This window comes from Thunnus maccoyii, chromosome 18, assembly GCF_910596095.1.
Source record: "Thunnus maccoyii chromosome 18, fThuMac1.1, whole genome shotgun sequence".
Taxonomy (NCBI): domain Eukaryota; kingdom Metazoa; phylum Chordata; class Actinopteri; order Scombriformes; family Scombridae; genus Thunnus; species Thunnus maccoyii.
In genome coordinates, this window is record NC_056550.1 from 1,428,678 (window position 1) to 1,656,098 (window position 227,421).

Sequence of the window (227,421 nt, forward strand, 5' to 3'; positions counted from 1 at the left end):
TCACTGCCTCTCCTCCAATGTGTGTTTGGTATCTTCCAGCGGAGCACAGCACAGCCGCCTCTGACTCTCTCTCCATTTCTTTCTTTCTTTCTTTATGTGTGTCTCTCTCTCTCTGAGTCCAAAGAGGCACAGAGATGGAGAGCTTTCTATTTATAGAATCCTACCCGCCTGTTCAGCCTCCCACCCCCTACGGTACAAAGAGATACACCCACATAACACACACAAAGCATCCATGGACAGCGTGCATGCAAACACAACACACGGAGCATTGCGCAATAATGTACAAAGCACACACACACTGAAACAGTAAGTGAATTCATGCATTCACAGTGTAAATACAGAAGCACAGTATGCACACATGAAAAAATACAGGCATAAAAATGTCAAGTGCAAAGCAAAGCCTAATAAAAACCCAGCTACACACATCGTAGTGTGCATACTATAGCATTAATAATGCAGGGATTTTTAGTGGAGGAAGAGGAACACTCCATGTAATGAATACAGGGGGGCTTCCACTCCTAAGCAGCTTTGACAATGTAGCATGACAGTTATCCATCCATTTCTTTAACTTGTGTGTGTGTGTGTGTGTGTGTGTGTGTGTGTGTGTGTGTGTGTGTGTGTGTGTGTGTGTGTGTATGTGTGTGTGTGTGTGTGTTCATGTGTGTGCCGTGTTGCAGCTACAACAATCTGCAGTCTTACCTGATATTTTTCATCATGTCAGCATGTGATGGACAGTTGGAGTTATGCTTGAAAGTGCATGTCATAGTGCATATTTCCTTTAAACTACTGTTCTACATAGTAAGGTGGATGAATGGAGCATGCTAGAGTTTTGTATGCTTTAGCCCATCATAGATTCCCACAGAAGATTCCTACAAACAATCACAGTTGTGTTTGCATTCAGTGTTTTCCACCAAAACACTCGGGCCTCTAGTTTCATAGTTGTGTGATACAAAGGTCCAGTATGTGCAAAGTTGGGGGTAACAAGACTGAAAAGGGGGATTTAATTAAGAGTACCGACTTGTCTGCCATATCAGCTACTTCACCAGTTCAATGAAAAATGAAAACAGGTTGGACACACTGCAAACAAGTACTGAAACATAAAAGATAGGCGCACTAATTCGCTTAGTTTACAGTTTCAAGCCCTGTGTCTACAGTACAGGGACATAAACACATCAAATAAGTATAGTGGTTTCATTCTGAGTTTACCATGCTTAAAAGGGACCTATTGTGCTTATTTCCAGCTCTATATTTTTGTTATTGGACTCCACTAGTGTAGCTTTGCATGATTCACAGTTCAAAAAACTTCTTATTTATCTTATACTGGCCCTTTATGCAGCCCCTCAGTTCAGCCTCTGTCTCTTAACAGGCAGTCTTAGCTCCTGTCTCTTTAAGGCCCCCCTCCTGATGAGCCCACTGTTTTCTGATTGGTCAGGTTTCTGGAAGCTGCCAAGAGGCAGCCATATCAGAGTCATGTTAAGTTACCGCCGATGCAAACCCAACATTTCCTACTTTACTGCTTCATATAAAAAGCTTTTAAATGACTAAATAACGGGAGACTTTTATTGTGAAGAATTTACAGGAAATTAAACATGTTCCTCACAGAAATAGCAGAGCTTCGTTAGTGGCGCCAAAAAACAGTCACATATGAAGATATTTGGAGCTGAGCTCTTTGTTCAGCGGATCAGTTAGCAATAATGTAGGGAGGAATAGTACAAGCAGAAACAGCCACAGTGATGATGATGTTTGATGAAGAGCTGCAGACAACCAGCATACCTCCAAGAGGTAAACAACTTGGTAAAACACTCACAGTGTTCCAGCTCGACTTGAGTCATGGCTTGATATGACTACCCTCAAAACAATGGAAAAATGCCATTATGTTAGTGGAGCATAGCAGTGAACTTGTGCACTGTGCATGACCATATAAAGAAATCTGTCATGAACTGACATCGGCTTAGGCTGAAAGTAGAAAAAACTGTTGGAAGCCAAGCGTTCAGAACAGTCTGAAGCCAGTGCTTTTTGCTCACAGGGATTACTTCTACATACATTTACCTCATTAGTTGACACTTTGGCCATGTTTAATGTGAACATCCGACATTGTAACATTATATATATGACTGAAAATAGGGAAAGCATTATAGGTCCCCTTTAATGTTCTTGTATGTATTGTGCCAAGCAAGACAGAAGCCCTTAATAGTGTCTCCACATTGTTGTCAAGTTATACAGGGAGATGAAGAACAAAGCACATTAGGAAAATACAGCTGGCGTCAAGAAAAGCAGCAGCCACCAAATTAATGGTTAAATCCATAAACCAGCACAAAATGGGCAATTATCAAGACAAACCACCATGTTCTGAACAGACACATTAAAAGCACTGAGGAAATGTAATATTTGCGTTTTGGAAAAGTTATAAAACAACAATCTTAAACGATAAGGCTGGCTTTGATTTTCTATATTTTCTTGTTGTCAACAAATCTCATGTGCAGAGCCAAACCAAGAATGAACTGATCAACAACAAGTATTGTGTGTGTATCTTACTCTTTTGTGCTGTAATAGATGTCCAAAAACTATTAAAAACAATGAGCCACACCATTGCACTGGGTGACATGTTCCTTCATTATGAAGAGTTAAGTCACATTAGTCTGTTTAGAAGTTGCTCCAAAGACTAATAACAGTGATCACATATTCAGTCTCTGGAGGGTAGGTCTGTGTGAAGGAACGCAGTTTCATTTACAGAGCTTCACTAGCTTGTAGCACTACATATCACAACCTCTTGATCTTGAACTACATAGTAAATTTCTCAAATAACTTCAGTATAAAGATCAAGAAGTTGTGATATGTAGCCCAGCAAGCTAGCAAAGTTGTAAACAGAACTGTATTTGCCATACTTGCGCAGTGGCGTCTGCCTTACACAGAACTCTCTATTACTCTTAATGTTAGTTTTAATGTGTCATATCAAATTGTAACATACTGTATGTTCTGTTGTTGCTACTCAAAAGTAAGTTTATAATAATTTTCCCTTATGATACCTGCATAATCACCAATCCAAATTGGGAGAAAATGTAAAGTAAACAAATAAAAGGAATCTAAGCCCATCTTATCCATGGCAGTTATTGGAAGTAGTGTTTGACCAATATGACCTTTCAAAGCATGATGCTGACATGTTTTACCAGAGCTGCTGACCAATAATTATTTATTTTTGTGTGTTTTTTATTTGCTTTTGTTTTTTTGTTGTTGTTTTTGGGTTTGTTTGTTTTTTGCCCTTTTCATGCAGAATTGTTCTTACTTAAACATCATATAAAGACGCTTAATTCCTCTACAATCACTCAAAACAAAGATTTTTGGGGGGTTAGTGTCTCTTTAAGACAGGAGGAGCCACCATACCCTCGCTGGTAGAGGTCCTCTGCGATGCATTTCTTAGACAAGATGACTAGACAAGATACAACAGTGGATTTGAGGAAAGTGATACAGCACGTTACACTAATGACAGCTTGAAACATCAGTCATCATACAGTCATTAGGACCTTTTCCCATCAGAAGTGAGACTGTTGTGGTATCATGACACCACTGTTCCACAGACATTATGAAAACGTGCCAACGTTTGGGTTTTGATCATTCTAATGATAATATTCCAAAGTGTGTTTAAATGAATGAATGAACACTGATACACAAACAGACAAACACATGGGTGCTCGTATAAGAGCACGCACTGCAGTGAAGATGACTCAGCCACTAGCGTTACCATAGAAACACAGCCTCTTTGCAATCAGTCTCTTAGTAACTGTGTGGTTGCTGAGGATGGAACTTGTGTGTGTGTTGTGTGTGTGTGTGTGTGTGTGTGTGTGTGTGTGTGTGTGTGTGTGTGTGTGTGTGTGTGTGTGCATGTATGTGTGTGTGCTATTGATATAACTGAATAGTTCATTGAATGGATACTAAAATTAGAGCATTTTTTAGCAAATAACTTCAAAATGCACTTGGGTTTTTTCAAGATGATTTGGTCCTATGAAGCACTTCTGACATGAATCATATACTGTATCATCATGTCATGTTAGCATCACTACCATTTTTAAATTTTAAAGCAGGAGCCAGCAACACAGGGCTGTGGACTGGTACCGGGCCATGGAACTTTTTCTACTGGGTTGCGAAGAACACAAACATTGTCAATATGAGTGTGTCCCAAAGTGTTGAATATTAAATAAATAAGACAATCATATAAGAAATCAACCATGTGTGATATGTGATTTGCTTGTTCAGATCAAAGCTACAGCTAATCACAAACTGTCTCTGCTCTGTTTGTCTGGATTGACAGATGAAGAATTTGTGACACTATGAAATAAAACATGTTTGAGAAAAATGCTGCAGTGAAAGAAAGGAGTGGAAAAAAGACATGTAGACATAAAACAGCTGGAATGCAATGAATGAAGCAGGATTAAATAACATTTCATGATGACATGCTGAGTTTTACAAATGTATTATTTGATTATATTGATCATGAGTTATTTGTAGGATTATTTCATAATGTTTTATTTATTCAAAATGGAACACCTTGGTTCTTCTTATCTGTTAGTCAGTCTACCTAATGCAATTTTTTTTTTTTAATGGAAATTTAATCCAGCATAAAAATGTTACAGCGATGAAATCCTACAAGGAAGCCTCTCAGAGTTACAGAAATTTTGTATATATATTTAAAATCTCTATTAAACCTATTTATTTACAGTACCAAGCGACTCTAGGAGGCAGGGTTGCTATTCTCACTGTCATATGTTCTACTTTAGCCTTGCAGAAAATTATGACAGAATTTTGTCCCTGTGAACTGGTATCAACATCTGGTAAGCTGTTTTTGTTGTTGTTTTCCAGTGCGTATTTAGATGATTTAGTGTGACCTTGTGATCAGCTTGGTCCAATTGTGATGTTATTAACCAGCATCACCTTACAGTATACAGTATAAACCAAAGCACAATGTTACAGGTGAGTTACATCACTTAATCATCAGTCATGAACACTTGGACAGCTAAATAGTCAAGTCATGTAGTTGTGGCTTTGACACACACACACACACACACATACATACATTTAAATGCTTTTACAGCCGAACTCATGGATAAAATTTGTACTTGTGCATGTTTAACCTGGAAATTTGCGTGCTGAGTTTCACACACAGTTTTCTGTTTTGAATGTTGATATGGTTGATATGTGTGTAGAAATATTTAGTAATTTTCCATTTTTTTCTACAACTACAAATTTATGTTCACACACTTCAGTTGTCACGCAGGTTTTTTTTCACAAGTTTACAAAGAGTAATATACAAACACAGGCTAATATTGATATGCATTTTCTTATCCAACTCTCTGAATGAATGCAAAACAAGCATATTTCCCAAAATGGTGACCTAATCTTTAAGACATGTATATGTATGTACATATGTATTTATGTGTGTGTGTTTGTGTGTGTATGTATGTATATATATATATATATATATTTGAATGAAAAATGTCTCAAGTGTGATATATAGCAGCAGCTGCATCAGGAGAACAGAAAGATTGTCAGATTTGTGCAGTATGAAAATGGCAGACAATTTATAACAAACCTCCTTCTCCCGCATGCTCCCTCCTCTTTGTCCCTACTGCTCCCCCTCCCTCTCTCCTGCCCAGCATGCTCCATTCATGCTGTTTTTTTATGCCATTCACTGTGCTATGCTACCAAGCTAAGCTAAGGCAGCAGCTAACAGGCCCAGCTAACCCACCCACAGCAGGCTTCTCCTCCACACAGAGCCCTGTGTGTTTGGATGTATTGACGTCAGGGCTGACGCATGGCAGCCTGGAGTGGCCGGCTCCATCAAAGACCTGTATGATCAGGCTTGAACAGAGGTATTATTAGCCAGCAGAGGAAGAGATACATGGAGAGAATGGGAGGAGAGGGAGGGTAAAGAGGGGGGCTTTTGAATGAACTGCAGGGTAAGAGAGACTCTCGGATTAATACGTCCTTACATGTGAGATAGGACTCCAGTGCAGAGAATGCAGGCAGATTATTTTAGTTTGGTTATTTATCAGAGACAATAAAGGTAAACATTGTTACATAGGAAACAAATGCAACAAATGTCATGTATACAGAGCATCCAGGCCCCAACCTAGTAATGGCTTTTGTAATCAGGGTAAAAAAACACTTGATTTTAATGGAATATAATATTCATAAGTATATTTTAATTAGTGTATAATCACCTGAAAAAAGAATCATGTTTTCATTACCTTAGAATGAGCCCTTTATATCTACATAGGGAGTGAGTCAAAGTTCCTTCTTGACCTTTGAACCAGCAGTTGACAAAACAGTCAAGGTTCAATTTATTCACCAATAAAAACATGCAATTACAGTCTAATCTTACCCCAAAGTCATTTTAGTCCATTTATTGAAATGGTCAATTTACTTTATCAAGGTAAAATTTAATTAAAATAGAATCATTTTTGGATAATAGATTTGTTTTATTAGCCACTACAATTAACACTGGTGGTGTGGGTCTGCATCACACACAAATAGACCAACATCAAACAAATGACATGAGAAGCACCGAAAGTCACAAAAAAATGTAAGTTTTTAATCCTGTGCAGTATTTTCTTGTTCAAACATGTTAAAAGAAAAAAGATTCTATTCTTCAGTGTCATGGGTGTGGGTACGAGGCAAACAAGAGGAGACACCAGGATGGTGTTCCAGAAAGCGGGTTTAGTGAAAAATCTGAGTTTGTTAATCCACACAGGAGGCAGCAATTAAAGATGAAAAATATAGTTAACGATTTAAAAAATATATAGATCATAGAGACATGATTGTAAGCTCACAGTCTGATCCAGTAATAATGTGTTTGGTAATTTGTACTTGAAAAGGCATCAAGGTTAAAATACAGTAGATTTTAAATATTTAGACATATTTGTATCTTGTCTCATTCAGTGAGGCTGCTCGATCCTGCTCACTCAGAAATATTAACATATAATCTCCAGTATTATAGGAATGATGTTCCATCAGTGCAACCAATCACATCATGAGTGATAGAGATAATTATTCATTGATCCTACGTGTCTAAAGCTTCATACTGATTTTTTTAGATTTAAACTGAGATTACACATTATGTGCAATAAAGATTTCAGTGCAGGAGCTGCTCTAACAAACTGACAGCTGTCTTGTGTGCAGAGAGTCACAGTGTTATAACAGAAGGACATGCAGAGGTTTTATTCTGAGCTGAGGCTGAATTCATGCTGTGTAATATTTGAACGTGAAGGCAAAAACCACTGTTCAAAGAAATGACTGATGTGCATAGAAGCAATAACCTTAGATAATCCTGAGTAACTAAACTAATATCCAACCAGGATTTTGTTTATGACAGACAGTAAACCTCCGCTAATTAATGTGTTTTGGAAGGAAATGAAACAGCACTCTGTAAGAAGGCTGAAACAACAAACTCAGGGTTTATTGAAGAAAACCTGCCAGCAAGAAGGTCAGCTTCACAGGGTCAGTTACCATGGTAACTGACTTCGAGTTTAAGTTAGCTCTCCTTCTTTAACTGAAAACCCAGAGTTTCCCTCATCTCACCTCATCCCTCTATCACCTTTTTGACAATGTCAACAAAAACTAAAAAAGTATAAGCTTCAAAGTATAATTTATGGATCAAAAAAGTCATTTCCTCCTTCCCCAATAATAAGGCAGCAGGTCCAGATGGCTTCAGCACAGAATCCGTCAAACTATTTGATTCTAAAATGTCAACTGTGCTTTTACACATGTCAGATCATTCTAGGCTGACCTCTGAGTTGCCGCTCACTCTATATAAAGCCAACATCTCACTGATCCCAAAACCAGGCTGTGACCCTAAAGTGATTTCATCATATCGCCCCATCTCATTGTTGCCCATTGAAACCAAAATCCTTAGAAAAATTTTGGCCAACAGACTAAAAGAATGCATATCTTCTATTATCCATCCCGACCAACCCAGCTTTATGCCAGGTAGACATGTATTTCAGTCTTTGCACCTTTTCAATATTTTGTACACTAAGCATACAGAAGAGGCTGTTGTTATTTCATTAGATGCACTATGCGCGTTTGATCAAGTGGAGTGGCCCTATATGAAGTTTACACTCGAGAAATTAGGATTTGGACCTTCCTTCATGAAATGGTTTGAGATCATTTATTAGCACGCAACTAATAGAAATATTTCTTGCCCTTTTGCAATTCATCAGACTACCCTCTCTTCCCGTTTCTGTTTCAGTTATCACTGAACCACTGACAGGCACACAGGCAGAACTCTCAAATATCTCCCACTGACATGTATGGGTATAAACATCACCTATTGTTATATGCTGATGACATCCTTTTATACACCTCCAACCTGCAAGCATCAATACCCTAAAACTGCCAATTCAATCGTAAAATTGCAAAACAAAATTGGTCGAGAAGATTAACACAATCTAGATGATTTTACTGCTGTGCCGTGCTTTTTCCATCTTTTCCAGTCAATCCCATGTTTTATCGCTCAGTCTTATTTTAAGCAATTGTATTCAGTTATTATACCCTTCATTTGAAACTATAAAGCCATCAGAATTTATAAAAAAAAAACACCAAAGGATGCAGGTGGTTTTACCCTACGAAACTTTAAAATGTATTATTATGTTTCCTCACTTATCCATTCTTGCATGGTGGAAAAAAAGGCATCCTTTCTACCACAGACTCCTGCCCAGCATGGCAGCTGAGTGTATTTTCATATGAAAAGCATATACAACATAGATACAGGATGATCACAGAGTATGGGAATGCATGACTAGAGGGAGCACTCACTCTTGGTAGGAAAAAGTTTTAAGTGGTTGGTGACTGTCACCTTGGATTCACAGCAGTTACAATGTGTTCTATTGCTGAGTATCTAGACATCCAATGAAATTAAATTCATTTAGAAAAAGTTCCATGATGCTGGTGTTAAATGCTTAGAGGGTGTGAATGAAATGTCAAGATGGAGAGGAAAAGAGGCATGGTTTAAATTGCCAGTGTGAATCCCTGGATAAGCAAGGAAAATATGAACAGAGGAGACTCCATTTCTACCAAGGAGCTCCCAGCAGCTGGCGTGGAGCTGCTTGGGCCACCTGGAAGTCAGCTTATACTGGATTTCTTCCAACATGAATGTGTGAAACTGTAGATAGTTTCTATATTCATTGATTCATTCCATAGGAGGTGGATGTGCTCTGTATAACTGTGACCCATCAGATATGTGAATGTTATGTGCTGAAGTTGGGTTCCCTCTGGTGGTGGCAGGCTGGGAGCCATCCCAAGTCATTTTACCTCTGCTTACAAATTTTATTCTGGTATTATTAGAAATTTGAGATGTCACTCTGAGAAACTGCTGCCACCACACATTAAATGGAATTTCATTTGTGATGCTCAAAGCATAGAAAAATATATTTTAAAAATGCCCAGGTGAATCCAAAGACCATACAACCATAAAATCTGAACTTAATATGTGTTAGGGCACCCTGCGGATTGGTGATGCTTAAAGGTTTATCTTTTTTAGGGGTTTTTCTTTTTCTTGTGTGCCGTGTTAAACATATTCAGAACTTAATCTTATCATTATTTTGATCAAAAGCTTATGATAAAGTAAATTGAAAATTTCAATTTTCAACATTACAAATAATATGTATAATATATATTTTCATCCCAATGGTATAATGTCATCACTAGACAAGGATGCCTGCGCTCTACAATGTTATTTGCTACATTTATCAAACCATGTTGCTTGTGCAATTCAGCAAAGCCTCAACATTAAAGAGTAACATTAAAGTGACCTTGCCGCAGCACTGGTGTATTGGTGTAACCCAGCACACAGTGACATCACAGTAAGGCTGTGTTCAAGCCAACCCTTGCTATGCATGAAAAAACACAGTTCCTTTCTTAATATGAATGAGGCCATTCCAGTGGCTAACCTGGGTGCCAAGGCAGATGGCTCCAGCAAAAAAGTTGAAAAAGGCTAATCTTTTGTCACAATGCAACAGGTTGTCATCTGGCAAGACACTACATTAGCGAATCACATACAATACATGCAAGCGCACATCCCTGGGGGATTACTTTGTAATCAGAATGGAGTATTTCTACCGTTCATGATTGTAGCGAGGAAAGATAAAATAGTTGCCGGCATGAAAACTATCCAGAGCTGTAGAGTCTTGTATCTGAGTATTATACACCATGGTGTAGTGTTTTGGGTGTCGGATAAGCCTTCAAACACTGCTCAGTACTCAGTGGTGATCTAACTGATACATTATAAATCCTTTGAAAGTTTGGTTATGGAGCAGATCATCCTACAAAATACACATTAAACACCTTGTGCATAATCTAAAAATTTGAATCAAATGGCTATCCTGGAACAGAACTTGTTTCTCCATTAAACTCCATCATTCTGGAAGCACATTTTACTGTTATGTACACTGGATCATACACACTTGATATGCTGCAACTTTTAAACCATTCATGTTATTCACCACAATGCCATTCGACTTATAGGACCATGAAAAAAGTCAGATGGTCATCACAAATAACATCTAGAAGGCCCCACCATACCTGTGTTTTAATGCCTCGCTATCTAAGTTGCCAAAATATTTAACTTCCTTAGGTGAATTCAAAGCAACTAACTGTGACACCAGATCACAGGACAGACTTGTTGGTATTACAATAAACCTTAATGGAGCTTGACATGTTTTCCTCACTGATATTTTTCATATTTGTGATAGTTCTGGTTAGTGTGTGTTGTGTATGTATGTGTATGTCTTTCTCTTGCTGTGTTCTTGTGTGTGTTGTAATGTCTCTCTTGCATTAGAGATTTGAATCTCTTGATCTTGATCGGAGACTCCCTCAATTAATAAAGCTTATCTGACGTGGCCAGCCAATAGGGGGCGCTATTAAAAAAGTAAGGGAGATTCTGCTGCTCCCTCAAATTCGAAGAAGGCCGACCAAACACTACCGTAAGCTAGCTATAACAACGATTTGCTAACCGATTTGAGAGACTTGACATAACATAATAGTGAAAAGTAAGCCTGAGGAGAGACACGGTTACCGCTGCCAGCGGGTCATGCAGCTCTCCAAAAGGTAATGAGCCGTAAAGCCTCGGGGTCTCGGCTCAGCGGCGCCCACAAACTGCAGCCACACTGGAATGACTGGCAGCCCAGGTTGGTGCTCTGCTCCGGGGGAGGCTCGTTAATTTAGTCCGGTGACTCTTTGGGCCTACGCTCTGTTGCTTTATGAAGTTGTGGCCACATGGGTGGGAAATACTTGTTTGTCTCTTTGTCATAACATTAAATACTCAGAATTGCCCATATGCAGTCTAGTCGAAACAATAGTTTTGTCATCATCCTGTCACGCAATATACCTCCATGTCAAAGAGTTTTATCCGGGGTTGACTGCTCAGCCCGGCGCTAACGCTAGCTCAGTCTGTTTAGCATTGGTTAGCTAAATATTGCCAGCCTGCTGCTAACGTAGTTAACGTTAACGGCAACTTGACAGCATGCGATGCAAGACACGTTAGCATACAATCATTGCGTCCCATGAGCCCCAGTGATGAATCAAGTGAGTGATTTTTAAATAACCACAGGGTGATTTACATTCACAATGCGCCGAGGTAGTCATATGTGGGCTCCTGTGTTAGTTTAGCTGGTTAGCATTACTACAATACTGTTCGCTCGGGCTAATGTTAGCCAGCTAAGCTAGCTAAAAATGGGAAGACGCCACCCCTCTGTAACGTTATCAACTTCCTAAAGAACTTCCGGATATATTTTTAAAACGTTTTTTACATATAAATGTATGACAGTGTTGGTCTTGTAACTTTTTGAACTTATAATAAACGATTGCAAAGTCGACACAGCAACGAATGAAGCACCAAACTCCTGAGCTAGCACCACTTGTGTCAATGTACCTCATGTCATGACATTTGTAACGTCAGGTGTAAAGTAATCCTTTTTAATTACAACCTAGTTATCAACAGAGCTGGATTGCCAACCAGGCAAAGCGGGCAACTGCTCAGGGCCCCGACCCTCAAGACCCCTTGGGGCCCAAGTTTGCTGTGTGGCAATTCATTTGTGGAATTGTGGATTGATTAAAATTTGGTGGGAACATGCACTTAAGGTGGCTACTGAATCTTTATCAGTGTAGTTATGATACCACATGGCTCATTTTTGTACCCCAGTAAGACTTATAACTACAAACAATATCACAACAAAAAGACGCTTGTAAAATATAGTTTGTTCATCATGTTTTCCTTGGGCATCATGTCTGACACCTTGTCAACCCATTTCATTTTGACTAGCTACTTGCTGGGAGCAGATAGCATTGTCCACTCCACATGCATTGAGTTTACATTCAGTACCACGAAAACTTCAGACACTAAGGGGCGGGCAAAGTCAAGGTAAAATTGGAATCAATACAAAATATCCCTTACACTCCCCAAACCAAGGAGCAATTTAACAAATAGACATTGTGACCCAACATGGATCCCTACAGAAACTGATGTCCTGTGTGGAATCAAACTTTTATCATTTTTATACATGTGTACGATGGCCTTGGTGAGAGTGGACTAAAACTTATGAAATACAATCGTGGGACATGAATGTAGATGGTTTATATACATTTTTTACACACACAGATGCACACAATTAATAACACATACAATAAAAATCCAATGCCACATCCCTGAACTGAAAATACTAAAAGCCTATAATGCTAGGCACAGTAGGTTACTGTGTCAGAGAGGTACCTTCAACTTTGTATGACCAGTATTCATTATTGATATTTTTTTTTTCATTTCTTACTGGCCCTATAAATAAAGAAAAGAACATCTGTCATGAAATAAAACCATTGCAGTCTGTTTTCTTTAGGCTGGTTATCTTTAAAAACAGACATTTGTGGTCTGGATTGAGAGAAATTATAATAAATAACTGATATGGCTATACATTGTCTTATGGTCCCCTGTGATTTAGCTTATTATTAGTCAAGTTCTCTTGCAATACTGGGGCAGAGGTTTATCCTACTTTAACTAGGTGTTTGAACTCTGAACTGTTCTGCCTTCTGGCAGTTTAGTCTGTCAACACGCTGTTTGGCATGAATACATTTAGAATTGACTTGTTGCTGGTTTTGCAAAACTTGCCATTTCAGAGCAGAGTTTTGGCTACATAAACTTTTCACAGCCACGCCAAAGTAAGGCACACGCATTACATTGTTCACGTGTTGCTGTTCCTATGCTTGTACTTTTGCTTGGTTTCTATGCAGATTCGCACATTCCAGTGTACTGCGTGTTGTGTATGAGTTCTTGCTCTTGTATTGCTTTGATTGATTGTGATTGGGGCGGCTCAGGAGGTAATCAGAAGGTCGGTGGTTTGGTCCCTGGCTCCTCCATTCCACATGTTGAAATGTCCTTGGACAAGATACTGAACCCCAAATTGTGAGCGTATTCTGCATTGTAAAAGCACTTTGGATAAAAGAAAGCACTGTATTGCTCCTGATGAGTGGGTTGGCACCTTGCATGGCAGCCTCAGCTGTCAGTTTATGAATGGGTGAATGTTGGCATGTGTCATGAGTGGTCAGTAGACTAGAAAAGTGCTAGGCCTATATATAAATGCAGTCCATTTACCATTTACTATTGTGTATTTTCAGACAGCTGAAAACTGTTTTTACTATGTCGCTGTAGTGAAATTGTCTTAACTGCCAGAGTGTTAATAAAACCAGAATAGTTATTGCTCTTGTGCTACAACGTCCATTTTACATTTTAAATTCAAATATGTTCATGTACGTTGTTAATAACATTATGGTGTATCACAGGCCGGTTCAGCCCCCAGTGTACTGTGCACACACATACACGAGTCATCTAGTTTATCTTCCGTTGAGGGCAAGTGCCTTGTCACATTTTGGATTTTACAATCTCTTGGGGAAGAACAGATAATATGCACGTTTTGCAATACGAAGGTGAAGTATTTTGTCAATACATCATACACCACCATCTAAAGACTATATGTCTGCACTGCATTATCTTACAAAACTTCCAGCAAACTCTGATTGGCCAAAGATGATGTTCATGTTGATGAAGGTATTAGTGTTATAAAGGGTTATACCACTGCTGGAGATATTATGTTAAATACATAATGATTAGTAACAACATCAAGACTTCTAGACAAAACTACCAGGACTTTCCAGCCAGTGGTGGACAGAATTGTATGCTCTTATTTCATTATTCTCATCCCAACTGTAATAGACTTTCAAATTATTGCTACTGCATACTCCTACATTTTTTCTGCTGTATTTGTTTGGTTAGACAGTGACCTTCATCATGACAAGTTAGCTTAACTGCCAGTCTCCTATTGACATCAAGTGGACTGACTATTGAATCAATTTTGAATTGAGAATTGCTTCTATTTTGATTATGAGACTGAAATTAAATCATGAGATTCCAACCTTTTCGATAATGTTTCGAGTTGTGGAGTGAAATAATATTTAACCAATAAGATAACCTTCAAAAACAATAACAGATTTTTCATTAAACACTCCTCCCTACAATTAATTTTGAACATGCTGTGTGAAACCATGCAGTTACTCCAGTTATAAGATTGATCTTTTTTTCATGTGTCTATCCATGAATTCAGAGTTGACAGTGTGTCATCCAGCCAGGACGGCGTGAAGTCCAGAGAGCTTGGTTCAGCAGCGTTGTACGACGTGTTGCCCTCCAGCTGCCCTGACCAGCCAGCGGTGCCCAGCAATGCCTACGCTGCTGCAGATGCACTCCAGGAAGAGGGTGAGGAACCTTTTGGTCAAGCTGAATTTCTTAATAAACATGTCAAGTTTGTTCTGACATTGGGTCAATACATTTTGGTACTGTTAATGGACTAATCACCCCTAAATCATGTCACAATCAGCACTGTTTAAGAACGTAAAAGTTTAAGTACCTTGTTTTGGGCTTTTAATTAAAAAATTGGAATTATTGGATTTCTAAATGTTATGATGAGGATTTTAAAACTGCAGTTTAGACCTTGAGTAGTTGAAGACCTCAGAAAACTTTGGTTGATCACTTTTAATTGAGTAACCAGATGATGTCCAAACACAATGAATGAAAATTAAATCCTTTTCAGACATGGAGATACATGACATCACCGACTTCATTGTTTTTCAGACAGAGTTGTCCTTCACCTTAATGTCCCTCAGGATTGTATTTAGAAATGACAGGAGCATTACAGAAGGAGTCACAATATTTGTGTGATATTTGGCACCTGCTGTATGAGATAGAGCACTGTCACTCCTCTGAACAGCAGCAAGTTAAAGGAAGAGCTCTCTTAGTTCTCTCATAGGCTGCATCACTGATGTTTTTTAAAATGTATTCTGCCATTGAAGCCTTAATTAATGACCATCATGAGCTTGAGGTACACTAGCCTCCTCTTCTCACACTCAATCCACTGATGAATTCTCATGTAATTTGTAATTTATTAAGAGTTCATACAGCTCACATGCTGTATGCAGGGTGTTTTCATTGTTAATCATTCATAATTTCAAAAAATGTCAAGAGGTGGTGTGCCCAGCACCATGAGGGTACAAATGAAAAATTAAGAAACAGAACGAGACATGAATTTATATTGAAATTTGTGCTGCTGCAGGCTTTACATTAATTTGACGGCATTCTTGTTGACTTGTGTTGTGTTGGAAGTGTGACAGAAACGTTACAGATCTGACCTTATAACATGCCATTGTGTCTTTTTTCATTAACTTGTTTACAGAAATGAGACCAACGTGTAAAGTTGCCATCACATTTATGAAACAAGATTTATTTATTTATTTATTTATGGAATGGAACAGTGTGCAGTTTGAAACATTAAAGATGCACTGCACCAGAGTTAGCTTGAAGCTAATTTGCATCTGTAAAAAAAAACAACAACAAACAAACAAAAAAGAACACACCATACAAAATACAAAACTACACACAGCACATCACATACACCCACAATGTCAATCAGAAATAATGTAAACTTAACTCAGCTGTGTGACTCAGTGGTCACACAGCTGATTGGTCTTTAGTAGATTTTTTAATTTGGCCTTGATTGTATTGATTGAACTACAGTTCTTCATATCATCAGGTAGGGCATTCTACTGAGTTGTGGCTTTCACAGAGAAAGCTGACTGCCCAAATGCAGTGCGACGAAATGGTATGGTACAATCTTGTATAGAGGATATTCTGGAGGATCAAATAGAACTTACTGAGCAAGTGTACACAAAGTCACATAGTGGAAGAGGGGCCAAACCATTTAAACCAGAATAATCTAAGATTCTCAAAGCTCAGTAAATTGTATTTCTCCAGTACCCTACAGTGATGGAAATGCATTGGCTTTTTGTCCAGAGTTCTTAAAGTTTGTTTGTATAAGGACTAGAGAAGTCTTATGGCTGTTTCTCCAGCCTGCCCCCAACATGTGATGTAATAAGACATATGGGAAAGAATCATAGCATGCATAAATATCTTGGCTGCGTCCAAAGAGAGACAGTTTTTAATGTCTAAAATTTGCTTTGTACTTTATGGTTTTAACCGCTTTTTTAACATGTTTCAACTTAAACACATTGTCTCCTATTAGATAAATATGAAGACATCCATGCCAGTGCTCTAGATGAGAAGATAAATTTAGAGATTCAAATTTAAAACATCATGATTGACTGTATCGAATGCTTTACGCAGATCTAAAAACACAGTTCCAACTCCTCCTCCTTTGTCAAGTCTCAATTTAATTTGCTCTATTAAGTGCAAGGTAGCAGTTTCGGTGGAATTATTTGCTCTAAAGCCAAACTGCATACAATGTAGACCAAAATTACTTGTATTAAGAAATGTCGTCAGTTGTTTAATGACAACTTTCTCAGCAACCTTTGAGAGTACTGGCAGTATACTTATTGGTCTGTAGTTACTGGCTTCAAGGCGGTCTCCAGATTTAAAAATAGGCGTGACAATCGCACATTTCCAGTCATCAGGAAAGGAGCTGTTTTTAAAAGACAAGTCAATTAAATGAGCAATAATAATATCTAATAAATAATATCTTTGTGTGATTTGACAAACATGATGTCAAATTGGAAAGCATCTCTGCTTTTGGAGCTTTTTAAGGAGCTGATGATTTTGCATTTGTCCCAAGCCCAATCACTCGGTGTCCCAGTTGTTTTCCATCAATGTTGATCGCTCTGGCCAGACAGACACATACATGCAATACAGCAATGAGTACCAACAGTAGTCCAAAAAGCACTCCATGAAACACAGCCCAGGTGTTTTTGCTGATGAAACACTGCATTGAACTAGTCCTATGTAGCAATCTCATCCAGGATCCCAGTGGCCAGAGGGTAGAAGCTCCTCTTAAGCCCCTCAGCACCGGCCCAGTGCAGCTGGAACATCCTCTCAACCTCAGCAAGGAGAAAAGGCTGCCATCCAGGCGGTTAGGAACCCCAGAAGATCCATGTGATGTTTATGTTTGGAAACCTGGACTGGTCTTGTAGCAGAGTCAGCAGGGGGATGAGCTTACCATCTCCCCATCCCGATGAGTGACCCCCAGTCATATGCCATTGCTTCTTGAGTCCAGGGTGCATAGAGAGGCTCCAGCATGCATGGATTACATTACCAGCAAGGATCCTTTAAGTTTTGTTTTTGTTTTTACAAAAAGAAAAAAACCTCTTCTGTTAGCTTCTTTAATGCTTTATCTCCTTTGGAATATTAGTAACAGCAGTTAGCAGTTGACAGCTAGCTAGTTGTTTTGATTTGAAAAATATATTCAAAGATGATGTATTCTCTTCTGTTCTTGCTGATCAATGCTATTACTTCTTCTATAGGGTCCTTTCTGAAGATTCTTTAGTGTTAATTTGCAAAATGTTCCCTCTTTTTTGGGTCCAAGTTTGAGATGTAATCAGGAGCTCGCTCCCAGTGCAGCCACTCCTCCGGAATCCGAAAGATGGATCAAGAGAAAGATGAATGAAGTTGCTCAATAGAATTGCTCTACCATAATTATCCACCAGTAGAGGCAGGGGATAAGCAGTCTGTCTCCCTATGTCAATTATGCATAAAATAAATACTCTTAAAGCTCCTGTTTGCTTTGTGTTGTCAGAAATGCTCTTATTTGCTTAGGCTTTCTTTGTAATAAATTGCTCTAAGCCAACATGTTTTGTTTCCTTCAGGTGGATATGAAGCTGGTCAAGGTGTCTGTGATACTACGTTTGGTTGGAAGTCGCTGGGGCAAGAGTTGAGGCCCAATGACGTGACAGCGGATTTGACTCCTTTTCAGCATGGAAACCGTGCTTTAGCTTCAAAGGACATGAGGAAATCGCAGGGTGAGCTCTCCAACAAGATATAATACATTTAGTGACAACAGCAATAGCTGTGGTACTGGTTCATATCATGAAGGATTTAATTTGTGAAGTATCAGCTACTCTCAAGTACACAGGCTGTTCTTACTGATAGACTACATTTGTATGGGCTGCAGCTCTCTATCAATGTAACAAACACATTTGTTACAGCCTCAAATAATGGACTCAGTGTTAATACTAGCAGCCACCTGGGGAATAAAGGGTTGTACACACCAAGAATGATAACGATGTGAACATCCACAAATATGAACGATAACGTTTTGTAAACAGTGGCGGCAAGCACGCGCTGCATGCTCAACTGTGTCGGCAGCTTAGGAAAATGGATGTTGATGACCTGTTACTGCTTTACGTTGCTCAGAGAAAGAAAAAGAAAACCAGAAGGATATGGGTTGGAAAACGGGTGGTGATTTAGTGTGTTGCTCAGAAGTATTTTAGGACTCTAGTTGCTGTGATGTTCCAGTATTTACAAACCAAACTGGACCGACCAACGGTAGCAGACGCTGAAGCATGATGTGCAAAAGTGCACAGATCACCAGCTTCTATTGCGCTGTGGCTGGGACACACGGTATGAGCATGGATCTGAAACCTAAAGGGGTCACTAATGTTGTAGTTTTTTAGATTATAATGGAGTACAAAGTTCCAGCATCATTGTATAATTAAGAGAGACAACCTATCTAAACCTATCATTCTGCTCCAATTTACAGTGTGTCAGTCTGTGGTGAGAAAAGAGGAAAACCATATTAATATAAATAAAGTCATCAGTCAGTTTCTAGAATTAAGATGATATAGGTATGGAGGTTTGAAAGTTTTGCTGGGAATTTCAGACTAGATGGAGATTTTGTGGTGCTGTATGGTTGGTTTAGGGATTGGATTTTGATTGGCTGTCAGCATTTCTATCCTTACTCTGAAAGTGATCCCAATGATATCGTTCACCACTGTTGTTGTCGTTATAGTTGTTGTGTGGATTCCGCCATACACTCGATTTGGAACGATTTTTAAAACTATATATTTATAGTTATTGTTATAGTTAACGTACTTGGTGTGGACTGCCCCTAACAGTGCAAACAAAAAAGGGTCATGTCATAAAAAATCAACCAAAAATGCGATAGCCATGGCAGCAAATACATTATTGTCGGCAGGGCAAGATAATAATAATCCAAATTAGCATTTATAACCACACTAGTATCTGTTGTTACTGACATGCAAAGATATTCTTGCAGACAGAGGGATGCCTCACTCAGACGAGTCTCGGTTGGCCAACCTCCTGCGCAGAGTCTCCAGGGAGGATGATCGCGACCGCAGACTGGCCACCCTCAAACAGCTGAAGGAATTCATCAGCCACGGCGAGAGCAAAGTGGTCAGTAAGACTGTATATAGATGATCATCCTGTCAGATTCCCTCAAACCCTAGTGAATTGTGTTAAATGTGTTCCTCCCTCTTCTCCTCAGTTTCACATTTTAGATATTAATATATAAAATCAACAGACACTTGCTATCTCTTACGTATGATACGCTGTCAGGTCCAGGTCCATCCAGCTCCACTTCTTGTTTGTTTCAAAGGCTTTTTGTGTTCAGCCTGGCTCTGAAAACATGCTGAGTTGAATTAAAGGATAGGTTAAGAATTTTTCAAGTGTCTCTTAAAACAACTGTCAAGTGTCCATATGAACAGTGAAAGAGGTTTCCTCGCTGTAATCATTCCTCCTTTTCATACCAACTATTTAAAGATCCCCTTCAAATGTGCTTTCAATGAAATGTGTGAAATGTAATTGGAAGATTGGCGGTTGAATTCCTGGCTCCTCCAGTCTGCATGTCGAAGTGTTCTTGGGCAAGATACTGAACTCCAAATTGCCTCCGATAGCTGTGCCATCAGTGTGTGAATGAGTTTGTTCCTACTGATGTGCAGGTTGGAAACTTGCATGTCAGCCCCAGCCATCAGTTTATGAATGGCTGAATATGACTTGTAGTGTAAAAGCACTTTGAGTGGTCAGAAGAAAGGCTAAAAAGGCATGCAGTCCATTTTTACCATTTAAGTGATGGAGGCCAAAATCCACAGTGTGTCCACACAGTCATTTTGTGCAAAAATGTATTTAAAAGTTGATGTGAAGCTTCTATTCAGCTTCAGCAGTCTGAGTTAGTCATATCAAGTGGATATCTGACACATTTACAGTCTTTTTAGCATCAAATTCCCTCTTTGTGTTTCCTCAGACAGTGTTTCCCTGTTGAGCTGTGGTGGAAGTATAGTAACAAAAAGAGGAACTTTGGCACTAAAAAGACTGTAACGTTGAAAGATATCTACTTGATTTGACTCATTTGGACGCTGAAGCTTCATATTAGCTTCAGATAAACTTTTAAATACATTTTTGCACAGAAGGAGGACTGTGGATTTTGTCCCCCATCACTTCCATTGTAAGTGCATTATGAAGAGATCTTCTAATAGACAGTATGAACAGGAGGAATGATTACAGCACGAAAAACCTATTTCAGTGTTCATTTGGGCTCCTGACTGTTGTTTTAAGACAGACTTGAAAGATTGTGAACCTGTCTTTTAAGGGAAGTTGGAGCATTCCACTGTTTAGCCATAAAAACCTTTCTGTTTGTTTGTTGTTTGTGTATATGTTGAGGATTGTTGTCTCCTGCATCTAAAATTGGGGGAAAGTGCATAAAACTGTCCTGAGTCCTACAATGTTGACTGTGAATACCTTCATATGCCCTTAAAGCTGAAAGTCAGCATTTAAACTTAATAGTTGTTGTTTCATCTCAAATGAAATATGTTGAAATGGAGCCAACACAGCGACAACACATCACTCACTTCATACTTTGTATTTCTCTCCTATAGACCCTGGTTAAACAGTTGGACACCATCCTTAGCACCTTGAATGACATTTTGAATGAGAGGTAAGAGGAAGTTGTACTGTGCACTAGTGTTTTTGTGGGTTCAGAACTTCCACAATCATGTCATACTGGACATACTGGATGGAAGTGTCGTCATGCCCAGCTAGGTCAACAATCCACAAAATAGATAGTCACATTAATACAAAAACTCTTCTGGAGAAATGTAAAGGCCTGTCTCATGGCAGGTGTTCTTGGATCACTTTTCTATCCTTTTGATGTCTGAACTGGGTCGTTCAAGAGTGAGCAGTGTAGTTAACATTAGAAAGCACATTAAGCCTTTATGTTGGAACATACAGGATACTTGGAATGTACCGTATATCATCACACAAAGGCATACAGACATGTTGACATCTAAAATAACAAAAATCATGAACACTGCCGTTAGGGCTGCTCGATTATGGTAAAAATCATAATCACAATTATTTTGGTCAATACTGAAATCAGTTATTTAACACAATTACTCATTGACCTTAAAAACATCATGCATTTATTGAACTTTAAAAAAAACTGAGATAAATGAATTACCACTACGATAATAAACATAAAGTAAAATGATCACCTTTCTGACAATGTCAAAAAGGTTGTATTGGATTGCATTAGATTGCACAGGTATACCTAAAAAAGAATGGGGTAAAGAAATCTAAATAAATAAATAAGATCAGCTGTTTTGTAATGTACTTTCACAACCTACTGAAAACTACTAAACATATAATATATAAAAATCAATGAGACCAAAATAAGAGAGAGCTCTGCTCTGCCTGTTGTCTCTCACTGTGCTGCTATGACACATGATGCATGGCATTAATAAGACAAATTTGTGAAATTCATTGTGAAATGGAATGCGGCACAATAATCGTTTTATCTGGATTGTCTTGTTTTCATAATCGTTGGAAGCCAAAATTGTAATTGAAAATAAAATTCAATTAATCGCCCAATCCTAACTGCTGTCGTGCTTCGTCAAGCGTGACATTTCAGCCGGCCACAGGTGAGCACAACAGTGTAGTTGACATAATGTAACGTAGTTAATAGGAAATACTAAACAATAAGATAAACAACAAGAATTATCAGAAGGGGATGTCAAATCAAAATGAAGCAAACTTAACATAACGTTAGCCCTGGTTCTCTGTGTGGATCCAAACGGAGCCTCCTTCCTGACTGCATCACTGTTGTGCCAACAATAAGGTACAGCACACCCTCGAGTGTAATATTGCAATTATACAACATTTACCAACAAATAAAAGATAGAAAGAAAATGTATTCATATTGTGTGGCAGTTTGCTCTAAAAATGAAAAACTTTTTGCTTGTGTTATCTCCGTTTACGTGGAAATACTTGGGATACGACTAATACCTGGAAAACAATCACTCACATCAGTAGACTCCTACGTAATGAAGCCTAGTTTACTACTCCAGCAAGTAGGTCGACCCTTAGTAACGTCCTAGCAACAGAGAAGATTTCTAGTCCCTGTTGAGTCAGCTAGCCAACTTCAGCTAATGCTTTTTAGAGATTGTGGGATTTCCAAAACTGAATAAATACCTCACATATAAACACAAAACTGCTTTGCTAGCTTAATCTTCTTGTAATTAAGATATCCGCTGGAAAAAAAAAATTTCCATGGACAGATTTAGCTACTATGTTTGCAAACTTCACCGACATTTTTAAGCTAGTAGCGCCGTGTCACTGACTCACTAACACAGCTGATGGAGGATGCCAGAGTGGGAGCTGAGATAGACTCTCAACTGAAGGGAAGTTTTGCTGTGTATGGCGGCGCCGGGTATCGATAACGAATGGAGAAGTGTTTTTCAGTGAGTGTGTGCATGTGTAACTCGTCCCACAGTCTCAAGAGTTCAATCAACTCGGTAAAGGGTCCGTTTTGTTTTCCCCACAACCCCTTATCAGTTCAATTCAGTTCAATCCAGTTTCACAAACTTAAAACTCCGCTCTGGGCACTCTGCACACATCTCTGGCGCCACCTCTGCCCTCATGTTAGCATTGCACACAGCGTTGCTTATCAGGCGCTCTGCTTGCTGCACAGAGGTCTCCTCCTCTCATGCGTGTTTGACGTTGAGGAGCATGGATTTAACTAGCGGAGGTGTTTTTGCCGGTGGTAACATTATTAGTGTTAAGTTAGCATTAGTGCTGGGTGTCCCACTGAAATGACCTAGTACCAAGTAGTATTGAAACGTCTTCAGTCAAACAATATCTGCATTTGATCCTTTTTGTACCTCGAACCAGAAAAGAACGACTATTTCTTGTTATTGTAATTGGATCTGCTCACAGCCAATCACTGCAAGCATTCTTTGATTTAATTCGACATGTGATTGGCCCACTGCCACAGCAGCTACAACCAAATTTTGTACAGTTATTTAGTAAATATTCCAATATTTTGAACAATTTCAAAATGTATTTGTGTCAAAAAAAAAGAGCTGCAATGGCAGAGTGGCACTGTTCCTGTACCCTTCTGAGTGATCACCTTTATCCTATGATGAAACATTTCTATCCTGATGGGAGTGGTCTCTTCCAGGACGACAGTGTCCCAATTCATAGGGCACGAGGGGCCACTGAATAGTTTGAGTATGAAAATGGTGTGAATCATATTTTATGGCCTTCGCAGTCACCAGATTTCAACCCTGATGAATGTCACCTGTTCATGAGGAGGTGCACGTTTGTGAGATCTGCTCATTAGCATAACCAACGCCCCTCAAGATGTCCACATAAGGCTCCATGTTCCGCTCAGTCTGTTGGCAAGTTTGATTGACCAAAGTGTTACCAAAGAGTAAAAGAATTTCACACTGCGGATCTTCAAGCACTGCTGTCAGAAATTGGCAGACAAAAACATGATATGTTAGGAGTGTCACTCAGTAGGGGACCTGAAACAATTAGAAAATATGAATACAACAACGTGTCATCAGAGCAGCACTGTACTGTGATAGAAATACAGAGGGAATGCTTTGACATGAAGTCAGATGCTAAAAACATTTTCTAAAGCAAAGCACTTGTAATGGGAGGCGGTCATATGACAGTCACAGAGATATTAGAGGGGAGAATATTACATTAGGTGATGTTACACTGTCAGTTGCACAAGATGATACAAGACGGAGACCTGCAGAGAGGCGCAGAGGCAGCCGTCACAGCTACTACTGAAATGTAGAAGTTACTGCACCAAATTATGCCAATAAAATCTAAAAACACTCGATTTTGGTAAATTTAAACTGCAAGTTCATAAAACATTATAATTCTCACTCAAACAAGTGTTTGACTTAAAAGAAATACTGTGAAGAAGGCAGAGACTATGTAGTCAGGACTCATATGACAGGCCTGGACCAGTCGTAAATTCTGTTCACACTGAGAGAAAATTGATGAACGCCGCAAATATTCTTAAATGGCTCATACGTGCTTCTTAAGAATGAATCTGTTGGTATGAGTGGTTCTTGCATGAAGCCCTGTTCTTCTTCTCCCATCTAACATGTGCTCTTCTCTCGTTGATGTGTGTAGCAGTAAGCTGCTGTGGGAATTGCGTCAGGATGCGGCAGCCTGCCTGGGTCTCCTCTGCACAGTGCTCAGCTACGAGGCCGAGCGCATCTTCAAGTGGCTCTTCAGCAAGTTAACTTCAAGCAGTCGCGACGAGGTGAAGCTGTTGTACCTGGTGGCAGCGCAACGCGCTTTGGAGGCCGCCGGGGAGAGAAAGGCCTTTTCACACGTCATGCAGGTAACCACACACACAGGCTTTGGACTGGGCTCTGTTCCATAAGCGTTCTCTAAAGACAGTGCTAACCCCAAAACTTGGCCACACAGGAGGCGTTTCAGCTGCATTTTCCAGTTGCCTCTCTCACATGGGCTGATGGAACAGATGTGCTTCTATTTGAATCAATACAGCTGTCTATTTTCTTTCCATTTTACATGTCTAACGATGATTGTGTCTTGGCCATTTACATCATGGTAGTACAGAAGTGGGAAATGTTTACCAGCTGGTCCTAGGCAAGGGCCTGGCAGGTGGATGGTTGACTGGACTGAGTGTTTTGTGTGTTTCAGCTGGTGATGAGCAACCTGCAGTCCATCTTGGAGAATGTAGACACACCAGAGCTGCTTTGTCAAAGTGTGAAGTGTATTCTTCAGGTGGCTCGCTGCTACCCTCATGTGTTCAGCACCAACTTCAGGGTGAGTATCAGCTTTGATTGTTAGCAATTAAGGTCAGATAATATAAGAAAAAATATATATCACTGAAAATAATTTTCCATTAACATCTGCAGCATCTTAGCTTTTGTCACCTCTATGTCCTTGGATGTTTGCTGTTTTTCCACAGGACACAGTGGACATCTTGGTGGGCTGGCACATTGACCACACACAGAAGCAGTCCCTCACTCAGCAAGTCTCAGGTCAGTGAGATTTCTTTTGGAACTTGAGGATTTTCAAAGCTTTGTCTGTCAAAAAGTTACAGATGTGGGGGGGAAGTATCCGCAGTAACAAGTCCTCCTTTCAACACTTTCTGCTGGTAACAAAATGTGACATTTGACGTTTGTGTTTACCACATGCCATGAAATTTGTCAAACCTGTTTAGGGCTATCGCAGTGAAGGAATTTCCAGTGATTCAGGGTGGCTTTTTTTTTTTTTTGAGAAAATCATCATTTAAATCATGTGGCAGGAAACAACGTTGGTCCACAGCCGAGTCCACTTTACCTCGCATGTTAAATGGCAACCTGCTCAGCCATGCGGTGACCCGGGAGAGTTTAAACATATAACTGAGACAAAATATTCATACAGACCCTCAGTCAGGTCACCCTGAGCCCAGTTAGCTGGCACTCCGCATGCCACACACTGTGCATGGTGGGCGGGATCCTCCAGAGTTGCCGGACCGGACCAGGGGAGCCCCCGAACATTGGCACACATTGAAGTGTAAAACAAGAAGGCCTAGCCTCATGAAAAAAAGAAAAAACGTGAACATAGCACGGTTGTGGCAGTTGCTTACCATCCACTTTGGTTGGCTTGTCTATAGCGCAGTATTGCAATATTGCAGTTATTGTGACAGACCTAAACCTGTTTATTCCTCTGCCTGTCTGTGACAATTGCATTTAAAAGCAACATGACATACCTGTGCTTTTCTGTCACTCTGCTCTTTCTGTGTGTGTTTAGGTTGGTTACAGAGTCTGGAGCAGTTCTGGGTGGCAGACCTGACCTTCTCCACAACCCTGCTGGGACAGTTCTTGGAGGATATGGAAGCATATGCAGAGGTGAGCTTAAAGCATGCTGCCCAAGCCACAGTGAGCTTCCCTATAGCCACGCTCTAATACCAGTTACTGTATGCTCATCAAGTATCAAGAAGAAATATTTACAGAGGCTGGGATTGTGTATTGGGACAAAATTTCAAATGAAATATCTTTTCAGTCATTTTAATCAAGAAAAAGAAAAAAAAATCTGTAGTTTTCATGAGTGCCTGAGTGTCATGATGACTGCAGGGTTTTCCCTGGATTTTTTGAGACAAAGGTGGCAAAGGCAGGAGAACGTCAATGTTGCGATGTATACAGTTTGTGTGTGTAGTCACGCACCTTTTAGAGTGTTGTGCACTTCAGTGAAAAAAATCACGGTTTGACAGATGAAAGTGTCCATTGGGATTTAAATTTTATTCCTAGATGGAACAAAAAGATGCTGGTAACTGGTGGAATTACAAGGTAACTCTAGCATGTAGGCATTAAGCTCTTGAGCACTCGAGTTCCATCAACATCACATGCCGAAACTTTCAACAAAGTTGTTTGAGTTAGATAAGCAGGGAAAACCCTGGACTGTAAACAAAGGAAGCAGAAAATCTTGTTAAAACAGTATACTCTTCTCAGAATGATTAAATGTGACAGTAAACACTGCAATATAGAACTGATAAGCGCTTCTGTCAAAAAAACGGACTGACTCTGTGCTCTGTTTAGGATCTGAGCCACGTCGTGTCAGGCGATGCGCCGGATGAAGATATCCCCCCTCCCTCAGTGTCACTGCCAAAGCTGGCAGCTCTGCTGAGGGTCTTCAGTACAGTGGTTCGCAGCATCGGAGAGCGCTTCAGCCCCATCAGAGGACCACCCATCACAGAGGTCTACGTCACAGATGTAAGAGCCACACCCAGGAAAACCTTGTTTGAGGGCTGAGCTGTGTGATAAAAGATACACTGAAAAGTAAATCCAGTCAACTCATTAGAGAATACTAGTGCAGTGCCCGTTCAAAAACATGCCTGTTCTCCCATCCTCTAAACGCCTCTCAAGCATACTATCAGTAGACATGTAGGCTATTGGTAGACAATTTACCAATGCTCCCTAAACGCCTTACATGCAGAATATCTGAGACTACAATTTTGAGTTGAGCTGAAGTTGATCTGATGAAATGTAATGATGTCTTGAACATACATACACATTTCCTGTGCGTGAGGAACAGGAATAGAGATGAACTCTTCTCTATCTTATCACTACGGGTGTAATCCCACCTCTGACCATAATGTGGGTTGCAATAGCAGAGTGGCGCTGTCCGTATTTCTGCTTGTTGAATCCACATGCAGAAGAAGAAGCAGAAGCAACGTTGTTTATGAGGTATTTTTATATATTTCTGAACGTGCCTGAGACATCAAGCAGTAAGTCTTGAACATACAAGCCAAGTTTCGTTCACAGCTTACAGTTCAATAGAAGAACTTAAGTCTCTTAAACTTTTTCAAGTTCTTATCACTACGGGTGTAATCCCACCTCTGACCACAATGTGGGTTGCAATGGCAGAGTGGCGCTGTTCGTATTGTTGCTCGTTAACTTCAGTCAGAAGAAGAAGCAAATCAGCGTCGTAGAGGCGACGCTATTTATGAGGTATTTTGATATATTTCTCAAGAACTGCTCATCCAAACAGCTTCACACATCAACATTGCACTTCCTTGTTTCCCCAGCAATCCACCTGCCAGGTATGAAGTAGATCAGATGAATGGTTCTCGAGATCCGCGAAGGACAAACGTACATACATACAGACACAGACATTCCTTGCTTTATATAGAGAGAAGAGAGATATGGAGAGATGAAGAAAGCAGTATGAAAATGTTATTCTAGAGATGTTGCCTTTGCATAATGGATAGATTCAGATTGTTTCAAGACTGTCTTTATACAATATTCATGTATGTGGAAAGAGAGAGAGACGAAATCTGTATTCTTTTTTTTTTTTTTTGTATAAAAATGTTTTCTGAAGATCAGCTGAAGCTAATATGAGGCTTCAGCAGTCTGAGTTAGACAAATCAAGAGGGGATTACCAAATTTATCTTTTTTTAAAATCTTTTTTTTCCTATTTAAGAAAAAAACAAACAAAGCAAAAACAAAATCAGTGGAAGATGACCAGAGATGCTGTATTAAGACAGAAAAAATCTGGACCCATTCTTGAATTCTGCAAGTAAAAGAGAAGTTTTTGACAGATGATTCTATGGTATCTACAATCAAACATTTAGAGTTTTGTCCTACAGGTCTCAGAACATTGAGTGTAGCTTGGACTGGAGAAATGTAAAAACAATGATGACATGTTTGACTGATTCTACCTCATTAAGTTAAGTACATTACAATCAGGCTATTCTAATGCCATATATGCTTTATGGCATCAGAATAATTGTTGTGTGTTTGATCCATGTACTCTGTAGAATACATCACTTCAGTTTTTAAATCATCTGCTTTCCTCTGTGTTCTTTTCAGGTTCTGAACAGGGTTCTGGCCTGTGTGACCACAGCGAAGCAGGTTCAGTTCTCTGAGGCAGTTCTCACAGCAGGGAACGAGTGTGTGGGTGTTTTGCTGGCCAGTATGGAGCCCTGTGGTCAGCTGATGGAGGCTGTCCTAGCCTACGGCCTGGACCAGCTGGATTGCTGCCAGGCCTGTGGCTCAGACTACAACCTGGCAGTGCTCAGCCTCGTCACTCTGGTACGGTCACCTTTGATCACACCTCTCTGGTCGAAACCATAGTGGAGCAGCCCATACAAGTCTGATTGCAGTTTTGTTACACATACCAAGTGCAATGGACCTTATACTGGAATTTTATGTGTAGTCGGTCATTATTTTGTTATTCATAAAACTATACATCCATAAAAGCTTGTTCTGGGCCTGCTTACTTCAGTTGTTTTTAATACTCTTTCACCAAATTGAAAATCAGGCCTCATTTTTCATCTAACAAAAGTGTGTCGCAGTCTTTGTTGTGTATTGTAAGATGTTGGATGTGAATGCACCTTACTCACATGTATTTCTAAGAGGACATCATCGTCAATCAGAGCTTTTCAAAGAAGCCCTTCCAAACAGAAGCCCAGTACCAGCAGAGATTTACTGCTCTTTCAGTGAAATGTTTGTGACGTCACTATGCATTTGTTTTCAGATCGTGGACCAGATCAACACAAAGCTGCCTGCATCCTTTGTTGAGAAATTGTTGGCACCTGACTCAAAGCTGCTGGAGTTGCGCTTCCATCGAGAGAAAGAGGTGTGTGTGTGTGAGTGTGATGCTTAAGCGGTACAAGACGGTGACGTATAGGGTGATGTGCCAACATGTTAGGCATGGTTCATGTTTTCTGTATATGTGTGTGTGCTCTAACATTCCAGCCTCATGTGATAGTTGAACACGGGCATCATTCTGCTGTCAGTTTCAAAACTGAACATCAGTGGTGTGGAAGTAGTTTGCTAACATCTATTAACCTAAAGAGAAAAATGACTGATTGCTCACAACAATCTCTGTAAAAGGAGAGCGCTGGAGAAAAAAACAGTCTGCACTTAGTTAAGTTAGTTTAAAGTTTGCTAATAATCAGTTTGCTTCAGTCTGTTTTACATAGTGACTCTGATCAGAGTTATTTATGTCTGCTCCTCTGAAACACCCATTGAATCTATCATTTATCACACAGACTAAATACAGGGACTGCTTGTATTGATCTGACTATTATCTTATTTATTTTGTAGTTCTGTAGACTATATTGACCAAAAATATTGCAATCATAAAAATACCTCGCAATATTATGATATTATTTTAAGGCTATATGGCCCACAGACCTCTGCACAAGCCAATTAAGGCGGCAATTAAGCATGTTTTTTATAGTATTACCATGATGAAACAGGAAGGAGACAAACCCAAACCATTGCCAAAGATCAATTTTGGCTACATTATTATTGGATGCTGTAGCATCAAGATTTACCTTATTTGGAACTAAGGGGTCCCCTTCAGGTCCTCACCAGGAAAAACAGACCCAGACTGAAAGTACTCTAATGTAAGTACAAAGATGATGACAGTAAGTTACGCTGCATTAAATTAAATGAAAAGTGTGTGTGTGTGTATGCACTCTACAGGTGATGTCAGCTGTTCATGGTGTGTACCAGGCGCTCCTGAGCCTGAAAAACATCCCAACACTGGAGGCAGCTTATAAAATGGTATTGGGTGAGATGGCGTGTGCCTTGTCCAGCCTTCTAGCAACCCTGGAGCCAACAGGTAGGGCCCCGGCACCCGGTGGCCCCTGCCCCAGCATTCAGCATCCTGTTTTCGCTTCCCTCACCCTACCCCTGGAGAAGGCCCAGTTCACTCTCATCTTCAACCTCAGCACGCTCACCACCATCGGCAACACCAAGAACTCTCTCATCGGGGTGAGCCACAGTACTTCTCTATAGCACTCTGAATAATTCCACTTTCATACAGGAGACGTGTGTATGGCACAGGTCATCAGAACCATTCATATGAGACAGTTGCAAATACTTCACTGATAAACCCCAGAATGACATGGCTTAGCTGTAAATAATTGGCAGATTTAAGTTTCTCTATTATATTTATGCCCTCTTTGCCTCCCTCACTTGCCCCCACCTACACTCTCTATTTCTCTTCCTCTCTGTCTCTCTTTCTCTCTCTTTCCACCTTTTTTCAGTTAAATGATGTTTAAACATCGGTATCATTAAATAATTTTTCCACCCCCAAGTGGGTCAGGATGAGACTCATGTCCACCCTGGTCCTAAATAAGGGCTGTAAAGGGTTAACTGGCACACATTGACCCATTCACGTAGACCCTCAATGTGGGTTTCACCCGCGTCACCCGTCTCTGTCTGAGTGGAGTATAACCTAGGACGTTGTTTTCCACATTGTTTGGCAATGTGAAAGTTTGGCAGATTGAAGGATAGCAAGAGGAAGTGTTGTTGACATTTACTGGAACAAAGACTTCTAACAAGCTGTCCTTACCATAAAACCAAATGTGCAGCCAGAGTGGCTCGTTTTTACCCCACTAAAGCTGATCCATCTGCATCATTGTTTATCTTGGAAACACCATGAGTTGGACTTCTAATAGGCTAAACCTAATACAAAGACACATTGACAAGGACAAAGTCAAACCCTCACTGGAACTGAAGCACCTTAGATTAAAACTTGAAAACCTGCAATATTGCAGTGAGTGCTTTATTAAAACAAGTAGAGACTCTGAACACGCCTCCGTTGTTTGCATCGAAGTTACAACATTGAAACCACACGTGTGAAATTTCCATACAGTTGTGATACCTGTGCTGTAACTTGTTGTGAGCAGCCATGATCAGCCTGTGGCGCGGGCATGACGCAGCACATTTCCCATACTACAGAAATGACACAGTTAAATGTGATGCTTACCATGGCAACATGTTAGCCAATCACTCAAACCACAATAGGCATCTGTTTATGAACCCCATCTTCTTATCAGCACATTTTGTCAGCTGCTTCTTTCTCAGCTGGGGGGAAATGAATGTCCAGCAGTTAGCACAACTTGCTAAAAATCTGACCTCACCTCACCTGGTAACCATCTGGTCGCAGTATAAAATAACGCTGATTTTGTGCTGCTCAGTAAATCTCTGCTGTCAGTCAGCCTGGTGAAGACAGGTTGTCCTTTCACTGCAGAAAGGAGGTCAGCGCACCCCTCACATCTCATTATTATTATTATTATTATTATTATTATTATTCTATGAATTTTCCCATTCAGGTTACAGGCGCTAAAGGTGCTTCACAATGGTTGGCAGGTGAAAAGTTGTAATTGTGAAGCAGAATCAGGATGTTTGCATTAAGAGAAGATGAAGTGCTGGTTTACCTACTAGTGAATGTTCATGTTCATGTGTTTTATCTGTTTAGATGTGGGCGTTGTCTCCTACAGTCTTTGCTCTTCTCAGTCACAATCTGATGCTGGTCCACTCTGAGTTAGCAGTCTACTACCCTGCCATCCAGTATGCTGTTCTTTACACCCTGTACTCCCACTGCACCAGGTAATACACACGCTTGTACTGTAGCAACAACCCTGCTGTCCACTACACTGTTCAGAATTCGACACACCTATTAGACTAAGCGGTTTAGTCTTTGGCACTTTGTTGCTTATTAAGATGAACTATAAGTCATTTCAAATGGTGTAGAATTAGTAGCTTGAAGAGCAGAATAGAATAAGTCAGACTTTGTTGAACTAAACTGTTAAGTACTGCATTTCCCCAGCTATGTGCTCTCCACTGCAAAGCAGTTGATCATTGGGAAGCTGGATTCACTCACTTGTTCACTGTGTGGGTTTAGCTTGAGAGTAGAAGCCACAGCTAATGTAGTGATATTTCTTTAGTGAACATCTAGAGGAAGATTTAGATTGATTCTGGAATCGATTCATTACGTCCAATAGCAAAACACCCAAGCTATCTGTCTGAAAGTAACATGAATGTTATATCCACATCCACAGCACTTCATTCTCATTAGCTTCACTTTTTACAAACATGTTGCCTGCATGTTTTCCTAGTTTGTGCAGCTGTTTTTTTTGGCTGCTTCTTGTCTAATTCTCATAGGATTGTAGATGAGTAATCAGTTTCTTTCTTAAGAAGAAATAAGAGCACTAATGTTAGTTATTATCACTGACAGACAGAATGTTACGGAATGCAAGATGCTTCTTATTAACAGTAATGCAACAGGTCAACCAGCTAAATCAACCTCTGAACTAGAGATATTACTGGCTGCTGGAGGACACTGTTACTGATCAGGCTGCAGCTTGAGTAAGACTTGTATTAAAACAATCATTAGTTCATTTGTTCATTCGTACGACTTCACCCATTAACTTTAGTTTTTATCAATTGACGAAGTTAACACTGGATAGCTGCCACTCTGCTAAATGTTCTGTTTGAGGACAGCAAGGTTGTTTCTGAAGGCTTCAGAAACATGTTCTTACACATTTTCTATTTCCTGAGGAAGCCACTTTTCCTGTTTGTTTGTTTTTTAGTATATGTAATGGCGATGACATGTTGAAGGTGATGTTTCTGCTGTGCGGTTTCTCTTCTAAACTGACCTTGTATCTCTTCTCTTTTATTCTCCATCAGACATGATCATTTCATCTCATCCAGCCTTTCATCATCTTCTCCCTCCCTGTTTGATGGCGCTGTCATCAGCACTGTCACCACAGCAACCAAGAAACATTTTAGCACTCTGCTTAGCCTTCTTGGAGGTCTGCTGGCGAAGGAGCATCTCTACCCCGAAGCCAGGTTCTTTCTCTATCTGTCTTTCTCTCTCTCTTACACACACTCACACACACACACACACACACACACACACACACACACACACACACACACAGGGAAATGTTTTCTGTGGGCTATGATTGCACACATTTGGGTTCATGTGAAGGGTTTTTTTTGTATGAAATGTCTCAATTATGGAACTCAAGCAGAGTTTTCTTTGGATTTTTTGGAGACAAAGGCTGGAGAATGTGGGTGGTGCAACATACACAGTTTGTGCACTCATGCATCTTTAGAGTGAAAAAAATCATGATTTGACAGACAAAAGTGTTCATATCTGGTTTGTTAATACTGTTAAAAAAAAGGAATATTTGCCTATATTTATAGCAGAATTTTTAATCTCTAAAATTTTGAAATCAGCATCAGCCTTAAAAATCTTGTATCAGTCAGGCTCTAATTGGCAAGAATGAAAATGACATAGATCATTGAAAACCTTTGTCATGGTACTGTTGTGTTGGTTTGTCAGGAGGCTGCTGCTGACCTGGGCTCAGGAAATCTCTGTGCTGATGAAGAAGTCAGACACCTACAGCCCTCTCTTCTCCCTGCCTTCCTTCAACAAGTTCTGCAGGGGCCTGCTGGCTAACGGTGAGCCCAACATGTCCAGCATTTCCAATGAAGAATTTTTCACCTAGTGCTTTCCACATTCTGTTATCAGTAACAAAGGAATGTTTTTCCCTCCTCTCTGGATAGCTCTGAATGAAGATCAAGGTATATGCCTTCAGACCTGCAACAGCTTGCAGGCGCTCTCTTCATCTCTGTCCACCGAGCTGCTGCAAAGGTGAACATTGCACTTATACACATAAGTTCAACTGCTTTCAGACAGTATATAAAATCCCATCTATAAAGGATTGTTTTCTTGCCGTTGTGTACTTTGCTGTAGACATGAGAAAGAACTAGGATGCAGCTAACTCTGTGTGTGTGTGTGTGTGTGTGTGTGTGTGTGCGTGTGTGCGTATCAGGTGTGTGGATGTGTGCAGGGTCCAGTTGGTCCACTCAGCAGTGAGGGTGAGGCAGGCCTATGCCAAGCTGCTCAGGACAATCCCCCTTGATGTTGCTCTGAGGTAAGTCTAGTACTACTGGAGGGCATCTCGTCTCCACATATCAAATTTGTTTGACATCTTGTACATGTGATCTTCACAATCATTAATACCATGACTGAATAATAATTATTAATAATAATAAAGTCTAATGAATTGAAAGTTCAAACTGAAATAACTTTGAGGAAAGTTAATCCTTCTGTCCTTCTAGTCTTTTAATCTAATCTGGGTTTGAAGTAATAGCTCGACCTTTTGGGAAATATGCACAGATGAGAAGACACTTTCTTGTCTGTACAGTAAATAGGCTACCACCAGCAGCCTGTTAGCTTAGCTTAGCACAGAGACTGGAGACAGCTAGCCTGGCTCTGTCCAAAGGTCACAAGCGGGTTTGTATCCACGTTTCCCTCACTTGCATCTTTTCATCGCATCTTAGTCCCTCCCACTGAAGATGAAAGGAAAAGATGCAGGAGAGAGGAAACAAGGAAATATGTTTTTAGAGAAATGAGACATCCTTACCTCTGATGCGTCACATTAAATATTGTCCGTTTTTGATGACGGTGGCACCTGATCACAGCTGGATCAGCTGTCAGTCAGCTTTAACAGCTGGAGCAACTTTAAACAGAGTTTGTGTGTGGACATATTTGCACTGTGCTCATTAGGGATGTCAACAGTTAAATGTTAATTTCTAGCCTGTGGAAAAGCCGGTTGTTAGAAGGTTTGCTAGTTGAACCAACTGTGAACCAGTAGCAACACTAGGTTCCAGTTGGTGGAAAGGGGGTATCAGTGATGCTGTGATGTATCAGATAGGTCCAAGTGTAGTGACTTCCTGGAGTCTTGTCATCACTGATGTTACAAGGAAACCAGTGGAAAGATAACCCCCCATTAAAATATATTTATTTCCCAAAATGTCAAACTATTGTTAACGCAATAAAGACGTCAAATTCATTCATGTGTGCTTGTGTTTGTCTGAAGTAACCACAGCCATCCTGAGATGAGGGAGATCTCAATGGCCATCCGTCACCACATGAGCAGAGCACCGAGCAGCACCTTCCATCCTCAGGACTTCAGCGACCTCATCAGCTTCATCTTATATGGAGTCCTGCACCGTGGAGGGTACATGTCACTGCAACGGATAGATCAACTGCATTTTAGACTAACTCTGATAAAGGGCCTAGGAACATGTCATGTGGCACTGTAATATCACACTGCACCAGTCTACAATATTCACTGGCAGCTAGTTGTCTGTATTTGGTCGGCTATGTCATGATATATGATTACAGTACAATAGTGAAACACGCTAAACAGGTGACCAGCTTTCTTTGTCTTGCAGTCCCAGGATAGGTGAGTGAGAAATAGATGAAGGGGGTCAGCCCACCCTTTGTATAGTGGGCTCCTTCCATATTTTAAATGTTCAACATTAATTGTTAGAAGAAAATGAGGTGGAGTTTTTTTGTCTATCATGTTTTTTGAGATCATGCCAGCTTCTTTTTTTAGTTAGTGTGGCAAGAATTTTCAAAAATATACCAGTATAGTTTTTCCCCACAACCAAAACAAGAATTTTTTAATTCTGTCAGGAGGCTAATGCCAGCTCATTTTCTACTACTTTTCTACTGATTTTGGTTACAACTGTTTCTTAATACCTCAGTCATGGATTCCAGCTAGTCCCACTGCAGATATAAATGACCTGCTTCATGGAGCTGGTTTATGTGTGTGTACTGAAGCAGAAAGTTATTTATGCAGCCGACTTGTATCACTCCATGTACCTCATGATGACTGCGTGCCAGACATCAATTCAATGAGAATCTCTAAGCTTCACATTTCTGTGTTTCCACAGCAAGGATCCCTGGCTGGAGCGTCTGTACTACAGCTGCCAGCGACTGGAGAAACGGGACGGCCGAGGCACTGTGGATAGCAGCGGTCCAGGTGTAGTGCCACGGGCGCTGTTGAAAACTGAGGTGGTGCTGTGGCAGTGGGCAGTGTGGGAGGCTGCACAGTTCACTGTACTGTCCAAACTCCGAACACCGCTGGGCCGAGCTCAGGACACTTTCCAGACCATTGAAGGTGAAGAAACAAGATCCTGTTTGTGTTCACATGACTGGAACGTCATTTGGTTTTCGAGGCTTTTTTTGCACCTCAGGCTGCCATCAGGTTTTTGTAAAGTAAATGATGGACATGGTGGGCATGCGGCATGCCATGTGCCTAGCCCATTGTTTTCTATATGGAAACACTTTGGAAGGCATTAGCTGTGGTCAATATGCAGTGGAAGAAAAAAGTCAAATTGTTTAACCTCAAAATTCTTTTATTACTTTCAAAAATATTTTTTAGGCATCTTATGCCTTTTACTGGATGGACAGTAGAGTAATGACAGGAAACAAGGGGAGAGAGAGGTGGGGAATGATATGCAACAAAGGTCCTCGGCCAGATATGAACCAAGGATGTTGCAGTTCAAGGTCAACGCCTTAACCTCTAGGCCTCCAGGATGGCCCAGCCTTCCATTATTTTTCCTTTGTATCCCTATGTTTCAGGTATGATCCGGAGCCTGGCTGCCCACAGTCTAAACCCAGAGCAGGACGTTGGAGCGTGGGCTGGTGCTGGAGGTGATGGTGATGGTCACCACTCCAATCAGCTCCGCCTCGCTCTGCTGCTTCAGTACCTGGAGAACCTGGAGAAGCTCATGTACAACGCCTATGAAGGCTGCGCCAACGCTCTCACTGCCCCACCAAAGGTGTGCAAATAAAAGCTCCACACTCTCAAACATTTGAAATTATGACAGTCCTGAAGTGCTTAGACCAGGGAAGACTATTCCCTGAGTATAGCACTATAAATGAGTAGCAGTTATTAACATGGGTTCAGAATGGCAACCAGATCCCTTTAGTAATATCTATTGGCCTCGGTATAACTAATATTATTAATTCCTTTTTTTCTGTGTCCCAGGGCATCAGGACGTTCTTCTACACCAACCGTCAGACATGCCAAGACTGGCTGACGAGGATCCGCCTGGCACTGATGAGGGTCGGTCTTCTGTCTGGCCAACCTGCAGTAACCATTCGCCATGGTTTCGACCTTCTGACAGAGATTAAAAACAGCAGCACCCAGGTAGATACACTGTTTTATGATGATGATGATAATAGGTTATTTGTTAGTATCATCTGGTTAGATTAATAATGCTTTGGTGTGCTCGTCAGGGTCCAGAGCTAGAGGTTCCTCTGACATTGCTGGTGGAGGCTCTGTGTGAGCTGCGTTGTCCTGAGGCCATCCAAGGCCTAGCAGCCTGGAGCCTCTCCACCACAGGCAGGAGTCTGAGCTGGCTGTCATCTATCGCCCTGCAGGCTGAGGGACGGTAAGCAACACCGCCTTAACCAGACACCCACGAAATTCTGCAATATACTCAACTAACTCATCCAGATGTTTTTGGTTCATTTATGTGGTTAGTTCTACTGAAAAATGTGTGTGTGTGTGTGTGTGTAGGTTTGAGAAGGCAGCTCTGGAGTATCAAGATCAGCTGTCTGCAGTTACAGGGATGGACTGCAGTATCAAAAGCTCTGAATGCTGTCTGCTCAAACTCTCCAGTAACACCAGCAGCCCCAAACACACCAGCAACGGTAACCAGCAAATATCCATGTCATGTTAATTCAGCCAACCTCACTTCAGAATTCTATTTATTTCAAAGATGAATAGGTTTGTGTTGATGGAAAATGATGATATCCATCCTGAATACCTATGATCTGTCACATAACATCTGCATATCAGTTGGTTCATAGGCATGTAAGTAGGGATGCACAATATTATCGGCACGTCATGTGTATCGGCCGATAAAAGCTCTAAAATGAAATATCGGCATCGGCCATTTCTGCCGATTATGAGAGGCCGATTTGTCGCCATTTCCTCCACTGCCTGACTGTTTCCCTCCACGGACTGTTTCACCCTGACGGTCCTGGTGCTTCCTCCGCAGGCTCCACTTCACTCAAGCTGCCCGTCAGACCCGCTGCCTCTTCCCACTTTAACATGAATAACAAACCAGGGCTCAGTGCTCTAGTTGGATCCACATGCAGAACCAGTGCTAACGTTAGCTGGGAGGCTGAAAAGTTAAATTGTTTTTTAAGCAATCAAACTGCACACCACAATGCCTAATGCAAAAGCCAGACGTTTTTGAAAAAAGTCCGTTTAGATGCTCACAATAACTTCTCATATCATATACATTTGATAATCCACCTTCAGTCATGTTAAGTCATTGCAGCAGTGTTTTTCCCTATACAAGAGTTAGTGTGGATTTGCTCTTAATGAGAGATTGACTTTTAATGGCTTAAATATATATCTAAAATTTTGCTGTTGCATCAACATTTAAGCACCTGGCACCTTTTTTGTGTTGACATGGGAGGATAAATCTGAATTATTAGGTTTTTTTAAAAAACATTTCTTTGATGTCTTGTCTCTGCTATAAACTACTGTGAAGACTATAATGCACTGCAGCATTAGAGATCATAGGACTCCTACTCAATGTTTTATTTGATTCCATCTGAAAAGGTGACAACAAGAAGACAGTGCTGCTGAAGTCCAATGAGTGCTCCTCTGAGGTGATCAACTTCTTGGCCAACAAAGCTTGTCAGTGCTATGTGGCACTCTGTGATTGGGCCTCTGTTAAGGAGTGGCAGGCCAGCGTCCACGCACTCAAACAGAACTCCACCAATCCTGTCAGCATCAACCTGAGGACAGATTTCAACTACATCCAGGCTCTGAGCTGCTTCGAAGAGGGAGATCTGACCGAGTGTGGGGCTCAGCTAGAGCTGCTGCCCGGAGAGGACTACAGCTCACTCTCCAGCAGCAAGGACAAGCTGGGTAATATAGGACAAACTCTGGAAAATCTCTAAAAGATTAGATTTTCCTGATGCTGAGACTGTTTGCCATTACATTGAAATAACTATAAACTAACATTCCATAACATAACATCCAAAATTTTACATTGTGTGTGTGTGTGTGTGTGTGTGTGTGTGTGTGTGTGTGTGTGTATGTCAGATCTTAAAAGGCTTTTGCCCTCCATGAGTCCAGATCCAACTGAGCTGCAGAGAGCCATTGAGGTGCAGCTCCTTCGCAGTGCTGTTAGCGCCATGGCGAAAGCCAATCAACAGCAGGAGCAGAGGACCACAGCTAATCCAGAGTGAGTATTTACATACAAAACACAAACAAACACATTTGGAAGGTTGTGTCATAGTTCTTGAGGTATACTGACAACAGAAACAACTATCAGGTCCTGAGGGATTCACTATTTTGGCTTTTTGGTTCAACTTATGTTTTTTAAAGGGGACCCATGATGCTTTTCCTTATTTTCAGTCATATATATATATATATATATATCTCAACTCGAGCTGGCTTCAGCTTGTGACAGATTCAGACAGAGCTTCAACTATGTCCGTATCTTGTTGTTTTGAATGGTTTTGGTTTTGGTCACTAACAAAGTTGTGCTAATTCAGTGGGGACCACGTGTCACTTCCTGTAAATTCTTTACAAAAAATGTGTCCCATTATTTAGTCATTTAAAAGCTTTTAATTTGAAGCAGTTAAGCAGGAAATGTTGGGTTTGCATCAGCAGCAACTTAACACGACTCTGATACGGCTGCCCCTTGGAGACAGAGGCTGAACTGAGGGGCAGTATAAGATTTTTGAACTTTGAATCATGCAAAGCTACTCGAGTGGAGTCCAAAAATAGAAACACAGAGATGGAAATGAGCATAATAGGTCCCCTTTAATGAAAAATGCAGCATATATCATTGTGGTACTTGCTTTGTAAATATTGATGTGAGCATACTTTTCTTTTACTTTTAGTACTGTTCCATTTTCATGCCAAAGAGTTATGCAGTCTTTTTATAAGTCATATGATGTTACAGTACGTTGGTGCGCTGCCTGAAACAAACTGGGAGGATCTGCTTGGGTCCTCTTCGCTTGTCCACCCTCACTCTCTGTGATGCCCTACCCACCCTGCCCACCCTGCAGCTCCACTGCACTTCTACCCTGGAGAACACACTCACTGGACAAGAAGTATGTACACCCACGCCTTCCATTTGACTTTTAGTAAAATGAATTGAATGCATTTACACCAAAAATGTTTGGATGGCTTGGCTGATATGTTTAACTTGTCAGCAAACAGTTGCTTATTTCTGCATCCAGCAGTTATGGAGCAACATTATCATTCATTTAGAGTTGTGTTTCTGTCCACCTGGTGAAAATATTGATTATAAATAGCTTTAAATTGTTCATTATGATACTATACAATGTATTGTCAGTGTCTAAAGAAAACCATGTGTCTCCAAATTTGTTGATTTTTAATTTTTCAGATAAACTGAAGGATGGTGTGTCTGTTTTCCTCTGACTAAATAAACTTATCAAAACATTTTGGATTTTCTGAAACATACTTTGTCACAATGCTATTTTAATCAGCTCATGAAAAGTGACTTTTTGAAGATGCATGGTTTTCTTTGGACCACCATGAAATGTAAATTATGAAAAAGAGCATAACCAAAAAAAAAACCCTGATTGTTTGCGTAATATCAAGATACCACTACTGTTGAATAACTGAGCTGATGGCAAAGTAATGTAATGTGTTTCTTCTCAAGTCCTGGTTTGCATGTACAGGGGTTGTGTTAACTTAAAAAAAGGAACAAAGTAAACATCACTATTTTCTGAGCAAAGAAAAGAAGCTTGAGGTTTAATTCCACCCTGTGTGTGATGTGTATTCCTTGTAGGACTGTGTGGTTCCCCTGTACAGCGAGGCTCTGAGCTCTTGTAAGCAACAGGACGTCCAGCCTTTCCTTCAGGCCCTCAGATACACCATGTTCCAGAGACAACTCCTCCACAAACTCAGAGGTAATTATCAATGGCTAAGAATATGTGCATTTGCTGTATTGATGACCTCAACTCAGGAACAGACTGGAACTGGAACAGTGGATCAAACTGTAGTTTTAGTTGGCTGAAAACTCATATCTAAAATGAAAGCTCAAACTTAATGTTTAATGTCCTAAAAACGTATTTGTTAATCACCCAACAGCTGTGAGAGCCAAATATCTCCATATGTTATTGTGTAGACCTGTTCTTATTAAAGAATGGCACCTCTAACTGTGATAAACACATTGCATTTTCTACAACTTCTTTACAATAAGAAGCCTCCTGCTGGTTCACTCATGGAAAGCTTTTTTTCTTTTTTACTTGCGTAAAGCATCTTTGAGTACCTTGAAAAGCACTCTATAAATAAAATGTATTATTATTTAATGAAATGAATGTTGGGTTTGTATCAGCAGTATCTTACACTTTGATATGGCTGAAAATGATCAGTAAACTGCAAAATAAGGCTTATATGTAAAGCAGACTGACCCATGCCCATGGAAAAAAATCAAAACTTCCCCATCTCCATTCTCTTCCAGGTTCAGCTCCCTCCATAGATGGCCACCTAATGGAGCTTTGTCTGACTGCTGTCAAATTTTCTCGGAAAAAAGGCAACATTGCACTGGCGTCCCGCCTGCTCAGTCAATGCAGTGACGGGACACAAGAGGAGGAGCAGCAGCAGGACGAGCTGAGCCAGGCCTTCAAGCGTCTCACTGTGGAGGGCACTCTTGGAGAGAAATGGGGACCAGAGCTGCAGATAGAAAAAGCCAAAGTACTGAGAACTGCAGGTAAGTACAAGGGACCAGTCTTTCTCCTATATTCATCCTGCGCACTGCCACTGCAGGATTATGAGCACTGCTCCTAAAAGTTCACATGATTATTAATGTCAATGGGCTACCAATGATTTTGAGTCAGAATCTTCCCTCTCCTCATTCTTCAAAGGACATATATGTGAACTGTTAGAAGAGTAGGGTAGCTCCTTCAAGGAATAGGGCAGCACATTGTGTGTGTGTAGCGAGTTTGTGGTTGAGTGAGTAGAGTGAGCGGCAGAAAAGTGACGATGAATGCGAGTGGAGCAGAGGAAAAGGTTAGCAGGAAGTTGTCAGTCTTGCAATAAATGTAAAGTGTAGGCTACAGTGTGTCAGTTAGTAAATGCTGCAGCTTCTCAAGACCAAGAAAAGTCTCATCTGTTGCTTCCCCAACTGCTGGAAAAGTGAAAGGGGTTAGCCCCAAAGTTAGCAACAATGGGTTAACCTAACCTGACCAGGCTCACTTAAGGTGGACTGACCTTTAAGGTGGACCAGCTATTCTCATTTTAATGTCTCAGCCGCCCCTAAACAGAGAACAGAGAAATGTCTGGCTGCTGAGTCTTGCAGTTTTGCTCAGCCAACCCTGTCGCTGTCCCAAAGCAGTCAACCTAGGGGAAACACTGGGGGGACAATCAAAATCTGTGCACTATTTTTGTGGTAATAGAATGATGATTTAGGCATGGACAAAGCTGGCCTGTTATTCTGCTTGAACATACAGCTGTAAGAACAACAGTACTCACCACAATGTTATGCATGATTGTTGTAAAGCCTTTTATGGTAAATATGTCTTATGGGACATTACTGGGAATCAACCTGTGCGATCCAGCACACAGAACACTAACAAACAGCATTTTTGAAGTTTTGAAGAGAATACTTTCACAAAATGGCAAAAAAAAGACATGTATCCCAGTTGACACATTTGTTGGCTGGTTTCCTCCAGCTGTTCAGCTGTCAGAAACTATCCATTTCTGTAGTGTGTTGATATTGATGTCTTCAGTTTCCAATAAGCAGTGTCTATCTACAGGCCAGTCCATGACAGCCATGGAGATGCTGAGCAGGGCTGCTCTTTCCTATTGCCATGTGGGGAAGAATGAAGGCGCTGCCTGCCGCTCACTGCTGACACTCTGCAAATGGCTGTTGGCTGACTGGAAGGACATGACATCTCAACTGAAACAGGCATGCTCACCCAAGGCTTTACATTTACTTTTTACTTTGGTCTGAATTTTGACATGACATGGTATTACTAAGGTAGTGATTGGTACAAAGGCAATTTCGGACTTTGAAGCATTTGCACCTTTTTTTCTTTTTATAAAAGTTACAAAGTACTCAGGTGGCATATTTTCCTTACACAGTGCTATTCAGATGACAAGCATGTCATCTCTTTGCTTATTGTCATGTAGTACACTAAGTGTGCACTGTGTGGTGGTATTAATGTTTTAAAGGACTGTTGATGTTTTGGTCTAGGTGGTAAAGAAGTCAGGAGCAGTTAACTCATCTAATGCTGTGGGCAGCATGTCACCTCTGAGTCGGAACATTGCTGCTCTGCTGGAGCTTCCCCTGGAGGACCAGGGCATTCCCCACATCATCGCTGAGACCTCAGGTAACAACATTCATTCAAGAAAGTATCTGTTAACAAGTCTTCATACCTCCAGATGTGTGTAGATGTGTCCATATGCATCCATGAATATCTAAACTACCAGTGTAATGAGAGGCAGGTCTTTTGTTTATCAATTGGAATAGTAGTTTTTCATTCCTACTCAAGCGGTAGAATTCATTTCTAGCTACAATTCATTCTGAATAGTCATGTCAAGGTTTTATGACACACAACAAATGAACAATTGAACACTACTATAGGAGGAGGCTGGGGAGGTGGATGGGGTTAAATTCTGAAACAGGCAGCGGTGTGGCAGCAAGGGGAGAACTGTGTTTTTTGAATGCAGACTGAAGAGAGCCAAATGTTTATGTAGTTGGCCTATTGCGAGAGATAAGTCGTGGACATCATGACTGGAGGATATATCGAACATGCAACTATAAAATGACTGAATGAAAGAATAATCTTGATGGTCTTCTATTTGCAGTAAGCGTGGGCGTTGGGGAGCCAGACTTTGTGTTGGGCCAACTCTACCAGCTCTCCACCAGCCTGGCTCCTGAGGTGGCCAAGTCCTGGGCAGCCCTGGCCAGCTGGGCTTATCGCTGGGGCAGGAAGGTGGTGGATAACGCCAGGTTAGTGGACCCAGTGGAATACATGAATAGTTACCAGTTTAGAGTTTCACATTTATGATGAATCCTACTATTATAAAGTTGATAATGTTCTTTTGTTGGCAGAGAAGTGTTGATTTAACTTCATAATTACCTTTTAAAGCTGTAGTTGTGGTGTTGAACTGGACTGAATTATATTGTTTTGTACTTCCAGGGCATCAGCATATAGTAGGAGTATGCCTTCTAAAAATCTTTTTTCCTCTCCAGCCAAGGGGAGGGATTGCCTCTTCTTCCTCGGGAAAAGAAGGAGATTGAGGAGCTGCTGCCAGCAACAACCAATGAAGAAGACAAGGACACCATCTTCAGCATTCTGGGACAGGCCATGTGCCGACCCACTGGCATACAGGTAGAGTCTGCCTCTCTTTTAGCCGACACATCCTCACTTGACAGATGCCTGTATACGATGCATCTCAGACGAGTCTTCGTCTTTCAGTGTGTTTTTGGTGCATTTTAACATTTGAGTCCACTCAGATCTCACATCAGTGTTCTTCAGTCACGTGAGACTTTTTTTTATATTCCATAGCACAAATTACCCCTTTCAACAGGAGGAACTTTTTCAAGAACCTTTTAGGAATGAAGGAACTGTACTTTTGGGTCAGTTGGAGGAACTTAGTTCTGATTTTGGTGTCTTTGCCATAGTTTCCAGGAACTGAAGTTTGCAGTACTGGATGTCAGCCTCACCAGTACCAAAACTTGTGTTCAGCATTAGGGCTGCTCAGTTAATCACATTTTATTTTCAATTACGGTTTTGGCTTCCAATGATTATGAAAACAAGATAATCGAGATAAAACAATTATCGTGCTGCATTCCGTTTCAAAATGATGCTCTGGTTTTGTCTTGCTATAAATCCTGTGCATGGTGTGTTGGAGCAGCTGGACAGCACAGTGAGAGACAGACAGGCAGAGTGGAGCTCTTCCTCACACCACAAATGTGTCTGAATTTAACAAGCGCTTAAATGTTCAGTGGTGGAAACTGGCTTATTTAGACATCTACAGGCTACTTTTTTTAGTTTCAGTCAGACTTTGGATGCTTTTATTTTAGATATGAGGACGCTTCACTCCGTGTAATGATCTCTCCTTTCATCCAGCTGCTCAGCATCATGCTTTCTCTGTCTGCTTACTTGTAAAAAGCTCATCAGAAACCTGGTTACACATATACATGGCAGAGAAATCAGTGTTCTGCAGGGAGCTTGATTAGCAGCCAGCATTTCTCTGTTTAGCATCGTCAGGCTAGGCTAACTGATTGTTGCTAACTTCAGAGCTAACCCCAAGCTGCAGCATTTATTAACTGACACACTGTAGTCTGTACTGTAAAAAAGACGAGAGAGAGAGAGAGAGAGAGAGCAGCAGTGGTCGAGCGAGCTAGAGAGTGAATGAAGGGAGGGAGCGCTGGTAGTGAGAATGCTGGTGAATCAGATAAAAAAAACGTCATTTTCTGATTGTTTCACAGCGGTTACGTTCCAGAGCACAAACAAACATGCCCACACCCCCGCACACCTCCACTCAATCCTGTGGCTGAACGCTGCACTGCCTGATTTGGTCTGAATACGGCCTTACTGCTCACATTCACTGTCACCTTTCTAACACTCGCTCTCTCGCTTAACCACTCACTCGCTCACGTACTGCCCTACTCCTTAAAAGGAGCCATGCTACCTGCAGTCTCCTAGGCAACGACACAGACGTTGACTCGCGTTTCGAAACAGCGCTGCTCATAGGCTCCCATACACTATTGATTTCTGAATGAATGGATATTTGGTGTTATTTTTGGCATTTAAAAAACTGTTTTTTGGCCTGGCCGGGTTCTTGTTGTACTATTACAGGCGAAACACTGCATCGTTGTTGCTGCCTATCTTTGCCAGGATAGTCTTGTCTTGTTTTCATGGTTAAATAAAGGTTAAATACAATGGTTACTGTTCTGAGGCAGACTCTCAAATGTTGCAAGTAGGAAAACTTTTCTACTTTTAGAAAACAAGTAGAAAACGGGCCTCAGTGGGTATGGTCCTTGGCTTTCCCAGAAGGCTAAATATGAAGTGTAATGTTATATAAAATACATATATAAAATAAAAGTTTTGTACCTTCTGTTGTGCCAGGATGAGGACATGGCTCTACAGCAGGAAGACGATGAGGACGACATGGTGGACGTGATCTGGCGGCAGCTCACTGCCTCATGCCCCTGGCTGGGGGAGGCGGGCCAGCCCGTCACAGATGGTCTGATCCGTGTTTGGAGACGTGTGGTGGACCGCATCTTCGGCCTCTACCGGATCTCCTGCCAGGCCTATTTCACCTTCCTCAAGCTCAATGCTGGACAGGTGAGACTTGGAGGCAGCAATGTTGTGCAGGGTTGACAGGGGCTGATGACGTGTGAAGAAGTATGTTACTGCTGAACAACCACGCCTGGGAGTTAGGGCAGCCTTCTGTTCAGTCCTTTTATCCCAAGTGTCTGCTGTGTGTTTTAGGTCCCGATAGATGAGGATGACCCAAAACTCCTGCTGTCCTATCACAACAGCAAACAGAGCAATGACGATGTGATCGTCATGGCAACCCTGCGTCTCCTCCGTCTGCTGGTGAAGCATGCCGGTGAACTGAGGGAGGGGCTTGAGCTGGGCTTAGCCTCCACCCCGACAGCACCCTGGAGGGGTATGTCATGTGTCATATGCAAAATGAGCATCCACAAAGGAATTTTTGACATGCAAACAGAGTCCCTACAGTTTGTTTTATTCTTAGTGATTTTTTTTTCTGGTCCTGTGTGACCAGCAATACAGGGATATGTTTAGATTCAGAGTTTTCATTTGAACTTGCTCAGTCATGTATGCAATGGGTCTTTTTTTGGGTGTTACCTATGGTGATGTATTTAATAATCTAGATGAAATTGATGTTAACTTTTGCTTTGATTGAATGGAGTGCTGGTCAGACAGGTACATGCCAGCAGGGTCACTATATGAGAAATCTCTCTCTGATGTTTTTCACTCTTTTTTTCAACTTTCTGATGTCTTTTTGAACAAAACCTAACTCTTTTACTTAACGATCATCTCTGCTCTCCTCAGGTATCATCCCCCAGCTCTTTTCCCGTCTCAACCATCCAGAGGCATACATCCGACAGAGCATATGCAGCCTGCTTTGTCGAGTGGCCCAGGACTCCCCACATCTCATCCTCTACCCCGCCATTGTGGGCTCACTCTCCTTGGGAGGGGAGGCTCAGAATGCAGGTATTCTTTTCTTCTGTTGACCTGGCTATCTGCAGCTCTTTTAAGAGTCTTAGCCACGTCTCATCTCATGTCTACTTCATTTCTCATTCATTTGATTAGAAGTAATTTATTCTCATTATCTTCACTGCGACTAGACACTCAGAAATGATGGTGATTAGTTTAGCTACTATTAACAGTATAACAGATGTCAAAACTCAATTAGATTTTATTGTAAGGAAGTAAAAAATATCAGCTTATTGGCCTTAATGAATAGAAATGATTGCTAACACTAGTAAAAATATAAATATTGTGGATCTGTTAATTGATGATGAAATGTGTTGACAGGGAACAAACTTCCGTCAGCTCTGCCCACCTTCTTGGGCAGCATGCAGGGAGATGGTCTGGGTGGTGAAGATGAGGACGAGCAGCCGGACAGCAGCGGACAAGGAGGAGCTCCAGAGGAGCTGGCAACCTGCTCCAGTCAAGACCAAGCCATGATGCAGGACTGTTACAGCAAGATTGTGGAGAAGCTGTCTTTAGCTAATCCTACCATGGTGCTTCAGGTAGGAGGCTGCACACAGACTTCTATGCTATTTCATGGTCCATTTGTACTAGTCTCCTGCAGGCTTTGGCAAACAGCCTGTCAGAAGCCGTATCTGTCAAAAATGTCACATAATACCAGACAGAGCAAAATACCAGCACTACATTTTTTTGTTAATGTTTATTAGGATATTATCTGCAGCTGAAAAAGACCCATATTACAGGACGGTTCCCAAATATAACTAAGAATCAAGCTTAAACTTCCCCAAAGAAATGAAAGATCAAGGTCTTGCAGTGGAAATGCTACCCAAAAATGTGTCTTTACTAGCCGGCCACATAAATGTGTAAGTTGTCTGGAAATGCTAAAACTTACAGAGTGAGGAAGATGTCAATCGAGCACTATGTGTACACACCCACACAGTCCTGGGAAGAGGTCTAATCAGGATGAATATGTACACCTCTGTGTAAGTCAGATAGATGCTGTATTCTTAAGAAGCTCTGCTAATCAATCCTGTGTGCTGACCACAGGTCCAGCAGCTGGTGGGTGAGCTACGCAGGGTGACGTTACTGTGGGATGAACTGTGGCTGGGCGTGTTACAGCAGCAACACATGCACGTGCTGCGTAGGATACAACAGCTGGAGGACGAGGTCAAGAGGGTGCAGAACAACAATACACTGCGCAGGTGAGAATGGCCTACTCTTTCCCAACAGCTTCGTTTAACCTAGAAGTCTTCTGTTCTGATAAATACATTAACAGGACCTGGATAAAAGCTAACAAGCTAAATCATCAATAGTTTCTGTTCTTTTCAGCCTCTCAGTGCATTTTGATTTCATCTCCATTTTGACTCTGTTTGCATCTTTAAACCACAGGTGTTGAACAGCAAATCAACCCTGTAAGTAGTTCTCAGTCATTACGCTCTCTGTTGTGCTGCAGGGAAGAAAAGATCGCCATAATGCGTGAGAAGCACTCCGCTCTGATGCGTCCCGTTGTTTTCGCCTTGGATCACGTCTGCAGCATCACAGCTGCTCCAGCAGAGACACCACACGAGACCTGGTTCCAGCAGACCTACGGTGATGCCATCAACTCTGCCCTGGAGCGACTGAGAAATCCCCACAACCCTGCCAACCCTGCCAGCAGCTGGCTTCCCTTCAAACAGGTGTGTTTGTATGCACCAAGGATTCACGGTGCTTTTCAGAACACCGAGTCAAACGGTGTTCGATCACAGACAGTAACCATCATATCATCACAGCAGTTACTCAGAGACTCATTTGCATGGATGCAGGCTTATTAATAGTTGTGTACGTGTATAATTTCTATACCTCATTAAAACAATGGTTATAAATTGTACATAATGAAAAGTTTGACCCAAATTGTGTGTGTGTGTGTTGGTCAGATCATGATAAGCCTGCAGCAGCGTGCTCAGAAGCGAGCCAGCTATCTGCTTCATTTGGATGAGATCAGTCCTCGTCTGGCATCGATGTCTACAACAGAGATGGCCCTGCCAGGCGAGGTGTCGGCATCAGACACCGTCACCATACAGAACGTAGGCAACTCAATCACCATCCTGCCCACCAAGACCAAGCCAAAGAAGCTCTTCTTCCTAGGCTCAGATGGACACAACTACCCTTACCTTTTTAAAGGTACACATTAACACCCCGTATCTACTTCAGCAATGTGCATAGGCTCTGAAGCTAGGCATAGCTAACGTGCACCTCCTCAAAAAGCCATGGAGATGCAACATGAGGACAACAAAAAAAAAACAGTTTGGGCTGGCCTGCCTGTGTTTTCTGCTACTGGTAGAGATTGTTCAGAGTTAAGACAACATGAAACAGGTTGAAAAAAATGCTCAATTATGTTCTCCTTTTCAGTTACACACATCTAGCAAAGGCATTTTCACTCCAAATCATCTTCTTGCCCTGATTAAAGTTCTCTATTACAGTGAATGGAACAATAAATATGTATGTATGGGGTTCACACAGAATAGTGGAGTGGGCCTTCTCACTGTTGCTCATATCACAAATGAGAGGATGTAAACAGTTACTGTGGGGACTATAATTGAAGCTGGAGGGGGAGGATTTTTGTCATAAATACAGTCCCCGAACCACCATCCCCCTGAAAAACATCCTGAGGGAAACACTGCACTCTGTTGTAAGACTGTGTCTAGCAGAAACACTGTGTGAATGAATGAGAGAGAATAATGGCTGAAACTACAGTATGAAAATAAGTACGTAATAGTTTGTTTTCCTTTTTAAAGAAAAAAAAAGCATGTTTTCTAAATCTCCTCTATTGATATCTACAGAGCCTGGGAGGTGTCACAGAGAAAAGAAAACTAAATCATGCACGATGCATGTATGATTTCATAATTCAGTATGGTTTTAGTTTTTCTTGTCTCCGTAGGTATCTGTCCATGCATACAATTTTGGTTTTATTTGTTCAGGTTTTGAAATATTTTGAGATATTAAAATTCTGCCTCCACCCTCATTCAACGGAGGTCAATTGAATTTAGTTTGTGGTTTTTTTTAGACATTGAAAATTCAACATCATCGCTTCTTTCCAAAAAGTGTTCCTGTTACTCTGGGTAATCCACAGACCTGACTGTCAACAGTTTTCACAGGAAGCATAGAGTGGTTTCAATAAAAAGTAATACTGACACTAAATCACATGAGTGTCAGTAATACTGAAGTAGTGATTAACATCTTGTCTCTCTCAGGTCTGGAGGATTTGCACTTGGATGAGCGCATCATGCAGTTCTTGTCAATTGTCAACACCATGTTCACTAAGATCAACCAGCAGGAGCAGCCACACTTCCACGCCCGCCACTACTCCGTCACCCCCCTGGGAACCCGGTCAGGGCTCATCCAGTGGGTGGACGGAGCCACGCCCCTCTTTGGCCTCTATAAGCGCTGGCAGCAGCGGGAGGCTGTGCTGCAGGCTCAAAAGGTAACATTTTCTTCTGTTCTATCCTACACTGTAAATGAGTTAGCAGACATACACTGGATCATGTGATCAGCAAGAATTTGTCCCATCAAAACAGCACCAGGCCATTTTCTGACCAATCAATCAATCAATAGGCCGTATGCATGCTCAACTTACTTTTTTCTGTGAGGTTTGATCATACAAGTGTTCCAAGTGGGATTCTACAAACTGTCTTAACTGCCCAAACTTGTTGTAAGTCACGACTGTCAGTCTGATGAATGTCACCTGTTCATGAGGAGGTGCTTGTTAGTGAGATGTGATCATTAGCATAATCAATGCCCCTAAAATGTCCATATAAGGCTCCTTGTTCCTCTCCGTTTGTGGGAGAGTTTCATTCACAAAAAGTTCCCAAAGAGTAATTGTTTTTCCTCAGAGCTAAATTGACACATTTCTGTCCTCACCAGGCCCAAGACTCATTCCAGCAGCAGCCAGTGCCTCCAGTACCCCGCCCCAGTGAACTCTACTACAGCCGCATCGGGCCTGCTCTGAAGGCAGTGGGGCTCAGCCTAGACATGACGAGACGAGACTGGCCTCTCGGAGTCATGAAGGAGGTGCTGAAAGAGTTAATGGAGGCTACCCCCTCCAACCTGCTGGCCAAGGAGCTGTGGTGTTCCTGCACCACACCCAGCGAGTGGTGGAGGGTGACTCAGGTAACCATGGTTATTACCATTTTTAAAATGACATTTGTCACGAAAACATTTTTTTTTTTTAACTGTTTTTCAAACCATGTGACTGGTGTTCTCTCTAACCTTTATCCTGTTGTTGTTGTTGTAGTTTTCTAACAGTGGCACCACGTTTTTTTTTTTCACCATTATCAACGTTCTGTTTGGTTCATATTCCTTTCTGTTACTCTGCAGTCCTACGCCAGATCCACTGCTGTCATGTCGATGGTGGGATACATCATTGGCCTTGGCGACCGTCATCTTGACAATGTTCTGATTGACATGACCACTGGAGAGGTGGTGCACATTGACTACAATGTATGCTTTGAAAAAGGTAAAGCTGTGGAGCCAAATCACTTAATTTCTTAATTTGCCACAGTCAGTGTGAGTGACAGTTTCAAGCTGTTTGCACGACAGTGTGGAATCAGTTTAACCAGAACGTTTCATTTCTTTCTGTAGGAAAGAGCCTGCGAGTGCCAGAGAAGGTACCGTTCAGGATGACCCACAACATCGAGACCGCTCTGGGAGTCACTGGGGTGGAGGGCATCTTCAGGCTGTCCTGTGAACAGGTTACTGTCATGTCACACACTGCTGGGTCCATCTCACTCTACTGGACCCCATGTCATTCACGCTGAACATTCCCATATATGTTTCAAGGGTAACTCCGTTGATGTTGCGCATCAAAGTGTGTTTCCAGGTGTTGGGGAGTATTATTGCAGGGCTCTACAGTGCAAGAGAAAATTAGTGTGCGTGTGAGTGATTCACTCGTGTGCCATAGAAAATGAATGGAGGCAAACTTAATATGACGGCACCTTCAATGGGTCTTCACCCTGTCCCTCAGTGACAAGCGAATAGGGATGATGTGATGGGACACAGTAAATGGAAGATGCGTATTCGATTGCAATGGCTCAAATTGGCGCAACAATGTTGAAAAGTTGAAAATGTTTCAGCTTTAGTGAAAAATTTGCACTTATCCTAGGGCTTTATGAAACTGCTTTGTAAACGGACAGAGTTGAGAGGGAACAAGAGAGAGACTGGAGAGAAATAACAGAACTGCAGTTTCTGATGAGTTCTGAGTTCAGTCAGAGGCTGAGCTGAACACAAATACTCACACAGAGGGTTTGTGCTAGCTTAAAGCTAACGTCTTTATATATAACCAAACATCCTGATGGCAGATCATCTCAGCTACCTGTCACTAATTAACATTAATTCTGTGTTTGTGTGCTCTCCACAATACAAGCCAAAGATTATTTGTTAGGAAAGACACTTCACTCTGATAACACTGAGTGAAGCAGCGCTCCACTGTCTTCTCTAGTAAAACAATCACCTGATCATGCCACAATTTCAGGAGGAACACTCTCTAGTTTAACTGTCATTCCTTTCAGATTAATAATTTAAAGTTATCCGCTTCATAGTTTAAATCAGGACTTCCAGTATTTGGAGAAATTTGCTTGAGAAAAATTAAGAGAACGTTATCACAGTTTGAAGCCAATAATGCTAAAATTCTTCACTTATGGATTGGTCTATTATTATTATTATTATTATTAGGGGGTCTGATGACTGGATTGTAAAACCATTTGTACACCTAAACTTTAAGCCACTAGTGTGCAGAACCCAGTCTTTATCTCCAATAAAAATGTTTACTGTGTCTTGTGGATAGTTGCTATGCTGATGAATAAACGCTGACGTCAAATGTGTCATTTCAGGTGGTTCAGATGATGCGTCGCGGCAGAGAAACCCTACTGACCCTGCTGGAGGCCTTCGTCTATGATCCCCTGGTAGACTGGACTGCTGGGGGGGAGGTGGGCTTTGCCGGTGCAGTGTATGGAGGAGGAGGCCAACAGGCTGACAGCAAGCAGAGCAAGAGGGAGATGGAGAGAGACATCACACGCTCTCTCTTCTCCTCCAGGGTGGCTGAGATTAAGGTGAGGTCAAGACAGAAGTAGACTGCTACATGTGGGCACATGTCAGTCTGTGAAAGGAAGGATGTGTGATGATATCGTTCAAAGGAAGAGCTGACGAAGTTCTTATTTTGAAGACGTTTATTAGACGATGGCCATCGGGTCCATTCCATGTACAAAGATGGTCTGGGCAACGTACCACTGTCGGTGCATAGCTTATATGGGGTTACACATCTGTATCTTATCACATGAATAACATAGGTTTTCCATGGGCACTTGGTCAGTTTGGAGCCATCCATCAAGTAATTGACAGCTAGCTCACAACATATTATGTGTCACAACATACCCACATCTGGAACAGTTCCAAACTTGACCATGGATCCATTGTTTGTATTTCTAAGGTCCCCCCTAAGGGCCATACCATATTACCTAAGGTGACATGCAGACTCTGAAATGTTTATGTCACATGTCCAACACCCAAAATCAGTGAAGTACATAGGGTCAGATAAAAATCATACTAACAGTCTGTTAGTAAAAAAAGACTATCAGCCAGTGTTGTTCAGCTCTGCTGTGATGGACGTTCCATGCTGAGGTTTTCAACATCTAATCTTGTTGTGAACATGTTTCAGAGACTTAGTTTCCTTTAATGGTCTAAATGATAATCAGAGGTTTCAGTTTGATTAAAATCAGGAGACTACAACGGATGCCCCCTTTTTATTTAAACAGCATTAGTGGAGGAAAGAAGACAGCAGGGAGGTAGACTGCTGGGTCCAGGTTAGGGAAGCTTATGATTAAAGCCTGGCAAATGAAACTTTCAACTACTTTAACATCAGGAAACCCAAGATGCATTAAGTGCTGCACACAGATGATCCAGAAACTAGGCATTTGAGGATTCTGAATGTGATGTGGACTGTGTGTACAGGTGAACTGGTTTAAGAATCGTGAAGAAATGCTGGCAGTGCTGCCACAAGTGGAAGAGGCCATGGAGGAGTACCTGGTCCTGCAGGATCTGCTTTGCCAGGGGGAGAAGCTACAAGCCAAGCTGCAGGAGGAGATGGCCTTCCTGGAGGGGGCAGAGAACCACCCGGACCACCTCATCCTCACCCTGGAACAAAGGTCAGAGACAGCACAATGCCCATGAGTCACCATGAAATAGAAACTATGAATATATTATCATATTAATGTCACTGCGCTACACAAGTGTATTTTAATGTCACTTGAGATAGTCACTAATCCAGCAGAAGTGGACAAATATTCTGAAAGCTTATTCTTCCCTTTTCACAGGTACTCTGAACATACCCAGCTGCAGTCGCGGCAGCGGACTGTGCAGGAGGCTATTCAGAGCAAGCTGGCCGACCTGGACCAGTGGATCTCCCAGTACCAGGCAGCATTCTCCAACTTGGAGGCCACCCAGCTGGCCAGTCTACTGCAGGACATCAGCAGCCCCATAGATCTTGGTTAGTCCCACTGAAAATTACACAGGCAGGATGAATGAATGAAATGGTTAAAAATCAAAAATAGGGTTTTATGAAAAATACTGTCCCCAATTCATAAGCAAAGTTTCTAGATATGATGTATTTAATATGCTTTTTACCATGGAGTCTTTATTCTGGTTATTTAGGTTAGGTTAAAGATACATTTTAGTCCTGTTTTCTGCCAGAAAAACAATCAAGCATATTCCCTCCAAGATCAAGCTGCCAGCATGTAGTGTAGAGTGTGATGGAAAGGCAGCTAATTTTTCAGTTTTTCTGAGTTAATGCCTATAAATTAGTGTGGTAGTGATATATTGTTAAAATGCCACATGGAGCATTTATTTTAGTTTCCTTGGACTGTGTTATATGTTGTTCTTTGTTTTCCACCCTGTCCAGGTCCTCCCAGTTATGTGCCAGCTACAGCCTTCCTACAGAACGCGGGCCAGGCCCACCTGATCAGCCAGTGCGAGAGCCTAGAGGCAGAGGTGAGCTCCCTACTGCAGCAGCGCCGTGGGGCCCTTCGTGGTTGCCTGGAGCAGTTGCACAGCTATGCCACAGTGGCTTTGCTGTACCCACGGGCCACCCTGCTGCGCCATCGGGCACACCAGTGGAAGGCCTGGTTGGAGGAACTGCTGAGAGACATGACAGTGGAGCACTGCCAGCACATCTACAGACAGTAAGGAATGCTTTACTTTCTTTGTATTGTACATATAATCACTCATTAAACCATTGCCATGAAGAATTTCTGATTGGCCAGACGGTGTGCTTTATTTTTAGATGATCGATAGTGTTCTCCATAGCCTGTCATGGGTGAAAGGCTATTGTCTGTAGCTGTTACTAAGATCACAGATATTTATGTTATATAAGGTTACAGATATTCCTCCTCGGCATTGTTAAAAGGTCGCTTCATCCTAATTATGCAGGATAATCCACGGACCAGTTATCATATGTGGGTTAACATTTCTATCAAGGTTGCCATGTTTGTTACGTTGTTACACTATCCTGTAACTTTTTATGGCCACAGTTGAGCTTTGTTTCCCCCTCCCTCCACAGATATGAGGTGCTGTTTGCCCCCCAGCCTCCTGCAGCCTCCTGCCAGTTCCTGTCCAGTGTGGAGTTGACTTTGCAGCACCAAGTGGCTGACACCAATGAACGTGTGATGCACCAAGCAGAGCGACTGAAGGCTGAGGGCACAACTGCAGCAGCCTGTGAGGAGCAGTTGCAGGAAATTGAACACTGCATTGCAGTGTTCTTGCGGGAGAACGGAGAGCCAGGCTCCCTCAGCCTAGCTGGAATCATCACCTCTGCCCTCTGCTCACTCTGCAGGTACAACACAGATCTTTGTCCATTCAGACTGATAGAAATAGAGATAGTAATAAGATATCCATACGTATCTACATTGTCGCATGTGAACATAACGAAGTCACTGGTTGTGTTTTTTGTGTCCAGGCGGAACCTGGTGATGGAGGGGGCGGCGGCCAGTGCTGGAGAGCAGCTGGTAGACCTGACGTCTCGGGATGGGGCGTGGTTCCTGGAGGAGCTTTGCAGTATGATTGGAAACGTCAGTTCCCTGACAACGCTGCTACAACGCTGCCCACTCCTGTCCCATGATCTGGAGCTGCCAGCACCCTCAGCTACCACCCAGGCTGTGTACCTGGCCAACGCTGTGTACACCTGCTTGCAGGTAGGTGCGCCCCCAAGACGCAGTAATGGCGGGACCCCACTGGGCGCCACATTCCAGCTCCAATGTGGCCACCGCAGCTGATCACGGCCACTCTAGTCAATGCTTGTGATCCTACCGGGCGCACCACGGTGCGTTTCAGAAGCATCCCAGAAGCGGCTCTCCGCTTGGTGCCTCACCTATTTTTGACGGAGGCCACGTCAACCAGCACAGAGCATATCGTGCTGGCCAGGAAGTCAGACACAGAAACAACATTGAGCATCTGGTCAATTTTCACATTAAAACACCCCATGCAGAGTCCCGATCATATATCAACAATAAACGCAATTAAAACAGACGAATAAAGAAAAACCATTTAACTAAGTAGCCTGCTTAACCATAGCAGAAGCACAAAAACCAAGGAAAATGACCAAATTAATGAAAGCTGACAGTTTAGTTGCCCTGCTACTGCAGTAATTATGGTAGCCTTAAGGCACTTTATCAGCTTTGACAAGGCTGCAGTAATTACCGTAGTAGGAGTGCAACTTAAAAGGTGGATTACTTCCCCGCAGTCAAGACGCTCTGCTTCTGACACGCTCCTGGTGGGAAAGGGCGCCATGCAGAGGACGGAGCGAAACCGCTTTGTAGCTGGAATGTGCCGCACACATGCCCTGTAGGATCCCGGCGTAAAATAAACCAGTTACAAGTCAAAGCAGTCAATTCTGTAAATGAAAGTGAGAATCTTTGTATGATTTCAGAGAATGGTTTTATTTTTATGTGTGTGTAGATGTTGTGGTCACAGCAGCAGTGGAAAAAAGATAAAAGAATTTCTGACACTAATGTATCTCTTTCATCACTGTAGGAACTGAACACCAACTTCCGTCAGATCATCTTTCCCGAGGCCTTGCGCTGTATGGTAAAAGGAGAGCCCACCCTAGAGTCTATGTTGGCAGAGCTGGAGCAGCTGGTGGAGCAGAGCTCTGATGGTCTTGGCTTGCAGGGTTTAGCTGACAGTCTGCAGGCCACCACAAGTCTGGACCATGATGGACACAATCACTGCATGGACATCACCAGGTAGGTGTTGAATTCTACTCATGAATTTGATCACACACAGCATTGGCTTTAATTGATTGCAAACTAAAAAATACTGAAAACCTAAAGCATATTTGATGTATGAAAGACTTTGTGTGTTTGTGTGGTCAGGATGCTGCGTGCTCAGTACTCTGAGCTGATCCAGCCTCGCAGCATGGATAGACCAGGCCAGGACACACCAAAGATGTCTGCGGGTCAAATGCTGCTGGTGGCCTTTGATGGCATGTTCACCCAACTAGAGACTGCCTTTGGGCAGCTCACTGAAAAGGTAGCACCCGATCTTCCTTCAGATGCAATAAACGTAATAATGGGCTGTAAATGACTTCTGACTTATGTAAGCCCTCATTCTAAGTAAAAACCACAAGTCTGCATGAGGCCAGTCAGCCTGCATGTCGCCATAGACCCTCACACCACACACATGCATCACATTACCATTTTAAAGCCAGTGTTTGTCACACTCAAAAAGCCTTTAATATCATACATCATACTGTAGAGCTTTTCACTGACTTTGGACAGAGTACAGATTGTGGGCCTGCAGCTGGGCTTGGTACAGTGGATTGTGGGAGTGGGCAGGTGTGGCAAAAACTACTGCAGGTGCAGGGCAGACCTCTAGCATGAGTGGAGACAGTAGGCTCGCCTGGTGGTAAACACTGACTGGTTTCACATTGATCCATTTTTCCTTGAGCCACCAGTCATCCTTGCTGAATAAAAGTTCCTCTACTCCTCATTGTCCTCAGCTGAGTTCACTGGAGGTGCCGTCAGCCTGGAGGAAGGTGGATGTTCTCAGGGAGGCTCGGGCTGCACAGCTCCACTTCTTTGACAGCCTAACTCAGCGGCAGCTGATGGAAGAGGTCTTCTTCCTGAAGAGACTGCAAACCATCAGGGATTTCTTCAGACTGTGTGCCTCCTTTGCTCAGACTCTGTCTGGTAAGAGCTCTTCACCACCTGGTCAGTTATATCTGAGCTTGATTGTTTTAAGAAACTACATTTCTGTCATATTAATGGTCCATTATCATCAGTGTTGCAAGTTCTCTGATCATTTCCAGCCAGCTGTCTGACGAGTGTGACAAACCTTGTGTGTCCAGGTACTTGTCCCCCAGCTGAGGACCTGCTACCTTCCAATGGACCAGTTGGTCTGGGGAAGCCACTGTACCGGCGGCCCAGTGCGACAGGGTCAGGTGTGGCAGTGGTCAGTGAGGAACAGATGACCCGCCCCATTAAGGCCTTCACAGCTGAGTTTGTTCGGCAGATGCTCATGGGTCTGCCCAGCCAAGCCCTCGGTCTGGCCCTCTGCAGCACCCTGTCTGCCCTCGGCCTGGACATTGTTGCTCAGGTGGAGGCCAAAGACTTTGGTGCAGAGAGCAAGGTACAACAATTTTGTGTGTGTGTAAGAAATGACAGTGTTTTAATTTCACATCTTGTGATTATGAATTCCACAGAGGATATGGACATATTTAGTTTAATCCCACATATTTTTATTTTGTACTGTAAATCAGTTTGTAACATGAAGAATGGTGCTGTGTAGTTCATCATTTTTCAAATGTTATTTAATTAATGTGACATCACAGACAGCTGTGAAGTCAGACAAACAGCTTTGTTTTTTTTGTTTTTGTTTAATTTAGTTGTGAATTCAATCCTCATTGGCTTTACTCAGCTGTATTATTCTTGAAACCTGATGATTCCTGCTCAGTTGGATTGAGAATGGTGCCATAATATTACCTAAAGGACCTCTGTGTGCTCATTCAATTTCCCAACTGACAGAGATTAGAACATGTGGATCAGTGAAACAAAGGAAACAATCTACTGCAGTCCCACTCCAGACCTAATGTACCTGAGTCATACTGAAAATATGATAAACTAACCAATATTCTTTTTCTTTTTATTATTAGACCATTTACTCTTTCAGTGTACAAAACAATCACCCCTCTCACTCAATATCTGACTGCTACCTTATCTTGACTCTAAACCGTTGCCTTGTCGTGGCTCTGAAGGTGTCTCTGGATGAGCTTTGTAAGAAGACAGTGGAGCAGAGCCTGGCATCAGGCCGGGTCTCCCAGCTGCTGCTGAACAGAGCCACAGTGCTGGCCTCCTCCTACGACACGGCCTGGAAGAAAGTGGACCTGCTGAGGAGGTTGGATGGCAGCCTGGAGGCGGTTAAGGCCAGCCTGCAGAGGAGTCAGCTGCACATCGCCATGTTCCAGGTACACACAGGAGCCTGAGACGCTGTGTTCATATCCTACTCAAAAAAATGAGATGATATTCAAAGCAATTGAATTGAAAAATTTGATTGCTCGAAAAACTGTGCTGTCATGCACACCAGCATTGGTGGAATTTCTATTCTCACACCATACAAAATTTGTGCTTCAAATAATACTGTAGATAAGCAGCAACCACAAAAAACTTTTTTATCAGGATTCATGCAGTCATAAAAACCTGGAACAGTAATGGAATTTTAAAATGTTGTTGTCCAGGCCTGGAAAAGTTTTAGAAAAATGTGAAATCACGAGAGGTTTCGGAGAAGTCACCGAAAATTCTTAACACCGTGAATAAAAGTTTTAAACATGACCTGCATATTATTGAAATCATGCTTAAGAGCAGACATACGATCAGTCAGGTATGATGATCACAGATGTAGTAGGCCACATCAGTAAGCTCATGGGGTGACATCCATTCTCCACTGCAAGCTCGCCTTGACAATCAATACCATAACTTTGAGAAGACCATGCAAAATGTGGCTTGTGTGGAAAAATATGAATCATTTGGAACATGAGAGAGGAAATGCAGATTCATCATAGATTTATCATGTTTACACTGCTGGTCTGATGAAAGAAAGAAGTAGTGAATCTTCAACTTCAGCAGACAGATAACCATATATTTTATGAATTATTCAGTCAGGATGTGGACTGAAGTCTGCCTATTGAGTATATGACTTAAAGGCTAAGGATTTTATTCATCTGTTTATTTTGTGTGTCAGCAGCATCATATTGATGCTAAATATTACATGACAAGTGTGGTTAGTATAGAGGTCAGGCCTGTAATAGAGGGTAGGGACTAGAGAATGAATGTTCCTCCAGGTATAACACCATGTGTTTTTGTGTGTGTCCATCCTCCAGTGGCAGCATGAGGATGTTCTGGGCCCCAATAATCAGCCTTTAAGTGTCAGCATTCCTCCTCGCTCTGTCATCCTCAGCAACATGAAGAAGAAGCTCTACAAGCTGAGTCAGGATGAGGGAGCTATTGTCACCATTCAGGTCAGTGTCACACACCCCCCCAATACCATCTTATGATTAATCCATGATGAGATGTGTCGCTGCCTGTCAGCAGTGTCCATCAATCCCTTCATTTGACGCAATTTAGCATAGAGCCAATACTGAGAGCTTAAATACTTCAATTTTTAAGACAATTTAAAGATGGAGAATGTTGGAACCCAGGTTATATCATGCTGTTTGACACTTTCACCTCACTGTCACCAAAATGTTGATGGAGAAAACCGAATCCTTTTATTTTTGTATTCATTTAGTTTGCATAAAAGTGGTTGTGATTTGACTTAAAAACTGCAAATGAAATCTTCAAACAAATGTCCATATTCTGTGTTGTTTGACTGCTGATGTCCTCAGGAGAAGCTGGCATCACTGGAGGCGAGCATCGAGCAGCGTCTGAAGTGGGCCGGTGGGGCCAACCCAGCGCTGGCCCCCGTCCTGCAGGACTTTGAGATGACCATCAGGGAGAGACGGGCCATGGTGGCCAGAGAGAACCAGCGCACCAGCCAGGTAATGCCACCGCCACGCTCCATGATCAACCACTCATTTGTTAAAGCGTGAGAAAGACTGGACTCTTTTCTTACCAGCCTGAGCACTTGATAGATGACTGATGACTCTCTGTTTCCAGGTCACCTTTTTGTGCTCCACCATCCTAAACTTCGAAGGCCTTCGGACCCGATCCCCCGAGGCTCTCAACATGGATGCAGCACTGTTTGAGCTGCTGAAGCGCTGCCAGCAGACCTGTTCATATGCTGCCCAGTTTAGTAGCACGGTGTCTCCACTGGAGCTCCAGCTACTGCACAGACTGGTGGGTGTGACCGCTGACCTCTACACAGTCTATGCTCCTTTTCCAAAAAATATGACCTGTTACTTCTTGGCAACAGTATTAGAAGTTCTTTAAGACGTTTATATAGGAATAACATTTTAGTTCTAATTAGATGGTTAATCACAGAGATGCTTCTAAGGACAAAGCACAAACATCAAGAGAGATTAAAAGCATACATGAGCACATTAACACCAGATTTCCCCATCAGGCTTTATTTTTAAGCTCTTTGTTGATCACCACAGAGTCCAGTGTTGGACCTGCCCATAGGCAGCCCTGATTGGCTGAGCTGTGCCCAGAGGCAGCTGGAGGAGGAGCTTAGCGTCGAGCGGAGGACTCAGGAGGAGCGGGAGCAGCAGCTGGAGTCGTGCGGAGAGACACTGCAGCTCCTGGTGGACTCCATTAAGACCATTCTGTCCAACCATAACCGCCAACTGGCTGACGTCAAGCACCTGCTGAGAGCTATGGCCAAGGTACGCTTGTACATGATTTGTTTTTATACATTTTCAAAACATTTCTAAAAGATCTAAGATCTTTAACACCTTGAGGTGTGCAAAATGTGAAGTGCTGCTGTGGACACCAAAAACATTGTGGTTGGCTTCAGCGCTCAGACAAGTGTGTTTCAGTACATGCCTTTAGTTTTTGTGCTGTAAAGTTCCACGAGTCTGTTTCAAGCCAGCAGTCGTCCTCTGTGTTTGTCCTGCATACAGGATGAGGAGGCAGCATTGGCAGACGGTGAAGAGGTGGCATATGAGGGCAGCGTGCGTCACTTCCTGTTGGAGTACAAGGCGTGGCAGGACAACATCCAGCTGGTCTTATTCACTGTGGTCCAGGCCAGCGGGCAGCATCGCAACCAGGAACAGCTTGAACTGCTGGAGGAGATCCCTGCTACCCTGAAAGAGCTGCACTCCCAGAGCCAGAGGTATTCACACTCATATACAATTATACTCTCAATGTCTCTATTGAAATCATGTATTAATCCTCTGCATATGTGTGTGTGTGTGTGTGTGTCACTACAGTGTGTATAATGGCCTGGTGGGCTTTGCCTCCCCACTGGTGACAGACAGAGACAGTGAATGTGCCAGCCCTGTTTCTACAGCACAGACGAGCTTTGCAGCAGGTATGGTCTTCCAGGAATACGCAGTATAACCCCTCGCCACTGTGCTCTTGAAAGGTAGCTGTAAAGAGACTGTAGCTTCCTCTTTAGCTTAGAACATCCATAGAAACATCTAAAACCACTGGAGAAATGGTTTATACTGCAGGAGTCATTTGACAGTTCTCTATTGTGAAAACCAGAGGAGCCAGGAAATAAATCATGGTTCCAGCTGTCCAAAAAAGTCCCAGGGAACTGCTTCCTGATGATCAAGGAACTCTTGGTCAAACACAGAACTTGTATACAGTTTCATTCACACAGTAAGCACTGAGTGCCACTAGAATGAATATTACATGTAGGATGAGGGAGGGATGTTTATTAACAATAAAAACAAAGTTACAACCACTTTAAAAAGACAGAGATAAAGAGAAAGGGGGAACGGCAGTAAAGAGAGCGAAGGGATTGAATTGGAGACCCAAAATTTTGTTTGTTTGTTTCATGGTGGTTACACTCTAAAGCAGAAATAAATAACCATCAAACACTCAGTAGTTGTCTGATGTGGAGACGTGTTCTGGAGTTTTCAGCCTCTGCTTCACATGCTTCCTCAGGTGAAACACAAAAGGCACTTTGAGTTCTTAATTTAGCTCCTGGAACTATTTCAAGCTGACCACAGCTGCTGTTCTCTACCATAGAGGACACGAACAAGCCACCTTTCAAGTGCACAGAGCATACATAAAATAAATACATATTTTAATAATAAGATATAGATAGAGGAGATGCAATTCATCTGCTTTCTTTTCCAACCATGCTGAATGTTGTTTGACTTTAGCTGTTAGATGCAGTGGGGTGAAGACCCAACCGGACTCAATGTCCCAGAATGCACGCAAGGCTCTGCCACGTAACCTGGGAACCCCCACGGACACCCCACCCAGCACACTGCTGATGAACAAAGGCCTCAACCCCAGCCCCAAGAGGGCTGTACGAGACCCCAAAACAGGACGAGGTACCACACTGCACCCACCGCACAATGACCCCTCCTACTAAACATATGCAATGTAACAAACACTATAAAGCAGTACCTTGTCACATGTATGTAACCCTCAGCATGTACCTTAAAATGATATACATTTTAAAAACACCTTAACGTATGCTAAACATACATTTTAATAGTAATGTTGCACTTGGATTGGACGTTTTCTAGCAGTTAATATGCTGACACAAGTCAGAATGGTAAGGTTAAAGATGGCTGGGGGTTGGATCTGTGGTACAATCCCTCCGCACTGCTTTGAAGCTGCTGCTGGCTGTGTTACAGCTGTCCAGGAGAGGAACTCGTACGCTGTCAGTGTGTGGAAGAGAGTAAAAGCCAAGCTGGAGGGCAGAGACATCGATCCCAACAGGAGGATGAGCGTCACAGAGCAGGTAAACACTCAGCAACATCCCTGATGCATCAACATGGCGCTGAATTATTTACACCCCCTATTCAGAATACTCTTCTTCTGTGGTGGCCTCAGTTTTTCACCTCAACACACAAGCCTCTTGGCATCATGAGACTGCTGCTGTACAAAGTAACATAACATAACATTTAGCTTTATCCAGAGTGTGCCATGTCAGCTGCTATTCAAGAAAAATTCTCTCTTTTTCTCCTCCTTGTCATAGTTCAGTAGTTTGAACCAGGACTTCTGTTGGCTGTAGTATTTTTTTATCAGGAGTCATGGCACATGGCACATGGTTAGACACACAGTAACAACAGCTCCAAAAGATTTTAAAGAAGCTGAACAATCTGACATGCTTATTTAAAAATGAAAATGGTGAACACACCTGAAATGTCTGTTTATAAAAAAACTACATTTAGATCTATAAAAACCAAATGAAATAGAAAGGCAGGGCTAGATTTGAATGTGTAATTGCACTGTATAATAGTGTGCAGGCTGAAGATCCACATACTGCCAGCCAATGTAATGATTTTGCCTGATGAAGATCCTTGTTGGATGGAAATGTTCCTCTGTTTAAAAGGGTCAGAAATGAATGGAAGCTGGAGGCAAAATGCCCCGAAAAACTGTAAAACTGCCCTTGATATTGGGATGTAAAATAAACAGTTAAAGACTTGATGTGTTTTGCAAAGCATGTCCGGGTTTTGCTCTGTATTCAAAGTGCAACTCTGGGACAGCTCGACTTCCATACCTGCACAACCCCTGCACCCTCTTCCTTCACTACTAATGGTAACGTCACCAACATGGAGCGTTTTTGAATCCAAACCTGTCACACTTCCAGCTGAGTCACAATCAGTTGGAAATGAAAGTAGGTTAGAAATGTGGACAGTGGCTGAGAAAAAAGCTGCCAGAGCTGTCATATAGCATGTTATTCTAAAGCAAAGAGTGCCTTACATAACACGCACACAATCAGCAATGTTGTTGAGATGTTGAACTGTGACGTTGTTACTTAATGTTGTGTTTATTGTTTATACTTTTGAAAATAAAATCTGCATTAAATGGGTAAATATCCTCACAGTTATAGTCTGTAAGTGGGATTATGACTCGGTGTCAGTATTTTTACATTATATGTAAGAACACTGTGAGGTCACAAAAAGTCTTTGTCTTATTTTATGATAGGCATTAAACTTTGAGATAATGCCATATGTATAAGAAATCATAGCAACCTATTGGATTTACTTATTTAAATCTAAAATTTGTCTTTGGTCTCGACCGACTCCTTTATTTTCTCCATTTTATTGCATTTTTGATCTGCATCTGGACTTTGCCTGAAGGTAACATGATTCAGCAATCCAAACCATAGCAATGACGCTAAAGTGAAGTTAGCCAGGTTTTCAGGGATGACACACTTCTCTATACACTGTAAATATTTGTGTTAATCTGGATGGCAGATAGAGCTGCAATAGCCAATACAGTACGTAACGCATATCAACTGATAGAGGAGTGACTTTTTAAATTGAAGACCACTCAGCAGGTATTTCCTACATGTTTGATGGACTGTTTAAAAAATGCTTTTATTTAAATGAAGTGTAGGCTTCAGGTTAATTGAGAAGATCAACATTTCAGCACAAGTGTTCACAGTAAACAGTCTAACTTAGTGTAATATTTGAATTTTTCACTCTGGTGCCTCATTTGAGGAAGCCAGTGAAGCAAAGCGTAGCAGGCTAAGGGGGATAGTCACTAAGGATTTGCGGTCCTTTTTTAAACGCTGAACAGCAAAATAGCTTTTCTCTTTATTTACTAAAAGGTCACACCAAGGTTTTGCACAGAAATATTAAGGCATTCCTGTTTCAAGGCACAGAATATGGAGGAGGTCATGATAATACATACAAACAGCCACTTCTGTCACTGCAGACGAACCACTGCAGCAGGAAACTGTCTGAAACTTAACATCTGGGAAAAACAGGTTTGTTTGCAATGTAGTGAGCAGGAAATGAGATTGAGGTTGTCCTGAGCTGGTGTCCTGTGTTGTCATTGCAGGTGGACTTTGTCATCAAGGAGGCCACCAACATGGACAACCTGGCCCAGCTGTATGAGGGCTGGACTGCCTGGGTGTGAACGCTACACCGCTTCATGTCTTTGGTCCAGTGAAGGCTTGGAGATCCACCAGAGTCCAGCGGGTCTGGGGTGTCGGAACAGCAGCAGCGGGCCACACTGGGGGGAGGAAATGGGAAGCGGATGCTTAGCCCGCCCTCCCAAACTCCTGGGCACCCAAACTGAGGCAGCGACCTCGTAGCACCGCTGCAACCACACTCCCCCAACCATCGGCGATCGGGCTAACAACGCTTAGTGGGCCTGCGAACCCCACCTTCCTTTCTGGTGTTTGACCGGGCAAAGCTGCGCCGGATGGGGGAGGGGGGAAGGAGGGCAAACGCCTGCTCACCCTCAACTTGGAGATACCTTCCCCCCTCACCTGCACAGCCCACTATCAAGTTGTACCCATAAACATCACTGCGTCCTGTTGAGCCAATCAAACTCCACCTGAAGGCAGGATGAAGCAGGCAGTGAGCCGTTTCCCTCTGAAGCACACAGCTGATGCACTGTGGCAGGACTTCACAAGGGCTGAAGGCTCAGATGGATGGGGCCCACATTTGTTTTCTCTAATCTTTTCCTCAATGGCGTTGTGATATTGATTGGCCAGTGGGTGACACAGTTGGGCACGAATGATGAGAGCGAAGGTTCAACAGGATTCTAACCTGAACCCTGAAATGAAAAGAAATTTAAAGGGAAAACAAAAATCAAAACTGTACTTTGACAAAACAGTTAAGACTTTGACACGTCTCTGAAGTGTTGTCAGATTTCACAGAATAAAAGATTAAGTGGAGTTGTTTTCTCAGGAAGGTTCATAGTGCTTTTGTGGATCAAGCTGAAACGTCCTGTCATGAGACATTGTGTTGGATGGTACATTTATTAGCTATGAACGGACGCATAAAGGTGAAGTCATTTAGACGAGGGAGAACCTCCGTCTCATCCTTTTTCTTCGGTGTGCATCTTTAGTCTGTGTTGTGCTTTGTAACTATCTTTAGTCTTTCTTTAGATAGAACTGTAGAAGTAGATTTCTGCCTTTTTTGACTTTCCTGTTAGAAGCTGTTGCTTCCCTCATATGTATTCACTCCCCAGCCCTAATGCTTGCATTTTATTAATCTTGACCTAGTTTTACATTTTTAGTGGGAGATGTGTTTTTTGGTGATGGTGAAAAATGTTTTCTTAAAGCTTTTATTGGATTTCTTTGGATGCCAAATAAATATAGAACTGGGAAGTGTTGCGTTTTATTTGACGATGACAAAACTGCATGGACAGCAGAAAAACCATATACAGGAATAAATCTGCAGTAATGGCATGTACGAGTTTCTTGATAATATTATTTCAATAAAGTTCAACAAGTACTCGTTTTGTTACCAGTTTGCCAGTATTATTACCAAACTCAGAGTTGAAGTGTTGAGGAGGGAGCAGATTTAAAACCTTCAACTTTCAAAGGAGACCTTAAAGATAAAGTGTGTATCCCGAGCTGTCGGGCATGTGACCATATCAATGAAGCAACATTATCTTGTGACTGCTGACTGTTGACGAGTTAAAACAAATAGTTTCCTTCTCAGATCTTTAGAGGTCCCAAAGAATTGAAAGTGTCCAGTATGTTACCAGACTAGCCATCTAGTGTAATCTATGTTTTTGCCTTTCTTCTATTGTACCTTTAATCATCTTGTGTCCCCTCATATTATATGGTCACATGCCAAAAAGCTTGGGTCCCCTTGGACCCAACCTCTCGGTTGGAAATTGTCACTTTAGACTAAAAGACTAACAAACTGCCAATTCAGGTGTACAAAATAGAATCTGATATATGCATGCACAGTTAGTGTAGTTCAGTGGCACAATATGATATGACTCCATGAAATAAAGTATAAAATAATGGTACCTGCAACATGTAGACCTACAAATACACACTGGAGCATTTTCTGATGTTAAAGAATGGTTCACAATTTTTCAAGTCTGTCTTAAAACAACAGTCAGGAGCACAAATGAACATTGAAACATGTTTTTCATGCTGTAATCATTCCTCCTGTTCATACTGACCATTAGAAGATCTCTTCATAATGCACTTACAAGTTGTCTGTTGTCTTAAATAAATACATCAGTAATGCATTTCAACATGAGGATTCAAAGTTCACTTGCAGCCAGCACTCATAATGTATCAGTCTGAACACACTCAGGATATTCAGGTTCAGTTTTGTAACCACAATGCTCACAACTATCTGGGTTTGTTCTTGCCTTTCCATGTCACATGTGTTTATCTTGTGTAAACTGAGCAGAGTGGAGCAGAAAGCTCTCAGAAGTCAGGATTAAGAAGAGGCCTCGGCCTGATGAAGCCTCCTGCAGGTTAATGATTACAGCAGCTCTGCTGGTCACAGTTCGCCCTCTTTCAGGTTACAGACTGAATCCAGTTCACTCAGTGTTCTTGTGTTTGGGTGGACAGCAATGTCGGGGCAGCGTGTGTGTGTGTCAGACTTTGAGGAGGAAGCAAGGAAAGTTCTTCCCAAAGCTGTGTATGACTATTACCGCTCAGGAGCCGATGAGCAAAACACACTGGCTGATAATGTTGCTGCCTTCAACAGGTACAACAAATACACACACACACACATATACATTGAGAGTGTGAAACTTTATGTGCTTACCTACATTGATATGTATTCTTATTTAAGAAAGTTTTTCTGGGGAAATGTGTTTTATAAAAACAATTTTAGTGTGTATCCTCTCCCAAGACGTATCATATTGAAAGAGGGCCTACTTTGGCACTGTGGCAGGAGTTTAGTGTGTGTGTGTGTGTGTGTGTGTGTGTGTGTGTGTGTGTGTGTGTGTGTAATGAGCTCTAACTGTTTAATCATTATTTTTCTGCTGGCTCAACATATTGTTTGTGTGCGCACTGATCTAAGTGATAATATCTCATGATCATTTCTATGTTTTTCTCATTGTCAACAAATGTCATGTGCAGAGACAAACCAACAATGAACCATCCTAGTTAGACGTATTGTGTGTGTGTATCCAAAGCCTGATATATCTTATTCCTCTGCCGTAGACTTCTGCTGTTGTCCAAACACTATTAAGAACACGTCAGTGAGTCACACCGCTGCACTGGGTGACATGTTCCTTCATCATGAAGAGTTTGGTCACGTTAGTTTGTTTAGAAACGTCTCCAAGGACTAATAACAGCATCACGTTTTCAGTCTCCAGAGAGTAGTTCTGTGTAAGCCAAACGCCACTGAGCATGTGCGGTAACACTGTTCTATTTACAGCTTTGCTAGCTTTTTGTGCTACATAACACAACCTCTTGACTTTATACTGAAGTTCTGTGAGAAATTTACAATATCTGGTTCAGAGTCTGTACAGAACCATCAAATTCTTGGTGTTTTATGTCACTTAAATCTAGTAACACTAACAGCCTAACCAATTTACTTGCCTGCCTCACTGATATTGAATGCTCAATGTCCCGAAACTTCCCTAAAATATAATAATAATACATCAGAAGTCATTCTCTTTGGCCTTTTTAATGGCACACTGGATTGTCTTTCAAATCCCCTCTTAAAACATTCTTTTATAAGAAAGCCTTTACATATATTTAATGGTTCTTGTGGTGTTATCTTTTCACTGTCATCGTCTTTTTGATGTCATTCTTTTTATTTCATTTTTTCTCTCCATCTGCTACAGTATTTAAAAACAAGATTAAAGATTTAGAATGCAGCGGGACCAACTGTCCAATCTCATCTATACAAATGTAACAACAAGAGTTGTCCAACAGATGTCGCCATTTTGACTGTGTTAAATACTTTGTAACAGTGATTGATTTTGAACACAGTTTCTTCATATTGCTCTTCGTTTCTCATCACTACAGGTGGTGTCTTGTTCCTCGGGTACTGAGGAATGTGTCCACAGTAGATCTGAGTGTCTCTGTGATGGGTCAGAAGCTCAGCATGCCGCTCTGTGTTGCAGCCACAGCAATGCAGAGAATGGCTCACCCTGATGGAGAGACAGCTACAGCAAGAGGTAGCCTACACACACACACACACACATAAATAAAATGAACTTAAATATATACCCTCTATAAATAATACACCGTTCACCCTGAACAGTGTTGAAATTAACAGATATTTTATTATAAATGCATGTCTATGTTTGGTTTGCAGTGGAATAAAACAAGAAAGTTGTGAAAATAACTGAATTCATGCTTATTCTACAAAGACATTCTAAAATAGCCTGGACAAAATTATTGGTACCCTTTAGAAGTTGAAAGAAATAATGGATTTGTAGTGATACTTTAAGCAGACTATTGTGTTTTAATTAGTATCACAGCTGTTTTCAATCTTATAATCACTCATGCAGCCAGTTTAAAAGGAGAAAATTACTCACTACACTACTCACAACATGGAAAACAGACAGAAAACTAGAGAGTGGTCTGAAGACATCAGAAAAAAGGTAATGGCCAAACATGGTCAACGTTAAGGTTACAAGACCATCTTCAACGAGCTTGATGTTCCTGTGACCACTGTGGCCAATATTATTAAGAAGTTTAAAAGCACATGGAACTGTAGCCAGACTGGACTTTTCCAAAATGCATGTTGACAAGCCACAGTCCTTCTGGGAGAATGTGCTTTGGACAGATGAAACAAAATTAGAGCCTTTTGGTAAATCACACCAACCTTATGTTTACAGAAACACTGTGAAACATGGAGGAGGCTCAGTGATGTTTTGGGGTTGCTTTGCTGCCTCAGGCACTGGGAGGCTTAAATCTGTGCAGAGCACAATGAAATCAGAAGACTATCAAGGCAATTTGGAGTAGAACATACAGCCCAGTGTCAGAAAGCTATGTCTTAGTCGCAGGTCATGGGTCTTCCAGCAGGATAATGACCCCAAACATACATCAAAAAGCACCCAAGAGTGGATGAGAAGAAAACGCTGGACCATTCTGAAGTGTCCTGCTATGAGTCCTGATCTGAATCCCATTGACCATCTGTGGAAAGAGCTGAAACTTACAGTTGGGAGACGGCAGCCATCAAACCTGAGAGAGCCATAGCAGTTTGCTCAAGAAGAGTTGGCCGAACTACAAGTGGAGAAGTGTAGAAACCTTATTTAAAGTTATAGAAAGAGCTTGACTGCCAATATTTTTGGCCATTTTCATTTGTTTTATTGTATTATGTAATAATACGTTAAGTTGTAAATCAAAAGCAAAGTTTCCGTTATATTCAGTGTGAGATAAAGAATGATGGATACCATATACTTCTGTCAGTATCAACTTAATAAAGAGTTAGTTTTTTTTTTAAAAACATGAAAAGGTACCAATATTTACCATGTCTGTATATGTCATTGCAGAATATCTTACCACTTCATTGAACTGAATTCAGATTGTTGTCATAAAAAATGCACAATATTGCAGATGTAGGGTCAATTTATATCTTTGACTGGCTATTCCTTCTCTGAGCATAGATGTGATCAATCAGGTGATCACTTAGTTACACTTTTACACTTTACTGTAAGTAGGAGTAAGTCACATGATACTTAGTGTCATATTACTCACACTCAGAGAAAAACCTTTTTACTCCTAGTTTGGTTGCTTAGAGCATTCTGAAGTGTAACGTCCTGCAATCCATAGTTATCCATGTCATCATGGTATATTGACATGATACACACACAACACAGTTACTAACCTATACCTTCACATTTATTGGTCAGTCTTTTTAAAGGCCAGTCTGCAATTGTTTGGGATAATGATGAAAAAAAACATTTTTTTGTTGTATGTTAACTGATAAGAATTGAGTTTATCGGTCTGAGGCCCATTCCAACAAGAAGAGTTATCTCACTAGAGGAGTCAATATTTCAGAACACCAGTAAAATTATGTTTCTACCCAGCATGCCAAGCAATGGGGACAGGGATGATGCTGAGCTCCTGGGCTACCTCCACTATAGAGGAAGTGATGTCAGCGATGACAGCCTCACTGGGCAGTGGGGGTGTTCTGTGGCTGCAGCTCTACATCTATAAAGACCGAGAGCTCACACTGTCATTGGTCCGCCGAGCAGAGGAGGCAGGTTATAAGGCTATCTTTGTTACCGTGGACACGCCATACTTGGGTAGGAGATGGGATGACATGCGCAACCGCTTTAAACTGCCCCCACACCTGAGGTAGGAACCATTCATAACCACCACTTAGACCACAGAGTGTATGGAGGCATCCCACTCTAACAATCGCCTGTGTGTGTGTGTGTGTGTGTGTGTGTGTGTGTGTGTGTGTGTGTGTGTGTGTGTGTGTGTGTGTGTGTGTGTGTGTGTGTTTGTATGTGTGTGTGTGTCCAGCATGTCTAACTTCTCAACAGCCTCTTTGGCTTTCTCTGAGGGAAACTATGGTAATGACAGCGGTTTGGCTGTTTATGTTGCAAAAGCAATAGACCCCACCCTCAGCTGGGATGACATCACCTGGCTGAAGAAACACACACACCTACCTGTGATTGTGAAAGGAATACTAAGTGGTATAAACACACACACACACACACACAAAAATACAGTACATACACCTTTTATTATTACACCAATTATTAACACACACTTTTTGGAAAATGTTATTAGAATCTAAGTTACATTCTCTGATAGCATATGCCTGACTGTGTGTGTGTGTGTGTATGTGTGTGTGTTTGTGTATTCAGGTGAGGATGCCGTCCAGGCTGTGAACTATGGTGTTGATGGCATCTTGGTATCCAATCATGGAGCTCGACAGCTAGATGGGGTTCCTGCCACGGTCTGTGTGTGTGTGTGTGTGTGTGTGTGTGTGTGTGTGTGTGTGTGTGTGTGTGTGTGTGTGTGGGCCTGTCATAGGCTACTTTTACAGACAAATTTCTAACTTCAAACCAGTTAATTAGGGATGGCTTGTCCAATTGGGGATAACAGTCATGTCTCCAATTGGTAAAATGTTGATTTTTGGGTCAGTGGTTAAGGTCAGGGTAAGGCTTAGGTTTAGGCAAGTAGTGGTTATGATTAGGGTTAAGGTAAGTCTCCAGGAAATTAATGTAAGTGTGTGTGTGTGTGTGTGTGTGTGTGTGTGTGTGTGTGTGTGTGTGTGTGTGTGCGTGCATGTTTGTAACAAGGATAGCTGTGCAAACTTGTGTGTTGTTGTGTGTGTGTATGTATCAAACAGTGTCATCCACCTCTGATATTGTAGCATTTTTTTCCCAAAACACTCCAACATGATCTTCTAATAACTCTGCAACGGTGAAATCATCTCTTCTGGAAATGTTTACACTACAATGATGCCATTTTCTAGACTTACAGTAGACTTGAATACAGTATTTGAACTAGGCCTCATATCTTTTTCATAGCTGCACCCTGGTCTCTCCCTTTAAAGGAAATTCATTGCATTATTTTTTAATTTTTCTTATTGTCAAAAAATCCCATGAAAAGAGCAAAACCAACAATGTGTTGGTCTGTCTCTAAATACCTCTGGCTTCAGTACAGCTACAGTATATAGTTTCATTTTTTGTTGGGGACTATTTTCAGCATTTTTAATAGTTTTTGGACAACAATGGAGCTCTATGGCACAGAGACATAAGATATACACACAACACTTCGTTGTTGTTTAGGTTTTTTCATGGGCATTGTTGACAATTTAAAAAATGTAAAGTATCAAAAGACATATTTTAAATGCACTTTATATGGTTATATATTGTGAAGATGCCTGTAAAGCAAGTGTGTGTATATATGTGTGTGTGTAGCTGGATGTGTTGGAGGAGGTGGTGGGGGCGGTGCAGGGTCGCTGTGATGTCTACATGGATGGAGGGGTGAGGCGAGGGACAGACGTCCTGAAGGCATTAGCTCTGGGAGCAAAGGCTGTCTTCGTCGGCCGACCAGTGCTGTGGGGCCTCGCCTGTCAGGTGAAGGACATCTCATTAGCCTTCATCATCCTAACCCCGATCACTCCATTTCTCGACTACCACTAGCCAAAACTATTTGAATTGTGTGTCTTGTATTTGTGTTTACATGAGTGAAACTGAATGCTTCCGATTTTTAAAAAATTCGATTTGCTTTTTTCCCCTGTAGATTTTAAACAGAATTGTTTTATGACAGCAATCTTGATTTTTTTACTTCAAATTTTGATCACCAAAATCATTAGCATGTGACAAAACATTTTAAAAAGAGGGTTGAAAAAGAAAAATGGTTACACAATTAAACAAACCTATGTGTGTGTGTGTCCAGGGGGAACAAGGAGTTACTGAGCTTCTGGAACTTCTGAAAGAGGAGCTGCGACTGGCTATGGCCCTGGCAGGTAAGCATACACACACACAAACACACACACAGAATCTACATTATGGAAATAGCTAACATGCCAAGTATTCCCCATGTTGTGGAGACTTACATCTGTTTACACAGTTAATGTCAGGACAAAAAGTCCCAATAATGTAAGAGTGAAGACTTGGTTTAAGGTGAAAGCGAGGTTAGGGTTAGGTTAAATCTCCAGGAAATGAATGTAATCAATGTAATATCCTCTGAAATGATGGAAACACAATTGTGCGTATGTGTGTGTGTGTGTGTGCGTGTGTGTGTGTATCTAGGCTGTTGTTCTATATCGGAGGTGAACAGGTCCCTGGTCAGGAGAGTGGAGTTCACCTCCAGGATGTGAGAGCAGATCTGCTGCTGGAATCACAACAAAATACATTCTTGATGGATCACTGGATACATTCATTTGTCCAATTTATTTGCTATGTTTGTATTCAGATTTGTTTGTTTGAATAAGTAATGTTACAACTGGTTCTATTGAAAATATCATATCATCAAATCTAATGTATGATTTAGGTCATGATACCTGCTAATATCTTCATCTCCCTGCATATCACATAACGTTAGTTTTCACTTTTGCCTTCAACTATATGAATAAGATTCCCCACATCCCTGGAGTGATGTCATGTAGGAGTTTCACCTGTGCTTCATGCTAACCTGTCATCATCTTCATCACTTCACAGAGTTAAAAGTAACTTTAAGAGCAATGCAGTGCATTTGATTTTATTGCTTTCATCCACTGTCATTTTGTATCACTTAATATAAAAACCTCAATTTTTTTGCAGTAACTAACAAGTTAGAACTCTCCCCAACAAAGGGAGAGGTAGTTAGCCCAAGTTCACTGGGTGGAAATATGTTTGTGCTTCTGTGATCAACTGCAAATCTTTTTGGTAACACTGTATGCATCAGGATATCACAATGTGACACTTGCATTATTACCAAATCCTGAAGCCATGTCTTGTATCTAAATTTGAGTTATGAGACTATTATTTTAGTTGATATTGTGGTTATATGATGTATATTCCTAAATAAATTTGTGATTAATCAAATGACCAAACACTAATTAATGTAATACACACTATACACAAGGAGCTGGAGACACAGGGGGTCAATAGAGGCCCCAAAGTGGGTTCATTTGGCCCTGCCCAGCTATTCTGCTACACAATAAAATACAAGAAGCTCCAGATGTTTGTTTCCAGATATAGAGATAAGTTTCACAAATCTGAAACATGTTTTCAAAAAGTAATCCAGTTCTTAACCTCATGTCTACTACGTGAGATTGAAAATGTTAACAGAGAATCAGACAAGATATTTCCCAGACATTCCCACATTCCCCTTTTATTTGAGAAAGCCTACTTCAGCTGTGTGTACTGGAGGAGGATTATAGAATGTTACCTAGATGCAGTAGAAAAGAAGACGACATTCAACTTACACAGACTTTATTTAATGAATAACTTATACAAGTCAATGAATAAACAAATTGATTAATTTTAAAAAGTCTCAAAACTCGGACTAATGTAACACTTGCCAGCCACTGATTTCAGTGTACTTCTTCATAATGCTAATGGTTAGCCCCCTAGATGGGACGTCTGATGGAGAAATGGATGTGAAGGCTGTAGGTTTCAGTTTCCACAAGTTTCCTCTGCTACTCAGGTCTGACTGCAGACAGTGGACACTGCTGAGGAATGCAGTGCACCACATGAGAATGTTAAAGTAAAACAACTTGAGAATATAAACACTAGGTTCCAGTTGAGCCACAGACTAAAGAGAATCTGTTGCTCTTATTCGATAGGATGCTGAGGATGATTTCACACAGGGAAGGTGAAATTACAGGCATGGTCTGACAACAAGCTTATTCTGATTTTATCTAAGAAACGGAGAGAGGGAGGGAAGAAAATCCTAAACTGCAGCGTTTGACTTCAGTAAGAAGTTCAGGTAACAGGTGTTGGTAGGCTACTTTGGTTTTTTGCTTCTCGTCTACGGTCATGCCTCCCACTGGAACAGAAAAGTCAGGAGGGTTGGACAATGAGGTGGATGGAGGCATTGGATTGGCTAGCCCCTGGACTCCAGAGATCTGCAGGAAGAATTATGAGAATTATGTTGCATGCTGGTAAACTAAATACAAAAACTGCCAAGACATACGGCGACAACAGTATCCATTTTTCATAATACTGACCTTAATATTAGTTATATTTGTGTCAGATTAGGAAACATTTCATGTTGGACGTATTGCCTGTTTTTAAACTTGTCTCTTGGTGACCCTTGTTCACTCACTGAACACAAGCTTAAAAGGACATGTTCACAATTTTTCAAGTGTGTCTTAAAACAACAGTCAGGTGTCCATATGAACAGTGAAAGAGGTTTTCCTCACTGTAATCATTCCTCCTGTTCATACTGGCTATTAAAAGATCCCCTTCAAATGTGCTTCATTGTCAGTGATGGAGGCCAAAATCCACAGTGTGTCCACACAGTCATTTTGTGCAAAAATGCATTTAAAAGTTGATGTGAAGCTTATATGAGGCTTCATCAGTCTGAGTTAGTCATATCAAGTGGATATCTGCCACATTTACAGTCTTTTTAGCAGCAAATTCCCTCTTTGTGTTTCCTCAGACAGTGTTTCCCTGTTGAGCTGTGGTGGAAGTATAGTAACAAAAAAGAAAGATATCTACTTGATTTGACTCATTTGGATGCTGAAGCTTCATATTAGCTTCAGATAAACTTTTAAATACATTTTTGCACAGAAGGAGGACTGTGGATTTTGTCCTCCATCACTTCCATTGTAAGTGCATTATGAAGGGATCTTCTAATAGTCAGTATGAACAGGAGGAATGATTACAGCAAGACAAACATGTTTATCAATGTTCATTTGGGCTCCTGACTGTTGTTTTAAGACAGACTTGAAAAACTTGAAAAATCCATGCACACTACATAACCCCAGGCTCTATCACCCTCACCCTAAACCCACATGACACACTAAACAGGAGCAGGTTTAGAATATGCAGTGTGTTCACACTGGAAAAGTAACAATCAAATCAGACTGTACTGTTGATAGACACTATTCTCCCACTTTGAAATGCACAGTATCAAATTTTGGAAAAATCTTTTGCTGTCTCATTAAGTTTGTAGTGACTTTCCAAAGGGACTGTTTGAGACTCAACATTGTATCATTTCCTGTTAGTATAAAATGGAAAAGTCTAATGATTTTCTATATACTGACTGCTACAACAGGATACTGTAACGCTGAGTATGTAGTACATACTGTATAGAATCAGCATGCAGCATGGATTTGGGATCAGTGTGCACATATATTAATCATGTTTGGGTGCAGACTAACGAGTAGCTGGTGTGCTGCTGTCGTCTCCGGGCACTCCTCATCTTCTCAAAGCGAGCCTCCATTTCCTCGAGGACCTTCGGGGTGTAGCGGACCACCAGCTTGACTGAACCCTGCGCGGCCTTCAACAGCTCCACAGCCTTCTCATGGTGCTCCCCCTCAACACTCTGCATGGACACCAACACACAGTCAGAACAACAGTCTGCAGGGTACCATTCCAACCGGTCACAACAGTGACCTATTTCACTGATGAACACCTACAACATTAGAGGAGACATGAATCAGTGAACTCAGCTGCAGCAGACTCTGGACAACACAACTCTACAAATTTACATCAAAGCTTTTTAACTTCAAGTCTGGACTGCATTTTTGATGGGAAAACATCTTTTGATTGACACTCCACATGATCAACCACAGACCTTTGCTTTGGCGGGACAAGTGGGCAAGACTTGTCTTTTTTAAAATATTATTTATATGATCATTTTAATCCCTCACAATAATTACTCCTCAAGAAATCAAACTAATTTACAATAACTATATCCACCCCTCCAATTCCTACAACCAAAAGTTAAAAAAATACAATATATAAGTAATCAACTATTAGTCAACTGCAACAGTTATAATAATATGCTGGTTTGTTCAAATAAATAAAGAAAAAGCAGATTTGTCTTAGGGAATATCTTGAAGTATACAATTTTATTGTATGATATTTGTTTTTTGTATCATTTTCTATCTCACACAGATCAAATTAGCTAAGTTCATGATCCTACAATTTGATCATCTCCATTGTATAGATTTTGTTAATGGTGCTTCCAGTTGCTTAGCAGTGGTGCTGCTACTCTCAAAACTCCAATGAGTTTCCTGTCAATTTGTTGGGAGAGCAACTGTGCTGTTCTTCTGAGCAATAATTGTGCACTGAAACGTGTCCATAGCTGAACTTGTTTCAGTCCAGGACTGCTGCAAAACCAGACAGGAGAAGAATATATGTGTGGTTAGCTGCTTTGCTTGGATAATAGCTGTTGAACATGAATGTTCCAAGAGTTTTCCATGTATTTCTGCTCTTATCCTTCCATATTTACAATTATATTAAATGTAGCTCCTTCTCCAAACTGGTGATTGCTTTGATTTTGTTTTCCATAATTCAATAAATCTAACCTAGTATATTTTTTGTATTAACTCTATTAGATGTTCTTATGATTTAGGCTATTTACACTTGTCATTTCAAGAATCTTGTCTCCAGATTAAATCCAGATGTTTTTCGAATCTGATTGCATCCGTCTTGGTTTTCCTGGGCTAGAGTAATCCAGTAATCCACATTAAACTCTGTGGTTACTGCCAAAAACACCAGTAGAGGAAGAACATGTACAGTCATGATTACAACATGAACAGTTTTATCACATTTACGAACCACTACTACTACTTGAATACTAGATAAGTAGATTGCATCATTATTCAGTGGTATTATTTGTTCTTTGTGTAATAATAAGTCTGCCTATAAGTACTGAAGTGCAGAGGTAAATCAGAGGAGGGCTTTTTGTAACCTCTGTTGACCTGTTTGGATAAAAATGAACTGCAAGACGGAAATTCTTTTTGCTTATTTCTGTCACATACAACTTCTTATAATTACTGAATTGCTTGTTAATTGTCAGCTGTTCCATGTTCAGTTGCTGACAACACAGAATTACCAGTGCCTGTATTTAAAGAGTAAAGTTTATTTTATAGTTTTCACTTTCACAAGACTCTGCATGATATAGAATGAACTATTCTCCATGAGGGCCTGCATGGACTATCCACATGCAGCCCAACATGTATTCTTCAATGATCATCATGTAGAACTTGGAAGTATTTGGTGTGGATACTCATCTGTATCAGAATATGTCAGCTCATTGTCTAAATGTGTTTTAAAACTGGTGTTTCAGTAAACTGCTCTGACTGCAGCTGAGCTTCATACCACTCCATTAACAGACAACAGCTGGTCTCCTCTCTTCAGCCCTCCCTGGCGGTCGGCCACCCCTCCAGGAATCACTCTGGAGATGTAGATGGGGGAGTTCTGCTCTTTGCCTCCCATGATGTTGAAGCCTAAACCCTCTTCTGTCTTGGGCAACTCCACCACCCGTGGGTGGGCGTGGCCCTCGCTGGCTGCAAAGGCTGCCACTGTGGCCTGGTCAGAAAGGAAACATAACATCAGCAAAAAAATTCTATTCTACATTTTAAAAAATGGTGCCTTTAATTTCCAGTTAAATCCCTGAATTGATCACAGAAAGCTGTCAGCTGGGCTGTGGACTGTTAAAAGGTTTGGACATAATGGAGCACAAAGAGCAAAGTAAGCACTTGCATTAAATGCACAACAATAATGAAATAACACTTAAAATCGACATCATTTATTTTAATTAAACACTCTCAATCCCGTACATTGTCACCACAGTCACCTCGTTCATTTTTATTGCCATGCCTTTCTACCTGTCATTCCACATCCTGCCACTTCTACCTGCCCTGCAGTTACCCCTGTTTTCCCTCCATTCCTGCCATCATCTGACTTACCCACTCACCACTGCACCTGTTCCCTGTTCCCTCATTATCTCCCCTGTATCTACACTGGCCCTCTTTCCCCAGTTTGCCAGATCATCTAATGTACTACTTAGTCTTAGCGTTCAGCATTCTGTCCTGTTTTTGACCCCATTTAAACAATCTCATTTTTGTTAATATGTTGTCTGTGTATGTAGCATAGAGGGGGAAAGCACTGCATTTCATTGTGCAATACTGTTCTGTATAATGACAGTAAAGTCATGTTTTTGCCAGCTGGCTTACTGTCTGCTTTGTTTGCCCTCGCTGACTAATGACCTGTTGCCCAACGCTGCTTCTCAACTAAGAAAAGAACTTTTGCTATTAACTGCTCTATTCTGGAGTCTTGCTTTTGAGTCCACGTTACTGTGTTCAGAGTTGTTTCATAGATGTGTTTGAATCAGCATCAAAATATAAAATGACAAAGTATTTATTGATCACCACACCCTCCTCCCATCTATATTCACCTTCACTCAGCCCCTTTGCACTTTGTGCTGCTGCACAAGCATGAACTAAAACAGTAGGTGTGCTTCGAGATGCCTGCACAGTCCATGCACCCAAGACCTACCACTTTGCACTTGCATGATTAAAAATAGAGCCCAATTGACCTCATGCAAGAACAACTTGTACAAACAGATTTGTTCTATTTCGTTGCTGTGTGCACAAATTCGGGCCCAGTTGAGAGTACACATCTCTAACGGCCTTTGCCTCCGGTAGTTACCAACAGCGAAGCCTGTTGCACATATGAGTGGAACAGGTAGTTGCCTGGATGTAATTCCAGTTCTAGAAGTACATACAAAGGCCCAGCTGTCCCCTGTTTTATTCCTGCTGCTGAGCTCAAAAGGGAGACAAACAACACGTGTACTGGTGGTTTATAGTGTGTGGTTGCCACCATCTGATTGGTTGGTGAGTGCAAAGATCTGTCTCAGGGTGCCAAGGCAGAGCCTCAATGGGGTAAACCACAATAGCGAAGCCTGTTAGAGGGCTATGAAGTACACATAGAACGGGAGTTACATCCAGGTAACTACTATTTCTTAAGTCCTTACTTTAGGCTATAATATCCTCTCCTCTGATATCTCTATCTCATCTCTTGACAGTCTCCCACCAGTGCTTTGCTTTAGAAAGACATTTTTTTTAGCATCTTACTTTATGTCAAAGCATTCCCTCTTTATTTCCCTCACACAGCTCTGATGACATGTCATTGGTGGCTGGGATTCATATTTTCTAATTGTTTCGGGTCCTCTACTACTGACACTGCTTAATTGTTTATGTTTTTGTCTGATGATATTTCTGACAGCAGTAATTGAAGCTCTGTGATGTGAAATTCTTGTTTTTACTCTTCAGCATTTTTGTGAATCAAACTTGTCCACAAACAGAGCAGAACAGTTTGTTGAATCCAACTTGGAACAGAGTTTTAGGATAAAAATACGAAAATGTTCTTGCATGAGGTCCATTGTCTCTAAATAATTCCTCTTATGCAATGCTGAGGTACTCTTGTTATTAGTTTGCATGTAATACCTTTGCTGTTGCCTGTGCTCGCACCTCAGGTCCTCCAACAATGTCCAGAGTGTCATACAGCTGTTCATATACCTGAGGGATAACAGGGCAGACCACACATGAGTCAGATGCACACATGTGATATGTATATATATACACATGTGATATACAACATAACAAACACCCAAGAAAGTGGGTTAGCAAAGTTGAACTAAAGTAATTAAATTATGATTGAAACAAATCTGAGATGATGGGAGGTCTTATGATTTGTATTTCATGTGAGAGTTTTCAAAACAAACATGGGGCTAGCAGTGCTTCAAGGTTCACAGTTAAAGAGTTACCTCTCTGATGGCAGCACAGAATTTGCTCTGTAGGACTCTCTGCAGGGCCTGCAGTTTGGGAGGAGGCAGCTCACCGCTACGCTGCAGCCGGTCCAGCAGCTCGATCACCCTGCACACATCTGACACACACAAAGCTGGATTACCAACAGAGTAAAGAAGGTAGCTGTCTCAGAGGGCTCCAAAGGCCCCAGCTTCACTGTGTAGAAATCAGTTTGCGATAAGATCCAGTAATAACAACTACCATGTAAAGGGCCTTAATGTGGCTCCTACCTAACCAGGAGGCCCTCTCTTGTCATGGGTCCCTATGTCAAGATCTAGTCTAGACGTCTCAACTAGGACACCAATATGTCCAGAAACTATGGAGAGAAATTAGTCTACAAATAAAAACAAGATTTACACATGTGTATGATGTTTGTGGGTAATTTATGGTGTTCACAAATACCAAACAATCTGAACAAATTTAAAACAATTTTACAAATAAATACCGATAAATAACAAGTCTCTACCCCACCTGCCTCACTGCATAGACTACCAGTCCTGACTAGATGCTCCCAATAAAGTGATATAACTCCACCCTTCAGGCCTGGGACAAAGAAAGAACTGATGCAAGTTTCAATATGGACTTTTCACTCTTACAATGTTCTGTTTGGTTGATCAGTCATGTATCTGTTTGAATGTTTAACAGATTGTTTTGTATTGAATCATACTCCAGCCCTGTGTTTAGTAAGGTGAAGAGAAATGCCAGATTGTGAATGCATTAATGATGTTGTATACAAAAAAACATCAAACAAACAAATACATTGCAACTTGAGTTAATATCAGTGTTTTACATAAACACAATACATTTCAAGTTCATACTGTACAGTAGTTCTGATAATATTTGCTTTTGAAAAGCTTCCTATGAATACAAATATTTATGAAGTTCAGTTACGTGCGTGTGCACAGATCACAGAGTTTTGAGACTCTTTTCAGCTCTCGGATCCACAAATGTATACTTTGTATTTTTGTACATAAAACAAAGCGGGCGTGACAAAAATATATTTTCTCACATTTAGCTGATAGCTGAACCAGTGCGCTTCTGTTGTTTCTGTGGCTGTGTGTGATAAGAGCTGATTCAAGAGCAGTTTCTTTTACTTTCTTGTGGTAGTTGTTTAGTTCAACTGTTAGATGTATCTAATAATCTTGTTTGTGTAAACACGTTTGCTATTTTATTTAAACAAGGTGATATACAGTGTAATGCAGTGCAGACAGATAGGCAACAAAATGACATTGATAACATTTTGGCATTAAGATTATGCTTTATTAATTTAAACTTTTGACTTTTGCATGTAAAACTGCTGGTAAAGCCTTTAATAATAGCAGTTTTTTTTCTGTTTCATAAGGTGATGGAGTCAGGTTGAGGCAGTGATGTGTATAACGTGGGCTAGTGACCTACAATCTGTTAATACATGTAGATATTTATATACACAGGAAGCTTTTCAAAAGGAAACTGAATAAAATACATAGTATGTAAATGTATCTATCTGTGCAATTGTTTTAAAGTTATTCAAATGATTTGGCATGTGTTTGTGGGTTTGATAATGCTTTTGTCAACACCATAAATTAACTACACATTTGTAAATCTTGTTTTTATTTGTAGATCATGTAACACTCATTTTTCTCCATAAGAACTGGCCCTGCTAACACTTGCAAAAGTCAGTCCATTTTGATAGCTGGCCAAACTGGTAGCCCCCCCTTAAAAACGTTATGTATTTACTGGAAATAAGCTAGTAGCGTTATCAGAGTTCTCTCAATGAAACATGATGTCATGTCTTAGTTAGATTTACTTAGATCTTGGTTATTGTTTATTAATTTCATCAAAATCATCAACAAAAATCAGACTGCACAGAAAACTCTGGGGGTGGGGGTAGATGTCCCTTTGGCATCTTGCCCCAAACCACCAGGGGGCATCTTGCCCAAGAAGTGTGTTTTTGTTGTTGTTGTTTTTACATTTGTATAATTATCATAAAATCAATTTTAAATTTTGCTCCAAACTGATGAATCAATGGTTCCTTACATGAATCTACCAAAATGCTTTCTGTGTTTGGCTTCATTAAAACACACAGAACCTTAAAAACCAACCAGGAAAAATGTGACGTTACCTCAAAATTACGAAACAGAAGAAAGCAAGATGGATATAAAAAAAAAAACTTTTACTACATTCATTTCATTCAAGACATTCATTTTATTGGCATGTGTTGAGCGCAGGCTGATGTGAGTGGGCTTCTTGTCCTGGGGGGCTTCTCCCCCCATCTTACCTTCCCCTGTGGTCAAATATCAAAGCCTCAAGTTCAGCTCTTAAATAAACGCATGGTCATTATATTTATATAAACATAGACTGTATATATATAACATACAGTCATAGACTGTATATGTAACTATATATACAGTCTATGATAGCAACCCACAGCAGAGAGTGAATACAGTGACCCTCATTCAAAATGAACGTGGATTGAGGTTTTTCACACCAAGCTTGACTGCCTTTATTTACCTGATGCTTCCGTAAAATTCAAAACTTAAAACCATCAAAATACTTCAATGATGACGTGCTAGTACTTCGTCCATAATTCTACATACAGCTAATAAGCAGAAGCACATATTGCCAGTAAGGATGCCAACAATTAATTAGGCCTAACTGGCAATCTGAATGGATTCTACACATAATGACGTCACTACGAGAGAGAAACATGCTGGGTTCCGACATTTGATGGCGCACAATCATTAACAGGCCTTTACACTTGTTCATTCATTATTCAAATTCGACATACAACAAACCACTATTATTTTTGCCACCTTTGAGTAATTTAAGACGAATATCTGACTCTGCATAAGTGTCATCCTTTAATACACACGGCTTTACTGTCAGTACGTCTATATTATCATTCAGTAGCTAGATTTTTGTTGTAATGATTGTTATTATTATTATTGTTAGTGCGTTACCTCTTTCTAGGCAGAGCGGCTCTGTCATGGCCGCCATGTCTGCTTCCTTGGCAGGGTGGTAGTAAGAGGACATCATTGTGAGCTCCTCAGCGTCCAGGCGGATCCTCTGTTTATCACTGCGTAGATGAGCAGAAAATCTGGTTCAGCGCGATGCGTGGTCCATCTTTTATGATGACATTGTTAGCAGACTGTGAGTGAGTGTGAAGTGTGAATGCGGGCTGCTATGGAGTGTGGATGGTGCCAATTTCAGGATTACCGGGAGAAGGATCAGGAACAGCGACTCCTCCGTCACGCCAGACCGAGCAGAATTTTGAATGGTCCTTTTGCACTGTTTGGTTTTTACTAAGTATTCCTTTGCTAAAGCCAAGTACAAAGTTATCTGTATTGTATATGTGTATATTGAAATGTATATGATATGTATATGAAACACAGATGGATGGACATTACACACAAAACTGCACATTAATAATATTTAGTTTGTTGTTTGATGTAGCCTGTCTTGGAGTTGAACCATCTAATATTGAGACACACGCTAGGTAAGTAAATGATAATAAATGATTGTGTGTGCGTTGTTGCGTGGGAGAAACTATACAGTTCAGTGCAGTGGATTATAAATATTTATTATTATTATTATTATTATTATTATTATTTTTTAATCTTTTAGTCAGGCAGCCTCATTGAGATTAAGATCTTTTCCAAGAGAGACCGGAGAACAAAAACGTTCATAAGACAAGAACACAATCAGCAGACAGAAACAACACAACTACACAATAAAGGAAATTAATGAAAACAGTGACAAGAATCATAAAAAAAAAACATCAGATAATAAAGCTTTAAAATCTCCAGGAGGAATATAAGACTCAAGTTTGATTTATATTTAAAAGGTGAAAAATATCTGAAACCAGTTCTGCCAACATGAATGTGAACATGAGGGATATCTGACTGGATCCTGTACTGTACTTACTGGATTTAAATGAGAGCAGAGATGTGAGGTAGTTTGGAAGCTTCATAGATGAATAACATGAGATGTTTTTTTTCTTCTTGTCTGTAAAGAAGTCCAACCAACCGTGTGATACTGAGAACAATGATGAGTACGAACGTTCTTATTTGTGATAAAGCGTGTAATACACACACTGTGATACACAGGGTTTAACTGCTGAAGTGTTGATAGGGCAGCATGACAATACAGAATATCTCCATAGTCAAGGACAGACATGAACATTGACTGGACAATAGTTTTACTGGAACAAGACAAACATCCTTTGATTCTATACAAGAAGCCTACTTCGATTTTTAATTTCTGAGTCAATGTCGAATATGAATCTCGAATGATAGTCTGCTGTCAAGCTAACATCCTAAGTATTTGTATGACTCAGCAAAAGTAATACGGGTGCCATTTCAAGTTTTAATGGCAGGATGGTCATGATCACTGGTGGAGGTGGAGAACACAATGTTGGTCTTTTCTGCATTTCAAACTAGTCTGTGATGAAGGAGTGCTAATTGGAACGCATCAAAAGCAGACTGAAGACAAGTCAGGACCTGGGCTGGGGTGTATCATCTGAAAAAAAGGACATTTATGTGTAATGTAAACAGCAGTGGACCAAGGATAAACCCTTGTGCAAAGCCATTTCTGATGGTAAGATGGCTGGACTGAGCACCATCAGTAACATCGGTCTGACCTCTCTCTGTAAAGCTTCATCTAAACATAGACTGTCATTTATGAAGTAGGATTTTATGATCAATGGTATCAAATGCTTTTGAGAGGTCATTGAAGAGTGCAGCACAAAATTGTTTTTTAATAAGTGAAACTGTGGCTGACTGTTGTGGCTGTAGTGAGTTCAGTGAATCAATAAAGGCATGTAGTTATAAATTGACTAATGATTAGGATTTTTGCTAAGAAAGGAAGTTTAGATATTGGATGGTATTTCTTGAGATGGAAGTCATCACCACTTTTGTTTTTGCGTCACATTGTTTTTGCGTCCATCTTGAGTCTAATGGTGATCAAAGATATAAAGCCCAACCTTTTCTTAATCCATTTCTCATCTTGTTTATCTTCTCACTTGCCATGAACTAACTCTCCTGTCAGTCCAGATCCTGCTGCCCAACTCTTCCCTGCCCTCCTGTTTCCACTTCCCCAATCTGCCCAGTTTTATTTATACCAGCCCATACCCATTCATTCTCTGCTGTCTTTGACTCACAGTCATTAGCAGTCCAGCCATTTTTTTTCTGCCTACTCACTTTTTGAGTCGTCTGCCTGTTTTTGACTATGAATAATGCTGAGTCTTTTATCTTACCTGATCTTCTGGTAGTTGTGCTTTTAGGTCCAAATCTGTTTTTGCTGAGCCGTTACATTTAATTAATTTCTAATGTCAAAATATCTTGAAAGTATTACTAAAGTTACTCAATATTTAGGCCTACCTCAGTGATACATCATACTGAGAAGTTATACAGTCCCTCATTACTTCATGATTATATTACCCTCACTTACTATTTTTATACTCCCCAAAGTAGATCATCATCCTGTAAAACTAACCAGTAGTTTTTACTGGAGAATTCACAAGTAGTTCATAACAAACCAGAGACAGTAGGATTACTATTCTCATCTTGGCTCAGTGTGATACCACTTCACATGGAGGTGCACAAAAAAAAGAAACTTTTAATAAGCAATGAATGAGTCATGACTAGTTTTGTGCTGTGGCAGTTTAAAGTTACTGAGGAATGATTCATTAATACAGAATCACCCAGTCTGTTCTCTACAACTCATTATCTACTATATAGTCCTTGATTAGGACTCACTGATTAGAATTTCACCATTATTTTTAATCACTCTATGCTCTTGCTTCTATTTTCATTATACAGTGTTTGATATATTTTTGTACATCCTAGACAGTCTCTGGTTTCTATTCATGCAACACAAAAATCAGACTTGATATCATTATTCCACCACATCAACACAGATGCACGTCCAGGCTACATTATGGATGCAGGAGAAAATCAACTGTGATTAGCACAACACCACACATAATTTAAAAAAAAAATTTATTCCAGAATGAATAAACAGAACAATCCTCAATTGTCACACAATACTACATTTCCTTCAATTTCACATACATTGAGCAGAAATAGGTGACTGGGTCCAAACAAGTATGTAATCTAACTGCTTTATGAGCCTGATAAGAAAAGAGAACACAATCTAACCATCTCAAAACGAATAGAGTTTGTGTTTTATAATTCATCGCAGCACCCCCCCTACCCTCCCCCCCCCGAACCAATGAGGAAAAAAAAAAAAAAAAAAATTGGCTTGAATCACTACGGTAATCTGATAACATTTAGTGGCACGGATTAATTGGGCAAAGCAGGAAAGCTGCCACTTTAGTGAGATCGAATCAGTTCTATGCATCAGCTGTGTGTGAAACAATATCAATTGGAATATTTCAACAGATCGTGGTCAGATAGGAAAAGCTAGCTAGATGCGGTACTGAAGAAGCCCTGACATAATTTAGGCTTCCTGTGCCTTGACAGAAAATTAGGGGCCAAGTTAAAGTACAGTATGAAACAACTTATTTATGTGTGGGAGCCTGTTGGTAAAGGGGCCGTCTTAGTACTCATCTCCTGGTGCCTCCATCTTGTAGCCATTCTCACTGGAGCCGTAGCCGTCAGCCGATGGCACTGACTGCTGGTCCATCATCATCCCATCCTGACTGTACTCCTCCATGTTAGGCGGTTCTCCTCCCTCATCCTCATTGCCCATGTCATCTTGAGGCCCCATGTCGTCTCGTAGGGAGCCGTGCCGCTCTTCTCTGCGCTCCCCCCTGTCTCTCTCCCCCCGTTCCCTTTTGTGCTCCCTGTCTCTGTCCCTGTCTCCCCTGCGCCTGTCTCTGTCCCTGTGGCTGCGCCTGCGGTCCCTGTCCCTCTCTCTGTCCCTGTCTCTGTCTCTACGCTCCTCCATGCCCTCACCCACTTCACCCTCGTTTTCCTCCAGCATGCGCTCCCCGCCCTCAGGGGCACCGTCTCCCTGGCCGACCTCCTCTCCATCCAGCCCCTTGCCTCTCTCCCTGTCTCTCTTGCGATCCCGGCTCCTGCTCCTTCTCTTCCTGTCTCGACTCCTCTCCCTACTTCTGCTGTCTCCTCCCGCTGCCCCCCCGCGATCCTTCTCTCGCTCTCGACGCCGGCTACTACTGCTGTTCTCCTCCCCTCCTGCGACTGGTCTTTCTCTCTCCCTTTCTCGCTCCCGGGAACGGGTACGTCGGCGGCGTTCCCGGGATCGGGATCGCCGCCGCTCTCTGTCCTTATCCCGGTCACGCTCCCGACTGCGCTCTCTCCGCTCCCCGCGCTCCCGATCACTATGAGTAGTCAGGACAAAGAGAAAAGTGTTAAATACACTACTCAATCTAACACCAAACGACAGGTCCTCACTAAAAAGTACTCACCCCCCCAGAGGGCGATCATCGTAACGTGATGCATCATCTCGGCCAGAGTGCTTGATGTTGACATCAGCTCCACCTCTCCTAGTGCCACCCAATCCACCACCTACAGGGGAAAAAAACACCAACAACAAGCAAAACATAAGAGAAAGTTAAATATGTGTTAAGTTAAGACCCCTAAACCTGTTGACATGTTCAGACTGATGACAGCACTGTGTCTAAAAGGGCACGAGGCTGCTGTGGTGTGGGTGTGTCGCTACAGAGAAAATACTACCCCAAAGCTCAAACTTGCATCATTCAGCCATAATGGCTGGATCTGTACTTTCATTTGCCACATGCTTGTGGCTTTTTCTTATCTGTAGACACTTTTATTTCTATAAAAACTTATTACTGAGGGTTTTTCTTGAATGCACCTCATCTCCAATTATTAGGAATATATTATTCACGGCCTTTTCCTCAATACAATACAGTTCAGTGCACCTGTAAAGCGGCCACCCACACTAACGTCCAATAAAAGGCAACATGAGTTTCATGTTTAATGCCTTCGTTAATCATCTGTGATGTCAAAATATCTGATGTCAGCACAGGCAAAGAAATAATAAGAGTGGATTCTGATCATAGTTCAGTTCAAAAAACAAAACACACTCCCTCCTGCATGGCTGCTGACATCACGCTGAACAACAGTAGGAGGTTGAACCAGTATCAGCCAGTGTTCTCAAGTAGTTGACTAGGCTGCATTCAAGCAACAGAAAGCTTGCACTGCTCTCCTTCCATCAACCCTCCATTCCACTACAACAACTAAACTGTCAGGCCTTGATTAAAATGACTGATTTCTCTAATTGAAAATTGTTGGAAACATTTGGGATAATGCAAATACACAACTCACTAAAATATATAACATAGGTCTAGTTGTTTTGAGACATTTTAATGTGAAATAGTTACATATTATAGCTTTAATAGGCACTAATGTTTCTCAGCCACAGTACTGTTGGCTATTCCTTCACTTTGGTTCAGACTAACTATCAGATGGTTTGTGATGTCATTTGAGACATTCATTGTCCCTGGAGGATGAATTTTAATTATAACTTACTGCAATCATCAGGTCAAAATTTCATTTCATTTCATTTATAAAGGACAACGTGTGCCAGTGTTAGCCAGCTGGCTAATTTTCAACTGCAGTCTTTGGAGAGATGTTTTGAAACAAAATTTAAAATGATCAAATTTACAGAACAAAGACAAGAAGAAGACAGCAGAAGATAAAAGACAGCAACAAGACAAGTATTCTCAAGACAGAACACAAGCCATACAAACATCAGTACTGCAATAACAAACACATTGAAATGTGTTTATGAGCAGATTCCTTCAACATTGATGATATTCCCATCAGTCTAAGCTGTACTTTGTGTTTAGTTGTCATTAAATGTCAGCATGTTAACACACTTAACTAAGATGGTAAAACATACTTTTTAAACATCAGCATTGAGCTGAGTAGCCTCACAGTGTCAAGTATAGCTGCTACAGAACCTGCAATGCTCCTCTCAAAAGAGTTCATGTAGAGGTCTTGGTACTGTCGCCAAGAACTCTAGTATTAGTTTGGGTTGAGTTCAGTTTATTCTTCTTTGGTATGAAATGAAAGCGTAATATAAGAAAGGCAGCTGACCTAGCCTTCGAGGATGCCATCCTTTGACAGTGCGTCCTCGTTCCACGTCCACCAGCACTCTCCTGCCGTCAATCTTCTTCCCATCTGCATGCTTGTAGGCAGCTGGAGAAGAGGAATTGGGAGAGGGAAGACAGAGGTGAGATAGGAGTAGGACTGCATCAATGTGGCCAAGGAAACAAACAGTGCATTATTATACTGACCAGGAGCAGGCGAGGCCGAGATGGCTGCTCTCTGGGTAAAAGCCGAAGGATAATGGGAGTAGACTTCCTTCCACCAGATGAGTGATCGATACGTTACACTTTTAACTGCATCATTTGAATACCCAGCTTTCACTTCTTTCACTATCTACATTAAATTAGAGTGCTTTAAGTTGTCCGGGTTTCTTAAGGATACTTGTGAGGATTTAATTTCCAATTTTCTTGATGTGCCATCTCTTTAAATATATAGTTTACTACCTAATGATTCATTACTACTGTAAAGGCACGGTGGCAAGTTACTCTTCAGATTTGAATAAATACTCAATCTCTCACACAGATTTGACTGTGACAAACTAGAACTGTCAAACAAACCGCAAAGTGACATTCAATCTTCAGTGCATTTGCTAAATTTAACCAAACATGTTGGGGCAGTTGACATTGTAGTTGTATACAATGAAAGCACTGCTGTTATCATAATCATATGTACTGTATTCATCAGATTTTCCAGTTAGCTTACAGGTGAAATGTCTTTTTTTTTTTTTTTTTTTTTTTAAATCATGTTTTATCATCCTGGCACAATTTGTATCGCTTCAGTATTCTGATTAACAATCTATTGTTTGTTTTAGACCCGACACTTTGGACACTTGATTATGACTTTTATTTTACAAATGCTTGAGAAAACATTTCTCACAGATTTGTTGATGTCCCAAAGGAAATGATGAAAAACTGAAAATGTGTGTACATTAACAGTATTATGATATGGCAATGGTCTGTTCTACTGTATTGGCTTTAATCTGCTGAAACCTTTTACCAGCTTACCATCCTCTTAATACAGCAACATGATGGACGCAACCAACAGTAAGGAGCTGTCATTAACAAGGAGTCTCCAGCATTTGGCATATTTACAACCTTGTGTACAGTCAGACTTTGTCCCACACCTCATCCCATTATACCACACAACAGTCTTTTGATCCATCTTGTATAATGAAAGGACTCTGCGAGATCCAGGTGGCTCCTGGCTGCTACACTGGTCTGATGTGGTGATGATCACTGAGGGTACAACTTTTATGTCCAAGAACAGGGCCTTACCAAAACCCATCAGTTATAGCATACAGTCTTGAGGGCCTTACCAAATCCTCACATACAATAGTATACAGTCTGAGGGCCTTACCAAACTCCCTCACTCAGACTATGCAGTTGATGGTCTTACCATAATACCTCACTCTTGGGCCTTATGAAAGTCTCTGCCCCAGTCTTAGGGCCTTACTACAATCCTTCAGCACCAAAATACAAATGCTGTCCCAGCACCTCCACCAGGGGCCTTACCAGAACCCCTCCAACGTCTGTGTTCACTAAGGATGACAACATCCCATCCAATGATAGGGCCTTACCAAACCCCCACCAGTCCTACCAAACTGACCAACTGAAAAAAAGCACAAAAAAAACAAAACAAAAACAAAAAAAAACAAAACAAAAAAAACGGGGCTGCTTCCTTACAGGAGTTGCCTTATCACAACCCCAAACAACTAATGAGGCTTGAGACATGTCTAGTAGAAATGATCTAGGGCATCCAGTGTCTTAACTTCATTACTGACATGTCATATGATGAAACTGTAGGATCTATTTTTTTTTCTTGAATTTACTATTGTTTTGAAGGAATCTGTAAGGCCAACTTAACTAGTGTCTACATTTAGTTATGTAGTGAATAAATAATGTATGAATAGCCCATTTAGCATAATTACCAAGAAAATTCCCCTCATTTGCCTTTTCTATTAAAGCCAGCTCAGACATATGTATTATATATATCAACTTCTCAGATGAGATTTGAACATTTTCTAGATCAAACGGGGTTGTGAATAATATCAAGCTAATTGGGCTCCCAAAGTTTGACTGAGAGAAACAGTTTGGGGAATGGAGTCACAGGAAAGTGTCATCTGAACAGCTGAGTTAATGTCCACTGCCCAGCTTCCATTATTTACATCTTTCATTGCCTTTTTAATTGGCACTAATATTTAGCAGAACACTTGAGCCTAGCAGACACGTTGAGGTGATAATGATGATAGAATTTGATTGATGTCAACTTTGCCAGTTGACAGTGAATGCCACCCATCCATCTACACACACATTTAGAGAACAGTCATGAACCTACATGTTTCTAAATTTGCAGACAAAAATGAAACTGTACTAAAACTAAAAAAAGTTAGTATAATTTTTACTCTTATTGAAAATATAATCGTTCACTTCTTTAAACAAGCACCTTTCCCTGCGGACCTACATTTACACATTACTGCAATTTACTGCTACACACCAAGAACGACTGAAAATTGTGTCACTATTGTTCTGAGAAGCTCCTACAAATTCAGTCAATCTGCACAGCATTAATCACAACAAACTCCATAAGAACGTGGTGGGACTGACAGCTGTGTAATGTAGCTTTTTGATTTCTCTTACTTGCTCACTGACTTCCAGTACCTCCATACAGCTATGTCATTGCTATGTATGAGCCCTGAGCAACCTGAGGTGGCTTTAACATAAAGGGCAGAATCATTGGGCAATATTTAATACGCTAGTGGTCAGGGGTGCGTTCAATGGTCAAAGCCTAAGATCCAAGTAATAGCAGTTGCACTGAAAGCTCTTCAGGGCTTGCAAAAGAAAGATGCTTTTCCCATTGAACGTAGCTCCTCTTCCCTATGTAGGAGATGGAGGGTGGAAAGAAATCTTACCCATCATACAAACCCATTATACCAACCATATACTGAGCTGTGGTAGTAGGGTGTAGATGAATCATAACCATCATCATCTGCCAGCCAGCTCTGGCCAATAGCCATCACAGATTGGCGGCTGCAGTGGCAATGAGAACAACACACAGTTAATATACTGTTTAGCCCCACATCCCCCCTCAGTTCACCCCCTGTTGTGACTACATCATAGCTGTGATTCAGCAACTCTGGTCTTGAAGAGCTGATAGCACTAACGGCCAAAATACACCAGGCACGGACGTGGTGCGACACGTCTACCACAGCATGGCCACATCAGTGCACCTCCATTACAATCAAATGAAGCTGCTAGATCCATCATAGAAGCCGCACAGGTATCACACTCCTTATCTCTAGTTTTAAAACAAGGCTGGTCTAGTTTTTTTTTTGCACAGCTACGCGGCCCTCCAACAGGTAAAAATTACATGAAAACTGTAAAAACGAGTACTATCTGTTTAAAAATGATTAAAATAAATACCTCATCGTACCAGAGGCAATGTGACGAAGCAGTGCAACCTTGTGGATTTTTTTTATATTGCACGTTAAAATAAATCAAATCAATGTGTATCCATAATCCTGTAGTTTAAATGATCTGGTTAATAAATTCAGTACCAGTTAATATAACCTGGTACTGAATTTGGTGAACTAACTTCAGTTGGCTATGCTAATTGAAGTTAGCATAGCCCCGAGGCTTCCCCGTCCTCTTGTTGTAGACTATGTAGATCTGGAAGAAACAGGCATGGAGATGTTGGTTGGCTTTGGAATGCATCATAAGACAAGAATACCCAAACACGCCGCATCAGATGTGTGTATGAATATATCAGTGACACGCAATCCAAAACCACAAACTTCAACCAAAAACAACGCTTCAAAACTCTGCATAACTAACTACATTATCTGCTGATCATCATCGTTCCTTCTATTTATCTGTCCATGAATGAACATAACACAGGTAATCTGGAACATACTTTGTCTTTTGCAACACTCCATCAACTTGTTTACATAACATTAATAGGCAATATGAATTTGATAACTCACAACTAAAAGTACATATGAAAATAAATTTATAGAACACATGTAGACAGGTCTTATTTTTGTAATAGTTTAAGTGGCAAATGCTTTAACTTTCCAAAGTACCCTACTTGAAATCTACTCAGAAAACACGGTTGGCACGCAACCACATGCTACAAGACGCAGTTGGTGTATCAGGTAAAAAAAAAAAAAACCTGCTCCGCCCCGCCTACGTGCTGCGTTGCGTCCGTGCCTGGTGTATTTCAACTGTTATATCCCAGAATGATGTCATTGTGTTAGATGGCACCATTCACTTGTCTAATTAGACAACACTGCATTTTTCACTGTGGCATCACCACCAGATTAAAATCTGTCACTAGTGTGGTGAAGTTGAACTAATCTCACCATGACCAGGGTTGAAGACCACCAATAAAAACTTTGTCAAACAAACAAGCTCAATACCTAGTCATACAAAAGATGGGTTTCCATACAGTCCTTGACACATTTCTGGTAAAAAAAAAAAAAAAAAATCCCATTCAATGCTTGGTGACCAGTCTGACCTTGTGCTTACCATTACAGTCCAACCAGGAGAGCTGCTCTTCCACAGAGCTACAACGCCTAACAGTTAAGACAATGTGCCCTTGACAGGCAAAGATGTTGAGGTTCACAAATGAAAGACACTTCTACCTCTTGGTCCTCCCACTTTTCCCATGATGCCCCACTGAATGAAGCAGTTCCCATCCTCAACAAAACTATTAGTCAACTGATAACACGCAACAAACACAGACACACACATCACACAACCACCAGACTCCAATTTCAACATGCAAATTGTAAAACATATGTCTATAAGAAGTTCTGATTCCTTTGATGCCATAAACATCAATTTGCTTTACTAGTAGTTGTCACCTTCCCAAGGTGTTAAAGAAAGCTGCCTCCCCATTACCATAACAAAAATAGCCATGATAGAATAAAGGGAAGGGGGTCCGACTGAAGAACCACCCTGCATGTCAGAGGTCAGTCTTTACGAACATGTAATATACAGAATGGTTTGAGCTCAGCACTCTTCATTGGTACTCACAGTGCATGTCTCGTTCATGCTCATACTCAATGAATGCATAGCCCCGAGGCTTCCCCGTCCTCTTGTTGTAGACTATGTAGATCTGGAAGAAACAGGCATGGAGATGTTGGTTGGCTTTGGAATGCATCATAAGACAAGAATACCCAAACACGCCACGTCAGATGTGTGTATGAATATATCAGTGACACGCAATCCAGAGCCACAAACTTCAACCAAAAACAACCACAGTTGAATCAATGCCTTTCTAACAGTGTCAACAAATATAGAATATTATATAGGTCTCCTAAATGTACCATTTATTGCAGATCAGGTAGTAGTTCCATGTTTCCAGTGACTGAGCATATTCCTTTCATTATTTTTTGTTTTCATTTTATATATCCCTCGGTATTTGCATTGTTTATTAGGGTGCAATTAGCTGAGTTTTGTCTACAACATATACATACAGTACATGTAACTTCAATTACAACTATTTAGGATTTACATTACACTGACATAGCATAACAAAATTCTATTTGTAAAAGTTTTAACTAAGACCTGTCACATTCAGCTTTTCCTGCTTTCTTAGCACACAGCACCCACTACAGTGCCAGAGAGCAGTGGCAACTCCTGCACATACAAAAGTGCAGCTCATGCCAGTATGCATGTTAATTGTCGCAGCCAGTTGCACAGAAGATTGCACACAGACTATGCTGGGAGCTTGACTGTGTAGCTCTTAACGTTTCATATCGTCTGCTGCTCAGGTGTCATTCAGGTTGCAGGTTAAGTTTTGAACATTTGAAAATTGTAGTGTATGGAGGAAAATTTCCACCCCTAGGCTTTTTTGAGAATATACAATCACAGTGAATTTAATATCAGTGTAGTTAGTAAACTTATTGCAAACATGTGAACAGGTCTAGACAAGTGAGCAACAGCAGCTGAGCATACCCGTTTGATGGGGCCATAGACCTCAAACTCACGGCGAAGCTTGGACTCTGTCGTATCATAGTTCTACAACAAAAAGACAAAAATACCATTAGACATGAGCAGTGATGACAAAAGAATTACAACTGCTGAATTCACAGACCTGCTGTAAGTATACTTGAAAAAAAAATGGATGTGATTTTAATGTACTCACCACTCGTGCAACAAACAATGTCTTGAAGGCATCACCTTGCGCATTGGGGTCATTATGGGGATCCCCTGATATAACGCAAATAGGAAAGCAGGATTAGTTCAAACCATGAAATCATATACAGTGAAAAGAGCTTGTACTGTATGTCAGTGTGAAAACTTACAAAGCTTGAGTTCTGTCTCCACCACTGCTTGCCTCCTCTCAATCTTCTCTCGTCTCTGCAAAAGCAAAAGACTCAGTAAATGGTAAATCTGCAACAATCACTCAGGGAAGGCTCTCTGTGGATAACAATGCTCATAAAAATGCTAGTGCTGGCTTAGAGTCGCTGCCCCAGTCTGTGTGCGGCCCCTTGTGCTATGACCAAAATAAAGGGGAATGCACCCAAGTCAAACTTTTCATGTGTACCTGCTGTAAAATGATACAAACTGAGTTACCAAGAGGAAAAACTCAACCATAGTAACATAATAATCTGGTGCAAAATCCCCAAAATGCTGTCTTTATGAATTTCACTTCCATAAAATCTTGATGCTGTGTGTGAAACCATACTCTGCATAGATTTGCTAATTCCAAGACTTCTCTTGAACTGTTTGAGTGTCTGATTATGCATTTCACTTGTTTACAAAGCAAAGACTAATGATCATAGACAAGTCATGTGCTTGGGGATAACTTGGCATGGGATCAGTCCAGCTAAAATCTAAAACTGGCCACATGATCAAATAAACCATGAAAATAATGGCTATTAAAAAAAAGCTGGTGAATTATTCTGTTAAGTGACTGGTGCTGTGTTTATGACAATAGATATGCAATCTTATAGATAGCAAGCCAATGATGCTTTGTACGTACACGCACACACGCATGCACACAGCATTCCAAGGCAGAAAGCCTTGCTGGCCTTACACCAAATGACTTTTCAAATGACCTCACTATCACAGACAAATTTCCAGTGTCAGAGTAAAATCATGACAGTTTTGCTATAGTTGTGGTGCGCTGCCGTCATCTTGATTGTTTGGTGTAAGGTGATGAACTCAGTCTGAGCTGTCTTAAGTCAGTCTTTTTCTCGTCTTCATGTTCCAACAAAATCAAACATGTTTAATATTATTGTAAGTCTTTAGTCTCTAGCCTCCTTCTCTCTCATGCAAATAGTGAAGTTCAATGACGTGAACTAGGGATGTCAGTTTTGGTTAATTTTGCTTTTGACAGACCAACACCCATTAACCGATAATTAGCTGTTTAATTTTCAAGAAAAATTGTGACGTAGTTTTCGTTAGTGAGAGCTTGTCATGAATTTATTTCCTCTGTGGCAGAAAAACATGTTACACAATCCCTCAGAAACTCCTGCAGGTTAAACTGGACTAACCAAACACTTTTAGTGCTAACTGATGCTAACACACTCACTATAAACAGACTTTAAGACACTCACTAGCCTAGCAACATTAATGCTACAAACAACCCATAATGCAACACTCTGTGTAGAAGTCAGTTTTACACCACTACTTTATCCATTCAAAAAAAGATCTGATGTTGTGAACATGTAACTGTCCAGCCGTTAGCGGAGTGTGTCTGCAAATTAACCTATTGACCAACATGTGTAACCGGTCAAAATTAATCTCAGCAGTGAACTGTTGACATCCCTGTGAATATTCTCAACAACCAATAAGTGCGCCCTCTTCAGCAGCAAACAGGAAGCAGCATCTGGGTAGTTACTTTAACAGCCTAAAACACTGTACCATCACACACAGGGTAGACAGAGAATTAACAATGTTATGAGTCGCTGTTTAATTCAGTGTGTATCTCATCCACTAACCAGCCATTATTTTAGTGAGAAATCTTAATTTTTGAAATGGTTTGCCTCTCATTCCCACAGTGTTCTCCCGCTAAACTTTCTCAGCTCACCAATGGAGGCTGGTAGCAGGTTGAGGCGAAAAAGACCCAAAATGTGAAGTTTGTATGCAAGTACAGCTTCTTTACAGATTATATCGATGCCAAATTGACAAGAAGACTGTTGACATATAACACCTTTTATCTTGTTTCTAGGGCTGTTGTCAATCAAAGAAAATCTTGGTCAACTGAAATGGTACATAATCTTCAACTAATCGATTAGTTGGGACAGAGTGCACAGTGAGCTCAGCAGCCACACATTTCTCCTTTCTCTGTTTTGCATCTTCAGGTTAGGCTAACCCTTTGTTGCCAACTTTGGAGCTAACCGCCTTCACTTTTCCAGCACTTGGGGAAACAAAAGACGTGACTTTTTAGCATTTATTAACTGTTACACTGTAGTCTGTACTGTACATTTACTGCCAGACTGACAACTTACCACTAACCTTTTCCTCTGCTCCGCTCACATCCACCGTCATTTTCCTGCCCATCTCTCTTTCCCACCCGCTGAGCAAACATATTAAGCAATTCCCTGTTCCTAAACAAAGTTACGCTACCAATAGTGTCCTAGGTAAAAACACAGAGGTTGACTCACGTTTCAGAACAGCACTGCAAAGAGGCTCCCAAACACTATTGATTTCCAAATGAATGGATATTTGGCATTAAAAAACATTTTTGGCCTCTTGTTGTTTTAATTATAAGAGAAACACTGGTTCAGTAAAATGTTCAGTACGTTCAGTAAACATTGAGTACAGATAGACCCAGCAGTCTCCATTAGGTTGGGCAAGTTCAAAGTTGTGAAAACAACGGGGGTGTTTTGAATACACCCCCATTTTCACAGGTAACTTGTTAGTCTGTCCCTCCCGCCGCAGGAAATAATGAATTAGTCCTGGAAAGCTATTGATGTAGCACTTTTCTCCTTATGAAAATAACACTGAGATTATTCGACCAATGAGAATTTGGTCGGAGGCGAGCATATCGACCAACTAATCCACCAGTCGACCTGGAGACTACAGCCCTACTTGTTTCTAGAGTTACGTGATTTTACAGACATGTAAGGAATTGATAATGTATTATTTCTTAAAGGGAGTTTGGCATAATATTTTCCCCAGAGAGCACAGGGATCTTCATTTTAATTCAAACTGCTAATATGAATATTTTCTTATGTTTTGTCACCACTAACGTTAGGTAACTGTTAAAGTATGATAAGGTTGTCCGACATTGACTGCTGTTAGTTAGTGGTTCGATTAATGGATTACAGTCTATTAATGTGTGTTTGTATTGATTACAGATGGTGGCTGATCAGGCATATTATCAGTTAATTGTACTCAGTTTCTAATGGCAGTATGTAGTAAATGGTTGCCCTTTATGTGTGTGTTTTTAAACTTTCCTAATTAAACATGATGTGCTTCGCTGTGTTATTAAGAGTGCCTCTTCACAGTCGTTCAGTTTTAACTGAATTAATTAATTCATTTACATTTTCTTTTTGACTGGTTTTTTGGAACAAACCACTGCACACACATAAGGGCAGCTGTGACCAAAACCAGCTTCTGTTTATGTTCCATTGTTCAGCAGTTTTTCTTCTTGTAAATTTCCACCAGGAGCAGGATTGGAAATAATCTCAAAAGGAATCTAGTTATAGTCTTTTAAATAGTGACCCTGCAAGATCTCCAGTCTTTGCAAAATCTTATAGTCTGTGACTAAAAACTCAGTGACTTATGACACACTGTCTTTAGATGTGAGAGGCTGTCAGTCTTCTAGTGTATGGTAGGTATAAACGTCCATGCTCTTTATTTTCTCACCTTCCTCTCCAGCCGCTCCTCACGAGTCTCAGCCCTTGTTGGTGGAGGGGCATCTCTAGGGTCCTGATCACAAAAGAGAATATGTCAACACAGGGTGAATGTACTGAGGAAGAAAATGTAGATGAAATAAAATACACATATTACAGAAGACTCAATATTCACCTCGAAGTGCCTGATGAACGGCGCAATGCCACTGTAAGGCTGGTTGTGATGTTTCTCATGGGGCAGCTTCTCCAGCTGAGGCAGGAAAGGGATGGGGTCCCGCGGTGCAAAAAGGGCCAGCAGGTTCGGAGGTAAAAACTGCGTCATCTTTCACCTAAATAGACAAATCAGTGCATAATTTATAGGACTATCAGCTGACACGCTGCAGTACTCAACCAGTAGGCGACAGGCCAAAACCAATAACGGAAGCTGGCACGTAAGGTAACGTTAGCATGATGTGCTAGTTGTTGTCTTTAGCATGTGCCGTTTGTACACGTCTCATCAGTTGAGAAAACATTATTCGTCATACACAAAGTACAGTTACACTATGGATAGAAGTTGTGCAGTAATCGTTTTCACTCCAGCAATTAGCTTTGAGACTTTAGTGGAGCCCTTAGCTCCACTTAGCCAACATGCTAACTGTGCTAACACAGAGCCTCGTTATCTTTCTCACCTTCACTCCTCCTGTCCGGACAGAGGTTAGACCATGGACTACGGGGAGACGCGGGCGGTATATGCCGGTCTCCTGGACCAACTTAATCTAACTAAAGTAGACCAACAACAACTAAAAACACGGACCACTTCTGCCAACCAGACCGTGTGTCGACAAGAAGTTCAATGTGTGCAAGCTTATGTTCTCAAAAAATAAAATGGCGGGTTACCGTAAATCGGCGACACCCGACGTAAACGCAAACCTCACGCGTTTCTTTCCCACCCGCATTCTGCGAAGACCCGCCCCTTCTCTGCCTCTGATTGGCTCTGACTCTGAACCCCAGAGCCATGTCTCACGCCTCACGCCTAAATCTAACCAACCTTACCAACGAAGGCAACGAGTACTAGCCAATCAGAGGCAGAATAGGGCGGGTCTTCGCGGAACGCGGGTGGGGAAAAAATAACGTAAACCCCACCAGCACAAAGCATCACCACAGTGCTGATTTCAACCAATGTTCAATGTTCAATGTACAGTGTGGATAATATGATTTTTTTCCTGCATCATATATATTTAATGTATAACATGTAATTTAGCTCAAATAGAACTCAACCCCAGTAATTCTTTTAGGCATTTCAGGCTTTTTACGCATTTATAAATAAACTAAGGAAATAACTATCCAACCACTCAGATTATGCCACACAGTGTCAGTGACAGCCAAAACATCTATGTTGGTTATTAACCTAGTAGTACTGGAGGACATGTAATGCAAATAGAGAAAATAGACCGAATAAATAGGCTCATTCTATTGTGTACTGGTTTCCAAGCAACATTTATATTTTGTTGGTTAAGTCATTTTATAAAGAGATTTAGCAACTTTCTCAACCTCACTAACACATGCACACAAAACACAGACAGCAGATTCCAAGACCTTAGAAGCCAAGTGTCAAATGTATTTAAACCATCATCAATCAGCTGTCCAACGCACTGACAGCTTCAGCTTGCATACTGTCTGCAAAAAAACAAACAAAAAACAAACAAACAAACAAACAAACAAACAAAAAAAACAAAAAAAACAGAGACACAGGGAGAGAGGGGATATGTGATGTGATGTAGTGTCCTTACAGTTTGTACAACATATTTTGGTGTGTACAACCGGGTATCACATCTCCCCTCAGCTTGGATTTGATATACATGGGGTAGACAAAATAGCATGAACACCTAATCCAATGCTATTGAAAAAAATAGCACAGCAATTTGTACCACCATTGTGAAGCCTCTAATGGGCACAGTCAACAAAAACTATAAATTAGAAGCTTTACAAAGGTAATATTTATTGCAGGGTTGTTGTATTGGACTGTATTAGATCACACAGGTGATGATGATGGCATCCACCTCCTGAACCTTGTATACATGACACATTTTCTATGTGAGACATATTTACATTGAGATTGCAGAGGTAAGGTGAGAGACTTCTATAAGATCACATAAAGCATAGACATGGTGGGCTATGAAAATAATAAAAACATTAAACAAAAACAATCAGTGAATGTTCCAGATCATGAACAGATGGCCGTGTAAGGGAACATTTTTTTAAAAAGCCCTCCCATCAGGCAGAGGAATGCAGCGCTCCCGGCTCCCTGTCATCCCTCTCTTCCTCGTCCATTTTGCGTCCATGTTTCCGGAAGTATTTGTAGCGCTGGACGTACAGCTTTACAAGGTTGCTGACTTTGACCGGGTTGATTTCCCCGGTACGGCTGTGGCAGATCTGAGACAAAGACAGTGTGATTAAATATCCTGGTTCAATTCAAGGACATTAGTTTATATTTTGTTCATGTGGTTTCATGTATTCATTATATTATACAGTGTATCTATTTATTACAAATGTATATCAGCCAGATTCATTTCAATCAATCAATCAATCTTTATTTATATAGCGCCATATCACAACAGAAGTCATCTCAAGGCACTTTTCACATAGAGCAGGTCAAGACCGTACTCTTTCATTTGTGTTTTAAAGTATTACTCACTAAACGTAGAGTGTGTTTGTGGTAGTTTTTCATAATAATAATAATAATACCGAGCCCTATTGTCAACTACATTAAGTAAGATGTGCAGTGAGGGACACACACTGATTTAAATAATCAGTGTTATGCTATGTGTGTCACTGGATATTAGGGCTGTGCAATATGACCAAAATCTCATATCCCAATATAGGTCATTTTATATCCTGATAATGATACATATCATGATATAAGTGTTGTTGTCGTCAACTCCAGTATTTCAGCTGGTTCACTGTCTCTCCTCTGCGCTGTGTGTACAGCACACACGTGGCGAGCTCAGCCCCACCCGCAGCAAAGCACAGAGAGCAGAGGAGAGTAGCATGACAGTAGAAACTCTCACACTGAGCTCAAATGAAACAAGTGCACATAAATTAGGTAAATAACACAAATAAACATAGTCTTTACTGCCTTTTGAGTTGATGACAACACTCGTTACATTACTCTGAGTGCAATTAAGGCTTTGTGAGTAAAAAGCCAGAAGAGTAATTTATTAATGTAATCCACGCAAAAGATGGACAGACTCCAAATGATGAAAGATAATTGCGACACAACGAGAATAAAGAATAGAGCATGATATGAAAGGACGGTCATATTGCACAGGCCTACTGGATATGTGTGCTGAGGCTAACCTTATGCACAGCTTTCCTGAGGATGTCTTTGTATTCGTCCTTGTTGATGTCTTTGCGCTGATAGTAAGGTTTGATGGCGAGCTTCACTTCCTCCACTGCTCGCTCCTGGGTGTGCAGCTTTTTCAGGTACTGGGCAATTCAGGGAAGAGACATGTTAAATTAACAATACAATAATAATAATAATAATAATACAAACTTGTACCTGTACAGTGCTTTTACAAACACAGTGAAAGAGCTACACAGGATAACAAAGTAAAACACTAAAAATACATTCTGTTCATGTATTTACCTACATTGCAGAAACAGCCAGGCCTTCATTTATAACCCTGCTCCCTAGTTAATGCAAACTCAACACTTCCTCCATGTTTACCTGTTGTCTCTGCACATTTCCACAACACTAATTCCATCATACAAACACAGAGTCCTGTTATCCTCTGTGCTGCTCTGAGTTTCTCTTCTGACACAAATACTGTTCATTTACTGGTTCTTACAATCAGTATGATCGATTTAACATGCCAGACATTATATCATTATTCAGATATTATTTTGATTCTTGCAGTTGTGAATTTACAGTATACAAGATAAAAAATAGTAAATCAAGACAGAAATAAAAGTATGATTATGTATGAAGTATGAATACATAAAGTACCACTATAGTTCTTCAAAACTATTTTAAATTGATAACGGTCACTTGACATGAGAGAGGTTTGGTCGTTTTCGCTGGCATTCTTTATAGTTGGGTTGACAGGTATGTCATTTTGACTCAAGACAGGGGTACCCATTTATATCCAGCTGCAGCTGCAGCACCAACATGCAGTACCTACATGACACACCCACTTTACTACATGATGCACCCGCTTGGTTAGGTATAGGCATGAGGAGGGGGATGGTTGGGGTTAGGGGTCAGAGGGGCCATGTGGAGGGGGGTGTCATGTAGGGGTAGGGTAAGTCTGCAACACTACAGCTTAACCTTTCTCTCTGTACAAGCTGCCCGATCCATTCTGCACATGCACAAGTGGGTCCACCATCTTAGACAGCTAGGTACGGCAACACCACTTGGACAAGCCATGGAAAAATTTAAATTCGCTCTACTTTGTCTTATCCGCCTCTCTCTGTTTGTTTCTACTAGAAAAAATCACAAGCCAAGTACAATTCTGTCCTGCAGTTCAATATTGAGGGAAATGTTACTGATAATAGGAAGAATACCTCCAAGTTTTGTTATAAATATTATTCTACTTTATACAAAACTAAGTTCAATGGGGATGCTATTTCAGCAATTTCTAATTATTTGGACAATGTAAATTCAGTTAACCAGGAGGAAAAGAAGTTACAGATGACATAAATCATCTAAAAAATAATAAGTCACCTGGGAATGATTAGAGGGCAATCTCCCAGGTTTCATAGTAACAACTGGGTGGAAACAATTAGAGAGTTATTGCAGAACCAATCCAAAGTCTTTAGGGAGGCCTTTCATATTGGGGCAGTGACATGCAGTTCACTACAGAGGACAATATGGGGGGGGGGGGGCATCATTTCCGGTAAAGCATGTCCTTGACAAAATGTAAGGGGCGTAGGGTTGTTAGTGGCCATTCAAGCAGCTACCATGCATTTAGAAATCCACAGACTTCGGTAAGCACAGTTCTCAGAGGATTGTCTGGTACCTGAGACTACAAAAATGGTGGTCTTGACTTTTTGGACTTCTCTACCTTGAATAATGTATATTTAAGATTAACTGGTTTAAGCATGTTTTCAAAAATGACTCCTCCATGTGGAACTTCATTCCCAAATTTGTTTTTGATCAAATTAGAGGACTCCCCTTCCTACTGGTATGCAATTATAAAATAAGCTGTCCAAGATGGCGGACCCACTCACCAGGTAGCCAGCAGGTCCTGTCCTTTTTATTGTTTTTGTATGACTGTATGACAACTGTTATACCTATTTGTTGTAAATAAATAAAGTTTTGGGAAAAAAGCTGGCATGTTCTATTAAATTAAAAAAATGTATTAAACATGGAGTATCAATTTTGTCCAAGTAGTGTTGCTTTACCTAGCTGTCAAAGATGGCGGACCCACCTGCAAATGCCCGTGCATGTGCAGAAGGGATCGAGCAGCAGGTACAGATCGGGTACTGACACTAGGAGTGCTTTTCATTAAGCTAATTTCTGCTTCCTCTCTTCCTCTCTCCTCCTGTGACCCGGATATCCTTCCCCTTCTGCCATCATGGAGGATCTTCCAACACCTTAAAAGGTGGAGTAGTGAGGAGAGAGGAGGCCCCTGGAGGAGCTTAGAGCGAGGAACCACAGGTGTATCCTACACACAAGTTTTTTACTGGACAGCAACACTCCTTCCATCCAACGTGTTTATTGATTGGTCAGCTGATCTGACGGGGCAGTAGACAGTCGGGCTGTTGTTGTAATATAGCAGAAAAACTACCTGTGGAACAAGAAGGACGGCACCAACAGCCGCTTTTCATATTTATTCATGAAACACAAAACTCTTGTTAACTTTATTATTTTCTTCATAAGCCAAAAGGCTTCTTTTCCTCTTCTTCTTTTCTGTTTCAACTACGTCTCAGCTCCTTCAGGAGAATATGTCGCTGCACAGCTGTGTTTCCTATAAAATCATCCTGAGCTTGAAAAGGACGTCAGACTTTCACTAACTAAATAAGCTATATTTTATTTATTAAACATATTCTGCAGGCTACAGCTCTTTTTATTGCTCCTTTTCATCAGATCTGTTCTTTCAGTAATTAACAGCTTTAAATTGTCTATTTGTGTTATTGTGTGACAGCCAGACGCTGCTATAGATCTATAATCAAATGATAAAACACTGGAGCAGTTATCAATATGTAGAAATGATTAAGTAACAGTGTAAAGTCTTCATTAATTATACATGAATTTGAAGTTGAAACTTTAAACTGTTACTTCATAATTTCTTATATTTGACATTTAAAGTGCTGTGTATCATGAGTGGTTGCTGTCTCCTCAAAATGACGCTGAGTGAGCGAGGACATCCCGTTGATGAAGTCCTTCATCTCTTACTCACACGTCTCTCACATCCTCGCTGGGAGGAGCTGAGATGTGAGGAAGAGGAAGCAAGGAGACACGTTAACATAATGAAAAGCACCCTAGGTTAATAGAGGGATCTGGAGGCTCTCGCCGTCACCATTACTGCAGTGTCAGCGTGGAAATGTTAACACATTTACACTGACAGTGAAAGCAGAGATGTTTGGAATAATCATGGTTGGAAGTCGCCCCATCCAACAGATGAAGGAATTCTATGTGGATGTGGAAGTTATTCAGTCTCTTAACGCTTTGTGAAAAAAATGACATAATGTATCGCTTCTGTCAACACTGCCTTCAACTTTACCTTATCAGGGTCTTTGCTCTCATTATCCCATCCAGTGTCCCCAGAGCTCCCCGTCACTCCCGACAGCCCCACAGGCATGATGGGGGGCGGGGTCTGTGCGCATCCACCACCTATGGAGGGGTGCAGGTGAGAGGGTGGAGTTTTGGTGCAACCAACTAACGGGAGGGAGCTGTGTAGGATAAACTGGGCTGGGCTCAGTCCGGGAGGCGGAGGGAGAGACGGAGGGGGAGGGATCTGTGAGGAGGAGGAGGATGCTGAGGAAGGAGGAGCATGCTGCTGGGACTGGCTCTGATTAGCCTGAGAGAGGATCTGCATGAGAGACATACAACAAAGTGAAAAGATTAGTGTGAAAATGAACGTGTGGATACTCTTATTGTCAACAAATCTCATGATTGGAGCTAAACCTGATCAAAGCAGCTGAGACAAACTGATCTACTTACAAGTATTGTGTGTGTATCAAAAGCCTTACATATCTTAATCCTCTGTGCTGTAATAAAGTTCTTTACAATGCACAATGTAGTACAAAGTCAAGAGGTTGTGATATGTACCACAACAAGCTACCGAAGCTGTAAACAGAACCACGCTACTGCACATGCACAGTCGCTCGTTGTCCTGTTTTTAATACGTTTTGGACAACAACAGACATCTACAGCACAGAGGAAAAAGCAGAGTGCCCTATGAGCAGGATATCCTAAATGCTTCATTAGGCATTATATATATAGTGTGTGTGACAACAAGTGTTTATAGGCATAAATAATCTTCCATAACCAGACTGAAATTGAGGTACTCCATATATCTGACTGACTACTATGAGCATCAACATGGTGTTTCCATGGATATTACCTTACTCACATTCCTGCCAGAATCACATTCTGATGTGAGCCAAGCCCTGGTGATAGCAGGTGTGAATTTAATAGTCGTGCAATGGTACGCAAAATCTAGCAGGATACGTAATTTGATTTTTTTTGGTCATAGGTTCCTTTCATTTATTTTGAAGTTTTTAACTTTGAACTGTGACTCTAGGGGCAAGGCTCATAATATCTAGAAATCTGTGTATTTATTTTGAATTTTAAAAAAACTGGTGAAAATTAGATTGAAAAAAATAATACAAAATCCAGATGGAAAATAGGTTTTCAAGATAGTATTCACAGCTGAACAAAGCATTTACTTAACAGAATAAATCAGGTACCTACATTCAGGCAGCATTATGTCCGGAGCATGTAAGTACAGCTGGTGTTTTTTAACAATGGGAAGGTTTAAGTGGAAACTATATTGCCAATAGGTGTGAATATGAGTGTGTATATTGTGGGAACAAACCCCAGGCAACAGTGAACAGTGTAAGTGCTTTAACAGTATGGACTGTGTTTACAACGCCCTTAATAACATATTAAAAAAACCACTGAGGAGAATGACAGTCAGAGACAGAGGAGCAGTCACTCAGTCTCACTTCCTGACCTGACTGGTTGCTTGGATGAACTCTTGTGCTTTGGCTCTGCTGGCAATATTTGCCTCTTCCATTTTGAAGAGCAAAGCAGTCACTGAGAGGAAGAACGTTAGACATCGTTATTTCAGGGAAAGAACATGCATCTATAGGTTTATACATGAACTGATGAACATAACATACATGACATGTATTCAAATACACAGAATATTCAACATATTCCAGAAGTCTATTTTAACATAAGTTGACAACAAGCACTGTTGGCGACATTTCCTCCTTCAGTTGTCAGTTGAGAACACTGCCTTTGAATGCAGATGGACAGACTGAACATGCTGAGATCTACTGATGCAGGTCTGAACTGTAGTGCAGTTTGTTGTAGACCGACTTCCCTTTTAAGCTGAAACAATGGCAGAGTGTTGTTAAGATTACAACTCCAAACCAGAGTTATATATGGAACTATAGTTCTATGAATTATAGGTGACCGCCAGAGATGATATGTATGTAATAGCTGGATTTCCACTGTCTGCTGCTATACAACTCTCCACACTGCCCACACTTTATTTCAGTTTGAAATGTCTTGATAGGGGGGTGTGGCCTAAACAAAGTGAACATGACGTTTCCTTCTACTACTTTGCAATGAACACTATAAACCAGGACTAGAATCAATTGATAGTATAATAATGATGATAATAATAATAAGACTATACATATAATTTACTAACTCAAAATGTCTCATTTGATAGAAGACAAGATGCAGCAACAGTCGTGTGGGGATACAGTTCAAAGTGCATAGCAGTCTGAAATGTCTGCAGCGTGTTCCCACAGAACAATAAAATAACTTTTACAAAGATGAAAGTGAACTAAATGTTGACTCTGATGGATTTCCTGTCACAAGCAAAGTAAAAATCTTATGTTTGAAGTTTCTAAAAGCTGACCTTTATAATAAAGAAACTAGTGTTATTCTGTGAAATAAGGTTTTTCACTTTGTAGTGAACTCCTTTGTGTGGCTCTTTCTCCTAAAAACATGGCAGACTTGACATCTATGGAGGGAACTCACATGCTAAGACTCCTCCAGTTGTGCAGTCCACCCCGGTCTGCAGACTCCAAGGGAGGGCAGGAGCTGCCGGAGGTGGGGGAGGAGGAGGAGGAGGCTTACTAGCGGACGAGGAGGACACCGAGGAGGAGGATGGGTCTGACGAAGACAGAGGCAGAGAAAGGGAAGTGAGACCGCACCCTGCCGAAGAGGACGAGCAAGGAGGTGAGGCCAGAGATTTGGGTGCGTCATCTGGAGGAGGGGGCTTGGCGGTGGATGTAGACAAGGCATTGCTGAGGCCAGCTCCCTGGGAGGTAGACAGGCTGGATGGGCTGGACGGTGGGAGCGTGGGGCTGGTCTGAGTTGGACAGTCCTCAGCTAGGAAAGAAGGCTCTGGAGTCTTACAGCTGCTGTCCACCGTCTGAGAGTCTGGTGAGGACTCCCTGGTGTCCCGCAGAGGAGCCATAGAGGGTGGAGGTGAGTGGGGTGGCGAGGAGGAGGGTGGGAGAACACTGGTGAAGGAGGATGAGGAAGAGGAAGAAGAGGAGGAAGAACAGGGAGCGGGGCCAGCTTGGCCAGAGTGTGGACTGATTGACTTGGTCCCATCGCCAACAGCTGACTGAATGTCTAAGGAGGCTCCAGCCCAGCCATCGGATGTGGCTTTTGTTTGGCTGCTGTCTCCGGCGGTCAAGCCTGTCGCTCCGCCTTTCTCCCTGGTCTTCTTGGCCAGGCGACGGCGGCGCTTCGTTGCCAGAGATGATGATGGGGAGGAGGCAGAAGAGGAGGTGGATGTGATAGAGCTGGGCTTAGTCTTCTTCGATTTCAGTCCCGTAGGACTGGTTAAGGAGGATGGAGGTGCGGCCAGGCTGCTCCGCTTGCCCATACCGGCCAGATCTTTACCGCGGCTGCCCAGTGACAGCGGTTCTGAGCAAGGTTTGAGGAATGGAGACCTGCTCTCATTGTCTCGGCAGAAGACTACTGCGATTGAGCCACCCACCACAGAGCCCCCGCCACCCCCTCCTGTACCTCCTGGCCCCAGGAGATCCATGCCCAGCTTTCCAGAGCCGACCGAAGCCCCCGTGGTGCTGCTCACACCGTCACGCACCAGCACAGACACTTTGGATTGAAGCTTGCCTTTCCGACTGCCGCTGCTCTCTTTCTTGGATTTTCCAGAGCGACCCAAATCCTTTCTACTACTTTGTCTCTCTTTGTCCTTTCCCATCTTCCTGGCTCGCTTCACTGAGGGGAGACCTGATAAGACAGGGGCGGGGCCTGAAGTGACCGACAACGAGGAAAGGCATTTGCTTTTGGTTCTATTTGAAGAGGAGGAAGAGGATTCCGATTGGCCTATTTTCTTTAATGTGCGAGATTTCTTTTTCGGGTGATGTCGTCCAGTCTTGGGGGCTGTTTTAGTTTTGGGGCTGGGGGCAGGTGGTTCTGGAGGCAGGGCAGCAGGAGGTGTATCCTCCAAAGATGGGTAGTCAGAGTCCAAAGCTTCGCCATCCAAGGACAACACATCTATCTCCAGTTTGTCTGAATAGCGGTCTGACTCATAGCTGTGATATCTCGGTGGTGACAGTGACTGGGATCGGCTGTGACAACTTGCCTGATCCTCCTCCTCTCCAGCCGAGCGCCATTTTCTCTTCTTCTTCCTCTTGTGGGGCTTGTCTGAGTCCTGTGTGGGCCGACAAGGAGAGGCCGGGGCCAGTCTTGGAGAGCCGGGTACGGTGGTGGTGGTGGTTGTCGTGGTGACGGTGATGGTTCGCTTGATGGCAAAGAGGTCAGAACCATTGAGGTCTTGAATAGATGGCGGGACCACAGGACGACCGTCCCGGCGCCGTTCCCTCTCGCGCTGCCTGTCTCTTTCGCCTTCCCTCTTTTCCCTGCTTCTTTTGGACCCCTTTGAAATGTCCCGCTCTCTGCTGCTTGAATGTTGTCTTCCCTTCCTTTCCCTCTCCTCCCTTCTAGAGCTAGAATCTCTAGAGTCTCTTTCGTCTCTTCTGCGGCTACTGGTGCGGTTTTGGTCTCTCTCTCTATCCCTGTCTCGCTCTCTTCCTCTGTCTCTATCCCTCTCTCTGTCGTTGTCCCTCTCTCCAGTTCTGTCCCTCGCTCTGTCTTTATCTCTTTCCCTCTCTCTGTGTCGTTCTTCGGATAGGCTTGAAAAGGAGCGCCTGGTGTGGCCCCCTCTCCCTGAAGAGTTGTGGGATCCTGAGGCCTCTGGGCTGCTGTGCCGTCTTTTCTTCCTCTTCCGGCTACTGCTCCTGCTGCTCCTCCGACTTTTCATCTCCTTACCGCTCTTGTGCCCTTGCTCCCTTTCTTTGCTCCTCTCTCGACCTCCCTCTTTGTCCTTCCTTCTCTTTTTTCTTCTCTCCTCCTTCTCCCCGGCCTTCCTGTCCTTGCTTTTCTGTCTGTCCTGCTCCTTGGAACTCTTGGTGGACTTACGGTTCTTGCTCGCTTGCTCGACAGGAGGCGCGAGAGGGGAGGAGGGTGGAGAAGCTTCGGGATGGGAGGGAGGGGGTGGTGGTGGTTGAGGAGAGAGGGGCGAAGAAGCGGGAAAGGAGAGATATCTTTCCTTCCGCCTGCTGACCAGCTTCGTTCTCAGATCCTCTACTCCTACCATAGGCTCATCCTCAGGCTCCCTATCCACATCCCAGTTGCCCTCTGCACACACGGACACGAAGCCGTCCCCGTCCAGCACTCGGAGGATGCGCTCTGGCTTTGAACCAAAGAAGGAGACGTTGGTTGAATTCAAGGGGAGATTTCCACCAGCTGCTCTCTTGTTGCTTCCATCTCTGTCAGCAGCCCCGACTATCTCCCCCTCCTCTATCTCAGAGTGGTCAGAGTCTGCGCTCTCCCTCTGCTCTCCAGCTTTGGTGATGCTACAGTCCACTCTCCTCCTCAGAGGGAGTTTGGTGGCCAGAGAGGGGCTTGGCAGATCAGTGAAGGTATCAGTGGAATCCGGAGGCTCTTCCTCTTTCTCATCATCATTTTCTCTCTCAGCGTTTTTTGTCTCTCCCCTCATTTTGCCGCTCCCGTCATCGGTGTCTGATGCTGGGGAACCAGTGGGGTCAAAGGGGTCATATTTTTCCCCCTCTCCCTCCTCCCCCTCCCCCTCCTCTCCCTCCACCCTTCCCTCCTTGTCTCCCTCAGTTGGATGGAAGGGATCATACATTTCCTTCTTCCTGCCCTCTTCTTCACAATCAACACCTTGATGCACTGAGGTGTGAGGGAAGGAATCTGAGGTGGTGTTGGGTATAGGTGTAGAGAGAGATGACGTTGCTGGAGAGGCAGAAGTGGAGGACACCCTGGCCACCTCCGTCCCCCGAGTCTGACCTTTTACATGGTTCTGATAAACTGACGAGTTGGCGCAGACGGAGGAGGATGTAGACAACGGTGAAGATGGATCAGATGAAGGAGATGACGGAGACAAGGAAGGTGAGCGGGAAGGAGGGCTCCTGGCAATCTCTCTCACTCCAGCAGGGGAAGAGGAGGCAGCAGGTCTCCTTTTGAAGCCTGATGCTGGAGTCAAGTCCATGGGCCAGGAGGACTGGTCATGCAGAGGTCAGACAGTGGAACCTGGAGGTTGGAAGTAAAGGGCGAGGCCACACCGAAAGAATGGAATCCAGCAATCAACCTAGTGGAAAAGGACAGGAGACATGCCATCTTTATCTTATAATAAAAATATATCTGAAAATGTTGAGACCACTGAGGCAAAAGAGGCCGGTGGCATCATTTGTGGAAATTTTAAGAGTGTGAGAATCATTTTGTGGGGATAGAAGTTGGTTAATTTGAAAGATGTACTGCTCTTTGTCATAGAGCACCTGACTACATTATCAGATAAGTTTCCCACATTCAACACAGCATCTTATTGATGTCCATGCCAGACCCCTGTCTGTCTGTCTGTCAGAGTGATTTCCCCCCCCCCCCCAAACTTCACTCTAGCATCCTTCCTCTTCATCCTACTCCCTGTTAGTCTGAAGGAGGAAATAAAGGGCAGAATAGAGCTTGACTGAAGACTTCAAGTGCTTTTTTAGATAACGACTGAAGTTGTGTTTGTACATCTTAAGAGTCTAAACGGATACAACAGCATGACCGATGTTATCAACAGACATGACATTTTGATATCACTGTATTGATCAGCCGATGGGTAAAAAGAAATGTCGGCAGAGAAATGCAAAAGATATGTGTGAGGTGTGAGGCTGCCCCCTTAAGTTAGTGAGTTGATGCATCAGAGCTGACTCGCATTTTGTCAGTCGAATCATTCCCTTTTTTTTTTTTTAGCCACGTCATACAAAGAGTAACACAGGGTAACAGCAGGACAGGCTGTCAACTTTTACAGATTCTTGTCTTTAAATGAGCTAAATACATAACCTGGATGGACTGAAATGCTGACTCTGAGTGGACTGATCCTGAGTTGGGGGAAGCCTGAGTGAGCTCATTTAGATATTAAGTGAACATAGTAAAATGTCCCACTCAGGACAAATCTTGGTCATAGTTTACTAACAAAAACCAATCAAAAATCCAGTATCAGCAAGGCTATGGTCCAGAAATGCACTTAGTATTAGCTTTACCAAGTAAACTGAGAGTCATTTACAAGAAAGAGGACAAACAATACAAATTCAATAACTACCAGAACCAGAGAATGTGTGAGTCAGAGCCCATTTCTGGATGAAGAGAAAAGGGTGGAGACTGTATGACTGAGCATTAACAATTACTCAAGGGCAAAAGTTTGAGTTATCACTGTTGCATTCTCATCAAGGTTCTCTGGCTTTGCTGATTCATAGCTGACAGAGTGTGTGGGGTGAGGGATAGATCAGTCTGTCAATGAGCCCAGCAGCATGACACAGACAAGTATCTGTCAACCTCCCAGTCCATCAGTGAGCAGGAGCAGACTGCAGCAGGTCAGTCTTTAACTAGCTTAGTAGCGAATGTCAACTGACACGAGCAAGACATGCTTTCTCCTAGCTGCTCATTACTGCTTGCAGAGAGTCCAGTCTGGTCGAATACATTAACTGCGTTATTGAGTATTAGTGTAACGTTATGTATCGTTAGGTATCTACAACCCTTTGTTTTTCTCTGTTGTTATTTTGCTCGTCTTGCATTTTCTTTTGTTGAACTTCACGTTTTTTTTCCTGTTTTCTGTATAAAGTCATTATTTGCCTGTATGATTTCTAACTCTTGTTGATGGAAAAGAAAAAAACAACATTAAGCGTTATGTTAACATGTTAAACACTGCACTCACTCTTAGCCACTGTTAGCCTTCATTGTATAACTTAGCTTTAAGACTAACGCCACTGGCAGCCCATCTGAACATATTTGTTGATTACATTGCTTGTAATCCTGTTTTGTCATTGCTCATAAAGTACACAGGACTTTTAAGAGACATTCACTCTGTAAGGATGTGTCGGCAGCAGGTATTCTGCTAGCTAGCGAGCTAATTTAGCTCACTGTAGCTCGCTGGCTAAATGCAGCAGGAGGAGCTGTGTGCTAATGAGTTACCTTCAGTCCAGTAATGTGCAGTCTCAGACCGAAGCCTCCGTCTTGATTTACTGGTATCTCTTTTTAAGACATGAAATCGCCTGTTAAAATACAGCAGAAACTGTTTTTTGCCGTTTTAAAAGCGCAACAACAGCCCCATTCCATCAATCGCCGCCATTTCCATCCCCCTCTAGCCGGACGACAAAGGATGATGGGAAACGTAGTTTATTGGATGATGCTGAAATTGACTTTAAACTCGCAGCTTCTGACCAAAGACTGTAAAAACGATGATATTTAACGGCAGATTCTCCGTTTTTACACCCCTTTTAGCCCAATATTGCGGATATACACTGGTACACTTCGAAAGCAGCTGTTTAAGTAAGACAAGAAATGTATTTTTGTATATTTGTCAATTGACAGAAATAATGCAAAGTGACTTGTTGACAATAAATCATACCTTTATTTCTTTTAAAAAGAGATAGCCTACAGTAGACTATGCAGTGAGCACTTCAGAACCCAATATGTAGTTAATGCCATGGAGAGTGTCATTCTCATTGGACAATGCTGAATGAACTATGATCCTTTGAAAAAAGCACATTTTTTTCATGCCTTCTTCTGTCATCACTCAAGATAAAGTGTCATATGCTTCAGGAAAATATTGTTCATAAGATGTTTACATTATTTCTGTAATAAGATGAATGTGAGTGTGAACAATGATTTTACAAAAATGTTGATTCTAGAGAGTTAAAAGGATGTTTTTGAAGGTGCAAACACCAAAACAAATTTGGGAGTATATTAAGAAGTTAATTGGGATTACTCACAGTGGATCATCAAAGCAGTTGGAATTAAAATTGAATGGAGGTACAGCACAAGATCCAGCAGAACTTGCAGAAGCCTTTAATAGAAACTTTGTCACCTCCAAGCCCAAAGATTGCTTTGGTATGGACTCTGTAATGCTTAGTTGCTGTCTTGTTATGCCACATATCACAACCTCTTCACTTTGCACTAAATTGTACATTGTGAAGAAGTTAATACAAAGTCAAGAGGTTGTGATATGTAGCACAACAAGCTAGTGAAGCTCTAAATAGAACCACAAGCATGCTCAATGGTGTCTGCCATACAAGGAACTGCTCTGCTGAGACTGCAAAGGCGATAGCTGTTTTTACTCTTTGGAGCCGTAAAACTTCCATGCTCACTCTTTGTGGTGAAGGGACATGTCACCCAGTGCAGCAATGTGGCTCACTGACATGTTTTTAATAGTTTTTGGACAACAACTGACATCTACGGAGGAATAAGATACAGATGTGACCAAAAATATTGGTACCCTTCCACCTTTAAAAAAAAAAAAAAAAACACAACACTACTAAATTTTCTCTGTATTAAACTGATAGAAGTATATGGTATCCATTATTCTTTATTTCATATTGAATATAACTGAAACTTTGCTTTTGATTTACGACTTAACAAATATACAATACAATACAATAAAACAAATGAAAATGGCATGGCAAAAATATTGGTACCCTTACTTAATATTTTGTAGCACAGCGTTTGGAAGCAATACCTGCAGTCAAGCACTTTCTGTAACTCTGAATAAGGTTTCTACACTTCTCCACTGGTAGCTCAGCCAACTCTTCTTGAGCAAACTGCTATAGCTCTCTCAGGTTTGATGGCTGCCGTCTCCCAACTGGTCAATGGGATCAGGACTCATAGCAGGACACTTCAGAATGCTCCAGCGTTTTCTTCTCATCCACTCTTGGGTGCTTTTTGATGTATGTTTGGGGTCATTATCCTGCTGGAAGACCCATGACCTGCGACTAAGACACAGCTTTCTGACACTGGGCTGTATGTTTCACTCCAAAATGCCTTGATAGTCTTCTGATTTCACTGAGCCCTGCACAGATTTAAGCCACCCAGTGCCTGAGGCAGCAAAGCAACCCCAAAACATCACTGAGCCTCCTCCATGTTTCGCAGTGGGCATGATGTTCTTTTCTTTGAAGGCTTCATTTTTTTCTTCTGTAAACATAAGGTTGGTGTGATTTACCAAAAGGCTCTAATTTTGTTTCATCTGTCCAAAGCACATTCTCCCAGAAGGACTGTGGCTTGTCAACATGCATTTTGGAAAAGTCCAATCTGGCTTTTTTGGGGTTTTCCTGGGTCTTCTACCATGGAGCCCATTTTCATTCAGACAGTGACAGATGGTGCAACTTGAAACTATTGTACCTTGAACTTGAAGATCAGCTTTGATCTGTATTGAAGTTTTCTTTGGTTCTTTCTCGACCTTTCGAGCAATCCTTCTGTTCAATCTCAGGCCAATTTTTCTCTTGCGACCACATCCAGAGATGTTGGCTACAGTTCCATGGGCCTTAAACTTCTTAATAATATTGGCAACAGTGGTCACAGGAACATCAGGCTCTTTGAAGATGGTCTTGTAACCTTAACGTTGACCATGCTTGGCTATTACCTTTTTTCTAATGTCTTCAGACCACTCTCTAGTTTTCCATGTTCAATGTGATGCACACAGTGGCACAAAACAGCAGAGAGTAATTTTCTCCCTTTAAACTGGCTGCATGAGTGATTATAAGATTGAAAACAGCTGTGATACTAACTAAAACACAATAGTCTGCTCAAAGTATCACTACATATCAATTATTTCTTTCAACTTCTAAAGGGTACCAATAATTTTGTCCAGGCTATTTTAGAATGTCTTTGTAGAATAAGCATGAATTCAGTTATTTTCACAACTTTCTTGTTTTATTCCACTGCAAACCAAACATAGACATGCATTTATAATAAAATATCTGTTAATTTCAACACTGTTCAGAGCGAATGGTGTATTATTTAAAAAAAAAAAAAAAAAAAGCAAAGGTACTAATAATAATAAGAAAACATTATAAATGAAAAAAAAAAAAGAAACATGGGAAATTGTCAGCCTTATCCTTTAAGTCTCTAAAGGAGTCCTCGCCTTCCCCTGTCACAAATATTATTAACCTTTCAATCTCTAAAGGGTTTTTTCAGATACATGGAAAACCGCTAGTGTATCATCCATTTTTAAAGCAGGTGATCCCAAGCTTATCATTAAATATAGACAGTGAGAAGTGGTGGAGAAGTGGGTGTCACAGCTGATAGTCTGTTAAGCCCCTTTCACACATGCAGTCTATCACTGAAATGTTCAGGAACATTTCCTGCATGGGGTCATGTGTGAATGGGATCAGGGATCGATATTCAGGGAAATCTATATCACCAATTTCCCACCTCAAGACCTTGTAACATCTTAGGGAAAATGCCAGTACGGCCATGTTGTGAAAATAGATGTATAATAAGAGCTGGATAGGGCGCTGCTGCTCAGCCTTGCAGCCAATTTTTCCCAGTGGCCACTTGTGGTATTGCAGCAAAAAATCCCCCAGCCGAGCAATTCTTATTGGACTGAATGGGCGACATTTTTAGTCTGCTATCAAGCTCTTATAATACAGGGGACAAGCACATAAAGAGTTATGTCTGTCTCACAAAAGACGCTAGCGTGAGTGAACCAGTCACAAGACTCCGCTGATGACATGTTTGAATCCACAACTTGTTTACAGTTTCCAATGCTTTCGCAGGTGATTTGTCTCGCAAACTTGTTGAATATTAAATATATTACAAGAACACTAGCATCAAACAGCAACTCACCCGCCATGTTCCTGAAAATAATGAGAGACATCTTCTGCCGCGTACACGTACATCTGGCCTTGCCCATTGGCAGAGCTGGATAGGGCTCCGCCGCTCAGCATTGTAGCCAATTTTTCCCAGTGGCCACTTGTGGTATTGCAGCGACAAATCCCCCTGCAGCCCAAAAAGCGTTTTCCCCATAGACCACCATTATAAAAGAGACGTCTGTAAAACTGTTGACAGGACACCTCGAACTGCAAACAACGTCAATTATGACTCTTTCTATTATGAACTTTTGATCCATGGAGGTTTTATATTTGTAAAACTTTCCTCAAACCGAGAAAAGCACTTTAAAAATCTGTGACGTCATCACAACGTAAAGTCTGTGGGCCAAGCGGGAACTCGTAGGCGGGGCCAGTGGGGGGAAACACTACTGCGCATATTCAGTGGGCCGCAAAATGCGGAAGCTAGAAACTTTTTTTGGCATATGCGCCAGCCGAGCAATTCCTTTAGGACTGAATGGGCGCCATTTCCAGCTCTTATAATACATTCATGATAATACATTCATGGCCTTGGCCCATCTTCTTTCTGTTGAGTTTTATGGTGGTTGGTATCCATAAGTGTTGCATTACCGCCATTTGTTGGACTGTCCCTTGCCCCATCTATTCCAGCATTGCCATGGCATGTGTGGAAACGTGCAAGATGGAAATTTTTAGGGTCCAAGCACAGGAGCTTTGGGCAATCTGCATGAAATTTGGTACATAGCATATCTGGACCGAGCAAGAAAAAAGTGGTTTTTCAGATTTTCAATATTTTATACTGTTTTGAAACTATACATTTTTAAAACTTTGTCTTTAAGTTCAATTTTACATAAATGCTAATAAATCAAATTGGCTTAAGCTATTGTAACCAAATTTGGTGCACATGTTCAAAAGCTTGGTCTGAGCTTTGCTGTGCAGTCCTTAGATATTGTGCCCCTAGGGAGCGCTACAAATGCAAAAAGTTTACAACCTTGTAATCAGCTGCATGGATTCGGAAATTCATTGAGTCGATGCATAAAATTTGGTAATGATTGATTAAAGTGGGCATGGCTTATTACAACAAATCTAAATTTCCAGACATTTCACATTGCAAAATTCAAAAAATCTAAATAAATCACCCGTACATCCTACAGAGCTGAAAGTTTTTTCAGTGCATCCACTGAATTGTGAAAAAAGTTTATCTCACTGCAAACTATGGTCGATTCAGAAGTCTGTCACTCTACAACTACTAGATAAAAGATGTCAAATGTTTCAAACGGTGTTAGAGATTGGTCAAATTGTGAGTCTGCAGTGATATTCAATATCTTGCTGTAATTTGTATTGTAAGCACATACTTTCTATTTCATCTAATTTTTAAACAAACTTCATCAAAATTTTTGACAGTGCACCCAAAACCAGCAGAAGGGTGTGTGATTTATTATTATCATTGTGATTAAACATCCATTTAATCTGATACTGATGATGAAAATTCCTGTATTTTCATACTAACCACCCCTAGGTGTTGCTAGTAGGTATTGCTTGGAATTTATTTATTTTTCCACAAAAAAATTGAAAAAATTGCCGCAGAGCCCCTGAGGTTACACGTGCAACAAAGTTCTAGTGGCCTGTTGAGCTCTTTAAACTACAGTTTCCTATGCACACTTAAAGTTGTCTTGTATGTACAGGTAAATATCCCACAAGAAACCATATCTGGAGCTGGCCAAACATAATGAAACTTATATAAACTTAGCACAAAAAGTAAGGAAATTTGTGTTTGGTGGATTATTTCTTTGTTGTAACAATGCTTCTTGGCAATAAATCTTATACCGTTGGAAAGCCTGTTCATTTCCCTTTTAAATGGTGCCACATTTGTAAGGAACATGCATTTGTGGGATGAGCAGAGCTGAGTATGTGGGTTGAAAAATTTGCCAAATCTTTTCTGCCAATGCCAAACAGCTTATTTTGCTGTTGCTATTGACTCTTGTTTTGAGCTTCTGGTACCCCCAGGTGTGAGCATGGGCCCTGCTACAGTGGTCAGTAGGTGTCAGCTCCAAGAATCGGCATGCCATGTTTGACTGATCTGGATAGGGCCCGTGCGATAGGGCAACTTCTGGTGTTCCGCAAAACCAAGTTGCAGCATTATTTGGAGTGAGCCCTAGTACCATCTCAAAAGTGAAGGCCAAGTTGCATAGAACGGGGGATGTCAGAGATTGGCCGCGAAGTGGTCGTCCCAAGAAGTAGACACCCTAAGAAGACCGTTTCCTCACCCTGTCAGCATTTAGATACCGTAGGCTGTCTTCTACAGATTTGCAGTCAAGGTTTGCAGGACAATATGGCCGACGGCTCCCTGCCCAGACAATCTGGAACATTGGTGCAAATGTAGCTCAGTGCACTTATGTTTTGTCTCTACTATGTAAAACAATAACAGACAGAAAATAATTTGTCACTTGTAAAGCAAAACTACTCAAAATCAGATGTGTGAAAATTGTTTGCCTGAACACTAGTCAGTCACCGGTAAGCATTATTATAACCAATTAGAACATATATATTTCTGCTGTGTTTGTTATGAAATAGAAGAATCTGTGTGCAATACAGCTGGTTTCTGATGTGCACTAAACTGTTCCCAGTGCACATTAGTGGGATTTCTTCCTGCATATAATTTCAGGAGCTCTCTGTAAACAGTACCTTATCAAAATTATCATTCAAATGAATATATCTTTATTCAATAAAAATATCACAGTAACTCACTAATACATACAACAACTCCTCTTGTGACTCCTGAAAACATGCATTTTTTACATGTTGGCATGACTTATTGGCTGTAAAACAAGTGTGCACAAAAATGAAAATGAGGGCACAAATGAACAGAAACAATAAAAATGTGTGTAAAAAAAAATGAATCATAATGTTTATGTTGTGCACAGTCAGTACCTTGTGAATGTCACTGGAGACAATCTAAAATCAAACTGTGTTTTGTTCTGTTCTTCGGTTTGGGCATCCAGACCAAAGAGAACAGACAGAGGACGGGCAAAGAATAGAACTGAGTTTGAAAAAGCCTTAAAAGCCTTAAACTCTCAGTTGGACATGTCAATCACTCAGTCCTGCAAAGTTTCCTTTTAAGAACTATGGAACCACAGAGAATTGTTTTATAGTATCAAAATATTTAAGCTCCAAAGCATTTACAACATGAGAAGAACCTCTAACCAAATCAGTGGCTAGTATGTCAATTTAAAGCTGTTGCATAAAGAAAACAAATACACAATAAATAGACAATCATTGCTGGATACGAAGTAACAGTCAAATGGAATCTATGCAACAGATTCCTTGAGTTTGTGCGTTTGAAGTTTTGTTAAGATTGAAACGTGTTGATGTAACAAACCACTGCCTAGGCCTGTGACATCACCAGCCTAATGGATGTTTCTGATCAATCAGGTGGCACACCTGTTGTTGCTCCTAACACCTCCACCTCCTCCTCATTATGCTCTCAAAGTAAAACTGAAAGTCAGCAACAGAAAATTCTCTCAGGAGAGTCAGTCCTGATGATCTTACAAACCAAGAGCTTTGCCCTGTATCAGTCAGCTTTGCTAGCTACTGGCTCAAAACATTAGCTGTGTCCCAGTTCCATACTACTTACTAATTCTGTGCAGATTTGAAGTCCATTTGTCTGTGCCTGAGGAGACTCACTCAACAGATAAGTCTAATGATGTTCTATATTTTTCCATGAATAAGAAAATTCAAACACATGCAATCACACCAGAGTGTGTCTCTCTCATCATTATGCATTCAAGGGAGGATTGTTCAAATAATAGGAGACATATTAACAGAGATTGATTATTCATTCCGCTGGATTTACTAAGGTCATGCAGTTTGCAACGGTCAATTTTGTGTGGAAAATGCTCTGTCTCTGGAGAGCAGGCGTAAACATAGCTTTGATGGGATTTACAGGAGTCACATGTGTGGCTGTAGTTGGTAAAATAAATGTGAATTAAATATAGGCTTGTTTATAACCAAATATAACGATACAGAAAACTATCTGATTACTGTAACAGCAAATGAACCAGGGGTAGAGAGTTGTGGCTTGTGTTGTGTTTAAACTTGATGTTCAATAAACTTTGAAATGCAGATTAGCAACAGCAATTATTATCATTATTATTGTTTTGGTAAAATATTTCCTGCGTGTGTTTTCAACACCATCTCCACCTCCACCTGCTGAACCTGCTGCTCCGTCCCTCTCTTTCTCCATCATGGTATCTTGTGTAGGATGTATTGTGTGCATATTTGATGCCATATGCAGCACTGAACATCAGACATAGCCTAATATAATACAATATTATACTTGTATGAGTAGCCTGATGTTTTAAAGGGGACATATTATGCTTTTTGTGGTTTTCTGTTATTTATATACTGTTCTGATTTCAGATAGCTATGTTAAACATGGTTTAACATAGTTCCAAAACTTTAGGTGAATGTGAAATGCTACCTGTATGACAAAAGCCCAGGTTTCAACCTACTTTGTTTGTGATGTTTTTTTCTATCTTGCCAATAGAATGACGTCAGATCGTCCCATGTGCCCATAAACGGTCATCTGCTCAGTAGCCTCTGTTGTCTAAGTTTTTCCAGGTGTTGTTCATGTTTTCCACTCTCATATTTTGGATAGGATTCTAGCTCAAACATGTACGGATGTCTTTGAGACATTGACATTTTGAGTAAAGAACAAGAAAAAGTAGTGAAATCCTACTACTATAGTTTGTTTCATGGTTTGCTGATGTAGCCTCCGGAGCTGGCGGAGGCCTTAAAGAGATAAAAGCTAAAACTGCCTGTTTGGGACAGAGGCTGAACTGAGGTGCTGTATAAAGGGTCAATATAAGATAAATAAGGAGACTTTTTAAACTGTGAATCCTACAAAGATATTCCAGTAAAGCCGCAGATGAAAAATATAGACCTGGAAATGTGCATAATATGTCTGCTTTAATAATAACATGTTTTCTCAGGTGGAATTGAATCTCAGCTGTTGTTTTGATGTGTATAAAATGTTTTCATATGAGATAGCTGTCAGGAGACCTTCCACATCTATAAACTAAAGTGGGATTGTTTGGACAGTGGATTGTGCTGCAGGAAGGAGTTTCAGTCAGCACCATCAGTGCTGCAGCAAACAGGAAGCTCATCCACTCACTACAGACAAGTGTTTTAACAAAAGCTTCAATGAATTGATCACTTTTTTTTACTGATTAATCCATCTATTTTCTGCTGCTTATCCAGGTTCAGGTCACATTAATATAATTAATTATCTATTTAGAATTATTGTTGTATACTGCTGAGAAGTACTGAAAAAAATTATATAATAAATAATTGTAGGCCATATTGTTCCATCATACTTTCATACTTGTGGTATTACATGTGAAATATGTTATTATATATTATAAACATATTCAATTGCACTTAAACTAACTTGGTGAACACTGCAGGAAACCTGTTTGTGTAAACATTTAGTATCTAGTATGGAATTGGGACAAATTATTTGTGAGGCAGAAATTTGTCACTTCATCTTTGCTTCTCTGGTTGTCATGACAATGGGAACACCCATAAACCCATTTTTAATGCGCTGTCTAGGTAAGTATCTGTTGGGGAGATACTGACTTTAAAGATACAGTTCCTGTTTTTGTCACAGCGCCCAGCAGCCCCCACATCCTGACCTCTTCTCAAATCACCACTGATGTTTAAAAATCTGTGTTTCAAAACAACTGGTTTTTGAGGGCAGTATTTGACACTACATGATTTTGTACTTACAAGACAACAGCCTTTTTGTCCTCTACCAACCTCAGCACTGCTCATCCCTCTCCCTTCCATGGCATGAATGAGCTGGGAAGAAATTGGGGTACATATGATCTGGACTAACAGAAAGAAGCAGGGTTGTCTGGGACTGGCAGCATACATTTGTGTAGTTAAATGAGGATAGGAGAGTAGGGTGAAGCAGGTCAAACCAAACCCTTTGCTCTCACCAACACCCTTGCTTTAATAGACAAACACTCCATCTGAACACTTCCCCTCCTTTATCTCCCTCTCACTCCTTTACACAGGATCTCCACAGCAGGGAGCCAGAGGAGCTTAGAGGATCTCAGAGGAACATCTGGACAGTGAGGCACCTCCTGCTTCAGACCAGCCCAGAGTCCTTCGCCATCTTGTAGAAGGCTCCTCTTTGAGCGATGAGATTGGAGGGAGAGTCAAATTCTGCAATCTCTCCCTTGTCCAACACCAGGACCCTAGAAGAGACAGAATACTAATAAATTTCTTAGCACAAACACTAGTACTACTAAAGGCTCAAATGTGCCTCATGCACCTATGCGCAAACACTCTTCTGCACCTTATCTCATGAAGATGACAAATTAATGTTTGAAATCTCCAAATAACATGAGAATTGATTCATCCTGTTTAGATGACAAAAAAGTAAGAATAAGTAACTATTTATCTGGAGATAATGAGAAGACAACGCCATGATACCACTGCTGGCTTCTGCAGACAATGTTAAACACAAAATGTTCAATCCAGACAGTAAGCATTCGGAGAGTTCCACATGTTTTGTTCTTCAGGCTCTGTGTTTCGGCATATTCAATTGTAAATAAAATGATGGATACTACATTAAAGTGCCAAGTATCAGCTTTAACTTGAGTAGGTTTATGTCAATATTAAAATAGCTTCTTGGGCAGCCATATATCGTTTCAATGTTAGTTCAGCACAAAAGAGCTCACATAAGACTCAGAGCTGATTGAGAGTTGACTGTTGCCAATTAGATTGGTGGAGTTGTCTGTCAATATATGGAGTAAAGAGGTTACCATGCAAATGAAGGATGTAGGCGGACATGTTTCCTTGTCAACGATCAAGAGAAGAATTGATAACTAGAACCTCAGAGGATTCAGCACAAGATGCAAACACCTGGTAAGCCTCAAACACAAGAAAGCCAGGTTGCAGTTCACCAAAACCCACAAAAAGAAAGCGGTAGATCTGGAACAAAGTTCTATGGACTGGTGAAACGAAAAAAAATCAACCTCTATCAAAATAATGGAAAGAGGAAAGTGTGGAGAAAATAAGAACAGCTCATGACCCAAAGCATAGCACTTCATCTGTCAGATATGGTGCTTCTGATATGGCTGGAGCATGTATGGCTGCCAGTGGAACTGCTGACAGACGCAACAGGATGAATTCAGAGGAACACAGGATCATTCTGTTCAGATAAACACATCAAAACTCATTGGAGCACATTTCATCATTCAGCAATCTGAAGCACAGGCTAAAGGCAGAGAGAGTCCACAACAAGCAAGAGCTGAAGGTGTCTGCAGTGAAGGCCTGAGAGAGCATCACCAGGGAAGATACAAAGTGTCTGCTGATGTCTATCAGTCCAAGACTTCAGCCAGTCATTGACCGCAAAAGATTTCACACTAAATATTAAATGTAATGATTTTGTTTGACTTCATGTATATCTGCCCAATTACTTTTGAACCCTTAAACTTTGGCCACTACGTGTTAAACCTCATCAAATTAAAGCTGAGACTTGGCACTTTAATATAGTATCCATTATTTTATTTACAATTGAATAATACCAATTGAGACTGAAGAACAAAATCTGTTTAACTGTCCAAATACTTCCTGTCTGGACTGAATGTAGGTATATCAAAGCATTCTATCATGCAAAGTGTTCATGTGTAGTGTATGGTACCTGGTGTAGTCCATGATGGTGTTAAGGCGATGAGCTATGGTCAGGACAGTGCAGTCCTCAAACTGAGAGCGGATGGTGGACTGGATCAGGTTGTCTGTCTCCATGTCCACAGCTGCTGTGGCCTCATCTAGAACCAGGACCTTGGTCTTCCTCAGCAGAGCTCTGGCCAGGCACAGCAGCTGCCGCTGACCCACACTGGAGTGAAAACAGAGATTTGCTTAAACAAAGTAGAGGCAGCACATCAGCAAACAGAGAAACTTAAATAAGTCTACTATAGTGCGTTTGGGCTCGAGTCCAGGTCCTCCCTCATCAGCTTTTTGAATTGATGGGCCCAATTTCAGGTAGAGGTGGAAGAAGTACACAGATCCTTTACCTAAGTAAAAGTACCAATACAGCAATTTAAAAAGATACTCCATTAGTATTGTAGTAAAGTCCTGCATGAAAACTCCTTCTTAAGTAAAAGTACATAAGTATTATGAGCTTGATGTAGTTAAAGTATTGCAGTAAAAGTACATAAGTATTATGAGCTTGATGTAGTTAAAGTATTGCAGTAAAAGTAGTGGTTTGGTCCCTCTGACTGATATATTATTATATATGACATCATTAGATTATTAATAGTGAAGCATCAGTGTTAGAGCAGCATGTTACTGTTGTAGCTGCTGGAGGTGGAGCTACTTTCAACTACTTTATATACAGTTAGCTAGTTTAGTCCAGTGGCTCCCAACCTAGGGGTCGGGCCCCTCCAAAGGGTCAGCAGATAAATCTGAGGGGTCGTGAGATGATTAATGGGAGAGGAAAGAAGAAAAAACAAAGTTCTGATACACAAATCTGTTTTCAGTTTTTGGACTTTTTCTCTAATCTTTGATTTTTGGTGAAATATTGGATCATTTGAACATTTATTGAAATGAAAGCATGTGAGAAGTTTAGAGGGAAAAGTCTTTATTTGGTGGAGCTGTTAACAACTCATAGACATCTGAAATGTGACCCCGACTACACACTGCTTTTTATAAGACGTCAAAAACCAAAAAGGTGGGAAACCACTGGTTTCATCTTTAACAATGTGTTGTATTTTAAAAGCTTGTTATATTATCCATTGAGTCAAATCTTCATCTGAAAAGTAACTAAAGCTGTCAAATAAATGTAGTGGAGTAGAAAGTATAAAATAGCTTCAAAGGGAAATACTCAAGTAAAGTACAAGAACGTCAAAATTGTACTTAAGTACAGTACTTGAGAAAATGTACTTATTTACTTTCCACCACTGATTTAAGGCTGAGGTAAGATAGCCAAGGGTCCTCTTTGGGTAGGGTAACCTTTTTCATACCTATGAAGAGCTCATCTGTCCACTTGCTGAAGCATGTTTACATGTTGCAGTGTGTACTAGAGTAATATGAATGCTACAGAGCAGGTTACGCATTATCTAGCTTGTGTGTTGGAGATATTAAATATTTAGTTGTATACTGTTTTCTTTAGACATACAATATGGATGATTAAGTCCAGGGTATGTGAGGCTTTTAGGAGGGCTGTATGGATAGCTGTATCTTCTAACAACTACCGCTGTTCTTACTTTTGTTCAGTGTTAAGCTTCTGTCAATGAAACTCAACACTTCCTGGAGATGTTCTACACTAAATGTCTACCAGCAAAGAGGTAATTTAAGCTGCAATAAGGCTTTAACTATGAAACATCTGCACAGGAAGTGTTGACTGTCACTGATAATAGCGCAAAACGGAATGAAAAAATGGCAAAGTAGAAGCAACTGGGATGAATTGGTGAGTGAGAGCAGTACTAGTGTGAGTGAGAGCAGCAGAGTGGTGAATATGACATCTCTGTTGTACTGATGGACGTATTGCTGTGGAAATAACAGGTAGAAATGGAAACAGTGTATATTATGTCTCTTATATAAGCTTGTTTGAGAAAAAGGCCTGCTTCTCTCACAGTTGAGGTAGATGAAGTCTTTAGTAGTTTGTATGGCTTTATATATGATTTAATAGCAGTTGTACCTGAGGTTCTCTCCTCCTTCACTACACTCGTGGCTGAGTTTGTCTGGAAGACCAGACACAAAGCTCTTGAGATGAGAAAACTCCACAGCCCTCCATACTTCCTCATCAGTGTAGCTGTCAAAGGGATCCAAGTTCATCCTCAGAGAACCTGAAAACAGCACTGGATCCTGAGGAGGGGGAGAGAGTTGCATATCTGTGTATCACATCATGGGACCAATTCTTTTGTCATATGTGCCACACTGACTAGATGATTTGGTGAGATGAGGAATAATTTAGCTGAGCCCCATTTCTAGACTGGACTGAATCTACCACTCTTAACATGTTTAAGCACTCACTAAAGTATCAATTTGTATTCTGCTCCTAATGTAATCAAAACAAACTACACAAGGTAGACAGTAGACTTTATGGCAGTGAGGATACACCAGCTGTGTGTGTACTACAAATACAACCACATAAGGCCTCACTTAGAATGAAGGCAATTTTAACTTGGACTGGCATTCATGTCAATCCCTGGTACGCCATTCAGATATCATTTAACTCCATGTTCTTTAGTGTCCTCTCTGCACTAACCTGTGGTATGATGGTGATTCTGGAGCGGAGTTCATGGAGGCCCAGCTGAGCAATGTCCACCCCATCAATGAAGATTTGACCCTCAGCTGCCTCAATGATCCGGAACAGTCCCAGTGTTAGGGATGACTTCCCCGCTCCAGTGCGCCCCACAATCCCCACCTAATGGGCAGATGTAGCAGCTGATGTTACAATGGCCATACTGTACTCTCAATGCACCAACAACCTCTGTTCAAAAAGTAGAAGTATTCTTAAGTAGACATCAAATTAGTTGTAAAAGCCTAGTGATGTAAAGGCAGACCTTCTCTCCTCCATTAATTTTGATGGTGATGTCGCGGATGGCCAGGTCCAGATCGTGGCGGTAGCGCAGGCCAAAGCCTCTGACGTCTATGCAGCCTTCAGTGGGCCACCCTGGGGGAAGGGTGGAGGCCTCGCGTTTCCACTCTGCCTGGTGGTCAGAGGGTGCACAGGTCAATTAGCACATCAACATCCACCACAACCCCACTTGCACTTTCACTTTCACTTTCACTTCTGTGACCCTGTTTGGAACTTGTACCTTGTATGTAGATAAAGAGCTGGAAAACAGAGATGGACGAAATATTCTGAAAACTACTAGTACAACAACATAAAAAGCCTTCTAATACAAGTGAAAATCCTGTGTTCAAAATCTTACCTAAGTATAATCACCAAAATGTACTTCAAGTATCAAAAGTACATTTTGCAGCTTATTATACAGCAGTCAGTGTTATATTATTGTGTACTATATGATAGGTTGATTACTACTGATGCATTAAACGTGTAATGCAAGATTTTAATGTTTTAGCTGATTGAGGTGGAGCTAATTTCAGTATCTTGCTATACAGTTGGATGATTAAAAAACTGCAACTGTAAAACTGCATTATATTTTACAACATGTAAAATTTTAATAAATATATGTTTTGCTTGAAAAATCTTACTCTCAAAAGTAACCAGTAAGCTGAAAAATAAATGTAGTAGAATAAAAATACAGTATTTTCCTCTGAAATATAGTGTGTAAGTAAAGGTATATTGAGTAAAAGTACCTAAAAATCATGTATAATCATCAAATACCTAGGTTAGATTCCACCACTGTTGAAATCTTATGTAATTTAATAGCTTAAATAATTAAACAATCAGTAGCAACCTACAGCATGTTAATGTGTGCTTGTGTGTGTCTTTGAGGTCACCATCATTATCTCTGAACTCTCCTGGATTTTATTTGCTTCTGCATCATACCATCCTGGTGTCTGGACTCCCATGAAAAAAATCAGAATAAACTCTGGTGTTTTCTAGCGATTATTTGATGTTTTGTGTATTTCAAATGCTTTCAATAGTACATCATGTGTATACCTACTGTATATGTCGATAAAAACAGGATTGTAAATCATTTCCTGTACCTTTAAAAGGTGACATATTATACCTCTTTTCCACAAGTTAGCACAGTTCTCTGGGGTCTTAATAAAATGTCTCTGACATGCTTTGGTCAAAATACTACAAGGATTAAGCACCACAGCAGTCTTCTCACCCTGTCTCAACAGCCCTGGTCAGAACGGCCAATTTGAGTGCCTGTTCCTTTAAATGATAATGAGCTGCTGCTCACCTCACCCCCCTCTGCCGTGGGGTGTGCCGACGCGAGTACGGCTTCGCACTACCATGGCAACTGTTGAGCGTGAACCCTGGGAGAAACATGGCTGCCAGAGAAAAATAGCAGTTATCTGGATGTAACTCCAGGTCTATGAGTACGTGAGTAGCCCTCTAACGGGCGTTGCTATTGGTTTACCCAATAGCAACACCAGCCATGCTCTGCCTCAACACCTGAGAAAGATCTTTGCACTCACCACCCAATCAAGAGGTAGCAACCATGCAGCATCCTCTCACTTCAAGACCCCAGCACTAGCTTCGCTCTTCTGTCTTTGAAACTCAGCAACAACAACTGGGGCCAGCTGGGCCTGTGGTTAGAGGGCTACACACATACTCATAGAACTGAAGTTACATCCAGGTAACTACTGTTTCTATGTTGTACGTGCTCTGCCCTCTAAGGGGCTTCGCTATTGGTTAAGACCTGAGGCGAAGGCCGTTACAGATGAGTTGTACTTTCAGCTGGGCTTGAACCGACACTAGTCCGAACCCAGCCACAACCAAGAAACAGCATTTGAGCACCGCCTGTCTTAGGGTCTTGCACCGGACTGCAAAAAAAGCCAGCAACAGCTGGCCGCTTACTAAAAACCTCAGTCTGCTCCAGACTAGGTCCCCTCAGGCAGTGCACCAAGCACTGAATGAGACACAGAACCAGCAGTCATGTCCCTGAGATATGACTGAACAAAAGTTGAAGTGGAAGACCAGGAGGCAGCCAAACAGATATCCTCCAGACACCGCTGAAAAGTGCCATAGAGGACGCAATGTTCAAAATCTTTTCATTGAGATTTTCAACAAAAGTTTCCAGGGTTGGGTGGATATATTCCACATTGTTATGAAATATACACCAATGTAGTGTCATATAATAAAACAAGCAGTGACAATAATGACAGTAATAAAGTAAGACATCCCTACCCCCACCCCTTTGATTATCTAGAACAGGTATATGGAAATGCATAGAAATAAACAAATAAAATTAAAGATGTAGCCATTTCCATGAAGGCAGGTGTTTTATTTTTAGTGTCAAGGGCAGTTAGAATGCATGTCACGCCATGTCATTTGGGTGTTAAGTATGTCAAAAAGGGTCCCCAGGTCTTATAGAATTTCTTCTCAAAGCCACTGATTGAGAAGTGTATCATCTCCAATTTAAGGCAAGATATTATGTATCAAAGCCACTGACTAAGTGCAACAAGTTGCACCCACACAGGCAACCATACTGCACCCTGCAAATATCAGATGAGGATCATCTCCATCACTAATGCCAAACAGCTACTAGAGGGGCTGGGATTCGTCATTCTCGTCCCATGGTTTGGAATGAGCTGTCGTGGTCTCCGCTGCTAGCCCTGGGCTAGTGTGGAGGGAGAAGATGGACTTGGCAAACTTGTGCCATCACTTGTGTTGTTTCCAGGCAGGGCAGGAGTCAGCCTCAGCCTGTTGCCACCAACCCAGGCAGTAGAAACAGGATTCATGACAATCCACTGGCGGCATAGGCAAGGCACACGAAATGCAGGACTTGCTAGCAGACATCTTGAATTTCTTCTGCGACATTGGATGGTGAAATGAAATTTGAAGATGATCTGTTCTCAAAGTGGCTGAGTGAAAAAGGGAGATGAGCAACACTAGAGCTGGGGTCTTATAGTGGGAGGGTGCTGCTGCACAATTGGTACCTCCTGATTGGTCAGTGAGAGCAAAGATCTTTCTCAGGTGCCAAGGCGGAGCCTCATAGGTTAAACCAAAGGCGAAGCCCATTAGAGGGCGGAGCAGGTATGACATAGAACATGGCAACCATATATGCTTGAACCAGAGACAGACCCTGAGCAAAAAGAGGCTCCCGAACAAGTTCAAGCATCAAGGATACAATAGGACATTTCTGAATGGTTAGTTATTAGTTTTATGTCACATTGACATTTCTTTTGTATGTGGGTTTGTTGGCTCAGGTCAAACTGGGATTAGCTTCTTTGTACCTCTTTCTTTGTGTCACTGTACTCTTTCACTTTCTCCACAGCCACTATGTTGGTCTCCACATCAGAGGACATCCTCACCAGCCAGGTCAGAGAGGCAGTCAGCTGAGCATGGGAAAGTGGAAAGCAAGATGAGGATTCTATCAAAAACTGAAGGCTACTCGTTTTTAACTTCACATGTTCATTGCTACCAGCCAAACATTCATATAATCTTTTTCTACAAATCATACAGGCTTGTGTTGAATATTGTATCACTTTAAAATTGATAGGGCAACTGGGCTAAACTCCTTGTAGTTATTTGGCTGTTTGTCTCTGCACTCTGATGTGACTGGAAAGTTGAAGTCATTCTCTAGTTAATGGTAGAGTAATCAGCGCTGCTACTAGTTACTCCTCATCCTACATTTTGCTGCAAGTAGAAGTAAATTGCTCGACCTCTCTAAATGTGAGAGGGTAAAAGGTCAAAAAGGTCAAAAAAGGTAGTGATACAAGAGATTCATAATCAAATGGTGTCATATACATTTTTACAAAACATGTACAAAGCATCCTACAGGCTAGAGTGGTTTCTAACCTGACTTATCTTTGCCCCTGAAGACAGTGTGAGCATGAGCAGTTCACACAGGTTTGAGTGTCAGTGTTTACCTGGAGGGCATAGGAGATAGACAGCCCCATAATGCCTGGACTGAGGCTCTCTCTGGCTATGACAGCAAACAAAGCGGCAAATGACACGATGCAGTTTCCTACAAACTCCAGACGAACTGCCAGCCACCTACACAAACACAACAAGATATTAAAGGAAGAAGACTATTCCAAGAAATAAATGGCACATTCAGTGGAACTGAAGAAATTTAAAGATTTTTTTCCAATTTATTTTTATTTATTTTTTCCTCTGTATTTTTCATGACACAGTGCATACTGTTGCAGCAGGTGCAGTAAGACTGAGTACTAACACTATTCCTGACCTGTTTGCTACTATGCTGGGGTAGTAGGCCTTCTGGTTGCGGTCAACCCGGTTGTCACTCTCACGGATGAAGCGCTCCTGTTCACCGAAGGCTCGGATGACTGAGGTGCCCAGCAGTGTTTCATTGAAGTGAGTGTAGATGGGTGAACGGCTAACTGACTCCAGACGCTTCAGCTGACGAGATGATGCCACATAAAACCTCTGGACAGAGTAAGAACAGAGCCGTCTGACACCTTGATTCACACTTGACCACAATCAAATACAGTGCAGCTGTAAACCGTGGAACAGTAACACTTATAATGCATAGCCCAATGTATGTTCATGTTTAAGGGACCAAAATGCATGAAAGGAATGGAAAAAGAAAACAGAAAAGAAGTGGTTTTTTTGCGTTCTGAAAATTTCACACTAACCTGCACAAAAAAGTAGAGCAGACCGAGAAAAGGAATGATGATTGACACCAGTGGTGTGGCGATCAGGATGATGACACAAGAACCCATCACATTGAACATGGAGCCCATGAACATCTTAATAATGCTGGGGATCACTGAGTCAATGGTGTCCATCTCCTTGGCAAAGCGGTTGACCAGATTACCGCTGGGGGTTTGCTCAAAGAAGGACATAGGTGAGCGCAGGACATCGTACAGCATGGACTGGTGGAGGCAGCGAGATGCCAGGATGCCCCCGATGGACATGGAGAGGGAGTAACCAAACACTGCCAAACCTATAAGAGATCAGTGGGGTTTATAGGGTAAGATCTGTATGCTGCACAGTCTGAGCTTGAAACACACACACACATGCATACACTGAGGCCAAGAACATACCCTGCCTGAAAAGATGAGTGCCTTGAGTTACGCAAGCTTCATTTGATGAACTGTCTATGAAAGGTTTCATATTGAAATTCTTGACATACACAAGTGAACTACAGTTTCAGCTCTAAGTCAAGCCTGAGTCCAGACCTTTTTGTTTCAAGTCCTAAACAAGTCATTATTTTTCTCTCTGCTAGTCTGCCCTGCCAACCGTACTTCTCCCTCCTCCCCATGCAATGTGACTTTGTCAGAGTGATGTATACTGTGAGAACAATAACGAGTTGCTTCACTGCACATTTTGAATCTTTGATCTTGGGGAAGACATCAAGTCATTTCAAGTCAAGTCACAGAGAAAATGGTGTTGAAGCCAGTCAAGTTACTTTTTTCTAATTTGTCTACCAGAGTCTACCTCAGTCCAAGTTATGTGAGTAAAGTCTGCACTTATGATGAGCACTTGAGGTAAATGAGAAAATGTGTCTTTGTAGTTTGGTGAGCTGACCCTTTTAGGATGTTTCAGTTCCCTTATTTCAGCTCAGAGGAGTGAGGAGGGTCCTGGGACCCCATAAAAACCTATTTTCTATATAGTTACATTTATTTGCTTGTTGAAAAGTTGAAAGGTGAGGTTCAGCACAAGATAGGCAAGTGACAGTAAGCAGGCAGCTAATGTGTACTGGTGCTGCAGCTGCTCGCATGAACTCCACGGGTTAGAGCTGTGCAAACTAATTAACACTTTTAAACTCTACGGTTGTGCTCCTTCTCTGCACTGAGAAAAGCCTCATTTATGTCTTTTAAATTCAGTAAACATAAACAAATACATTTACAAAATATCTCTCCTTATTTAGCCAACTGGATACAGCAGTAAACAACATTTGCGATGATCTCAGTTGTAGAAACATGGAATCTGTTGGAATAGCTGACCTCACTAGGGTATAGAAAGTTAATTGCTGTCCTGGTGCTGTGTCAGAAGATTTAAATAATGAATGAAGATATCCATGCTGTGCCAGCTGTGCATAAAGTATGCAGGATTTTGGAGAGGTCTGAGTGTGAACAACTGCTGATGAGTTAGTTTGAGCAGGTGGGAGACACAATTGAATATAATCCATTAAACAAATGGAGGGTGTTTCTGCCTCTGCAATCTGCACTTAAAGGCATACTACATAAATACCTCATACTACCTTCACCTCACACAATTAAAAAAAATAGCCCATAGCCCAATTGGATGCACAATACGCCATGCTTTTTGACTTGACGAATTAACCACATGCTGTCTCCTTTGAGGGGATAAGCCGCGGTGATAGGGTACATAAAGTGTCATTGTATGCTGATGACCTTCTCCTATATATCACCAACCCTGCGCTTTTGTCTCTTCCCTCTAGCCTATCCAGTCTGGAAGAATTCGGGAAGCTGTCTCTATAAGCTGAACCCTTTGTTTTCCCTTTGAACCCCACTGCTCTTAATATTCCTGCCTCTATGTTTCCCTTCAGGAGAGTGACCTCCCACTTCAACTTGGGGATCACAGTTCCTCACTTCTTTCACCTTTTATACAAACTAAATTTTTCTCCTCTAATTGACAAATGCAAACGAGATATGGAAAGCTGGCACATGTCACCACTATCAATGACTGGGTGTATTTGCCTGCTTAATATGAACATTCCAATACTCATTTCCAAAGAGCAGTTTAGCACTCTTGACAGGATTTTTTTCTAACTTTATCTGGGGTGGCAGGCAGCCTTGGATACACAAGGCCTTCTTACAAAGATCCAAAGCATTGGGGGGAATGGCTATGCCCAATATTCTCTATCATAACTGGGCAAGTAACATCCAGAAGGTTGTTATGTATGTCCAAGGTAGCTCATTTGAGCATGCACCAGAATAAGTGAAGGTAGAATCACATGATCTTCCTTTTCACTCCCTAGTCACTTCCCCATTACCACTGGCAATTGGTGCATCTTACAACAATCCGGCTATAGCTCACACAATCAGAATATGGTCTCAATTTAGGAAACAATTTGGTCTGGAAAACCACCAGCCAAGTCAGATCTGTCTTTTTGAACGTGGCATGGGAATGTACTATGTACTATTAGTTATTATATCTATATGTCTATAGGGTATTCGCATCATTCAAGCAATTGGCAGAAAAATTTAACCTACCCCACTCTCATTTCTACCATTATTTACAAAATAGGCATTTTGTACAGAAGGGTTACCATCCTTTCCCTGAGATACCCCAAGTGACATCAATAGACACTCTTTTAGCCACAGATGCTAGTCTCAAGGGTGCCATCACAATGATCTTTGATATACTGGCCAATATAAATCCTCAGCCTATGGCTAGCCTTAGAACCCTATGGGAACAAGATCTTGGCACACTCCTCCCTAATGATTTGTGGAATGTAGATTTAGAACAAGCACACTCCTCCTCTTCATGCAGTAGATGTGGGGAGTGAGGGGATTTGTAAAAGTATTCAATATGTGATTTGTACAGATTAAAACTGGAAATGCCAATAAACGCATAGATGCACAAATACCAGCAACAAATCAGATGCAATACTATTTTTTAGATTTTGTTTCCTAATTCAGCATCTTGCTAGAAAGAGTGTATATGTGTTGAGTATAGGTGTGAATGACAAAGAAACTTTCATGCTCTTCTGGTGTGTCAGAAAGATTCTTTTCATGACTTCTCATTTCCTCAAGCTTCTTGGCTCAATAATAATATTGTATATATGCTTCTGTCTCCCCCCTACCCTTCCTCACCCTGGGACAGGCCGAGAGCACCGTACACCCCGAGTCTCGTCTGTCTGTAAGGCTGAGTGCCATTAACTACGGGGTCATCAGTCCACAGGCTCAGCCAGTAGTTGGAGAACAGGGAGACCAGGTGATGGGCGAGGAACAGCAGTAGACTGATGCAGGACAGGAGCACTCCGATGGCTTTCAGATAGGCACAGAACACTGAGAGCTTGACCTGGGGAGGGAGAGGAGGCCAGCTTGGATCAGACTGCACTTGGATATGCGATGATGAATCCTTGCTCTCATGTGAGTATGTCAAGTCTCTAGAGTTGGGCCGATAGGCGATGCCATCGTCCATCGCTGATGGCTGACGGTCATCGCCCACTGAGCCTCTACCGTTGTAACATCGTGATTTAAAAGCCCCCCCGCGGTGAAACAGAGGAGAGGAGAGAAACTTAGCGCGACCATAAATGACAGCAAAACACAGTAGATGCTTACACTGAGCTAAAGTGAAACGAGTGTACATAAATTAGGTAAATAACATAAATAAACGGTGTCTACTGCGTTTTGCTGTCATTTATGGTCGTGCTGAGTTTCTCTCCTCTCCTGTTTCACCGCAGGCGGGGCTGAGCGCTTTGTGCATGTGTGTCCTCTGAGCGGAGCAGAGGAGAGACAGAACAACATGAAGTACTTGAGTTGACAACAGCTACACTCGTTACGTTACTGTAAGTGCAATAAAAGCTTTGTTTCTGTAGACATCGCTCAACCCTAGTCTCTACCTACCCGTCCAGTGCTGGCCTTGTCAGCCTCTGTCAGCTTTCCCACCTCGGGATTCTTGGCCTTCTTGTTCAGCACCTCTCCGTCCTTGCCCGTCTGGGACAGTTTGGACTCACTGCTGCTTAGACATGGAATAATACAAAGAAACACAGGAGCTTCAAAAAGAGGAACAACTAGTATATATCATGATGAAACATATATAAGTATAGGTCTGGTGATATTCCATATTATTCTTATTATCAACATATTCCCATGAAAAGAGCCAGACCAACAATGAATTGATCTTTCTAGCAGCTATGGTATGTGTATCTAAAGCCTGATATACCTTATTCCTCTGTGTCATAGAGCTCTATTGTTGTTTTTCACAGTTTCACTCACCCAGCAAGAGCAGTCACACTGCCATTCTCTAATGCTTTGGTTCCTTTCTTTGGTTCAGATTCTAAATGTAAGAAGGAAACAAAAAATTAAGTGTTGAGAAATTATTTATCCTTAAAAATGATCTACAACCACTGCAGCAAAAATCTAAGATCCAAAACACAGTTAATGTTCATGGAGCAGATTTGCTCATTCTCAGCAGTGCAATTACTAACTTCTCCTTAATGTGATCAAGGAAAATAAAAAAAAAGTGCAGTGTGTCTCACCATCGTTGTCAGTGTGGTCGACAGCAGCGTATGTTCGCTGAAACTCAGCGAAGGCTCCGTCTGTGGCCATGAGCTGCTGGTAGGAGCCCATCTCTGTGATCTCTCCTTCCACCATGACCAGGATCAGGTCAGCCTGGGGCAGGTAGCTCAGCCCGTGGGTCACCAGCACACGAGTCTGCACACAGCCACACAAATTTGACATGCTCGTATGTAAAAAGGTGATACCCGTACCTTTTTAAAGTCAATAAATCATTAGCGTATTCATTTCAAGTCCTTTTATATTAAATATCTGCTGACACTGAGATTGATCCAAAAGTTTTTAAATTTATATTTTTTTTTCCAGACAAATGTCATAGAAGGCTGCCAAAAGAGAAGCAACGTGAAGTGAAATTATGAATTCTTATCATTTTTATCCTCACACTAACAAATAAACTGCAGTAGTTTCACATAAAACTTGATCATCAGTTCAAAAGATGAACAGCTGTGTTAGAAAATATCTGGTTATTTAAGTAAAAAGTCGAAGGTACTGCCATTCTGGGGTGGTTATTACTACTCTCATTGTGCATTTCAGCAAGAAGCAGCCAATCACCGAGCAGGTAGAAGCTAAAGATACATCCTTGTTATGGTGTTGACAAAACTGATTTTACAGTCTACAGAGTGAATCAGTTTACTTTTAATTTCTGGGTCGCTTATGAGTGAATTCAGCAACTATGGCTATTGTTTACAACTTCAGTGACAAAGCGTTTAATCACACTCTCATTCGCGCTTCTTCTTCATAGCAACAACAGCCGAGACACACTGGTATTGCGGTATTCTTAGCCGTCCGCCAAAATCCTGGACAAAACGGGTTTTCTCAGAAATGAAGTGTAAATAATCGAAACAGGTGGTCAGAATATCAACCTATAGGATTGTTACATTATCTGGGAGAGTCCTGAGTTTCTATGTTCTGTAATATTGAGATTGTTAAAAGAAAATATTGAAATGGGAATACAGAATGGGGAAACAGAACCAGCAGCCCCTCCCACTGCGTATCTCTATAACAACAATATACATCAGTGGGAACTTGAGATCATACACACCTTGTCCTTCAGCAGACCCTGTGGGCCGATGACTTTATCAAAGATGTGTTTTCCTACATGAGCGTCGACAGCAGACAGTGGGTCATCCAGCAGATAGACGGCACGGTCACAGTAGACAGCCCTGGCCAGGCTCACCCTCTGCTTCTGACCTCCAGACAGATTCACTCCCTGTACAGACAAACAGACAGAGCTAAAAACTATGCAAGGCTATTTTATGATTTTAAAGACAGCAACTAAAACTTTTTTTTTTTATTATTGTAAGCAACTCACATTTCTCTTTCTAGACAAGCCGTAATTTTAAAAGTAGACAACTTAAACGAATAGTTGACATCTGTTCTACTCTGCAGATAAATTAAATGACTAAATGTGTGATTAAATGCGTGATCAGGAGTTGATACCTTCTCACCAATCTCGGTCTCGTCTCCAGCAGGAAGGATCTCCAGGTCCGGCTGAAGGGCACATGCTTCCACCACATCCTGATACCAGGCCTCAATCCTCTCCTGGCCAAACATTATGTTGTCTTTCAGTGTGGAATTCTGGATCCAGGCCTGCTGGGGAACATAGGCCACCGAACCCTGCAGGGCAACACACATCAGCTCACATGCAAAGGGCCTTATACAAGAACCACCCATATGAACAGATTGGTACTTAAGTGGCATATGTGAGTAATTAATTAAGAGAATCTGTGGAATTCACCAATTTTCTCTGAGGTATTAAAAAAATTAACAAGTGGTCCAGGCCTGCGGGGTTAGGGTTGGGGTTATTTCACTTGAAATCATATGCCATAATCTGATAATCTAGTAGAATACCTAAATGAACTAACATGAAACCAGTTTTTAGCGCCACTAACAAAGTTCTGCTGATTCAGTGAGGAACACGTTTCACTTCCTGTAAATTCTTCACAATAAAAAACTCCCGTTATTTAGTCATTTAAAAGCCTTCACTTCGAAGCAGTGAAACAGGAAATGTTGGGTTTTCATTGGCAGTAACTTAACACAACTCTGATATGTCTGCCCCTCGGCAGCTTCCTAGAGGTGGCTAATCAGAACAGGGTGGGCTCATTGGGAAGGGGGCCTTTAAAAGACAAGAGTTCAAATGCACTGTTTAGAGACAGAGGTTGAACTGAGAAACTGCATAAAGGGCCAGTATAAGTTAAATAAGGGTTTTTTTTAACTGTGAATTATGCAAAGCTACTCTAGTGGAATCCAAAAACAAAAATTTAGGGCTGAAAATGAGCATAATAGGTCCTCTTCAATGTCCCCACACCCTATAGGCTGTGGGGACATTGGTGGAAGTTGACTGGTGGAAGGCCTTCCACCAGTCAACTTCTTCTTTGCTGTTGTCCGGTTAGTGCCAGTGACAAAAACAAAATAAAGAATAACTTTGATGAAATGTATTATAATTTTCATTAACAAATGAAAACTAATCGATAGTGTCTTATTTGATGGCTTGCATGCATTTGCAGGATCACACTGTCAAACAGTATCGTCTACCACCCAAAATATCTCTTGTTCAGAAGCTTCTTGACCTTTTCCTCTAACAAACAGCATGCTGTATTCATCAATGTTCTGTATCTCAGTATTGTTAGAGAACATCACCATTTTTTGGAAAGAAAATAGATTTATGGAATAAATCAATCTACAAACCCACTGAAAATTTGACACAAAGCAGCAACAAGACAGCTGGACAAACCACAAAAACAGGCAGGACAGCACACTGACACCTGATAAAAAGGTAAGCTAACATTAATTTAACATTATCATTATTCAGTCTGCTATCTTTTGTGTTTACAGGCTGTCACTAGGAATGATTGCAGGATTACTGATGGTTATCAATCACTAAAGGAATATTGCTGCATTGATGTTATTCAGTGTTTTAGCTGCTCATCTTTAAGCTAAACCCAGACAGCAAACAGATTTTAGTTAACAGGTGGGTGAATCAAATTTCTGAATGATCAGCTGGTCTGCAGTGGAGATCCAAGGTAACTGTGATAATACCAAGTGATCAGAACAACAGAGAGAGAGACACACTGTTCAAACAGCCAGAATGATAACTGGATCAGCCTGTGGTATTACTGCCTGGTAGAAAGAGGAAAACAGTGCCCCACAGATCCAAACAACATCTAAAACCATGGTAACTATAGCCTGTAGAACGTCTGGATGACATGAAAATCAAAAAACTAGACATTTCATTTTCATCACAAGAACTAGAACCACTGTAAAAATCAGGTGCTAGTGCTCTCTCTGCATGTTATTGTGTACATTCTGTGCAAATCTTCTTGCCTGATTCAATTTGATTTCTCTCAGTGTTTTGGTCTCTGAGATACAGAGCACTCTGTGAAGAACTGCCATGGAAATAACAGGCTTGCAGGACCAGTGCAAGCTTTAAACCATGAAAATCTTGTTGAAGCCATATTGGGAAAAACAGCAGACAGAGAGGTTTCAGTGTGCAAACCTTCCACTATGTCAGTTTATTTGTGTGAGAGAGAGCGAGAGCAGCCACCTTGACAGCCACAGTTCCTTCTAGTTTGTCCATCTCTCCAAGCAGGGCAGAGAGCAGCGAGGACTTTCCTGAACCCACGTGACCCACCACAGCCACCAAAGAGCCTTCTGGGATACACACATTCAGCCTGCAGACACACAGAGACATTCAACTCATTTCACTTCCATTTAAGGAATAATCAGGTTCATTTTTTAATAACCAGTGAATTGCATACTTATGAACTAATCTAATTATTTTATTTTGTTTGCTACTTTGTGTGATATTGTGGGAGAAAACACATTATTAGAAAAAAGAAGGAAATTAATTTTTTAATAGTCATCCGGAATGTTGATGAGTTGTATGAGGACAATATAACCACAATAAACTGAACCTGTAAAAACAAACGACACAGATTACAGAAGCTGTTTTAACACTGCCTGCAAAACATTCCATATTTGCCATTGCTTGTTGACTTCTTTATGGCTGAGACAGACTCATATGTTATTACAGAATATTGCCATCTGTATCATCAGTCAGTACATTGTAACAAGGGTCATCCTGAGCTGATTCACAGGATCAGGATTAGGTCCGATCCAGGGAGAACTATCAACTGTTTTAATACTAAAAGCTGATACCAATGTTGATGTTCAAATAATTTGTTTTTTTTACCACATAATGACAAATGACATGGACAAATATTTATGATAAAGATCCTTTAAATGTGATTATTTAAGATTCGTGACCAAGATGTATGATGAGTTGGACATTTCATAGCAGCAAATATGTATACAGTTCATTTGAAACTAGAAAATAAATTGGTGTCAAAACTGATAACAAAAATACAACAAAAATATATTTAGACCGAGAAAAGATAAATAAAATAAATAAATCTGAACTATAATAAACATGAAATGAAGTTGTGTTTAGTGTGGGCAAGCCTGCATTATGAACATTCATTCATTTTGATTTTTATTTATGTGAATACACTTAACCATCTTGAGGAAATATGAGACACACACCTCTTGAGTGTCGGTGATTCAGATCTGGACCAGCTGAAAACTCCGTCCACTATGGAGATACTGTATGGAGCTGGGAGGAAGAAAGAAGGATATATGAATATACACACACATCACAAGCACAGGAAGGAGAATCTATACAACATGTGGGAATGTATAATTCTGAGACAAGAGGGAGGAGACAACAGACAAAGCAAAAGAAAGAAAAGCAGAGGGGGAAAAACTCCGGACTCACAGCCTGCTACTGCTTTGTGTTCCACACTGTCTTCCTGCAGCTCCTCATGTGACAGAAACACTCTCAGTCGCTTCAAGGACACACTGGCCTGAAGACAGACACAGAGTGACGGGTTGATATAGCTACTAATGTTCAAATAGTGACTGTTCTTATCCACACTTGTTTCACATCCACAATGAAACCCCAGAACAACAGAAAGACTCAATATTATACCCTCAATATAATATCAAGTCATTTCTAAACCGTTGTGACATCAAGTCATTTGATGCCCTTAGGTTACAGCAGACACCCTGGTGTGTGTATGTATGAAATAATGTTAAGCTCAATAAAAGGGTCAGTCCATCCAAAATATATATTTCCAGACTAACCTGTGAGGTTTCTCTCCATACATATAGTTTTGGTTTTATGTGTCCAGATTTTAAGATTTTCTACAGAAAACATAGTTCAAATGAATTTACAGAATTCTCTTTCCATGGCTGAACATTTGAATATTTGTAAAATTCAAACAAATTCACATGGTAAAGAAAAATATGGATGGAAAGAGAGGCCAAAAACACAATATCTGATATCTGAAGTCATGTGTTGTCACATTGTTAACATGAGCTCTCTGACAGTGTCCTTTCTGTCAGTCTCTAAAATCTCATCCTGATGTGTGCTTTAGTTACAATCATATCCTACCTTATTTAACTTGTTGCAGCATAAACAACAAAGTTAAGATGTTGTGTACATGTCAACATGATGTCTACATGTTAAAAACGTGTTGTCTACGTGTTAAGGTGTTGTCTACATGTTGACTATGTGCACACGATGCAAGCATCTGTCCTGGTCTGATTACAACCGGCTTGTGGAACGTTTGTGTTACTCTGAGACTCTATGCATGGGTGCAGGACATTAAGAATATTTGAGGTATGTGACAATACAGTCTGTTTTTTCTTCTGTACCTTATTACAATTGTGTGTGACTGAGTGATGAGCATTTGAATGGAGGCACACCAACCTGCACCATACTACTGATGACCATCGGCAGCATGTTGAGAGGAAAACGTAGGATGTTGAAGAGCGCCAGAGACACAAAGGCCTTCTGGGCATCAAGCACGTTCCGTTCGTCACTCAGCACGTACACAGTGAAAGTGGACAGGGCAACCTGTACAGTGACCAGGCAGGAGGGAATGAGAGGGAGATCTTAATGTGATAATCTCTTTTAAAATTATTCCCATAACATACATTTGCAGAAAGTGAGTGAAGTCAAGTCAATTAAGTTTTTTCTACAACACTCAGTGACTTGTCATTCCATCATTTTGTCCAGTCTGTAGAGTTGGCGATGTGTCTGTAGTTTTCAAAGAAACTATGCACTTTATTTGGACATGGTGGTGCTTCTGTGTCCTGTGATGGACTCACCAGGAAAGGTGCACAGACCCAGGTGAAGGTGGATACTGCACCCAAGTAGGCGGCCTTCTTCAGGACCTGTAGCTCACTTTCACGGATTTCTGACACCTTGTCCTTGAAGGCCAGCTCCCAGGCATACAGCTTCAGCACCTTGATGCCATTTAGCATCTCATTCATCAGCTTAATGCGATTGTCCTTACTCTTCATCTGAGCCACCTATTCCGACACACACATGCACCAAAAAAATTAACAGAAACAAATACAAGCCATGCAATGCTACAAACTGTCAAAAGGTTGAGTAGGGTAGGTGTGTGTGTTCCATCTGTGTATATACATGTATGAGTGAAAATAACAACTACTCTGTTGACACAACGTATTGGTCTTTGAGCTTTCTGAACATTAAAAAAGTTGGAAGAAACCAATAAGTGGACCTAGTCATTAAGTTTTGTATGGCTTACAGAGATGGAAGTGAAGATTCATGTGACAATGTGTGTCTGTGGAGAAGTCCTACTTGGTAGGTTTTGGTTTTCATGGCGATGACAGCATTAACAGGAACCATCAGAACCATCACAGCCACTCCAGCCAGCACAGATGGACCCAGGTTCTGCACAATGACAAATACACAACCATTAAAAACACATTAAAGAAGCATTTCCACTGACATCACCACTAGTACATGTTCCCTCACGGCACTTGCCCCCTCAAATATTGGAACTGTATTTGAGCACATGACTGCAGATACTTTACAAATACCCATCTCTAAAACCACATAGCTCATACAGCTGAGCCAGCTGCAACAGTGGCAGAACGTGATGTTTCTAAAGCTGTCAACCTTTTCAAAGTTTCAATCACAACATCATTAGGGCTGGCTGAGCCCTCATTATGTTGGCCAATCGGATTGTATATTTTTGAAAACCCAAAAGACAATACTTCATGCCAATGAGAGTGAAATTTAAGACTTTTCCCATGCCATGACCTTAATTTTTACTGCCTGCTGCTGAATTTGTAGATCGATCCGGTCCATACGTAACCACTGAAGTCCCGAAAAGTCATGCTTTTTCATCTTGTGCAAACAAGTTATTATATTGTGCGCACAAGATAATTTACTTTAAATTCATATGTGTCTCTAACCACCAACTTCAGATGTACACAGCCAACATAAAATGGAGAGAACTCAGCTAATGTTAGCACAAGAGAGTTTCCAAAAGTTGAAAGTTGAAGGACCTACAGATACACTCATTTGGCTGGCGCCCCTCACACAGGAAGTGTACGTATTCACACAGAACTGAATGCTGAATGTGTACTTACACATTGAGATAAAGTTTCCTTTTGGTTTTTTTTTCTGGTAGCTCTGTTTAAGAACTGTCTGATACATAACATCACACCAAAGCAGCAGAAGTCATTGTCTCATCACTGCAGGCTGCAGTGACCAGTGTTTATGTTGACAGTCAAAAATCTCCTAATGTGAGACTGTCTCAGAATAGAGATGTTGTTGGTTACGATGGCTCTATAGCTGCTGTGTAATCCTACCTGCCAGAGAAAGTAAAGGGCCAGTGCCACCTGCAGAGGGGCAGACCATATCATGTTGATGTACGTGATGAGGTCCATGAAGCGCTGAGCATCCACTGACATCAAGTTGACGATCTCTCCAACTGTGGAGGTACGGCGTGCTGCGCTGCTGATAACCAAGGCCTGAAAGAGCAGATCCAAGGAGGGAAACACCCCTACAAGGGTTAGAGTCCAACTGTAGATCACAGCCACAATCAGCAGACAACTGACCATAATACTCAACTTCAAATTCATGTTTGTATGTCAGAATATCATGATGGCTAATTCAAACAAATAACAAGCTCTTGTAGGGTGAAAATAGAGGAAAGAGTGAGCAGTACCTGGTTTTGGTTATTTAGACTGTGCTTTTGAATCATTTTGGTAATTCTTTACCAAAAACACAGACCAAAAAAAAAAAAAATCAAAAATCACTGAAATAAAGTGCCATTTAAATGTGCCCGTACCTTCCTGTAGACAGCTCCAATGATGGCGGTGCGCAGACGCATGCCTGAGACGAAGCAGACGTGGAAATACCTCTGGAGGATGAGCGACTGCACGCAGGTGCATATGAAGAGCAGAGCTGTGTAGAAGTAGCCCTGCCAGAAGGGGGCGCTGGAGTCGTTGACGAAGCTGATCAACAGCCTGGATGGGATCAAGTGACGAAACAATGCTAACCACACCGCTTTGAAATTACTCATCATCTCAGTAATTATTTCCATATTACTAGTAAAATTTCTCAAAATACTGCATGCTACCATAAAAGAAGAAGGTCTGGAAACAAAAAAGAAGATCAAAAAGAGACCTGCACACTTATCTATGTACCTATTCCTGTGCCAAAAAGTGCGAGAGGTTAATGGTGTCCACTAATCTAAATATCTGTCATAACGTCCAAACAAGAACTAACAGAGGAGTTCAAAATAGAATACCATTATATTCATCCTGCAGTGGCCTCTTCATCGGTCTAGTCCATGTCATGTGTTTACCAACCACTGATGACAACCTGGTTAATACAACATGGTCATGTGACATGACCCAACATTACAGGTTCATGAGGAGCACCTGAACATCTTCTCTGCCACATTAGAGGAGTCTTTTGAATGGTCTTCTTCATCCATACTGATATATTCAGTGGAAAGTTGGACTTTTAAGGAGGTGGCCTCAAAATTGGAGCCCAGTTTTGCATACCCCAAACAATAAAGAACAACCCAACTTCTAGACTCTGAAAGGCTCATATATGAACCCCAGAGGCATCAACTACACCACTTCATATATATCAAATACTGCTACAAGGCCAGTTCATAAGGGCCTATCTGTTTGGGGGAAACTGAGGTTACTTACCGGAGGATCTCAGGCCCAACGAACATGAGGATGTCCTGGATGATCTTATACAGGCAGGAGATGAGGAAATATGGCCCGAAGGTCAGGCACAGTGCCCAGAACAGGGAGGGCTCCTTTATCTTCTGGGGGGTTTTTACAATCAAGATTTCTGACTCCTCCACAGCTCCATCTTGTTTGCCCTCGTTGTGAGGGACCCGCTTGGGGGAGTACAAAGTCTTCTGCTCTGTTCTGGGAAGAAAAAATGGAAGGAAAGTCAGACTGCTTCCATTTCAAATTTTAAATAAAATAGTTTCTTGAGAGGAGAGTCAGAAATGATTTGTGTGATCTTTTTTTCCCCACTCACTGGACCTCTAAAACCTGTAGTCCAAATGAAGTTTCCACACAAAATCCTCGTGTTCTTGTGAAAATTAATAAAAAATTAGATGTTTTATTCAATGTAGGTTGGTTGAGACTTTCAGACAGAAGTATGAAATGTCAAAATGACGGATCAACACTTACACTGTATCCTGAACTTTTGCTTTTAGTTTTTTTTTGTCATTTTCTATGTTTGATATTCGTTTGCTTGCATTTATACCAAAGTAAATTTAAATATTCCTGTACCCTCATACTTCAAATCTGCTGGGTAACAGTGTAACAGTGTAACAATGTAGGACATGTCTTTTTTCTTGCAGTACTAATTCCCTGCTGTACTGAGCTCCGGACCTTTTGACCTTTTGGCACTCTGTGTTCCAGCGATGTACCAGCTGTGGAACCACTCCCTGGGAGCGGTCGTCAGGGTTCAGAGACCACAAGTCCTTCTCCTCTAGGGGGTGCTTGTAGCCAGTCATCATCATCCTGGTGAGGAGAGAAGCATGTGAGTCCTATAATACAATGAGGATTAGGAGGCAATATTTGAGACAGAAATTTAAGAGCTCATGACTTGCAAGGTATGTGGTGTAGTTTCTGTTCAGGTATCTGATCTGTTATTGACTGTTCCAACAGTTAAGGTAGCCGAATTCCACAAGCCCATCAACACTTACTACACAAATACTCTCATCTTAAAAACATCCTATATATATACTAACATTTTTGATATTTTTCAGTTTTTTTATCGAATTATGCTGTTCATCAGTCTACAATACAAGATATCATGAACTACATTTTTTTGCTGAATGATAATCACGTTTACAGAAACTATGTATCTATGCTCTCACTCTGAGTGAGTCACTTGTCACTCAATGGTGGCATCACAAGACAGTGCATCACATCACCTGTCTGGGGGGATTCATGAATATGCCTAATTCATTCAAAAGAATCAAACCTTCAAAGATCTCTGCCAGATATGTTTTAAAATTGATGTAAAAACAATAATTTGTGGCTAATAAGTTTTTTCTACAAGAAAAAAGTTCAATTATCTTGTTAAAATCCTTCAAATAACAGCCACTCATTCTCCCTCATCAAAAATTCCAGAAGTTATGAATCTGCAAATACGTTTAATTTCAAAAGTTGAACTGCTGGATACAAGATGTCTCCTACTCTGTTTATGTGCACCGGAGGCTTCAAGTTTCCAAATCACACTTGTGTAAGTTACATACTGGAAGGCAACTGGTTCTAAACTAGCTGTGATGTAACAAATCATGCTAATTAGATATGCCCTCAGGGTTTCTACCAGGAAAGATGGTTGTCCCAGCAGGGGGTGGGGATGTTGTTGCTGTGTGTAAGAGTGTTACCGGTGATACATGGTGATTGGGTATACACCGACTACATTGCTTGCCCGCTCTCATTTTGCTTTTTTTTTTTTTTATAGGAATCAAACCCATTTAGTTCATTTTTACATCTCAGCGCCCACATTCATCAAATAAATAGAACTCTAATTTGTAAAATACTAAGTGTGTTATCAATACTTTGTGGGATGACGGACATTACGATTATAAACTGAGAGTGTCTGCTCTGTGACCGTCTGAAGCAGAGTCACAGCATAGAGTAGTGCAGTGAGACGTCTGTCCTCCCTCCTGCTCTCTGCTGTAACACATGTAGAGGTCAGCGAGCAGCTGTTCCCATGTCTCCCCAGGCCTCAGTGCTCACCCACTCTCTGTCTGCTCAGCCTGCTCAGCCTGTTCTCCGTAACACACTCTCTCTCTCTCTCTAGACTGCACAGTCACTACGCACTCAGCTATGCTACTTGTATAAAACATTTAAGTTAAGAAAACTTGTTAAACAACTCAAGCCTGGCAGGCCGCCAGGCATGCGATATACTGGTGGAAACCCTTGCTCCTTAAACTCACATGAGCACAGAGAAACTCTCTACTTTCAGCAGACAAATGTGAAAACAGCCTTCTAGTGTCAAACTCTGCACATACATCAATCATTCTAAACAGTGGAGCTCAAACATCCGACTGAAGCGACAAGAAGAAAAAACTAATGTTTGACTGGAGGTGAATTAAAACATCAACAGAGCATATTTCTCAGCTGTCACTCACTCACTTACTCAGAGAGACTCTGTTTCCCCTTTATTAGACCCAACTAGGTCAAACTAATGTTGTCTAATTCAACAGCATGCCATGAAGCTTTTAATGTTCACTTTTTAAAGAAGTGTTGGCTTCACGTTGTGCTCATATCGGAGGCTGTAGTTTGTGCTGCTGTTGAACTGCATTGTGTTAAAGTGATGAAAGGGCTGGACAAAACAAAGATGGTTATTCATTTGCCTCCAGAGATGTTATAAATCCAAGAGAATGGATGTTAAATAAGACAAAGAAACTTCTTAGAGCACAGACAGTGGGATATTAATCATCTGCTTACCTGGTGATCCACCAGAAGGTTATTCTGGAGAGGAAAGAAGCTCCGGGCTCAGGGCAGGGATTCTAGAGACATAAACATTACATTTAGACCTAAAGATTAAATATTTTACTTCTGCTAAGATACCGATCAGGCCACCAGAGAATGAGGTTTAACAGCATCTACAGGGTTGACAGAGATTACATATTACATGTACATGTATCCAACTATAAGGATAGCAGTGATCACTGTGACTACGCTTTATTCTTTCCCAAGCCTCAGTCAACCTGACCTGTTGCTATGTATGATACTACCTACTTTTATATGAGCTCAGAAAACTGTATTCATTGTATTACAACCATTTTTGTAAGGATTGAGTATTGAGTCTAGAGATTAAATTGACAACTCAACTAAAAGCATAAATGATCTTTGGGTCATTTGAACCAGATCATTCCACAGAAACAGGACAGCTGGAATAAAGAAACTTCCCTTTGGGGTCTCACTTCCACACAGGAACACAGTCCTAAGAATATGTGTTGTTTCATGAACTACATTCAAATGATATATTTCTGACCACTTCAGGGTTTAACATTTATCTTTATTTTTGCTACAGTATTACGTGTTTTTATTCTTGATAATCAAATTAACCAAGAAAGTCATATTAAATGTTTAAATCTTATGACATAAGAGTTAATGAATGTTTATACCTATAGTCACTATGCAATGGTATGTTAAAATCACCTAATTGTTTTAACCTTTTATTTTACTAGTGTTAGACAATTTTATTTTGATAGGTAAATTAGACAAGAAGTCATATTGAATGACTGAAGTATAGCTGAAGTAAGAGGAATGTTCTTCTGAATGCTTTATACCATACATGTTATTACTACGCAAATGTTATGGTTGGAAGGAAGGTTGTTTGGTCATAGTGATGCCTAAAGTATGTGATTCTTGCGCATAAAACTCAAAACTTAATTGCCCAGTGTAGGAAATTAATTTGCTAGCTCAAGTCAAGAGTATCAGCCACACCGCTGAGGATATTTTTGACCGGTTATGCATGTTGGTCAATAGGTTAATTTGCAGACACACTCTGCTAACGGCTGGACAGTTACATGTTCACAACATCAGATCTTCTTTTTGAATGGATAAAGTAGTGGTGTAAAACTGACTTCTACACAGAGTGTTGCATTATGGGTTGTTTGTAGCATTAATGTTGCTAGGCTAGCGAGTGTTTTAAGTCTGTTTAAATTGAGTGTGTTAGCATCAGTTAGCACTAAAAGTGTTTGGTTAGTCCAGTTTAACCTGCAGGAGTTTCTGAGGGATTGTGTAACATGTTTTTCTGCCACAGAGGAAATAAATTCATGATGAGTGAAAACAAGTACAAAGTGTCTTCAGATGTCTCTACTGCAGGAACGGAACATGTCAAGATGCCAAATACCACCGTCACAGATGATAAGGAGCTCAAAAAGACAAACAGGCAGTCTTATAAATGCTAACTGCCGGAGAAAATCATTTTTTACCGCTTCCAAGAGCCTGGCAGGAGAGTGTATGAGTATGTAACTATATTATGATGTGAGTTATATTCAAAAAGTAACAATATTTTTCCAAAAACAGCTGCTGGTAAAGGGGGGTCGTCTTATAATCAGGGTCACCTTATATTCCTATTATTATTTATATTCGTACCTTGAGCCCGAGCATGTTATGCCATGGAGAGCTACTGTGACTTAACACATTGAAAAACACTTTGAGGAGAAGAGGGATGAGCTTAAAGTCAAGCTAACTTTAGCTCTAACAAATGAAAGCTACGTCACAACTTTTCTTAAAAATTAAGCAGTTAATTATCAGATAATGGGTGTCGGTCTGTCGAAAGCAACAAAAAAAGTCTGAAGCAAGACTTTTGAATCTCGCTGGTGACTCAAGACTGAAACACTGCAGCAGGTCAGAGCCTTCCTCCTACTGCCGTCCTGCAGCTAACAGCAAGCTCAACCCAGCATGGTACAACAGTCCGGACAGTCAGTGAGGCATAACATGGCTTTGATGTCGAATAACATTCAAATAAAAGATCATTTCTTTAGAGAGGTTAAGTTAGCTTTCAATAGTCCCTACGTTTTGTTATGACTTCAAATCACGTACTTAGACCACTATCACCAACTCAGTGACCATTTCTATAACCATGTTTAATTTCTTTCATTCTCATGTGTGATTACGGAGGAGCAGGGAGGGAAAGAGACTCACCGAGTCTTTAACAGCCTGGGAGAAGAGGGGCAGCTGGTCTGACAGGCAGGACAGGAACAGAGCAACCAGCAGCAGAGCATAGTAGATATAGAAGGTGGTGTACCTCCACACACACACTGTTGATGGCTGAAAAACACAAAAACAGATCAAGCTTATAACACATGGAACTAGCTGGAGAAAGACATTGCTTTGTTTGTGGTACTGTGAAGGTAACTGTGTTTATGGTCTCTTATATTTCTAATCACACATGATGATAAAATGTTAACACCAAACCAGTCACATATCCAGATCTTTATTATAAACTTTGTTTTTTACAAATTGAGTCCAGGCCTGATGACTTGAGACTGACCTGGTCCAGGGCCTGGAGGATCTTGGACCTGAAGGTGACTGTGGCACACAGCAAGGCCAGCAGCCAGTAGATCAGCATGACTCCAGACGACTGAACGCCTTTCATCCTTTCATACTGGATTATAAAGGCGGCCAGCAACTGGAACACACATACACACACAATTATATATCATACTGAGCAAAACATACACATACTTCTTGAAACAAACACACCTCTACCCCTCAACCATTCTTCAAAGTATAATAAAGAGGAAGGCAGTACATATTGCCAAGGGCGTCATTTCCACTGGTGATGTGGGGGAGCATGTGCTCTCACTTTTAGGGCCCCTTCTTTGTGCCAACACAGGATGTGAAGCGCAGTGGCAAACTGCTATTTTCCTGGGGTGCACTGAGGTTATTTCCTCAACTGTGCTGCTTTGGTATCTTGGTGACTCACCGTGCACCACAGTAGGAGGAAGTTGAGGGTGTGGTGATCTCAATACAGCAGCGAGAATGGGTGCACCTTGTGCCGTACACTGCTCGCCTGCTCAGAGCAGGTTGAAAGCTTGACACACTTGTGTTTCACCGTATTTTGTCACTTTATTTGCTGAACACGTGCCCAGGTAAACCCCCCCCGAAATCAGGCAAATTCATGCATTGCTGCTGTCTCTACTGGAACGATGTTGTGCGCTGTCACAGCACAGGTATACATGGCAGATCTGCTGGTAAAATTTCATGCAACCAGCAGCAGACTGTTGCAAAATAACCACAGGAACTTCTGTGCTTCTATGCACACCAAACTTGTTGGTTATGATGAATTATTGTGTGCAGTTTTTAATGCAAATCACCAGGTCTGGCCAAAGTGTTGCCTGGAGCTCCGCACTTTTAATCACAGCAGCAACATGAGCAACATGTTACAGAGATTGTTCGGGTTACATTTTATGTAAGTGTTTTATCTTAAAAATCACAATTTATAAGTGGATCACTAACAGGATCAAGTGACAACATGAAACAACTATTTCGTTCTAAAAAATTTCAGCAGTTGTTTTTGCATGTATAACAGTTCAATCTGATTTAAAATTTAAAAATAATTTCTGAAATACTAAACCACATTTTAAACTCTACTTTCTTAATTAGTGATTAGCGAATATGATCGGCCATGATTGTCACGGCCCATAACACGCCTATGATATGATAATGTATTCTTTCTGATCATAACCCATACCCAAGCATGCCGCAGGTGCACCTGGCACACCCGGTGTTCATGAAAATACCAAAAGTGTGCCGGGCACGCCCCCAGCATGCTGTGCAGGACCAACCATGTGAACTCAATTTACTTTAAAAACTAAAACTACACGTAAGTGAACATCTAACATCCAAAAGACTGCAAAAAATTAAAATAAATTCCATCTACGCTTTGTTGTGCTCTAAAGAGAGGTGAAGACACGATACAAATGACAAAGATCAACTCACCATGGTGAAACCCAGTACAGTTGGACTGACTAGGTGGACGGGTGCAGGGACTCTGCTGCCATGACTTCTTTCCCAGAAAGAATAGAAAACGTCTGCCCAGCAGATAATCCATAATAGAAAGCCAACAGCCTGTGGGGAGAGGAACAGCTGTTTGATGTATGTTTTTCCTAACAGTACACAATGACTGAATATGAATGAGTATATGATGACCTGGCTACCAGGAATAGAAATAAATTAAATGATACCAACGTTTAAATGTCATTTCACTGACAAAAAAAAGTGAGAGAGAGAGAGAGAGAAAGGAAGAGAGAGACAGAGAGATACCACAGCTACTCCATGTAACACTGATGACTTAGTTAGGCACTGGAGTAAAACATTTTTTTTGAAAAGTGCTATACAAATATAAGATATTTATTTAATTATTATTATTAATATTATTATTATTATTATTATTATCATTATCATTATTATTATCAACATCATTATTATTATTCTTAAATAGAAAGCACGCATGTGGGCAATCAAGGGAGAGTCAGTGTGCAGCTGCCTGATTGGTTGTATTGTGAGGTATGATGTAACACGTGCCTACAAAAGATATTAGTGTTAGAGATGAATCTTATATTTTAAAGGTCATTTAAAAGACTGCCTGAAAAGAGAGAGAGAGAAAGAGAGAGAAACAGAATGTGAAGGGAAAGGAAGCAGGAGAGAGGTGAAACTGGAAATGTGCTTTTACTAGATATTTATGCAATAATGTAATTCTGTATAGTTGTGGTTTATCAGTGAAGTGTATGAACTGCACAGCATACAGGGGTCTCTGCTAACAGTGATGGAGTTGTTGCTGTGCTCTAGTATCATAGGTTACACTTGCACAATTGGAGGAACTTAAACAACTCAAAATGATCAGGAGTCACATCACTCACAGTTTTGGCTTTGTTGAGGTGACTCATACATATGTAGCCACGGTTATGGCTGCGGAGGTAGATGAGGTAGATGGGGGCACACAGCCAGAGGTAGAGGCATGGTAGCCACACCAGGACAGTGTTCTGGAAGCACTGGGTGAGGTCTGGGTTAGAAGTGTACCATGTACGGTTCCAATCCTGGTAAGTCAAGAAGGAAGAACAAAAAATCATCACAGTGTTATTTAAAGAAACTATCTTGAGCCACCCTCATATTACACAGAGCCAAAAAATCCAATGTTACCATCCAAGTATAGATGAATTCATTAGTCACATTAGCAATGAAACACTGTGCATATTATATGTAGCATGTATACTGGGAACATAAGTTATAAGTCCAATAATACAATGTTGTGCCCCATACATTAAACCTGCCAACAGCGTGGTTTTAAACTTTTGAGTCTGGCACTATTGCACTATTTATATAGGCTTAAAATGAATTGCTGTCAATATATATATAATAAATATATAAATGCTGTCATATATACATACAGTGCTGCTTGAAAGTTTGTGAACCCTTTAGAATTTGCTCTATTTCTGCATAAATATGACGTAAAACATGATCAGATTTCCACTCAAGTCCTAAAACTAGATAAAGAGAAATCAGTTAAACAAATGAGACAAAAACTTTATACTTGTTCATTTATTTATTGAGGAAAATGATCCAATGTTACATATTTGTGTGTGGCAAAAGTATGTGAACCCCTAAGATTATCAATTCATTTGAAGGGGAAATTAGAGTGGGGTGTTTCAATCAATGGGATGACAATCAAGTGTGAGTCTGGGAGGCTCTGCCTTATTTAAAGAAGAGAAATCTGGATTTTCACTGTCAAACTCTGAGCTTCACAGAGTTTGACAGTTTGTGGAAGTGTGTCATGGCTCAAACAAAGGAGATTACTGAGGACCTTAGAAGAAGAGTTGTTGATGCTCACCAAGCTGGAAAGGGTTACAAGACCATTTCTGAAGAGTTTGGACTCCACCAGTTGGCTGTCAGGCAGATCATATACAAATCGAACACATCCAACACCATAGTTACCCTCCCCAGGAGTGGTTGAACAACAAAAATCACACCAAGAGCAGGCGTGTAACAGTTCAGGAGGCCACAACGGACCCCAGGGTAACGTCTAGGAAACTGAAGGTCTCTCTTGCAGTGGCTACAGTCAATGTTGAGTCCACCATCAGGAAAACATTGAACATCAATGGTGTGTATAGCAGAGTTGCAAGGACAAAAGCCACTTCTCTCCAAACAGAACATTGCTGCTCTCTACGGTTCGCTCAAGACCACATGGATAAGCCAGAAGGTGACTGGAACAATGTTCTGTGAATGGATGAGACCAAAATCGAACTTTTTGGCTTGAATGAGAAGCATTGTGTTTGGCAATGAGCAAACACTGCATTCCAGCGTTAGAACCTTAACCCATCTGTGAAACATGGTGGAGGTAGTATCATGGTTTGGGCTGCTTTACTGCCTCTGAACCAGGATAGCTTGCAATTATTGATGGAGCTATAAGTTCTGAGTTGAACCAACAAATACTACATGAAAATGTCAAGGTATCTGTTCATGAACTGAAGCTCAACAGAAAGTGGGTCATGCAGTAAGACAACGACACTAAATCACAAGTCGTTCTACCAAAGAATGGTTAAAGCAGAAGAAAGATAATGTTTTGGAATGGCTGAGTCAAAGTCTCAGACCCTGACCTTAATCCTAAAGAAATGCTGCAGAAGGACCTGAAGCAGGCACTTCATGCAAAGAAGCCCACAACATCCCTGAGTTGAAACTGTTCTGTAAGGAGGAATGGGCTAAAATTCCTCCAAGCTGATGTGATGGGCTGATAAACAGTTACTGGAAACGTTTGGTTGAAGTTATTGCTGCAAAAGGGGGTCACACCAGTTACTGAAAGCAAGGGTTCACATGCTTTGAACAGGCATGGTGTCCATGGAAGGACACCACAGAGGAAGCCACTGCTCCTCAAAAGAAACATCACTGCATGTCTGAAGTTTGCTACTGGGAAAATGCTTTATGGACTGATGAAACTACGGTTGAATCTTTTGGGAAGAACACACAGAACTACATATTAGGGGTGTGCCATATCATATTGTTCACGATAATACTGGTATAATTTTTAATCAGATAAAATAAAATTCATATAATGATGATGGAACTATTTCGATTGTTGATGTAATGGCATCATACCATTACTCCCAGCAACAACAAGCATGGCTGAAAGCAAAAGTAACATTGCTACGGACTCCACAGTGGAGGAGTTAGTTCCAAAAAGGGGAGACATGTAATACATAAACCTGTTGCGTTTATGCTGACATATAAAACTATAACATTTATTTTGTATGAGTCAGTTTGCCCACCCGTACTACGCATGTTGCAAAAAGGGCACTGCACAGAGGGATCATCATGATTTGGGGCTGCTTTGCTGCCTCTGGGCCTGGACAGTTTGCCATCAGAAGGGGAAAATGAAGTCCCAAGTTATAAACACATCTCCAGTATGAAAGAGGTGATGGAATTGTTGCTGTGCTCTAGTACAGCTTGCACAATTGGAAGAACTTCAACAACTCAAAATGATCAGGAGTCACATCACTCACAGTTTTGGCTTTGTTGAGGTGACTCATACATATGTAGCCACGGTTATGGCTGCGGAGGAGTCATTCAGTCAGGAGTATCGTACAGAATAATGTCTGAGTGGCTGTCTGCCAGCTGAAGCTTAGTAGAGGTTGGGTGATGCAGCTGTAAAATTACCCCAAATAGAGATGCTGTGGAATGGCCTCAAGAGAGCCGTTCATACCAGACATCCTAAGAATATGTCTGAGCTGAAGCACTTCTGCAAGAAAGAATGGTCCAAAATTCCTCCTGAACGTTGTGCACGTCTGATCATATTCTTATCCTAAAACTCAATTACCTTTTTTCTGAGGTTTGCTTTATTAACTTTATTAAGATCTGTTCATTAATATAATCATTGCCACTAAAATGTCCTCATAAAACTCCATGTTCCTCACAGTCTGCCGGCAAGTTTGACTCACAAAAATGTTACCAAAGACTAACAAGAATTCAACACCACAGATCTTCAAGTACCGCTGTTCGAAATCAGCAGGCAAAAACATAATAAGCTAGGAGTGTCACTCAGTAGGGGACCTGAAACAATTAGAAAATATTAATAAAACCATGTGTCATTAGAGCAGTGCTGTAATGTGATAGAAATAAAGAGGGAATGCTTTGACATGAAGTTAGATGCTAAAAACATCTTTCTACTCATGATGGGAGGCGGTCATGTGACAGTGATATTAGAGGAGAACATAGAGGGATGTATGATAATATCAGCACGTCCTCATATCAGCTGATTAAGGCTTTAATATGAACATTGGCCAGAAATGAACATTTCTGCCAATATGACTGATTTGTTGCCTTCTCCCTGCCACCTGGCTGTGCTTCCCTCCGCAGACTGTTTCACCTTGATGGTCCTGATGCTTCCTCTGCAGGCTCAACTTCACTCAGCTACCCTACAGACCCGCTTTTTCTTTCTTTCCGGTTTGTTATTCAGTATAAAGTGGGAAGAAGCAGCGGGTCTGTTGGGCAGCTGAGTGAAGTGGAGCCTGCACAGGAAGCACCAGGACCATCAGGGTGAAACAGTACATGGAGGAGCTGCTATGTTCAGCTGCACAGATGGGAAACACATTGCCTGACAGGATGTACCACACTGTTTGGAAAAACTTCTTCTTGGCTCATAACAGCAGTTGGCAACCAGCGTATTAGGTGCATCATCACCACCTTCTGCTCCGCAGTGTGGACCAGAGATTAAATCCTACACATTAATCCTGTCCAGTTTTAATGCTGAGCTCCTGAACTCCAGTCTTCCTAAGCTCTTCCTGCATATATTGTCTTTCTTGATCATACTTAGTACAATCTATGATTGCATGAGTTATAGTCTCCTCAGCCAGGTGGAAAAAATATGTGCATATATCAGTATCGGCAATCATCCAAAATGAGTTGGGAAATATCAGCATATCGGCAAAAAAATCCAATATCATGCATCCCTGGAGAACATTATAGTCTACAGGTGATGTTACACTGTCAGCTGCAACACAAGATGATACTGGACACAGACCTGCAGTGACACAGAGGCAGCAGCTGTCACAGTGAGAGAAGTTTCTGAGCTACTACTGAAATGTAGAAGTTGCTGCGCCAAAGTCGCAATAAAAATCATAAAATCTAATAAAACTTTCAGGAAATTGGCAGACATGATGATGAAAATATGGTACACAGAATATTAACTTTAAGTTATATTTATTTCAGTTGATATCATATTAAACTCTAAATTCATTCAGATGACGACATTATAATTGTAAGTCAAACAAGTCTTTTCCTCAGGACTCATATGACAGGTCTGGATCACTCGTAAATTCTGTTCGTACCAGAGAGAAAACTCTAAGCGCGAGAAAATTGAAGAATTCCACAAATAATCTTAAATGCCTCTGAAGAACGAAGCTGTTCGTACGAGGGGATCATACATGAGGCCCAATGTGTTTGTCACTTGAGAGTTGTGTAAAATGAACATCAGATATCTTATGACCAGTTAATGCAGAGAAGCGGGTGATTCCAAACGTTCACTTACTTTTTCTTACGACTGTGTTAAACCGCCCGGTTATTCGGGCTAATGTTGGTATTTGGTGCCGGCAGGCAAATGTAAACTACCGGGGCTAATGCAGGTCTACTAGCATGTGCCGGGTAGCTAATAACAATAACTAGACAGACTTCTAAGATAAAGGAAAAGACATGACGGTTGTGAAAATAAACTCACCCAAAATGGATCGGAACTGTCCAGACTGCAGAACTTGTCAAACCCCATTCGCCGCCACGCAATGGAAGTGTATTCCTGACTGTTAGAGATGTTTTTGGTGCTCAGTTTTGGTTTTGTAACCTGGCTGTGCAGGCGGAAGGTTGTTTCTCCTTCTTCTTCTCTGGTGGCTTACAAATGAACGTATAAGGTGCATACTGCCACCTGTTGTACCGGAATGAATTGTGGCTCTATGTTCCTGTGCATTTGAAGAATAATTGATAACGGAGCGATATTAATGACTACATTTTGTAATAATCTTAAATGGTCAATTCACGTAACATAAAAAGACATTCAGTTTAAAATCATGAATAATATTTATCCGGCTGCTGAATCCTTACGGAAAAGATTTAAAAGAGCCTGAAACTATCGAGCATTTATTTTTCTCGTTTGGTTACATCGCAGTTTTTGCAGGCTCTTTACAGCTGATTAAATACCGGGACTGGCAATCCTGCTCATATTCAACAGTTTTTTATTATTGTGTTTATTGTGTTATTATTGTGTTGATATTGTTGTATTGTTTGGATTATTGTTTGGTTCTGTTGCTTCCACCGTTTGTACTGCCCCGTGTCATATGAGTTATGTTAATCACTTATGTGTGAATATATGTGTGAATTATTATATTTTGCCTAGAATCGATCTTATGACTGATTCAAGAAACCTGCAGACTGGACAGTCTTTTCTTACCTTCTCAAACCCTGGTTTTGCAGAGCATAAATGTGCTCAGCACATTTTGACAACAATTCAATTTCAAGTGCCAGACTCAAAAGTTTAAAACCATGCTGTTGGCAGGTTTAATGTATGGGGCACAACATTGTATATTGGACTTATAACTTATGTTCCCAGTATACATGCTACATATAATATGCACAGTGTTTCATTGCTAATGTGACTAATGTTCTCTCATAAACCTGAATTCATCTATATTTGGATGGTGACATTGGATTTTTTGGCTCTGTGTAATATGAGGGTGGCTCAAGGTAATTTCTATGAATAACATTGTGATGATTTTTTGTTCTTTCTACTTGACTTACCAGGATTGGAACCGTACATGGTACACTTCTAACCCAGACCTCACCCAGTGCCTCCAGAACACTGTCCTGGTGTGGCTGCCATGCCTCTACCGCTGGCTCATCACACCTGTATGGGCCTACTCCCATGGGTTAATTTCTTGGACAATCTATAGAACTAATTAAATACTTAATGTACTGTATATTTCAATGTACTCCTGTACTAAATGACCAGTGTTACCAATTTTCCTACCTGATATCTCATATTTGTTGTCTCACCCAATCTTGTTGGGATTAGGATCCAGAGCCCCTGGACGATGCAGGTTTAAATGATGGATGAGCTTTCCATCTATATATTCCTTCAAACCATAAACATTATTGCATATTTAATTATTTGAACCCTTCCCACCAGTGTGCTATATAATGTCAGCCTCACTCTGTCCCATATTTTCTTTATAGTGACTAGTATACAGTATAGCAGGATTTTGTTCATGACATTTTTAATCCTCAAATCTGTAAAAGTGAGTTAACAATGAATACATTTTGGGTTTATCATTTTTTACTGTGTTCTGTACATATATTGCTGTGTCATGCTGTGAAAGAGGCCTCAATGAGCAGGGGTGAACAGGATGGTGGACTCTGATCTGAGATAGGCTACATGGAAGCAAAGTGCTGAACTGTGAGTGTTAGGTTAAAAAGCTTGAGAGCATGTGAGACCATTTTGACAACCAGTCTTATAAGAGGTGTGTCTTGTTGTAACTATAAAATAACAATTGTAACCTAAGTTCGAAGAGAGAGAGAGAGAGAGAGAGAGAGAGAGAGAGAGAGAGAGAGAAAGAGAGAGACCTGCCAGGCTTGAGTTGTTTAACAAGTTTTCTTAACTTAAATGTTTTATACAAGTAGCATAGCTCAGTGCGTAGTGACTGTGCAGTCTATAGAGAGAGAGAGAGAGAGAGAGAGAGAGAGAGAGAGAGAGAGAGAGACGGTAATCTCAGGTTAAATCTTACAATGGTTGTTGCTCTTTTAATATTTCTAAATATTTGTAAGCACATGAAGTATTTTTCCACCATTTCAATAAGGTTATTTATCATTGTACCAAATAATAGCAATATAGGTAACACCTTACAATATAGTACACAAACTATATCCTGTTCCTTGTGGACTAAGGGACGAGTGAGGAACAAATCATGACAAACTGATAATTGATGAATCACTAACAAGCAGTTCCTGAGCAACTCTGAATGTAGGACTGTATATTAGGTAACGATGAGTAAGAGAGCAGACTGGAAGATATTAGTGTATCATTAGGTAATGATTAGTTGATAGTCACATATCTGTAAATTGATCATAATGACCACTTTCTTCATGAGTCATTCCTAATCAATCAGCTGCTGATCTGCACAAAACTAGTAACTACTTATTCATTACTAGTTACTTAAACATAAGTTACTCATTTTGTACCCCTCAAGTAATGCATCATACTATGTAGTTACAAAGTAACCCCTCATTACTTCAAGAATATTACTATTATAGTACTATTTACTTACTATTACTTACCCTTTTTGTTCTCCTCAAGTAAAGTGGCACATCATACTTCACGATTACCCGTCTTTTTTATTAAGCTTTATTCATTCACTGAGAGCCCAACTCTCTCTGCAGGAACGCCCTGACCACACCTCATATCAGATCACATCATATCAGTGACACACATTCACACTGCTGCTCAGTACTTGCTAAAGGACACATCACGGGTCACAAGCACTACTTTTTCACTTTCCCCACCCAGATTAATCCTGCTGGTCCGGGAATTGAACTGGACAAACAAGAGTGAGTAATGGTGAGGTAATCATGAAATAATGAGTAACAAACAGGGAATTTTGAACTAAAAAGACTTTAACTTTTGAAAATAACCACTTAAACTGTTAAACTTGGTCTGCTGAAGCCTCACATTAGCCTCAGCTAAACATTAGAATGCATTTTTGCACAGAACAGGGTCTGTAGATTTTGTTCTCCATCACTTACATTGGAATCGCATTAGGAAGGGACCTCTTCATGGCCAGTATAGACAGGTGCAACAACTACAGAGACCAATAACTCTTTCAGTGTATAGATGGACATGGCAATATGGTTTTAATGCAGACTTGAAAAAATGTGAACCTATCCTTTACAGTCAAAGTCAAGTTGCAAGTCTTTTAGCTTAACTTTGACACTGAACAGAGAACCTCATATTTTTAGTGTAGTGAGCATTTCATAACCAATAAATCAATCAGTGAAAATGTCCCCTCTTTTTATTTAACATCCCGTTGTGTTTGAGTAGCACAAATATGATTTCAAATACATCATTTTCCTTAAAATTACGACTTAGGTTTGTTGTTTAACAACAGTACACAGACATATCAAGTTATTCTTTTAACAATTTCTATTCAGTCATCATGTTCTCAAGGAAAAAGACAAAAATAACAATGAAAATCAGATGTGAAGATGAAACATTAGTTTGGCCACATGGTGGCAACATTTGGTTGGGTTCAGTTTTCTTCATCATCTTCAAAGATATCAGCTACAGTCCTGTGGATGGAGATACAAACAGGGGTTACAGACTGTGGTTCATAAACTGGATGGGGTTACAGTTAAGTGGAAATAAGACCTACTTGTAGATTGATCCAGTCACTTCATCAAGAAAACCTCCTGAAGAAAAGAGACACAGTAAAGTCTATGTTAACAAACAGTGTCGCCTTGCAGTTTTGTAATATAACACTCCACTGTAGAAATCTAAGCATAATTATTTGATTGAGGGGATCAAGTATTACTTCCTCTAAGATTGTTGTTCATTTATAAACACAACAAAGCAAGATTTAGTCCACTCTGCTGCTGGATTAGAGAAAAAATTCTCCACTTAGGAGTCACCAGTTGAAAGCTTCTCTTTGTATAACAGGAGTGACCAGTTAAAATGAGCAGCAAGGAAACTTTCCTTTTCTGACAGAATATTGTGAGATTTTGTTTTTCTCACTGTAGCAGCTCAGCATTGACTCACCAGGCTGGCAAAGAGTTTGGCAAGCAGGACACACATGGCAGTAACCGCACATCTGTGAACAAGACAGAAACAAGGCCAGTAATGAATACAGACAAGAGCGATGAATGTAAACAGTGTCATTGTATCACAAGAAGCCTCATCCACAACTGTCTGTTTCCAACCTGCTGAAACTACACTGCCAAATAAAACAAATCACTTTTTTAAAAAAATAAAAAGCCATTTTTTGACATAACTATGACTTAGGATCTCACTATTTTTATTTAGTGAGTTTTTCCCTTAGTATCTCTCAATCTTAACCTACTCTTTGTCTTATTATTATTATCACATATATATTTTTGCTGGCTGTCATGAGCTTCAACATGAATGAAAATATGTGTATATGAATATGTAAATTTGAATGATTAAGAAAGGATAATGTGCACCATAGGCAGCCAAAATGGCCTTGAAAGAGAACTGTTTAAATATTTAGGATATCTGTATCTAAATGGAACCAGCTATTGGGTGATATTTGGAAACAGCAACAAGTCTAGGCTGCTTTGTGTATAAGTTTGGTTGAAGATGAATGTGTCTGGACAGAGTTCCTCACCCTGTGCTGATTAAGACTTGTAAACTGGCTTAAATTTTACATTTAAATTGTGTGTAGTTTGTAAGGCATCAAGCCAAATGATGACTCACAGCATTGAAAGTCTAGTGACTGCTTAGACATCACAGTAAACAGACAATTTTCATGGCTCTTGCAATACTCAGGTCCACATAGTGGATAGCGTGAACAGTGTCCTTTTTTGAGGAAAGGTCGCAGGGGTCACCCAAAGTATTTACTTTCCACCTCTTATGCTCATGAATATTCACAGAAAATATCATGTAAAACAGACATTAGATTTGGAGATACCTTATCATGGCACAAGGTGTTGGTGAAGGGGAATTTTTGACCTGACAGTGATACTAGAGGAAAAGTCAGGGGTCATCAAAGTTAATTTACCTCTTCAACTGGGGCTAAAAATATCCAAGTAGCAAATTTTATGGTCAGTAGTTGTCAAGATATCTTGCTCTGAACCAGTGTTGGACAGACTGACTGATGGCCAAAATGACCTAATGATCATAATCATCCATAGGCATGACACAGTTTGACTTGGATGTTGGATGATTTAGGTCTTTAAATCAGACGAAAAGTGAAAGCTGCTATACGGTTATACTTTGCTTTTGTGATTTTGAACCCACTTTTTTTTAGTTTCGTGTAATTTTGGTGGTGGTGTTACTGGCTTATTCTGCATTATAATATGTATTTGTGTGGTTTTTCAAGCATGGCTTTCAAACCAAGTTGTTTAGGTTAGCATTCCTGGGCTTTAAGGAGTCAAACGTCAAAAGGCCTCAAGCTGTTTATTTTTCAACAAGTCTACAGCCACGCTCATGGTTCTGGGAGTTTATACTACTGTTAACACACTCATCTGTAGCAGGAAATGTTTACCATGGTCACCATCTCAGTTTATCCTGCTAACATTTGCTAATTAGCAGGAAACACAGTATAACAAAGTCAAATTAGTTTAGCAGGTATTAATATTTATTAATTTATATATATTATTGTATACATTTTGACCTGAGATGGAGCTAGATGAAAAGTAAGATGATCACCAAAGTCATTACAACTTATTGTGAAGGGGAACATGAATGTCTGCACCAAATTTCATTGTAATCCATCCCATATTTGTTTAAATATTTCACTCAGAACCAAAAATGTCAACCTGCTGGTGGCATGATGGGAAAAGTCAGAGTGTCACACAAGTCTGATCAAAAAGTTGGTCAGGGGAAGAGAGGGAATTATGCCCTGATTATGGTCCAATAGACAAATGTCAAGAGGTCATCTATGAGACATTAAGAATCATCCTCTGGAGACCATGAATATAATGCTCATATAAAAGGGATTCTGATATCTGTATGGTGGTTTTGATATCTTGCCACACAGGTCAAACCAAAGTTTTACTTTACCTTTTAGTAATGATAGCCATCAAAATAATATTAATTTAAAAATATATACTGTATATTAGCCATTAGTCATTTTGATGTGATTATGGTTTATACATACACTCACGGAGCACTTTATTAGAAACATGCGCAATCCCTCCTTATGTATGTTAATGAGGTGGACAAAATGTAAGGAATACTTCTCAATATAATGCACTCCAGTGCACCACCACTACCCACTATGACCTCAATAATAACATAAAGTAGAATTATCACCTTTCTGAAAATGTCAATAAAAACTGAAAATGTATAAGCTTTGTAAAAGTAGAATTTATGGCAGAGCTGTTGTACTGGATTGCATTAGACTGCACATGTGTTCCTAATAAAGTGCTTGGTGAGTGTATTTAATTAATATATTCTTTGATATACTGTAGATTAATTTTATTCCTTTTGGACAAAAACAGCAATCATCAAATTAGCCTCATATATAGAATCACATTAATAACAGCATTTGTGATCTATATGAAGTGTGCCACAGGCAGAAGCACATCACTTTAATATGTACATGTATCAAAAAACATAGCTGATTAAGATTTTCCTTTACTTTGGGTTTACATGGGAGAATGTACTGGCCAAGTCGAATGTGATGTAATGCGTATTTTCTCACCTTGCATTCATCACAGTGTTCAGACTTGTCTCCCTCTTCACAAGGACATTTATCACAGCTGTCACAGTGCTGAAAGGAGAGGGCAGCATCAGAAAGGGTTATACATAACAGAACCTACACAGCCTTAGAGAGGACATATGTAAAGTGCAGGATTGTGTATATGTAATACCTCCACTTCAATATGTAATGAAAGAAATCTTAGCACAGTTGGTTCCCATTGCTAAAAATTGTGATGTTTGTTTTACTGACAGAATTTTGTGAAGGTCTCTAGTTTCCTGACTGCAGCCACTTGACCTGTGATGACTATATGCAGTTTCTTTAATATAATTTTGAGGAAATTTACGATTTATGTCTCCAACACTGATGATATGACATTTGTGCATGTTTCTTAATCAGACATACCTCACAGAAGTCACAATATGAGCACAGAGAGCCCTTGTGATAACCTTCATGATCGTCATGTTCGTCGTCATGTTCCTCGTCATCGTCGTCATCATCGTCATCATCGTCATCATCGTCTTCATCGTCTTCGTCATCATCGTCTTCGTCATCATCGTCGTCGCCATCATCATCTGCACATAATATTGATAATAAATATATAACTTTTAAAATAAAATACTTCAACAGACACTTCAACAACGATAAATCAAAATATATGCTCAATCATTGATAATGTGAACATAAAGTGAAATAAAGCCTGTCAGTTAGATGTTACAGTCATTTTGGAGTAACTTAAAATCTAGACTACATTTATGAAAGATAAATGAAGTCTATACAAAGCCAGAATATAAAAGATATTGACATGACATGTCTCTTTACTTGGGCTCCACTGTGATTTCTGAGACTCAAATCAAAAATCAGCAATAAACCTTTTTGTGATTCAGTATATTTACTAATTTTTTTGCAAATTGTATTTTCACCTACAACATCACAGAGAAATGGCTGAAAGTTTAAGTAATAATAATCTTTGCTAGGATAATGATGGAAATACCTACAGTTAAGTCTATATTTAAAAGAAGAGTTGTTAGATTTACAACTTCTCATGGAAAAAAATCCTTGAAATTGAAAAATTTAGTAGAAATGCCTGAATTATACAATTAAAGTCATACACCTGAAAAAAAATCCAAATTCTTACAATAAAGTCATAATTCTGAGATTAATCTCAAAATCATAATTCTTTTCTCATTTTCCTCAGAATTCTGACAATAAACTTACATCTTGACTATAGGCCCATTTCTCTCCTCTAAGGTGTGAATTATAAACTGAAAGTGTATGGTTATGTATACTGAGTAGCCAAAAAATAGAACATTGTACATACAATTAGTCCTCTAACAAATACATTTGTGAAACTTTGTTGTTGACAAAGTCAGAGGTGTTACCACAGACACTGTAGATTGTGGTCTAGATGTAGAGAAACGACTCCACCACAATGTACAACCAGAGAGGAGTCATTAAATAGAACTGGGCCAACACACAAAAACTAGGTGCTGCATTTGACTTGATGTGGTCATTTGGAATACATTTTCAGTTTAAGTTCATGTTCAACTTAAACCAAACTCATTGAGACCAGCAGTGGTGACAGACATATTCAGATCCCTTACTTTAGTGATAGGAGAAATAGCACAATGTAGATATACTGACTTACAAGGAAAAGTCCTGAATTAAAAAAATCAAAATTCAAATGTATGGAAGTATTAAAAGTATAAAAGTACTCATTATGCAGCAGATTGGTGTCTGTTGATGTTATGTTATTGTATATTATTAATTATAATTATTACTAATGCATTAACCTGTAAGTAGCATTTTAATGTTACAAGTGGTGAGAACATTTTAACTATTTTATATTCTGCTGGGTAGTTAAATATATATCACTGTATCACTTTTTATAAAAGCTGACACTATGGTATGTCAAAATTGAATTTGTAAGGTAATAAGTGAACACAGAAGGGGCGACTGTGACTGGGGCGGTAGAGTAGGTCGTCCACCAGACCACCAATCAGAAGGTTGGTGGTCCGATCCCCAGCATGTTGAAGTGTCCTTGGGAAAGATACTGAACCCCAAATTTGTGTGAGTGATAATTAGAAACAATGTAAAGTACTTTGGATAAAAAACACTATATCGCTCCTGATGAGCAGGTTGGCACCTTGCATGGCAGCCTCTGCCATCAGTGTATAAATGTGTGTGTGAATGGAAGAATGTTGGCAAGTGTTGTAAAGTACTTTCAGTGGTCAGTAGACTAGAAAAGTGCTACATAAATGCAGTCCATTTACTGCTGTCAGATAAATGGAGTCTAGTGTAGCAAAAGATTGAAGTATTTGCAAATGTACAGCATTTTAGTAAAAGTACCTATATTCCACCACTGGTCACCAGTTTACAATACATATATGTTGCAAAGTACACAATTTGAATGTTATTACGTTTGTATTCACCAGTAACAATTGGAAGTATTGTTTGATCATATCAATTTTCGGTTTCTATTACTTTAACAGGCTGACTTAAAGGTGTTGGGAATGTGTTTTTCATTTTTTAAATCACCAAACCAAACCAATGCCCCCCCTCCCTTCCCCTACTGTAATCTTCAGACAAGCATTTATAAAACACACTTCATATAGAACATGCTGTGGGCAGAACAGGTACTCACACGTTTCAAATGTCTGACACTCTGGTCCTTGTACAGGTATTATGACCAAACATATTTGATAAAAGTAATGGCGCTCTCTGTGCATTCTAACAGTTCTAATACAAATTGTCTGCCTTTGGTAACAGATTTGCAGTTATGCCGTTTATGATCATTTGATTTATTTAATGAATGAAAGTAAGAGTAAAGACATATGGACAGTGGTGATTGTCAAATTTGCTACACATGTTCACAGTCATTACAAAATCACATTTCTGTCAAACAAGAAGAAAAAAAAGCAATAACCAACCAAAGAACAACCATTTCATCTCTTAACAATTTGATATTTGACAGAGCTGAAACTCATTTACTTCTTCTATAGAAAGAGATGTTTCTCTCTTTTCCCAAACACTCTCTTCCTGAAAAATGCACAGCAAATCCACTGTTGTAACATTTCATAACAAATGAGGAATTATACATCTGTTCAGCTTGGTTTAAAAAATGACTCAAATATTTGTTTTTAATTATCAGAGTGCCAAATAAGCATCGAAAAGTAAGGAAAATTGCATACAATTCTAAACAAATATTCATCATTAAAGTAAGCTATTGAAATGTGCATCAAAAGTTATTATTTTATCTAATGGTTTGGAACATCCCCATTTTAGGAAATAAAAAGAGGTGTGATTATTACACTGTTCAGATACATTGAAAATGATTCTATTATCTTATTTGTGTTCAGCAATTGTACAAGTGCACACATCAGACTTTTCTGTTCATGACATGCTTCTTCAACAGACAGTGGCAATGCTCCACAGAGAAAGAAAGAGATTGAGAGATATTGAGAAAGAGAGAAACTTTACATCTGTTGGTACTCTAAGCTTTTAAATGAATTAATTTTGGTAGTGGCCCTCCTGCACCTCCCCTCACGCTTTAATTTCCCTCTGTCTGTTTATCTAGAACTCTGATATCACTGTCTCTCTTTCTTTCTCTGTAGGTTCACATAAAGACACAAATGCAGGTCAGTCTGATCCAAAACAAATGAGAAAGGAAGTAGTAGTAGGAAAATCATTCTTTCAAATGAAACACAAATCAAAAGATCTCAGACTAATGACCCCAATGACTGACTTCCAAGTCAGGCTTGGTTTGTGTGAAATAGTTTTTTTGTTCTTTCTCTCTCTCAAATCAATGCTTCTGCAGTCCCCAAGTTCATATCTAGTGTACTGTGCGAAGGACTTCGGACAGTTGGACTTCAGATGGGCCAGTTCAATTTTCTCAGAGTGCTCATAACTCTAGTTAAGCAGGGAAAAGAACACAGTGTCAGAGACAGCAAAGGAAATGGACAGCTGGAAAGGGGTGGAGGAGGGACTTTGATTACCTGAGTTCTGGGACATTAAAGTAAGAACTGACAAAGAGATGATGAGGTTGCAAGAATATTAACGAGAGGGGAGTGGCTAATGTTTGGCTTAGCTCCTCCCCTTTCGCACACTGCCCTGTAATGTGCATGCACACTTTTGTAACTAATACGCATCGCAAATTGTCAAAGCATCAGCCATCACTGACACTTTAAATACAACAGTAACATCGCTGCATCAGAACTGTGATCTACTTTGTTTCCTGAGCTGTGTTTTGGCAATTTGAACAGCCAATCGCAACCCAACCTGGAACAAACAGCATAATGTCATTCAAATTCAAAGGTCAGGGACCTCTGATGCTTAGACAGTACATAGCCTGCAGTATGCATCAGGTACATATGTCTGCATATATGATAGTACAGAAAGACACAAATTGAACATATACACCTAAGAACATATAAAAAACATGCATATAAACAATTACCACTAAAAACTAGGAGTAGTAAACAAAAACTACTGCATATTTAAAGTGACTGACCTTCATGATCATCATCATCATCATCGTCGTCGTCGTCGTCGTCATCATCATCATCGTCATCATCATCGTCGTCGTCGTCGTCATCATCATCGTCATCGTCGTCGTCGTCATCATCATCGTCGTCATCATCGTCGTCGTCATCATCATCGTCATCATCATCATCGTCGTCGTCATCATCATCGTCGTCATCATCATCATCGTCGTCATCATCATCATCATCATCGTCGTCGTCATCATCATCATCATCATCATCGTGATCATCATCATCGTCGTCGTCGTCGTCATGATCATCATCGTCGTCGTCATCATCAGCCACCAGGCCTTGCTCGGAGCGGAATGGCAGATCCTGTGCCTTGGCAGTGGGAGCCAGTGGGGTGTGGAAGGAGCATAGCAGCGCCAGCAGCAGCGCAAGAATAAAACTTCTCAACGATGCCATGTTTACAGCCAAGACTGGGCCAACTAGTGAGGAATTACCCTGCAATCACTGCAGGAGTCCAGCACTGCAGGTCTTAGCCTATTTGTCCCCCTTCACAAATTCAAACCCACTTGTACGTACACACACTCAGACTGCTACAGTAGGGAATGCACCAATTATAATGGCCTCCAATAGACAAGGTCCAGTGTAGAGAAGATATTCCAAGATGAGATCCAGACACTTGTTCCAAACTCCTGGCAAAAATGATCCTTGGAAAAGCAGGTGTCCTCGCTTTGAATCTGGGACCACAACAAGACAGGTGTCTCTTAGTCCAGCACTTGAATGATCAGTTGGCTGCAATAAACAGCTGAGAGGAGAGCAGTCAGTAACTGGTCAACAGAGACACAAACAGGACTAATGTGAGAGCGACAGAAAAAGAGTGAGACCAACCTATGGGGTAAGCTGATAAGAAGGGGGGCAGTCAGGTTGACTGACAGGGGCAAATGCTGCTGGGAAGGCCTGCACTATCCATAAGTAAGTTGCTCAGAGAAGAGGGGAGTGATTGGAGAGGGGTATAAGGAAGGAGTGGAGCATGCTAGCTTTTCCATCATCATCAAATATTTAAGTTTAACTTTAGAACAAATGTTCAAGCTTAACTTCGGAGAGTACCACAGCAGAGGTAGGCCCAGGCAATGATGACCATATATTGTAAGAGAGAGGGGGAGGATGATTGTACTAGCCAGACCTTCCTACTATACTCTGGATGTTGTATCATGGATCCAACATTTCCCTTAGACCAACCCTGCAAAGCAGGATGATGTATCTTGAAAATGAATGGTTGAATTTCTAGAATTTTTCCTTGTATATTCATGGTTGTCAGAGGATAAATCCCAATACTTTTGGTGACCTCCTGAATTCTAGCACCATCTCAACGAATCCATTCCCCTTTGGAAGCATTGTTCTGCCATCTTCAGGTCAAAATTTACACACAAGATATCCAACTCTTTATCTTTATCTTTTATTCTGCAAAACCTTGGATTATGTTCAATAACAAAGGTTTTAAAGGTTCGATGCCAAGGTTTTTAAATGTTTTATTCCAAAATGTGCATGAAAGGCAAATACAGTATTCTTAAGGTTAGGGAAAGATCATGAAAGATCATGGTCAAAAACTGTGATTAAGGTGTAGTTAATGCTAGACAACTGAAACACTAAGAACAAAACACAAAGTATCCCTCTATGCAGATGATCATTTGTTTTTTTTATATCAAACCCGGATACCTCCTTACCCTTCTTGCTTTTATTGCTAAGCCAATTTAGCCAGTTCTCAGGATACAAACTAAATTTACACAAAAGTGAACAGTAAATACAGAAGCGCTTACATCTTACAACCTCCCTTTTAAGATTGTAAAATCAATTTATTTACCTTGGTATTAAAGTTACAAGGCAACATACATGTCTTTTTGGAGAAAATTTCATTACTCTGTTAAATCAAGTGAAACAGTGCCTAATGCAGTGGTCATCCCTATCTACATCCCAGGTTTCTTACATTTTTCAATCCATACCAACCTTCATTTCCTCAATCCTTTTTTTGACTCACTAGACTCAGTTATATCGTTCTACATAAGAGTAAGCGCCCTTGACTAAATAAAGTCCATCTTCAAAAATCTAAAAGAGACGGGGGCCTAATTTCCAATTTTATTACTGGGTGGCTAATATATGCTGTCTTACATTTTGTCACACTTTCATAAGCAAAGTAACTGTCCATCATGGGCAGCAATGGAGTTGAATTCTGTCAAAAAACTTTTCCATTTCAACCATGCTTTGATCCTCACTCCCTCTTCCTTCAACTAAATCAGTTGATAATTCTGTTATCAGGCACACCATGAGAATATGGGATTAGTACAGAAAACACTTTGGTTTCTGTGTTTTTTTTTCTCTCACATTATATTTTATCCAATCATCTCTGTCAACCCTCTTTACATGATTCTGCACTTCTAGAATGGCACAGAATGGGTATCAAGCGCTTTAAAGATCTTTTTATCGACCAGACACTTTGTCCACTTTCAGATACCACATTTTCCTGAGACACCTGATAGGAACACCGCTGATGTGTTTCTTTGCTTACACCCGTCACACAAAGGTCTAATATCTGTTATGTATGACAAGCTGGCAGGACTGTGTCCCCCTCGGCAAAATTAAAATAGCCTAGTGGCAGGATTTAAACCTTTCATTGTCACATGATGTTTGATGATTCAATCTTCAAGCTGATTAATTCAACATCCCTCTGTGCCTGTCACTGTCTGATACAGTTTAAGGTCATGCACAGGGCCCATGTGTCTAAAGTCTAACTATCTCATATTTACCCAGATGTGAATCACTGCTGTGACAAATGTAAAAGAGGTGATTCTTCACATGTTCTGGACATGGAAAGACATTTTCCAAACCTTATCCCGCATCTTTGATTCTGACATGGAACCTAACCCTCTGGTTGCCCCTTTTGGCACCACTGGAGAGGAAGACACGTGCGTGACTCCAATAAAATGCTGCACATTGTCCTTCGCCTCTCTTTTGGCTGGGTGTACAGTCTTACTAAGGTGGAGGGATGCTGCCCCACCTACCCAAGCTCAGTTTGTAACTCAAACAAAAAGTTCCAAAAGGTGTGGGAACCTTTCCTGAAATACTTTCAGAATCTTCAGTCAAACTTTTTATTTTTATCCCCTCACTTTTTTCCTCTTTTGTCTCTTTGTCTTTGTTTTCATCAGTAATATACTCTGCATGAGTTTATCAATTTCTAAATCCCTCTTTTCTAAATATAAAACCTTGGCTTCCAGCATTTTCCTGTATTGCTCCATGAACTCAGCCTTGTAAGTACACAGATGCTTATATATTAAGAAATTACAGCTTCTCTATATGATCTAGCTCTGATGATGATAATATTTGTTCAAAGTTCAAAGTTTGCTCCCTCCTCAAAGGCATCTATGGTGTTGCACCCACATGTGCATATGGAAATGGACACAAGAAGTGTGAAGAAAAAAATAAGAGAGTTTGAGAGAGAAGTTGAAATCCTGGATACCCTTTCACCTCTGCACCTGGTCAGTTGCTGTGTGGATGAGATTGTCTGATTGGGAAAGTTACAAAAATTTTCAGACACAGCTTGCCCAATTCCAAAGTCAGAAAGGTGTTGGGGGATGGGGTTTCGAATACTGTTTGACTATATAAAAAGGTACTCCCCACCTTGCTACATAAAGGATAGCCTACTTCCTGCATTTACACTTTGGCATTGGACATCAATGGCGCATCAATTGTCCAAATTGAATCTAATTTATTTAATGGATAGGGACGATGCAATTTAACATAGTTCCAATACAGAGCATGAGACTGATGTGCTGCACAGAGAGTTTGGCCTGGGATATCTTATGATCTAATGGGAAGATTGCCATGAAATTTGCTGAGCACATTCAGTGTCCTAAGGGGATAAATCCTTTCAATTTCAATGACCCCATGACCTTTTGCCTCCCTCAGGACACCGTTTTTTGCTCTAATAATAGCTAAATCATCACTTCATTGTGCGTTCTCTCCAACACTTTCATATTGTGAGGTGTGATGAACACTGCAGCATGTAGGGCTCACCAGCAAGGCCTCAGACTATTGGTCTTCATACTACTATTATTCTGAGCTACTGGATCATCTACAAAACATGTTTTTACAAATTCATCATACTGATGCAGCCAGAGCATATGCACTACCAGCCGTATAGGCCAAGGCTAGACACTGATCTCTAGTCCATCTACTTATCTGTCCCTCCCCCTACACGCTGCCACCAAAATAGATGGATTTGTGCAGGGAGGAGTTGACAACCACTCTATTTAAAACCACACACTGTCAGAGTCAGTGTAATGTGAGCCTCCCTGGCTCTGTCTGAGTGGGACCAGAACAGAATCCAACACCCCTTGTCAATTCTCACCTACACATGCATGAAGAAAGAGGTCAGTGATAGGAACCTCTGAAACACTTCCTAAACCAAACTTGACCAAAGTCAATAAATACATGAACTGTACTTGTTTCTGTACACTGCTGTGATGCCTATAATAGTGTTCTCACTCCCAAAAAAAACCAACACTAAATGCTACTATCATAATGTGACAACTTTATTTCTCATTACAAAACTTTTTTTCTTTAAATATTTGAGCCAGATAGAATAAAAAATGCCAAACACCTGTTGAAAAACTTTTGGCTAAGTTTTTCTTTGGTTTAAGTCTACATTTGATTGTTGGTCAGTTGGAGTAAAGTTTTGGAAAAGGTGTGACTGGTGTTATTGTAAAAAGCAGTTCAGGTTGAATGATACACTATAATTTGTAGGCCTACATATTGTAATGGAAAAAGACATCTAATGAGTATAATCCACATTTTCCTGTAGGTCATTTTGAGTCTTAATAACTTCTCATCCTCTGAAAGCCATGGAGGAATGAGAGCGACAACATGTCAGTGTTTAATAGCATAATGTACTGAGCAAACATAGATGTATGACATTCTGAGTAACTGAGCAAAGGCAAAAATGGAGTAATTCCATTTGGAAATGAGTAATCAAATCGGTTACACCATTAGTACTGGAACTGGTCACAGCTCTGATTTCCATTACTGGTCAGTCAAGAAACAAGGAGTGGGAGCAAGTGAGGGCTTGTGAGTTGTTCTACAATTGCACAAGATTCTCATGTAGTCCCTAAATCAAATAAAGTCGGTGCACTAGATGATTGCACAGCCAACAAATCCCATATATATATATATAATCCTTTTCAGTCACTATTTAAAGCTGTTATGCACAATCTTTGGTAGGACAGCATGGTTTTGAGAACAAGTTGCTGATGTTTCTAATGGTGATAGACTAGTGGTGGTGACAAACAGCTGAGCTGGAAAGAGCAAAGGACAGAATGAGAGAGGAGATCAGATCGAGATGAAGACTGCAAACTGGCTGAAAGTGGAGATGAGCTCAGACATGCCAAAGACATTTCTTCACTCTTAGTTTGGACCACTGGCTCTGCCTGCATTGACCCACTTGACCCATTTAGTTAACTACAGCTACCATTTAATTCTTCCTCTGCATACAGATCATACACATCAATCATCATCAGTTTGGAATAATAGCTGATGCATATCTTTGCTCCATTATTTCTTGGTCAGCTTTAGCTCAGGGAAGATGTTGCCATGTGAGCAAAGACCCAGGACCTCATTTAGCTCCAACTTGTCTGGGTAATTTAAGGTGTTGAACAGAGTGTTGTGAGGTGAAGAGATAACAGTAAGTGCACTGCATCGGCCCATTTATCCACCAGATCTGACATTCCCTAGCAGGATTCATTTGCCTCCCTGATCTAGTGCCTCATCCAGCCCGAGCTCTTTCCATGTAAGGACCGTCTAAAGTGGGAAATCACTTTCCGTGACACAATTACCTAAGGGAATTGGAGTGTGTGTGTGTGTGTGTGTGTGTGTGTGTGTGTGTGTGTGTGAACAGACAGAAGACTGAATTGGTTTCTAAAGTTTTTATATGATGACAGTCATTTCATCCATTTCATTACATATAGCTGGCATGAGATCACTATGATGTTGCCACTGCCACTTTTTTCTGCCATGATCCATAGGAACTGGACACCAGACTCAGAAATGGCACCTATTCACTCGAATAAAAATTGTTTTCTAGTTTCCAGGTTTGCTTCCATGTCATGTGATACAGAATATGCACAGTAGTGTTTTTCCCTCCTGGCCCCGCTTGGGAGTTCCCATTTGGCATTGACATTGGGATGATGTCAGGTGCTTTAAAATTGCTTTCTAGACACTGGGAAAGTTTTATGTATAAAAAATCATAATTCATTGCACTACCACGAGTGGCCATGCAGCAAGGCTGAGTGGCAGCCGTGATCTCATCATCAACAATATAATAACCTTGAGTGAAGCAATGGGTTCTCTTTACCTTGTGCAAAAGTTGGAGTTCACCAGGAAGACATTCATTGTCAGCCAGGCAGAATTAGGCCCTAATCTACCCCTTAGTGGATATGCAAAGTATGCAAGCAAGAATGTGAACATCCACCAATGACAGCTGTCTTGTTCTTATGTCTTTTGTGGTGTTGTTATGTTGTTTTTCACCAATAAATTAATTAATTAATTAATAATAAATAATAAACAAACAAATAAAGCATGTGAACAATGACACTGCTATGTGGCTATATGACTGCTGCTATCATATACCAGCAGCTTTACCTGCTAAGGCATATTAGCATTGTCATTGTGAGCAGCATGTTAACATGCTCATGTTAGCATTTAGCTTAAAGCACCGCTTCGCCAAAGTACAGCCTAACTTAGCTGCTAGCATGGCTGTAGACTCTAGCAAGGTTACAGCTTTGTTTGTTGAGATATCAATAATCATATTGTGTACTAAAACAGGGGGTTCTGGGCAGCAGGGTAGAGGTAAAAGAAGTATAGTCTTGTTGTAAAACAGAATGGTCTCCTCACTGTTGTGGTAGATAAAAACATCTGTTTATTAAAACTTTATTGCAGTTTGAGTAAAACCTGAGTTCATTGATTGAGTCATTGTGTAACAAAAACAGAGGTACATATTGGTGTACAAAAGAACCCAATATGAAAATATCACATGGCACCTCTAAACACTGAACAGATATTTTACTATAGAGGGTGCACAATAATTTAACCCTGGCTATGATGAAGTTTGCTTAAGCCTTATCAATATTAAAGCTGCATTTATTTATTTATTTATTGGCCACTTGAAGGCAGCAGAACAATCTGAAAACACATATGACATATTATCACCTTATGACATTGTAATGGTGAATGTGTTGGCAAACAGTTGTCTGTTTACACATTATCATTCATAATTATGTTAGTGTCCACCTGATGAATATAAGGACAATAATCACAGTCTTTTGGTCTCATCCTGAGAAAAATATCTGTCTCTTAAGCAGCTAAATGCTCCTCTGTGCTCACCATCTTGTCTTTAACTTTGTCTGTATGCTGTTTGCTGCTGGAGAGGTAGTGTACAGCGGATTTTTAAAGCTCTTTCAAGCTACTGGAAAGAAACTTGAGAAAATCAGAGTTTGTGCACTAGAAAACCAAAGCATTATGCTAAAACAGGACAAAAAGCTACGTAGAGCTAAGAGGAACAGCAGAGTTGGTGATAATTCTTGGTGGGACTCCATTCAGATTATAGTCTATCTTTACACTCGATTATAGTCATTCGATCCATTGTTCAAATAAAATATTGATTAGTGCAGCTTTAATATGTGAAACTTGCACTCCCCTGAAAATACCAACAGGGTCAGCTTCCCTTGTGTGGGCTCTTGATTGGCCACTTCGCCAATCATTCCTGAATTTCACTGTTTGAATGGTGAGGGTGCTGTCTTCTGCACCTTTTTTTTTTTTTACAACTGTTTACATGTATTGTATGGAGGCGGGATCATTGAAACAATTGTTGAATTAGTGTGTATTGCAAGAGAACACAGATTAGATTCATTAATAACTTAATTGGAAGAAATATCAAAATGCTTAAGAAGTAAAACAATTTTATTTGCTCATTTCAAGTACTTAAAAATGATTTATTAAGCTTTCTGAAGTAAGCTTTGTGGCCAGTGGGGTGCCAAATGTGCACCCCAGTGCGCCCCAATTTCAGACTTTGGCAACTCCAAGTGGTAGAATAAAAAAGGAACTGTGTCATACAAGAATGAATGCTGACACAACTTTAAAAAACTTACAATATTTTAAACACAAAATATCTTTTGTTCTAATTAAAATATATCTCAAATAACATACGTACAACTGTAAAACAACAAAGTAAGACAAATGAAATGATTAGTTCAAAGCAAAAAAAAATCACTCTTTTACACTGGCCCTGAGTAAACTGTATGAGTGTGTGTGTCATCATGGAGTTCAGGGGGTCATCTTGGAGACAGTGGAGTCAGATCTACAACAAAGGAAAAAACATATAATTGATCCCTGAACAAAAACAAAATTAAATTCTCAATTAACTATTAACAATAATAATCGTCATACTAATAACTGGAGTAGTTGTCTACAAAATCTTCCTTTAAGGGGTTAAGGGGACTTTACCTCTTAGAAGTGGAGCAGGGCGGCTGGCTTTTATCACATTACTCTGAGACAGAGCATCTGCCATCCAGGAAAGGGTGCTGCAGCAGTACTCCAGCTGAGAAAGAGACACGGACAGAGATGAATGAGTGCTGAGTAAGCAGAGCTAACTGCTGCAGAGAAACCAGCCACACACTCTGCAAACTAGCCATCTATACAATCATCCATGTACATGCAGGGGGCTGGAACCAATGAAACTAAGCTAAACCTACCTGTACTTAGCCAGGAAAATTTCATTTGTAGAAAAGAAAAAATTCTGGCAAAGATAAGCAACAATGACTCTGAGTTAGAGACAGACAACCTGCCGAATACTGAGTTGTATTACTGGGCATTCACTTTGTATAGATTTGTGATAGTCAGATCTAGTCAGCCTAAACCATCCTGGGTTAATAGCAGCTTTGTTTTATCTACTGAGTAACACATTCCCTTTTCATTAAACATCAAGGCACATATTCCCATCCCTGTGTAGTATGTCTGGTAGTTACACAGTTACACTAAATACGATACGATACGATATGATACGATAAAATACTAGATTTACAGGGGAAGATTCTTTCAGTTGCTGATCTGTATATGGATAATGTGTTCATATCATTCACAGATATAAAATCAAAAACCTCCCAAGTTGGTCTACCTTAGTGGTTGCAGTTGTTGCTTTTAGGAGTAAGGCTGAAGAAACACCAAAGACTGGGATAAATATTTACTGTATCTCTCAATTAAATACAAAGACTAGTGTGAGGAATTCATTGGTAAAATAATGAGATTTTCAGGCTTTAAAATGAGCTGCAAAATAACTGATGAGGAAGTTTTATTCAAAGTTTAGGCTCACTAGATTTTGCATGTGTATTGAGGTATTGCTGACCTGTGTCTCCAGCAGCCGCAACCTTCGATCGTGGTCACGAATCTCAGCCACCTGCTTCAGCACACTGTCCACCCTGCAGGAACATGCACACACATGCATGCACGCACGCACACACACACACACACACACACACACACACACACACACACACACACACACACACACACACACACACACACACACACACACACACACACACACACACAAACCAGCTGAAAACCTGATCTAGAATGTCAATCTGAGTTCAGCTCAGTTCAACAAGCTGGAACTCCTACTAGTAAAAGAGAAACAAATGTGAAAGATGAGCTCAAACATACAGACATGATTGAAAATATAACCTCAGTGAAAGGTGTGATTACATTTTTGGTCAGTGTTAGTGACATTTAACATGAACGCATATTATAAGCAAATGTCTGTGATAAAGATCTCTTAAATTTGATTATTAAAGAATTGTGACCAAGATACTGCATGGAGTGAGTGGGACATTTTACAGTTGAAAAATAAACTTGTCAGTGCTCTCTAGTGGGCTAACTATGTAATGGAGAAACATATCTGTAATATCTGTACAACAATATCTTCTTAATTATAGGCCAACATACTGTATATGCCTCTATCTGTAATAATTTAATGCCAATATATTGGCTGGGGTCTTTCTTTTTGTCGGTCAAATTTCATTGCATATGAAATGAATCTTACACATATATGTCTCTTAAACTTATATTGTATAAAGTCACAAAAGTAGCAGAAGCAACTTACTTGACAGATGTAGATTTAAGTCGTGCTGTGTCACTCTCCCTCTTCCGCTTATTTTGAGCTGAGAGGAGGTTTTCTTTCTGGATAGCTTCCCATGTGTTGAGCCGGCTGGCTTTTCTGCCCCGCAGTTCCAGAACTGAGGACAGAGGAGATCAGTAAAGGGATCGGAACAAAGGCAGGAGTAGGAATTGCACATGGGCACACATGTATGTACATGCACAATCATGGAAGTGACACAATAGACATTCCTGCGGACTGCAAAGGGCAATTTTTTTGTCCATATGAACATTGAAAGAGGTTTTCCTCACTGTAATCATTCCTCCTGTTCATACTGGCTGTTAAAAGATCTAACCTGAATGAGGCAGTCCACTGTTTTCTGGCAAATTACCACAACCTTGAACTTGGGAGGTACTGACCTCAAGCCAACCCTTTCATACTTTTCAGACAATGTGTGTTCAACCTCATATCCATTTATATGAACAAGCTGTCACTCTGCTTCTCACTGTTAGCAGAGACTTCAGTCTGCTGTGTAGTCCCATCACTTCACTGATAAACCAGATTATCACAAGAAATTACATCCAATAATTACCAGATATACAGTTTCATCCCTCTCTCTGTCCATATGCATGCTTCTTTTCTCTTGATCATCCACATGTGCACCCTCTATTTCTCTCTCTCCTTATTTCTGTCTTTTTCTCTCTCCCTCTCTTTCTCTTCATAAAGTTGGTAAATTGACATTGAACATCAGTATTTTTGAGTTTCCACTGCATTCACCAAAGCCAGACATCGTCCGACTTGTGTCTAACTCTGGTCAAAAGGAAGGTTGACACATGTTGACCCATTCAGATTCTCTCAACGTGGGTTTGACCTGCGTCACTGGTCTAAATGGAGTAAAAGTCAGTCAGACACACAATCTGTCAATGAAAATTGCAAATAATTGCTGACAAAGTGAGACCACGCTGGAGCCCAACATCCACTGACCAACTTCACTTGCTACCAAGGATGAAGAGTCAACTCTCTCCTGGCTATAAATGAACCAGATGACTGTGGACCAACTGTCCTGGCACCCCAAGACACAACAGTAGATCCTGTTAAAATTAAACATACACATCTAGACTTAATGGGCAAACTCCATGACTCATCTAGTACCTATACAAGAGATGATTTATTATTTGGTAACCAGGAGCCCCAATGCTTCTTTTTTTATCACTTGTGTCTCTGCCTTCTATCTTTACAACATTAGCTTCATCCCAACCCTCCTAAATGCTCTCACCGAAGTGTTTGTTCTTGACTGAGGGGATGCGGCGGATGTATCTTTTGATCAAAAGGTGGAGGTGTGAGATGATGATGAAGGGTGGGGCCAGGCAGGGCCTTGAGTGGTACTCCACTATCAGGTTGTAACGCTGAAACTTCCAGTAGGTGTCACTGCGCTCCTGTACTTTGGAGAAGGTGTAGCTGTGGACAGTAAATCAAAACCTCATTATGCATATACAGACAGCTACAGTGCTTTCCTACTCTGGGTTTCTATAATGTACAACATAAAGTACAATTGTTCCTGTTTCAAATCTGTTTAATCAGTGGGACAGCTTCGGAACTGAAATGAATCGCTCTAAACGCCAGTGTACCTGAACATAGCAATGAGCAAGTTGACCAGTAGTATGTTGGTAACCAGCAGGTAGATGACCAGGAGGATGACAACCAGCCAGTTGGCGTAGGTGCTCATGCAGGGCTCCTTTCCTGCTTCAATTAGTGTGGCGTTGTTTGTACACTCTATTTCCGTCAACTTGTCAGCTACAAGGAATGACAGACCAATGAAGAGGTGAAAAACAACATGTAAGGATTTATGCTCCACATTTACAAGCAACTTACAGAGGGACACATATGACAGTAACTATGAAAGGCAACAATAGCAGTTGAACCCCTTCACACTGAGTTGCCAGTTTATTAAACAGTATTAAATCTTGTGCAATAGATCTTATGTCTATGAAGCTTACTGTATTCAGTTTTTGTCGATTCTCCATCTCTGTTCATTAATTTTTATGGTCATTTTGCAGCTGTAGTCTGTGGTGCTTGCTGTTGATATAATTATTATACACTAACCTTTTAGCACACCCTCTAGAGTATGCTACACGCGTATTTCACTTCAAATATTGAGAAATATGGATGTGACAAGTCAATTCTCTCATTCTTTCAATCAGGATCCATTAAGGTAGGGTTTATTGTATTGTAATGGATGTTTTACTGTACTGAACTGCATTATATTTACCTAAGTATACTTAATAATCTGGCAACTCTGTGCATGAGTACAATTATGATTAAAAATTATACCCTTTGGCTGCATGTGTAAAAAATACATTGCGTACTGTTGCAATGGCCATTATAAGTGAATCGAGGCAAAATTTAGACAATAAATAATATGCATCACTCTATTTCTGAGGCTCTTTATGCTCCAATTTAATTTTGGAAGAAAGACACAAATGGATGTTGATGTTGGAAATTGCTAAATTATATACACTGTCTCATCTTAAGAAGGTTCTGCAATATTTGTAATAAGTCTTGAGATGGTCATGCAAATCTTTTATGAATAAATGTGTATTATCATTGTCTCAAAACTGAGATGAATTAAATGAAATGAAAGCTTTAGAAGAAATGTCATTTCAGAGGTTGTAATTTTGAATAGACTTTGACTAAAATTTCTGTCATCTACGTAATTTCAAACATGGAGGACGCACTGAGGGAACTAAAGGTCCTTGTGCTTGAGATAAAGAGACTGAGCCACTCACCATCCATTTCATTTATGGGTATTTGTCCAAAAATGTGCAGGTAAGGTCTATAGAACACACGGCGAAATATCCAATCAGGACGGGGATCATATGAGTAGAGGAGTGCCTGATTGGCTACTCCATAGGCCATGAGCCACACAGCCAGAAAAAAGAGGAAGAAGAAAACATCCTTCATCTGAGGGAAGGAAAGAGAGACCAGAGATGGATGATGCTGTAGGATCGGCCCTGGTGTAAGGTCATGATTAAGACTTTGTCATTTCAATTAGATCTCCAGAGGATACATGGTCTGTTTTAATGACATGCCATTGCATTGTGATGAAACACATTAAAGTATATTGGTCAATATCTGTGTATTGTATGTGTATGTGTGTATTGCACTATTTGGTGCCTTTGTCACAGGTGTTGAAGATGACTGTAGCTAATTATAGTTTTGGTCATTTTGTGAGTTTTGTGTTCACTCACCATTTTGCCAACAATGATAATCTTGGGACCAAGCTGTTTGTGTATGGCAAAGATATGGATCAGACGTAGTGTGAAGACCATATAATCTATGGCCATCACAGCTCGGCCAAACTCATATGACCAGGGAAACATTCTAGAAAACAAAACAGGGCAATCAAGCCTTGGTCATTATGTCATGCAAGGCACAGCATTGCTCATATTCACCCACATAATGAACACAGACAACCAGATAAGGAAGAAAAATATTGACTGGCTTTTGAGCTTGTCTGTACAAATACATGAGGGGGACAGGTAGCAGAGCCTTGGATCCTTTGGTGGAGCAGTCAGTGTAAATCCTCAGACAGTGTGTTAGAAGAGTCACCTGCAGCACAGAGCCAAAGTAAAGAGCATGATAGCTGTGAGGTCACACTTGTTCCACACATCCTGGATGTAGTTCTTCATTCGCTGGAGCACAGAGTTACCACCCATAAAGAAGGTCTGTCAATCAGAGAGAAAAGAGTCACATAAAATATCATATGTTGGATGGATCAGGGTATTTATACAATATGCGTGCATATCTGTGTCACAGAGAAATGTGTATTTTAGATGATTTGGTAACCAATTAGCATTTGCTGTGTTGCTTCAGGTACTGGAGAGAAGATCTATCCAGGAAGTCCTGTTTGAGTAACAGATCCATATGGGTTGAAGGTTTATCAGACTCCAAAGTAAGGCACAGCAGTTTATATTAAGAAGATGAAGTCTTCATAATATAATAATATACAATTCTGGAGAGTTATCATGGTAACATTTTATCCTATGTCTCAATTGTTGCGAGGTAAACAGTAGAACTACACTGTTCACATTACAGTATTCTACCAGGAATGCATGCTTGCAAGTAGTTGATCGGCCAACATGGTATGTCGTTGGATGGCATCACATTGCATTGCAGCAACTTTTTTGATGGACAACCCTGTGTTGGGACCCCCACTCTAACAACACTGTGGCTTCATTGAAATAAGGAGGATTTTTTGAAGCAGAGCTAATGGTAGTCTGAACAAAGCTTTAAGGTAGAGCCACATTAGCTGTCTTTTTAAAGAAACTGCCCTGTACTCAGCCCTGAAAAAAGATATATCTCAATTCCTATGTGGGTAATAAATAAATTGACCAAAGACTGTTAACAATGTATGGGAGTGTACATTATAGTGTCTTAACAACCAACCTGTCGAAGCTCTTCACACACTAAGGTGAAAACCCAGAAGTAGAGCACAAACTCCAGAGTGGCAGGGCCGTCAGGGGGTGGGGGCTTGAAATCCACCAACAGAACATAGGCAAACAGGCAGAGGAACAGGAAGTACATCAACACGTTGCCTAAGAATGAGGTGACAGGGGCAAACCAGAACTGTCTCCACCGTGTCACAAGAAATGGTCTCTTGGAGATGGATGGCAACGAGACTGAGGTAAAGAAAAGTAAAAGAGGAAACACAGGAATGATTCAAAGATGTCAACAATAATGATGCCAATATTTTGTCATATATTTTGTCAGAGGGCAGACACAAGGGAAGAGAGAGAGAGAGAGGAAGAGGAAGGAGATACAAATGCAAGGAAGTGGACGTGCTGCTGATAGTGTGACTCTTGAGGCCATGATGGACAGTGAATGATAACTCTTGTCCCTGGGGTATTTTGGTTTTGTTTCTGTCTGCATGTATTTGTCAGCCTAAGTGAATTGAGACCAAAGCAGAGTTCAGTGCATGGTTGGCTCAGGTAATGGGTAAATTGAGAATTTCATTTCAGACTCAGCTCCCTCTCGCCACAATGATCCGAGACAATGCCCCAATCATTGCCAACACCATGCCAGTCCATCTTACCCTCACTCACATTTTAGATATCTCTTATCTCAAATTACTAGACAGACTCCCATGAGAATAGGTATGGATTCATGGTTCTCGGGGCAATTCTTAATGATTTTGGTGATCCCCTGATATTTCCACTGACAACACCATCAGGCTAAAATGTCAACTTGATCAAGTCTTTGGTGCATGTTATGGTATCTGGAACACTACTGCAATGGCTTGATTTCTATTACACTACCACTGATGGCCATTCTACTAGCACCTACTGAGCACACTCAATGTTCCCCAGAGACTGAACCCTGTACATTTTAGATCCATGAGCTGTCACCATTGCCCGCAAGATGTAATAATCTACTGAACAGATTTTTATCCCCACTACTGGTAAGACTGTAAGTATATGTCAAAGACAAGTTTTCTTTCATTTGGATATTAGTTAGTTTTGGTTTTAACACACCAGTTAAACAAGGATGGTGATCCTTCATTATATGAGGCTCAGAGAATAGCAAAACCAATATGTTGTTTTTTCCATTACAGCAAACAGCAGGCATAATTTTGTTTTGTCATTATTATCAATAAATCCCATAAAAAACAACAACAATGAATTTATCCCACTTACACATATTGTCTGTGTTTTCTGTCATTACCATGAATACAGCAAAGTTTATTCTTCTATTCTTCTGACACTCAGAGAGATTGAAAATGCAGTCATAGAATTAGTTTCAGAGCAAATTACTGGTGTTGTGTTCATTGTACTGAAGGAACATGTTTCCAGCACCTTGCTGACTTCATGCCTGAATGAATTCAGGAAGTTTCTTAGTTTCTGCAGGGCAGAAGTACCTAAGAGAGTAGCTATTGAGTGTATGTGCCAATAGCAGAATAGTGATCAAACCCACCTTTCAGGTTTTCTTTTAGAGCCTGGAACTCTTCAGCTTCTTCATCACTGCAATCCCAGAACAAAGAATCAGGGACTTTTGTTAAAACTGAGGAGAACTGTCATACAACCCTAATCTGATTTATTTTTGTATAATTTACATTTACTTTTGTATAATGTCAGCAAGGGAGAAGACGGTTCCATCATTCCCATCCAGACTGTCAGTGTCTCTGCCTTGGTGGACCGTAAGAGACTTAACCTCCTCCTCTTGTTCCCTGTAGTATGCACACACACAACCACCCAGTTAATGGTAAAAATTAATTCTTGACTTTGTTAACTTGGTTGTTTTTCTGTAATAATGCAGTATGTCCTACTCTCAACACTCAAGTCATTTAGGCTTCTGTCAGATACAATCACCAGATCCATTGCCAACACAAAACTGAATCAACAGTGTCCTGAACATCTGCTCTGTATGCACTATTGTTTGGTCAAGTTTGGACTGTTCTGCATGATAAAAGGTGTACCTCCTTCACATAATCCTTTTGTGGTGGGAAAAATGTCCTTTCAACCAATTTTCATCAGAATATTTTCCCACACATCCAAAAGTTGTGTTCTCATGCAGGATGACACATTGAGGATAAAGAGTATCTGATGTTGAACAGATTGTAAAGCCCTCTGAGGCTATTTTTGCAATGTGTGATTTTGGACTGTATAAATAAAATTTAGAAAAAGCCTCTACATATAGGAAGAGTTTTAATAAATCAATCAATAAATTACATGATTAAACCACAGACTACTTGCACTACACATAGTAAAATTCCATTTTTGCCCAGACTTTTTAATAATCAAAATTGCTACCAACAAATTCCTACATTTTTAAGATCACAAACTAAAAGCAATGAGCCCTGAAACCAGGATGGAATCAAATCGCAAATACACACTCACAAACACAATTCCACAATAAACACATAGCATAACACAATAATAACTGAATACTGACCTGAAGCTGATAAGGTCTGTATAGAGTAGGGGGGGCATGAAGAAGGTGAGAACCAGTTTCCAGACCTCGGTGTTCTGCTCCATGTCCCCCCACCAGATCTGAGACAGCAGAGACTACAGCAGAAAGCAGCACTCTCACTACAGCAGCTCCCAACCAACATTACACTCACAGATGACATTCATTTACACTGTCTGCATATGATATGATACGATTTTTTTATGCTTAACCTTGGTATGTGACACTATTGATAAATATCAATATCAATAAATTTAATATATAACTTTAATTTTAAATTTGGTTTTCCCAATTTAAATACAGTAAGCCTTTTTTACTGTAGAGCCACATTATATGTTAACTATACGGTACGCATTAAGCATTTTTACTTCTAAGCCATGAAGAACGTACTTGATAAAAATTTACGGTCTCACGTTTCCTCTTGTTTTCTCATATTTAAGCCTTTGATAAAGGTTGATTACTATTTAAAGCCCCCTTAAGTAAGATTGCATTTTTTACAGTCTGTTAAATCCTAGAGTTAGGAGGAGGACATCATCTCTACCTGAACACCGTCATGGCTGAAGAACAGGCGAGCGTCAGCTGCAGTGGCCATCTGCAGGCAGGTAGCTCCGCCCCACACTGGAGACTTCCTTATAAGGAGAGTGAAGGAGCGACTCTCACTGCTCTGGTAACATTCACCAAATACATCTGAGCACAGCACAGCACAGAACACACAGATGGATATTTTTATCTTCTTCATAATGGCTAAAGATGAGGATTGAATTCCTAGGTGACTAGATATCAGGGTTTCAACTTTTAGATTAAAAAATGTATAATTAAATGTTTTAAATCTAAAGGTTATTCACTTAAATGCATTTCGACAGATTTACAGGGGCTACCCTTTCATTTGCTGCACAGTATTGGCTTGGTGGTGAGATGTGATTGAGATTTTCTTTAACTTTGCTTATAGCTGATGCACAATACAGTCCACATACTAGAAGGCAGAACAGCTTGTGGTCTCACTCACCGTGTGCCAGATTCTCTAAGTTCTGTGCCAGTTCCTTCATGGCAAGCTTGTTCTCAGTCTCATTCTCGAGTTTAGAAAGCTCCCTCAGCATCTTACAGCCACCCAGAGCGCTCAGCACTGACTCCTCTGCCTGTCAAGGAAACACAGAAACACAGACGCCTGTCCAAGAAAAATGGCAGCTTTTTGATCTCGATGAAGATCTTTTTTTTCTTGCTTCTATTTGACAGTACAGAGAGACAGGAAACAGGGGTAGAGAGAGGGGTATGACATGCAACAAAGGTCCACAGGAGTTGAATCATGGATTTTGCAGGTATGTGTAGGCTACTGGGGCACCCTAAAACTGGTCAAGTTTAAACTACAAACAATTACAGGTGGATCTCACCATCTCCCAGAAGAAAACAGCCATTTCACGGCGATTCTGCAGGACAGCCCAGATGAACAGAGCTGCCCAGGGTGATGGACAGCGCTTGTCCCGGTACATACACTCCCCCAGCAACATCTTGTTGACTTGCTGAAGGTAAAACAACAGAGTCACCAGTGAAGGATTTAGATCTCAACAAAGATTCTCTCTTACGGCTTAGAACATGATCTGTTTTAATCTGGGCCAGCAGCTTTCCTCTGTTTTCAGTGATTTTGTAGGGTGGCCCAAAACACAACCTTTTAAGAAAGTAGTTGCTATGTCTTCATCTGATGGGAGATGTCAACTTTTGAAAGGTTTACTTAAGTGCTGTTCACTGACCTTCATAGACTTCCTGGTGCTAGAGGTGGGGTCCAGGCCCAGAGACACATAGTAGAAAGGCTGACAGACATCACCCAACAAGTCCCACACCAGGCGGGATACCTGCAGCATCACCACACACTTTACTATTACTATGTACCGCGCAATCTTGCTTTCATGTAATGACAACTGATGTAAAGCAGACAAACAAAAACTATTACACAGTTTGCTGTTGGAAATGACATTGTTCTATTTCAAAATAGTTCAGTGCTATTTATGTGAGTCTGTTTACATGAGCACGATCAGACGGTTGACTGAAGTGAAGTGAATGTAAAACTGGTGCATTCAGTGACTTTTCAAACCTCCCCAGCGACTTTGTTTTTTAAAAGTAATGAGTGACAAGTCCAGTGTCACCCAACCATAGGTCCAGACCAGCAGCTCTAGATACAATTGGGTGAATAATGCCCTATGACTTTCACCAAATGAGGGAATATCTTGTGGAAGAATGCTGTTTATCCCTCCAGCAGAGTTCCACACATTTGGAGAATCCATGACAAGTATCACTGAAGTTGTTCTGGAGGCTCAAGGTGGAATAACACCCCGTGATCAGTGCAAGCAGCACTTTGACTGTTAAGTATTTTCATGATCTTGAAATTCACTTTACCCGTCTGTGTGGTATTTTGGTAACGAGCATAGACCACATGGTGCACAGGTGGGAGGAGAGGAGCCAATTGGTGGTAATTTTATTGAAATTTATTGAGCCAGTACAAAGCGGGTTGATGGTATTTTGGTGGAAAGTCACACTTTTTCAGTTTGCAGTTTCCTGATTCTGTCAACTGGGGACAACAATATACTATGAGTAAATGAGCAGCAATTATGGAATAATTCTTTAAATGTAAATTAATAATTCTAACTAAAAAATCTTCAGCCTTTCAAGTAGTATAAAAATGTTCCATGTGATGATGAATATCAGTAAAGCAACCTGCATTGATATATAAATTGATGGGTGATTTTTACAGCAGCTGCTGCTAAAGCTTTTATATAGAGTATGAGAAGCTTCTCCTTCAGTTCATGAAATCCCTGCAACATCTGAAGGCAGCAGACAGATGTTGATAAATGTGTGATCAAATATGTGTTTACCTTAATTAAATCTCATGCAAATGACACTAGGCTGCTACAAAATAACCACACACACATCTATACACACCTAACTGGTCAGTTATAACTCACGGGAAACTTTGGATTAATGGAGCTCATTATTCACTTCATCACAGGCTCCTTTCCAGCTTTTAGCAAAAGTGGTGTTTCATGTTTTATTCTTGAAATGCACTACAGTGCAAACACTTTCAATTATGATGTGATACTGCAGAATTAAGACCAGATCCAATAATATAAATGTATTATTGTTATTTTTAATTCAGTTGTTAATGTACTAATTTTGCTAATAATTGTAGATTGTAAGTATTTAAAAACAGGAGAAGCATCATCATCACCATGATAATATCAGCATGACATTAACACCATCATCCTCGCACCCAATGCACATTCATTAACAGTTTCATTAAACCTGCTATCAATATTTTATGTTCCTTTTTCCTCACCTCATAGAGGCTCAGCTCCTTTGCTGAGACGGGTCCAGTCAGTGCACTCTGGGGACTCTTTAGAGGTACTGTCACAGCTCCATCCATGCTGGGCATGGATCCTGCCAGGCCCTGTCTCTCACTCAAGCGCCTCTGGAGCAGAATGTAAGCCAGTGAGCTGTCAGACAGTGAGCGGTACAGGCTCTCCAAGCGCTGGTATGTCAGGTAGTCCAGGATATTCAGACCGTTTTCACAGAAGAGACGTACAAACTGGGGCTTGTCATTGATCAGAGCATCTGTCATGGAGTCTTCCAGGTCCTCATACTGAAAGTACAATCACCAATCATCAGCATTATATGATTGAAGCATAACACTTTCTGTACCATAGCCCCAGGGTTGAGTGAAAAACAATCTTAGCACTGCCAAACCATGATGGTCTCTGCCCTTAATTAACCTTTCTCACTATATTTAGCTCTCAGTATTTCAGTAAGTCCTATGTCACAAGCTGAAATTTACTGAGCACAATCATGCTCTCCTGGGGATTAAACATTTGATTTTAATGACTCCATGACTTTTCCTCTACCAGGACACACTTCTTCTTAGCTTATCATTGGTGAGTTATCAATGGTACCTTGCATTAGCTCAGTCAGAGAGGCTGCACTTGCATTAGCTGATTGGCATCAGCTTCATTCATGCTCCACAATCACTGGCTGATTCACCAGCTGCTTGGCAACCAGCCTACTAGTAACATCCAATAATATTTCTACCAGAACTGAGGTGTACAAGGTGACGTTTATAACCTGACTCTTGTCACCATTGCGCTGTTGATACGTTCATGTCAACACTGATTGCTGCAACATCCTAATGTGCTCAGTTTTGGTATTGATTTAACTCAGACTTAATATTGTCTCTGACTGAAATATGTTGGTCATTCTATCCAACATGTTCAGTAGGCAATATGAGTATTTATGAGATATCAGATATTAGTATAGAGGTAGGCAGAAGAAACCAATGGAACAGGTAAGTGATTATTAATAAACATGTAAGAACTGATAGTGGGGTCATTTACACCAGCTAGATTTAGGCTTTAGTTAAATAAATTCATTATCATGCATCAGTCCAGTCAAGGTACAGTTCAAATAAAGTATTCCTTGATTAACGTTAAAGCACAATTTCAGAGACAGAACAATTTTATCCGTTCTGGCTATGGTTAACATTTGGGCAGATTATTTCTTTGTTGTAACATTGCTTCTTGGCAATAAATCTTATACCGTTGGAAAGCCTGTTTATTTCCCTTTTAAATGGTGCCACATTTGTAAGGAACATGCATTTGTGGGATGAGCAGCAGAGCTGAGTATGTGGGTTGCGCCCATGAAAAATGTACTTCTTGTTTTTGCAGATTATGTTTTAACTTAATCTGACACTTTCTCCCCCCACAGGCCAAAAATATCATCCAAGTAATGCAAATATAACAAGGGTTTTGTATGGTATTTTGCAAATGCCATTTGTTCCCACTTTGCTGGATACTAGTCGGCACAAGACGGGGAGTATTTCCGAACCATCCCATAGCACTACTCTGCAGGTAACATTTACCATTGACCTCAAAATCATTCCTAGTTAAGGTGAATAGTTGGAGGATTGCTTTATCAAGACAGCCGGGCACAGGATGTTTATGGAAAGCCTAACTCCATATTTAAGTTAGTATACAACGAGCCGATGGAAAATAAGGCACTGTTTTTCAGCTTATTGACAAATTCGTAAGTGTCTTTAATGTGAATCAGATATGTATAGATAGAAGATTCAAATGATAGTCTATATACTCGCAATATGATATGATTCTGAGCCACAATCACTTACTATCGGTCTACCCGAAGGAACCCTAAACGCAACAGCCCAAGATTCAGGGCCCTTATGTATTTTAGGTGGCAATTAAAACAATCTAGAGCAAGGCAAGTCAGGACCATAGAAACAGGCCATTTGTTTGACTGTAATATATTTTTGTTCATACAGTTGAGGCACTATTTCCCTGACCATTAGCTCAGATGAAGCCTAGGACACAGGTAGGGGGCATAGTAGATAGAATTGCCAAGCTGTCCATTGGCCTCAGATATATAATCAACATCTTGTAATTTACCAATGGTCTGCAGAGTGTCCCTCTGCATCGACATGATGTTAGGTTTAATGGCCGTTCTAACTGAAAAGTGAAATGGGCAGTGAAATTAGAGTGAACATTGCAACCTTGAAAGACTACAGAGGCTTTAAACTTTTTGTGTTTTTGGACAGACTACAGCAGGGTGATATGTTAGGTCACTATGACTAGGACAATCAATCCTATGGTTTCAGTTTGTGTGATAAAGGCCTCTCTCGATATATTGTGGTATCCCATGTGTAAAGATGGTGGTTTGACAGTAGAACAATTTATCAAAGTTGTCATTCATCTGGACTCTGACCTTCCACTGTATGTCTCCATTGAAGAGCTCAGTTTTGGCGATGTCCACTCGGTTCCAGGCCACGGCCAGTTTCAGCTCTTCAGTGTATTCACTGGCATCACTGGACACACGTTTACTGGCTTAATACACATACACACACACACACACACATACACAAAAGCAGCATTTACATGTACTGTACAATAATGGACACTGGGTAAATAACATCAGTGTTGTGATTTTTGGAGTCTTTCATTGTCTTACATAGGCGGGGTCAGAACTGATGCCATTTTTTCTTGAGTTGATTTGAATGAACTGCTGCTAAAATAGTCTTCATGCGGGTCTTAAGACAAGACTGAACACACAGTGGTTCTTTCAACATTTACAGTCCAGCAACAAGAGTAACAGAAATCTGTTAACAGACCATAAGTATCCAACAGATATATAGATTCAGGAGAAGTGACACCACTCTGAGTAGATGTTGAAATCTGGGGACATGAAATCTAGCAGAAACTGATCTCATGAGATGTAGTTAACTTTTGGAGGCTAAGACATCAATCAACAAGTCTGCTTATTTCAAACAAGCTGTTGTTCAACCAAAAACAAACAAACAAATCTTGATTCTTGTCTACCCCAAAATTACAGGACTATTTTCAAGTTGCCTTTTATGGCCTTTTAAGTCTGAGAAAGTGGTTGCAACAGTAGTTTAGATGAGCACAATATTCTTGACAACAGCTTAATTGCACTCAACAGCAACAGCTCTTCTCAGAGTTTCAAATTACATCTTGATGTATGGTGAACAGGAGAAAGCTCTGCTCTGGTACTGTTGGATCTCATTGCAGCTTTTTACACTGTGGACCACAGTATCCTGATCAGCACACAGTGGGTGGTTCACTTCCCACCTCTCTGACAGGAGTTTCTTGGTAGCTGTTCGTAACTACTGTATACGTCCCCATCTGAAACTCTGTATTATGGTGTGCCCAGAGGTTCCGTTCTGAGTCCTATTCTGTTCGCCTTGTATATACTTCCCCCAGATAATAAGTCATCTTAAAAGTATCTCCTATCACTGCTGTGGAGATGATATTCAATTATACATCTTGTTTAATCCTCAACATGCAAACAAGCAAACTTATTTATTTTACATAACTTTATAAAAACTGGATGGCAGATCATTTCCTAAAGCTTGATGCCGACAAAACAGTAGAGAAATATTGCAAAACTCCCATTGTGCCCATTGTGTGTCAAGATGACATGGAGATGATTATTCTTGCTTTCGTTTCTCCTATCTTGACTATTATAAATTCCTCCTCACTTGACTTAACAAAACATTCTAGGATTGCTTACAAGTGGAGCAAAATGTTGCTGCTAAGTTATTGAGCAGGTCATAACAAAGGTCTCACATGACACCAATCTCAATTTTTTTTGACACCTTTAAAAAGCAGCTCAAGACCCACATATTAAGACTTGCCTTTGTGTCATTTTTTAGTCAATTACAGTATATTTTTGTGTTTTTAATCTCTATTTTTCTTATTGTCTGTATTTTATGTCTATATGTCTTATTTTTGTTTTTATTGTGAATCACTTTGTGATGTTCTACTTTTTAAAGGTGCTGTATAAATAAATGTACTTACCTCTAACAAGGGTTTTCAGGAGAACTGTATCAAAATCATCAAGACCCTCCTGTTCCTCATGGAAAACAGTGATGAGCTCTCTGTTCTGATAAATACTCAGAGTCTGCACACACAGAGGCAGTGAAAGGAAATGAACAAATCAACATTTCATTTTATACATCACAAACATTTACATAACCACACAGACTCTGGGCAGATAAAAACAAAAAGTATGTTCTGCAGATTAGAAAAGTGTGTGAGGCAGTCAGGTTTCATCTTATACATTTCTCCCACAAACAATTTTAGATGACTCCTCATTAGAGCATTACAGCACACCAAGATTCCTCTTAAAAATAAAGTTTAAAATGCAGATTTAGAGTGGTGACAACTGCAGACTTCAACTGTAACACTAACAACACACTTTGCTATCCTACATGCAAATACAGAAACGTGCAATCACAGAGTCACACATGTGCTATCTGACTCACACTGTCCACCAGTTTCTCCAGCTCAGCTTCAGCTGGGAAGTGTTTCCGGATCTTTTCGCGAACTCTGTCGCGTAGCTCTGTGCTGAGACTCTCAGCAGCCTCCCCCTCTGCTGAAGGAGAGGTGGGACTGATGGAAACAGGGGAGAGATTACCCAGCAGCTCACTGATAAGGTCTGCAGCTGGACCAGTACCAGCAAGAACCAGCCAGGGTGTAGCTTTCCTTAGAGAGGCATCTAATCTCTAAAGCAGAGAATATATAAACACAGAATAAATGACATGAGTTTATCAGTGAGATGGACATCTTTCTTTTTAAAGAGCTCAGATATAACTGACAAAACACACAACTGAGCTACACAGTCAGAAACTCAACTGCGTATGACATCATACAGTATAACAAACTGTAAAATATCATAAAGGAATTTAGTCGAATCACCTAATATTTTGTCATGAACTTTACTTAAACTTAAAGTCAATTCAACCTAAAAAGTTTTTATTTCAATACCATTTGAGAACGCATATTTATAAATTCTTCGGACTTGAAGTCTTTTGACTTGAAATGATGAGTTGAATGAATTTACTGCTGTGAGTTCACTCAATTCATCAAATTAAGTTTCTAAAGAAACATGATCAGCATTTCAGCAAATTTTGCAGCACTTTTAAGAGTTAAAACTCTCCAGAGATCTTTCTTTTTTGTAGTTTAAAGAAAAACAGACAATCTAACTTTCATCACGCAAACCATGATGAATTCATTCATGATTGAATTCAGTCACTACCCTCCATACACTACAAAGATAATAAGGTCACTGAGAGCAGCTTTGTATGTTATCTTTGTACTGACTCTACGGAGCAACAGTAAAGCAGCAAGTTCTTAGTGTCAAATGAATAATTAAGAAAATGTAAATGAAAACCAAATGTAATCTGAATTAGATTTATAATTTCAAACAACTACCTGACTAATTCAATAAATTAACAGATCTAAATCCACCGAATGAAACAAGACGTTCATACAGCATGTAATATTTAGTCAGGATAACTTTTTTGTGGCGTTAGAAGAACTATTTTTATTTGTTGACTAAGCCTAAAATTTTAAGGCAGCCCTTTTGAAACAACATGTACAGTGCATGAAATATGAGACACCGCTTAATCATCAGTGGAAATATTTCTTAGATTGATCTCAAAATTATGGAAAAAAAGTCCCCTACATGGTGCAGAAGAAGTATAAATTTGTAATTCATTTGATTTTGAGATCATGTCCAACGTTGAAGAAAAAAGTCAGACTTTCTCCTTAATCAATGACATTGATTGAATGACATTTTGTATTTGGGTCTTTTTTCACAATGCAAACATTTTCATTTCAGAATTCCTTTTCTCTGAATTTCAACACTTATCTCAGTTTTCCATGTGGTCTTTCTTAACCCTCTTGCATAGAATACCACTAGATTGTACAATTACTCTACCTTTTGCTCCCTTTTTTGGTTTAGTTTCTGTTTGCATGTTTTTGTTAACCAAAATGAACTGAAACCAACACCAAGCTCAGTGCACAAGAAGAGGACCATGACAGCCCAACCACCCAGTCAAGTGAGTCAACACTGCAGGGAACAAGTGGAGCAACTGCATAAAGCAACCTTGATGCTGATGCAGTCAAGCGTCCTGTGTCCTATTAGCAGCAGGTAGGGTAACCCTAACCCTAACCCTAACCCCTAACCCTAACCCCATAAGGGTTAGTGGTAATCAAATCCCCTAAACCTAACAACACAACATTTTACCAGTACTACCTGTACAGTGGTAACATGTATATTTTTATTAAATCCGTAAATCTATTATGGTGTGTGTGTGTGTGTGTGTGTGTGTGTGTGTGTGTGTGTGTGTGTGTGTGTGTGTGTGTGGAGTGAATGTATTGGACAGTTTCCTCACCTCAAGCATATTGGCGTCTCCTGAGATGAGCATGCACAGCACTGGGATTTCAATACTGCCACTACCTGTTGGCCCAAGATAACAAGTTAGAAGAAGAAGACACCTCTACAGAGACATTGCATTAAGCAAAGACAATATTAGAAACACTTCCTCATAATATCCCACAACCTCTCCAAAAAGTGTACTACATTTCTTATGAGTTGAAATTACTAATTGGTTTTTGAAACTGCTCAGCTTTCATCCAATTCCCAGCATCTTGTTTTGGCCTTTATTTATCCAGGGTAGGTTTACTGGGGACAAGACAGGAACACTGTGCTCTACATTCACACAGTGCATGCATAATTTTTATCACTAGCCCCTTTCAGACATACACTTCACTCTGTTGATTCTCTGGCAACTCAAACATGTCATGTTTGAAAAAGATCCTGAGTCCTGTAAAATCCAGCAAAATACTTTATGTAAGTAGAATATAGGTGAACTGAGAGCTAAAACATAACTTTTATATTGTAGGGGCTTGGGTGCAGTTGTTACTGAGTAATATAGGGATATATCCACTGTTCAATAAATTATTCTATTAATGAAGAAAATGATTGGTGCTTAGACAGAATTACTGAGGCAATAGAGGGCCTCCTCTCAAAACTGAGAGACCTTTTCTTCCTTCATTACTGCCCAGCTCAGCACTGTTCATTGTGTAGTGCAACTACTGTGGTGAGAAAAGGAAGCAAATTTTGGAGCTTAACTTTGGATCTTGTCTGCCAGATGACAACTGTGCAAGCAATGTGGCTCTATTTGTAATGGTTCTGTCATGTTTGAACTGATTGAACATGGAACATTTTCCAAAGTTAGACTTACATGCACATGCCATGGCCATTACTTTAGTACTTGTAACACTGCCGGATGACCCAGCTATGATTCATGTTTGAAAGGAGCTGTTGTTTACACACTATATGTCTCTGTCTCACCCCAAATGCCAGTGCGCTGATGGGAAATGTAATCCTCCAGATTAGCACGAAAGGCTGTCTCTCCTCCTCGGCGGCCTATACTCCCATCATCCACCAGGAGGAAAGCCTGGCAGTTCTTGTCCAGGCAGCAGGAGTCACGTGATGTGTTCTGGACGTAGTACCGAGCAGGGAAGCTCCCCTACAAACAAAAAACAGAGACAACAAGAAATGTGAGTGAGTTGTAGGATTCATTCAGGGATAAAATCTATTCTGCCACACCTCTGCTCATCTGATCAGTGCCACTAATATTATATGACACTTTGACCTAGCAGGCAAATCCTGTTTTATGAGTATCTGGGCCCCACTCTTTGTACATAGATAACCAAGTTATCTAGATTAGAATGTTGACAATTTGACATGAGTTTGGATTTTTGGGTTTTTCGAAAGCTGTCTCAATATCCATCTGGAGCTGTTGTCAGAGCAACAATTCCTTAAGCCCAAAACTGCTAAAATGCAGCTTATTGACAGTTAGCTGGATCATGACTAAGTTTTAGGGTGAACCACAAACATGAACTCATTTTCAGATACAAATGTCTCGTGTTCTTTTTTATGATTAAAAGAGAATTGATATAATTATGATTTTAGATGAGAACATGCAGGTTATTTATAAATCATTAGGATCTATTGATATAATTATATCAATTTGATTTTTGTAAGAAAAAGTTGGAATGAAAGTAGTCATGTGCACATCCACAAAACCTCAGTGGGGTGGGTGCTGGATACAAAAAACAGTTAAACTTGATACAAGGAGTACCCGCCACACACTGAATGGGAGAGAGCTCTCTGACAAGGAGCTCTGATTCAGTGTGCAGGTTCTCCTTGTATCTAGTGTAATAAAAAGTAACCTTTACTTATACATGATAAAATATACAACTAAATGAAAGTTTGTGCACTAAGAAGGAATCAATCCAAGTTTAGTTTGAGATACTCTGAGCAAAAAAAGGTGACATAAACTCACCTAAAAGATTCAAGACCAATGAAGCCAGGCCATATGACATTTAATTTGACATTTGACAACTAAAACATATTAACTGATTAACTGCAGGACTCACTTTGCTTAAACATGTTTAGGCAGTTAAAGCTGCTCTTTGAGTAGAGTTTCTTGTAAGGTTTAATTTTCATAGCAGGCTTATGATTATCACTCAGCAGTCCTTGACACCTCTAATGAGGAGAACCTCATCAATCATTCACCCAACATCACTGGCAGTCTGGCCACATTCACTGGTTATATCAAAATGTTTAACAGTGATGACAGTTTGGAAACAGTAGAAACATTGTGGAGCACAATGTAGAACATAATGGCAGCGATGCAGGAACACACAGAAAATTAGACTTATGTCCATTAATCTATTACCCCAAGTGCATGCTGGGAAGGTTCCCAACAACAAGGTTCCCCCATCCCAACTCTTTACTCATTTTGCCTTTGTTACTAAGATAACTTCATCCAGGATGAACAAATCAGTCCTCAAACTGCCTTCAAAGAACTACATTAGCTGGATGAGAATTTATTTTAGTCTGATATTATTCTGTGATATTTAGCCTGCATTAGTCAAACTACATTTGAAGAACAGGACCCTGGAAGCCATTCTATATCACAATGCAAATGAAATGCCAGTGCACTTCATAATTGTACATGCTCAATGTTCTGTGGAGGTAAAACACTGAAAGGGATGACACAGCAAAAGACAGATCAAACGGGATTGTATTGATGATAGTGAAAGACAGAACAGGAGTATAAATAAAAGCAGACAGTTTCATCCTGTTGTTGACAGTATAGCACCTCTTTCTGCCAGAGCTGAAACTTAAGCTGAATTAAGAACTTCAGGTAAAACATAGTGAAATAAAGTTTTGTTTTGGGCTCTGCTGTGCAGCTGGGAACCTCTTACTAGCCAACCACAGCCACCATCAGTGTGCTTTGTTTTAGTTTCTTGTTCATTTACTGTAAGTTTACAATTACACATACTCTACTGCATCCACACATCCACTCAACACTACTGGTTGAAGTGACTTCTGGTGGAAGCTGACAGGGTGTTGCAGCGTTTGCTTCCAGAGATGATGCTCCACTTACTCTCCTGTCCACATTACTATATCCTCTCTCTGCTGTCACTTACACATCATTACTGCCAAAATCTCCAATGTATCAAGTCGGTTTCATCTATAACTGAGTTCTTGACGTATTTTCTTAAAATGTGATTTAATTTTTCTTGATTCTTGTGCAACAATCTGCCTTATTCTTTCTAGGAAATTCTTGTAACAAGTAAATTCAGACTTAATTATAATCATTATCATTTTTTATTCTGACATTTTATTCAGTCCTTCCATTTCCCAACAAATCATCTGCACTGAAAAAACAACACAGTTCCTTTTTAATGCAAAGCTAATCCTGAACAAAATTTGCAGAATACAAAAAAAAAGAATAATATTTATCTTTTAAACCAGAGTATAATAGTTTTAGTTACTCCTTCAAAGCGAAAGAGATATGAAGTCTCTTTTATAAACTAATTAAATACATTATGAGAATATTTTCTCATTTCTAACCCATTTCTTAAAATTGTGAAAGTTTTCAGGTTAATGACAATCACTTTAACTGATTAATCTTCTATTTTTATTCTGGAATTGGATACAGTACCTTACCTGTACTGAACAGATTCTCAAGAAGCATGTGAACCCCTAATTTGGTAATGGGGTATTCTGGTATACCACTGAGTTACAGTAGCATGGGTCCAGTTATATAGCATACCTCCTTGCTTCCCTTACATGAGACTTAAAGGATGAGGGAAAGATGCTCCAGCATTGCTTTGAAGAGATGGTAATTCCTCATAACACACAGCTGTACCAGTTGTTACTGAGTTTTGGGTTGTTGACTTAATCTGATCAAGCTCTGTCTCAGATCTACACTCGTATTTGTCATTCTCATAAGACATGGCAGATGTGAAAACCTATTAATACTGTACCAAAATATTTATTACACAGGATGTGCACAATACATCCAAAAAACAATCAAACCTGTACAGAATTTGCTATGTGATATAACATCTTCATCCATCAGTGTTCAAATTGGCATAGTTGCACTAAAATTTAAATAGTAATTTAAAACGATCATTGACAATGGACTGTTACTGCTCATATTACAACCATGTTGTGATTGTAACATAGCTGCAGATCAGAAAGGTATTTTGGCACTAAATCATTCAGTGCTTTATAAACCAACAGCAGTATTTTAATATAAATTCTTTGACAAACAGGAAGCTAGTGTAAAGATCTCAGAACTGGAGTGTTATGATCCACACTCCTGGTCTTAGTGAGGACTCTGAATCAGCAGCAGCTGTCTGATTGACTTTTTAGAGTGACCTGTACCATTACAGTAGTCGAGAGTATTGAAGATAAATTCGTGGACAAGTTTTTCAAAATCCTGCTGAGACATTAGTCCTTTAATTCTTAACATATTTTAAAGATGATAGTAGGCTAGCATTGTAATTTTCTTAATGTGGGTGTTGAATTTCAGTTCTGAGTCCATAACTACATCAAGATTTCTGGCTTGGTTTTTGGTTTTTAACATTACCGATTGAAGCTGAGCAATGACTTTTAAGTGCTCTTCCTTGGCTCCAAAAACTATTACTTCAGTTTTATCTTTGTTTAACTGAAGAAAATTTTGGCACATTCAATCATTAATTTGTTCAATGCACTTACTCTGCACTTGTATTGGACCACAGTCTTGGATGTGTAAAATTTGTAAATTTGTTTGTCGTCTGCATAATTATAGTAACATAATTTGTTGCAATCTGAGCAATTGGGAGCATGTAGATGTTGAACAGAAGAGGTCCCAGAATGGAGCCTTGGGGAACTCCATGTCATTTTTGTCCTTTGAGATGTGTAATTACCTCTAGACACAAACTAGTCCCTGTCCTTTAAGTAGGATTCAAGCCAGTTTAGTACTGTGTAAATAAGTCTCACCCAGTCATGATTTGCATATTATGATAAGTACCTGTGCATTGACAAGCCGCTGCCTGTTGTGCACTAGGCCCCAGGGTGCCAGTCCCACAGCAATAACTTTCTTCTGGGAGAGAGCTGGAGCTGCAGCCCCATGATCCCTCACTGCCTCACCCACACAGCGGGCCACACCCTCTCGCAGACCCCCCGTTAAGATCCAGGCCCCTGGGAAAGAGTAGGGAGAAAAGCAGTGAGGTGGCACACATAACCACAAGGTGAGCTTTTCAGCATATACTGTATACATTGAGCATGTGCAGGTTAAACCCGTGGTGGTCACTTAAGTCAGAAAGATTTATCTTCTAGATACCATGAATGCCTGTAACAAAACTAGCAGATGAGATATATCACTGAATAGGTGAAACTCTGACCTGTTGGTGTGCGAGAAAAAAGTCAGTAGGCTTCATCATCTACAAACCATGAATGCCTGTACCAAATTTTGTATCTAGAAGATGTGGATATTTCACTGGATAAGTGGCTGGCTTGCTTTCCTCCAGAGTTTACACATATTCTAGGTATGGTCTCAGATTGGATATTGAACCAACACATACACAACTAAAACATGTGAAGCCCTGATTATTTACTTTATGTAGTTATGTTAAATAAATGGAGGGACTGCCTCTAACAGTATGCCATTTTAGTTTGAATTTAATATGTGTAACATGTGACAAAAGGAAGTTGAACCAACTGACCAATACAATAAGACATACTCATATAAACAACACAAAGGAACATGTACTCCACAGCTGACACCAATGTTTTCAAAATGCAGTACTGTCATGTTTACAGATAGACTGGTTTTGACATCATAAAAACAATATTTTCATATGCATTTGCATTATATGTTCTCTTGTTGTTGTCTCTATTGATTTTAATGGTAAGCATGGGTTCTTACCTGTGCTCTGTGCAGCCTTAACCAGCCCATTTCTCAGAACATCTCTCACCCATGTTTTGATCTTCTCATTACCTTCACCCCCCACCACTGACACCACCAAGTTGGGTGAGGGCAGGCCCCAGTGAGCTGTCATCAGGGTGTAGATAATCTGAGGTGATGTGTCACATGACAGCCGCAGAAACTAGACAGGACAAAGAGAGGATGGCAGATAACCAGAAAAAGGAATTCATCTATCAAATCAATTTTTCCATTTAATTAAACAAGGATGAAATACATCAAGACATTTCAACATCATTCATACTGTTTGTCTCACCTACCTGCGAACTAAACTTTGAGTATAGTTCAATCAAAATAATGCTTCTCTCCTTTTTTCCACCATCAACAATACCACTCAACAATATGATGAGTTTGCTCAGTTCTTTTATGACAAAGTTTCATTTATCAGAAACAATCTCTGGTATATTCTGTCCTTGACCCCAGTGCATGATAAAAATTCATCCAGCAGCTTAATTCTCCCACCTACTCCCTTGACTCCATTCCCTCCAAACCATTTAAGTCTGCTCTTCCTTGTCTTGCACATGACACATTGAATATTGTTAATGTCTCTTTGCTTATTGGGACTTTCCGTACTTCCCTCAAGCAGGCAGTTATCATGCCATTACTGAAGAAAAAGAGTCTACATCCATGCGTAATTAGTAATTACAGACCAATTTCAAACCTTTCTTTCATCAGTAAAATATTGGAAAAAGCTGCATACAAGCAATTGGACAATAATCTTTTACTCAACTAGTGCAGTGCCTATTCAAATCGTGCCTGTTCGGAATGGGCCAATTTCTCAATACCTAGAGACAACAGTGCCCGTCCCCTAAACACCTCTCATGCAGACTATTGGTAGACACTACAATTTACCGACTGTGGAGCCTTTACAACCTTGTCTATAAAATATTTAAGAAAGTTATTGCAGTCACTGTTTGAGAAGACTGGCAGGTTAGGGTTGCTGGGAGAGACAATACAGTTTACAGTGTCAAACTGGACTTTAGGGTTTCTCTTGTTAGAAGAAATTAGATTAGAAATGTAAGAAGATCTCTCAGCCTTCACCATATTGTTAAGGGTACCCACGAGTTCTCTGAGATGCAGTCTGTGTACTTCAAGCTTAATGGTTTCCCACAAGCACTCTGTCTTTCGACATTTGTGCCTTAATGTCCGGATGGTTTCATTTATCTATGGGGATAGAGTTTTGGAGATCTTTCTAAGTTTTAGATTTTCCAATTTATCCAACACTGAGGAGCAATGAGTGTTAAATGATTGGATTAAAGTATCCACATTTCCAGCCTTTAAAACAATAATGCTGCCAAACACCATAGAAAAACTGACAGCTACAGCCTATTTATGATACGGGTGTGTCTCATATGGCAAGAAGGCTGAGACTCCAATGCAAAGCAAATGTCAAATAAAATACATTTATTGTCACTGACACATCCCAAATTCAACATCTATACTATACATATGTGTAAAAACAAGGTCCAGGGTGTGCCCACCTGTGTGTGTAGAGCCAGATACGTGTTGCTTAAACTTGAAGGACTCAGTGAAATTAAGAAATTCAGAGGCAGCATTACATGTAATGGTATCGCTATGAAGATTAAAACCCCCAACCATTAGGACCTTGTCTAGCTTTATAATAGGTGATGAAAAATCTGCAAAATCTGATAAAAAGGATCCAATGGGGCCTGGTTGTCAGTAAATTAAAACACAATAGATAGGATTTAGCTGACCGACTCTGGACATTTGCAATTCAGTAGTAGTAGTACTCTGAGCTGACATCATAGACAGAGATGGAGGTTCTGGGGGTGGAGTGTGGAATGTAAACAGTTGGTCACGTGGAGAGGACTGTACAGTGTGCTGCAAATTAGCCGCTAGCATTCTGCTACCCAGCCTGTTGGGGTGGACTCCATCAGTTTTGAAGAGGGGAGAACAATTCCAGAACAGATTAAAAGTGTCAATAAAACCTATTATGAGCTCTAAAGGCGGACTGGAGCCAGGTGTGGAGGCTGAGGAATCTGCTGAAATGCCCTGCTCCAGGGGCCACTGTGGCAATTGGACCAGATATAAAAACAGACTTTCCACAACTACTTAAAAAGTTGAAAAAAAGAGATTGATCAAATCCTTTTTGGTCAGCTGAGACTACTGACGAGCAGTATCATTTGACCCCACATGGACTATAATTTGTTGTATAATTTGTTTGGTGGAGAACGGGAGTGAGCACAGCAACCATGGGAGCTTATCCAGGATGTCAGGGACTGTTGCTCTGGTAAAGCAGTGTGTCGCTGCGTTGAAGAAACTGATGTTCCTTATTATGTCCCCTACTAATAATGTGGTTGGGGGAAGATGACGGTTGTGGGCTTTCACGGCAGGAGAGTGCAGGATTGCACCTTGTGTTGAAGTCACCAACTGAGGATGGGGTGTCCAAATCGGTGAGTCTTGTGGCAAGGCAATGACATCAGACCTGAGAGAGAACGTCTCCGCTGGCCCAGGGCAAGGGGGACCACCAGAGCGGCTGGCCATGGCCTCTTTCAACATCTTTATCTTGCGACAGGGAGAGGAGGTCGTTCCCTGAGATGGTGGCCGTTGATTTGACTTCAAAGAGGAATGGCAAGCCACCTTAACACTGCTAGCAACTGGTGGAAAAGAAGCTGTAGTGTCACCAGTCACAGCTTTCGGAGAGGGTCCAGATCAGGGCTGGTCAGAGCCACAGGAACATCAGCAGGATGAACCAGAGTGTTGTCCAACAGGATCGTATAGTGGTTGGAGAGACTTAGGCGGGGTGGCAAGGCAGCCCTGTCCGAGTGTCTCTTGCAGCCGTCGGTCACCACCTCAGCCCAGTATGAGCGATGGTTTGGCATGAAGCAGGAGAAAAGCCACGGACAAGTGGAGGGGTCCCACAGAACAGTGTCTTGGATGGCTGCACTGAGATCAGTGATCCATTTGGACTGCCCAGTAGCCACATCCATGAAGCTAGACAGAAGGGATTCCTTCTTCTGCAGTTCATCAGAAAGCCATTGAATAGTCTCCTTAAGGTCAGCAATCTTTTTGTTTGCTTCTTGGAGTAGCACACTGTCCTCACAGGGCAAAGGTGGCATGATTGTAAAATCCAAGAATAAAATAGCTTAAAACACTCAATAAAATGGACACCAGCTAGCCTAGCTGCCAGGCTAAAAACAAAACCTGGGTAAACTAGTGGCAGTTGAGAGTCGGCAGTCAGATCGTGCAGTTAAAAATCCAGGCATCCAATGATTAAAAACCTTATACCGGGTTAAACCATGTAAACAAGACGGCAAAGTTCTAAAAACTGTAACATAAACCTCTGGCTTAAAACTGGTTAAAATGTCAATTTATGATGGAACTTCTGTCCACGTCGATGCATGCGCAATTTACTCCACATCAGGCATCAATAGTATTTATGATGTGTACCAGGTCAGGTTTTAAAAGTAATCATGGCAGCCCTGATCAGAGTAATCAATGACCTTAAGTTTAACAGTGATTCAAAAATAATCTCAATTTTATCTTTGCTTGATCTCACTGCTGCATTTGATACTACTGATACTGATATTTTAATCAAGAGACTTTAAGATTCTGTTGGTCTATCAGACACCGCTCTCAACTGTTCACTTCCTACTGGAGTCATTCTTGATGCTGATGTTAATTTTGAAAGTCATGCCAGTAACATAGCAAGACAGCTGTCTATCACCTAAAGAATATATCTAAAGTTAGAAGGTTCATATCTCAAGCAGATTCTGAAAAACTGGTCCATGCATTTATCTCCAGCAGATTGAACTATAATGCTCTTTTCACTGGTGTGGGGATCCTGCACCATTTTTGTGGGGCATTTAGATTAAATTTGGCCATCAGAAATCACTAATAATTATCAGAAATAATTCATAATTCTATTAAATAATATGATTTAATTTACATTAAATCCACCTCATGGCACCATCCTTAAAGAAGGGAAAAGATAGCCAATTCACTGATTCAGTCTCATAAAATGTACTAAGCTATCAATTCGAAACTTTGATTAATAATTAACTTAATAACTACAACCAAAATTACCATATCAATAGCTAGTAAAGGTTGAAGGGTTTTGGGAGTTCTTGCAGAGTAGAGGTTGACAGTATTTACTTTTGTACAACATTAATTAGACAGCATGTCTATTAAAAAGCATTTTTAAAAGATAGCAATGGTAAAACACAATAGGTAATCTGACTAAATGTACTTAACTAAAGAGCAAAAGGAGATAAAACGCAATATATGATCTTGACTAGTGACCATATACAGTTGTGTGTGTGTGTGTGTGTGTGTGTGTGTATGTGTGTGTGTGTGTGTGTGTGTGTGTGTGTGTGTGTGTGTGTGTTGAAATTGTTGTATTTTTTTTAATTTTCAAACTCTATTTTAAAATTATTTTATCATGTCAATTGATTACTGATGTTAAGCACCTTGAACTCCCACTGTGTATGTTGTTGTATATGTATATTTAAATAAATAAATGTATATTTTACCATTTATCATTTTTTATGATGATTGTGTGTGTGTGTGAAAAAGTCTGTTTCAGTGAGTGTCATGTGACCTGCAATCCAGACTGTCACCACAACACAAAGTTGCCTGCCAGCCCAGCACTGTTCCTGATCACAGCTATTATCACAGTGTGATGTCGTTGCAGTCGAACTTTGTTACATGCTGCACACACAAGGAGGATACAGCAACCTTTAGCAGCACAAGCAGGGCTATTAGGGTATTATTCCTTAAAGGGTGGGTTCACCATCTTGACTTTGTTTAAAATGTTATGTTGGTCTTCTTTGATGTTCAGGGTGGACCACTCTTCTGGTATACTGGTATATCTGTGTGTGTGTGTGTGTGTGTGTGTGTGTGTGTGTGTGTGTGTGTGTGTGTGTGTGTGTGTGTGTGTGTTCAGCAATGCTACTCACATGGCTGTGTCTGCGTCCTGCACCAGCAAATTCCAGCTCTCCAAAGGCGTCGGTGGGATACTCTGAAGAGTGTTGCTTGCTGTCCCACTGGCTGACAATAGCTGCTCCAAAGTAATCCCCAGTCGCCACAGAATCATGTACCTCCCGCACACCACCACACTGGCACAACGCTCCATTACTGACACACCACACACAAGCAAACACACCCACACACACCAATTATTCTGTGGTTGTTCATCTCTCAAATGCCCTATGCCATTTCAAAAGTAGACTTGATGCAGTTTTTACAGTAAGCTCTTCACTGGTTCATAGTTGGCCATATCAACTGTTTCTCCTAATAATTATGTTCATTTGAAACGTCAAGTACATTTTGGGCTACAATAATCACAAAAAGTGTTGGCCATGGGGTAAATTTGGATTAGGGTCCGGCCCTTTTCAGAAAAACTTTACAGAATCACATCACTAAAATACAAATTCTTTATGACCTTTACTTCATGAAGCCAATATTTTTGTACTTTAGACAGAGAAGGTTGATTACCTCAAAGAGTCTTCAACAAAAGTGGTGCACACTCGCTTATTGATGATCTTTGGGATCCAGCTCTGTGGGCAGGAAAACTATGTGTTAGAAAATGAATTGTGTATTTCAGCTGGAAGTGAAATGTCTTCCTGTAAAGTCCCCTTAACCCACACTGCAAAAATGAAACAACACATGTAGAGACATCTTATCTTATTTGTCTTCGTGCTCTGCTGAGTTGCTCTGAATATAAAGAAGGCTTGAGGGGGAAACAAGTCCTTATAGTCTTTACCCACTGTCACAGTGAATGAGAAGCAGAACCAGACAGAAATCCACTTATACTAATACTAATACATATACCAATACATATACAGTATTTTACCTAATGGTATGTTTGCATTACTGATATATTTACTTCTTTAATCTACACACCAAATTCCATATGCATTATCTGGAAACAGAAACAACAGTTTCTCATATGAGTCTGGGCCATAAAAACGAAACCACCTGTTTCTACTTGACTTTATTGTTATGTAACTGATACTCTCTGGCTACCCTGGGGCTGTGGGTCTACTCCTTGGAATTGGGCGTCTTCTAGAGAGAAAGAAACCAGGTTACTGGGAAAAAAAACAGGTTATGCAGGAACGCTGCATCCTGATTCTCCTACACAACTGTTTTTACAAGTGTCTTACAGTGATTGTCAACTGCTCAAACCATCTAAATATTCTTCTAACATGTTCTTTCTAACAAATTAAGTAGCATTGATAACATTCCAACATGCCTGCAGAGCTTCTGCATTCTGTGAGGCTTCGTTCATTCTGTTGGAGGAATGAAAGGATCTGAGATATATCTTACAAGCATGATGTCTTATGTCCCTTATCATTACTTGTACTATTGCCTGCCAGCACTATGTTGCATAATTGTCCCTCTCAGGTATCAGTAGAAAACACAAAGTGTGGTGAGTGAAGAACAGTGATGACAATAAAGGTTTACATACATATCCAGACTATTACAAGGTGTCTGAAGTTTGCAGAACCTGCTGCAAGATAAACAAATGAACGATGGATTAGTTGAGTGTCCCTAAGTTGCAAGAGACACAGGGATTCCCCCAGTCTTCCGGAGGAGACTCATCCAGTATGGGCAACGGACAACTGATGTTCTCTGGTCCGCTGCACAAGTAAGTGGGTAGGGGAAAGAAGCACAGATGTGTTTAACACATGGGTCTTGATAGCTGAAGAAGCTGCAGACATATACATATATATACAGATTTGACCGATATCTTGTGCCGAAAAAGAACATCTTTGCAAGATACAAATTCAATGAAAGATTGCAGGGGGAAGGAGAATCCTTTTAACATTTTGTGACGAAGATAAAGGTACTTGTGCAGCAGTGAAGCTATTTTAATAGTTAGTACGTGACAGAATTGTTTTCACCAACTTGCTGCAAATGAGAGAAAACTGTTAAGCCAAGGCTTAATACTGAAGAAAGTAATAGACATTACACGCTCATATGAAATCACACAGGACCAGTTAAAGACTACGGTGGGTCCATCTTCAAGTTCATGGCAGCACATGCGTCCTCTCAAAAGAAAGACATACAAGGCAGAGGAGGGGGAAGGCAAGGCTTATCAGTAAGAGCAAGTACAAGTCCTGTGGGCTGTGTGCACAGGAGTATAGTGATAAAGATATTTGCTCTGCTAAAGGACAAAGACGTAAAGAAAAAAAGGAACACACTGAAAACTGTTGCCCAAGCATGTCGGAGTTGTCAAAGGATGCTAGAGCAGTCACATAAACCAAACTCAGTGCAGAGCAGCACAGTCAGCTCCTGTGAAACACTGTGTAGTATTGGCAGGATCTATGACTGGATGGACAGCTGAACTCAATGCAAGTCTTTATTGGGGGGGTTTCTTGCATTCAGTTACATCTCATACTGCAAGGCTAGGCATGCACAGACTCTGTTATTCACTGGCCAACCATAATATAACTTCTGACATCAAACAGTCACAATGTGGCAGCAAAGACCTAGCTCGAAGTAGGCTCACAGTTACACAAAATCAGATTTAAGCTTGATACTGGAGCCACAGCTAATGTTATCCCTGGACAGAGTTTCAAAAAACTCTTTAAAATATTGCACTGAGGCCAGCCACACGTGCACTGTTAGGTTATGGTGAAGAGAAATTGGACATTAAAGGTACCTGGCAGCTGAGATGCAGTCACAAAGACATCACAAGTACAGTTGAGTTTGACATTATGAAAACAGCAGCACCTCCCATATAAGGATTGAGAGCCAGCCATCATATGAACCAAGTCAAGCTAGACTTGACTGTGCAGTGTGCCAGCATTGTTCCAAGGCATAGGGAAATTCACAATGGTGTGAAGCATACACTTTGATCCAACTGCTGTCCCAGTTGTGTATCAAGCCACACTGGATTCTATTTATACTGTGAGACCACCAGAAACGGAAACTTGTGACAGAATTCCCTGAATGAGCGAATTCGCTGGTAGTTCCTGAAAAACGGTGCACAGGAAGGCTATGGGTGTGTTTCGGCCCATGGGAATCAACAAAGCAATTAAAAGGCCACAATACCTGCTTCCCACCTCAGATGTCATCACACCAAACTGTCCCAGTACTTCAGTTACATGTTTTTGGCAGATACCTTTTCCTCTGCCTTCCCTTGGGGATGATATCAGCCCCAGGTGTATTCCATAGAACAATTGATAAGTTGACTCAGTAGCATAGTTGCCATAGTGGACAATATACTCATTATAGGAGAACCAAAGAGTAGTGTGATATGCGCAACAGAAGTCAGCTATTTCAGGCATGAGATCATTTGCGACTGGATCCAGCCAGACCCAAAAAATCCAGCTCCAGCTTTGTTCTTTGGCCCCACCCAAGAACAAAGCTGGAAACAATACCAGGCATAGAAAATTACCTGGCTAGGTTTGCTCCATGCCTCTCTGAGGTCAATGCACGGGTCTCATACTCTGCAACTACGACCCCAGCAAGGAGCTGTGGCTGCAGGTCGATGCATCAAGAAGCTGCATAGAAGCAGTTTTGATGCAGGAGGACAGAGCAGTGACACATGCCTCAAAGTCACTGACACCAACAGAGGTCAGTTATGCCCAGATTGAAAAGGAGCTTTTTGCTGTGCTGTTTGGCTGCAAATGTTTCCACACATACACATACAGCAGGAAAATCAAAGTTGAGTCAGACCACAAGGCTACTTGAATCCATATAAAATAAAGCGGTCACCTCAGCTCCAGCTCGCCTGCAATAATTGATTCTACAGCTGCAGCAGTATGACATTAAGATCCAGCATTGCCCACAGAAAGACATCCCTGTGGCAGACACACTATCCAGACAACCCACTGAATGAGTGAAATAGAGGGTTACATAGTGGTACACATCTAGACTCTGTGTTTTGTGTAACAATGCATTTCCAAAATATTGCATTATTCAGTTGCTATAGTCCACTGAGTAACTTCAAAACCAAAAGCAGACTTTGTAAATCAATTCAGAAACGAACTTGCTGCCAAGTAAATGTGTTCTTATCATCTGATCTCTGCATGTGATCTCACATTTCATGTGCCATATCCCAATTAAATTTGTATCTTTCAAAGGCACATTCTTTATGGTATGAATTTCTCTTTGTGTTTTCACAGTGTTTCCTCACTGAGCCACAGTGGAAGGATACATCCTGGTGGTCACATGCACTGTAGCTCTATTGCAAAGATCCACACTTGATTTGTCAGACTGCTGAAGGTTTGTGTTAGCTTCAGCTGAATTTAAGAATGCATTATTCCACAAAATGAGCAGGGTGCATTTTGTCTCCCATCACTTCCAGTGTATTGGCCTTAGGAAGTGATCTCTACATAGCCAGCATGGAGAGGAGGAACAATCACAGTGACTAATAGCTCTTCTAATGTACATGTCAATATGTGTGTGTTGTATCAAGATAGACCTGAAAAAAATCTGAACCAAGATTAATAACAATCTGATGTTCAGAAGACATTATTTCAACTCTGCAGTCAGTTCAGTTTCTAGATCTGACTTGGAATTTCATCAGCGGCTGATATGTGTGGGCACTGCTGGTTTCACGTGTAACTGGAATGAACACTAAGATCATGAGACCAGAAAGGAAGGATTAAGCAGAGGGCAACAGACAGGAGAGGGAAGTAGACAAGAGATCAGCTGTTTGAAACAGAAGTGAAGTGTTAGAGCAGCCGACACAAGATGAAAGTCAAGCAGAGAATGAGAGAAATGTCAGGAATGAGTGAAGAGGGATTCAAGTTGAGGCATGATTGCAGGGTTCCAGCATCACAAAGGGAAACTGCCGGTCACACTCTCTGAAACTAGTTGATAAACAATACGTTTATCAACTGTTTGTTTGTGTGTGTGTGTGTGTGTGTGTGTGTGTGCGCATGCAACCTTGCACATTTTATTTGTTTGTGTATTATGCAAGTACTGTGAACTTAACACATACCATATGATGCCTTGTTCCAACTCATTCAACAACAGAAATTTGATAGAGAGTGAAGCAGATTAAGCTGATCAACTCACTGAGAGAGGACTGGTTCTACCTGTTTGCCTATTGACAGCTGTGAGGCTATTTGCTTTCAGGCAGGAGTGCTTTATAGTCTCTCTTCTTATTGGTCATCTTCAGTGTCACATTCCCATACTACAAGTCCTTCTCTGCTACTAGATCAGCTGATGTTTGATTGAGTTATTTTTTGGTGCTGAGTTTTATGAATGTCCTTCATCCTGTCCAGTATGCCTCAAAGCATTTCCACAATGACCTATCTGTACCCCTGACTTAAACATCATGTGGTTGCACTGCATTGTGGACCATCAGAGCCCCTAAACTTAAAGCCCACTCTACTTGTACTGGAATTATCTTGTTCTGGTAAAGAAATAGAGCAAATGCACCACTTGGTAGAGCTTTTCAGTCAGACCTGACTCCTTAAAATCCCACAGACCAAACTGTGTGTCATTTCTACACTTTGAGATATGCATCTCATTACATAAATGTGAGGACAACTTTACATGTTGTTCTCATATCTGAATAAAGACCAGAGTCACAGAAAGCAATGTTATGAGGTCAGATCTATAACATTCATGTCACACTTCCAACATGACAATCCTGAACTGAATGCATATCAGTTTAAGACAAGGTTAAAGAGGAAGATGTAGAAAATAAAATTCATTGGAGAAAGGGTGAGACATGTCATCTGGGGGTCAGATGGCTTCTGGTGTCTCACCCTTTCTCCAATGAATTTTATTTTCTACATCTTGCTCTTTCCAAATATAATACTGAACTTCCTTTATCCTGAGCTGATAAGTCTGCTGGTGTTGCAGAGTTGCAGTACAAGACAGGAACAATTCATCATGATCTAGATAAAATAGTAACACTCATACACAGTGTAATCATAATTTTTATAACATGGCGTAATGGTTAAATGATTACAGGTTTACTAAAATGAAATAAAACATCCTTTATCTTTCCCATCTCCATGTCTACAGTTAGAGAGCATTTTGGGCTCCTGTTGGCAGTCACAGAACACAACATTGAAGTTGTCAAACTTGGTGAGCAAAAGAAAATTTTGACACGCTAGTCTTTTTGTTGGGACATTGTGTGGCGTCCCAGATGCTGTGTCTTCCACTATGACAAGCTGCACAGGATAAAAACTGCATCTGTTGCACCAGGCTGATATCATGCGGTCTGATCTCAGCATTCTACTAATACGGTGTGGAGAGGGGAGTTTTACTTGCCAAAGGACTAATTTTTTCTAGCAAATCATTCTATAATGAAGGAAATAGCACTGAGAATGCTTTAAGGTGAGTTGCTTCTTTAGTCTGGAAAACTGGAGGTAAGAGGAGCAGTGAAAAGTAAACACTTCCAATCAATGAAGGATATGCTATCACCTGTACTTGGTGTAGTTGTTTCATGTGCCCATGTATAACATTGTACCTGTTAGTGTGTATGAAGGAATAACGGAGGCCTATATATAAATACAAAGCAGTGGGAGCTGATGAATGAGTACACAGAACAGCTCCATTAATTCACAGAATTCACAGAACAGTTGCATCATCGCAATTCAATTGATGGAACAGGTGCATCAACTCCAGGAAAAGGAGAATCCCTGCAATATTTTCAAAAGCCAGAATTTTTTCTTTTATGGTTACCAGTTTTATCACTAATCACATCAACATAATGCAAATCAGGTTTATTAGTACAAGGCAGAAATAAAAATAAAGTTTGAATCTCAGCAAACAAACGTTATAAGATTGGTGGGGAGGACTTTCCCAAATTTGTCTGAGCGTCAAACTGCGTCAAATAACTCACACCTATAGTTTTCTATGTCAAATCACACACAGACAGATTAGTTGTATCTATGCTCAAAAGCAGAATTATCACATTTGATCCCCAGATTGACAGATTCCAGCTACTTGTACCTATACTGCTTCTTCTGTATGTATGTACGTCAGGGTACACTGAAAGCATTATGTGACCTCCATTAAATGATGTGACAGTCCATGATGATGATGAGTGTGGTGAAGTTATCATTCCCAACAGTCATGGTAAAGTAATAGCTTCCTATTGTATCTGCACAAGCAGTTTCATTGTTGAATAAAGCCTGGTGTAAATGTTGAGCCTCATGTGTTAACATTTACAATTTGAAAGTTGATTGCAATACATATGTATGATTATCAGTGAGATATTAAAACAACATCATATTTTAGTGCAGACTTACAGTGTTTAAACTTCACTGCAAATCCAATTCAGTTTGCAGATTTGCAAAGCGAGAGAGTGTACATGACTCCTCAGTGTGACAACATACAGAGAGGATATCTCTCCTCTGTCTCTGCTCTCTCAGTATATTGCTGTCACCTTCTTTTCTTTATCAGTCAGCTTTGTGCACATGAGCAGAGTAAACACATGTTTCCATGATAATTTGTTCATCTGAAACATAGCCCACACCTAACAAATACAACCAACATTTGATGAAGATCAATCACAGTGCAGCTGCTGTTGCAACACACATAATAACTTTGTGACTGACCATCACTGCTGGGTTTTAATCAGCACAAAGATGAATGGAAACATATTTGGTATTCTTTTTCTACACTTTCTCTACAACTTTTTGTTGGAATTTTTGAGGAATTTCCTGGAGAAAGCTAAAGCTCCTTTGTAGAGATGCCCGGCTTGATTTGCTGTTACGAAAACATGAGCTTTAAGCAGAGGCCAGCTGGGACTAATCATCCCTTCACATACAACAAACCACACACAGATGACTTGAAGAACAACAAAAATAGGGCTTGGGAACAAACAGATACGATCATTTCTCAAATTTCAGAAAATCATATATTGTCATGATATTCATTACAATGTTATTGCTTTACAAATGTTCAAGAGGATCACTCTAAGTAAGCTGTAATTAAATCTAACAAAATTAGTCATTAAAAGTTATCAGTTTGATTATTTAATGTGTGATTTTGCATACATCTCACATATCATATATATATATCAATTTCATATATTATCTGTATTGATAATATATGCATATAATATATACATATATTGATAATGATGTTCCTGCTATGCCTGTGTGTGTATATATGTGGATTCATTGTAGAGTTATTCTCAATACTCATTTATGCAATTCCATGGAAGCACTTACCAATACAAGACATCAATCTACAGTATACTGAACTAATTATTAATACTAACCCAGACTCACTTTGGATTCATTGAGAGTTTTTTAGTTGAATAAATGATCATTTCAATTATATTCAAATTGCCCATTAGAGCGTGTGGTAATATCATCCTACATGTAGCAAATAAGCACTCTGTTGAGGTCTGAAACTATTCACCAGCATATGTAGCCACTCAATTTCAAGAAGTACCATAATCGACGTGTCCGCCTGTGGGTTAGAGCTCCTGTCTGGGCTGTTCCTCCAGTTCCTGTTTCTATAATAACATGCAGCAGTGTGTTTTCACTAGGACATCTACTAGTGAAAGTAGAAAGGAAAGTCCAATAGGCTGCAGGCTTGTGTCTGCAAACATTATTGATGTAACCGTCCTATACACGGCATTATAAAACATGAATATTCCGATATTGTATTATGGGTTCTGGTAGATCCACTCACGACTTCTGAAACACGGACTGTCAACCTGTGCCGTTGTACAGGCTTATGTTTTTTTTTTTTTAAAAACTTCTACCTATTCAGAAATGATATGAAACAAACAGTAAGTTTTTCTCATTTGAGTGAGGACAGTCAGATACAATGAGAGAAACTTGGACTGATTCAGCCAGTCTGGATCCCTCACACATATCTTCATACCAGCACTGACAGCCTGAGGCATCCCGCTCTCACAAGCTTTAACTGCACAGCACCAACACCAGCATCATATCCCCCGCTAATGACCAAATTAAAGTTTCACCTATTTTTATTTCCCCCTGTATTCACCCAACTGAGCAAAATATATCCAACGATCTCACCACTATTCACACATCCACCACCATTCAAACAGGTCAATGTTCTACACAGATTTGCTGTCTACAGATTCATCGTTAAGCACACATCGCCTACCTGATCCTTCTCTTTCTTACTATCAGATTTTCCACCTCCTCCGTCCCTCTCTTTCTCCAGATTCTTCATCCTGCGCTGCAGCCGTGTAGTCTGATCACAAAGCTCCGGCACAGCTGTGCATCCTGCAGCCCCGCCCCCAGCCTGCTGTAGTCCGTCAGGCTCTCCCACCTGACAGGAGGTCTCTGCCCCACATGCAGGTATCAACAGTGGTGATTCCACAAATAGTTTTATAGTTGTAATGTTGACATGACTCATTAATATTACCCTGTGAATGAATTACTGAACAGCCTATCTGCACACAAGCCCTAGGGCTCAATGAGTCAGGGACTCTTTAGCCAGAGCCTGTGTTTGAAGTGACTGTTATGATCGTCTTTCTTTCTGAAAAGCAGCCAGGGGTGGAAAGTAATTAAGTACAATTCAAGTACTCGAGTATTCTATTTAAAGATCCCCTCCAGACATATTTTAAATAAAATACTTTGCTTGGAATAATAATGTGTCTGATTTGTTTTTTCCACAAGAAAGTTCAAGTAACTTTTCTTTAAAACTCTGAATATGTACATATTTTAAATTTCTAAAGCTTTTCAGCTGGACACCAGATGTCTCCTACTTCACTGTAAAGTTCATTCTCAGTGTTTGTGCGCTGGAGGCTTCAAGTTTCCACATCACACTTGTGTAAGTTGCATACTGTACTATGATGGGTTCCAAACTAATTGTGATGTCACAAAATCATGCTTGTAAGTACACGCTTTAAACTGAGATTTTCTGTGAGCACAGAGAAACTTTCCACTTTCAACAGATGTATGTGAAAAACTGCTTCTAGTGTCAAACTCTGCACATACGTCATACTGCACAGTAAAGCTCAAACATCCATGAATGAACAATGAGCAAAACACATTTTTGATTGAAGAGTGACAAATGCAGCTTTTTGGAGCTTGTACTTTACTTGAGTGTTTCCATTTTATGATATCTTACACTATACTATATCTATACATTTCACAGGGAAACATTGTACTTTTACATGTTTCACTGTTCATTTAGGACCTGACTGTTGTTTTAAGACAGAGTTAAAAAATTGTGAACCTGTCCTTTGACTCACTAATACAGTTCCAAGAGACAGGCCCCTGGGTGTCTGACTTGAATGCAGCTGCAAAGTGTTAGAGGCTCTTCTGGATCTGCTCTGTCTTGTTTCCAGTTTTTTTTTTAATTTTAGGGTTAACCCTGGATTACAAAACAAGCCAAACCTGCAAGGAGCTGGTTTTGTTCAGGATTACGGCTCAAAACACTCAAAAGAACCACCTCCTGACCAATCTGTGAGGAAAACGTTGAGTTGCTATTCTACAGGATATCACTGTGGATAAAATCCTGCATTCACATTACAGTGACAAGTACAACAAAGCACAGAGTGATGTCACTACAAACCAGTAGAAAGACTTTGCTTTGCATGTAGAACAGTTATACTGTAAATACAGGAAATGTTTACAGTCCAAGCAGTGTCCCACTCTGGTTGTAAAAGATGACCTATATATCAGCTGGACATTCCAGGCTACTTATCATGTTGGTATGCAGTTTTGTGAGACCAGTTATCCAAAATCAACAATGTTGAGTTTAGTGCAACCAGATACAGAAGCTGAGTTAGTTGAATATACTTCATGAAACAGGTCCCTGCACAGAGAAGATTAAAGTGGACAGTCTGGGCTGAAAGCATGATGGGTCCTCCCCTGAGGACGCTGAAGTCATTTCCTTAACACTAGGAAGTCACAAATAAAACACATTCTTCCTTCTGTGCAACTCTGTATCTCACAGATTTACTCCAATTATGCAACACATGAATCAAGGAAATGCACACTAACACATTATCACACCTTCGATGTTGGTTTGGTGTTGGTAATGACACAAGATGAGTCACTACCAAGACTTCTAATATTTGAATGATGGAAACAAAAAAACACACATTGGATGCTGTGAGTGGTTTTGGTCTGACAGAACAGCTCAAACTGTCACACCTTCCCTCCAACTGGCACAAGTGACTCTGAGTGGATTTTTGGACTTTTGGGATTCACAGTAAGACTTGGAAGACATTTGGGAGTTGGAGACTTCAAGCCTTGGATTTGTAGTTAATTTACTTGACTACAATATTAGTGTGGTATAATAGAGTGCATTCAGTTCCACACAAACCTTCAGTCATTAAAGTCAATACAGAATTATTGTTTTAATCTTGATATGAACTGTGAATATGTATTTGAAAGGAACATTGTGGTCTAGCTCAGTATTATTTTCTGTGTGGGAAGTAACAGTCATTAATGTTTACAATTTTAACCCCTATATCCCTTCCATCCCAATGAAAAGTTCACTGAGCCTATTCTGTATATATGTTTGTCCTCTCTCTACGCTGTTTATGTGTGTGTGTGTGTGTGTTAGCCTGTCAGTGGCCTTGAAGGCAACAATGGGAGATTAAAAAGACAGTACAGGAAGCAGTCGTTGGATAACTCAGGAAACCTGCTTCCTGCTATTTCTGTTTGCAGTAAGCCAGAGGGCTGTGACTATCCTGGAGACGGAGACAATTCCATGCTGTATGATGCCATCTGGGAACTAAACAAGTAATGGGCCGCTAGTGTTTTCAGTCCCACCTGTTGAAAATCTTTGAGACTGACAAGCTTTTTTGCTCTGTGGAGACATCAAGTTCAAATGTATTTGTCATTCCATCTATATAAATAAAGCTAAAATTAAAGAAGACAATATCTAAGGTGTATGGGTGCATCAAAAACCTGAGTGCAAAAAAGATCTGAGTTTGTTCAAAGCAGGAAAAGCATGGTTGTAATTAATAACTTTGATGCTGGTTGAATCCCACTTTTTCTAAATTTATGACCCAGGTATAGTGCATAATGGTTCACCAGTATGGCTTCCTTGGACACTTGAATAGAAATGAGTCATTGTTAATGTTCTCAGTTGCAACTGTGCTTTTCACTACTATGACAAATCAAAGTGTCTGCTGTGAAGAAGGTCTATGGGTAATCATAGCTGTGTTGCCACACACATTCATCACATCAGACAGGTCACTTACACCACACAAACAGTGGTGTTTGCAGGGATATTATGCTATTCTTGCCAGCTGGTTTGGAACCCTAGTGGTCCAGTTAAAAGCTTGAATTCTTGGGTTTGGTAATAGTGTGGCTCTTTCAGCTTAGGCCAGGGTCAGACCTCTTGGCCTGCTTGGTGGTGTCCAGGTTCTGTTTTCAGTTTATGGTACTGTTGTAAATTCAAATGTTCAATACTTGAAAATTTTACACAACATTGGAACTTGAACTTAATTAATATATCAGTTCATTTACAGATTTCAAGTAAGGTAAGTTTGGATGCTGGAAGGAAAACCACAACAAGTTATTGCATATTGAATGTAAACCACACTATTCACCACCCTTACATCTCAATATGAAATGAGAAAACAATCAGGCCTCTTATGGGAAATAAAGTGGGCCAGACCTTCATTTGTGTATTCAAGGTAAAATAACACATGTTTTATTTGAATATTCAAAATAAATTAAAACTATTCACACTTAAATCTACAATTGTCAACCTCATGGTGGTGGTAGAGGTAAAGTCAAAGGATCAACAAAATCAGCAGACCTTACATGCAGATGAGTATTGACTATTTGTCTATAAGTAAGAATCTGTGCAAGTCAAAGTGATCCATGAAGACTCCTGGAGTGAGCCTAAGATAAAATGTGTGTTTCTGCTGCCATCTACTGGTTCAAAGTTTCAATGTGGATCCTACATTAGGAGCTGCGGCCACAGCACACTCACACCCAACTATTCATAGTGTGATATCATGATTGCATGTGGTCCAACAGAATCAAAACCCATGAAGATTAGCGCAACATCTCTATTAAAGACAACATCTGCTATTAAAGCCTTCATATAAAGTTGCTCTTTAAAGATAGTTTTCTTTGTAAATTTTTGGAGTGTGTAAAAGTTTGTTTTACTGACACCTCGATACTAATTGAATTAAATTTTCACTTTAATTAATTTTTCATTCATTTCCTTTGTTTGGCAGCATCATCATTGTTTGGTAAATAATGAAGGCTTCAACTGCAACCATGTAGCTAGGGCCAGAGCTACCATATAGGACACAGATATCATGTTCTCCATCTTGTTCTGGGGAAACTGCAGCAAGTCAACAAGACAACTGCCGCAGATCTCCACCCTTACGGGCCCATAGGGACCAAGTTGGGAATTCGTTTGTGGTCATTTGAATAACTGCATATTTGTTAATATGCACACTTGAGCACAATATAAACTGAAATAATAAGACCCTTCAGGCCTTCAATGTATTTTTACCTTGTAGAGGGGGTCTTGGCTTGATGATATGGCTTCAACCATCTATCATTTCACTTTGTACTTTGCTTACATGATGCATATTCCTGAATGCATTTTAATCTAAATATCCCAAACTAACATATACACAGCTATCACTGGGCAGAATATTACTCCAGGAGTAGATTGAAGCTGCTACATTCTGTAATTACACATGAACTACTTGTGGTGATATGAAGGCTGATTCTAATTTTACAGACAGACAGTTTTAGGCCAAACAAATTAATTAAAATAAAGGGACTTTGTATTTCTCTATTATAATCATATATCTGCCATTGTGGGAAAAGCTTTGAAATAGAATTTATATCATTGTGTAGGTAGAAGAATTTACAGTTGAACACATACAAACACAAACAGGACAAGACTTTTTCCCTCATGTTAATAATGCAGAACTATTACACTATGATTATATGTGATGTCAATCGGACTTTGAGGGAGGTGGGGTTATGCTGGGGGAACTAGGACACATGACTTCAGTATTTCTAAAATTCTGGCTGTAACCCTGGATTTAAACAGTGTACCACAAACGTGAACTTTGTATTTAGTGACATTTTTCATACTATGGGTTGAAGAGTTTCACCAAAGTGTATCTGGTTTCCAGTGTTGCCCTCCCAGCTCCAGTGAAACAAGTAGTTCATAGTTGAGTTTAGATGGTTATTTTCATTTATTGTCACCAGGGGACATAGGTACAATGAAACAGATCACATGCCAGAACTTGTTTAGAACTCTGTATTTAGTCTAAAGAAGGCTCACAGGAGAGCTATGGACAAAATGAACACAGCAGCTGCCTCCTGCGTGCATAACTTATGGATGATTGTCCTTGCACAAATCTCATTTCTGCAAGTACCAGAATGAATATGAAGAGCAATACTGGGACACTCAGCACCCCAAGATAGATGAGCTACCATTCAAAGGTGTTCTGCCCAAACCCACCACCCTGCATATATATATATATATATATATATATATGTGTGTGTGTATGTATATGTATATATATATATATATATATATATATATATATATATATATAGTAGGTGATCTTCATTTCATTTCAGAGAAATTAGGAACATAGTTCTCTCTACGTCACAAATTTCATTGCAATGTGGGAGGAAGTATTTACAGATTTCCTCATAGGGGTTCAGGATTAAGGTTATTATAAAGTCATTAACTTGACAATGACAGGAAATGTGATACCAGATCTTAACCAACATGATGGACTTGTAATGCAGCTGAAACTAAAGAAGATGCTCACAGATACAGATACACTTCACACCAGGTCAGAGGGAAAACATGTTTTCTAATTTACTTTCATTTTCTTAGTCTTACATTTTAACTTGATGTGTTACTTAATTACCATAAAAAATCTAAAGGACTATGTAAACATATAAAGTCTAGCCACATGTAAAAGAGCTGGAACACTACTAACATGACAGCCATGTGTTTAACTCAGCTAAACTAGGACATTCCTTAAAAACTAGAAAATATATTACACTGAAATACAAAGTCTAAACAAAATGATTCAAAAACACGTTCATATCTATTGAACACATCCTTGACACAGGTACATGGTACAGTAGAGACCATTTGCCCTGTTGAATAAGACAGTATACGTCTATAAATGTTGATGTCAGATTTACCTGAAGGAACACTGACATGTTGGGAAATGTTCTTGTTTAAAGGACAGGTTCATATTTCTTTCAAGTCTGTTTTAAAACATCAGTCAGGTGTCCATATGAACAGTGAAAGAGGTTTTCCTCGCTGTAATCATTCCTACTGTTCATACTGAATATTAAAAGATCCTTCAAATGTGCTTTCAATGTCAGTGATGGAGGCCAAAATCCACAGTGTGTCCACACAGTCATTTAGTGCAAAAATGCATTTAAAAGTTGATGTGAAGCTTATATGAGGCTTTAAGTCATTTATCAATCAAAAATACCAAATATTCTCTCTATTATCCAGCTTCTTACATGTGAGGGTTTTCTGCTTTCCTCTGTTTTATACTCTTACAAACTGAAAGATGTCACCTTGGACTATGAGAAACTGTAATGGATATTTGTAATTACTTTCTGACAATTTATAGACCAAATGATTCATCAAAAAAAAAAAACTAACAGAGATTAACCAATGATGAAAATTTACCTAACATAGATTACAGACTGGAAGCAGGAAATAATAGCTGTCATAGTTTTTAAACTAGCGAGCTAGTCACCAACACATGTACAAGTCACCAGGGTTTTGTTCAGTTATGACAGTGTGCCACCTATAGCAGGACCTTTGAGATGTGTATGGGTACTGTCACTGTACCCAGCAAAACTAGCAACAAACACTGACTCCTTAAACCACAATGACTTTTGTTTCAATATTTAAGAACATTTATTAGTGAGACAATTTTGATGTGGAGTTTGGTGGAGTTTTTTTAACCTGTGATGGAGCTAGTGGAGCAGTCTTCCCTGCTTCAAGTCCCAGCACAATATTTGTACTTAAACACAAGAGATGAAGTTGATATTGATCTCAAATAAATGTGGATAGGACGGAAAACAAGTGTATTTTCCCAAAAATGTCTGATTAGTCCTTTAAATCCTCTGGTCAACTTGTGAGTCAATCCTGCATTTGTCAGACAATGTAAAAAGTGGGACACATTCAATAACTCACAGTTCTAACTAAGCACTGCTCTTTTTATCACAGTGACAACATACCTGCTATATAGGAAGCCCAGACCTCAAGCCAATCCACAATCTGTGACACATCTTGGAAATAGCTGTTCATTCAGATACCATGACCTCTACACAACAGTCCAAAGTAAGAGTGGGTGTTCAAACTGCAGTGTCCAAATGGTTGGGCTTTTTTTCTCAGTGATTTGGTATGAGACTGGCTCAAATCGGATGACAAATGACTAGTTTGTGTGGAATAGCAGTGAAATTGCTAGAAACACATAAAAAAAGCATATGTTGTGTGACAAAAATATTGCAATTCAAGGGTCACTTATTGGCTTTTATTGGAGTTTTCAACCACATCTCAGTCTTCACCTACCAAAGACATGAGCATACACATCAGACACACCTGCAACAGCTCCCCTCACTGTAAAGATGCATTGAAGGCCCACAAAATCAGTAAGTGGACTTCAAGTGACTCATTGTCACACAGACAGCAGACTAGAGTCTGGTGCTTACTGGATATTGACTTAAAGGGGAGAGTACTAGTGCAGTCAATGATGTCACTGTGTTTTCATGATAAATTATTCTGTTTGCATACTAATCAGATTCAGTTTCAATGTGGAATTAAAGAACACTTAAAAGGACACTTTTCATAGGCGCTGTGCCTCACACAGTCAATGAAATGGGTTTTTTGTTTTGATTGTATATGTATCAGAAAATGTATTCTTTGATATCACGGTGGTGTACAACTCAATGAGGCAATGAAAAGTTAA

At 40.5% G+C, this 227,421-nt stretch overlaps 8 protein-coding genes across 9 annotated transcripts; 2 read left to right on the top strand and 6 right to left on the bottom strand.

Moving 5' to 3' along the window:
* Positions 1–10,941: 10,941 nt before the first annotated feature.
* Positions 10,942–68,146, top strand: smg1 (SMG1 nonsense mediated mRNA decay associated PI3K related kinase). The gene is made up of 64 exons (XM_042391735.1): positions 10,942–11,177; positions 14,637–14,785; positions 18,178–18,330; positions 19,587–19,723; positions 21,202–21,260; positions 24,752–24,965; positions 25,289–25,414; positions 25,560–25,632; positions 26,387–26,484; positions 27,172–27,345; positions 28,945–29,166; positions 29,612–29,713; positions 30,568–30,858; positions 32,351–32,481; positions 33,562–33,723; positions 34,223–34,341; positions 34,447–34,534; positions 34,716–34,817; positions 35,766–35,906; positions 36,628–36,854; positions 37,319–37,518; positions 37,728–37,889; positions 37,979–38,133; positions 38,262–38,395; positions 39,318–39,629; positions 39,807–39,948; positions 40,675–40,825; positions 41,530–41,650; positions 42,205–42,453; positions 43,499–43,650; positions 43,939–44,074; positions 44,553–44,697; positions 44,941–45,079; positions 46,823–47,041; positions 47,189–47,369; positions 47,777–47,938; positions 48,263–48,480; positions 48,986–49,140; positions 49,392–49,614; positions 49,852–50,098; positions 51,169–51,398; positions 51,839–52,084; positions 52,292–52,430; positions 52,556–52,665; positions 53,803–54,021; positions 54,920–55,113; positions 55,282–55,454; positions 55,866–56,145; positions 56,523–56,795; positions 56,919–57,153; positions 57,992–58,203; positions 58,333–58,489; positions 58,959–59,148; positions 59,307–59,587; positions 60,213–60,422; positions 61,335–61,472; positions 61,839–61,991; positions 62,110–62,289; positions 62,550–62,777; positions 63,015–63,226; positions 63,324–63,424; positions 64,227–64,400; positions 64,710–64,816; positions 66,868–68,146. The coding sequence occupies exons 1-64, from the start codon at positions 11,101–11,103 to the stop codon at positions 66,943–66,945; spliced, it is 10,968 nt and encodes a 3,655-aa protein (XP_042247669.1). The 5' UTR covers positions 10,942–11,100; the 3' UTR covers positions 66,946–68,146.
* An 856-nt stretch (positions 68,147–69,002) lies between these two features.
* On the top strand, positions 69,003–76,197 carry hao1 (hydroxyacid oxidase (glycolate oxidase) 1). Its single transcript, XM_042391736.1, has 8 exons — positions 69,003–69,497; positions 70,772–70,923; positions 72,784–73,054; positions 73,226–73,398; positions 73,573–73,664; positions 74,635–74,793; positions 75,116–75,185; positions 75,472–76,197. Exons 1-8 carry the CDS (start codon positions 69,361–69,363, stop codon positions 75,537–75,539), a joined length of 1,122 nt encoding a protein of 373 aa, XP_042247670.1. The 5' UTR covers positions 69,003–69,360; the 3' UTR covers positions 75,540–76,197.
* A 421-nt stretch (positions 76,198–76,618) lies between these two features.
* Positions 76,619–86,184, bottom strand: lin7b (lin-7 homolog B (C. elegans)). Its single transcript, XM_042391588.1, has 6 exons — positions 85,907–86,184; positions 82,928–83,046; positions 82,608–82,679; positions 80,479–80,688; positions 78,531–78,694; positions 76,619–77,270 (listed from the first exon to the last, which is right to left on the bottom strand). The coding sequence occupies exons 1-6, from the start codon at positions 85,980–85,982 to the stop codon at positions 77,249–77,251; spliced, it is 663 nt and encodes a 220-aa protein (XP_042247522.1). The 5' UTR covers positions 85,983–86,184; the 3' UTR covers positions 76,619–77,248.
* A 2,744-nt stretch (positions 86,185–88,928) lies between these two features.
* Positions 88,929–102,702, bottom strand: snrnp70 (small nuclear ribonucleoprotein 70 (U1)). The gene is made up of 10 exons (XM_042392680.1): positions 102,479–102,702; positions 101,986–102,139; positions 101,824–101,886; positions 98,310–98,364; positions 98,150–98,214; positions 97,960–98,022; positions 97,036–97,117; positions 91,991–92,092; positions 90,337–90,436; positions 88,929–90,249 (listed from the first exon to the last, which is right to left on the bottom strand). The coding sequence occupies exons 2-10, from the start codon at positions 102,130–102,132 to the stop codon at positions 89,505–89,507; spliced, it is 1,422 nt and encodes a 473-aa protein (XP_042248614.1). The 5' UTR covers positions 102,133–102,139; positions 102,479–102,702; the 3' UTR covers positions 88,929–89,504.
* Positions 102,703–103,376: 674 nt separating this feature from the next.
* scaf1 (SR-related CTD-associated factor 1) lies at positions 103,377–116,684 on the bottom strand. Its single transcript, XM_042392888.1, has 6 exons — positions 116,488–116,684; positions 111,013–114,622; positions 109,970–110,052; positions 108,515–108,823; positions 105,147–105,275; positions 103,377–104,222 (listed from the first exon to the last, which is right to left on the bottom strand). Exons 2-6 carry the CDS (start codon positions 114,521–114,523, stop codon positions 104,064–104,066), a joined length of 4,191 nt encoding a protein of 1,396 aa, XP_042248822.1. The 5' UTR covers positions 114,524–114,622; positions 116,488–116,684; the 3' UTR covers positions 103,377–104,063.
* Positions 116,685–125,252: 8,568 nt separating this feature from the next.
* On the bottom strand, positions 125,253–161,712 carry abcc1 (ATP-binding cassette, sub-family C (CFTR/MRP), member 1). Of its 2 annotated transcripts, XM_042392056.1 has the most exons (31): positions 161,569–161,712; positions 156,725–156,901; positions 155,805–155,933; positions 154,354–154,491; positions 154,005–154,130; positions 151,794–151,855; positions 149,718–149,849; positions 149,016–149,243; positions 148,142–148,319; positions 147,660–147,821; positions 146,641–146,733; positions 146,142–146,345; positions 145,741–145,887; positions 144,745–144,832; positions 144,513–144,582; positions 143,515–143,641; positions 141,411–141,587; positions 141,013–141,180; positions 139,934–140,108; positions 139,671–139,731; positions 139,299–139,410; positions 138,543–138,750; positions 135,393–135,703; positions 134,984–135,183; positions 134,664–134,790; positions 134,028–134,129; positions 130,712–130,858; positions 130,414–130,572; positions 129,844–130,010; positions 127,846–128,040; positions 125,253–126,394 (listed from the first exon to the last, which is right to left on the bottom strand). In XM_042392056.1, exons 1-31 carry the CDS (start codon positions 161,614–161,616, stop codon positions 126,286–126,288), a joined length of 4,527 nt encoding a protein of 1,508 aa, XP_042247990.1. In that variant the 5' UTR covers positions 161,617–161,712; the 3' UTR covers positions 125,253–126,285. The 2 variants fall into 2 exon arrangements, with proteins under 2 accessions (XP_042247990.1, XP_042247991.1); XM_042392057.1 differs by lacking the exons at positions 156,725–156,901; positions 161,569–161,712 and adding an exon at positions 159,359–159,385.
* A 3,172-nt stretch (positions 161,713–164,884) lies between these two features.
* LOC121884341 (sarcoplasmic reticulum histidine-rich calcium-binding protein) lies at positions 164,885–173,722 on the bottom strand. Its single transcript, XM_042393109.1, has 6 exons — positions 172,779–173,722; positions 168,674–168,843; positions 168,272–168,340; positions 165,646–165,697; positions 165,263–165,299; positions 164,885–165,179 (listed from the first exon to the last, which is right to left on the bottom strand). Exons 1-6 carry the CDS (start codon positions 173,212–173,214, stop codon positions 165,140–165,142), a joined length of 804 nt encoding a protein of 267 aa, XP_042249043.1. The 5' UTR covers positions 173,215–173,722; the 3' UTR covers positions 164,885–165,139.
* A 7,019-nt stretch (positions 173,723–180,741) lies between these two features.
* Positions 180,742–219,723, bottom strand: trpm4a (transient receptor potential cation channel, subfamily M, member 4a). The gene is made up of 28 exons (XM_042394134.1): positions 219,624–219,723; positions 211,056–211,117; positions 210,518–210,695; positions 205,542–205,722; positions 204,645–204,814; positions 200,621–200,798; positions 199,659–199,723; positions 197,745–197,984; positions 197,278–197,380; positions 195,668–195,786; positions 193,239–193,541; positions 191,659–191,760; positions 191,302–191,430; positions 190,920–191,049; positions 190,455–190,600; positions 189,899–190,011; positions 189,066–189,173; positions 188,921–188,967; positions 187,397–187,629; positions 186,560–186,675; positions 186,199–186,331; positions 185,737–185,911; positions 184,579–184,744; positions 184,227–184,408; positions 182,957–183,089; positions 182,201–182,273; positions 181,303–181,396; positions 180,742–181,156 (listed from the first exon to the last, which is right to left on the bottom strand). Exons 1-28 carry the CDS (start codon positions 219,690–219,692, stop codon positions 181,131–181,133), a joined length of 3,774 nt encoding a protein of 1,257 aa, XP_042250068.1. The 5' UTR covers positions 219,693–219,723; the 3' UTR covers positions 180,742–181,130.
* Between the last annotated feature and the right edge of the window lie 7,698 nt (positions 219,724–227,421).

Excerpts from the sequence above, each read along its gene's own strand:
- smg1 (XM_042391735.1), top strand. The coding sequence starts at position 11,101 with ATGAGCCGTAAAGCCTCGGGGTCTCGGCTCAGCGGCGCCCACAAACTG. Across the intron at positions 39,630-39,806 it reads CAGCAGCAAGGACAAGCTGG|ATCTTAAAAGGCTTTTGCCC; the intron begins GTAATATAGGAC and ends TGTGTATGTCAG. Across the intron at positions 47,939-48,262 it reads AGGGGAGGCTCAGAATGCAG|GGAACAAACTTCCGTCAGCT; the intron begins GTATTCTTTTCT and ends ATGTGTTGACAG.
- hao1 (XM_042391736.1), top strand. The coding sequence starts at position 69,361 with ATGTCGGGGCAGCGTGTGTGTGTGTCAGACTTTGAGGAGGAAGCAAGG. Across the intron at positions 73,665-74,634 it reads TAGATGGGGTTCCTGCCACG|CTGGATGTGTTGGAGGAGGT; the intron begins GTCTGTGTGTGT and ends GTGTGTGTGTAG. Across the intron at positions 74,794-75,115 it reads TGTGGGGCCTCGCCTGTCAG|GGGGAACAAGGAGTTACTGA; the intron begins GTGAAGGACATC and ends GTGTGTGTCCAG.
- lin7b (XM_042391588.1), bottom strand. The coding sequence starts at position 85,982 with ATGATGTCCTCTTACTACCACCCTGCCAAGGAAGCAGACATGGCGGCC. Across the intron at positions 83,047-85,906 it reads GCCGCTCTGCCTAGAAAGAG|ATGTGTGCAGGGTGATCGAG; the intron begins GTAACGCACTAA and ends TGTGTGTGTCAG. Across the intron at positions 77,271-78,530 it reads CAGCAGCACACCAGCTACTC|ATCTCTGGAGTCCAGGGGCT; the intron begins GTTAGTCTGCAC and ends TTCTTCCTGCAG.
- snrnp70 (XM_042392680.1), bottom strand. The coding sequence starts at position 102,132 with ATGACGCAGTTTTTACCTCCGAACCTGCTGGCCCTTTTTGCACCGCGG. Across the intron at positions 101,887-101,985 it reads CGTTCATCAGGCACTTCGAG|GACCCTAGAGATGCCCCTCC; the intron begins GTGAATATTGAG and ends TTTTGTGATCAG. Across the intron at positions 98,023-98,149 it reads CATTGTTTGTTGCACGAGTG|AACTATGATACGACAGAGTC; the intron begins GTGAGTACATTA and ends TTTTTGTTGTAG.
- scaf1 (XM_042392888.1), bottom strand. The coding sequence starts at position 114,523 with ATGGACTTGACTCCAGCATCAGGCTTCAAAAGGAGACCTGCTGCCTCC. Across the intron at positions 110,053-111,012 it reads AACTGGAGGAGTCTTAGCAT|TGACTGCTTTGCTCTTCAAA; the intron begins GTGAGTTCCCTC and ends TCTTCCTCTCAG. Across the intron at positions 108,824-109,969 it reads TCATCCAAGCAACCAGTCAG|ATCCTCTCTCAGGCTAATCA; the intron begins GTCAGGAAGTGA and ends TCTCTCATGCAG.
- abcc1 (XM_042392056.1), bottom strand. The coding sequence starts at position 161,616 with ATGGGGTTTGACAAGTTCTGCAGTCTGGACAGTTCCGATCCATTTTGG. Across the intron at positions 154,492-155,804 it reads CTGTACTGGGTTTCACCATG|TTGCTGGCCGCCTTTATAAT; the intron begins GTGAGTTGATCT and ends TGTGTGTTCCAG. Across the intron at positions 144,833-145,740 it reads TCATCAGTAGTATGGTGCAG|GCCAGTGTGTCCTTGAAGCG; the intron begins GTTGGTGTGCCT and ends GTCTGTCTTCAG.
- LOC121884341 (XM_042393109.1), bottom strand. The coding sequence starts at position 173,214 with ATGGCATCGTTGAGAAGTTTTATTCTTGCGCTGCTGCTGGCGCTGCTA. Across the intron at positions 168,844-172,778 it reads TGATGATGATGATCATGAAG|ATGATGATGGCGACGACGAT; the intron begins GTCAGTCACTTT and ends TATTATGTGCAG. Across the intron at positions 165,698-168,271 it reads AACACTGTGATGAATGCAAG|ATGTGCGGTTACTGCCATGT; the intron begins GTGAGAAAATAC and ends TCTTGTTCACAG.
- trpm4a (XM_042394134.1), bottom strand. The coding sequence starts at position 219,692 with ATGAAGAATCTGGAGAAAGAGAGGGACGGAGGAGGTGGAAAATCTGAT. Across the intron at positions 193,542-195,667 it reads ATGGAGACATACAGTGGAAG|TATGAGGACCTGGAAGACTC; the intron begins GTCAGAGTCCAG and ends TTGTACTTTCAG. Across the intron at positions 185,912-186,198 it reads TTATCATTGTTGGCAAAATG|ATGAAGGATGTTTTCTTCTT; the intron begins GTGAGTGAACAC and ends TCCTTCCCTCAG.